The following is a 288,358-nucleotide window of genomic DNA, read 5'->3' on the forward strand; positions in this document are numbered from 1 at the left end:
CAGCTTTTTTTTTTTTTAATTCTGGGAGCACCTGGACGCCAGGGCAGCTTCCACCCACCCCTGGATGTTTGGCCAACCCTGACAACTCCCAGAGGGGGCTGCATAAGGACCCTCCCATTTCCCTACCGGTTTATTAATAAACTCCTTAACTGGGGTTGCAGTAAAGGGCCCATTCAATTTACTTATTGAATCCATGGCTAGATGTGGTGATCAGGCACAACTCTCCCCTGGGATCCTGTTCGTGTCGCCAGATGTTAGAAGAAGGAGCAGGTTGGCCCAGAGGCGGATCTGAGTACAGGCTTCTTTATTGCGATACTTGTTCCCCTCGACCCAATTGTCCAGTAAGCAGTGGATTAGTTACAGCACACTCTTTATTTGAGTTAGTATGTAAACGCCTACATTCGCTACAACATTTTAAAAACCTTTATTAAGTAATAGAAACTTTTATCATTATGATTATATTGACCCCTTTTGATTGATTACAGCATTATGCATATTATATACATATTTTTATTTTGAAAATATTTTTTTGGCAGTAATTTGTTCCTACAAATTCCCTTAATCTGCCGTTCTCAGGGGAGGGAGGGAGGGAGGGGCCATGACCCCTGCAGGGCTCGCTTATGAAGCTGGGAAAGGAAGGGAGGAGGAGATAACACTTCTTTATCCTATTCTTTAGATCCCCACATTTCTTATGCAGCTGCAACACTTATCAATTCTTAACAAGGAGAAGGGAGGGAAAAGGGGTAACACTTTATCTATCAAGCGAAGGAATAGTGCGTGCCTGTGCCTACTTCCTGATACCAATCAGATTTTTTTTATTTAAATTGGATTTTTTTGATAAAATGCTTTTTGAGGAAAAATACCTATCTAAAGATAGTTTTAATTAAGATACATTATTGCTCAAAGATATCTCATCATGGAATAGGGATTATAAATTCTAATTCTATAGTATGAGACAACATATTCATGTAATGTTTAAGAAAAGTTTTGTACATGAGTTCCAATTGTTCATGGATTAGGGACCCAATTTTATGGGTTTCCAGGGGCTTCTATATAGATTATTTAGGTTAATCTTTCTATCTACCCAATGGGACTCAGTGCTCAGTCTAGAAGATACCATCAGAGATGCTTAGTTTTGCAGATCTCAAACTCTGGATTTGTGTCTCCAGAGATAACATGCTTGCTAACAGCAAAAATGTATTAAAATAAATAAATAATAGATAGAGGTGAGAAATAACATACCTCAACCCTATTGTCCCTCTGCAAATTTGTGTACAGAGTCAATCCCTTACCTCTCTCTAAAAATGCAAAATTTCAAAAAGTTCAATGAACAGAAGATTGTTGGGAGTAGGGTAACCAGACAGCAAGTGTGAAAAATCGGGACGGGGGTGGGGGGGTAATAGGAGTTTATATAAGAAAAAGACTCCAAAATCGGGACTGTCCCTATAAAATCGGGACATCTGGTCACCCTAGTTGGGAGTGAAATAGATCTGGACAGGAGAAGAAGTCTGGAGATAAATGTGAGAAGGGAGGGACAGGCAGTAGAAACAAAAGTGAAACTGTTTGAGATGCATATTCCAGCAGTCTTGAGGTCTTTCTGAGTGTAGCCTTCATTGATTTGAGATCTATCATACCATTCTCTCACTAGAAGGAAAAACCTATAATGGCAGCAGGCCATAAAAGAGACCCAGTTTGGGAATATTTTAATGAAGTTCCTCTACCTGTGGGTAAGACAGGCATGCATGCAAAATGCAAACAGTGAAGCAAAGAAATGCAAGGCCTGGTTGCCCAAATGAAATAACATCATGTGAAGTGTTTCTTCTCAGGAGGAAGCTGCATTGAAGATGATGAAAGGAAAATGCCTGAACATGCAGGATCTTCAGGTTGGTAAACTTGTTTATTTCATACTTCTTTCTTAAGGATTGCCTGTCGTCCTTCTGGACAATTCTTGAATTCTCATGTCTGAGCAAAAAATATAGTTGTTACTCTATGGTACTATCATTTTAGATGCAGTTGTGATGAAAAATAAATAGCTGAAATAGGCAGATCTTCCTTTTACAATTTCACCTTTAAAGTAGTACTGTCAGTGAATGCAATACGTAAGTAATACTAAATGAACATTCTGGTAATAATAATTAAATAACTGCATTGACTTATTTCGTTTAGGAGAATCCATCCTCAACCTACAGGATTCTGAAGACTATCCTCCTCCAAGATCACCATAATTTTTTATAGTTTCAGAGTTATCTGCCAAAGATAGTGTTTCAGGTGCGTCACATAGCCACAGTTTATCACCTGTAGCGCAAAAAAAAAAAAAAAAATCTCCATCATCCAGAAACAACCATAGATAAGTTTATGACAAGAACCAGCAAATTACAAAAAGAGGTAATTGATGAAAAAATTGCCCGGTTTGTTTATGCAACAAACTCTCCTTTCCATATGATTGAGAACCCACACTTCATTAACATGGTTCAGTCATTAAGACCAGGATACTGTCCACCCAACAGAGCAGATGTCGCAGGCAAATTGTTGGATAAAGTGTATGAAAAAGAAATTGAGCAGTGTGCAAAAGGTCTAGTCGGCAAAATTGTTAACCTGAGTCTTGATGGGTGAAGCAATGTCCACAATGATCCTGTTGTATGTGCTCGTGTGACAACAGAAGAAGGGAATGTCTTCCTTACAGAAACAATTGATACATCAGGAAATGCACACACAGCAGAATACTTACCAGTAGTAGCAGTAAAAACTATAACAAACTGTGAAAAAAAATTCAAATGTCTAGTACTCAGCTTGGTCACAGACAATGCTGCAAATGTATCCAAGATTAGAAGAAATTTAGAAGAGAGTCCCAAGCTAATAATGTACGGTTGCAGTGGTCATTTGATGCACCTCCTAGCCAAAGACTTCAGTGTTCCAGAAATAAAGGCTAATGTTGTTGAAATTGCAAAATACTTCCGTAACAACCACTTTGCAGCAGCTGCTCTGAAGAAAGTGAGAGGAGCCAAGCTAACTCTCCCACAAGACGTGCGATGGAACTCAGTAGTGGACTGTTTTGAGCACTATGTCAAGAACTGGCCATTCTCTGATGACAGTTTGTGAACAAAATTGTGAAAAAATAGATGGCACTGTCACAGCCAAAGTTCTTAACATTGGGCTTAAGAGAACTGTTGAACACATGCTGAGTACCCTGAAGCCTATTTCTATAGCCTTGAACAAAATGCAGTGAAATAGCTGTTTTATTGCTGATGCTGTTGACATTTGGAAGGAACTGAGTGAGATCTTAAAACGAGAAATATGCGACAGAGTTAAATTACAAGCATTAAAAAAACGAATGGGACAAGCACTATCTCCAGCTCGTTTTCTTGCAAATATTCTCAATACTCGATACCAAGGTCAAACCTTAATTGCTGAAGAAGAGGAGTTGGCTATGACATGGACATCCAGCAATCATCCCTCCATAATGCCGACTATAATAAACTTCCGAGCTAAGGGTGAACCATTCAAGAAATGTATGTTTGCTGATGGTGTTTTAAAGAAAGTCACACCAGTAAACTGGTGAGAAAGTCACTTAAGTACTTGGATTCAGGGACTGCTGAGGTGATAATCTCACTTTTAACAGCAGTAGCTTCTTCTGCCGGTGTAGAAAGAATATTTTCTTCCTTTTGGACTAATTCATTCCAAATTGAGATATCATTTAGGACCTGAAAAAGCAGGAAAGCTTGTTTTTCTTTTCCAGATTATGAACGAACAGGAAAATGAAGGGGAAGACGACTGAGTTAGCTGCAGAAGTCAATATTTTAAGTTTCTCATGTTGACCTGGCTGACATAGTCGATTTAATTTTTGACTTTTCTTTTTGAAACATTTCATTTAACTATTTTGGTTAAAAACAATTTTAACAAAAACAAACCTGATTTTAAAAAACTTGAATGTTTAACTAAATTCAAAAATTCATGTACTTGTTTTGTTAAATTATATGTTTGCTGTTGAAGAAAAAATCCAGAATATATAACGTTGTTGTTTTAGTTAAATAAAACAATTTAAATGTCTGTCTGGTGATCATCTCCTCCTAATATAGCATGGCAAGAAAATCCTCCAAATGTTCATGACTAACCTGTTGAATTGGAGATAGTTCACCTCCCAAAGACTTCATAAATATCTGCTTCAGTTACCTTTGGTAAATGAAATAACCAAACAATCATTCATTTTCTGATATAGCTATAAAACTAATCTGAAAAGTTTTCAAAATAAATCACTTTAAAAATGTAACCTACATCTATCTCTGAGTTGTGAAGAATATGTATTAAGGCTATAACAACCAACAAGAATGCACTTTTATGTAGAAATCCATGATTAAATCGAGTCTTCCTAATGATTTAAATCAATTTGATTTAAATCAAATCCACCGTGGTTCTTAGGGGGTGTTCCTGAGGAAATAGAAAGTACATCCTAGATGGGAAGCCCAAAACTGTAAGAGGCGGGAGAGATTGGAGCTAAATGGGTGGAACTGGCAGAGAAGAAGAAAGCTAGTAGGAGTTGGTGGGGATACCAGAAGGGGCAACCCGAGATGACACCCCACCATCGGGGTCAGCCCAAGGCCCCACCTCGCAAGGAGGAGTCCTCCACACAGCCAGGGAGACCCCAGACACCTTCTCATCCCACCACCCTACTCTCCAACCACCCACCTCGCCCCAGACCACAGTCAGCTGGGCGATGCTTTAAATGTAATGAGCTGGGGCATGTGAAGGCCAAGTGCCCCAAGAGCACCAGCTGACTGCAACTCATCACCGCGGGGTCCCACCAAGAGCCTTCAGGCCCAGATGCCTCGCAAATACCCCGAGAGCGAAGTGAAACTGTGTGTGTGGGCAGAAGGAAGATTACTGCGTTGAGAGACATTGGAGCACAGGTGTCAGCTATCCACCAATCCCTGGTGGACCCCAAATTCATCAACCCAGAGGCCCAAGTAACAGTGCAACGAAAGGCCAACTCTTTTAACTTGCCTACAGCCAAGTTGCCTGTCCAGTACAAGGGCTGGTCAGGAATATGGACTTTTGCAGTCTATGACGATTATCCCATTCCCATGCTGCTGGGAGAAGATGTAGCCAACCATGTGAGGCTAACAAAAAGGGTGGGGATGGTCACCTGCTGCCAGGCTAAACCAGCCCCCACAGCTAACTCCTATCTTGAGCCTCCTACAAGGGCCCAGTCTGCATCCCCTGATATGACAGGTCTGGGAACCCAGCCAGAGGTGGTGGAACCAGACCCCAGATCAGAGCCTATGGCAGCGGTTGTAAATCCAGTTCCTGGGACCCAGTCGGAACCAGCCCAAGAACTGGAACTGGTGGAGCAGTCAGCACCAGAGCCCGTGCTTGCAACCCCACCAGAGTCAGGGGAGCCAGCACCAAAGGGCGCCACAGAGCCTGCACCTGCAGCTAAACTGGCGCAAGTTCAGCTGAAGCCTGAAATACAACCTACCGCACCAGCGGAGAGCGGTTCACAATCGACGGAGACACCCCCATCACCTACCTTGCTTCCGGTGGGACCAAGCCCAAGTCCACAACCCAGCGAGGAACTAATGTCTCCAGCATCAAGGGAGCAGTTCCAGGAAGAGCAGGAAGCAGATGAGAGCCTCAAGGGAGCTTAGATGGCGTCACGGAGCGACTCACTGCCTCTCAGCTCTTCCAATAGGTCCAGATTTGTTGTAAAAGGAGGTTTCAGAGGGGTAGCCGTGTTAGTCAGTATCAGCAAAGAGAACCAGGAGTACTTGTGGCACCTTAGAGACTAACAAATTTATTTGAGCAGAAGCTTTCATGGGCTAAAAATCACTTCATTGGATGCATACAGTGGAAAATACAGTAGGAAGATACATATACACAGAGAACATGAAAAAATGGGTGTTGCCGTACCAGCTATAATGAGACTAATTAATTAAGGTGAGCTATTAGGTAAGCTATTATCAGCAGGAGAAAAAAAACTTTTGTAGTGTGTGACGTTATTGACATAAACTGGGACCATGTAGATCATTGTTGCAACCAAGGCCCTGTAGTGGCACCCAAATCTTGTATAAAGGGGGTCAAATGGGATGTCTAAGACAAGGTTATGGTTTACTGGTTATGATTATGCTGTCTATATGTGAGTATCAGTTTTGTAGTTGAAGTTATGAATATTGGCTCTATACTGTCTGTATGGCAAACTTATGCTATGCTGCTGGGTGACATCCCAGACAAGCTGGGATTAGCTCTGCCTAGCCTGCTTGATGGCCCATTAAGGACCATCAGCTATACAATGGACCCATTGAGAGAAGGCAAATATGCCTTCAGACTCAGCAAAGTATGCAGGAACTGGCCTGACTCCAGGCTCCATTTTGCTGTAATTTTCCACAGTAAGAACAAAGAGGTGTTCTTACACCTGGAAAAGACTATATAAGGCTGATGCCTCATCTCCATTTGGTCTTCAATCCTGCTTCATACCTCTGGAGGAACTTTGCTACAAGCTGAAGCTCTGAACAAAGGACTGAGGACCCATCCCAGTGGGGGATGTATTCCAGAGATATGATTTGAACCTGCAGTTTATTCCATTGCTGCTGCAAGCCTGAACCAAGAACTTTGCCATTACTGTATGTAATTGATTCCATTTAACCAATTCTAACTCTCATCTCTATCTTTTTCCTTTTATGAATAAACCTTTAGATTTTAGATTCTAAAGGATTGGCAACAGCGTGATTTGTGGGTAAGATCTGATTTGTATATTGACCTGGGTCTGGGGCTTGGTCCTTTGGGATCAGGAGAACCTTTTTCTTTTACTGGGGTATTGGTTTTCATAACCATTTGTCCCCATAACGAGTGGCACTGGTGGTAATACTGGGAAACTGGAGTGTCTAAGGAGATTGCTTGTGAGACTTGGGGTTAGCCAGTGGGGTAAGGCCGAAGTCCTCTTAGTCTGGCTGGTTTCATAGTAGCAGCCGTGTTAGTCTGTATCCGCAAAAAGAACAGGAGTACTTGTGGCACCTTAGAGACTAACAAATTTATTAGAGCATAAGCTTACGTGGTCTAATAAATTTGTTAGTCTCTAAGGTGCCACAAGTACTCCTGTTCTTAGTCTGGCTGGTTTGGTTTGCCTTAGAGGTGGAAAAAAACCCAGCCTTGGGCTGTAACTGCCCTGTTTGAGCAATTTGTCCTGAGTTGGCACTCTCAGTTGGGTTCCACCAGAACCGCATTGTCACAGTACACAGAGAACATGAAAAAATGGGTGTTGCCATACCAGCTATAACAAGACTAATTAATTAAGGTGAGCTATTAGGTAAGCTATTATCAGCAGGAGAAAAAAAACTTTTGTAGTGATAATCAGGATGGCCCATTTCCAACAGTTGACAAGAAGGTATGAATAACAGTAGGGGGAAAAAATTAGCATGGAAAAACAGTTTTTACTTTGTATAATGACCCATCCACTCCCAGTCTTTATTCAAGCCTAATTTAATGTCTAGTTTGCAAATTAATTCCAATTCCGCAGTTTTGCATTAGAGTCTGTTTTTGAATTTTTGTTGTTGGAGTATTGCGACTTTTGAGATCTGTAATTGAGTGACAGGAGGTTGAAGTGGTCTCCGACTGTTTTTTGAATGTTATAATTCTTGACGTCTGATTTGTGTCCATTTATTCTTTTGCGTAGAGACTGTCCGGTTTGGCCAATGTACACGGCAGAGGGGCATTGCTGGCACATATCACATTGGTAGATGTGCAGGTGAACGAGTCCCTGATGGTGTGGCTGATGTGATTAGGTCCTATGATGGTGTCACCTGAATAGATATGTGGACAAAGTTGGCAACAGGCTTTTTGCAAGGATAGGTTCTTGGATTAGTGTTTTTGTTGTGTGGACTCTAAAGGAGGACTCTCATACAAGGAGACCTTTCTGGTGGACACAAGGAGGACTGGCATCCTCAGAGATAGTTGGTAGTTCCAACGAAGGATAGGAAAAAAGCTCTTGAGCTTAGCCCACAATCACCCTAGTGGCCATGCTGGGGTAAACAGGACCAAAGACCATTTGGGAAAGTCATTCCACTGGGAGGGAATGGGCAAGGAGATTCTACCTATGTCCGGTCTTGTGAGGTATGCCAGAGGGTGGGAAAGCCCCAAGACCAGATCAAGGCCCCTCTCCAGCCACTCGCCATAACTGAGGTACCATTTCAGTGAGTAGCTGTGGATATTCTGGGTCCTTTCCTTAAGAAGACACCCAGAGGAAAGCTGTACATACTGACCTTCATGGATTTTGCCACCCAATGCCCAGAAACAGTAGGTCTAAGCAACACCAGGGCTAAAAGCGTGAGCCAGACATTTTTGCCAGGGGAGGTTGGCCTTCCGACATCCATACGGATTCGGGAGCTAACTTCCTTGTAGTGACCATTAAAACATCTTTGGGAAGTTCATGGGCTGAACCACTTGGTTGCAACCCCTTATCACCATCGAACACACACACACACGATAATTTGTTCTCTCACACACACACAGACATACACACAGATGGATTCTCACACACACATAGAGGGATTCTCACACAGAGGGATTCTCTCTCTCTCACACACAGATGGATTCTCACACAGACGGAGACCAGGGCCGGCTCCAGGCACCAGCGTAACAAGCAGGTGCTGGGGCAGCCAATGAAGAGGGGGTGGCACGTCTGGCCATTCGGCAGCAATTCGGCGGCAGGGCCGTCACCCTCTCGGAGCGAAGGACCTGCCGCCAAATTGCCGCCGTAGAATGAAGCGGCGGTAGAGCTGCCGCCGATCGTGGACTTGTTTTTTTTCCTGCTTGGGGCGGCAAAAATGGTAGAGCCAGCCCTGACGGAGACACACACATATGGATTCACACACACAACACAGAGGGAGACACACAGATGGATTCTCTCTCTCTCTCTCTCACACACACACACACACACACACACACACACACAGGGATGGATTCTCTCTGACAGACGGAGACACACACAGATGGATTGATACACACACGGATTCTCTCTCTCTCTCTCCCTCTCTCTCACACACACACACACACACACACACAGATGAATTCTTTTTGTCACAACCACACAGACGGATTCTCACACACAGAGGGAGACACACACACAGAGGGATTCTCTCTCTCTCTCTCTCACACACACACAGATGGATTCTCTCCTCCCCCCTTCCCCCACAGAGGGAGACACATACAGAGATGGATTCTTTCTCTCTCACACACATGGATGGATTCTCACACACATAGGGAGACACACACCCCCCCCCAGAGAGAGGGAGAGAGAGACACACACAGAAAGGGAGACACACATGCACCCCACAAAGAGACACACGAGAGAGATGCATGCAATGATTCTCACACGAGAAAGAGAGACACACAAGTCATCCACAACAGATACACATGGTTTCACGGACACTGGTCTCACACACATGAAAGAGAGGGAGACAGTGACATACCAGCTATATACAACATACAGACAACAGAGAGAGGGAGAGAGATGCACGCAGGGATTCACATATCTTGGAGAGAGAGAGAGAGACAGACAGACACACACAACATACAGGGAGTCACACACACTAGCCACATACAGAGACACACACATGGATTCACACAGTGGCCATACAAGACAGAGAGAGGGAGACACACACGGATTCACACACACACACACACACACAACAGAAGAGAGAGACGCATGCAGGGATTCTCACACACACACACACACTGGCCACACATGACAGAGAGAGAGAGAGAGAGAGACACACTCACATGCAGTGATTCACACAGAGACACACACTGGCCACATACAAAAGCCATACACACCAGATACATACATACACATGGTTTCACACATACGAGCCACACACACACACAGAGAGGGAGAGATACACATAGATTCATACACACTAGCCACACACAACAGAGAGAGGGAGACACAGACATGCTGCCTATATACAACATACAGACCCCAGCGAGAGAGAGAGAGAAAGATGCACACAGGGAGCCACACACGACACACACACTGACTGTTCAGAACAGACACACACATGGATTCACACACACACACACACACAGGCTGTACAGAACAGACACACAAACACGCTGACTATTCAGAACAGACACACACATGGATTCATTCTCACATACACACAGAGTCACACACACGCTGGCCAGACACATCAGAGCGAGACCCCCCCCCCCCCCCATTACCGCCCCGCGCTGTGCGCGAACCCGGGGCTGCTGGGGTGGAGCCTCATGACGCGCCGCGGGACTGAGCGCTTCGCAGCATGTGAGCTCGCCTCGGTCCCGCCCCCCGAGTGAATTTAAAGGGCCAGCAGCAGCAGCCCGCCTGGGGCAGGCCAGAGAAATGCGGGAGTATCACGTGAGGCTGGGTATTGGCCGCACTCTGTTTATTAGTAGCAGCCGATTCGCGCTGTCCCCGCTCTCCAGCGGAGACCAGCGCCCGCCGCCTGGGTTACTGTTGCAGGGGGCGCTGAGCCCACTCCCCGGCGCCTGAACGCGGCTCCATCCCGGGGTCTCTGCGTTGAAAGTGCTGCGCCGAAGCTGCAGACATCTTCACCAGGCCACGGCGGCCGCCGCCGTGTGTGTGTGTGTGTGTGTGTGTGTGTGTGTGTAAGGAATCCCAACCGCTGATTCGCCACCAGGCGGAGCAGTCCCCGGAGCGCCCCGCGGTGGCGGCCTGGCTCCGTGAGCAAGCCAGGGCCGCAGCAGCCCCTCCGAGGTGCCGGGCGGGGTGGAAGCAGCGCCGCGCAGGCGGCTCGCGCCCAAGTCCTTGGAGAAAGTGCTGCCGCGGATGGGCAGGTCGCTGGCGCACTCTTCTGGCGGCGGCTTCTCCCGGGTCCGCACCAGTCCGGGGCTGCGCTCGGCGGCGGCTTTCCGGGGCGCGGCCTGCTCTGCACCCGCTGCCGGCCGAGCCCAGCCGGGGCCCCTCAGCCCGGCCGGGGAGACCTCGCCGGGTGTCGGTGCGCAGGGCGGGGAGCGGCCCGGGCCCGGAGCGCGCCTGCGGCGGTGCGGGGGAGGCGGCGCCCCCGGGGTAATGCCTCCGGGGCCCGCATGAGGAGGGGAGAGGGAGCGGGAGCCCCTGTGCCTCCGGCCCGCCGTGCCTGCCCTGCGAGTGCAGCCATGGAGTGTGTGCAGGTCCCCCCCAGGCAGCCGGGGAGTGCTGCTGAGGGGGACCGGCGGCGGCTGCTGCCCCCCCCTGGACCGCAGAAGGAAGAGGAGACACGAGTCGGCTTTGAGCCCTGGGCTGCCTCGCAGGAGGGAGAGGATGCTGCTGGCGACCAAATGGGGGTGAAACTCCAGGGAAGTTTGGGCCTGGCTCTCCTCTCCCATCTGGATGCGGGGATCCTGCCCTCAAAACCTAGCGCCCCGGCTTCAGGAAACGCTCCCAGCGGGGAAATGGTGGACCATGCAACGGTGTCTTCGGCAGAGAGGGACTTGAAGGAGTCGGAGGGCTTGGATCTGGGAGAGGAGCGGTTACAGGGGAAAGAGACTTCTTTGGTCGTGAACCATCCACTTCAGGAAGCATTTTCAGAGAATGAGGATGCCTCTCGTAACCCTCATTTGGCTGCAGAGAGGAGAAACTTGCCAGAGGTGGCTGCTGCCGCCAGAGGATGTCCCGGGGGAAATGAAAAATCTCTGCTGCAGGCCCCTCTTTCCCCCTCACAGGAAAAGTTGGCATCTCCGCCTTCCTATAACTGTTCTTTGAACTCAGAAGCCCCAAGTCCAGAGAGTCCAGGGGGTGACCAACCAGTGGAGGCTTCTCCACCTTCTGAAGATGGAAAACTCAAGCATGGGGCAAAGCGGGTAACATTTCCTTCTGATGAGGACCTAGTGTCTGGGTCTCTGGAGCCTAAAGATCCTTGGAGACATGGTAAACTTTAAAATGCTTTAAAATTAACTTGCTCTTCTCCTGGGGCTGGAGATTGTGTATCATGTGAATAATCCTGTTAACTTCACTGCAGGTCTATTCACATGTGTTTGCAGAATTGTTCCCAAACAAAACAGGACACTAATTTGTTGACATTTGTGGTATAACAGGATACTCAAAGATTACTTTTCTATTAAGCATATTTAAACAAAACTATGCAGTTTGTTTCAGTTCATAAAAATATATTCATCTGGTGCTTTGAGTGCACACATGAACTTTATAAAAAATACAAACAATAATTTGGATCCAATGGCAAGAACTGAGTGCTAACCTGATATTTATTAGTTATATGCAAACCTTTTAATGACCGGTTTCAGAGTAGCAGCCGTGTTAGTCTGTATCTGCAAAAAGAACAGGAGTACTTGTGTCACCTTAGAGACTAACAAATTTATTAGAGCATAAGCTTTTGTGGGCTACAGCCCACTTCTTCGGATGCATAGAATGGAACATATATTGAGGAGATATATGTTCCATTCTGTGCATCCGAAGAAGTGGGCTGTAGCCCACGAAAGTTTATGCTCTAATAAATTTGTTAGTCTCTAAGGTGCCACGAGTATTCCAAACCTTTTAATGTAACTGAACATTCTGCACTGTTTTAAGCACTTTCCTGATCCAGGTAGGATTGAAACTTTGAAATAATATAACCCAGTGTCAGTGTCTGCAGCACACCTTTTTCACATTGTGGCGCTGTAGAAATGATACCCCTTGCTTAGCAAGACCCCATGTTGTTTTTCCCTGTTTTTTGCATAACTGACTTATGAAACTAGCAAATATGTCCTCCCAGAAATGAGAAGAAACTAGTGATCTCTCCACTTTGTAATGATTTATCATAGCATTGCAAAGAGAGATTGCAACTGTTATTTAATGCAAATATGCTTATTTGACAGTAACTACTACTATCTTTAAACTATTTACAGAAGTAATAACTATTAGTAAATCAAAACCAAAGTTCACCTCATAATGTATATTAAGATTGTATTTTCAGTGCATTTGTCATATTTATCAACCAGATTTTACTTAATGTTTGCTTTCCGCCTTTACCCAGGTTAATGGAATTTCAAAGTGGCTAAAATAGAATTGCTTCACACATTATTTTCTGGAATGGATTTTGGGTGTAGCTTTTTGAAGTAGGGATTCAGTTTTTGACAGGATTCTGGCATCTAGTTGCTGAAGCTAAAAAATGGTGTGTTCAGCGTCTTAGAAATGACATTTCAAATCAATGCAAAGGATATTGCATTCTCTTACATTAATTAGACCTGGCCACAGGCTGGTACTCCTGAAGCTCAAGACATAGAGTAACTTTTTCCCAATGGAAATAAAATAATAATAGGAGATATACCTATCTCATAGAACTGGAAGGGACCCTGAAAGATCATCCAGTCCAGCTCCCTGCCTTCACTAGCAGGACCAAGTACTGATTTTTTGCCCCAGATCCCTAGGTGGCCCCCTCAAGGATTGAGCTCACAACCCTGGGTTTAGAAGGCCAATGCTCAAACCACTGAGCTATCCCTCCCCACCCTAAGGCTCATTTGTTTTTAATGTGGTATGTGAGAGGTGTCTCATTGTCTAGTGACTGTCTACCCATTGTGCTCAAAGTGATAAGTGCACCAAGGACTAATTCTGTCAGCATTTCTAACTAATGAAACAGTTGGAGTCTTATACTAATCTCTGGACTACTTAGAAGTTAAACTACTGTACATCTTAATGAACATGTTGGATATTTTAGAGAAGTTAAAGATGTGGCTTTGTGTGGGTGGTGAGGGCATGACAGAGAGAGGTATGGGTCATCCAGTATAGTGATGGCACTGAAAGTATCAGGTCAAATTAATCTCCGAATTTGGTCATTGTTCTTAATGGTTTGGATCCTTGGAATTACTTTTCTAGTAAATTTACTGAATGCACAAAAAGTTGTACACCTCTACCCCGATATAACGCAACCCGATATAACACGAATTCGGATATAATGCGGTAAAGCAGCGCTCCAGGAGGGCAGGGTTGCGCGCTCCGGTGGATCAAGCAAATTCGATATAACGCAGTTTCACCTATAACGCGGTAAGATTTTTTTGGGTCCCAAGGACAGCGTTATATCGAGGTAGAGGTGTATATGCATGGGAGGAAGAAATATTTAAGACTTCAGTCTTCGCTCTTCCTTATATACCTAAAGGTTTTAGTATAACTCATCTTTTGAAAATTGAGTCTAACCTTTGGCAAGAATGGTGATACAGACCTCACTTCAGGCATAAGAAAATCTGAAGCTCTTGTATAAATTTGATAGGAGTTTTTGGAATGTAAACGGATCAGTTTGCTTTGTAGTAACAGGCTTACATTTACATTTAAAAGATTTTAATGTATACTGCAGTTATTGTAGCAATGTGTGTAATGAGTGGTGTAAAGTAATGCACTTGTTTAACAGAATGTTACCAGTGAGCTAAATACGTTTTTAAAATGTTTTACTTGTAATGGCTTTATCACGTGGAATTGTGTTAGGATAAGGTACATTCTAGTCTCCTAAGGCTTTGGTCCTACTAACTTCTGTAGCTGACTTGTTGTGCTTGGCAAAATTAAACATAGAAAATTGATTGTGTTTAATTGAGCCTCCTTGAAGACAGGGCACACAATGAATATGTGTGGACAGGACCCTTGTACAACTGAGTTGCTTCACTCCAGAGAAATGACTTACAAGTGTGAATGAGCCTCAGTACTTCTAATTTTATATTCTACAATAGGGGGGGCATGGTTTATAGGGAGGAGGGATAGCTCAGTGGTTTGAGCATTGGCCTGCTAAACCCAGGGTTGTGAGTTCCCTCCCTGAGGGATCTGGGTCAAAATCAGTATTTGGTCCTGCTAGTGAAGGCAGGGGGCTGGACTCAATGACCTTCCAGTTCTAGGAGATAAGTGTATCTCTCTCTCTCTCTCTAGAGAGAGAGAGAGAGAGAGATCATGTGGGCTACTCCATTATGTGGGTGGCTTTTACTGGGCAGCTTGATTTAACAATCAGTGCTTCAAATGGTTCTAAATCCACATGCATATTCAAATTACCTTGAAAACTGCTGTGCCTCCTCATGGCCTGAAGGTAGGGTTAGTGGGCTCATTTGGTTCAGGGGTTCCATACACAGACACTCCTCTTCTCCCCCCCCCCCCCAAACTGGAGCTTGAACCATGGGACTAGTGTGCACCAAACTGATTTATTAGAGGTTCTGTCTGACTCTATAAATTCGCACACATCAGGGTCTTTGGCAGGGGTGGGCAAACTTTTTGGGCCGAGGGCCACATCGCCGGGTAGGGAAGGCTGTGCCTCCCCAAACAGCCTGGCCCTCGCCCCCTATCTGCCCCCTCCCACTTTCCGCCCCCTGACTGGCCCCCTCAGAGAACCTCTGACCCATCCAATCCCCCCTGCTCCTTGTCCCCTGATCATCCCTAACCGTTCCCCGGGACCTCACCCCCTATCCAACCCCCGTCCCCTGACTGCCCCAGATGGTCCCATGGGCCGTACTTTGCCCACCTCTAGTCTATGGGCTACATGTACCTAGGTAGGGAAGAGATTTTTGGTACAGTCCTTCCCTTGTCAGGTTTCCAAGAATGATTGCTGTGCACATGAATACTCTCTTGTGTGCATTCTGTTTGGGCTAAAAGGCTTTAAAGGAAGTTCTTTTAGAAGTTTTGCCCCAAGAGCTGAGCTTTTCTTTTGAAAAGCAGATTTTTTTTTTTTTTTTGTGCTCTAAAATTGACATGCCTGCTCATATTGTTTTGAAAATGGCTATGCCTCATCAGGGTGAGTCAATCTTAACTCCGCATTAATGAAGTTTTTTGGCAGTAAGTTGTATAAACATTACTCCTGGTAGTGTCAGCAGCATAGGCCCTAAAGCTAGATCTCTAATAAAAATGACACACATGAAGAGTTTGGGGAAGACAAAGGTAAACAAAAGGGATGGGATGAAGAACTGGGACTGTTGCTTGTGGAAAGCTTTTTTTGTACGTTGTTTGTCGGCTTCCCTTTCAGTTACATTTTGACTTTTTAAATCTGTGGAAACTATAGGAAAACTGATGAGACAATGTGGGGTGTTTTTTGAGAGAATTTGCTCTAACAGTATATGGAAACACTAACATAATTGTGTTGGTTTTTTGTTTGAGTAATTTCTAAGTAGACTTGCTCATCTAATTTCTCATTTTTCCTTAATATTTAAGTCTTCCTTTCCCGTTTCTTTATCTCCCAATTTCCATTACTCAAGAAATGGGTGCTTTAAGCATTGACAATTTATAATCCTCCAAGAATGACTTCTTTGAGGACCAACTGTTCCCTCCTCCACAAAAATTTGATAGCAAATGTAATTACTATAAAATGTTTAATTTAGGCTTGTGGAATCAGATGACTCCATCCACCATGTATAAAGCATGTGAGCTAGGTGTTTCTGCTAAAACAGGGATTGGCAACCTTTGGCACACGGCCCACCAGGGTAATCACCCTGGCGGGCCGGGCCGGTTTGTTTACTTGCCGCATCCGAAGGTTCGGCTGATCGCAGCTCCCACTGGCCGCGGTTCACCACTCCAGGCCAATGGGGGCTGCGGGAAGCGACATGGACCAAGGGAAGGTTGCCGATCCCTATGCTAAAATGAATAATAGTGAAAAAGGGTGGATTTGATTTAAATCATGATTTAAATCAATTTGATGTAAAATCACTAGTCAGAAAGACTTGATTTAATCATGGATTTCTACATAAAAGTGCATTCTTGTTGGTTGTTATAACCTTAATACATAGTCTTCACAACTCAGATAGATGTAGGTTTCATTTTTAGAAGGTACACACTATACATTTTTAAAGTGATTTATTTTGAAAACTTTTCAGATTAATTTTATAGCTATATTGGAAAATAAATGATTGTTTGGTTATTTCATTTACCAAAGGTAATTGAAACAGATAGTTCACCTCCCAGTGACTTCATAAATATTTCCAATTCAACAGGTTAATCATTAATATTTGGAGGATTTTCTTGCCATGCTGTATTAGGAGGAGGAGATCACCAGACAGACATTTAAATTGTCTTACATAACATTGTTGTGTAGGGTAAAATATTCTGGATTTTTTTTCTTCAACAGCAAACACATAATAGTTTAACAAAACCAGCATATGAATTTTTGAATTTAGTTAAACATTCAAATTTTTTAAAATCAGTTTGTTTTTAAAATCAGTGAGCGGAGTACCTGGACATGGGGCTGGCAGCTGGCATCCAGGGCATGGGGCAGCAGTGGAGCCTAATGGTTAAATGTTTAACTGGTAGAATCTTAGTACTTTAAACATTTACTTTTTAAAAATGCTATTTACATCCCTAACACCAGTTTAAATTTTTTTTTGGTAATTTATTTCAAAATATCTGTCAACAAGTATGTCTGTAACAATACAGACAACAAAAAAGATTCAGGAAATGTTTTTTGACAAATAGATTCCTTTCTAGGCATATTAATACATATTAATACAGAACTCTGAATAATTTAAACTACAATACAGAACAGTATTTCCCACATCCCCCAGAAGCAATGCAAAGGCTTGGGAGAGTTGGGGTAATGGAGTAACTGCAGGAGAAGGAAGTAATTACTGGAAAGGAACCTGGGTGTGAACTTGGAGGGTTGTTGAATATAGGTCGGAAAAGTATGGAACAGGTTTTTTGGGGGGATAGGAAAGGATTGTTAGGGAGCTTCCCCATGCAGACCCTGGCTGACCTCTAGCCTCTCCCATTTAGTCAGGCCCATGCGTCCTTGCAGTCACTTCCCCCTATATCCATGTGTCTCTGTGCCCCCACTCAGCCACCCCATTCCCCCATGTGTCCTTGCAGCCCCTTCCCCGTCCCCATGTATCTGTGCTCCCACTCAGCCACCCCTGTCCCCCTGTGGCCCTGCGCCTCCACTCCCATTCAGCCTCTGTCCCAGTCTGTCTTCCCCCACTATCCCTTATGAGTCCCTGTCTGTGACACCCCCCCCCCCCCCCCAGCAGTCCCACATTGTCTGTATCCCGTGTCTCCTGACCTGGCCTGACAGGTGCTGTGAAGAAGGCACTGCAGGCTCTTTCTCTTCTGTAGCTGGCTGGGAGCAGTGTTCTGCTCAAGTGGCACAGCGCCTTATGGTGGTCAAAAGGCGGAACTATAGCAACTTTCCAGCAGAAGCTATTTTCTGTGGAAAAAATTAAATATGAACGGCATATTAATTATGCACGTGTGCAGTGGCGCAAAATTCTCACAGGAGCAAAGTCTGCAGAGAAACAATATAGCACCAAGGTCACGTTCAGATGGTTCTTTGTAACCATAGGGATAACGATTTAATTCTTTAGATGAATTTCTAAATTCTGTGGGAATTTCTGAATTCTGTGGCAAAACCTTAATCTGAAGCATGGTGTGCATTTCTCATGACATTTAATGAGACTTTCCTTTTTAAACAGTTGACTAGGCTAGAGTTCCTTTTCTTTTAACATCTTTCATTCTGATGTATCAGAAGGTCAGTTTCTTTGAGTGACTTCTTATGTACTGATAATGTAGTGGCTCTAGAGTCCATAACTAGAGACCTTCTTTTCTGATTCCCAAAGGAATGTAGCATATCTTGTTTTGCAGAAATGAACCAACTCAACAGAACTTCTAATTTGTTTTTATACATGGAAATTATGTAACTAAAACGTGTCCATGCAGTGCTCTGAGCTTGTATATAAAATGTATTTTAAAAATTGCATACAAATTCCAAAATTGCATACAGATTCCAAAATCAACTTGGCTGTAGTAAAATTCGACTTTTGGGGAGCAAAGGTAATCTGATTCAAACAAAATAAATGTTATGCACAACATATGTTGAAGAGCTTTGGCAGACTAGGTACCATTCATGTCATTGTAGGGAAATAAAAAATGTAGGAGACTCCTTGAGAAGACCAGATCGTCTGATTCAGCATATCTCATTCTTCTCTGATCTTCTTGGCAGACAGCATGTCAAGAACCGAGCCTCTAGTCTCAAGTGTCTCATGTCACCCTTTCTCACTTAGCAGCCTTTGTGTACTTTTCATGTTTCTCTGTTTATTTTACTGTCTAACTCCCCTCCCCACAAAGTGCTGTGCCTTGGTGTTTTTGTAGACAGAGATGCACTGCTTGTCTCATGCCATATCTATGTTATGCTTTTAAAAGTCCTTCATCATAATCATTAACTTGGCTAAATGGTTCAGGTTCCTGTTTTTCTGTACACATTGCATGTTTTTTCCAGATGAGCACTCCCCCATTCCATCTGCTTACTGTTCTAACCTAAGAATCATGCTTTTGCATGTTAATTGTCCTGCCTGGAAGTGTTAAGCTAAAATCCAGCTCGCAGCCTACCTTATATTTGAGTTTAAAAGAGAGAGGTCTCCTAACACTTTCTTAACACTAATTCTGGTCTATATGAACTGTCAGATTGATTCTCATCTTTGAGCTCCTCCCTTACAAAAATGATTTTGAGTGGCTTAATTCAGTGGCTTTCAACCTTTCGAGACTACTGTACCCCTTTAAGGAGTCTGATTTGTCTTGTGTACCCCAGGTTTCACCTCACGTAAAAACTACTTGTGTAAAATCAGACATAAAAATACAAGTGTCACAGCACACTATTACTGAAACATTGCTTATTCTCATTTTTACCAATATAATTATCAAATCAGTTAGAATATAAATATTGTACGTACATTTCAGTGTATAGTATATAGAGTATTATACACAAGTCATTGTAAGAAATTTTAGTTTTTAATGACTTTGCTAGTGCTTTTTATGTAGGCTGTTGTAAAATTAGGCAAATATCTATATGAGTTGATGTACCCCCGAAAGACCTCTGTGTACCCCCAGGGATATGCGTACCCCTGGTTGTGAACCACTGGCTTAACTGATCACAGCTGCATTGCATGTGGTAGTGGTGGTTTTTCATGTAGTTAAGAGGCAGCCCATTTGCTAGTTTGTATTAAAATGATGCTAAATTCTGCAGCAAGGTTCCCTGGATGGTATAGCACTACGGTGCAGTAGAATGGAAGTCTGAGGTAGCGTCATTAAATTAAAAAAACCCAGAAACTAACAAGCCTTTATTTTCATACACAGATTATATTTTTAACTCAGTAATAAACCTCTCTATTTAAAATCATTTTTATGCTATCACAGCAATCTTCTTCTTTCAAAGTTTGTGGACACTTTCATGTAAACTTGGAACTTTTTGGTAAGGTGGGGGAGGGGCTTGACACCCAGAAAGGGGTGGAAGTTTTGGAATTGTGGAATAAACATATTAGCTTGTCTCTTTTATTAATTATCTCACTGTTTCTTTAACTCTGGCATCTAAAGTCCTGTCATTATGTTTCAGAGTAAACACAGAATTTTCTATATTCTGTGACTTTGAATTGGATGGGGGTTGCCTGTAGCCACCCTTAATTGTTTTTCACTACATTTTTCATATGTTTGAATTTTACCAGAGCATGGTTTAACAATACTTAATAGAAAATTTAGAAAGTATTTAGAAGTAGGAAAGTAGGAAAAAAGGAAAATAAGTGAAAATACAGAGACCTAGAAAGTGGAGGAATTAAAATGGGATGGGGGAGGAAATCAAAGGAAGTCAAATTAGCTTGCATAATATGGATTTACAGAAAGATGTGATTAGAGGGCTTTTATGGTGAAAATGTCTTGCTGCATCTTCCAGGAGTGGGAGAGCAAGCCCAAATTGTGTCTCAGAGAGAGGGTGGTGTTTTTCCCCATTATGAGGGTAGATGTTAAATCTTGTTCTCTTTTAGCAAGGAGGATGTGGCTCTTTTGTAATGCCTCAGTCAGATTATTTTGGGTAAATCAGGAGTGGTGAAGATAGTTTTTAGAGAGGAGGATATGAGAAGGGGTTATCCTCGTCCAGGAAGAAACTTAGAGAATTTTTTCACTTGACCAGAGCTCGGAGAGCCGGGAAGCGAACTTCAGCAGAGGGCAAAGGAGTACTTAAATGCTTCTGAGGTGAAAGGAGCTATCATGAGGCAGGATCAAAGGATATGTGATAAGTTGGTGATCCTGTCTACTAGCTGGTGTTATCTGTAATCTGTTGAGTTTTTTGTTTTGGGTTTGATAGAAATGGAGCACACTATCAGCTGCACCAGTTAGTTTCCAAGCTTCATCCCCAGGACAGGTTCCAAGCTATTAATTACATGCTGTCCTGTATAGGAGGGAGGAGGAATAGAAGACTCCTAACAGTGGTCAGCTGTGGCTGAATGGCTTGTGTGGACATCTACCTACTTGGGAGGTACATTGCCTGAGTGAGGAGGTAATGGGTTCAAGGGATGCTCTTATTTTGGTTAAATGAAAGTAAAGATTTCTACAACCCTAACTTTTTCATGAAAAAACCCAAACAAACTAGTATACAGTACCCAGGCCATAGAAAAATAAAAGTAATAGATCCTCTGTTCCAGTAAACAGACTTTGGTTATCCTTCCTTGTATGTAGGAAATGATGGTCTCTTCATATGTAATAAGAAGCCAAGGAGAAAAATTGAATTCCTCACACCAATTACCCCTCTCTGACTTCCTCCCTTGCTGCAGTAACCCAGGGCTCAGGTTGAAAAGGATCTGCCACTTAAATACTTCGCTTTGAATACTGCCCTTGAATTACTCTGTCATCAATTTTATGGGTGGATACTCCTGCTGATCAGGGTTGGATTCAGAGTGTCTATGCACACAGTTGCGTTGCATTGCGAAGTGCTAACTGCTCAACTTTGGATGCAGCGATGCAGTGTGCTGTACAATACAAGAATAGTTTTGGGTGCCTTGACAGATCACTATTATGAGTTATTAACATAAATCTTTTTCCTCTGACTGATGAATGCATAAGGCTGCAGCAACTGCAGTTACACAAAATGTAAAAAGAACAGGAGTACTTGTGGCACCTTAGAGACTAACAAATTTATTTGAGCATAAGCTTTCATGGGCTACAGCCCACTTCATGTAAAGTGATTCCCAAGGTTGGTGAGCTGCACCCTGCCCAACTCCACTGTGTGAACGCATTATGATACGGTCTGTAATTATATTATCACATACTTTTTATTCCACTGGATCCATGCCTCACTTAAAACATGGGGTGCGGGATGGACAGTGCTTAGAATGAAGGAATCTGTTTGTCAGACCCTGTTTCTTTTGTTACAGAAGTTGGGAAGTGTGGAGAATGAGGCAGTGGAATGTAGGAAGGAGAATTATTTCCTTGTTGTCCCCCCCCCCCACTTGTAGTATTCTTCTGTCTTTTCCTTTGTAAACTTCTTGAGGCAGAGACTGTCTTATGTTCGATCAGCGGCTGGCACAATGGGGTGCTGGTCTGTTACTGGGGTACCTATGCATTATTGCAAAACAAATAATAAAGAATGGTTTAGTCAGTTGAATGCTATCCTAGAGAACTGAAGTCTATCCCTGCCTCTGCCACAGTGTTCCTGTGTGGTGTTGGGCAAATCACTTAGATCAATTTTTTCTCAGGTGGTTAATTAAATGTGTACTTAGGGTGACCAGACAGCAAATGTGAAAAATCAGAACAGGGGTGGGGGGTAATAAGAGCACATATAAGAAAAAGAGCCCAAAATCCGTACTGTCCCTATAAAATCGGGACATCTGGTCACCCTATGTGTACTCATTTTCTGGGTGCTCATCTTGAGAGCTTGGGGCCTGATAGTTAGAGTGTGTGTGTGTGTGTGTGTGTAGAACTGCGACTGAATTTGATGGGAACGGTTAATGCTCAGCACCTTTGGCAGTAAGGCAGTGTGGTCTGGAGGACTAAGCATATGGGGTGGGAATCAGACATTAGACTATAGACGTTAGTTAATCCTCACAACACCCCTGTATATGTGTTACCACCCCATTTTACAGATGTGGAAACAGACAGACAGCCTGGTTTTCTGGAGGCCACTAGGTGAGTTAACAGCAAAACTAGATTTCAAACTCGGGGTCTCCTGATTCCCATCCTGTATGTTTATCCTCAAAAAAAGGATAATTTTGTTTACAGCTGTTTCATTCCCAGAACAACATCAGTCCTGCGAATTGAATGAGGAAGGGGGTACTGTGGGGAAAAAATGTGATAACTTTAATTCTGGCATTTCCTAACTCTCGAGTGTTGGACTTTAACAAGCTGATAAGTTTTTAGCTTTCTTGATTGGATACACTTCTAGTTGTATGCAACTTTTCTACTTTGGTAGGATTATTTTCCTGTTTTCTGTAACTAAATATTCTCTTTAAAGTCATATATTTGACACTCAGGTGTATGGGTGATTGAAGTCTGAGTGCACTATCCGGTGTATGATAGTGAGTCCACAAAAAGATGATCTGTTAGTTGACTTGGGAACACCGTTTCAGTTGCTAAACTTCAGTTATAATTCCTAAATCTCATCTTGTCAATTAATGTCACTTTTCATGCATTTTGATTATTTCTCCATCACACTTGTGCATAGACTAGTTTGGATAAAAAATTACTCTTTAAATGAATTTTTGATTTAAATTGGCTTGGTTTCTTATTTACATGTTATTTACTGTCTTTGTAGTCTTACATTGCTAATGTGGATGCCTTGCAATTGTTTAATTTCTTAATTGTTTGTAGAATTTCAACTTTTTGTAGATTATAAGGATCAGAGGGACCATTTATGATCCTCTAGTTTGAACTCCTGAATAATACAGGCCAGAGAACTTCAAGTAATTTCCTGCATCAAGCCCATCATTTTCTGTTTGAGCTATATTTCTTCTAGAAAGATATCAGAGGGGTAGCCGTGTTCGTCTGAATCTGTAAAAAGCAACAGAGGATCCTGTGGCACCTTTAAGGCTAACAGAAGTATTGGGAGCATAAACTTTCGTGGGTAAGAACCTCACTTCGTCAGACGCAAGTAAAGGAAATTTCCAGAGGCAGGTATAAATCAGTATGGAGATAACGAGGTTAGTTCAATCAGGGAAGGTGAGGTGCTCTGCTAGTAGTTGAGGTGTGAACACCAAGGGAGGAGAAACTGCTTCTGTAGTTGGCTAGCCATTCACAGTCTTTGTTTAATCCTGATCTGATGGGGTCAAATTTGCAAATGAACTGGAGCTCCGCAGTTTCTCTTTGGAGTCTGGTCCTGAAGCTGAGCTCCAGTTCATTTGCAAATTTGACCCCATCAGATCAGGATTAAACGAAGACTGTGAATGGCTAGCCAACTACAGAAGCAGTTTCTCCTCCCTTGGTGTTCACACCTCAACTGCTAGCAGAGCACCTCACCTTCCCTGATTGAACTAACCTCGTTATCTCCATACTGATTTATACCTGCCTCTGGAAATTTCCATTACTTGCATCTGACGAAGTGAGGTTCTTACCCACGAAAGCTTATGCTCCCAATACTTCCGTTAGTCTTAAAGGTGCCACAGGACCCTCTGTCTCTTTCTTCTAGAAAGAGAGATCCAGTCTTGATTTAGGTCTGTATGACGGCTCACTTTTTGTACACAAAATGCCGTGATTTTTGAAAAGGAGTAGATCAAATTTTACGGAGAGATTTTTGTCTAGTAGTGCGTTTCACACTTAAAATGCTTGTTTATGCTGAAAGACAAGTCTTGGGGTCTCATTATCACCATTGCTGTGAGAGCAATACATAATTAACCAAATAGTCCCTGTTATAAGTTCAACCAACTCCACCTTGGCCCTGTATTAGATATTTTCACCCTGTAAAGGTACTCCGACCATGAGCTGAACGCCTTAAGTTTCTCACTAAGACACTTTTCCAGACCTCAAATGCTGTATGCAGAGATAATGTTGCCTCCCTTCCTCTGGTCAATATTCTGTTTATACATCCATGTTTGGTGTTTAGGCTTTTTACCTCTGCATTGCATTGAGAATTCATGTTCTGTTGGTTATCTATAGTGACCCTTAAGTCCTTTACAGAATCATTGCTTTCCAAGGCACAATCTTCCATTCTTTAAGGATGGCTTGTGTTCCTAGACATCTGTATGTCCTTGCATTTGACTGTATTATCATGCATGTTGTCTGATTGTGCCCAGCTTATGAAGTGATGTAGATCACTCTATCAATAACCTAACTCCATCAGTTTCTGTAATCTACGAAGTCTATCAGCAATAAGTTTTTCTTCCAGATCATTGATTTAAAAAAAAAAAAATCCCACTAGAAATGCTGCCACTTGATAGTTCCCCATTAACCATTACATACTGAGATACAACATCCATCTTTTTTAATTGTGTTAAAATGTGGCATTGATTTTTTTTTTTTTGTATGCTGCTAATTTATTTTATTTTTACTGATATTATCACGTGGTACTGTCAGCACAGCTACCTTTATCGACCAGACTTGTAATCTTGTCAATTTAATATCAAATTCATTTGACAAGGCCTATTTTCCATGAAACCTTGTCGATTGGCATTAATTTTTTTGTCCTTTAATTCTTTATTGACTGAGTTTGGTATTGGCTATTCTGTTGTTTGGCTGGGATAGATGTCAAACTAAATTACAAAAAAAGTTTCTTCTCTATTTTTCTCCTTAACAGACCTTGCCAACATCTTTGGTTTAAACCTGGAAATCCCCCTGTTTAAGTGGAGGTCTTCTAACCTAAACAACCTTTGATACTCTGCTGGGTATACCATTAGCTGTTTGGTCTCCAATATCAGTCTTCCTTCTTTGCACTTTGGCATTTTAATTAAAGTTCAGTCCCTGCTGACTTGGACTAGAGGATACACTTTTATAGGGTACACATTTTAAAGCATTCCGATACGATGGAGATAATTCCCAGTAGAAGGATCTCCAAGAAGTTAGCTTGTGTCTCGTTTCCACCCCATTATAGTTTTACTTTGTGTCCACTCTCATTCCATTTGTTATGCCTTCCTACATGATTGGTACCACAGATGCAGTTAAGGTTACATGATATTTTCCATTATAAGGCTGTGTCTTCAGTGGCGTATAACTTTGCCAGTCTTAAACTGTTGCAGCTGATTGTTTTGGAAAGCTTCAGCTAAAATGGTGGTTATTTCTCAGAATAGGGATGAGGAAAAATACGTGTATTTTGTCTTTGTTTAAAAAAAAAAAATCTTAAACTGTTTGAGATGCTTTAGTGTCTCCATAGGGGCATGAAACAGTGTTCACGTCTCACTCCTTGATAGGGCCAGGGACGCTAATAATCCAACCAGCGGACCAAATTTGCTGATGAATACTGGTCACATGCCACCTTAGGGACGTTGTGAATACGCGAAGAAGAGTGTCTCCATGCTTTGGAGCAGGGACTTGACACTTGGCAGGGGTTGTCCTTGTGTCAGGGATGTGTCTTTCACATTCCCTGTGAAAACGTGGACAATTTATGCAGGTTAGTTCACACTAGTATCGCTACAGTGGCGCAGCTGTATCGATGTAGTTGTGTTGCTGTAGCGCTGCTAATGCAGTTGCTCTGTGCCGATTGGAGAGTTCTCCCATCGGCATAATTACTCCACCTCCCCGAGTGGCGGAAGCTATGTCAGTGGGAGAGCTTCTCCTGCCGACATAGCACTGTCCACACTGGCACTTAAGTCGGTGTAAATTACATCGCTCAGGGGGGTGGCTTTTCCATAACACTGAGCGACTTAAGTTATACCGAAGTAAGTGCTAGTGTGTACAAGTTATTCCTGGGGGAATTCTGCACCACTGCGCAATGCAGAATTTTGCAGAAATTAACATGCGTGCAGAATTTCCTTTCCCCCACAGATATGGGCTGCAGTGCTGCTAGCCGCCACTAGGGGATGATGGACCTGCCAGAGCCCAGCTTGCACACAGAAGACACTGCCGGGGGGAGGGGGAGGAAGCTAAAGGGTTCCTGGCAGCTGCAGTTCCCAGCATGCCGTGAGGGAAGGGAAAGGTGGAGTGCAGGAAACTCTGTGCAAACCTGGGCGCGAGCATCAGCCTGTTTCCCTCTGGATCCCTGGGCTTGTGGGGGAGGGGCTGGGCTCTGGGGGAAGGGAGGGGGTGTGGGTGTCTTGGCGGGGGTGGCCCTGCAGCTGGGCTATGGGGAGGGAAAGGGGTGCGGGTATCTGGGCAAGGGGGGTCCCCATGGCTGGGCTCTGGGAGGAAGGAAGGGGTGCAGGTATCTGGGCAAAGAGTGGCCCCGTGGCTGGGCTCTGGGGGTGGTAGGGGGCAGAGAAACAGGATTGGGCTGTCATAGGGGTTTCTTTAACTCTCTACTCCTGGGGGAACTTTTCTGTTTGTCTGTATTGTTACAGACATACTTGCTGACAGGTATTTTGAAATAAATTACCAAAATAATGGAAACTGACATGATTTTGTAGTGTTATTTTGGCAAAATTTGAAGAGTTTTGCAGAATTTTAAAATCGTGTGTGCAGAATTTTTAATTTTTTGGTGCAGAATACCCCCAGGAGTAACACGTCCTAAGATTTGTTCATTAGGCAACCCTGACTCATTCCCAAAGCAGTTAGTCCTGTTCAATTAATTAGGCAGGGGTCCTGTGGAAAAAAATAGTTTTGTGGTCTTGTTATTGAAGACTGTCTCATAATGCATATTCTGAATTAAAATTTTATGGAAATCTTAATTCTGGTATTTCCTAATTTTTTTGAGCTCTTGATTCTGCATCCTTAATGTTCTTTTAACAAGTGTTTATTTTAGGTTGATTATAAGTAAGGCTACGTTTTAGTCACGGGTATTTTTAGTAAAAGTCATGGACAGGTCACGGGCAGTAAACAAAAATTCATGGCCCGTGACCTATCCATGACTTTTACTACATACCCCAACTAAAACTTGGGCGTGGGGGACGTGGGTGTTCTGGGGGGCAGCCTGGGACCCTGCTGGTGCTGTGGGGGGAGAGTGGGCAGGGCTGGCAGGGCTGGCAGGGGCTCCCTACCCTGCTCCGCCTGTCCCTGCAGCTCCTAGACGGTTGAGGGGCCAGGGGGCGCGGTGTGCTGCTCCCGGTCCTGCCATAAGCACTGGCTGCGCAGCTCCCATTGGCTGGGAACCACAGCCAATGGGAGCTGCAGGGGCAGGGCCTGCAGGCAGTGCGTGGAGCCCCCAGCTCCTCCTCTTACCTAGGTGCTGCAGGACCATGCCAGTGGGAGCCAGGGAGCCCCCACCCCGAGGTAAGTGCCCCACCCACACCCAAACTGCTGCTGCTGCTGACCCAAAGGCTGCCTGGCTCGGGCAGCCCCTGAGCCAGCAGCATCCGCTGTGGAGGTCACAGAAAGTCACGGAATCTGTGACCTCTGTAACAAACTCGCCGTCTTAATTATAAGTGGGGAAATTCCCTAACATTCTATCTATGGTGCCTGTCACCATCTTGAGTACCTCAATCATTAATGTAAGTATTCTCAAATAGCTCTGCAAGTTATGAAGTACTGTTATCTCAATTTTATATTTGGGGAAATTGAGGCACAGAGAATAAACAACTTGCCCAAGGTCACCCAGGAAGTCTGTCGGAGAGGGGAGAACCAAAGCCAGGTCTCCCAAGTCTGAGATGCATCTTCAATCTCGAAGCCATTCTTTTCACTGGCACCAAGGAGGCAGCTTCCTATCCTGTTCTTACTTATGGTCACAGATGGGCCAGGTCATATTCCTCACTTACTGTGCCCCTTATATTTTTTCAGCCCCTTGCTTTTTTGATTGCTATTTGGCAGTTTTGGGCTATTTCTTAGCTTGACTACCTTTTCATTGAGTGTGGAATATTTATGAGTAATCTCTAGAGTCATTAGACTCTATTTGGTTTCCATTCTTTGGTAGACTGCATCTGCCAATTCAGAGACAGGCCCTCTGGAAACACCTCATTTCTGAGAAGGAGGCAGCTGTGAGGAATCTTTGCTGGGTGTGTCATGTTCTGGGGCACAGTCCAGACCAGTGAAGAGCTGTGTCACCGCTTGCCCTGTAGCTCTGGGTGCCTTAAATGCTCCGCCGACATGCATGGGCTGAAATTATGGAAAAGCAGCATCACTTGCCCCATAACCTCAGCCGTGCAGAACACAACGCCATCCACAACCTCAAGAACAACTCTGACATCATAATCAAAAAGGCTGACAAAGGAGGTGCTGTTGTCGTCATGAATAGGTTGGAAATATGAACAAGAGGCTGCTAGGCAGCTCTCTAACTCCACATTCTACAGGCCATTACCATCTGATCCCACTGAGGGTTACCAAAAGAAACTACACCATCTGCTCAAGAAACTCCCTGAAAAAGCACAGGCACAAATGTGCACAGACACACCCCTAGAACCCCGACCAGGGGTATTCTGTCTGCTACCCAAGATCCATAAACCTGGAAATCCTGGATGCCCCATCATCTCAGGCATTGGCACCCTGACAGCAGGATTGTCTGGCTATGTAGACTCTCTCCTCAGGCCCTATGCTACCAGCACTCCCAGCTATCTTCCAGACACCACTGACTTCCTGGGGAAACTACAATCCATTGGTGATCTTCCAGAAAACACCATCCTGGCCACTATGGATGTAGAAGCCCCCTACACCAACATTCCACACAAAGATGGACTACAAGCCGTCAGGAACAGTATCCCTGATAATGTCACGGCAAACCTGGTGACTTTGTCTTCACCCACAACTATTTCACGTTTGGTGATGATGTATATCTTCAAGTCAGCGGCACTGCTGTGGGTACCTGCTTGGCCACACAGTATGCCACTTTTTTTATGGCTGACTTAGAACAACGCTTCCTTAGCTCTTGTCCCCTAGCGCCCCTCCTCTGCTTGCGCTACATTGATGACATCTTCATCATCTGGACCCATGGGAAGGAGGCCCTTGAGGAATTCCACCAGGATTTCAACAATTTCCATCCTACGATCAACCTCAGCCTGGACCAGTCCACACAAGAGGTCCACTTCCTGGACACTACAGTGCAAATAAGTGATGGTCACATAAATACCATCCTATACCAGAAACCTACTGACTGCTGTACTTACCTACATGCCTCCAGCTTTCATCCAGACCACATCACGCGATCCATTGTCTACAGCCAAGCTTTAAGATACAACCGCATTTGCTCCAATCCCTCAGACAGAGACAAACACCTACAAGATCTCTATCAAGCATTCTTAAAACTACAATACCCACCTGCTGAAGTGAAGAAACAGATTGACAGAGCCAGAAGGGTACCCAGAAGTCACCTGCTACAGGTCAGACCCAACAAAGAAAATAACAGAATGCCACTAGCCGTCACCTTCAGCTCTCAACTAAAACCTCTCAGGCGCATCATCAAGGATCTATAACCTATTCTGAAGGATGATCCCTCACTCAAACCTTGGGAGACAGGCCAGTCCTCGCTTACAGACAGCCCCCCAACCTGAAGCAAATACTCACCAGCCATCACACAACAAAAACACTAATCCAGGAACCTATCCTTGCAACAAAGCCCGTTGCCAACTCTGCCCACATATCTATTCAAGGGAACAATCATAGGACCTAATCACATCAGCCACACCATCAGGGGCTCGTTCACCTGCACATCTGCCAGTGTGATATGTCATCGTGTGCCAGCAATGCCCCTCTGCCATGTACGTTGGCCAAACCGGACAGTCTCTACGCAAAAGAATAAATGGACACAAATCAGACGTCAAGAATTATAACATTCAAAAACCAGTCAGAGAATACTTCAACCTCCCTGGACACTCAATTACAGACCTAAAAGTTGCAATTCTTCAACAAAAAAACTTCAAAAACAGACTCCAACGAGAAACTGCAGAACTGGAATTAATTTGCAAACTGGACACCATTAAATTAGGCTTGAATAAAGACTGGGAGTGGCTGGGTCATTACACAAACTAAAAACTATTTCCCCCTTCCAATTTTCCCCCTTACTGTTACTCACACCTTCTTGTCAACTGTCAAAAGTGGGCCATCCTGATTATCACTACAAAAGTTTTTTTTCCTCCTGCTGATAATAGCCCACCTTAATTGATTTGTCTCATTAGAGTTGGTATGGCAACCTCCATTTTGTGTGTGTGTGTGTGTGTGTGTGTGTGTGTGTGTGTGTGATCCTACTGTATTTTCCACTCCATGCATCTGATGAAGTGGGTTCTAGCCCACGAAAGCTTATGCCCAAATAAATTTGTTGGCCTCTAAGGTGCCACAAGTGCTCCTTGTTCTTTTAGCCTGAACATCGACAGCCAACAGAGAAGCATGCACTGAGTGTCTTTGTGTTAATCAGCTATGACTCAGAGCTCTGATTCCGGCAGCCTGCTTGTTACACCCCAGTCATGCTGTAATAACTATCGTTCTTGATGGCAACTAGCCAAGTGACGTCAGCATATCCCAGTCCTGAATTTTCCCGAAACCATGTGTTCTGCAATGCCTAGCCCTTTCCTGGACTGTTTGGAGGAATAATAAGGTTTGTTTTCTCCTTTAAAGAGTCTATACCGAGCAGCTTGCCACATTCACTGGTGCTAACAATCACTTCAGGTACAGCACTGAGTTCTTGTAGATTTAAATAAAACGAGTTTTTATTAAGAACAGGACATAGGTAAAGCGATGCCAAGTAAAAGAAATAAAGGTCAAGATGGTTACAAGCAAAATACTCAAAGTGAAAAATACACATCTAAAAGGAAGGTAATCTAGGAAGGTACAGACTCTATTTAAGATGGCTTCTCTCTTTGCCCAGCATGACTGACTGTCTCTGTCAGGACTTTCCACAGAAGAACGTGGTGCTACTTGCCTGTGTCCTCTTAGATGAAAGTTAACTTGGGATTCTTTCCCCCTCGTTTCTAGTCCAGTGAACCTGTGAAATGGATTTTCTGAAGATTGCCCCTCCTCCCCTCCCAAAATTAAAGTTCATTCAAGCTGTGAGGAAAGAGACATGGAATCTGGTGGAGAAGGAAGTTTCATGTTGATTTCATCCCCCACTGTTTGCTAAAATGCAAATTGATCTGTTCCTACCCTCTCTAATGCAAATGAACCGTCACTTGATATGTGATTGCTGGTTGACTCGGATGACACCTGACTGGAGGCATCGGCTTGTCCTTTGGGAGAAACCTGTTTACTCGCTCCCCAGACTTGTCTGATAAACACACTTTTTAGTTTCACATTTCTTGTTTGGTCCTTGGGCATTTACTATACATATACTATGTAAGAATATTAATGATCAGTGTGTTAAGTTTTCCAGGGATACCCTTACATGATGCATATCTTAGATAGTGTTCAATTAATGAACACTGAACTGGTCAGGCCAGCTAAAACTCACTAGATACCGGTGAGCCTCTTGCATTGGGATGCTGTTAGAGCAGAGGTCCCCAAACTGTGGGGTGTGCTACCCTAGGGGGGAATGGAGGAATGTTTGGGGGGCACATCCCTCCCCCTTAGGCAGTGGAGAGGGAGCACCACCCAGCTCTGCTGCTGGCCCTAGCTTCAACCCCTTTACCCCATCTGTGGCTCTGGCTCTGGTGGGGGGACGGGGACAAGGGTAAGGGGGGGGGAAGATAAGTTTGGGGACCACTGTGTTAGTCATGGTGTGAGGTGGGGGGGGAGGGGAAGGCCTAGACTTGGCCTAGAAATAGTAGACCTAGCTCATCTAATACTACTGTTGAGGGCCTTAAGCTGCTGTCTTTGGGGATTACTTTCCTCTAGGTCACTTTTTCCTTTTACTAAGTATGAAGGACATGGGAGCTTCTGGTAATGTTTATGCTGTTAGCCTTTTGAACTTATATAGCAAACTTCTGCTGTACCTTACCTCTATCTGCAGGAAGGTTTAGGTAACAGTTATGACAGATGTGAGATGTTGGAAGAATGGAAACTTCAGACTATTGTGTGGAGATGGTCCTGATGCTATGGTCCCAAGGGATGTTCATGGATATTGGATCTATAAATGTTTTATGTGTATCTTTGTGAGCTAGGGTATTCTGGCTCTATGGGGGATGATTACAGAGCTTTCTGCAGGAACTAAAATCACTTGGAAATAACTAATGCAAATCCCTGGACAAGTAAATAAGTTTGTAGAAGTGCCACCCATGGAGGAAACTGCATATGCTCATTTTGACTGGATTCAAGAGTCCCAGCATACAAAAAACTTAAGGTGTACAAAGGATCAGACTGAACTGACTTGTGAAGCTCTTTCATACAAGAACTGACATGAGACTTAACCAAGAGGGCAAAACCTTGCTGGAAAGTTTTGAAGGACTTTGAAACCTACCAGGGTCTCCATGTGGAAGATGGGTGACACCTGTTAAGCTTTGCATATATGTAGAGCAGGGGTGGGCAAACATTTTGGCCCGAGGGCCACATCTGGATATAGAAATTGTATGGTGGGCTATGAATGCTGATGAAATTGGGGTGGGGTGCGTAGGGGGTGAGGGATCCGGCTGGGGGTGCAGGCTCCGGGCTGGGGATGAGGGGTTTGGGGTGCAGGAGGGTGCTCCGGGCTGGGACTGAGGGGTTTGGAGGGCGGGAGGGGGATCAGGGGTGGGACAGGAGGTTGGGGTGCCAGTGGGTGGCTCAAAGATGCAGGCTCTGGACAGCACTTACCTCAAGCAGCTCCTAGAAGCAGTGGCATGCCTCTCCCTCCCCCCTCCATCCCCCAGCTCCTATGCAGAGGCGCGGCCAGGCCGCTACTTCTGGGAGCTGCGTGGATCGGCCCCGGAGCTTGAGAGTTGGGTTAAAATGGCTGGCAGGCTGGATCCAGCCCACAGGCTGTAGTTTGCCCACCCCAGATGTGGAGTGTTTTGTTTTGTAATGATTTCTCTAATGCTTTGTCCTAAATAAATGCATTTTGCTTTGTGAAAGCTGGCTGGTACACCCTGCCACTTCCCCTGGGAAACAGCAGAACTGCAGGCACTGGGTTAAAGTCAGACCTGTTGGGATAATCTCAGTAAATTGCAAAAGCAGCAAAGAGTCCTGTGACACCTTATAGACTAACAGACGTATTGGAGCATGACATGCATCCGACGAAGTGGGTGTTCACCCACGAAAGCTCATGCTCCAATACGTCTGTTAGTCTATAAGGTGTCACAGGACTCTTAGTCTGGATCTGTAAAAGCAGCAAACACGGCTACCCCTCTGATACTAGTAAATTGCAAGGGAATTTCAGCCTAAATCCCTAGTCTGGAGGGAGAGATGTGGGCTCCCACCTAAAGAAAGGTGATGGCTAAAGGCTTGAGTTAGTGGTGTCCTCAAGGAGACCACGAAGGGAACAGAAATAGTTACTGTGGACCTGTGACACCTGGTACTTAACTGATGATACAGATGTCAACATCTTTTAAATGTAGTCCTATGAATCGAGCTGGGCCCAACACCCCTGGCTTGGGGCAGGGGTCTTCAGGCAAGAAACCCAAAACAAGAATTTCTAGAATAGATAAAAATCTGAGGCAGTGACTGTAGGGAAGCAGACTTAATGCACTGGTACCTGGAATAAGTGGGGGCCAGCCAAAGCTTTGCCGGAAATGCTAATCTTTAGGTAAGACGAGATACATGTAGACTTCTTTGTGTTAATCCTTTTCTCCAATTGCTATGTTCCTGTGGATGGATAAACAGTACTTTGTTTTGAAGTAGCTGTACTGTGTTGCTATATAATCACTCGCTGGTCACAACTCATGAGGGAAGGCTCTTCTGCAGGTGCCAAACCCACCTGGGCCTGCTAAGGAAGCACAGTTGGTAAACAGGGATGTTATAGCTCAGAGACCTGGTCTGTGAATGAGAGAATTGTGGGATTCCACCTCAGGATAGAGACCAATGAGGTTTCAAAGCTGCAGCTTCCCTGTAGCTTAGTTTTCTTTTCCTTCAAAACTGAATTTCTGATTCTGGCCAATGCTTCTGGAATGGTTTGCTAGAAAATAATTTGATCTTTTGGACTAGCAAAGAGAAAAGCAAGGAGAACTGGAAGAGTTCTCTTAATCTTCACCTACACTATGTTGTCACTGACTCAGTATTGATTGCAAAGGAATAGTGCCACAACCAACAAGCTTCTTTATCAGTTTTGCCTCTCTTTCCATAGAGAGCAAGGTTATTTTCTTCTCTCCAGGGCAGTTCCTGTTCCTCTGGCTTGGGAAATCAATGACGTAGATCTTGTCTGCACAGGGAAATTGACTGGAACAAGCTATTGCAGAATAACTCCCCGAATAACTCCCCATGTGAACACTTGATTTCAGTAACTTGAGTTTGGCACCCAGCACTTGAGAGATTTTAACAGATTGTTTACTCCATATAAAGCTGCATTTGAGAAACTTTTTTCATTTATACATTTAATTTACATAGTACCTGAGGAACCTTTTTTTTGCTTTATTTGAATGGCAACACAGGTGAGGTGTTTGTTTACTGCCCCTATAAATCAAAATGGCCAACCTTCCGAAATGTAGCTTCCCCGTTTCATGTTTAAATGTCTGCTTCCTTGACAGATTTTGTTTGTCTGTAGAATTATACCCAGAAACGTGATTTTTAAAATAAAAACAAAGCAGAAGAAACTATCTGGCACAATTGAATTAATTTGCAAATACTAAGCCCAAAATAGCTTGCTTCTTGTGGCAGACTGGTGTTGTGTATTGAGTACCTGCTATGACCTCACAGCTTAATCTAGGTGTTTGACTGTACAGTATGTGGACAGTTTGCATGCTTCTGCTAGTTTGACTGGTGATTTGTGGTTCCTGACTTTATAGCTTGGTTTTTATGAAACTATAATTACATATTGGGAGGCATGTTTATTTACTGTACTCAAGCGATAAAGATGCATTTAAACTTGTGAATGAAAGCGATGACTTTCCTTAACAAAATGAAGTGAAACTTCCTTACTAACATGTGGCTTTTTTTGGTGTGTGTTTAGATAGCTATTGGCTTAATTTCCCCCCACTTTTGATTCCTAGTTATTAATGCATAATTTTATAGAGGCAGCAGTTTGACATATTGTTAATTCATGTTAGCATCTTTGTTTTAAACCTGTAGTTTCTAGCTTGAACAAAAAGGAATCTAGTTTAAAAGTAAAATTACTGGATTCTTCTATTGTAGACCATCTGTCTCCAGTGCAGTTGTCTGTCTTTTTGAAGACTGGGAGGAGCTTGCTGAAAAAGAGAGGAGCATGCTAATTTTAGAGATTCTTACGATCTTACTATGTGAGATCCAGGATATTGTTGTTAAGATTACATTAAACTATTTTAAAAAAGAACAGGAGTACTTGTGGCACCTTAGAGACCAACAAATTTATTAGAGCATAAGTTTTCGTGGACTACAGCCCACTTCTTCGGATGCATCTGAAGAAGTGGGCTATAGTCCACGAAAGCTTATGCTCTAATAAATTTTAGTCTGTAAGGTGCCACAAGTACTCCTGTTCTTTTTGCGGATACAGACTAACACGGCTGCTACTCTGATAAACTATTTTAATTGTTCACAAAAGTACTCCTAGGTAGCAACGCTGCTTTTCCTTGCATGTCGTAGTAACAGAGGTTTTAAGTCTTTTAGTTTGGTTTTGTTCAATGTTTAAGTCATCCTGATGTGAGTAGTGATTGCAGTGCTCACTCTAAGGTTATTGTATATTACTGTACAGCACATTTTCCTTAGGTTCTGTTTCCTTGGAATTGTATTCAAAAATAGGTGTACAGAACAAACATTAGAAAGGCTGGTAGAAGTTAAAGCATCAGCATTACATGAATTTATACTAGAACCATGTCTTTTTGTCTTTTGTGGTGCAGTGGTGGGAAACTAATCTGGGACTTGGTGGATATGCTCTTATAGAAAACATTAGCTAATGCAGCATGTTAATAAATAACTCTTCTGGTTATTTTGGCAGCTGCTATATTCTGTTGCTTTTCTGTAATCTGCTGTTGTATACTGGTTGGGTACAGTGATGCAAACAGTTGGCAATGATACGTATGCAAATGCCCTGTTAAATATTGTACAGTAGACACTTGGGATAGTGGGGTAAAATGAGACATTAGCTTGTTGCAATTAATTCTATGTAGTATTGGTATTCTTGATGTATTATCTGTTGGTAGCTACATGAACAGTCTTCAGTAGTAACTAATTCTAACAAGGAGAGGAGAGACAACCAAACCAAAGCTTATCACACTTATTTTACATTTGTTGTCAGTCTCAAGCTCAAGTCAGCTACTGCCCTCTGCTCTGCTCTCCTCCTTATATGAGCCTGCAGGGCCATGATTGGCTGCTCCTTTCAGCACCTTTCTAATTGACTGCCACTGGTGCAGCCTCCCTAGGGCTACTTTTAACCCCTTTTCTGCCAGTGAGGGGCAGCTGCCCCATCACACACCTTTCCCCTTAAGACTGCAACCCTTGGGGGTAGGGATGTCTCCTGCCCTGCATCTGTCTAAGCTGCATCCGCAGGTTATCCCTCTTGTTTTGCACCTTCCAGCAGAAAACACACATTTTCCTTCTCCTTATCCATATCGGGCCTGGAGTCTCTGGAACTCTAAGTTCCCCTTGGCTACTTGCAGGGCCTCCTCAGCAGCTGCCAACTTATCCTCACGGGGGGACTCTCTTGGGCTTTTCTTCTTCTTCCCGTTCTCAAGGTAATGCTTCTGTTCCCTGTCCTGGTAGGGGCATTCTCCCTTCCAATGTTCCTGTTGCCCTCAGGTGTAACATTCGCCTAGTCCAGCCACTGGCCTCCTGGCCCTGTTGCCTGGCTTCTCCTCCCGCTCTCTGCAGGACCTTTACCAAGGCCTGCTGTTGCTTGGCCAGCTGCCGCAAGTAAGTCTGGAGGTATCACTGTGCCTGCATTGCTTCTGCTTGTTCTCCAGGATTTCCTGCAACAGGGTCTCGAGCCTTTCCTGCTGTCTGTCAGTCCCTTTCTGCCTGGGATGTCACAAGAACCCTCAGCAAAGAAGACTTCTGCATACTCTGGATCCATTGTCCCCACCTTCAATATCTCTCCTTCAATCTGTCAACCCCCCCCTTGTATCTTGGCAATCATCCCCACAGTCCTCTGTCCTACCCTTATATTGGGGTGACTGTGCTGCCCGCATTCTCCACCATGTGCTCTTCTCAGCTCCTTTCTAATTGTCTGCTGCCGGCGCAGCCTCCCTAGGGCTGCTTTTAACCCTTTTTTCTGCCAGTGAGGGGCAGCCGCCCCATCACAGGTGGCATGTAAGGATTCCAGACCGAGCTCAGGGTCTGATTGTGTTAGGTGCTGTACAGATGCAGAACAAAAATTTAGTTCCCGCTCTAAAGGTATCTAAGATATGACAAAATGTAACTGGTAGATGCAATAAAGAGACGGGTGGAGGGGTGAAACACATGGTAACAATGAGACTGTTATGAACAAGCAGTAGTCAAAACACACCTACTGTCTTATTGTTGAGGTTTTTGTAGCCATCATGTCAGAGGAGAGTTTTATGAAGGGCAGTTAGGTTGATCTGGTGGATATTTGAGTAATTACTTCCATGTGGAAGGGGAGAAAACGTTTGAAAATTTAACAGCTAAACTGACAATCAAATGAACAGTCAAAACTGTCATAATTGGCAGAGTGGAGGCTTGACTTGACCTCTCAGTAGCGCATAAGGTGACAGGGTGGGGTTAGGCCAGGAAGAGTTGTGTAAATGAAGAAAAGCCTCTGTTTGGGGTGTGTGTGTGTGAGAGAGAGGAGCCAATGGAGGGATGCAAGAAAGGGGGTGATATGGCTGAAGTAGAAAAATGATCATTGTAGCAACATTTTTTATGGATGTAAGTGAGGTAATATGGCATTTGTCAAGGCCAGCTAGGAAGAGGATGTTGCAGCAGTTAATGTGGGATGGTGATGATCTGGATAAGACTTTTGGATGTGTGGATAGAGAGGACAGGCTGAATCTTAGATTTTGTTCAGGAAGAAAGGCAAGATCTCGATACAGCTTTCAAGTATGTCTCTAGGAAGGGAACAGTCAAAGAGCATACCCAGGTTATGGGCCTGAGTAACAGGGAGGATGGTGTCCATGGTGGCTGAGAAAGGAAAGTGAGCTTTAGGAGAGGGAAGGTCAAGAGCTCTGTTTAAGTTGACAGCAGGGCATCTGTGAGGAATTGTCAGAAACATCGACTGGCTAGACATGCATGAGATGTTAGAAGATTTTAGTTTGGCCAGAAAGTGATGGCTCTAGAATTGAGGGCTAGATCTGTGACACATTAGCATAGAGATGATAGTCGAAGTTGTCTCTGAATGAATTTGCCCATGGACAAGGTTGTAGAGGGAGAAGAAGAGGGGGCTAAGGACAGAAAGTTGGAGAGGAGGCTCCTCGAAGAAAACACTGAAGGATCATGTGAAGACTGAGTGGGAATGTGGGAGAATTGGAGAAGCCAAGAGATTGCAGGGTTTGCGCTTGAGTGACGTGCTTGCTTTGTGGGCTCTTACTGTTCGTCTTATTTATTATTTGGTTTGTTTTCAAACCCTGCACAGCTGGGAAGTATTTCCTGACTCAAACATGTTTGAATTATCAGTTCTGTACTATTACAAAATAAAGGGAAATATCTGCTATTGTAGCTGTTGATGGACGCACACACACACACACACACACACACGGCTTCTGGTTTTAAGTTAAATTTTTACTGAATAATGCTTTTTTAAAAAGTATCTGATTACCATTTTTTATTCACCCTGGTCTCCATTAAGAGATTTGAGGGGGGCTATCTTTTTGGCTGAAGAACCTATTGCTTTCTTGATTCTGTCATACATATCTTTTAGATCTCCATTCTCAAAGGATGTTCGTATTTTGTCGCACAGATCAATCCAGTATGATTTGAAGTCATTGTCTTGCTGTACATTGTAATGTGCTCTTGGCCATTCTGAGGCTAGCACATCTCTCAGAAGAGGTGTTCCTATTGTGATGGAGAGATGTTGTTGTGTGCTTTGCTTCAATAACTGGAAGCATTTCTTCAGTGTATGCTACAAATCAGTCTTAATCTCATACAATCTTTTTACCAAAACCTGATATTGCAGCTCTAAGGATATTCGGTCTGTATGTTCCATGCAGCATTCAGAGATGCAGTTGATGATCGCTTCCCTGAGATTCATAGTGAATTGTTTTGTTGATGTTAATGTGTGGGCACCAGCTTTGTTTGGTACGATGGAATTTCTGTAGTGAAATCTTATTTTGCAGCATGGTCTGTGTCACAGTGTGCACTGTGAAAACTGCGAGTATGGAGAATGTCCTGTAAATGTTTTCTGTGGCTGACAATTAAATCCAGTTGGGGCCAGAGTCTGGCTCTGGGTGTCTACACAAGACCTGGCAGTGATCTCTGGAGATACATGTTGGTAATTCAGTCCTCAGTGGGTGCAGAGCTCCAGTATGCTTTGGCCATTGTCGTTCATTTTTCCCACTCATGGTGGCCGGTGCATAGTAGGCACGTCTCATGATCTGAGGTGGTTATTCTTTGTGGTACATGTTCTGATGTTGGAGCAGGACAACAACCTCTGGTGGTGCTGGTGGGGGGCGGTGCGTGGCCTGGGACGCAAATTGGTGCTGGGGGGATGGGGGTTGGTGGGGCTGGTAGGCTCCCTACCTGGCTCTGCACCTCCCACTCCCCTCAGCAGCAGAGTTTAGGTGTGGGAGGGGGCAGGAGGTTGGGGCATGGGACAGGGTGAGGAGGGCTCTGGGTGGTGCTTACCTGGGGGGCTCCCCGGAAGCAGCGACATCCACCTCACTCAGCTCCTAGGTGGAGGAGTGGCCACGCAGCTTTGCACACTGCCTCCACCCAGAGCGCTGGCTTCGCAGCTCCCATTGGCCGGGAATACGTCACCTCCGTGACAAACTCACAGCCCTAGAAATGGGGCACTTAGTGGAGAAGTGTAGGGGGCAGTCTGATAATACAGAGCCTTGCATAGGAGAAAGAGCCAATGTGAGTGATAAAGTATGAGAGTAGGAGGAAATCAGCAGAGATTTAGGTAGGTCTACCAAAATTCCTACCTAAAGCAGGAGTATGCCGTGCTTGGGGTAAAGATAGCAAGTGATCTCTTCAATTAAGAGGAGGAGGAAAAGGAGGACAAGTGGGGGGAGGACAAGGAGACACTGAAGGAGTCATCAGTAAGATAAGAGAATCCAAAAAGCAGAGTTATGAAAGCCAAGAGAGGTGGAGAATGAGCCAGCATGTCAAAAGAAGCAGAGTTCACTAATGATGTTGAAGGGCCCTTTAGCGCAGGGGTGCTCAGACTTTACCTGGTGATCCCTTTCACACAGCAAACCTCTGAGTGCGACCCCCTCCCCCGCCCCATACATTAAAAACACTTTTTTATATATTTAACACCATTATAAATGCTGGCGGTGAAGCAGGGTTTGGGGTGGAGGCTGACAGCTCAGGACCCCCCGTGTAATAACCTCGTGACCCCCTGAGGGGTCCCGACCCCAAGTTTGAGAACCCCTGCCTTCATGACTGTGGCCCTGGTGATTTTGGAGACACGGGAATGGTGAAATAACTCCACACTCCCTCTCACATTTTTGAGAGTTAGAAATGCATGCCTGGTTCATTGAGCAGAAGGAAAGCTCTTTCTCTCCCTCCCCTGCATATTTTTAAAGCTTGCCAAACAAGCTCTTCGGATTTTTTATATACATATTTCCTAATAAAGCCTGCCAAAGAGCCATTTGAAACTTAAAAGGAAATACTGCATAGGTTTAAGCCCTCAAACCATTTTTGCATTGATCCTCAGAGTAAGCTTTATGTGGCCGAGTGGCTCTGGGCAGATGGCCAAGTGCAGTTACTGTAAGTTGATCTCTACTAGACCACCAGCCACTGAAAATGCCTGCGACACAAATTAAAATATGCCCAGATTTTCATTCTTGATCAAATAGTAAAAGTGTAATAGTGAGAGTCTTCTGAATGTCACTGCTACAAGCAGATAGGGGAAGCTGATAGGAAACTTAAATATAAAGGATGCTAATGCTTTCCATAATTTTTAAAATAATCTTTTAAGACCCTCTAATACCTCCATTGTTTGCAGCAGGCCTCTGAGATTTGGAGGGCAAAAAGTGTCTTTTTTGGTCCCATGAAATTTATTTCAGGTTTTGCTGAGGTATAAATTGTCAAATTCCATTCCTCAGGAAAACTTTGGTAGCCTACCAGAATGACTGACCATGAACATTTTGAAAAGGTAGGTCCACATCACCGCCAGGGAAGACCATGTACCTGCAGCTGCCAGTGTTTGTACAGAGGGTGGGCTACGGAGCTGGGTTAGGCCCTCTCCCCTGATTACCCTCTGGGCTTGGCATATGGCAGGAGTGGCCAAACTCTGGCTCATGACCCCCATGTGACTCTCTTTTACCATTAAAGTGCAGCTTGCGGAGCCTTCCCCCTTTTCTCCCCCTCCCCCCCACCCCGTTCTCCACCTACAAGACTTGGGGGGAAGTTTGGGACCTCTGCCTTGCAGTAGGGTAGTGGGGTAGGGGCTCCTGCCCAGTTTGGGGGTGTGTCTGTGTGTCTGTCTCAGGGCTTCAGCCCTGCAGGGGGCACCTGCCAGGACTTGGGGCTTCAGCAGGAGCGGGTCTTAAGCCCCAAGCCCTGTCAGGTGCCTCCCACAGGCCTTGGGTGACCCATTTGATTTTTTGCAATTCTAGCCAACCCTGGAGATTGGACTCCTTAATCTGTTTAAAAGCAAATAAATTTTACTGTTGGGCTTGGTAATATTTACAGATACTAGGAGTGGCAGGTCAACCCAACTGAGCTGGTTTATTAAGAGTTAGTGTCCTGGTTTTCTTCCTATATAAACTTAGAAATGTTTGTGCAGACCTTTTAAAGATTGTTCTTTTGCTACTTCGAGTTTGAAAAAGAGACGCAATTCTAGGGCTTTGAGGACATACAAGTCGCATAGCTCCATAAAGATAGGTACTTGGTGATCTGAAGGGGAGAAGAGACCCATTCAGGGGCACGGGACTGAATTGCAGCCCATGTTGTCTTTCTTTTTAAGTTAAACCATTGTTTTCCTGTACACACTTCCCCCTGGCCATCAAGAATAAAATCTTGACGAGAGCTTGCTGACTGGCTTTTATATTTGCTGCTGGAGCAGCCGATTCACTTCACCCATTGGTAAGGCTAAGATTTTGTCAGTTATTTTTAGTAAAAGTCATGGACAGGTCACCGGCAACAAACAGAAATTCACCGGAGCCTGTGACCTGTCTGTGACTTTACTAAAAATAAGTGGGGCAGGGGGAGGGCTAGGTCAGGGGGGACGAATGACAGCTGGAGTCCCATGCAGGGGGGGACTGACCGGCCGAGCCTCATCGCCATGGCGGGGGCACAGCCCCAGCTCCAACAGCTGGCTGCAGCTGTGGGGCAGGGGCACACAGTCCCGACTCCAATCACAGCCCCGGTGGGTGGGTGGAGGAGGGGGGCGGGGGAGGTTGCAGCATCGCAGGCCTCTGTTGCGAGGTGGGGGTGCAGAAGCTGACACCAGAAGTCACAGAGGTCCAATAAACATGATTGCTGTAACCTCTGTGACTAAATCATAGCCTTACCTATTGGCAGTCCACAGTTCAGAGGTTGAATCTGGGAGAACTTGAGTGTGCAGGATCCACACTTGGAAAAACGAAATTGACAGGCAAGAGATTACTTACTTATGAAAACATCCTTCTCTAGGATATGTTATTTCAGCAAGAAGGAACCAGAGGCTGTTATTTAAAGGTAACTTAAAAGGTGTCCTTTTAAGGGATGTTTTTATTTCACTTAGGTCCAAAATTTAGGCTTTATTAAAATAAATTCAAAAGCTTTTTACAAAAACTAATGTGAACAGAAGTATTTTTGATTTTTTTTTCCATTTGCATTTAATTCCCTGTACAACAATGAAAACCTGAACCTTGTAGCCTTGTTATGGTGCGTAAAAACTAGTCAGTCTAGTTTCACTACATCTAGGAACAAAGAACGTAGGTCCACGCTTACAGGATTTGTCCTGTACACAAAGCTATATCCTTGAAAGCAGAGACTCTGTAAAGAACTTGCAGGTCATGGTGACTAATCAACTAGATATGAGTTCACAGTGCTGTGCTGTGGCTGCGAGAAGTCTCATGTAAACCGGGGGCGTATAAACAGCGGAATATCAAACAGAAGGGAGGTAATACTGCTCTTTATACAGCATTAGTTAGACCGTTAGTGGATACTGTATCCGGTTCTGGTATCAGCGCTTGAAAAAAAATGTTGAAAACTTGGAGGAAGTTCAGAAAAGAGTGACGAGAATGATTCAAGGTCTGAAAAATCTGCATTACAGACTGGGATTCTTTAGTCGATTTAATCTGTTTATCAAAGAGAAGGACCTACATAGGGATAGGATGGGATGGGCAAACTTTTTGGCCTGAGGGCCACATCGGGTTTCGTAAATTGTATGGAGGGCCTGTTAGGGGAGGAGGTCGTGGCCCAGCCCCCATCTCCTAGTTGGTCGTCGTCCCCCCCCCCCCCCCCGGACTCCTGCTCCATTCAACCCCCCCTGTTCCCTGACAGCCCCTCTGGGACCCCCGCCCCATCCACATACCCCTGCTCCCTGTCCTCTAACTGCCCCCGGACCCCCGCCATCCCATCCAACCCCTCCCCTCCTTCCTGACTGCCCCCTGGGATCCTTGCCTCCATTCAACCCCCTGTTCCCCCCGACCACCATCCACACCCCCGCCCCCTGACCACCACTCCGAACTCCCCTGCCCTCTATCCAACGCCCCTGCCCTCTTACCGCACTGCCTGGAGCACCGGTGGCTGGCAGCGTTACAGCCGCACCGCCCGGCTGGAGCCGGGCCACACTTCCGGCGCCACCACACAGCACAGAGATCGGGTCAGGCCCGGCTCTGCAGTTGCCCTGCCCCAGGAGCTCACAGCCATTGGGATAAGATGTTAGACAGTAGAAGGCTCTTTAGTCTAGCACAGCAGTTCTCAAACTGTGGGTCGTGAAGCTGTTTTTATGGGGTCGCCAGGATTGATGTTAGACTTGCTGGGGCCTGGTGCCAGAGCCCAAGCCCCATCGAAGCTCAGGCTTCAACTCCCTTTCCCTGCCCTGTGCCGTGGGGCTCGGGCTTTGGGCCCCCCACCCGAGGGGCAGGACTCAGGCTTTACCCCTCCCCCCCGCCCCAGACCGAGCTCCAGCCCCCCTGGGGTCGTGTAGTAATTTTTGTTGTCAGAAGCAGGTTGTGGTGCAATGAAGTTTGAGGACCTCTGGTCTAGCAGGCTGAGATGTGACAAGATCCAACAGCTGGAAGCCAAAGCTAGATACATTTAGACTAGAAATAAGGTGCACATTTTTAAGTTATTGGAATTTCCCAACTTAACAAAAGCTGTGGTGGAGTCTCTATCACTAGAATGTTGTAAAGATTGGATGTCTTTCTGAAAGACGATGTTATGGGTTTGATGCAGGAACTGTTGGGTGAAATGGCCTGTGTCATGCAGGAGGTCAGACCAGATCATAGTGGTCCATTATTTTGATTTTTAAAATCTACATAAATTAAAGATCCAGCTCTCATTGAAATGTATTGGTTATTGGGTGCTTAAAACTCCCATGGATGACTTAAAATATATTAGTAAGGACTTCAAGGCTGGAAATTTAAAAAATTTGAACAGGGAAGAAAAATGTTTTTAAAAAAAAGCCCCAACACCCTGAGGGCCTTCTATTACTTCAAAACATTAAGATCTGGCTTCAGGTAAACCTGCTACAGATTGTACGTTGGGTGGAAGACTGAACTCTTGGATCTGTCTCCTGTACACAGTGGTCTACAGACAGTGCTCTAAAGACACACATCCTTTTTTGTGTCCTGCTCATTCTGAAAGTGTTCAGGAGTTTACTAAATCATAATTACTCTTATTAGAATATAGCTTGAGCAGAAGGCATGGCTATTGTCCTAGTTCAAAGGGAGTGGCTTCTGTTGAAATGTTCTTGCTTTGATTTTCAAGGCAAACTTGCTGGAAACTGTCAAGTCAGTACTAGAGACAAGTAGAGGCAATTATGATGATGATCTGGACACATTTAGATAAAAATTGTTTCACTAATTTGTGGTTTTAAATAACGTGAATGTAGTGAGTATGTATAACTGTTCTTTGGAGCTAATTTATAGTATTCTTTGTCACGTCAAATGCCATTGACTTGCTGAAGAAACCTTGGTAGCTAAATTTTGAAACTATTTTCTACATGACAATAGACCCAACTTTTTCAAGGGTATTGCAGGATTTAAAAAGTAACTTCTCCTTTTCCCTTATCTGAATAGCTGCAAAATTGAGGCTTTAATTGGTTTTGTTAACCAAAATGGTCTCTGTTCATTTAAGAAAGGAATGTAATTTTTCTGAATGTACAATGTCTTTAAAACAAAAGTGACTTAGTTAAAATGTTCCTGCATCTGGGATTTAAACAACTAGACAAAGAAGTCTTCAGAAACTGTAAAAATTTCACTTCTGGTTTTAATGTTGATAGCATATCATGGACAATAATGAAAATGAAACTGAATTTTTGTAACATTTGTAAAGTGTATGAAACTAAATTGTGCATTTCCCTGTATAATTTACATTGTAAATTAGCATACTTTTATAAAATTTCTTTGTAAATTGATTTACTTTTGTCACATAACAGTTGAGCATTAAAGTCAGGCGCAAATGCACATGGTGACTATATATTCATCTTCGGTCTGCAAGATGTTCCTGTTAAACCACAAAGTTAGCTATTGCCACAAAATGAAACCTGTCACGGCGCACTCTTTCCTTCAGAAGAAAGGGAATCTGTTTCTGCAAGAAGCTTGGAATGCGCAGGAGCCCTACTTGAACGAGACATGGGTCAGCTGAAAACTTTGTTTTCCTAAGCAAACCCAAGGTAACAGGAGCATGGCAGGAAGGGCACATCAAAGCAACTGGTACTGGCTGCTACGTATATTGGGTGACCGGGTGATGGCAGCTAGAAGCATGTTGCGTGTACTAGGGAAAACTGAAGTAATGTCAATGGATCCCGCAGTCTCATTGCACCCAGGCCAGTCATACAGGGGCTTTCCTACCACATCCACGTGACTTTTTCAGAGATGCACTATCCTGAATTAATAAGACTTCTGCATTTCTCCTGTGCAAATGGTGCTAACCATAAGCACATTCATGCTCACAGAGAGGTAGCTATCTCAGGGGTTCCATCCCAGGGTATTTGGATTCCTGAAAATACCAAACTTTACTTTGGGTTCTGGACATTGGATGAGGAGCACTTGCTCCTGTACCCTAGGCTGTCATCATTCCTTTTCTGCTCCTAAAATGTCTTTAATCCAAACAATCAGGTTTCTGTTGTGGAGGGTGGTTTGGAAAGCACTCTAGATGTGGGAGTGGGGGGAAAAATCAGCAAACCCCAAGATGGACTATGCTGAGGATTTGAAAGAGGCACTTAGATATCGTAGTGATGGGCCTGGTATAAGAACTTGAATACAGGATAGCACTGTAGCATCTGAGCACCTTGGAGTAAAAAAGTTGCATTTTGTGTTTTCAACTGAAAGGCTTATTCTTTACCTCAACACTTTTTTTCATATAAAATCCTAGATACTTACACATCTCCCTGCCTTGTATGTATATAATTTAAGAATGTAATATATAGGGAATTGATGCAGTCTTGAATTGCAGTTGCAAGCCACTACCCTAAGTAAACACACACAATTGGTAGGATCAGGTCAAATCTAAGAACAGTGAAGGGACAAAATAACCTTAAATCTCTAACAACTGAAGTCTCAGGATCTCTTAAAGTTGAAAGATAGCCACAGGGTGGCAGGTGGGGGTTACATCCCTCTGACCCCAGAGATGTTGCTGATAAGCTTCTCTCCACCCTACAATGCCCTTAACACCTCTGACTCAAGTATTGTCCGGGCTAGTTGAACAGGTCCCAGCAACAGCACTCCATGTAGCTTTTCAAGACGTTATTCCTTGGACTCAACATATTGTGAATTTAGGTTTGACCTCTGTTGGAGCACTTCTTTCCAAGTTGAATGGCCCAGCCCTCTCATCTTCCCTTGGAAGCTAGTTTTGGTCTCTGTGGGTTTATTACTCTATCTTCATTTTCTAATAAAAAAAACCCAACTAGCCGTTGTATCTTCACTGAGAGATAGTGAGGACGCTTAGCAACTTCATATTTTCTACTCTTTAGTGAATGTGATTCTGCAATATTTAAGTTCCTATCCTCCTGTATCAGAATATTCCATGGTAACTTCTGGGAGCTTGAGTCGGTGAATGTCTGGTATGCCTTCCTGCCTCACAAGTATTTTTTGATGTTAGTTTCTCTCCCCCTCCCGCCCCCCCCACCCCCCCTGTCCCTTGAAGATATCACTGGAGCACTTTCATTTCCAGGAGTTAAGATGTGTAACTTCTAAAGCTGGTAGAATTTTTCTGACCAGAATGTTTTCTCATTGCCAAATGTGGTTTTGTCAAAATCAACATCTTCCATAGAGACAGCTGTCAATTTTGGACCCCCCCCCAAATTTTATTTTTGGAGAATTAAAATATTTAAATATTCCATTTTGATGCCTCCAATTCTAAAGTCTTGGAATTTTTGTTTGGCAAAATTTGTTGGTGGAAAGTAATTTCAAAATTTCCCATGAAAGGAATTCTTTTAATCGCTTTAACTTATTTCTTATAGAGAGAGAGAAATTTACCTGTAATTCTTGTCCTCCAAATTGTGTTGTAAGCGCTTCCCTGGAGAGTTGGAGATTTTAGGTTTGTCTTAAGGCAGATTCATTTCTTCCAGCCCACTCCATCTTCTCATTGTGGCTGGGATAAGCTTTAGGGAAGGAGGAAGAGCCTGAGAACTTAAAAGCCTTTTTTTCTCCCATGTGCTGCAGCTACTTTGCCACTGAGAGATCCCTGCCATGTGAGTAAAAGAGAAGGAGCTGGTACTAAACACCTCCAGCTTGTGTTGGGAAGGACAGGGCAATGCATATGTGGCTAGTTGTAAAGTGAGGGAAAATGGGGTGAGTAATTGTTAATGCTCAGAAGGCTGAAAAGGTGTGTTATCCTTACCAGCTATTCATGACTAAATTCGTGTTCTAGTGAATCAGCACTGTCCATTTATTAAAAGGGAAGAATCAACCACCCAGACTTCAAACATCCAGCTTGATCCATGGGCCTGGTCATACATCTCTCAGGTAGACAACAAGCAAACCAAACACGTGGCCTGATCAGAGGTGTGAAACCAGTGATGCAACACCTTCGCAGATACAGCAAACAAACCAAACACTCACCGTCTGAGAAACATCGCTTCAGTTAATATCCTCACTTCCATTTACGTAGGGGTATTCTGTATACTGCTTTTGGTGCTAGTGATGTCATTTTACTTTAGTCCAATTCTGAACATTGGGGTCTCTAATAAAAATATCTTTCAATTTAACTTTGTATACAACTATATATTTGCAATTTAATTCTGTTCAGAAGTTTATTTGTATTACATTCTGCTAATGATTTCAGACTTCCCTAGATTAAAACCAGAAGGGATCATTATGACCATGTAGTCTGGCAATTCTTGCATCAATGATTAATTCCTATTATTGCTGAACATCTGCACCTTATTTCTAGAGTGAATTTGTCTAAATTCAGTTTATAGCCATTTTATTTTAGGTCTTTGTCTGCTAGATTAAAGAACCTGCTGAGATCAAAAATCTTCTCACGTAGGTATTTATCGATCTTGTTCAAGTTACCTCTTAACCAGTTGTTAATGTATTTTTTAAAAAAAATCAGGTTGCCTTTAAAACAGGAAATATAATACAATCACTCCATGAAAGTTTTACAGCAAGCAAAAAGATGGTAGTTCTGTTAGCCCAATGTAATAAGGGGGCCTGGAAAGGACATTGCCAACTCTACAAGGACATGTGTTGATAATTGTTCTTTGAACTTTAAAGTTCTTGACTACTGATAATATCAACGGGGCAAATATTTGCCATTAAGCCACAAGACAAAATTCAACCAGGAAATATTATTGGCACCAAAGGCTGAATTGTTTATTAATTCGTAGTTAGCTTTATATGTAAAGAGCAGGTCTTAAAGTGGGAGGGAACAAAAAACAGTGGAGAAGGGACCCCTGCAAGCTTTTTGTCCAAGTAACTCAGCCTTAAACAAAAGAAAAATGCCCCATGTACTTCGTATAAACTCTTGAAGTGAGTTTCACAGTTCAACCCTAATATACTTCTTCTTCAAGCAAATGTGTTTTATTTTCTTCAGTAGCGTTGTGGCCTGCATAGGGCCTCATGAGACGAATGACTTGGCCTTGGAGTGAACTCTAACTTTGCAGGAAAAAGATACGCTGTCCAAATGTTGTTTTCTTGTCTCACTTTCATCCCAATTAAACAAGCCTTTTTAAGAATTAGTTAAAATCGCAGCTGTCTTGCGGCAGGTGATTGATCCTCTGCAGGATTGCCTTGTATGGGATTGCTGGCTTTGTTTTTGTGGGAGAAGGGTTTATTTCTCAGCTGCTGAGATGTCACTGGCAGATCCATGGAAAATTTACCAAACACTCGCCATAGCCTGAATGTTCTGCAAGGTCTGGGTAAAAGGACAAAATATAAAAACATTGTGCCAAATGTCCATCTGTAAACATGTTGCAGCAATTATTAGGAGCTGAAAAGAATGGGAAAAGTGTGACTTGCAGTGTACTAAAACCCAGGCTTGTGGATTTGCAGAAGTGTTCCTAAGTCTGGACTACAAATCAAAAGCCACCAGCAGGTCACAGTCCTGCTCTGAAAAGTGACTCTATAAATGGCTCTGTTGTGTATGGCAAAGTTACAGGACTAGTTGTACCCTCTGTCTTTCCCCCCGTAATCATTTGGGTTTTAGGCCCTGTGGGTCCTCCCCTTAGGCTGAGGGGGGGGATTCTTTACCTGCCCACTTCCCGGAACCCAATAGGTGTACCCTCTGTCTCCCTTCTGGCCTCTCCGACTGCACCCCTCATGTGTCAGGCCATGTCCCTTTTCCTATTCAGGGGTAGAATTATGCAGTTCTTCTACTATTAGACCAAGCTCTAGGCTACAGTGCCCTGCCTATAAACTATTCTTATCCAGCAGGTCCAGCTGGGTTCGGCTGCGGTGTTTTTTTCCTTTGGGAGTCTGTAACCATTGGTGTGTATAGTGACAAGGCAGCCTTCTTAAAGCAAAAACACGGTTTGTTATTTACAATAGGAACAAAACACTTAGAGATGAATAAAGATTTTTAAAGCAGCCTACACCCAGAAAACAAATCCTGCTAAAAGGAATGGGTCTTTAAAACAAACTCCTGCTCTCTGTCAGATGAACTTGTTTACTAAAACAAAATAAAATCAAAACCAGTTCTTGGTCATTTTAGCAATGTTTCCTCAAACAGCAGGGTGAAAGTCTAGGTTCTCTCTTTCACAGAATCTTCCCATCCGGTGTTGGTGTGTCTGTCTGTTGCATGTTTGCGCTAGTGCTTTTGGAACAAGGAAGCTCAGACTCGTTCATGTGCATGAAACGTACGTAGGTAACATTAGAACCACAAGTAGCTTGTTGTGTTCCATCCTCCGAGGAGAAATTCAAACCAATGCTAACTGTAGTTTGGGGTGAAGGCATTTTACAGTACGTAGGCTTACCCAGTGAACAGACTCAATATTCTTAAACTCCGCTTGTACTTGTGGCAGTCTGCAGTTGCAGAATCATGGCAGTTGAAATATAAATAGATTATTCTGTGGTGTTATGAGGGAAATGTTATGTATTCTCCTCATATTGGACATATACATGTTGTGCAGCAAGAGGGATGACAACAATATTGTATCATGCTTGTTAGGTGGCTTTGTTATAGGCAGTGATACAAGCCTACTGTACCAGAACCCTGTTACTATCTGGATTTTCCAAAATTCCTCCGGTTTGGCTTTCAGGGAATGCATTAGAATTTGTGTGTGGCAGATGTAACGGGACATTTCTAGTGCTTCCTGACAATTATATTAGTGATATAATCATCCTCCTTTATAATTAAATGAGGATCATTCCACCCCAGCAGTCCACAGTGGATTATTATTACCTTGTAATTGGATCCATGCAAAATAAACTGCATTGTTTAATATGATGCTCTTGTTCCGCAGCTTCCAGTGCATCAGAAACTTGGCATGCATTTGCTTTATTTTTAAGAAATGGATTTCTTGTCCATTATAATACCAGTGCGTGGGTCTAAAACCAACCATAAGGCTGTCTTGGTGAACGCAGCAAACTAACAGGGTTCAAAAAAGAACTAGATAAGTTCATGGAGGATAGATCCATCAATGGTTATTAGCCAGGATGAGCAAGGATGCAAAACCATGCTCTGAAATGTCCCTAGTCTCAGTTTGTCAGAAGCTGGGAACAGGCGACAGGTGATGGATCACTTCATAGAATCCTAGACTGGAAGGGACCTCAGGAGGTCATCTAGTCCAACCCCCTGCTCAAAGCAGGACCAATCTCAGACAGATTTTTACCCCAGTTCCCTAAATGGCCCACTCAAGGATTGAACTCACCCCCCTCAATCACTTGATGATTACATGTTCTGTTCGTTCCCTCTGAAACACTTGCCATTGGTCACTTTCTGAAGACTGGGCTAGACAGACCACTGGTCTGACGCAGCATCGCCTTTATTATGTTCTAGTAAGATCCAGTGGCTGGAAGTGGAAGCTTGATAAATACAAACTGGAAATAAGGCGCAAGCATTTATCAGGGTAATTAATCAGTGCAACAATTTACCAAGGATATGGTGAGTTCATCACTTGGAGTCTTCAAGATTGGATGTCTAAGGCCTGGTCCACACTAACCCCCCATTTCGAACTAAGGTACGCAAATTCAGCTACGTTAATAAGGTAGCTGAATTCGAAGTACCTTAGTTCGAACTTACCGCGGGTCCAGACGCGGCAGGCAGGCTCCCCCGTTGATGCCGCGTACTCCTCTCGCCGAGCTGGAGTACCGGCATCGACGGCAAGCACTTCCGGGATCGATCTATCGCGTCTAGACAAGACACGATAAATCGATCCCAGAAGATCGATTGCTTACCGCCGGACCCGGAAGTAAGTGTAGACCTACCCTAAGATACATTCTAGCTCAACCACAAGTTGTTGGATTTGATAGAGGTATGATAGAGTGAAATTCTGTCGCCGTGCTGTGTGGGTTGTCAGATGAGATATAGGAAATAGTCCCTTCTGGCCTTAAAAATTCCATGAATCTGAAACATGAACTTGACTTATATGGAATCCCAGCAAAAATAAAATTTTGCTTTTTGCAGCTGGCATATGTGATGTGATGGATGTAAAGTTCTGTCTGGTATGTAGCACCAGGACTCTCCTTTTGCTGAACCACAGTAAGGCTCATCATGTACGTGTACACATACATGGGTTTACACACTCTAATTCCTATACGTTGTGCCTTTCATAAAGCTTTAGAGTAAACCTTTAAAATGTTTGTGTTTTATCAAACAGAATAACTTAAAATACAAACCTCCACATAGTGATAAATTCAACAGAATTTTTAATGCAAAATATACTGTGAAGACAGATGTTAATGGGATAGAAAATATAAAATCCTGCCGAGTATATTTACAAAGGAGCTCTTGTAGATTATTCTAGTCCCCTAGTACTAGTTAGGATTGTGTTCTATGCTGAACATGTTAAATTCTTCATTTAGTTTGCTTTTGACTTCCTTAATTGATGGTGCCCTCAACAGACATACCAAAGGTGTCAAGGGATACAAAGGTAACAGTTTGACCAATAAATGAAAGGAATTTGAAATGCTTCCGTGATGAGAGGAATTCTGACATTACTGAAACCTGGGAGGAGGATTCACATGACTAAAATGTTCAGTAGATTGCACTGCTGATTTTAGGAAGGGTAGAGTGAGTGAAAAAGGGTGTGTGTGTGTGTGTGTGTGTGTGTTTTTTTTGTGTGTAGTATCACTTTTAAACAAGTAATGGTATATGTGATGTTGAGTTATTGACAGTTCGGAAACGGACTCCTGAATGCTTATGGATCAATGAATAAAGACCAAACCCTTTAATATATAATCTATCAACTTCACAAAGGTGTAAAAATTAGATAAATCAGTTGGGGGGGGGGGGATTAAACAGAAAAATTTGAATGATAATTAGGAGCTATTTAAGAACATTTTACTAGATGCCCCAAAGACCACAATTAAAAAAGGTTATACACTGTTTAAAACAACCTGCCTTATAGGAGAAGAGAATGTAACTATAAAATATAGGTAATAGCGTTAATTTAATATACTTAGACTTCCTTATGGCATTTGGTTTGATATTGTACAATAGTTTAATAATGAGAACAACCAAAATTAATATGGGACACATTAAATGAATTACATTGAGACCTGTCAGACAGTTTTTAATTGTAGACTGGGAATCATTAAGTAGGTGTATTTCTACTGGGGTGGGGCAGGGATCAGTTCTTGGCCTTGTGCTATTTAACACTTTTGTAAATGACCTGGGAGAAAACATAAATCATTATTGAAAGTCTGCAGATACACCAATTTGCCTGACAGTCGGCGTGGGCAAAACAATGGAATGGGTGACAAGTGTATGTCTGGATGTATCTGTATCAATCTGCAAATGCCATTTTGTTCTGAAAAGCTATTTGTTTGTAAAACTGTTGTGCCGTCACCTTGACTCTGTAGCCTCCATTTTGAGCTAAAACACAGGAAATGTCAGAATAAATTTTTGCAGCTAACAGAGGATTAACAGTGATGGGGCATTAACCTTGATGACCTATTCAAATGGAAACACCATTGGATGAAGAGCTGGTACCAAGGGAACCCCCTACTGCTCTAGATGTTTTGGGATTCAAAGAATAGATCATCTGATGGGGGTTGAGGCTGACTAGGTAAGTCACCTGCGAGAGAGAGTACTGGAAGCTATATAAAGACAAGGTCGCTGACCATTCCCGAACACTTGTCCAGCACAGGCTTCTCTTTTTGAAGTCAAGGAGAGGGGACCTGGACCCCTGAAACGACATTGTCCGGATCCCAAAGAATGCTCAAGAGTGCTGGGACAACCGAGGCAGGGAATGGCATATAAGTGTTTCTTCTTTTGCATGGAGCCATATATCACTTGTGTTGTCTAAAAGTAAAGAGTGAGTGGTTTAGAAATCCCTCTGCAAAGACTGACTTATTACCTTCCACTATCATGTCTCCGAAGAGCTAAACAGTAAACAAGAGTCCTCACTAAGGTAGAGGTCTGGAGAGGGCATGCTTAACTATTGGGGAGTCTTGGAGGGGTTTGGCACTGATTTTAGGGCCTAGGGCAGCTAGGCTGCAGGGCCTTTCCTAGAATGGGTGCCAAACGAATCTATGCCCAGGGACCAAGCCAGAGACCAAAGAAAGAGTGAGCACCTAGAACCTACCCAGACCCAAAGGAGCTTAAAAGCACATGGACTTGGCATGTTGGTCCAAACACAGCAGCCTGGTGAGCGTCCAGCAAGGGGAGCTTGACCCAGAGCAGTGACAGGTGATATAGGACTTGAAAGGCTAGAAATTTAAAGAAGAACAATGAACAAGACAAAAGAGGTCTTGTCAAATGAATTTCAGGTTGTTCCTTGCCAAGATTGCAAGTGTGCTTGATGGGGTAATTGTTACAGTATACTTGGACTTCTGTAAGGTATTTGATATCCTACCACATGACATTCTAATTTTAAAAATAAAACAAACTAGCACTGTGCAAAATCAATAGAGTAGAAGCTGTCTGATAGTCTGTGTAGTTAATTGTGAATTAGCCGCCAACAGGGTGTTTCTAGTGGGGTTCCACAGGGAATGGTTCTCGCTTCAGTGCTGTTCAATATTTTATCAACAATCTGAAAGAAGATATAAAATCATGGCTTTGCAAATTATACAAAGGTTGTTAATGTGGCAAATAATGAAATAGTTATGTACCAATGATCTATCAAATCACTTGGTAATCTAGGTACAATCAAACTTGTATTTTAATATGGTCAAATGCAAGGTCATTACATCGAAGGACAAAAAGTGTAGGCTATATTTAAAGGACTGCGGACTAGAAAGCAGAGTCTCTGAAAAGGACTTTTGGCCTATAGATAAACAACTGAACCTGAGTTTCAAATGTGACGCTTTAGCTAAAAGGGCTGACATATTACTTGGCTATATTAACACAGGAATATTGAGCAAGAGTAAAGTGGTGATATTACTTCTGCACATGACATTAGTGAAACCACTACCAGAAGAGTATCAGAGGGGTAGCCGTGTTAGTCTGAATCTGTAAAAAGCAACAGAGGGTCCTGTGGCACCTTTGAGACTAACAGAAGTACTGGGAGCATAAGCTTTCGTGGGTAAGAACCTCACTTGTTGCATCTGAAGAAGTGAGGTTCTTACCCACGAAAGCTTATGCTCCCAGTACTTCTGTTAGTCTCAAAGGTGCCACAGGACCCTCTGTTGCTTTTTTACCAGAATAGTGTGTGTGGTGTCCACACTGTAAAAAAGGTGTTGAACATTGGAGAGGGTTCAGAGAAGAACTACAGATTTTTTTTTTTTGGGTGTGGTCTAGAAAACGTTCTTCACAGTGAGATTTAAGGAGCTAGATCTATTTACCTTATCAGAGAAAAGATTGAGGTGACTTGATTGTGATCCAAAAGTACCTTCACAAGGACAAGATTTCTGATAGCAGAGGGTTCTTTAACCTAGCCAACAAAAGTGTAACTACATCTGATCAATAGGAGTTGAAGTCAGCGAAATTCAAAATGAAAACAAGATGCACATTTTTATAGTAAGGATAACTAATCATTGGAAATGTCACCTAAGGATGCTTTTGATTCTCCATCACTTGAAATCCTTAAAGATTACATCTGTTTCTAAAATAAGATCTAATTTAACAGCAAGGTTTCATGCCTTCCTCTGCAGTGTGGGGCACGGGTCACTTGCAGGTTTAAACTAGTGCAAATGGTGGGTTTTCTGTAATTTGAAGTCTTTAAATTATGATTTGAGGATTTCTAACCTCTGGCAGAGTTACTGGTGTCCATTACAGGAGTGGGTGGGTGAGGTTTTCTGTCCTGCATTGTGCAGGAAGTCAAACTAGATGATCATGATGGTACCTTCTAAACTTAACTTCTGACATTAAAGTCTATTCATAAAAAGAAATCACTGGATGCAATTCTCTGGCCTGCGTTATGCAGGAGATCATACTATATGATTGTAAGAAGTGAAATCTATGAAGTCCTTGCAAATCTGTTTTTAGATCTATGCAAATCTAGTCATTTGTTTGCTGTTGGAAGGGGCTTCTAAAATCTTTCCTGTATTTTGATTCAATACATTATTAGTTAGACTTCTTAGCCTAGCAGCCTTAAAGAATTTCCTTTTTATTTTTTTGTTATCTCAAGATTTTTGCTAAATATATATCAGTTGGTGGTAGTGTGAACTAGAACTGTATATATCATGCTCTTGATTTTATGTTCAGATATTTTTAAAGCAATAAAATCAGGGATCTCAAACTCAATTTACCTTAGGGCCAGGCCTCAAATCCTCCCAGCGGGCCAATAATGTCACTGAAGATGTGTTCAGAAAAGAAAATGTTTATATTGTATTTTTTATTTCGAATTTCTTAGAAATAATAAAACTGTCATACAACTTTATACAATCCTTTGCCTGCCAGAGTTTTTAGGGTTTGCCAAACACCTGGCAACGCTTCAGTTCTGTCAGTTTGTTGATGTTTGGCCTCCGTGACTGAGCAGCTGAAACCTTCAGGATTGCAGCAAGATGTGCATCAGATAATTGTGTTCGGTATTTTGACTTGTTTATATTAATTATGGAAAAAAGTGATGCTGCCTCCATGGCTGACTCTGCCCGGTGACTAGTGATGGTATCTCTGTCCATCTCCCCCAGCCAATGGGAGCTGCGGGGGGCGGTGCCTGCAGCTGACATTGCCGGCAATGTCTCTGCATGCGTCTCTCCTCCGCAGGCCGCAGTGGGGAGGTTCTCGGGCCACAGATGGCCCGCGGGCTGGGACTTTGAGACCCCTGAATAAAATGGTTAAAAAGCCACACAGAAAACAAAGTTAATGAACACGATATAGTGCACAGACAAAATCTGTAGGATCAATGTCTATGTTATGGTAATGTAGCTGTTCAACTCTTATAGTAAAATTAGATTCTCATTTTGCTTTGAACATAAATTGCCTATTTCATATCCTGGCCATTTGAAATTATTCTAGGTGGGAACAGCATTAGTTAATTATACACAACTCTCACACTTTTGTCAATGTAAGTGCCTGACACACAGTTTATTGTGTAGCTGAGTTTGAATAAATATGAATGTAAATGTAATCTTAATCTCTACCCCTTACGTTTTCAGCCCAGAATGTGACTGTTGAGGAAATTATCATTGCCTACAAACAAGCCTGTCAGAAATTAAACTGCAAACAGATACCCAAACTACTGAAGCAGATACAGGTATTGTGGATATTCTTACATATGCAGCACAAAATGTTAATCCTGTTTAGCTCCTGGAGTATGACTGACATGGAAACGCTAGAGAAGTCAGCTGCAGCCATATCAGAACTGAACACATAAATCTGCTGAAAACAGACCCTATGTTGATACTTGGGATAATTTTCATGCCGGTCACATATGGAAAAACAATAGCATTGCTTTCTAACAACTTGAGCAGGTTTTTTAGCAGATGAAAAAGTGTTGCAGGATGCTAGTATCTAAAATATTTGTTACCAAAATACTATGCATATGTTATTTAATAAAATATTACAGAAGTCTGGGTTCTTTCCTTTAGTTCTCAAATGGTTTTCTTTCTGTACAGTGCTTACAGATAGGCTCCTTTTTGTACTCCGTTTAAATAAGATGGATACGAGTTTTCCAACACAGTTTATGTATTGTTTCTATTTTGTGCTGTGTTCATTATTTTTTGTTTTCTCAAGTGTGGGAATAATTTATAAACCTAAACTGTATTGTTTTATCATGGACAAAACAGTTGAAAGGTTAAGGGAAAAGGGATATAATGTGTGAGCAGAGTGATGGATGCAAATGTCACGTTAGCTCCCTGATGGAGATGGTATTTTTTGCTTCTCTAATTCTTTGTGTGGAGTTTGAGCCGCTAAACAAAAAAGCAAAGGCAAGGAGAAGGGAGAGGGCAGGGGAGAACAAGGAAGGATGGGAACACCAAAAGCAGGTGAAGTGAGTGAGGCTAGTGGGAAGGGACTGTGACCTGGAGGGCGGGAAAGGGCTGGTGCAAACAGCCAGTTGGTTCAGGGGAGACAATGACCAGAGCTAAAATTGTAAGAAGGGAGTGTGATGACATCACCAATGTCTGATGGTCCCTGTGGCAGAACATGTTGAGGTTGCTTCTGTGTCTGATCTGCCGGCTTGAGAATTTCTCTGCCTTCCACGGAGAGGAGTCTGGCTCCTCCCTGGAATTCTTCTTTAAGACCACATGGCTTGGAGGTGGGAGCAGGTCCCCAGAGCAGGAAGTGTGGGGAGTCACCTCTGCATAGTTCTGGGTCTGGAAGGTGCAGGTGGGGGAAAGGGTGGCCCCAGTTGGGTCCCTCCCCCCACCAGTGCCACAATTCCTGCTGAGACTGCTTCTGTGTCTGCTCCTCCTAACTTCAGTTTCTGTGAAATGTTAACAATTGTATAATCCCAGTAGCATCTTTCAAAAATCATGAGTCAGGTCCCCGAAGTCGTGCAGTGGTCTTAAAAATCCTGAGATGATTTAAAAAAAAAAAGGTGTTGGGTCTCTTTATTTGGTTTCTGTGCTGTTAGGGTGCACTTGGATCTTGTTTTCAAGGTTTTCTCCACAGAGAGCTAGGAACTGTTTTTAAAAAATATCTTGACTCAAGCAGTTGGGGCATTAAGAAAAACACCCAATATGGCAAGAATTGGCAACACTGCTGAATTCCAAAGTCAGTCCTCCTAGGTAGTCATGTTCTTCTTATTCTTCTAAGCCATATTAGGGCCATGTCTTGACTAAGAACATAGGTTGTGTTCTAAAAACAATGTTAGCCAACACTTTTTCAGTATCATGACCATAAGCAGATCTTCGCATTTAGTGTAGATGGGGCAAGTCATGTTAGGGTTGACCAAAACCAGCTAACGTTGACTTAACCCGTTCACACTAGATACAAAGGCTTTTTTGAAATTATGATAGTTAAACATGTGTTTTTAAACTGCTAGCTCTTTTCCTAATCTATGTATGGCCTGTGGAAGTAAGTGAAGGGGCATGGCTGTTGTAGCTGAGTACACCGATAAGGACTCTGGAGCAAAAACCATTTGTACAAAAATATTTAGACTGCCAATGAAGAAGCCCACTCCACTCCTCAATACCTCCAGCAGCAAAGAGTCTAAAATTGCCAACATAACTCAATATCTCTCCCTCACACCTTAACCACCAGCTTAATGATTCACACCTATTAGGGCTCCCATCCAATCCTAGTGTGCTAGTCCCTTCCTATGGGGCCTGCAAACACTAAACCATATCAGTCAAACATCTTCCTCACCCCAACACCGTATTAAGAGATGCTAAATTCTAACACCTTCCTCTGCGTCTTCTAGTGCGATTGCTAGGCTGTAAGATTCTCAAGGCGGTCACTGCTTTGCTATCTGTGGTTTGTGTGTGGCCAAGCTTGTTGTCTGATCTTTACACACTACAAAATATTATTTGATAACAATATTGCTTTAAGGGCTTGTCTACACAAGGGAAGGGGTGAGATGTGGTGGTGGGTTAATCAGCAGCTCTTCAGGTTAATCTGCTTTGAAAACACTTGCATGCACATGACAGTTCATTGTTGTTGTTCACTGACTTCGCATTTGTTGAAAACTCTGGAGTCCCCTTTCAAAATGAGCTAACTTCGCCGCAAAGCGAATGAGGCTATGTCTACGCTACGCAGCTTTTAGCGACATGGCTGTGTCGCTACAGCTGTGCCGCTAAAAAGCATGCAGTGTATCCACTGTCCGTCAGCAGGAGAGCGCTCTCCTGCTGACAAAAAACTTCCAACCCCAACGAGCGGCAGCTGTGTTAGTGGTGTCGGCAGGAGAGTGCTCCCGCCGACAAAGCGCTGTTCACACCAGCGCTTGTCAAAACTTTTGTCTTTCGTGTGTGTGTGTGTGTGTGTGTGTGTGTGTGTGTGTTTTAACACCTCTGAATTACAGAAGTTTTGTCTTTCATTTGCCAGTTAGTCTGATCTATTGTTTGAGTGCACCCAGTGCTACTGCAAACATCTTTCAGTGGCTATTCCACACTGCTTTGTAGTCGACTATTGACCTATCTGTTTACCTGTGTGACCTCTCCTGCCCTGGGATCAAGTTGACTGGATGTCCCCTTCCTCATTTATAAGCTGGCTGTTCGTTCACTCCTGGATTCCAGTTTACCATGATAGGTGAGCTTAATACTCCAGCATGCCTCAAGCAGCCCTTGTATCCATGCTGAGACTGTGGATCTCAATGCCATCTGGGGAGAAGCGTTGGTGCAGGTAGCTCTTGTTGCCAGAAAAAGATCTGTTTGTGGCATTGCGAGGCATGTGCTGGTGAGGGGCTACGACCACAATGCCAAACACTGAATAAAGAGCAAACCACTGAGGAACACCTATGAGAAAATGAGGAACAGGAAGAAATGCGGCAGAGAACATTTCCCACCCCCCCACCCGGGTGACCAGGAAGATTCATCGGAGCATGAGCAAGAGGAGGCCAGTGAGGAGATCTGAGACAGCCAGGATCTGTTCAGAACTCAGGCACCTGATGCCAGCCATGTAGCAGGTGAGCCAGCCAACCCTGATTCCCAGGCAGCAATTGAAGAGGCTGATCCTATGGAGGGAACCTTCACATATGCAAGTATTTTTAGTTAATTAATTATTTTTTTAAATTAACTTACTATTTAACTTTTAATTTACTATTCTGCTGTATGGCTGTACTAGCTTCTGTTCCAAGTGCCCCATGGCCACAAGTGCAAGGTCCATCCCTCCCTCCATTGGCCCACACTGTCCTTTTGTGCCCCTCCCATATACTTTTCCAAAATTGCCCAACTGAAGTAGTCGCCATCAGCCACTGTCATGTGCTAAATCCCTGGTTACCAACTGTTTTCAGGCCCGTGCTGTGGAAGGCACATGCCTGTGTACCTATTGACTTTTATTTTCCTTTCCTTAGCATCCTGCCTGGTGAATGTGCCCTTCCCCCTGCCCACAAACCCCATTCACGGTCTCCAAATCAGTTGCTGGCAGCATTGTGCGGCCTCAGCCTCTCTGCCATCCCCTCCCATGCCAGAGTCAAATAAGGAAAACCTTCTTTCTTTTGTGCAAAATGCAGAAGTTGATTGCGACAGTGGTTCCAGGAAGCGAAGTTTGGTTCGTGTTCTCACTGTACAGGAGGTAGACATGGACATTGCTTGCCCGTAAAGCTACAAAGAGCACAGCTCCCTGTAATATGCATTTACAGGGCCAGTCTGACAGACTGATAACAGTGAATGTTTCAGGCAGTCATTCCAGAACCCTGTCCATTTTTCTTTGCACTTTTAACGTGTCTGCAGGGGAGACAGAGCAAATTCTAAGGCTGAGAAATTGCTCCATTTTTGCTCATAGATGAAGGAATAGCTACATGGCCATCCCCACCAGTATTGCTCGTGACTCCTGCAACACACTGGGGGGACTATCTTGTCGAATAACTTCACAGCATATCGTGCTGCTCTGCCCTTTGCCTTTTTCAATAAGGCCGTTCTCTGCCTCCTAGCCTCATTGCACTGTAATCCCGAATCAGGACAGCCTCAAGGGCATTACTGTCCAGCCGATCCCAAGATTCACCCTGCCAACCCCTCTGACGCCATGTAAAACCGCTCCAAGGCACAGCCTGAACTGCATAATTCCCATCACCCCCATGCTCCAAGGCACAACGGCAAAGCCACACTGCATATAGGGCATAGACAAAAGTCCAAAACCACGCACCACTTACCGTCTCCAAGGTTCCTCAAGACTGGAAAGACTCTAAAGGAGATAAAGCCAGGAATGAATGTTAAAAACACCACAGCCTCTCTAGAATATGAATAACCATTTGTCATTTTTTTTTAATACGCCCACAGCTATGGCACCTGTACTGGCCAGACCCTCAAGGAGAGGGCCCTTATCAGCAAGGAAACCTGAGCGGGAGAAAACAGAAAATCTGTGATGAAAAATTCATGGACATCGTACAGAGTCCTCCCCCGGCCCCAAAAACGAAGAACATGGAGAGGTGGAGGCAGTATCTGAGGCCTGAGGGAATACGACAAGGCGCTTTCCAGGGAGATCACTGCAGTGGCCAAGGACAGCGTAGTAGTTGCCAGGAAAAGCTTTGCTATGGCCAAAGATAATATGGAAGAAGATGCAGAGGCAACCCCTGGGGGCAACACAAAGCCAAAATGCCCTGTTGCAGCACGTTACTGTTCGGGCCGCAGGCAATACGGTACCGCAAACTAGCACCCAGCCATGTTTGGCAGCCGTTGGACAATACAGGCTACTGGGAACAACTCCTTCTTTTGGCTGTACCCTCGCAACAGTGCACCCAGAGGCCATTCCCCTCCCAGACCCCAGCTCAGGACACCGAGAGCAGGGGCACTTAAGATCCAGCTCTTTTGAGCCTTCTGTTGCCCCTGGTAACTTTGAGCCTGCGCACTCCACACCAGAAATCCCATGAACCAGAAGAAGCAGAACCAAGACCTACCTTCACCTGTAATTTTAAGCTTCCTGGCTTTATGCTTTGCGCTGAACTGTTGTACTTTACTGTTTTGGTTTCCGCTGCTGGTTTAATGAAACAGTTCTTCGTAGTTAGCTAGTGTGTTTCATAATTAAAAGCATTTTTAAAATTTTTGTCTCAGTTGAAGGTTCGTTTCTGTTTGTTACATAATAGATTATTTAATGAAAATCTTTATAATTTCATTCACAAGCAGTCAACAGTTCATTTTACACAGAAAATAATTGTTTGCATTCATTCTTAAGCTTTTACAAACACATGTAGGCAAAGACACAAGGTACAACAGGGATTGCCACAATGTTGCACTTCCACTGCTCGTAATCAACACTGAACTTCACAAAAATCTCTCCCCCCTGCCTCAATCCATGCATAGGTTAATAGCAGGATTCACAGCTGCACAATTTCAGGCCTGATACTCCAAATAAGAGCGATAGGCATCCTGGACGCTGTTGCCCTGGGTGTTTGCGTTCTGTATTGAATGCCTAGATGGCTACACAAACCGGTGAGCCAGTCTCTGCACGTCAGCCCTCCACCTATCGCCAGGTCTTTCTCCCTAATTCTCACTAATCCTGTGCCAAATACAACTGGCAGCTATAATCTTGGGGATGTTTTTTTCTCTTGCTTCCAAAGTATTTCACAAACAGTGCAATCTTCCTTTCAGAAATAATAGACACGAGTCCCATCAATGGCCCCAGTATGGCTTGGGAATTCCATATGTGCAAAACCATCAATAACTTCCTGAGCATTATCGAACTTTATAACTTGGTATTACAGTACCTCTCCCCGGCATCGCACACCTGCATGACAGTGGTCCCTATGGTCATTCTCTCCGCTCTGAATTGGTTTGAGAATGCTATGCCCTCAGTTTGCAGCAAACTGCTGCTGCGTGTGCACATGATGTGCCTTGACTGAGGGCACACTGTCCTGCGTGCATGCTATTACTACAGCTTGTATAATGTGTGTTACCTGACGCGCAGAAAAAAAGCTGCGAGTTAAATCCCCTCATGTAGGCAAGCCCTAAGAAACACAGTGGGTATGTACTGGTTTCTAGTGAACTCACGGAAGGGTGCAGGGAGTAATGCCCTCCCCTCGTATGTGAGGGGAAGTGTTGCCGTACCTTCCACTTCTGTATTATTCTAGAAGAGGGATTTGTCTTCTCCTGAGTATATTAATTTGCTACTATTTCTCTTACAGGAATTTAAAGATCTATCTCCCAGGATAGATTGCTTGGATCTAAAAGGTAAGCCTCTCTCTCATAACCCTAATGACGTAGTGTTTTAAAGGAAATTCTTCGAGCAGAAACTGTTGTACTCTGTTTGTACAGCTCCTACCTCAATGGTGCCCTGATCCTGAATGGGGCATTTGCTGTGCTAATGCAGTACAAATAATGCTAATACTGAGGAAACAGCAATAGTTAATTTTGTAGGTAATTCTGCACGAGACATGTACCCATGTTCCAGCGATGCTGGAAAAATTGCTGCTGCAGTAGTTGTCAGGCCACGGATATAGATAGGGCTTAGCTGATTTTACCACCCTCTCATGAAAACCTGATTCATTATTTTTTCTCATATGGCCAGTAGGAACCCTTGCAGTTCTATAGTCTGGCCATCTGCATAATGCAGGACATGGCACTTCTCCCTCGGATTCCTCTATTGAGGTTAATGTGTTGCAGTTGAACTAGAGCATAGCTTTCAGGCCATGTCCTATGCTACAACATTACAGCTACGGTGCTGCAGTGCCATAGTGTAGATGCTTCCTACACTGATGGAAGGGTTTTTTCCATCGATGAATCCACCTGTCTGAAAGGTGGTAGCTAGATCGACAGAAGAATTCTTCCCTCAACCTTGCTGCATCTACATTGGGGTTAGGTTGAACTAACTGTGGGACTCAGGGCACGATACTTTTCACAACCGTGAGTGAAGTAGCTTGTTTGATCTAATTTTTAAGTATAAACCAAGCCTTGGAATGTTCTCTGATCTTAATACAAAGACTCCAAAGTTATGGAGAAGAGGGAGATGCATGAAAAATAGGGAAGGCTGAGGCATCACTTAAGAAAAAACCTGGCCAAATAAGTATGTTTAACAGCTCTTTCTGTATGAGCCCGGGCTCCTGCTTAAGGGGCTTTCTGGAACATGTGGTATTACTCAAGGGTTGCACTCTTTGTCATTTTGGTAGGCCGAACTAATTGCACCCCCCCCCGCCCCCCCGGGGCTTCTTGCATTCCTTTATTCCCCTCACAAGCTCCCTGTGTTCCACCCTCCCATCCCCGTCTATTTCAGGGCCTCCCTGCAACCCCCTTCCCCAGTTAACATTTTTATTAATGCTGTCACGTATCAGGGAGTAGCCATGTTAGTCTCTATCCACAAAAACAAAGAGGAGGCTGGTGGCACCTTAAAGACTAACAGATTTATTTGGGCATAAGCTTTCATGGGCTACAGCCCACTTCATCGGATGCATGGAGTGAAAATTACAGAGACAGGCATAAATATACTGACACATGAAGAGAAGGGAGTTACCTTACAAGTGGAGAACCAGTAGTGACTGGGACAATTCAGTCAGGGTGAACGTGGTCCACTCCCAATAATTGATGAGGAGGTGTCAATAACAAAAGAGAGGGAAAATTGCTTTTGTAGTGAGCCAGCCACTGTTAAAAAAACTTATGTCTTATCTCTAGGCTGAATTTGTCTAGCTTTAACTTCCAGCCATTGCATCTTATTCTACCTTTGTCTGCTAGACTGAAGAGTCCATTATCAAATATTTTTCCCCTTTCAGGTACTTACAGATTGTGATCAAGTCACGCCCTAGCCTTTTCTTCATTAAACTAAATAGATTCAGCTCCTTGAGTCTATCACTATAAGGCAGGTTGTCCAATCCTTTAATCGTTCTCGTGTCTATTCTCTGAACCCTCTCCAATTTATCAGCCTTTACTGGAATTGTGGACACAGTATTCTAGCAGTGATCATACCAGTGCCAAATGGAGATATTATATTACGTCTCAACCCCTACTCGATATTCTCCTGCTCCAGGATCCCATTAGCCCTTTTGGCCACAGCGTTGCACTGGGAGCTGATTATCCTGGGAAGCAGTGACCCTGAAAAAGCTTAGGGAGTCGTGGCGGATAGTGTCGCTCTCCTGGAAGAATGGGCTGCATTCTTTGTTCCTGGATGTATAACTTTACTTTTGCCGTATTAAAACACACATTGTTTGTTTGCTTAGTAAAATGGGCACAAAGAATCAAGATTGCTCTGTGTCAGTGACCTGCAATGTTCCCTTAATTTTCCCATCCATGTGCAGAATGAATTTTGTTTTGTTCACCAATATGGAGGTGATGTGGGGCTGAGGGGTTTGGAGTGTGGGAGGGGGCTCAGGGCTAGGGCAGAGAGTGATGCTGGGGGTGAGGGCTACGGCTGGGGATGCAGCCTCTGGGGTGGGGCCTGGATTGAGGGATTTGGGGTGTGTCTGCCCCAGGGCTGCAGCGGGGGGAGAGAGGACCCCAGCCCTCTGTCCCTGCAGCAGCACCTGGGCCGGGGGAGAGGCCTCTCACCCTCCACACCCCCAAGTTCCCCCATCGCCATCCCTCACCTCCCTCCTGTTCCCCACCTCACCCCACTGCCATCTTCCAGGCCCACCTCTGGCCACACCCCTGAGTGCAGCGCGCATGCCTGTGCGGCTCTGCTAATTAAGTGCGTGGCCCTTGGCGGCTTCCTGCATAGTGCAGGTGCACACCTTAAAGGAAACGTAGGTGACCAGTCCTCTTCATTATTTACCACTCCATCAGTCTTTGTATCATCTGCAAACTTTCAGAAATTATTTTTGTTTTCTTCCAGGTCATTGATGATCATGTTAAATATCATAGAGCCAAGACCCCTGGTGGAACCCCACTAGAAACACTACAACCAAAAATTAATTAGAGCAGGCAGCGGGGTGCTCAGCACTTTTGAAAATCAGGCTATTTATTGCTGAGCTTAAATATAGATTTTGGAGCCTGGCTTTAGGCTCCTAGTTTTGAAAATCTTGGCCATATTTTTTAAATGTAATAGATTTTTCTGATGCTTTTTATGCTTATTCAGATTACGTAAATTACAATGTCGACAGTTTTAGTTTTTTCAGAACTGTGTGCTGGAGTTATTAGATACAAAATTAAAAATACGACTAGCAGAAAGTTGCATACAACTCTGAGAGGTACTGCAGGATGTATTTGTGTAGTTGACTCAGTTAAAAAGCAAACTGAAATAAAATGCCAAGCTGTAGTTCTGTACTTACTGATTAAAATTACCTGTGACGCTAAGAATTCTAGATGTTAGAGGTGGCAAAGAGCTTTTTGATTCCATCTCCCGCTCAGTGAAAGACTTGCCTTATGAGATTGATTTAACATTAGGATGTTTTAAGAAGATTATTTTCTAATGTGGCTTCTGCCACTTGATATACTATTCTATGGCTGAATACACAGGGCCCTGCAAATCTGCTGCTATCTACTTTATATTGCAGACCATGTTTGCGGATCGGATGCAGATCCAAATTTTGTATCTGTGCAGGGCTCTCTGAATATATCTCTGTGGGAGTCATTAATATACAAGGCTATGATTTTGTCATGGATATTTTTAGTAAAAGTCAGGGACAGGTCACTGGTAATAAACAGAAATTCACTGAAGCCTGTGACCTGTCCCTGACTTTAACTAAAAACATCCCTGACAAAATGGGAAGGGAGGAGGGTCTAGCATCCTGCCTCCCACCTGCAGTGGCTGGGAGCTGTGGGGACCCTGTTGTCCACTGGCTGGTCAGCTGTGCGGGGGGGTCCCCGCGGCAGCTGGTCAGCTGCGGGGGGCGGGAGGGTTCCCCGGCAGTGGCTGGGCAGCTGTGGGAGGGTCCCCTCACAGCCCGTGGAGGCTGGTCAGCTACAGGGGCCCCCATTGTCACGGAGGTCTCCGGAAGTTACGGATTCCATGACTTCCATGATCTCTGTGATATAATTGCAGCCTTACTAATATACAATCTACATTTTCCATTCTTAATTTTATTACATTATAGTGATATGCCTCCAGAAGCACCGCCCTTTCTTGCTGTTGACACTTTCCCAATATTTATACAGTTAGGAGCTCGAAATTGCCAATTGTCCTATCTAGCATACACAGCCTTCTTTGCTGCCACTTCCTCTTACCAGTCAGTATTAGAGTTAAGAATCAAGCTCTTGCGTCAGAAAATTATTCCTGCTTTTTTAATAACGTTTGTTTAAGATAACTGAAGGCATTTGAGATGACCTAAGCTGTTGGCTTTCAGCCATTCAGGTTGTAGCAGGAATCTCTAATGCTTGGTACAAATATTTCTAAATAATTCTGACTACAAGTGAAACCTCTGAAAGTAGAAAATGTGTTAGGAACATTTGGACAATATGATTACAAAATAGTGAAAAGACAAGGCCAAGCACTGGAGGCATGTTAATCATGTATGTATTTTAGGGGCTGGTTCATTATCTGTCTCAATTTATCTCCGCATATTGTTCAGGTGAGGAATTCAAAGGTGGAAAATATTTATTAAAGTCCTGGGCATTGGAGGTCTAGGTTGAGTCCCCTAGCTTCTTGGGCGGTCTTAGGCTAGGTCTACACTAGGGGGGGGGGGGGGGGGGGGGTCAGCTTAAGATACGCAACTTCAGCTACGTGAATAGCGTAGCTGAAGTTGCGTATTTTAGGTCGACTTACCTGGTTGTGAGGACGGCGGCGAGTTGACCACTGCCGCTCCCCGTCGACTCCGCTTCCGCCTCTCACCGCGGTGGAGTTCAGAGCGATCGGGGATCAATTTTATCGCGTCTACACTAGACGCGATAAATCGATCCCCAATAGATCGATCGCTACCCACCGATCCGGCGGGTAGTGAAGACGTGCCCTTAGTTTTACATGCCCTGCTGGGTTAGGTCTGGATTTTGTGGAAGAAGCAGATGCTGATTCTGAATTCATAGTATCCTAAAGATTAGCAATAGAAAAGCTCCTAATGGCTTATCTAGTCCATCTGCTTGGAAACCAGGCCAAGATGATTTTTGTGTGTCTGGGTTTTAAATGTTTAACTTTGCAAATAATAAATGTTGTCTGCAAGAGCAGGAAGTAGCTTACCCCAACTGAAGGAAAAACAAGATCCATCTCTCCTTGCTTCATTTTCTGTCCCAATGCCTAGGGTTCTGGAACGCTCAGAAATGTGTTTCTCTTAATATTGTGCATATTTATGTACCAACAAAACACTTAACACTGAGTTTTCTGAATTCACTCTGTTTGTTTTTTTCCCCCCAGGAGAAAAACTAGACTATAAGGCCTGTGAGGCATTGGAAGAGATTTTCAAAAGGGTCCAGTTCAAAATAGTTGATTTGGAGCAAACGAACCTGGATGAAGATGTAAGTTTCATTTAATGATCTGTAATTTACCATGGCTTTTTTTTATTTCAAGATTAACAAAAATCCTCTAATTTTCTCTGCCTGGTACAGTGTTGTGTTCTGTTCTGAGCTTTCTCTTCATGCACTCAGGTTAGTGAGCAGTTAAAGGGATGTGCTCCAAATCTGACCTATACTTGCCATTGCTATTACCCTCTCCATTCATAAGTACACTTCATTTTAGGTCGTTGCTTGCATTTTTGCTATTTCAGAAAGTAATAAATAGAATGAACCTTCGATATCCAGATTCCAAATTGCCATAATTTAAATGGACCTGGAAGTCTCTTAAATAAACATGTTTAAAAATCCATCGGAGGATTAACCTTTCGAATGTTTTATGTAATGTGAACTGGAATGCTTTTTCCCTGCCGGACCTGAGTGCAGGCTTTATATTCTGAACTTCCTGCGCTACACTAACCTATGTTGTATAGGTGTGTTGTAGCAATGCCATTGGCTCTAAAGTAACCCCAAAGCTCCCAACGAGTAAGTGAAGAAGGAACTAATATTTTAAACAGTTTTGGTGCAGTGAGCCCAGTGTGCTACAGTTAACAGCTTGGTATCTAAAACTATGTTTATTTTAAGTAACTATTTCACCACTAGCCCATTTCCTTAATTCTGTTACAATTTTCGTTCTTTATTATTTAAGCCCCAGGTGCCTGTTCGTTATTCATCTGCTTCTGGGTCCCCTCCTGTCCCCAAGGGCTCTCTCCCTAGTGACCTTTTCTTCCTCCTCTGTGTAGCTGGTTCCCAAATGTCCTGCCTCACATCAGGTGAAAGGCAGATGAAATCTCCACCATCTCTAGCTCATTACCTCCAGAGGTGGAACTGTTTATCTTTTCTCTACCTCAATCCTTCTTTTTTCTGTTGCCATTCATGTACAATCTCCCAAATTCTCCCCTCCCCCCATTGCTAAAACTATTGTCAATGCCTTGGTCATTTCTTCCTGATCGCTGCAATCTCCCCTCTGACCTTATCTCCCTGCTGCCCTCTAGTGGTGGTGTTTTGGATAGACTGAAGTCCTGTTCTGCTGCTGTTCTAGACATATCACTGGCTTCATCTTACCCCCATCAAATTCAAGCTCCTTCTTATTCCCTTTACCTCTGTCTGTATCTCTGGTTTTATTTCCTCCTATTCCCACGCTGATAGGTAATCCCTGCATGCCCATCTGATCCTGATTTCTGATCCCATGACTTGTTTTTAGGGCTGTCAAGCGATTAAAAAAAAGTAATTGTGATTTAAAAAAAAAATACAATACCATTTATGTAAATATTTTTGGATGTCTTCTACATTTTTGAATATATTGATTTCAATTACAACACAGAATACAAAGTGTACAGTGCTCATTTTATATTCATTTTGATTACAAATATTTGCACTGTAAAAAACAAAAGAAATAGTATATTTCAATTCCCCTAATACAAGAACTGTAGTGCAATCTCTTTTTCATGAAAGTTGAACTTACAAATGTAGAATTATGTACAAAAAAACCCTGCATTTAAAAATAAAACAATGTAAAACTTTAGCGTCTACTAGTCCACTCGGTCCTACTTCAGCCAATCGCTCAGACAAACAAGTTTGATTACATTTGCAGGAGATAATGTGCCTGCTTCTTGTTTACAATGTCACCTGAAAGTGAGAACAGGCATTCGCATGGCACTGTTGTAACCAGCGTCGCAAGATAGTTATATGCCAGATGCACTAAAGATTCATATGTCCCTTCATGCTTCAACCACCATTCCAGAGGACATGCGTCCATGCTGATGACGGATTCTGCTCGATAACTATCCAAAGCAGAGTGGACTGATGCATGTTCATTTTCATCATGTGAGTCAGATGCCACCAGCAGAAGGTTGATTGTCTTTTTTGGTGGTTTGGGTTCTGTAGTTTCTGCCTCACAGTGTTGCTCTTAAGACTTCTGAAAGCATGCTCCACAACTAGTCCCTCTCAGATTTTGGAAGGCACTTCAGATTCTTAAACCTTGGGTCAGGTGCTGTAGCTATTTTTTGAAATCTCACATTGGTACCTTCTTTGCGTTTTGTCAAATTTGCAGTGCCAATGTTCGTAAATCAAACATGTGCAGGGTCATCATCCGAGACTGCTATAACATGAAATATATGGTAGAATATGGGTAAAACAGAACAGGAGACATACAATTCTCCCCCAGGAGTTCAGTCACAAATTTAATTAATGCACTAGTTTTTTTAACGAGCATCATCAGCATGGAAGCATGTCCTCCGGAATGATGGCTGAAGCATGAAGGGGCATACGGAAGTTTAGCATGTCTGGCATGTAAATACCTTGCAATGCCTGCTACAAAAGTGCCATGCGAATGTCTGTTCTCACTTTCAGGCGACATTGAAAATAAGAAGCAGGCAGCAGTATCTCCCGTAAATGCAAACAAACTTGTTTTCTTAGCGATTGGCTGAACAAGAAGTAGGGACTGAGTGGACTTTCAGGCTCTAAAGTTTTACATTGTTTTCTTTGAGTGCAGTTATGTAACAAAAAAATAAATACATTTGTAAGTTACACTTTCACAATAGAGATTGCACTACAGTACTTGTATGAGTGAATTGAAAAATACTATTTCTTTCATTTATCAATTTAACAGTGCAAATATTTGTAATAAAAACGAATATAAAGTGAGTACTGTACACTTTGTATTCTGTGTTGTAATAGAAATAAATATATTTGAAAATATAGAAAAACATCCCAAAATATTTAATACATTTCAATTGATATTATTAACAGTGCGATTATTCACGATTAATTATTTTAGTTGCAGTTAAATTTTTTGAGTTGATCACATGAGTTAACTGCAACTAATCGACAGCCCTACTTGTTTTGGTTTGTTTTCTTTTTGCTGGATTGGAAGGGCTTGAGGGCAGAGTCTGGCACTATATGTTGTACAGTTCCTTGAACATTAGGAGCTAATCAGAAATGGTTAGCAGTAATAATAATAATACTCAGGACTTCCTAATCACGTCTGACAAGAGATGAGGTAAAAAGTAGGATGTTAAACAGTAAAGAACTGTGAAGGTGTAGCCTACAATTCATTATCCAGAAGAACTCTGTCGTCCTTTTAAGGGAATAATTAAAAAACGTTGCATGGCTTCAAAGCTATTTTGGGTACCTTTGGCCAAAAGGTAATTCTGGATATCCTTGCTGCACATATGGCTTTTCTTGTAAATCAGGTTCTTCTTCGAGTGCTTGCTCATATCCATTCCATTAGGTGTGCGCGCGCCGCGTGCACGATCGTCTGAGAATTTTCTACCCTAGCAACACCGGCGGGTCGGCTGTGGAGCCCCCTAGAGTGGCGCCTTCATGGCGCTGAATATATACCCCAGCCGACCCGGCGCCCCCTCAGTTCCTTCTTACCGCCCCTGACGGTCGTTGGAACTGTGGAGCGCGGCATAGCTGTTCTCCACTCTCCCTAGCTTAGTTAGTTATTCACAGTTATAGTTATAGTTCTAGTTGTTTATAGTTAAATAGTTAAATAGTTTTAAAAAAATTGTTAGTTTGTTCTAGTTGTTATAGTAGTTCAGGGGATTAAGGGGGTCGTCTCCCCCTTTCTCCCCCGGCCGCGGGGCCGCGCTCATGCCCAACGCTCCCGGCTTCAAGCAGTGCGCCTCCTGCGCTAAGCCTATGCCCACGAGCGACCCGCACGACTCCTGTCTGAAGTGCCTGGGAGAGTCCCATCAAACAGATAAGTGCAAGATCTGTAAGGCCTTCAGACCAAGGACCAAGAAGGAGCGGGACTTTCGGCTCCGGCAACTCCTTATGGAGGCGGCACTTAGTCCGGACGCTCCATCAACGAGTCAGGCCCCGGCACCTAGCACCTCGGTGCGCAGTGCCCCGGCGGCACCGGCCTTGCCCACCACGCGAGTGGCGTCGGACAAGCCTCCCCGGCACCGGACCTCGTCGGCACCGCAAGCACAACAAGTGCCTCGGCGCCGGTCATTATCCCCGGGGCATAAAAAAGCCCATAAGACGGGGACCTCCGTGCCGAAGACGCCGGCTCCCCCAGTGCCGGGGGTAGAGCCGCGTCCGCCTGTGGAGCACCGAAAACAGGTGACTCCAGCACCGTCGACTCCGGCTCCGAGGCCGTTGAGTCCGGTGCAGATAGCGTCTCCACCGAGACCGGCGGTGATACAGTGCCTCCCGTCGACTCCAGAGACCTTCGCGGCGGCGAGAGACTTAATAGCTCTCACGGAGCTGGCACCGCCTCAACCACCGGCACCGACGGCATCGTTGACTCGTCCGGTCCATTCTAGAGGGAAACCTGCCTTGATGCGCCCTCCATCGGTCGGGGTTGGAACCACGGCACCGGTCCAGGTCCCGAAGCAGGTCCCCACGCCGCTCGCAGTCCCGGCGCCGAATATCACCTCGGCACCGGTCGTACTCGCGGCCAAGATCTTCGTCGCGGCACCGCTCTACGTCTCGGCACCGCCATGATCGTCGGCACCGATCAACGTCGAGACGTAGTTCACGGCACCGCCACGATCGACGCTCAACGTCGAGAGGCCGCTCCCGGCACCGGGCCTACTCCAGGTCATCGTCGAGGTCCAGATCCGACTCCCGGCACCGGCGAGGTCATCGGCACCGGTCGCGGTCCCGGCACCGATCGCCGGCACCGCGTGGAGATAGAACATCTCCGGACCGGCACCGTGCGGCACCGCATCCCACGGGATTCGTCTCGACGCACTCGGCACCGCCATGGCCATCGAGATCGGTGTCCCGCTCCTCTGAGGAAGTATCGAGATCGGCATACCCCCCTCAGGGACAAGCCGAGGAGCAGGACATAGGCCATTGGCAGGAGGTAGCAGAGGACCCTGCTCATGGCCCATCTCACTGGTCGTTCTGGACCCCGTGGGCGTACCATCAGGCCCAAGGGGCTCCAATAGCTTCGACCTCTCGCTCGGGCCACTCCGTTAGAAGGGCCCCGGAGTCCACCATCTCTCGGCCTCCGCCAGGGGGCATGGAGGCTTCCGTGTCCGCACCACCTGACGTCCTGGACCCAAGCGCAGGTGATGCTCCGGCCCAGGAGCAGGGAGACCAGGACCCTCCCTTGGATCCTGTACCACCGGAGGCATCTTCCTCTTCCTCTCCGGATGAGGCAGTGGCGGGCACATCGTGCACAGGTCCACCTCCAATAGATCTTCGGGCTCACCAGGATCTCCTGCGTAGGGTGGCCCGTAATATGGACCTGCAGGCGGAGGAGATAGTGGAGGTGCAGGACCCCATCGTGAATATCCTTGCAGCGGATGCCCCATCGAGGGTGGCGTTACCCCTGATCCGCACGATACAAGTGAATGCAACTACGATATGGCAAACGCCTGCCTCTATCCCACCCACAGCGAGAGGGGTGGAAAGGAAATACTTTGTTCCGTCCAAAGACTACGGGTACTTGTATACCCACCCCCAGCCGTGTTCACTGGTGGTGGCATCAGTGAACGCAAGGGAGCGCCACGGTCAGCAGGCCGCAGCGCCCAAATCGAAGGAGGCTAAGCGCCTCGATTTGTTTGGCCGTAAAGTTTATTCAGCCGGAGGGCTGCAACTTAGAGCGGCTAACCAGCAGGCGCTCTTGAGCCGCTACAACTTTAACTCCTGGAACTCTATGGGGAAGTTCAGGGAATTGGTTCCCCAAGAGTCCAGGGAGGAGTTTGGAGCCCTGGTAGAGGAGGGTAAGAAGGTGGCTCGGACCTCCTTACAGGCCTCCTTAGACATAGCGGACTCTGCTGCGAGAACCCTGGCCTCAGGTATCGCTATGCGGAGGATCTCCTGGCTCCAGGTTTCGGGTTTGCCTCAGGAACTGCAGCAAACCCTGCAGGATCTGCCCTTCGAAGGACAGGGGTTGTTTTCAGAGAAGACGGACTCTCGCCTGCAGAGCCTCAAGGACTCCAGGACAATCATGCGTTCCCTGGGGATGCATGTTGCGGGCCCTCAGCGCAGGCCATTTAGGCCGCAGCCTCAGCGCTTCTACCCCCCCCCCCCCGCCTCGTCAGAGACAGGACTCGGCCCGGAGGCGAGGGCGAGGTGGTAGAAGAAGGTGGACCGGCCCTCAACCCGGTCAGAACCAGGGGCCACCTAGACCACCTTCAGGCCCCAGGCAGAACTTTTGAAGGTGCGGTCGAGGACGGCGCCCCAGTCATCCCCCAGGATCCAGCCCCCTCCTTTCGGGATCGCCTTTCCCATTTCCACCGTGCTTGGTCCCTTATAACTTCGGACCGTTGGGTCCTTTGCACGGTGGACAGGGGATACGCTATCCAGTTTTCTTCAATCCCCCCCTCATCCCCCCCTTCCCCGTCCCTCTTCAGGGACCCTTCTCACGAGCAACTTCTTATACAGGAAGTTTCTACGCTCCTTGCTATGGGGGCCATAGAGGAGGTTCCAGTAGAGTTAAGGGGCAGGGGATTTTATTCCCGGTACTTCCTCATTCCCAAGTCCAAAGGAGGTCTGCAACCCATCTTGGACTTGCGCGGACTCAACAAATTCGTAGTAAAGTTGAAGTTCCGCATGGTCTCTTTGGGGGTCATTATCCCTTCCCTCGATCCTGGAGACTGGTTCGCCGCCCTCGACATGAAAGACGCATACTTTCACATCGCAATTTACCCACTTCACAGACGCTTCCTGCGATTCGTGGTAAGCACGGTGCACTACCAATTTGCAGTCCTTCCCTTCGGCCTATCCTCGGCCCCAAGAGTGTTCACGAAATGTATGGCTGTCGTGGCAGCATACCTTCGTCGGCAAGGGATACAGGTGTTCCCGTACCTAGACGACTGGCTGGTACGCGGTCGCACCAAAGAGCAAGTTCGAGCTCACGTCCACATAATAGTGCACACATTCAACGAGTTGGGCATCCTACTCAACAAGGACAAATCCACTCTAGAACCTACCCAGAGAATAGAATTCATCGGCGCAGTTCTAGACTCCAGACGTGCACAAGCCATCCTGCCAGACAACCGCTTTGGCGCCATCACGAGCCTCATTCAAGGGCTCAAGGCCTTCCCAACTACCACGGTGAGGTCGTGCCTTACCCTGCTGGGTCACATGGCTTCCTGCACGTACGTAACCAGGCATGCCAGACTTCGGCTTCGCCCACTCCAGACCTGGGTGTCGTCAATATACCGCCCACATCGGGACAGCCTGAACATGGTGGTCACGGTCCCGAACTCGGTCCTGACCTCCCTCACCTGGTGGCTAGATCACAATGTGGTCTGCGAGGGGATGCCATTTCACGCACCACAACCCTCTCTGCAACTGGTTACAGACGCTTCATCTCTGGGTTGGGGCGCCCACCTCAATGAACACCATACTCAGGGCCTGTGGACTGCATCTCAGTTAGCCCTGCACATCAATGTTCGGGAACTGATGGCGGTGCGCCTGGCGTGCCAGGCATTTCTCAATCTCCTACGTGGCCGTTGTGTGTTAGTTCTCATCGACAACACCACGGCCATGTTTTACATCAACAAGCAAGGAGGAGCACGTTCGTCAATTCTATGCCAAGAGGCCATTCACCTGTGGGACTTCTGCATCGCCCACTCAATCCATCTTACGGCATCGTTCCTCCCTGGAGTCCAGAATACTTTAGCGGACCGACTCAGCAGGTCTTTTCAGACGCACGAGTGGTCCATCCATCCGGACATCATACATTCCATCTTCCAGAAGTGGGGGTTTCCCCAGATAGACCTGTTTGCATCTCGAGACAACAGGAAGTGCCACGTGTTCTGCTCCCTACAAGGTCGAGCTCCGGGCTCCCTCTCGGATGCGTTTCTCCTTCCCTGGAAAGACCACCTGTTTTATGCCTTCCCTCCGTTTCCCCTGGTCCACAAGGTACTGCTCAAATTGCGCAGAGACCAGGCACAGGTAATTCTGATCGCTCCAGCGTGGCCGAGACAACATTGGTACACCACACTGTTGGAACTCTCGATTCGGACACCGATCCCGCTTCCATTATGTCCGGATCTCATCTCTCAGGACCACGACCGACTGCGTCACCCCGACCTGCATTCTCTTCACCTCACGGCGTGGCTGCTCCATGGTTCTCCCAGACAGAACAACAATGCTCACTATCGGTCCAACAGATTCTGTTGAGCAGTAGGAAGCCCTCAACACGAGCCATGTATTTGGCCAAGTGGAAGCGGTTCTCCTGTTGGTGCGAACAACGAGCCACGTCACCGTTACAGGCACCTATTCCTCTCATATTGGAATATCTCCTCTCCCTAAAACAGCAGGGGTTGGCGATATCTTCAATTAGAGTTCACCTGGCCGCTATATCAGCCTTTCACCCAGGGGAACTCGCGTCCTCGGTATTCTCTAACCCGATGGTCGTTAGATTCCTCAAGGGCTTAGACCGGATGTACCCACAACAACGTCAGCCCGTCCCGACGTGGGACCTTAACCTGGTTCTCTCCAAGCTCACAGGTCCTCCATTCGAGCCACTGGCCACCTGTTCACTTTTGTACCTATCCTGGAAGACAGCCTTCCTCGTAGCCATCACCTCAGCAAGGCGCGTTTCTGAACTCAGGGCGCTTACATCCGAGCCCCCTTACACAGTTTTCCATAAGGATAAAGTGCAGCTTCGTCCACATCCTGCCTTTCTCCCTAAGGTGGTTTCTCCATTTCATATCAACCAGGATATATTCCTCCCGGTCTTTCATCCTAAACCACATGCTACTCGCCAGGATCAACGTTTGCATTCTCTGGACGTACGCAGGGCCCTGGCCTTCTATATTGACCGCACAAGGCACTTTAGAAAGACGACGCAACTCTTCGTTGCAGTGGCCGACCGAATGAAAGGCTCACCGGTCTCCTCACAACGCTTATCCTCCTGGATTACGTCTTGCATCCGGACTTGCTATGACCTGGCAGGTGTCTCAGCACCGCACCTCACCGCTCACTCCACGAGGGCCCAGGCTTCCTCGACTGCTTTCCTGGCGCAAGTTCCGATCCAGGACATTTGTAGAGCGGCAGTTTGGTCATCAGTCCACACATTTACAGCTCACTATGCACTAGTGCAGCAGTCCAGGGACGATGCTGCTTTCGGATCAGCGGTTTTGCACACAGCAATGTCTCACTCCGACCCCACCACCTAAGTTGGGCTTGGGAGTCACCTAATGGAATGGATATGAGCAAGCACTCGAAGAAGAAAAGACGGTTACTCACCGTTGTAACTGTTGTTCTTCGAGATGTGTTGCTCATATCCATTCCAAACTCGCCCCCCTTCCCCACTGTCGGAGTAGCCGGCAAGAAGGAACTGAGGGGGCGCCGGGTCGGCTGGGGTATATATTCAGCGCCATGAAGGCGCCACTCTAGGGGGCTCCACAGCCGACCCGCCGGTGTTGCTAGGGTAGAAAATTCTCCGACGATCGTGCACGCGGCACGCGCACACCTAATGGAATGGATATGAGCAACACATCTCGAAGAACAACAGTTACAACGGTGAGTAACCGTCTTTTTTTCGCTCCTGCCAGTTACGTTGCAGCCAGAACAGCTGTAGAAAAGTGAGCACTGTTTCCCATCCTCAGCAACATTTACATAGTTAAGGGGAGGGCTGGTATTTTGAGATTTTCAGATTTAAGACGATTCTAGTACTTTTCACACTTGGGGCACTTAATTTTTTTTTTTAAAGGTAATCGCCAAGAGAAGGAGTCAGACTTTTCTTAAAATTATGTGGCATTTTCATAGATTGTAAGGCCAGAGGGGACCACTGATGACTTGTATAATACAGGTCACGGAACTTCCCTGAATGAATTCTTGTTTGAACTGAAGCAGATCTCTTAGAAAATATATCCAATTTTTACTTAAAAATTTCCAGGGATGGAGAATACACCACAATTCTTGGTAAACTGGTCAGTGGTTTGTTCTTGCAGTTAAAAACTTGTGCCCTGATTTCCAGCCTGAATTTGTCTAGCTTTAACTTCCAGGCATTGGCTCTTGTTAGACGTTTTGTCTTCTATATTTAACATCCCATTATAAAATTTTTGTGACCTTTGTAGGTACTTGTAAACTTTGATCAAGACACATTTCTGCAGGAGTTCTCTATTCTATTTGATTGGCCGTTTCAAGCAGATGTCATAAGAAGCCAAAAGGAGGGTCATGAATAATGTTGATTAGCTTATTAAGTAGCCATTGCTGCATCTGCTACTGAATTGAGTTTTCTAGAAATCCCACTGGACTCCAGTCCTTTCCAGCTGTGATTATTTATTGGATTTTTTTTTTTTGTAATATATAACTTTGGCTAAATCTCAGGAAACTATTTCCTGACAGTCACAACTGGTAGCAGCCTTGTTGCGTGTGACATTTAAAACTAGACTGGATAAAGAGAAGAAATCCCGTAGGGAACATCCTGCCCCAATTCTGGGCATGGATTAGATGGAACCAATAGTTGGCTGACCCTCAGTTTGGGCAATCTTACTGTTCCTGGTGGGAGTTCTTTTCAGAGTCCAGTTTACAATCCCCTTGCCTCTAGCTTCTGGCAGTACTTCCCAGGACCCACTGCAGGTCTCTGTGTAGAAACATCCCTCCAGAGCCTTTGCTCATATTGAGCTTGTTGTGTCAATCTCCCCCCAAACAGGGGAGGTTGAAGGAAAAGTTTAATGTGACCAGTTGACTCTGGGTCAATTAGCCTGCAGGATACTTAACGCTTTCTGGCCATGTGATACACTTTGTATAAGATTTGTTGCAACTATGTAACAGTGGTAGCCCTAATGATTTGCATGGTTATATTTTAATTAGACAACGTCGCAATTAGAAACTGCCCCAAGCTGAGCTGCCCTGGTTACCAGAGCTCACAAGCTGGCCCTGGCAACCTCCCCGGTTCTGTGAGAACTTCATTTTTCTGTGGCCAATCTCTTTTAAACTCCAATTCTCCTGGTGGTGCATATTCTGTAGGTGTGCCTGATTGGCACTATCTGAGTGCAGGAATACTTCTTAGCCTTGCCACCAGTGGGATGGAGGTGTGTTCAATCACATACCTCCCTTCCAAAACCAGAAGGATTTCTTGCTTGAGTATGTCCCTGAGGAAGAGAAAAAAATCCACATTGTATGCTCTTTATTTGCTTGGTACTACATCCAGAAGCTATAGAGCTGGAGGGCTAGATACCAGCGTGTAATCCGGTGATTTGAGTCCTTCATGGAGTGTACCCTGTACAAGGGCGCATGGTTTATGACTAGGGAAAGGGGACTACCTTGCACATTATACCTCAGGGAGCCAACTTGATAGCGAAAGCTTCCTTGTCAGGGCATGTTTACACTAGAAATTTATGTCGACCAATGTTAAGTTGACTTACAACCACGACAGTAATTATTGCAATGGTTCATGTACACACTGCCCTCCTTCTGTAGGTGGTGTGCATTCTCACCAGGGAGTGCTTCCACCAACTTAAGCGGGGCTGCTCCCCCCCCCCGTTCCCTGCTGCCAGGAGCCCAGCTCCCCCTTCACCCCCCCCCCTTCTTGGCTCCCCACTCCTCATCACCGGGAACCCATCTGTCCCCACACACACACGCACACTCTCCCGTTGGCGAGCTCTGTGCCCAGAGTCATAGAATACTAGAATATCAGGAGGTCATCTAGTCCAACCCCCAGCTCAAAGCAGGACCAATCCCCAGACAGATTTTTGCCCCAGATCCCTAAATGGCCCCCTCACGGATTGAACTCACAACCCTGGGTTTAGCAGGCCAATGCTCAAACCACTGAGCTCTCCCTCCCTCCCGTGCGGCTCCCGTGCTCCTACTGTGGTGTATGCCAGATTAGAATTGCTGAACGGGACATTAGCTATGATAGGTTGTGCAGCCGCCAGGCCCGCTGGAATAATCTAGATCTTCGGAAGGGTTGCTGGCTTGGCAGGTTCCCAGTATTTTGAGGAATTCTGGGGTGCTGCTCATTGCTTTTCTGAAAAGAACTGCTGGTGACTTAACTGCTGGATGAACTTGTTAAAGGTATTGTGGGTGTGACATTCTGTACTTTGGGGGAGCACCCTGTAGCCCCATATTCCTCATTTTACATATAACTGTGATATTGCATATAAAGCATCCTATATAAGGTTTCGTAAGAAAGGTTATGATCCGCTGAAACCCACTGTTCATATGCATTAATAATATACATATTTAAATGGAAGTTATGAGAATTGTGTTGTATGATTGTCACTAAAATATGCTATGGGTTTGGGAAGTGCCCAGATACTAGCCCTTCAGAGACCATGACAAGGGAGGTAACCAGCGCCCAAATGGGTGCTGAACATACATCACCAGCCATTGTCCAGCAAGGGAGCTACAATGCAATGACTCACCTGCACGAGGCCACATTAGGGAATTGCTCAACCATGACTGGGGCTCAATGCCCACCAGCCATGCTTGGACTTGTGTTCTGCAAGCACATGGGACTAAGGGTATAAAACAGAACACAGTGGCACCATGCTTAGCCTTTTCTCCTCCCCACACCTGTACTGCAAGCAACAAGGACGCTCAGAAGACTCCAACAGAGGAGACTGGCCCAGGTTTCAAGGGCGAAATCTGTGTACTATGAACTGCAGTATCCAGTGGGGTGAGAAAAACTGCTTAATTTAGATGTTGCCCAGGCTAATAGGGTTGAGAGTGTAGACTGCGTGCTTACATTTTGTTTTATTTTGGTAACTAACTATGACTTTTTGCCTGTCACTTAAAATCTATCTTTTGTAGTCAAACTTTTTTTACCGTTTATCTTTACCAGTGAGGTTGCCTGAAGTGTTCGGTAAATCTGCTCAGGTTTACAAAGGCTGGTGTATATCCATTTTCCATTGATGAAATGGGGAACCAATTAATAAACTTGCACTGCTTGTCTTGAGCAGTGCAAGACGGTATATTCTTGAGGTACAAGGCTGGGAGCTGGGGGGATTTGGCTGATGCCTTTCTCTGTGTGATTCATGAGTGGCTCTGGGAACATTCATGCAATCCAGCTGGGTGTGGGGCTCCACATGCGGTTGTGCTGAGTTATAACAGTGCCTGGAAGGATTTGCTGCTTGTCACTAGCAAAGCGTTGTGTCCGATAGCCCAGGCTGGAGAGTTAAGGGGGCACATCGATGCCACAGTCCCAGACTGCACCTTGGGGATCCCGTCATGGTGGGGCTCTTCTTTGAGTCCTTGCTCATGTCCATTCCAATGTAGGCATGCGCGTGTTGCGTGCACCGCCGCTGGAAAGCTTTTCCCTCAGTGGTATCCATCAGGTCGGCTCTGGTGCCCCTGGAGTTGTGCCCTTATAATACATAGTCCTGCCGACCTGCCACCCTCTTAGTTCCTTCTTGCCAGCTAACTCCGACAGGAGTAGGAGGGTGGATATCGGAATGGACATGAGCAAGCACTTGAAGAAAAACAGTTATTAACCTTCCGTAACTGTTGTCCTTCGAGATGTGTTGCTCATGTCCATTCCAACAGTTACGGAAGGTTAGTAACTATTTTTCTTCTTTGAGTGCTGGCTCATGTCCATTCCAATGTAGGTGACTCCCAAGCAGATGTAGGAGGAGGGTTTGGAGTTCAATGGCAAGCAGACCTGTAGCATGATTCTGCCAAATCCAGCATGGTCTCTGGCCTGCTGAGTGATGGCATATGAGTCGCAAAGGTGTGGACCGAAGACCAGGTTGCTGTCCTACAGATATTCTGGATGGGAATCTGTGCCAAAAAGCAGCTGAGGACGCTTGCTCCCCCTTGGTGTGCGCCATCAGGGCCAGAGCAAGGACTTTTGCCAGGTTGTAACACATGCAAATACAAGAGATGATCCACAATTAAATCCTCTTGGCTACGACTGGGAGACCTTTCATCCTGTCTGCCACCACCACAAAAAGCTTAGTGGTCTTCCTAAACAGCTTAGTCCTTTCTACATAGAAGGCAAGCGTACATCTGACATCTAGTGAGTGAAGCCTTTGCTCCTGGCTATTGGCATGTGGTGTCAGATAGAAAACCGGAAGGAACATGTCCTGGTTACTATGGAATTGCAAAACCACCTTCGGGAGGAAGGTTGGGTGAGAGCGCAGAATACAGTGTAAGGAGGTTCTGAAGTCAGAGCCCTCATCTCTGAGACCCTTCTGTCTGAAGTAATGGCCACCAGAAGTGCCACCTTTCAGGACAAGTAGAGGAGAGAACACATTGCCAAGGGCTCGAATGGGGAACCCATGAGCCTCAACAATATCAGGTTGAGATCCCAGAGTGGGATTGGTTGTCGTATTTGGGGATATAGTCTATCCAGGCATTTGAAGAAAACGAGTACAGATCAAGTTTGCAAAGATGGACCGGCCATGTACCCATGGGTTGAAACGCCAAAATTGCAGCCAGGTGGACTCTAATCGATGACACCGATAGCATTTGCTGCTTCAGGTGTAGTAAGTAGTCCAGAATTAATGGCACTGATGACCGCGTGGGTGAAACACCTTTCTGCGCTGACCAGATTGAGAACCTTTTACACTCTGCCAGGTACGTAGCTGTAGTGGATGGTTTCCTGCTCCCTACAAGGGCTTCTTGAACTGCCCTGGAGCATGCTAGCTCCAAGAGGTTCAGCCGTGGAGCTTCCAGGCTGTGAGATGAAGGGACTTGAGGTTCAGAGGTCATAGACAGACGTGATCCTGGGAGATCAGATTAGTGATTCCACCAAGAGGTCCAGAAGGGTGGTGAACCAGTGTGGACGTGGCCAGGCCACGGCTGTTAGGATCAGGCTCGTGCCTTTCTTCTTGACCTTCAGCAGGACCTTGTGTAGGAGTGGAATGGGAGGAAATGCATAAAAGAGATGGTCCTTCCAAGGGAGAAGAAGCGTATCTGTGAGCGAACCTGGGCTGATATTCAGGAAGGAGCAGAACTGCAGACGCTTCCTGTTGTGTCTCATATCAAACAAGTCTATCTGGGGAGCTCCCCACCTCTGGAAAATGTCCTTCATGATTTCTGATTGAATGGAGCACTTGTGATTGGAGAAAGATCTGCTTAGGCAATCCGCTAACTCATTCTGTGCCCCCAGAAAATAGGAGGCTTTGAGGTGGCTTGAGTGGGTTATGCAGAATTCCCACAGGCAAAGGGCTTCCTGGCATAGGTGAGTGAAACGCTCTCCATCCTGTGTGTTCATATAGAACATCGCTATCATGTTGTCTAAGTATCGATACGTATTTGCCTTCCAGGTGGGGCTGGACCGTTTGGCAGGCAAGGTACACCTCTGAGTTCCCTAATGATGTGTAGCAAGAGCTCTCTTGGGACCAGCGGCCCTGGGTCCTGAGTACCCCCAGATGAGCCCCCCCAACTCAGCCCAAATGAATGAATGACTAGAAATATTGCCAGATGATGTCTCGAGAAGGGGACATCTGCACATACTGCCCTGGGGTCCAACCATCAAAGGAGGGTGGTGATTACTGAATGGGGAAGCGTGACAACCATGTCCAAACGATCCTGGCCCAACCGGTACACTGACGCCAGCTAAGCCTGGAGAGGTCTGAGTCATAATCTCGCATGCTGCATCACATAAGTGCATGAGGCCATGTGCCCCAGGAGTTTTAGGCAGGTTCTTGCCGTGGTGGTTGGGTGGTGTCTGAGGCTTTCTATGATCATGCCTAGGGCCCAGAACTGGATCTCTGGAAGAAATGCTCTGGCCTGGACCAAGTTGAGGCCCGCCCCTATAAATTCTATTCTTTTAACTGACGAGTGTTGATTTTTCTGCATGTTTATCAACTGGCCTAACTCTTTGAAGGTTGACAGTATCAACCTTACATTTTCCTTCACCTGGGCCTTGGACCAACCTTTGACCAGCCAGTCAACAAGGTAAGGGTAAACCTGAACCCTTTGCTTCCTCAAGAAGACTGCGACAACTGCCACACACTTTATGAAAACCTGCTGAAAGGCCAAATGGAAGTACAATGAACTGGTAGTGCACTTGGTTCACCACGAAATGGAGGCATTTTCTGTGCCTTGGAAGATTGAAATATGGAAGTAGGCGTCCTTCAAATCGAAAGCGGCATACCAGTCCCCTGAATCCAGAGATGCGAAAATGGTGACCAAGGAGACCATGTAGAACTTCAGCTTCTTCATGAATATGTTGAGCTTTCACAGGTCCAGGATGAGTCTGAGACTTCCATTGGCCTTTGGGATTAGGAAATACCAGGAGTAAACCCCCCTGCCCCGTCGCACCAGAGGAACCTCCTCTACTGCTCCCACTTGCAGGAGCATTCGTACTTCCTGGAGTAAACGTTGCTTGCGAGAAGAGTCCCTGAAGAGGGATGGAGAGAGCGGGTAGGAAGGAGGGGAAGAACTGACCTGCAGGGTGTATACCAGTTCTATTGTGTGTAGCAGTCTGAGGTGATGTGGGACTATGCCCAATAGTAGTGGGATAGCCAGTTGATAAAAATTGGTGGGAGTGGATCCAGACACTGTCCTGGTATGCCATCCACGGGTGTACCATCAAAAGGCCTGCTTAGGCCCTGCCTCCTACTGTAATCCTGCCTCGACGGAGGCTGGTAGAAACTGAGCAATGGCTGGGGCTTAAAGTGCTTTCTCAGTGGCGCCGGCATGTGTAATTTGAGGAACTTTAGAGTGACTCTCGAATCCTTCACTCTGTGTAGTTGTTTAGAGTCCATCTGCTCTGAAAAGAGAGACATGCCCTCAAAAGGAAGGTCCTGAATAGTCCACTGCACTTCATATGGGAGGCCTGAGACCTGCAGCCATGAGCTCCTCCTCATGACCACGGCCGAGGTTATGGTTCATGTAGCAGAGTCCACCACATCTAATGCTGCTTGCAGGGACACTTTTGCCACTGCTCTGCCCTCCTCGACTGGAGCTGAGAACTTAGTCCTAGATTCCTATGGCAGGAACTCCTTGAACTTAGTCATTACACCCTAGAAGTGCAAGTGGAATGGACATGAGCAATGCGTTTCAAAGAACAACAGTTATGGAAGGTTAATAACCATTTTTTTTTTCTCTCCAGGTCTCCCTCTAGGTATTAGCAAGCCTCTAGCTTCGTGGATTGTTTCTGTGCAGGTTACTTACTGGAAATGAGAAGCTGATGTCTGTGACGGCTTCCCAGAGCCACTGCTGAATGCCTCCACAATCTTGTGTCAACTTTACAGTTTCTTTTCCTCTTTGTTTTCCAGGGTGCCTCAGCATTATTTGACATGATTGAGTATTATGAGTCAGCAACGCACCTCAACATCTCATTTAACAAACACATCGGCACCCGAGGCTGGCAGGCAGCTGCACATATGATGAGAAAGGTTTGTATTAGTTCTTGAACATTTTTATCGTCTGTTTAATTTACTGCTTGTAAACATCCAGTAATGCTAACATGATTTCAAGTTAGTGTAGGGTTCGATTTTAATGCGGTTGGAACTCTGTTAATCTAACCATTTTCTGTGTGGTGGGAGGGATGTGCATAAAAGAAATTACAGGTAACTTTTTAAACTACAACAGGAAATTTCAACTAGTAGCTTGCTGGGGTGCTGGGATGGAGGAAGGACTGTCTTGTGCTTATGGCTGTGGACTGTGATTGGGAGATCTGGGTTCTATGTCCAGCTTTACCAGAATCCTGTGTTACTGTAGCCAAGTCGGTGAATCTCCAGCGTTAAGGCAATTCAGCACGTAGCCAGTGCAGCGATTGGGACGCCAGAATGAAGTGCTTCCTTAAACCCGTGTTGCACAGCAGCCTCCCTGTTACCCAGCTGGAGTTTCTTTAGTGCCTGTGTGCTCTTGGCCAGCCAAGCACAACACACTGAAGTGTTTCAGTGGGTCTGAGGTTTGGGATCATTGCTTGTTGCTTGTGCCAGGTGGGCCTATTAAGAGTAATTTCATAGTGGGACAAAATGTGGAAATGTTTCAGATAATTATCATTCCGTCATTTATAAGGAAATAGCCTGAGGCTGATGGTTTTTAAACTAAAGGTATATCCTAGTAAAAAGTGAACGTCTGCTTTGTGCAAACATTACCTAGAAAAGAAAATAGTTCATAGTAAGATGTTTCAGCACAGTGTTCTACTTAATGAGAGGGTAATTGGGGATGTGGGAATGACATGGGATATGCTTATCATGTCTGTTCATTCTGAAATATGAAAGTCCCATGAAATGTACTTTGAAAGAGATCTTTTTTCATTTGTATTACAGTAGCACCTAGAGGCCCTGTCCAGAAGAGCTTACAAACTAGAAAGAACAGACTAACAAAGGGTAGGAGATAGGAAGTATTATCCTTTTTTTATAAATGAGATTATATGATTTATCCAAGGTCACACAGGAAGTCAGTGTCAGAGCTCCTGAAACATAGGCGCCAACTCCATGGATGCTCCGGGTCTGGAGCACCCACGGGGAAAAAATGGTGGATGCTGAGTGTGACAAAGTAGGGATTTTCCCTTGTTATGTTGTGTGTGAGCCTATGTGAGTCTTACTGTTTTGCATGAATGCTGTGTGTGTGTTGCATCCAATGAAGTGGGCTGTAGCCCACGAAAGTTTGTGCTCAAATAAATTTGTTAGTCTCTAAGGTGCCACAAGTAATCCTGTTCTTTTTGTGCGTGCCTCAGTTTCCCTGTGTATTGCACCAATGTCTAGGTGGGGGGAATAAGGGTGTGTGACTTCTGTGGGGGTTGCTCCAGCTGCCTACACCAATGCTATGGCTGCTCCTTCATAACCTGAGACCCAGGAGGGGGATGCGACCAGGAGACTCTTGGCCCGGGAAGCAAGACAAAGGTTGGAGGAGAAGCAATGGGCAGGGCAGGGGCTAGACAGCTGGAAGCAAGTCAGTCTCGGCTGGCTTGGGGCTCAGGGGAAGGACCAGAGCCCTGGCTCTGGTCTCTCTTTCCCCCCCCCCCCCCAAGATGGACTTGGCTGAAAGTCACTGTTTTCTGTGCTAACAAGTTCTGTCCTACATTGTGTTCCTGTTGACTAATAAACCTTCTGTTTTACCGTCTGGCTGAGAGTCACGTCTGACTCCAGAGTTGGGGTGCAGGGCTCTCTGGCTTCCCCAGGAATCCCACCCGGGCAGACTCACCACAGGAAGTGCATGGTGTGAAAGGGAATGCTGAATGCTCTGAGGTCAGACCCAGGAAGGTAGAAACTATGTAAGCCTCTTGCCTTGGAGATGGTATGCTGAAAGAGAGGAGGCTCCCCCAGAGTCCTGACTGGCTTTGTATGGAGTTGTTCCAGAGCATCGCCCCAGTGACTCTGTGACAACTGGTGGCAGTGGTGGGATAAAGTGTGTCCTGCAGTAAGTGACTAGGGAGCAGTAAAATGAAGGGGGATTAGACGGGCATGCTGGAGGCTCCGAGGGGTGCGGTTCCAGGAGGAGCCTACGGCTTAACCCTGAGAGAGGTGGACCCCCAAGAAGGGCTGTCCCTTGAAGGGTTCCTCCCAGGGATCGTGGGAACCTGAAAGAACACAGGCCTGTGAGTCCGTGACCTCTTGGGAACAGGGTGGAGATGGCCTATAACCATCTCCTTAAGAAGGACATTGTGGAGCTGTGCAGAGAGAGATGGCTGCGCATTGGAAAGCTCACTAAGGCACAGCTAATTGCTCTGTTGGAAGAGGAGGATTGTTCTAAGGAGCCGGTTCCTGACCCAGCTGGAGCCATGAGAGCGGCTGGGAGCAGCCAGGTGTCCCGGAGACCCGTGTCCCCGATCAGACGGGGGGTCTCCACCGAGTTACCCGTTGGTGGATCGGAGATGGATGAATTGGAGCTGAGTTTGAAGGAGTCAGAGGACCATGAGAGACAGGGAAGGCATGAAGCACAACAGCAGGAGAGAAAGGCAGCATGAACTGGCGCTGGCGGAGCTGAGAGGCAGAGGGACCCATCCAGGGGTGAGTGGGGATGGACCCCAGGATGCCAATTCCGCAGGAACCCTAAATTGCTGCCCCAGGTTAAGGAGGGGGGAGATATAGATATCTGTCTTGCGGCCTTTGGGAAGGCTGGCCCTGCAGAAAGGCTCTGGTGTTTAGCCCCCTTCCTGGATCCCAAGGCCAGAGAGTTGTTTAGCCAGATGGGTGGGGTGGAAGACTGGCTCTCACTCCTGGCCCCAGCATATATGTCTGCATGTACTATCCTGGGCTCAGACCCCTCAGATCCCCAGTTGGAATGGAAAGTGGTGGGTCATGGGGAGATATTCCTGGAGTGGCACGATCCTGGGACAGAGATAACTGTTGTCAGGCCCCGGATGGTGTAGCCTCACCAGATGCTAAGGGGCAGTGTGACCTGGTTGAAGGTCCCAGGGATGAAGCCCCTCGCCCTGCTTATGGCCCAGATCCCTGTGCAGAGACAGGAGGGGTTGGGCTGGCTGGTAGTTGTGCCCTGCCATCCCAATAAAGGCCCTACCGGAGGTTTGTGCCCCACGTTAGCTCTGTGTCAGCTCTCATCACTGAGCTATGCAATAAGGGTAAGCCAGACAAGCTGGTCTGGACCGAGCAGTGCCAGAGGGCCCTCTGCACGCTGAAGGAGGATTTGGTTAAGGGCCTGGTGCTGGGAAACCTGGACTTTGACCAGACCAGGGGTCAGCAACCTTTGAGTTTCACATGCCAGTAATATATTTTATTGTTTTTAGAAGGTCTCTTTCTATAAGTCTCTATAATATATAACTAACCTATTGTTGTATGTAAAATAAGGTTTTTAAAATGTTTAAGAAGCTTCATTTAAAATTAAATTAAAAAGCAGAGCCCCCCGGACTGATGGCCAGGACCCCGGCAGTGTGAGTGCCACTGAAAATCAGCTCACGTGCCGCGTTCGGCACGCATGCCATAGCTTGTCTACCCCTGGACAAGACCTTTATGGGATTCACCGATGCCCCACACACAGAGAAAGGCACCAGCCAAATCCCCCCAGCTCCCAGCCTTGTACCTCAGGATTATACGTTCTTACAGTGTTCAAGACGAGCAGTGCAAATTTATTAATTGGTTCACCACTTCATCAATGGAAAGTGGATATACACCAGCCTTTGTAAACCTCAGCAAGCACCCTTACTTCAGGCAAACTCACTGGTAAAGATAAACAGTTAAACAAATTTATTGACTACAAAAGACAGATTCTAAGTGATTATAAGTGATCGGAAAAAAAGTCAGAGTGGTTACCAAAATAAAATAAAATATAGAAGCACTCAGTCTAAACTCTCAGCCATATTAGACTGGGTAACATCTAGAGTAAGCAGTTTTTCTCACCCCACTGGATATTGCAGTTCATAGTACACAGGTTTCACCCTTGAAACCTGGGTCAGTCTCCTCTGTTGGAGTCTTCAGTCTTCTGAGTGTCCTTATTGCTTGCAGCGTAGGTGGGGGAAGGAGAAAGGCCTAGCATGTGGCCCCTGTTTTATACCCTTAGTCCATGTGCTTGCAGAACACAAGTCCAGCCATGTCTGGTGGGTGTTGCTGAGTCACAAGGTGAAGCAATACCCCAATGTGTCTCCTGTGAGTGAGTCATTGAATTGTAACTCTTCTGCTGGACAATGACTGGTGATATCTTTTCAGCACCCACCCGGGCGTTGGTTACCTCTTCCCTTGTCATTATCTCTGGAGAGGTAGTATCTGAGCGCTTCCCAACCCCACAGCATATTTTAGTGACAGCCATACAACACAGTTATCATAACTTCATATGCATTAATGATATACATATTTAGATAGAAAAATGACTTTCAGCAGATCATAACCTTTCCCTGATACCTCACATGGCATGCTTTATAAGCAAGATCACAATTACACTGCTACCCCTATATAATGCGACCTGATATAACACAAATTCGGATATAACGCAGTAAAGCAGTGCTCTGGGGGGGCGGGGCTGCGCACTCCGATGGATCAAAGCAAGTTCGATATAACGCGGTTTCACCTATAACGCAGTAAGATTTTTTTGGCTCCCGAGGACCGCGTTATATCGAGGTAGAGGTGTATATATAAATGAGGACTATGGGGGTTATAGGATGCTCCCCCAAGGTGTAAAATGTTACAGTAATGTCTCATTGTTCTGTCCTTTTTTCACACCTTCTAAAGCTTATATTTCTGACTTTAAAAAGGAAATTAATTAGGTTGTAAAGTCAAGCTTTCAAGTTATGAAATACTAGACTTATAGTTGCCTGTGCACCTTTACTTCTGCCCCCCATGCATCCAGCCTGTTCACTGAATGAGGCAAGGATTCTGTGGAAAAAATATGATGATGTAATTAGACTACCATAATGTGCACAGATCAGGGAGCAGAATTAGTTGTGTGGCCAATAATAAATCTGACATTGCATAACTTCAGGTGCTTTACTTTTCAACATAAACTTCCTTTTAATGTAGCTTTTTGTGTATAATTTCCTCGTTTTGAAAGTCAAAAGGTAAACCAAATTCTTTATGTAACAGCTATAACAACTGTTCCGTTATGAATTGGGTTTTCAAATACTGAATCTTCAGCACGGACTTCAGCCACTTGAGTTACAGGATTAGGATTAATTTTTGGGGAAGGTCTGTGTTTTAGAGGAGGTCAGACTATGTGATCAGAATGGTCCCGTCTGGCATTGGAATCTATGGGGGGGCGGAAGGGGGGTGCAGGAAACCAACAAAAAAACAGAACTACATTAGCTACTCCTGGGGGGATTCTGCGCCCCCCCCCTAAAAATTATGCGCCAAAAAATTCAAAATTCTGCATATTTTATTTGTCAAAATAATGCAATATCATCACACCAGTTTCATTGTTGTGGTAATTTATTTAAAGTACAATACAGAAAAAAGTCACAATAACTATTCAGCATTTCCTAAACACGTGAAAGTTAAATTACAAACACTTGGTAACTAATACCCTGCATTCCAGTTAGAATCCTGGATTTTCATTTAAATTACATTACAGAACACCAAAAAAAAAAAAGAGTAACTACCATTTTAAATTGCTCAGACTTTCACACATGAAAGTCATACAGTTCTGCTAATCATTGTCCTGGACCTGGCTGGGTACTTTGGGAAGTGCTTGGTTCTGAGTCTCCTGACATTTTATTGACTGCTTGGCAAATGTTTTATTTGCCCTCAGTCTTTTTTAAATGGGTAAGTAAAATAAATCCTGAGCTGTAATCTAACCTCATTGTGCCACTTTGGCACGGGAAAAAGGTGAGAAAGCACATAGATCTTCCTAGGTGAGGATTCCCTTACTGTCATTTATAATAAAACTCCTTTACATCACTCTGGCAATGTAGGGGTCTTAAAACTTTCACTGTTTTTAATGCTCCTGAGGGAATTGACTGAGAATGGGAACAGTTAACTAACAATAGGAACAATAGGCAGGCTGCTACATTTCTGCCTCAGAGAATGAGATCAATTAACTCAGGCAGGCTGCTGCATTTGTGCCTCTAGCCTGCCTCATGCATAATAAAAAGCCCTACCCTTACACGCCAGGGAGCTGCAATCGCAAGAGAGAGGGACAATGTGTCTCTCTTTCTCTCTGTCTCTCTCTCGCTTGTTGGCACGCACATACGCCCAGCCCCGCCTCCGACGGTGATCATGCAGGCACACACGCCCAGCCCCCGTCTCTGAGGCTGCACCGGGCACACTGGAACAGATGGGGTGCTGGGGAAGAGGTGCGTGTCCCCTGGCAGATTTATTTTTGCCTTTCTCTGTGTGTGTGTGTGGGGGGGGGGGGCACAGAAAATGCATATGAATTCCGCACCCCCGTATGGGTGCAGAATCCCCCAGGAGTACTAAATTAGCTAACAGCAGAAGGCTGCTATCTCAAAGGGGAATGGGCTGCTGGCACCAGGTGTTGGATCAGGGGAGTTAATGAGGGGAATGTAATTTGGGGCATGCTCTCCTCTCCATTCTCCAGAGGTGAAAGGCTCCTGTACACGTTCCCTGTCACTACAGCCGCTCTGGGAGCTCCTAGTGTCTGCAGCTGTTTTAGTGGCTTGTCTCTTTAGAATGTTCCTGTTCCTTCCTTTCCTCGTGGAAATTAAGTATGTGAACAGAAGAGAAATGGTAATTTAACAGTTAATAACTCTGCCAAGCTTGAAAGGCATCTTTCAAGCCTGAGAACTTTCTCCCTGTCAAATTTCAAAGGCCTCCTGCAAACAATGGAGGTGTTAAGGCATCTCAAAAAATCACAAGAATCTTTTATAGTAAGAATTAGAAAACCTAAATCTAGGGGTTGCTACCAGCTCCTCCTGCAACTCTCAATAGTAGAACATTCTGTGCATTATAACCCAGCATAAATGAATTGTCACATGTACGCTCTGCGTTCTGTCCCTATCCGGTAATCCTACCCTGGATTTTCTTACATCCTCTTAGTTTTGGATTTAGCTGGGGCTAAATATTATTTCTGTGAAACTCTCCCAGGGCTTGCTTATATTGAGTCAGAACTATCCAGTCATAGCAGGAAACTTTGTATGTATTTGGAAAAATGCCTACTTTTCCAGGGGGTTTTGGTCATTTTTTAGTTTGGCTAGAGAGTTTCTATTACTGTTCTCTCCCGTCCTCCTACAGCTTGGTGGACAATAATGCAGCAAAAGAAGAAAGATGAAACCTAATAGCTAGAAGTGCCTTTTTATCTTCTAGCCTGAGGAATGTAAGTTAGTCAGACATTGATTCTGAGCAAAATCATGGAAAGGCTATGAGAGAAAAAATAAGTATAGAATTAAAAGTTAGTGGCATAATTAGTGCTAATTAGCATGGTTTTATGGAAAACAGGTCACGTCAAAGTTCATATAATTTTTTTTGATGGAGAGTACAAAGTAGACTGGTAAAATTAACTTAAATATTTGACCACATAACATACTGATTGATTTTGTATAATGCTGATATATTAATGTAGCCCTGTTAAATGGATTAAAAACTGGCTAATTGATAAATCTCTAAATGTACATTAGGAATTATCCAATAGGGATATTTCTAGAGAGATTTCACAGGGATCTGTTCTTTGCCAGTGCTATTCAATATCCGTGTCATGGGAGGAAAAAGTAAAATCTTTGTTTGGTAAAGTTTGCAGATGACACAAAATTTAGAGGAGTGGTAAATAATGATGGCGATATGTTAGTTATATGGCAGACTGGGATTGCTTTATTAAAGTGGACTCATTTGCATATGTTTTCAACTGTACCGCTCCTTTCCTCCCTCTCTGGACAACGTGTCCAGTTGCAGTATCTTTCCCCTTTGCTCCTTGTCCCAGTCTTTTCCTAGCCACTCCCGGTTCCCTCCCTGTACCCTAGCTCCTTATTCCTTCCTCCGCTGCCCAAGTGGCTACCAGTCTCCTTGCCTAGGCAGTCCCAGTGTATCTCTTCTTCTCTCCCAGAGTACTCCTCCCCCATCCCCAAGCTGCAATTTCTGGGAAAGTCCTGTTCAGCCCCAGGTTGGCTGTGAAGTTCTAGCAAGTTTCTTCTATACATTTGTGCACTGAAATTTTTTAATAAAGCTTATAACTTGGCTAAATTTGGGCAGTTTTTTTATGGGGACAGTGAAAGGTGTATCCTGATCCAAAGGATGCCATCTGCTTAATTTCAAGTCCCTGCTCCAAAGCGTAGAGCAGGGGTTCTCAAACTGGGGGTTGTGATCCCTCAGGGTCTTGCAAGGTAGTTACATGAGGGTTGTGAGCTGTCAGCTCCGTGGGACTGACCGCCCCAAGCCCATTACATTAAATTAAACCCCTGTTCTTCTTCAAGTGCTTGCTCATATCGATTCCAATTAGGTGTGTGCGCGCCGCATGCACGATCGTCGGAGAATTTTTACTCTAGCAGCACCCAGTGGGTCGGCTGTGGAGCCCCCTGAAGTGGCGCCTTCATGGGGCTGGATATATACCCCAGCGCCCCCATAGTTCCTTCTTATCGCCCGTGAACATCACTGCTTTAGAGTATCTTAAAGAAAAGGAAGGTCACCAGAATTTAAGATTGTAAAACATTTTTTCCCTGGTCTTGTTCTTGGAAAAAGCTACTAAATAATTTTGGTTGAAATTTCCCAAAAATATTCATCCTGAGGCAGATACCCAGCATGGAAAATTTCAGCTCAAATGGTTAAAGTTTGTCAACGCTATAAATCACCAGAACAAAGGTTTTATAATGGGACGGGTTGGGCAATCTTAATAAGCAGTGCTAGCAGCCCTGACTATAATAAAACAAAATTACTCCTGTGGGAATTTGGTGCCAAAAAATTAAAAATTCTGCACACATTATTTTTAAATTCTGCAAAATTTTGCATGTTTGTTTTCTCAAAATAACACACACTAATCATGCTAGTTTCAATTATTTTGGTAATTTATTTCAAAATATCTGTCAGCAAGTATGTCCGTAACAATATAGACAACAAAAAAGATCCAGGAAATGTTTTTTGACAAATAGATTCCTTACTAGGCATATTAATACAGAACTTTGAGTAATTAATTATACAGGTCAGATTAGATAAACATAAGGGTCTGTCTGGCCATAAAATGTATGAATCAGAAAATCTGTTGAGTTCTCCACCTATAAACAGTCATCTTGAATTAGTGTTGTGGGGTGACTCCTGTGTGAGAGGCTAGATAAGTCCCCCTTCACTAGACAGGAGAAGGAACTCAGCACTCCAGTCAAACACTCATGGGTCCACACTGTTGGAGCAGAAGACTAGAGGACCAGTGATGAGCACTCTCCAGCCACTTCTTGTAACCAACAAACAAAAGACAAAAAAGAAACCCACATCATAAGACCTAAGAAATCCTGTGGATGATGAAATGTTGCCCCCTCCCACCCCCCCTTCCGCCTTCCAGCAGTGTCATGCATGGAGGAGGGTTAGTTATCAGAAATGGAACGGGAGATCCAGCTGAGACTATTCCATCCCTAGATGATGATGTTGCTGCTATTACTTGCTTATTATTAGTATTACCATAGTGCCTAGGACCACAATGAGATGGGCACTGTATAAACAGTACAGAAGGCAGTCCCTGCCCCATGGACTTTACAGTCCAAATGTAAGACAAGAGACCGATTGATACAGACAGATGGGGAGTACAAGTAACCAATGAGGCAACATTGGTCAGCATGATAGGCTGTGGTCTGACTGTCAAGTTTTTTTTAAATAGGCAGAGTTTTGAGAAGTGATTTGAAGGTGGCTAGTGAGGGAGCTTTAGCAGAGGTTTATGAGGAGCACCTCCCATAGTGAGGGGGCAGCATGGGAGAAAGAAGAAAGGTGTTTGTTTCAAAATTTTACAAATCAGCAATGGAGGTTAGCATCACAGGTTGATCGGATTGAACATGAAGTGAATGCAAGCAGCTTCTGTTTGATGTAACGGAGACGTGGGCGCTAGTGGAAGGATGCAAAGAGGGGTGATGTGGTCAAAGTGGCAGGCTAGGAAAATGATCCTTACAGTAGCATTTTGAATGGCTAAGAGTGGGGTAAGTTTGCATTTTTCAAGGCCATAGACAAAGATGTTGCAGTCATCGAGAAGGAAAATAATGAGAGCTTGGATGAGAATTTTAGCTGTGTGGCTGCATAGGAAAGGCCAGGTCTTTAAAATATTGTGCAGAAAGATTTGCCAAGATTTAGTCATAGCCTAGTTTTGAGGACCTGGGGAGATGTGAGAGTCGAAGCTGATGACTAGATTATGAGCCTGGATGACAGGCAGGATGATGGTGATGTCCAAGATGATTCTGCTTTCTGGTCAGAAAACGGTGTCCCTATGTGGAGATCCTTTCTCCACCATAGGGGTGGGCGGGCAGGGGGAGGTAGGCCAGACATGATCAAAAATACATGTGAAGAAACAAGTTCAGTAGTAATTCCCAAAAAGGCACAAGGACGCCATCTTTGTGTCCTGATTTCAGAGACCGCCTCAAACAAAACAGAAATAATCTAACAAACCCCAGTGTCTAAACAGCCCAACACAAGAGTTCTGTACCTTGTTGAAGGACAAAACTGACTTTTTTGCTGTGATGCATGACTAGAAAGGGTTAAACATCCTGCAAAATAAATAACCCACAAAAGACATGTGGGGAGATAATGTTTGTGTTTTTGCATATTTACATATGTATGAATAGGGTGGACAATGTAATCAACAGTCCCTGACTATGCTGTATTCTGATAATTCAGAAGTCAAAAGAACATCCTATCATGTAAATGAATTGTAAACATGGGATAGCTCAGTATTCATCTCTCTTTGAAATGTGCTGTGAATGGTGGAGGAACAAGCAAATGGCCTTATGTTAATTCGTATAGCTAAGTCCTGGTGATGGACCTCCTTCAAAGTCATCCTAATTACCTTTTGTTCCCTGAGAAATTTCAACTTGTTAAAAGACATGAAATTGTATAAAAGATCATTGGGTCCTGATTCTGTCATCTCAGATTTGCTTAAGCTTCTTCAGGGGAAGTTTGAGTAGCAAGGTTGAGGTCCCAGTTATGCTGGTACCGCCCTGAATGTGATATTTGGATATTGGACTATAAACTGTGAACTATTTCTGAAAGAACTCTTTGCAACTACGAAGCTCACCATCTCTGCTATGAATCTGCACCTCAATGAATTGAACTCATGTCTGTATGTATACTGATCTTTTAACCATACTCTCTCTCTTGTTTTTTAATAAATGTTAGTTTAGTGAATAAGAATTGTCTGTAGCGTGTATTTGGGCAAGATCTGAAACATGCATTAACCTGGGAGGTAATGTGTCCAGTCCTTTGGGATTGGTAGAACCTTTTTTTTTTTATATATGATGAAATAGGATTTACAGACATTTTCATCATATCTGATGTGGGTATCAGGATGGAGGCCTGAGGTTGGATCACTTTAAGGGAACTGTGTTGCTTGGACTTCTGAATAACCAGTGAGGTAATAAAGAAGCTGTTTTATGCTGGTTTGGTGAATCAAAGTATTGGAATATCCACCAGCTTAATGGGGATTGTCTACCCCATTCTTTGCAGTTCACCCTAATTGACTGACCACAGCTGGCTCCCCACTAGGACCCCGATCACAATTGCCCTTTCCAAAATAGATGCTGTAAGATCCTCAATTCTAAAAGACCGTGTTTCCAGCAGGGTCTTCCCAAAGAGCCAACAAGAAAAACTGAATTGAGCTTCTAACAATTAAAAGTTGCAGCCTTGGCTTTAAGCCTCATGGGCAATGACTTGCTTCTCCGGAGCCATTCTAGCCCAGATGAGTGAGCTATCAGGATGTCCGCACCAAAAGGCAAGAAAATGATGTTATTTCTGCCTGATTGTGCTAGCTTCTTCCTTCAGAGTAGATGCCTCTGTTCTGTGTCAGCCAACTTTAGTGTTTAGTAGGCATCTTCATTCAGTTACTGGAAAAGTTGATGTCCAGGAGAAACAGCTGATCATGGCCTCCAGATTTTTCAGATGCAAACCATATGGAGACGGATTGGGCAAAGCTGAGGCAGATAAAGATTAAAAAGTCCCTGCTATTATAGAACGTATCTGTACATATGTTTAATAAAATGCCAGTAGATAAGTCAAGAATAGCATAGTTCTTGGGGTTTGTAGGACCAGTGAAACTTATGCACAGCAAATGGCTTCCTTTGTGCAGCCATTTACATCAACTCTTAACACCTCTCAGATCCAGAGTCCAGCTGGAGCCCTACAAAACAAGGAACTCTGGTTAATTCCACTGGGAATTCACTAGTTTCAGAGGAGAAAGGAACTGGTATTCCAGATGTGGAAGGGGCAGGAATACTTGTCTCTCAAACCCCAGTCCAATGAGCCATTCCATGTGACTGGAGACCTGACAGATTCTATAAAAAGCAACAGAGGGTCCTGTGCCACAGGACCCTCTGTTGCTTTTTACAGATTCAGACTAACACGGCTACCCCTCTGATACCTGACAGATTCTAGGGAAACATCCTTGCTGGGAGAGACACCAGGCATTTGTCACCCAATGGAGGACAACTATCACAGATAAATAAACTCTGGAAACTCTCTAGGATATTCTGTAGACTTTGAGTCCTTACTAGAAACCTGTTGTCATGGAGTCACCAGGCCGATGCTCTGGAACTGCTCCAAATGCAGCCAGTCAGGACTCTGGTATAGCATGCCTCCTCTAACTGAGTGTTGCCAGGGCAAGAAGCCTATGTGGCTTTGGCCTTCCTGTGTCTGACCTCAGAATTCAGCATCCCCATTCACCATGCGCTTCCCGCAGCGAGTCCGCCTGAGCAGGGCTCCTGGGGAAGCCAGAGGGCTCTGCACCCCAATTCCGCAGTCAATGTGACTCTCAGCCAGCCAGTAAAACAGAAGGTTTATTAGTCGACAGGTACACAGCGTAGAACAGAACTTGTTAGCATGGAAATTAGTGACTTTCAGCCACGCCCATCTTGGGGGAACCCTGGGCCAGATGCCCTGGACTCCTCCCTCCAAGTCCCAAACAGGAGACTGCCTTGAACCCTGCTGCCTGGCCTCCCACACTCCCATGGCTCCTCCCCCGGGCTTTGTCCTACTACCCAGGCAAAATGTCACCTGGTCACATCTCCCTCCTGGTTCTCAGGTTACGAAGGGCATCAGCCATAGCTTACATGCTGGCAGCTGGGCAGCCTCACCTGGCCCCGAGGGCCTCAGCAAAAGTCACACACCCAATTCCTACCACCTAGGCATTGGTGCAGTACGCAGGGAAACTGAGGTACACACAATATTAGTACATGACAGACTCATATGCAACATAACAAGGGGAAAAATCCCACTTTGTCACACTTGTCCTTCAGGATTTCAGAAATTCAGCCCAGGACCGAGTGTGTAAATTGTCTGATCAAAATTGGCCCCACTGAGAGAGTTCCTTTGAGGCACAAGTATTGTTCATTGTGCCTTAGAGAGTGGGGGCAACAGAGCAGTCTTAGACCATAAAAACCAAAACAAATATATTCTCTGCTCATCACTCTGGTATCCAGGCCTGGATCAAGGCATAAGCGTGATAGGAACATACTTTGGGTCCCCGGAGTGCCTTGATGATGACTCATAGGCTTTGGGGTCAGAAGGGACCATTATGATCATCTAATCTGACCTCTTGCAGATTGCAGGCCACAAAAAATCTCACCCACCTGCTCCTGTAATAGACCCAAAACCTCTGTCTGAGTCACTGAAGTACTCAAATCTTTATTTAATGACTTTGTCACAGAGAATGGATCATTTACTGTAGTTCATGGGTTCCCCTTGGAGCATGTGAGTCATCTCTGGGAATACGCGGGAGCAGTTGTGTAATGGTGGATTTTATTTATTGTATTTTCATAATAGGCTACTCAGATGAAGCTTTAAAACTCAGTGGGAATTTGTTATATAAAATACAATAGTTAATTTACCTCAGAATGTACCAGTAAGAACATAGATACACAGAGAGGTTGACATATTGTGATTGGAGGTGAAGGCCCTGTACAGCATGGTTCAGTTGCCCAGCAACTGGCCAGTCTCTCACTCTCTAACTGAGTTCTGAATTTAGGATTGCTTTTTCCCCAGTTGTGTACATTTCCCTATATATCTGTATGTAACAGTGAAGTATGGACAGATGGCTAAAGACAAGACAGGTAGTGCTAAGAAGGAACACACAAAGTATCAGTGATGAGAAGAGTAGGGGAGCTACCAATCTGACTTATGGACATTTTTTTTTGCAGGTACAGTGTTTAGCCCACTGGGCCATCTTCCGTCCATGCATTATGCTTTTCTGGGACGATGGGTAAACATCCTCCCCATAAAAAGACAAAAAGTGGAGGAGCGTAGTAGGAAGAGAGCCTGAGACATAAGCACTTGCATCAGAGGCCTGGTATGAGGCATGAGGCCTGGCCTAAAGTAGTAGTCAAAACTTTACTGATATAAAGCAAAGACAAGCTGTGAGCAAGAGGCACACATGACTAAGAAGTGCTAAGCACAGAGTACTCATGCAAACACATCGCAATATCAAGTGGTACCAGAACATCCCCAGATCAAGGATGGTACTTAAACATTTCCCAAGGATAACAGGATTCCTCAAAGATAAGGTCAGGATGACAGTTCGTAATAGAGATGTTTTGATCAAACCAAGACGTACAAGGTGATGGGTGATAACTAGCCACATCGGGGCAGTAACTAACTGTGTCAGAGGGGCAGTACGTAACTTGTTTTTATCGGGGTATAAAGATGTATCTCAGAGGGAGTGTCTTTGTCTAGCCTAGGGAGGAACAGAAAGTCCCACCATTCACTGAGCTGGTCCGTTGTTACAGACATACATATATTAGTGATCCGGTAGAGTCTGCGGGATACTAGTACCGTGCTTAGTCAGCATAAACCTGGCCTGGCGCCTTCGTACCTTGGCAGATCTTGTGGTCATAGGATGGTTTGCTCAAGGTCTGCTCTGCTGGCTGTCTGCGCAGAGCTGGGGCAGCACACAGGGAGAATGCAGAGAGAACACACAGGCAGCCAAACATCTAACCACACCTGTTTCAGCACTTTACTCCACTGATGATTAGAAACTTTCATCTAGTTTTAAGCCTAAACTTGTGGCTGGCCAGTTTGTATTCATTTGTTCTTGTGCCAGCACTGGCTCTTAACTTAAATAATTCCTCCTTTCCTGGTGTTTACCCCTGTGATGTATTTATAGAGAGCAATAATATTTCTCCTCAACCTTCGTTCTGTTAGGCTAAACAAGCCAAGCTCCTTAAGTCTCCTCTCATAAGGTAGGTTCGTCATTCCTCTGATCATCCTAGTAGCCCTTCTCTGCACCTGTTCCAGTTTGAATTCATCTTTCTTAAACATGGAAGACCAGAATTGCATGCGGTATTCTAGATGAGGACTCACCAGTGCATTGTATAATGATAATGCTACTTCTCAATCTCTTTTGGAAATACCTTGTCTGATGCATACTAGGTTTGCATTAGCCTTTTTCACAGCCACATCACACTGACAGCTCATTGTCTCCTTTGTCACTTTCAACTGATAGGTTCCCAGCTTAAAGCACATTTTTTTCTTGTTAGTCCCTAAGTCAGGGGTAGGCAACATATGGCACATGTGCTGAAGGTGACACGCGAGCTGATTTTCAGTGGCATTCACACTACTCGGGTCCTGGCCACCGGTCCAGGGGGCTCTGCATTTTAATTTAATTTTAAATGAAGCTTCTTAAACATGTTGAAACCTTATTTACTTTGCATTCAACAATGGTTTAGTTCTATATTATAGACTTATAGAAAGAGGCCTTCTAAAAAGATTAAAATGTATTACTAGCACGCAAAACCTTAAATTAGAGTGAATGAATGAATGAAGACTCGGCACCCCACTTCTGAAAGGTTGCCGACCCCTGCCCTAAGTGCATGACCTTTTGTTTTGCACTATTAAATTTCATCCCATTTCTATTACACCTGTTTTCAAGGTTGTCCACATCTTCTTGTATCATATTCTAGACTTTTATTGGCAATACCTCCCAGCTTTGTCATCTGTAAGTTTTTATTAGCACACTTCCACTTTTTGTGCTAAGCTCCTAATGAAAATGTTAAATAAGATTAGTCTCAAGACTGATCCTTGAGGGAACTCCATTAGTAATCTCCCTCCAGTTTAACAGTTCACTCTTCTGCATGTTCTGTTGTTGTCTTCCCTTTAACCAGTTCCTTACCCGCCTTTTGATTCTCATATTAATCACTATCTTCTCCCAATATAACTAATAATTTTCTAAGTGGAACTGTATCAAATGCTTTATTGGAATTCAGGTAGATTAGATCTACTGCATTTCCTTTGTCTAGAAAATCAGTTATCTTCTCAAAAGAAAGAGATCAGGTTAGTGCCAGACCATCTGCCTTTTGTAAAACCATGCTGTATTTTATCCCAGTTACTGTTTACCTCTGTCCTTAACGACTCTTTCTTTCAGAATTTGTTCTAAGACCTTGCATACAATTGAGGTCAAACTAATGGCCCTGTAGTTTCTCAGATCAGTTTCTTTTCTTACATATAAGTATGATATGCAATTCTCCTGTCATAGGATATGGACCCCCAAGTTTGCGGTTTCATTAAAAACCCTTGCTACTGGGCTGGCAATTTCATGTGCCAGTACCTTTAATATTCTTAGATGGAGGTCATCTGGGCCCTCCAATTTGATCCCATTAAACTGTTTGAATTTGGTTTCTACCTCCAATGTGGGAATTTCTCCTTCCAGAGCCTTGTTCTCATGAGCCATTGGCCATTAGCCACCCAGCCACTGCCCCCAACCTCCTCATTACCCTGATTAAAAACGGAGGCAAAGTAATCGTTCAGGTGTTGGGCCATACCTGCATTATCTTTAATCTTTACCCCATCCTCCTGAATAGTGGTCCCGGTTCTTCTTTCCTTCTTTTCTTTTTATTTATATGGCTAAAGAATCTTTTGTTGCTAGTTTCTAATTTCCTTTGCAAGATCCAACTCTGCTTGGTTTTTGGCAGTTCTCACTTTTTCTCAGCATTTTCTGGTCTAAACATGAGTTTATTGAAAAGAGATTTTTGTCAAATTCTCTTATGAGATTACAAGTTTGATCGATAATGGTAACAGTATTGATGTAATAGATGTCTGTAAGGCGTTTGTGTTGGTAGCACATAACATTTTGATGAAAAAACAGAACGATTCAAAATCAACACGGCATACGTTACATGGATTAAAATCTGGCTAACTGAGAATTTTCAAAATATAATTATAAACAGGTAATCATCATCTTGGCCCTATTTTGGGGGGGCCTGAGACTTCCCCAGCAGCAGCCAGTGCAACTGGCCCAGGGACTGCCTATGCTGCTCACGTGGCCCCTGGGCTAGGCGCACCGGCCACTGCAGAGGTCACGGAAAGTCACGGAATCCGTGACTTCTGTGACTTCCGTGACAAACTGGCAGCCTTACTGATAAAGTTTACAATGACACAAGTGTGTGGGAGTGGTAAATACTGAGAAGGACAGGTTGCTGAAACAGAGTGATTTGGATCACTTGATAAGCTGGGCGCAAGCAAATACGCGGTAAATCTAGGAACCAAGAATGTAGGGCACACTTACAGCATGAGGGACTGTACTTTGGAAAGCAGTGACTCTGAAAAAGACTCGAGGGTCATGGTGGATAATCAGAAAAAGAAATTCTGTGTTCATTTTCCTCAGCCACTGTATAACTACTGTAGGCCCAGTGAAAGGGGCGTCTCCATATTATTCAAGAATATTACAAGAAACTTTCTCCAATTTTCATACTATAGCCTCTGTTTTTCAGACCAAGCACTACCTTTGAGCCTACTTGCCTTGTAGAGTATCTATAAAGGATTTATTAGTTCTAGTGGCTGTTTGGAGACAGCAAAGGTGTCGCATTTACCGTAATTTTGGAATTCCTCATACAGGCTTATTTGGATGAGTTGACTAACTGCTGTACAGCAGTTAACATCTCATTCCTGTAGTCTTCAGCCAGGAACAAGTCCCCCTTCCCCAGTGAAGATCGCTCACTGTAGTTGCAGACGTGAGCTGTTGCATAGTATTTCTTTCAGATGAATGTATGCAAAGATTGTTTCCACTGTTCTTCAGATGGCCATATCCATATAGTCATCAACCGATCTTGATGAAGTTCCTCTGGATGCTGGGCTCATGCACAGAGTTCCTTATCTCAGAGCCATTGACTGAAAATGTCCTGCTACCAGCAATGGGCACAGCACCTCATCAGGATGCTCTGAAGATTCCTGCTTGAGGTGTTCTAGACAAATCTGCTCAATCCAAATAGAGTCCTTAGCCCCATCCCAATCTGAAAAGGTTTGTTCTTTTTCTCCAGACTGGCAGGATGTGGTAGGATGGCTGGAGATGGATATTCAAAGATTGGTATCATTTTGTTTCTTGCCTGAGAATTTCCTTGTTACTTATTTGTAAAGATCTTTCTATGTAATCTGTTCCCATGATAATCAGGTTTCTCAGTATTTAAAAACAGACCATTACAATCAGTACTGCAGATGGATCATTATTCCTATGGTAGCCCAATGTCAACATTTATTTTTTGGTGTGTCTCTTCTCACCACAAACCTTGCCTAACTAGCAGCTTACAAAGCGCCCCGAAGGCCACCAGAGGAAGTGAATTCCATGAGCAAGAGCCATTGACTGAAAATGTCCTGCTACCAGCACTAGATTTTTATCCTAGGAGCCCATGCTAAAGTGCCCATCTTATCTTAGCTGCTCTAAGGGAACATGGGTGGATGGAACCATGTTTCTTGAGTAACTGAGTCCCAAACCACTGAGGTCTCACAGATGCTTTCCCCTGCCAGCTAGAAGAAGAGCAGGTAACAGCTAAAATACAAACTAGCGTAAAAGGAAAAATGGGTAATTCCTAGAAGATGCATCTTAGTTGTTCTCTGGGAAATTAACAAAAGAAGCAGGGATGTCTGAAATCACTTATCTTATTTACTTTGAAAATCTGGAGACCCATTCTGGCCTCTTCACTTCAGCAAACTCCATCACTTCCCTTTATATTTCCAAGGCATTTCCTCTGAAGCAGCGAAAAGGCACTGTCCACAATCGGCTGAATTGCATACTGCGGCCCTTGCTGGCAATCTGCTATTGTTTGAAGCATTAAGTGTTACTGACTAGAGGGAAAACTGTCATTCCTATATTTTGTATTTGTTACTGGCAGGCTGAATTCTGCAATGCTATATGGTGTTTTTTTGTGTGTGTATGTTCTTTACAGCTGGTTGGACTGTCGCTAGTAGTTGGATTAACATGTTTGTTGCCGAGATATACATAAATACCCAAATTCTGTTTCATGGGTGAAAAAAGAAAAGATGGTCTTATGGTTAAGGCACAGGTCTTAAGGCAGGGAGATTGGTGTCCTATTCCCTTCTCTGTCACAGATTCATATGATATGATCTTGAGCAAGATATTACTCCTCTGTGCCTTAGTTTTTTTCTCCTCTTTAAAACCATGGTATGTTACCTAACTATTTTTCCTAGGGAGTTCAATAATGTTTGTAAAGTGCTTCGAGAGAGACCTAGATGGAAGGGCAGATCAGGCAAAGTATATTCAGAGGCTGTGCCCAGCTGACCTGAGTAGAACTTAAATGTGCTTTGAAAGTGTGCAATGGCTACATGTTTTTGTTCTGTTTTGTTTGTCATCTCACCCCTCTGCCTTCCTTTTCCAGACTAACTGTCTGCAGTACCTGGATGCTCGGAACACGCCTCTGCTGGATCACTCGGCGCCATTTGTTGCTCGGGCTCTGCGCATCAGCAGCACCCTGGTAGTGTTGCACTTGGAGAACGCCGGCCTTTCCGGGCGCCCGCTCATGCTACTAGGTGAATAACCTGGAGAATCTTGTTCACAGGGCATGGTCTGTTTCCTGGAGTAATCACATGTGGTTGTCTCTTCTTTGCATCTAAACACCTTTTATTTACTTGGATAACTTCTTTGTTTTTAATGCCTTGAAAAGAGAGGACAAACTAATCTACTTCAAGTGATTGTCCAGACTTGTTCCACTGTTGGTGCACTTGTGCCCCATGCATGTGAGAACCAAGTATTTTGGTCAACAGTGTCAACTGGCTGTGCAGTCACACATCCCACCCAAGACTATAAAGGGCAGAGTGGCCCCAACTTTCCCTCAGTTACTTCTTACCACCCATGGCAGTGAGATGAAACCCCTGCTGGGTCTGCTTATTTGGCACATACTGTGATTTTAGCTAGCCTTGTACAGAATATTTAGATAGTGTAGTTAGTACAGGACCTCCATGTCAGCCTTCTCTGAAATGCATTCAGCTCCACGCACAGGGCCACTTAGACAGGCAGAACTGTGAGGTCTCAATGCATGGATGAGACAATGGTGTAGGGAGGAGGGTTTTAGATTTATTGGGAACCTTTTGGGGGAAGGAGACGCCCACACAGGGTCCACCTAAACTAAAATAGAACCAGATTGCTGGCATGTAAAATTAAAATACAGCTGTACTTCAGGTAGCCTGCTTTATTGACTCTCGGGCTAGATCACCCTCTCCAAAGAGACTCATTAAGCCTTCTCAGATAAGCCAGTTGGTACAGTCACGGGTACTTGAAGGGCTGGAGGAAAGATAAGAACATCAGCTCCAGGGGAAGAGCAACCATTCCCTGCTGTAATAGTCTCACTATTTCCTGACAAGTCTGTGACTCCATCTGTGTCAGCCTTCACTGATGGCTTTAAGGTATTCCAGGACCTGATGAAATGTGTGTTGGAAGCCTTAGACATAGCCCTGGAAAAGAAGCATCACAAACTCTTGGACATTCTACATCCTTCTACACCAGGGAGGCTTGCCATCCCCATTAATAAAGGCCTACTAAAGGCTGAAAAAGCGGTCTGGCATCCACCTACATCCATCCAGGTCGCGTGATAAAGAGCAGATGGGAGGTACCAAGTCCCGGCTAAGGAATTCAAATATATTTTTTTTTTATTCACATTGAACACCAGTTTCTTCTATGGTGACAGCAATTCAGGACTTCTTCGGCCACAAGATGTATTTGTAGGCTAACCTCCAGTTAAGGCCGGCCTTCCTATCAGTCCCTCCTCTCAAAATATGACTGTCTAAACTGGGACAGAGTCTTAGTGTATAGACAAGTGGCCAAAGGAGCAGCAGGAGAAGAAGTCCTCTTTCATGGCAGAGAGACCTCTGATTGCCCACACTTGCTATAAGTGGTGCTGATGCATCTGATACAGTGCTCATAATGGCCATAGTTCGTCGATGGAAATCAGCATCATGCAGGTGAAGAGCTCTCAATCCATCCAGCCCACAGGAAATACCTCTGATTCCTGGCATCCTACTGCCAGTACGGAGTCCTGCCCTTTTGTCTTTCTTACAGCATCAAGGATTTTCACCAATAGGTAATAGCTGTCCGCAACCAACTTCTTCATTATCAAACACAGGCAGCCTACTGAGGACTGTTGTGCCGGCCAGTGACCATGGTGATGCACAAGGCAATGTGTAGTGAAGTTCCCAGATCTGGCTCAATCCTACAAATCTATGAATCTTTGGGGTTGCCCTGTAGGTGGTACCAGGTCAAGTCATAACATGCCCCTCTTTTGAGTGTTGATGGAGAATTTGAGAGCACAGTGTGCTGAAGATTTTTTGTCCATCTTGGCAAAATGGTCAAAGAGCATGCAATGCTGCTTTTGAATATAGTCACTGATTGAAGGGAGGCTAGATCTCTGTGAGATTAAGATATTTTGCACTAAGTCGAACCACATTATGTTCAGGGTTTGGCATTGACAGCATGTATGGAATGCCTCCAGCTGCTCCAAGTCTGCCTATAGTAGGGTCTAAGTTTCTAACATCTGTGGCAATACAAGTAATACACAAGTTTGATAGATCCTGAGCTTTTTGTGTCAACACAAACAAGTTCTTGCATCCACAATTGAGACATAGACGTTATGCGGGAGGCAGCAGGACCTAGTAATTGAAGAATATCCAGTTTGCTGTGACTGAACTCTGCCTGCACCCTAGGTAGATAAACTCAGCACTCTGAACAGCACTCACTGAACTGGGGGGTTCTGGTGGCCCAGTTCTGAATTTCTGGGCCATGGTCTTCTGCCATGAGACATTCAATCCCATATTGTGGATGGTGTCTTGGAGATGTTGGTGGGTGGGGCTGAAATTCTCTGACTTCTCAACAAACAAGGGAATGTTGTTAGTGTAGTCTTGGTCAGCAAACCCTTCATGATCATCCTTGATTCTGACATGTGGCGTGGCAAGTACTACTATTCAGTCATCAGCTCAACAGAATAATGCTGGGGTGAGAATGCATCATTGCCGCACACCTGGCAGTGTAGAAATGCGACCAAAGCCATGAACCAATGTGCACTCTTGCTCCACTACTGTTCTGAAGATCAGACACCAGGTTTAGCAGAACATCTAGAACTGAAACTTCTTTCAGTGCAAGCCAAAGTGCTGACCTGTTGACCAAATCAAAGCTAATGTGATGATGATGATATATGCCACGTGAAATGAGTGGTTACATTTTCAGTACAGCTCATCTAGAAGCCAAAGGGTAAGGACAGTGTCCATTGTCGACTAGTTAAACATGATTGCTATAGATGGCGATCTCTACTAAGGAGTGGCTGCCTTCTACCGAGAAGAACATAAAGACCTTTCCAGGAACTGATGATAATGAGATCGGACTGTAGTTGCCTCGCTCGAGGAGAGATCTTGTGCCCTGGTACGCTCCGATGCCGTCTTTCAGTTCTGTAGATACTTTGCCTGATGCCCACACTTAAGAAGAATTGATGTAGGCCGATGCTTACTGGTTCCAAGGCACCTTTCAGCAACTGGTCGGAATACCTTCTGGTCCAGCAACATGTCCATTCTGTAACTGTTTTGTTTGGTCTTTCACACGTCCGTGAGTGATGGAGGATCAGTTTTGTTGCTGGGTCTGCAGCTGTACAGTTTGTCAGGTCACGTAGTTTTGGACAGTCATCAGCAGGTGCGCGGTTCAGCACACTTTCATGTTTTCCATCTGTCCAGGACCTCTCCATTGTTGAGCAGGGAGAGCCATCTAGTTTTATAATGGGGGATGTTAAAAGGCACAAATGTCTGAAGCCAGTTATTCAATGGTGGTGTAGAATATAGCATTATGTATACACTCCAGGCGATCCCCACATCATCTGAGAGGATACTGAGGTTACATATGTTATCTTCAATGGGCCATGTATATTTCACGGCGTCAAGAGGCTCCTCAGATAGACAATGGACATTGTACTGTTTGGTGGATATCTGGCTTGCGAGGAGGTGGAAGCTGCGGAGAGAGACTGAGTGACAACTAATCTGTGGTCTAAGTTTGCTAGTGTTTCTGTGTTGCCAAAGACCTCATGAGATTTCACTATTGAGCGATATCTGACAGTGATGCGATCAGTTTCTTTCATGACATCCATTATTTGAAATCCAGGTCCAGCGATGGTTGTTAAGGTGCCTAAACCAGGAGCCCATAACAGACAATCCCTCAGTGGCACACAGTGTCAGAAGCCAAGTGATGTATTCGTTTGGTGAACCCAAGCCAAAGGGACCTATCATAGTTTCATACACACTTCAGTCACCGCCTGTCATGGCATTAAAATCTCCAAGCACAAGCACTGGATTTTTGCTACTGATTGGTGACAGAATGCATCCTGTTGCCCGGGTGATGCATCAGCTGTCGTCGTGGCCTATGCACCAACAGAAAAGTGTTCATAATGATGCTGGAGCCGAGCATAGAGTAAGCATGGAAAGATGGGGTTCTTTTTTATTAAATTGTGTGCTAGACGTTTGTGCAGTAAACAAGTGCTACACCTTGAGTTTGGTGTGGACCACCAAAGTTGCGGGGGGAGCGGCAGCGTTGCTTTTCTGTGGTGCCAGCAATTACAGTCTTGTAGCGGCTGAGTTCTTTGTACCCTGTGCCATTCAGTGTTAACACATTCTATGTGGCGACACAGAACGTGCCTCTGAAGTCTGGTTTGGCCTTGGTCTGGTTTGGTCATGGTGGCTGTGCATTCACAAGTGGGGTTTGGGTCGCTTCTGTCCTATGCATGCAGAATATGCCCCTCCTCCTGGCGTCAGTAATAGCAGGGGTTTTAACCCTGGTGCTATTGTCAGGGTCTGTCATGGCTGGCTGCTTTTTTTCCCGTCCTCATCCCACTCTGCCTCCTTGGGATTGGGGAGATATAGAGGAGTTTTTTATTTTTGGGAACACCAGCCCCCCTTCCCAGGAACTTCTCTGTCAGATGCCATTGGTTTCTGTGGGTGTGGAGGACCATTATGAAGATCTGGCTCCCCTTCTGCCCTATAGGGCCCATGCATCCACAACTGTAGCTCATCCACCTTCATCGCCATTGGAACTTGGCCCTTGTCAGCTGAGTTGCCATTGGCCTTCGCTCATTACCCTTAACAGAGGCCCTTATCGCATACTATTGACTGGGGCCAGTCAGACTTGAAGCTTGTGTGGGCAGGGTCTACCACACACTGAAGTAGAGCAGCTTACACCACTGTTACCTGGGTACCAACTTCAGGCTCACCCAGAATCACCAGGGCATGTCTGAGATTTCTAGGACCCAGGACCTCATGCACTCATGTCACACCCATGCCAGAGGTCATCTGCAAGGGTGATTTGAAATCAGTGTATGTATACCTAGCAGACACCACATGGACATGCTGATCAAGGTCCCAGAAGAAGTCCTCTCCTTTTTAAACTGGTGGAAAGACCCATTCAGGTATACAAGGGTGTGCCTGTCTCTGCACTTCTACCTACCAAGACTCTGACAGACACCCACCCTCAGGAATGGGGGGGGGCTCATCTAGATCCCACAAGGCTCTTCTCGATTGGAGCTGCCCAGCTCTGATAAAGTGGCCCTTTGACAGTCCCTTGTTTGTATAAGAGATCCTCAAAAATCTTCATTTTCCGAAAGCCCAGTTCTTTCTTAAAGATGGAAAAACTTGTTTTTTGAAAATGATGATTTTCAACGATCCCTTAGATAAATAAGGGATCGTCATCAAAGGGCCACTTCTTTGCTGGAGCTGGACAGTTTGACATGAAGAGCCTTTAGGGGGGCCCTGCAGGGCTAGTCTTGGAGAGTGTGTTGGGGGTAGATTGGAGCTAGGAACCCTAGGTGGGGGTGCAGCATCAGCTGTGAGGGAGCCTGGAGCCCCTCCCTGAAAGCCCCCTCACTTTCCCTTTCACTTTACCATCTGAAATTTCACAGTGTTGTAACTGAAGGATCCCAACCCCAAAGGAGGTTTGTAGGGGGGTTGCAAAGCTGTTGTAGAGGGGTCACAAACTGGGGGAGGGACGCAGAACTGGGTCTGTTTCCCTCTCCGCCTGCCCGCCCAAGAGTGGCTGTGCCGGGGCAAGAGGAAGTCTGGTCCCTCCCCAGCCCTGTCAGGACTAGTAGCTGCAATCCCAGGCATGGTAGCAGCCCCCAGCTGGGGTGCCCCCAGTTCTACCCCTCCCCTACAATAGCTAGATATCAGAGGGGAGATCTGATTTCATGATTCACAATGTGTTTTTACAGCCGTGAATTTGGTAGGGCCCTACTCATGAGAGGCTCCTGCAACCCATGGCAGCAGAGCCAGCTTGTGAGGCCGTGGCAGCCCTCCCATCCTAACACTCAAGTCCCACTGCTTTTCCAGCTCTATCCTCCTTGTGTCCCCCTCCAAATATCCCATGTTCTCTGACTGCTGTGCCCTGTTCTTCCAGGCCACCCCTGCAGGACCCACCCTTGGAATTCTGGGTCGGGTCGGCCTTTGAAGCTCATTCTCACCCCCTCGGCTCATGGGAGTGCCCCTCTGGGTCATCCCCATCTTGCTTTTTCACAGGGGGAGGCTACCAAAGAGGGCCACTGCTCCTTCTATTCAAGGGGGATGTCTTCAGGGGCAGAGCTGCTGTCCTCCCACCTCATGGGAGGCCTGGGCTTGCTCACAGCCTGGCCCTCTAGAGGCTGGGGCTAAAGAAGCCCCACCCTTAGTAGGAGAGGTTCTTGATAAGGGAAAGTCCTGCCACATGTAGCATGGTACATCCTCCACAGGAGCCCCTGTTTCTAGGGGACACTGTGAGAGCAGCACTCACTGGGGAATGAAGAGCTGGGTTTTCTTGGTGAATAAGGGATCATCATCAAAGGGATCATTGCTCGCTTGGGAGCTTAGAGCTCTGACCCCCCAGGATCTGAAGAGGGGAAAGACTGGTGCCTCCTCTGGCATGGAACATAATTGAGGGTGGGGCAAGGAGTGGCGCCATCTGTGTGCTCCCTCCCAAATATCCCTCCTCTACCAACAATTCTTCCTCAGGGGAGGGGTCCTGAGGAGGGAAGAGACTCCAAAATTCCCTTTACCCTTTGCCCCCCTCCAGGCTTACCTTTCCCTGTGATGCTGCTCTCCGGGGCAAGAGGAGGTCAAAGCCATGCAGTGGAGTGGGTCATAGCTGTGCAGTGGGTGACCGGGGGGGTGCTGCAGCTTCTCACAGCCATGACCCCATTTGTCTGCTTCACAAATGCTCCCACTGACTCCATGTCAGTCCCTCTTCTCAGCTCCTCAACCTGTGGGACTCCCCACTGCTGCTGACCCCTTCATGGGCAGGAGGGCTGGGGTGGGAGGATGAGGCAGGAAGAGGGCAATTCTCTGAGCTGGGGCAGTGATGCAGGGAAGGGATTAATCTGCTGCCAGTGCCTTTGGTAGATGGAGTAACTGTAGCAAATGTGGAGGGAGTGCTGGGTGCTGGAACTTGCGGGTTCTGTGATGGTTTGTAAACCAGGGAAACTCAGCCAAAAACTGCAGAGTTCAGGCAGCACGTCCCTGCCTCATACCCTTCCAGAAAGTGCATGTATGTGGGGGCTAAACTAAAGCCTCTGACCCCCAGGAAATGTGGAGTTAAAGGAATGCCTCCCACCCCAGACGACTACCACACCAGCCCCCCATGGAGATTGCCATAGGCACTGGGCATATAGTAGAACCTTGTCTCTCCCTAAAAGTAGGGTTACCATACGTCCGGATTTTCCCGGACATGTCCGGCTTTTTGGTCCTCAAATTCCCGTCCGGGAGGAAATCCCCAAAAGCCGGACATGTCCGGGAAAATAGGGAGGGAGGGGTCGTGGGGCTTGGGTCTGGGCTGGGGCTGGCGGTGCTCAGCCGGTGGCGGTGCTCAGCCGGTGCCGGTGCCGGGCCAGAGCCGCTCAGCTGGAGCCGGGGCCCGAGCCGAGCTGGGCTGGAGCCGCTGTGACCGGGGCTGGGGGTGCCCGAGCCGCTGCTGCTGGTGGTGCTCGGCTGGAACTGGAACCGGGGCCGGCGGTGCTCAGCCAGCAGTGCTCAGCTGGTGCCGCTCGGCCAGTGCCGGGCCAGAGCCGCTGGCCGGCGCCGGGCTGGAGCCGCTCGGCTGGAACTGGAACCGGGGCCGGCGGTGCTCAGCCAGCAGTGCTCAGCTGGTGCCGCTCGGCCAGTGCCGGGCCAGAGCCGCTGGCCGGCGCCGGGCTGGAGCCGCTCGGCTGGAACTGGAACCGGGGCCGGCGGTGCTCAGCCAGCAGTGCTCAGCTGGTGCCGCTCGGCCAGTGCCGGGCCAGAGCCGCTGGCCGGCGCCGGGCTGGAGCCGCTCGGCTGGAACTGGAACCGGGGCCGGCGGTGCCCGGGCCGCTGGGGCCGGCGGTGCTTGGGCCGGGCCGGTGCCGGGCTGGGGCCGCCGGCCGGCAGTGCTTGGCTGGTGCCGCTCGGCCAGTGTCAGGCCAGAGCCGCTGGCCGGCGGTGCTCGGCCAGGGCCGGTGCCGGGCTGGAGCCGAGCTGGGCCAGAGCCGCTCGGCCGGAACCAGGGCTGGCGCCCCAGGGCCCAAGCCGAGCCAGGCAGGAGACGCCGGGGCCAGAGCCTCTTGGCCGGGGCCAGCTGGCCGCCGGAGGGAGCCACTCGGCCGGGGGGGCCGGACTGAGCCGCGCCTCCTCGCGCCCCCCCCCCCCACCACACCAGCCCCAGCTTACCTGTTGCCTCCCTGTTTCAGGCTTCCCGTGAACATTTGATTTACAGGAAGCCGGGAAGGGGGAGGATCGGGGGCAGAGTGTTCAGGGGAGGGGGCGGAGTTGGGGCGGGGACTTTGGGGGAAGGGGCGGAGTTGGGGTGGGGCTGGGGCCCCATGGAGTGTCCTCCTTTTTTTTTAAATTAAAATATGGTAACCCTACTAAAAGAATCTGCCCTTTTCTGTGTGTTCAACACAATTCCAAATCCTTGCTCTTATTCCCATGCCCCTCCGCCCCTCCCTGTGCTAAGTGTAGCCATGTCGATCAGGGAGCAGTGCAGCAGGTTGCCAGAGCTTGCCCTGCCACCTAAGGGGGCTTGGAGCTACAGCTGCAGAGCTCAAAGATTCCTGTTCGCTGGCCTGTGCTATGCAGGATGTCAGATTGCAGGCTCACAATGTCCCTTCTGGCCTTGAAATCCATTAACATTTTTAAAACTTAGCCGCTTTCTCCAATCTCCCTCACCCCTTCTGCTGGCCCCAAGGATTAGGGAGGGATACAGCACTGAGGACTCCCTTAGGAGAACAAAGAAAGGAGGGCAGAGTTAAGGTTAGGTGGGGGTGTTATGGGAGCCATTTCCTGGGTTTCAGAGGTTTTAAGTTCAGGCCCTTTCAGTGTTCTGGGAGGGGATAAGGCACCACTGGCAGCTGTTTGGCAGTGAATCACTGCTAGGCATCTTTGTGGTCACATCAGACCCAGGTACAGGCATATTACAGACAGGTAAGCAAAAGATGGCTTTGCAGTTAATAGGCTATTAGTGTAACTTCCCTGCTATATGCTGCCCTTTGAACCATGTTCTTACGTCTGTCAGGGACACTTGAGAGAGATTCTCACCTGGGCTGCAGGTTCCAATGCTAAAGTTATTACTCGAGGTCCAGCATTCTGGGTTGTGATCTTGGCGGGAAATGCAGAATTTAATGGAAAATTGAAGTTTTATCTCTTCGGAGCTGCTTTGATACTGCTGCTGACTACCAAGTCCCCCTAGCGTTGTTCTGGGGGCACAAAGGGGGGAAGGGCTCAAGGAGCCGCCACACTATTCCTCATGTTGTGCAAGGCTGCGTGCAATAGCAGCCCTGGTAGTTGAGGAGAGCAAGGACAGCTCAGGACTTGTTGCACTGCTAGTGTTGCCCTCTACAAAGGCCCTGGTAGTGGATGTATCACCCTCTCTCAGGATTATGCAGGATCCCACCAACACACACCCCTGGAGACATTGGGCTTGTGTCTCCTGCAGCTCCACAGTCCCGCCTCCCAGACACAGGTTAGCCCCATGACTTTCTTGTCAATATAAAGCATTTAGACAGCCATACTTGTGTCCTGCTGATGATTTTTCTGCCTAGTTAATTTATGCTGATATTGAGACTTTGTCTACAGCTGTCTGACACATTATATGAGTAAGAAATTTGCATAAGATAAGATGTTGATGGCACTACGAATGGCCTGTGTGGACATGTGTTCTTCTGCAGCATCCAGCCGGAATAAGCCTACGATACATGGCTTGTGTGCCGTACAGACGGCATTAATGAGCAGTTAGTAGCAGGATCAACATGCAGGCCTAAAGCAATAATGAATGAAACCGAAAGTTACGTCTCCTTTGGTTACATGCTGTTCCAAGGTGTCTTGTGGGTCTACAGACAGGTGCCCTGCTCTCTGTGATCTTTTGTTCTGTAGCTGTGTTACTTTAGCTGAAGTGTAATTCTCTGTTCTTTGCTTTTTAGCAACGGCTCTGAAAATGAACATGAACCTACGGGAACTGTATCTAGCCGATAATAAACTGAATGGATTGCAGGACTCTGCTCAGCTTGGCAACCTGCTGAAATTTAACTGTTACATTCACATATTGGACCTGAGGAACAACCACATCCTAGATTCAGGTGGGAGATCCTCCTTAGTCTTCGTACTTCGTTCCTCTGAGAAATTTTGTCAGAGCGAGAACTACATTTGAAATGTTCTCAGCTGAAAACATAAAATCTTACTGGATCCCATGTTGCACTCCAACCCAGGTTGGACAATTTGCCCTTTAAAAGCAAGCTAAGGCGTCATTCCTTTCTCATTCTGAATATTTTTACTTGTCTTTCTTTTAAAGAGTGATTGTTTCCTCTCCCTCCCCCCCCACAACGTAATGTCTTAATAAAGACCGTGAATGTCTAGTAAATCCTCAGACTTTAAACAATGAATAAATTAATTTGTACTCTTTAACGTGAGGTGGAATATGGCGAGTTAGAGTCCCCAGCCTCCACTTTCTTTGGGAACACAGGGACAGCTGATGCTGCTCTTATCTCTGAGACACTTCTTGGTAAAACCACAAAAGCCCCATTCAGGAACTGAGCAGCACCAGCAGGTTGAAAGGAAGAGTCCTACCTGTTGGACTGAAATTCGGTCTCTGGAAGTACCATCTCCTCTTTCCACCAGGCAAGGAGGTAGCTTGAGGCGATTTTGAGCAAGAGGACAAAGGCCTAGGGCTGCTGGAACTTGACGGAGAGGTAGTAAGAGGCTGGCTTGCTGGAACTCTTCCTGCACTTTTCCGAGGAGCCCGGCCCGATACAGCAGCAGGCAGCTTCTGCTGTCAAAGGGAAAGTCGTGGTGGGGGCTGAACAATTTCCAAATCTGATCTCAAATTGAGAGTTGAAATGAGAGGTTTTTTTAAAAAAAGCAGTTTAAGCATTTTTAAAGAATTATAGCAGTGTAAGACCATGTCAACACTACCACTTATGTTGGCAAAACTTACGTCGCTCAGGGGTGTGAAAAAACATCTCCCTGAGTGACGAGTTTTGCTGGCATAAGCACTGTGCACATGAGTGCTTCTATCGGTGAGAGTTGCTCTCCCGCCAACATAGCTACCGCCACTCATTTAGGTGGCTTTATTATGTTGATGGGAGCTCTCTCCTATATGCATAGAGCGGCCACATGAGTGATCTTACAGCAGCACGGCTGTGCCACTTTAAGCTTGCTAGTGTAGACGTGGCCTATGTCTCTCTAAGTGCTTAGAGCAACTTAAGCTGCTCAGACCCAATTAAGGCACCTTAAATCACTTGAAGGGTTTGATCATGAGATGTCGCATGCCCACAATTCCTATTGAAGTTAGTAAGAGCTATGGCTGCTTGACACTTTTTCAGGATAGGGTCCTTAAGGTGCCTCACTTCTAGAGATTTCTCAGTGTCTTTTACTCTTTTTTTCTCCTTTTCAAAAGAAAAAAATATTGGTGAAATTAAAAGCAGAAACAAATGTCAATACAAAATGTAGTGTTTTCAATTCAGTGTTAGCTCAGCCTTTGTGCAGGCCTGTAGGGTGTTTGGTTACTATCTTCTTGGTCAGCTGAGGTACCTATCATAAGTTTGGCCACTCAGTCTATTTTATTATTTCTGAGTTAATGTTGTTGAAGTAACCTTAAGTGTCTGAATTTCCTGCCCTGATTCTTGGCATCCTTAACGACATCTGCTGTGAACTCTTCCCCTAATCGGCCTTATTAATATGCTTCACTTAGCGAACAATATTTGGTAAAGATGTGTGCCATCAGCAGGTAGGATCCATATTACACATGCCTTAAGCCTCTTGCCAAAGGTCCTATTGGATACCTGTGTCAGCACTGGGATTAGAATCCAGAGCTCCTGTCATGGATGTACATTTTATCCACTGGACACAGGACCCTCCAGGAAAGTCCCTTTACCTACCTGTTTGTAAAGCCATCTGTGGAATGGGGCTAATAATGCCTATAGGCAAGGGAAGCGAGGCTCTGGTGGCCTCAGTCAAGAGCTGTTGTATTCAAAGGGTTTCAAAGCGAAATATTTCCTATTATGGGATTTACAAGTTCCACCTACAGTTCTTTGTGAATCACTGGAGTTTGGAATCCCTGAAGTCTGGAGCTCCTTCTTTGTAGCTTCGATTTAATTAGTTTGGGTTGCATGTCATTACGGAGTTGCTGGGTGTGACTCTATGTAAGGCTGCAACTAATGTTCCATTACCAGGCCTGTTGTGACCACGCACCACGGGACTGCACTCCAACTGTTAAGGTGAAGGAATTGTAGGCCTACATCTTTCTGTAGCTAATGTAAGCATGCACTATATTTTTGTTAAACAGATTTTCCAAAGTGTGGGAGTGGAATAAGACCAACAGCTTGAGGTTTCACAATAGAAAAATAATGTCCTTGTGATTTTATTTATTTTCCAGACCCCTGTATCTGAACACTGCCTTAATGTAGGAGCTTTCCAACTTCTACACATGTACATTTGAACACACACTTGTGAATCTTATCAGTATTTCTGGAGAAAAAACAACCGTTTCAGAGTTAGGCAGGGAAGCCAGGATACCAGTTTATCAGCAGCAAATCCATGTATCCTCTAAAATTCTTCTGCCAGTGTTTGTCCACATGGATTCTGCTCTTGGTGCACATGTGTCTCGTGTGAGATCGGACTATTTTGGCCAGCAACATTTACTGGGGCTGTACCTGGCCCTAGATGTCCTCATGCGCCCTGCCCCTGCCATTTGAGAATACAAAGAACAGAGTGGGCCCAACCATCCCTCAGTTCCTTCTTACCACCTGTGACAGACACACAACCCCTGCAGGGTCCGCCCGCTTCTCTGTGCACTGCGCTAGTTTAGACTGGAATGATCGTTAGTCGTCTTGGCTGTTGACAGCGCACACACCTCTTTGTTTTAGTCAGGTTCTAGTTTTTGACTCAACGCACATCCTAGTCTCTGCGTACAGGCGCTCCAGCAAAGTGGCAGACACAAAACTTGAGATTTAAAACCTGTCCCTTGTGTGACGCTTCGGTGCCACATAACAATGGGCACTCTGCCGATTGTGTTTCAGAGAAGGACATATTCCTGAGCAGTGTGTACCATATGTCAATTCTTCTCTAAGCAAACTCGGAAAGGTAGAGAAGCCTGCTTAAAATTGTTCCTCCCGAAGCACTGTATGTAAACCATCTTGGACGCTGAAAGGAAGGACGCCGAGAGATCTCTGTCTTCCGGTCACACTCTCTGTGAGCGCCCTGGTAAGCTGAGATTCCACCCTGAGTTCCTGGGCTACATCGATGAAGAGGCCCCCAGTTGTCTGCCTCCATTCCAGCTCCTACGACCTCTGACAGGGCTAGGGAAGAGCACCACCAGTGTAGAGTAGGGGCGTAGGTCACCCTACACAAGACTCATAAGTGACTCATCTTGAGCTCAACCGCTGAGAGGCAGCCAGTGGCCTGAGAAGGGTTCTTCTGGTGCCCCACTACTGACTGTTAGAGAACGATGGCAGTACCCACTAAACCTCTGGGCCATGTGTCTCTTGGCCTAGATCCTTCAGTACCTAGTGTTTCTACACCAGCAACCTCGAAACAGTGTTCTTGGTACCTAATGTGTCGTTACCGAGGGCATATATGGTACAGAGTGGTTTGCCTGTGGCACAGTTTCCTTAAGAGGCTGAGGGTGTTGATAACTAAGCTGTCCACCACCAAGTCATTGGTTCGACAGGTCAAGGTGGTATCTCCAGTGCAGACTTTGCCCCCTACCCAGTCAGAACGACGCCTCCATTGGAAAAGGTGTACTCCTTTTGTTCATCCCCATGGGGCATAGTAGGCACTCCTCCTCTTCACACTTCCTTCCCCTCCTTGGGTAACGCAGAGGGGGTCAGGAAGAGACGCTGGGGAAGGATTTGTAAGGGACATCAAGAAATGACATAGGGCTCATAGGGGACATCCTTCCTGGGACCCGCTTCCCCATATCTCCTACCCAAATGCCATACTTATATTAGCCTTGGTCCTGCTGGATACTCTGGGGTGCGCAGCTGTATTCAAGCAAGCTGTATTCAAGCAATGTATTCATCATTGGCCCCCCCCCCTAGGATTAGGTCTAAACCCATGTGCCAGGTCAGCTAGTGCGGCTTTAGATCCTGGAAAGGTAGAAGAAAAGTGACTATGAACACCATCTACAAGGGGAAAAGCGACTTGTTCCCACTGCAATCTGTTTATCCTCTCCCAACAAGACTAAATCCTTCTATGCCACTTTCAGTCGATGCCTTCAAGGCGTTCCAGGACCTCGTCAAGTGCATGGCAGAGACTCTAGATACACCTCTGAAAGTAGTGCAGAAGTCTCTCCGGCTGCAAGATGTCTGAGTTTTTCATGAATGGGAGGCTCACCATGCCTATAAATGAAAGGCTGTTGGAGCTTGCAGAAGACCTGTGGCACATGTCAGCATCCATCCCAATTGCATCCAAGTGAGCTGACAGACTTCGTTCCAAGGGATTTGAGTATCAGGGTTGCTTCTGGTATCGGCAGTCCAAGAGCGGTCGAAACATCAGATTCAAAGAGAGTAGACCTGTCAATGCAAAGTATATTCATCTGCCAGCCTCCAGTTGCACATGGCTTATTACCAAGCACTTCTGTCAAATACTATTATTTCAGTTGAAACAAACTGTCTCATATGTGGATGGGGTACCCCACAAATAGTAAGAGGAGATAGACTATTGTATCTGATAGCCCACACATCCCCTATAGGCTATACTGGATGCATACCTTGGCTGCCTTGGTGGCCGTGAGAAGATCTTCCTGGTTTCAATCGTCACAAATTCCCAATAAGGTCCAAACAGCAATTGAGGACCTTCTTTTTTAGGTCAACGAGATTGAATTGAAAGATAGGTGGGGCCTTTGATTCCTTAAATGATTCTAGGACTACTCGGTGCTCCCTAGGCCCCCATATTCCTGGCCTAAGGACCAAGTAAGTGAGACCACAGGCTTCCTTCAGGCAGCATTCCTCTGCCCAATACTGTTACCAACCTCGAAGTTTCTGAGAAAGGGGTAGATGTTCTCGTGATGACAACCCTCTTCCTCTGTTAATGTACAATATGCGTCTTCCACCAGGCAGCAGGCTTGGCATGTTGCTGGTGTCGAGAGCCTGGTAGAACCTCCAGAGGGAGCTCTTCTCTTCCTAGCCCTCCACCCTTCAGCCCCATAAGGGTCCAGCTAGAATCAATATCTGCACATCACCATCCTATCCAGGGCCTTGCTCTATTTTCCCATCATACAATGGTAAGGTTTCTTTAAAGGCCTTTTTCATGGTTTTACCCTGCAGTTGAGGAGCATCTTGCAACCTCCAGTTTAGGATTAGCAGGGTTGAGCCTTGGCAGCCTGTTCCTATACAGTTTATTTCTGGAGACTGCCTTTCTGGTAGCCATTCCATCAGCTCAAAGAGTAGGGGAGAGCCAGTCCTTTTTGGTGGGTCCCCTTTATGCAGTGTTTCATAAGGACAGGGTCATTCTCAGGCCTCATCTCAAGTTCTTGCAGTTGTTTGAGTTCCACGTGTACCATTTGATTCATCTCCTAGTTTTCTTCCCCAAGCTTGACTCGACTTCTGGGGAGGCTAAACTTCACACCCGTGACAGGACAGAACATTCAGATACCCCCCCCCCAATTGTTGTGGTCTTTGCAGTAACTCATTTCCTCTTCAAAATTATCTGAGTGGGTCTCCGGCTGTATATAAGGACACGTTATGAGTAGGGCTGTAAGAAAATCGTGGGCCACAATTTTTGTTGTGGAAACGGCAACAATCACAACTTTTTGGCAACACCAGTCACTGTAATTTGGCCCGGGTGTCTCTCCATCATGACAGACAGATGGCCAGGTCACACTTCAGTGAGAGGCATTGTGAGCTGGGGTGGTGGCGGCAAAGGAGGATGAGGCTGGGGACCCAGGCAGCTCAAGGGGAGGCTCTCTAGAGGGCTCACCATAGGCGGCGATTGTTTAGGGCTAGAGAGGGCTCAGCCCTCTGAAATTTGAGCCACCCCACTGCCAGTGTGCAAAGCCTGGCTTGGCAGGCAAAGCCGTACCTCCAGCAGCACTGGGGCCAGGTTGGTGCTGAGATGCCTGGCTACAGGAGAGTCCCTGGCGCCCAGTTGTGAGGTGAGTCCAGGTGAGGTGACTTTGGCGCAGTGGTGGCGAGCCTGTCCCTCCCCAGTGTTTTCAAGCAGAGCTGGGGCTGGTGGCAGGAGAGGGGGAGTGAGGGGAGCGAGACAGCGGGAGGAGAAGAAAGGGGAAACGGGGCTGTGGAGGAAGGAGCCAGATATAGGCACAGCTAGCCGCACCCACTGACATTACCATACAGCTCCCTGTGCTCCCAGTCCCCCACTCAACCTCCTGCCATAGCTAAACCCTAATCCACCCCTGCTTCAACCCATCCAGCCCCTTGGTACCGCATCCCCAAGCAAACGTCCCACCCACCCCCCATATAAACCCAAACCCCACAAAACATCACCCTGCCAAACCACTTCTCCAACCCCCCTCCCCTTCATGGCCCAATCCCCACCTCCAAACACTCTCCCACCATGGCTCACCATTTCCCCAGTCACGGGCAGGCCCCAGTGAATGGGCCCAGGCAGGGGCTGGAGCTTGTGCCTCCTGCAGGGTGTGGGGCTGGGGCAGGGAGCCCTGGAGGTGCACCCCCACACACACACAGCCTCTAGGACTCTCTGAGTTGGGGCTGGCTTTAGGGTGCCTATTCTTTCCACCCCCCCCCCCCCATGAATTGGAGGAATTGTGACAGGGAGGTGGGGGGGTATCCAGCCCTTGCTGGATGGTAAAAGACTTACTGCCAATTCAGTTACTGTTAATGAAGAAATTGGTGATTTTGTATCTTTTTATAAAGCTATACCAGAAATGTTCTCTACTGTACTTGCATTCTGCTCTGTCCTAATATCAATCACAACCTACTTTAAAAACCTACTATTTAAATTAATACGCAATAATCAGAATTTGGCTTTTGGATGTCTCCGTTTAAGTAATTTCTCTCTCTCATGAGAGGATAAAGATTTTATTTTTTTAATAATTCTGTATTGAGAGAAATTTTCAGTGTATCCACCTTGCTGCTTAAAATGAATGAGACGTGTCTGCAGGCTGTTGCCTGTAACGTTCTTCTGCTCCAGCACAGTGTGTGAAATTCTATTTTGTGGTTTACTGACTGCAACATTCAAAGCCTGTGCAAAAGAAGGGATTAGATAAGACAAGAAAAGTGCTGTTAAAGCCTACAGTATCTGTGTGTTCACATCAGACTGTGCTGGCATCATGACCGTTGAAGTGCTGGCCTGTAAAATGCTGAAAGCAACCGAATAAATCCACTCTAACTCATACTGTTTTATAGGCTTGGCATACATCTGTGAGGGCCTAAAGGAGCAACGGAAAGGGCTGATCACTCTGGTTTTGTGGAATAACCAGCTGACTCACACTGGCATGGCTTATATGGGGATGACACTGGTGAGTAGATTTCAGGGGGAGAAGATTAATGGCTTTTGAGTGAACCTCCTTTAGAGAGTAGTTTGAGGTCTAAACTGGGAGCCTATGGAGAGGAGAAGAAGATATAAACAGTCCAGTTTGCTTTTCTTATAGATGTGTGTTCTAGAGCTAGGCATAATTGTTCTGCAATAGCTCAATCAAGCCATTGACAATGTAATGCTTGCAGAGTGGGTGGATGCAATGTTCTTGTGCAACGGCATGAAGTGCATTTCTATTGCATAGAAATGAAGAGAATTAATGGAGCATATTGGAGGGGTCAGGGCAAGCAGCCTTTCAGAGGAAAAGGACATCTGTCAGACCGGAGAGGCAGCATTTGCAAGGGATCAGGAATACAAGGAGGATGAAAAACAGGACCAGTTACAGTAAAAGGCAGGATGAGAGAGCACTATTTAGCTGCTATATGTCCTCTGCTATTCACCCCAACCCTCTTGGTACGTTCTCCTTAGTAGCAGCAGGCCTAATAATAATATATGGAGATATTCCTATCTCATAGAACTGGAAGGGACCCTGAAAAGTCATCCAGTCCAGCCCCCTGCCTTCACTAGCAGGACCAAGTACTGATTTTGCCCCAGATTCCTAAGTGGCCCCCTCAAGGATTGAACTCACAATCCTGGGTTTAGCAGGCCAATGCTCAAACCACTGAGCTATCCCTCCCCCCTAGTGCCTCCTGCTCTGAGCCCCACCTTTTCGCATTCTCTTTTCCTGCCCGCCTGGGTTATCTTTTCTTATGTTTTCTCTCTGCTAGTAATTTCTCTCATTTTCCCTTCTCCTCTGCTTGTCCTTCCTGTCTTTCTGCCTCCTTCTCTCCTACCATCTCCCCTCACTCCTCTGCCACCCTTATAGACTCTCCTTCCTACCCACTCCTCACAGTGGAGGTCCAGTGCCCACCTCTGACGCAGGGAAGGCGAGAACTATGGCTGCCAGGCCTAGGCTGGGTCAGTAGCCATCGGCAGGTAGTTGTGGTGTGACTTGTAGACTTCCCGTGGCAGCACAAGCCTAGACAATACATGCTGGAAGGGCAGGCTCCAGCACTAATGCAGAGGATGTAGGTAGGGGAGGGAGTCAGCCTGTGACAGGCTGAAGGAATGGATTGGTTGCTGAGGCACATGTGCGTTCTGCCAGGCCAATGTCAGTTTCACCAGTTCAGTAACCAAAGAGCTCCTTTGCTCTGTGGGGATTGAAAAATAAAAAACCTGGACAAAACAGTAATGGCTGTAAATCTAGCAGCTCTGGAAATCAGTGGTATTCCCTAGGGCCTTCCTAAGAAATTCCCATTTTGAACTTGGAAGGGCCTAAGAGAGTCAGTTATTTTGCTGTGGTTGGTAGGTGTTGATGTGGCTGAGGGTCATGACTTTTTTGCGCTGACATTCTATTGTAACATACCTCTTTCACCTTCTTTTTCTGCTTGTGTCCACAGCCTCATACGCAGAGTTTGGAGACCCTGAACCTTGGTCACAATCCCATTGGGAATGAAGGTGTTCGTAATCTGAAGAATGGACTCATTGGAAACCGCTCTGTGCTCCGATTAGGCTTGGCTTCTACTAAACTAACATGCGAGGGTAAAACAGACTTTCCGTATCTTGAGGGATCGTTACTTTCAGGATTATCAATCATTGAAGCCCCCAACCCTTTTGTCATTATTGAGAAAGCAATTAACAATGACAATACAGGAATAATGTCACTCTTGGCTCTTGTGATATCCTAGGATCATAGAATCATAGAAGATTCAGGAGGTCATCTAGTCCAACCCTCTGCTCAAAGCAGGACCAACCCCAACTAAATCATCCCAGCCAGGGCTTTGTCAAGCCAGACCGTAAAAATCTCTAAGGATGGAGAATCCACCACCTCCCTGGTGTTTCCTAATATCTGATGTAGACTTCCCCCATTGCAACTTGAGACCATTGCTCCTTGTTCTGTCATCTGCCACCACTGAGAACAGCCGAGCTCCATCCTCTTTCAAACCCCCTTCAGGTAATTGAAGACTGCTGTCAAATCCCCCCCTCGCTCTTCTCTTCTGCAGACTAAATAAGCCCAGTTCCCTCAGCCTCTCCTCCTAAGTTATGTGCCCCAGTCCCCTAATAATTTTTGTTGCCCTCCGCTGGACTCTTTCCAATTTGTTCACATCCTTTCTGTAGTGGGGGCCCCAAAACTGGATGCAGTACTCCAGCTGTGGCCTCATCAGTGCTGAATAGAGGGGAATAATCACTTCCCTCGATCCGTTGGCAATGCTCCTACTAATGTAGCCCTAGCCTTCTTGGCAACAAGGGCACACTGTTGACTCGTATCCAGCTTCTCATCTACTGTAATCTCCAGGTCCTTTTCTACAGAACTGCCACTTAGCCAGTTGGTCCCCAGCCTGTAGCAGTGCATGGGATTTTTCCATCCTAAGTGCAGAACTCTGCATTTGTCCTTGTTGAACCTTCTCTGATTACTTTTGTCCCAATCCTCCAATTTGTCTAGGTCACTCTGGACCCTATCCCTACCCTCCAGCATATCTATCTCTCCCCATAGCTTAGTGTCAGCCGTGAACTTGCTGAGGGTGCAATCCATCCCATCATCCAGAACATTAATGTCTTTGTTTCCTTCCTCTCATCAGACACAGATCCATCAAAGTTAGGACAGACAATGTGGCCTGCATGAATCAATTGGCAAAGAGGGGCAAGATTGTGCCAAAACAATAAAGTTGTGGAATTGGTGCATAAAGCATCACATAAGGATCTCAGCAATGTATCTGCCCAGCATACAGAATACCACGGCCAACACACTCTGCAGGTGTTGCCCCAAGAATACACGTGGGAGTTTGATTCTCGGGTCCTACTTGGAATCTTTCAGACTTGAGGGGTTTCCAGAAGTAGACCTTTTTGCCACACCACAAACAAAAAATGCTACCTATTTTGTCCAACGTGTGTGTGTGGGGGGGAAGGCTGTTTAGGTTGCAATTCACTGGGGGACACGTTCCTCTTGCCTTGGATGGACACACTGTTGTAGCAGGAAGAGAGTCTGAGACATAAGCCCTTGTATCAAAGGCCTGGTATGAGGCAGGATCTGCTCACAGAATCTGGCAAGAACAGGGCTGATACTGCAGAATACACATTCCTAGGAAGTGCTAAGCACAGAGTACTTACACAAACACATCTCAATATCAAGTGGTACCAGAACGCCCCAATATCAGGTATGGTACAAAAACATTCCCTAAGGATAACAGGAACACACTGACCCATCCTAAAAGATAAGGTTAGGATAACTGTACGTAATAAAAATGTTTTGATCAAACCAATATGTTCAAGATAATAACTAGCAACATCAGGGAGCAGTGACTGTCAGAGCCAGTATTAACTTTTTTGTATCAGGGTTTAAAAATGTATCTCAGAGGGAGTATCTTTGTCCAGCCAAGGGGGGAATGGAAAGTCCTGCCGTTCACTAAGCTGTGTCCATTGTCACAGGCATACATGTCTTAGTATCTTCATAAAGTCTGCCAAGTGCTATTACCGTGCTTTGTCGATAATAAACCTGACCTGGCACCTTCGTACTTTAACAAATCTTGTGGTCATTGGGCAGTTCATTCAAGTCTGTGCAGAGCTGGGGCAGCACACAGGAAGAACACACGCGCAGCCAAACATTTAGCCACAACTGTTTTATGTCTTCCCTCTGATGCCTCTCATTCTCAAGGTGATAAGATCAAGCAGAACAAGGCCAGAGTCATTCTGATAGCCCTGACGTGGTTGAGATAAGCGCTTTCCCTTACTGTTTCACTGTCTCTTAATTCCTCTCTCAGGATGTCGGACCCCTGACACATCCCAGCTTGGGCATTCTTTGCCTCAAGTCATGGTCCCTGAATGGTTCTTGGGGCTAGAGTCCTCTTGATCTGTGGAGGTACAACATGTGCTATTAAATAGTAGAAACGTTTCCACCAGATCTTACCTCCAGAACTTGTCAAGATTTGGCCACTGGTATGAACTCCATAGTACTCCTTCTGAATCTGCCCCAGTTCCTCTCATTCTGGAGTACCTGTTGCAGCTTAAGAAATTGTCCCACAATTCCATCAAAGTTCACCTGGCTGCCCTAACAGCCTTTTATACTACTATTGAAGGTTACTCTGTTTGCTCACCCCACAGCCACGAGATTTATGAAAGGCTTAGGGAATCTACTCCCATAGGTAAAGGTTCCTACTTCTGTTTTGGACCTGAATTTGGTTCTCAAAAGCCTCACGAAGCCCCCGTTTGAACTAATGGCCATTGAATTCATCAAGAAAACAGCCTTCCTAGTGGCAATTCCTCAGCCCGCAAAGTCGGAGAGGTTGGGGTTTTAATGGCAGATCCCCCTTTCTCAACGATAAGGTGTCCTTATGGCCGCATCCCAGGTTTCTCCCTAAAGTGATTTTTGAATTTCACCTGAATCAGACCATATACCTGCCGGTTTTCTTCCCAAAACTGCATGCTTCCAACCAGAAGACTATTCTCGACACTGTAGATGTCAAGAGGGCGTTATCCCTCTGTCTGGATTGAACTAAACCATTCTGTAAATCCAATAGACTATTTGTTTTGATTGCAGACAAATCTAAGGGTTCCACCATTTCTACCTAGAGACTCTCGGAACGTATTTCCAAGTGTTTCATAGCTTACTGCCAGGCTGTCGACATTCCACCCCCTACCAGCATTTTGGCCTACTCGACCAGATCACAATCTATATCTATAGCTCTCCTTAAAAATGTTCCCATTCCAGAAATCTGCAGAGCCGCTACATGGTCTTCGGTACATACTTTCTTTAGACACTGTGCCTTGGTGGATGCCTCCAGGTCTGATGCTGCAGTTGGCCATGCAGATCTCTCGTCTGTGATGGACTCCATTCTGAAGCCCCCTCCTCCTACTGGGGATACTGCTTGGAAGTCACCAAGACTGGAGCACCCATAAGGACACTACTCGAAGAAGAAATGATTACTCACCCCGTACAGTAACACTGGTTCTTTGAGATGTGTGTCCCTATGAGTGCCCCACTACCGGCCCTCTTTTTCTCTGCTTTGGAGTTTCTTCTGAGACATGGTGGTACAGAAGGAACTGAGAGGGCAGTTCACCCATACAGCATAACATAGCCTTGGTGCAGGGCACGAGGATACCAGTGGGGCATGTGCGGGCCAAACGGACACCGCTAAGGAAAATCTCTGATCAAGGGCACATGCACACCAAGAGTGGAGCACCCATAGGGGGACACATCTCAAAGAACCATAGTTACTGCATAGGTGAGTAACCTCTTCTTAAAGTCTTAGAAGACACAGTCCCTTCCACAAAGAGCCTACAATCTATTTGCTTATGAAGCATCTAGATGTTTTGGAATCTATGTAATAACTTACTGGTATGTATGAATGAGTTTTCCAAACTGTACTTCAACGGGAATCTGAAAATTGTCGGTTGCTATGTTAGATTTATACAGTTTCTTTCATCTTAAAGGATCCCACTCTATATAAACCCTATATACAGGAAACACTTGAGTCCCCTCTGAAATGCAGGTACTTTTGGTTTAGAAAACATCTGCTTAACAATGCATAAAAGAACACCTGGGTTTATGACAGGAAGTGAAGAATACCATCTCCAAACTGTAGCAATTGGTGGAATGTAGGAAGGCAAAACGGCATTATAAAATTGAAATACAGCCAGAGCATCAGTGGCAGAAAGTGCCTTGGGGTCTTTTATTTATGGGTGACCAGGATGTTGTATTTTCAATTCATTGAAAACAAATAGAGTTAATACGTAGATTTTTGTAGAGCAGATTGTTACAATAGCAAGAATCTGGACAAAATTCTGTAATGAGAAATGGGTCCCATCTCACTAGGTCTTGTCTGAAGTACACCAGTAAGAATCTTTCCTGGTTGTTTATGGGGAGCATGTTGTGAGCTGTTTTCTTTTTCTTTTCCATTGTCATGGTTCATCATCTGTGCTCTTTCTTCCCCTGCAGGTGCTGTGGCGGTAGCAGAATTCATTGCAGAGAGTCCAAGGCTCCTTCGACTAGACCTGCGGGAGAATGAGATTAAAACGGGGGGTCTGATGGCATTGTCCTTGGCGCTGAAGGTCAATCATTCTCTGCTCAGGTTGGACTTAGACAGGGAGCCGAAAAAGGAGTCTGTAAGTTGCACTACATTTTTTGTGCATACGAACTTTGTCGTTCTAGACTGAATTACGTATCCGAGAATATTCATTCCCTCTCTCAAGCTACCCACCACAACCAAGCCCATTCCTATAAACAACCAAAGCAGGAACCTCCCAAACTCAGTGCTGGGTCTAGCAGAGATATAAACATCTGGGTGTCTTTTTTGATAGGCAGAGGTGCTCCCCAGGGTCATCGTGCCTGGCTATCTCATCTGCCATAGCAACATGTTGAAGGTAGACCAGTCTTTTGTCACATTCATCAGGGGCTTGTTACTTTGAAACCTCCCATTAGAAAGCTCCCAATGTCATGTCAGATAATATGTCATGGCATATTAATGGGGTCCTAACTAAGTTGTTGACAGCTCCTTTTGAGTCATTTGATGCCTTTCAGCTTAGGCTTCTAATATGCAGAGTCATTTTCCTAGTGGCATTGACTCTGCTCACACAGCAAATGAGCTTGCTGTAGACTCTGATGACTGCACATCTTCCAGTGGGTCATATCATGGAAATGGAGTTAATCAGTCAATGATTCTGCCAGTGTTTTCCCATATCAGTGTACCTGTCCAGGTGATTCTCCTCTTCACAAGCTGTAAAAAGGTCCTTTGGATTCTTATCTACTCAGACAATCCACCAAACTTTTTCTCACTTAATGCTAACTCTGTAGTTTCTGCCCTCTGAGGAAGCCATGTATCTACATGGCTGCGAGACTCTCTCTCACTGTAAGGTCATATTGAGGCTCATTGTGTATGGCAAAAGTCTGCTTCAGCGGACTTGATCTGTTCCCATCCAGGAGATTTTCAAGGCAGCCACAGGGTAATTTGTTGAATGCATTCAACAAACACCATTGTTTTGGTTCATAGACTCTAAGGGACCATTGTGATCTCCTGTATAGTGCAGGCCATAGAACATGATTAGGCCTCTAGATAGGAATCAGAATGTGATCTGTTAGAATTTTTCTGAGCTAGGGGCATCCAGTCTCTGATCTCTTACTATTTTTTACTCTGTTTTTGGAATACCTTTATGATCTTCTTTCCAATTTCTTAGTGAAGTCTCAGTATAACTATATCCTTCAAAACCTCGATGTATACCTTTTAAAAATGTTAATTTTGGCTATTTTAAGATGCGTTAACCTTGCCTATGCTTCCTACAGTGTGGTGTTTGTCAATGTATCTTAGAAAAATGATAGTTACTGGTAATAATTGTTCTCTAAAGATGCCCACCCATCATTCCATAGAGTTGAGTCAGTCCTTTCTATACCTATGTGAGTGATTTGACCTGTTATTTTTTAGTATTTGCATTGCGATGGCACTCAAATCAGACCCCAAACCGGGATGAGTGGGGGTCCTCCCATTGCACTGGGTCTTGAACAAAGTGAGAGACAATCCCTGCCTCAGTGTTACAATTGAAAAAGGAGTCGTCCTCGGAGAACAGCAATTACAAATACGTCATTTTCTCATTCCATCCTGTATCAAGGCAGGAAAACAAAACAGGCTATTTATTGTAGTCACTTAATGAGAAAGCTTTACTACCTTTTAAAGCCAGAACCTATTGCCTTTGCTAACAAAGTCTCCTCGCTTTTAATCAATTACATTCAAGTACAGTAGATGGACAGGTTATTCTTATAACTGCAATAGATGTTTGCTGAAGTGTACTAGTTGGTTACCCACCCAAGTGGAGTTAAAGGTTTATCGCTGTTCCCATATTCTCTGCGTAAGCAATTGGATAGCCCGTAACATTGGTGCAGAAACCAATTTCTGCACCAAGATTGAGTCGTGCCGAGAGAGCTGTAAATATGCTATATGCTGTATCTCAGACTATCTGCAGTTTCAGCAGTGTTTCTCTCCCTCTTGCAGGTGAAGAGTTTTATTGAAACACAGAAAGCTCTTTTAGCTGAAATCCAAAATGGTTGCAAGCGCAACTTTATTCTGGCCAAAGAGAAAGAGGAGAAAGAACAGAAACTTCAGCAATCTGCCTCTATGCCAGAGATCACCATCACCGAGCCGATTGAGGAGGGACCTGTGGAAAACAGCCAAGGCGATGGCACAGGAGCAACACCTGAAGGAGATGAAGTGGGGGAGATGTTGGTGTCCAAAGAGAACAGGCATACAGACAAGGCAATAAACAGTGACAAAGATGGGGTGACATATTCAGACTCTGACACAGATGATGAGGTAGACACTGGGTTAGAGATTAAAGATCTCAGTAAATCACAGAAACAAAATGATTCTGTTCATGTAGATAATGTGCCCCAGACATTTCTTTCTCCTGAAAAGACAAGGGATGCACTTAGCTCAGAGGACAGAACTGCCCCTTCAAACATGGCTGAAGAAACAAAGTGTGAGCCCAAAGGAGGGGGAAGCATAGGGACTATACCAGGGGCTCAGGCACATGCTAACTCTCAAGGAAATGAGAGGAGAATTTCTGTTACCAGTCCTGGGCGAGGCCATAAAATCTTTGTAGTGACACGAGTGGAAAATCTACCAGAGAAAACAGCAGAAAACTCTACCCGGCTGAAGGAGAATATCAGTGACCTGCAAGGCAATGCAGTGAAACAGTCTAAACTGATAGCTCAAACCCTACCTACGAAGACTGACTTTTTGGACTTGCAGGCAAATGGGACTGTTTCCACATTGGCAGCCAACTTGGAAAATGCACCATCGGCAGGAACCCCTGGATCAGTTTCAGAAAAGATTAACTCTGGGCCGTGCGAGAATACAGTCCATGAAACTCCACTTCCTAATGGGCTAAAGACAGAATTTGTTCATGCGCTACCAGATACGTCCTCAGGTTGTGATGGGAAAATGGGGAGCTGTGCTGTCGAGCATGGTAAGACTGCTTTACGTTATTCTCGAATTTATTCTCTGTTGTGCTGAACTTGGATCTTCAAAACAAAGTGATTTCTGATCCCTGTTTCCTCAGCTCATATTCTTGATAGCCGATAAAAAACATTCCAAAAGTCTGTCTCTTGGAACTAGTGCAGGATTGTTCCCTATTCTATTTTCTGCCCTGTTTTAGCGAGTCTAATTCTGAATATTCCAAGCTTCTTCCACCACTATTCTGTGAACTTATTCCAGTCGGATAGGTCTCATGGTCAAAAGGTTTTTCCCAATTCAGCCTGAATTGACTCCTGTTACTCCTAGCTATACTTGCTTAATTTATTTTTAAGGCAACTATGATCATCTAGTCTGACCTCCTGCATAACACAGATCAGAGATTCCCGCAGGAAATTATTTTTCCCTTCTATATGAGTGAATGCTATCAGTCCTAATAACTTGAGGCTCTAGTTCTAGAGCATTTCTTTTACATGGACGTTGTATTTTGTGAACTAGGTCAGTGGCTTTCAACCATTAACACAGCATGATTCCATGTCTACAAGAAAAAAAGTGTTGGGATCCCCTCACATCTACCCCAAAGAGAAAAGTGAGTGTTCTCATCCCCCCTTGACTGGTTCACAATCACCCCGAGAGTTGAGACCTCATTTATTTTTAGGAAGATATTCAGTTTTAATTGAATTTAAAGACTCCAAATGACCACTTGCCTCAGTAAGCTCTTCCAATGGTTACTGATTGTGTCCTCTTAAACAGTTTTCATTTTGTTTTGGTTTTATGCCGTTCAAATAAAGGTACTGTAGATTTACTGATCTAGACATGAAGATACGGTTTGTTACATTGACCTATTAAGGGCTCCCTAGATCAAGGTTTGCAACACGTAGTAGAAAAGCCTGTGTGGACCTTATGGTTTGGGGAGACCACAGAGGAGAACAGTTCTTCGGACTTCTCTGTCAGACAGGGGGAAGTTAGAAGTACTACTTCCTTTCTTCAAGCTCTCTAGAAGGGGATGCTAAGTAGTTTGGGTCCTTTCACCTTCCTCCAGACAGGGCCAGTTATCCTAACAGAAAGTCCCCTAATGATTGTCTAGCTACCCTGCAGGATCACAGAATAGCAAGGGCAGCTTCAGTATTTCCATGAGGGGATGACCCAACTGCTATGATTAGTGACTCTTAGTCGTTTGGTGGTGCAATAGTTTCTCTTCCTTCTGTGTCCCAGATACTACTGTCACATTGGGCTGGTCTACACTGGGGGGGAGGGGAGGATCGATCTAAGATACGCAACTTCAGCTATGTGAATAGCGTAGCTGAAGTCGAAGTATCTTAGATCGATTTACCTGGGGTCCACACGGCGTGGGATCGACGGCCGCAGCTCCCCCGTCGACTCCGCTACCGCCGCTCGCTCCGGTGGAGTTCCAGAGTCGACGGGGAGCGCGTTCGGGGATCGATATATTGCGTCTTAACGAGACGCGATATATCGATCCCTGATAAATCGATCACTATCGGTGGGTAGTTTGGACGTACCCATTGTCCAGAAACACACTAGCAGGGAAAAAGTTTCAAACCACCACAGAAGACCTGCTATGTTTTGAGGCTGTCATTCCATTTTCCTCCCTGAGAAGTATGTCCTGGGATCAACCTGGCTATGTTCCCCACTAGCGTGCTGTCAAAGGCTCTAGTCTGCACGGAGATGATAATGCTAATTCTTCGCTGACTGTTGCAGGTGACTATGGCAGGAAAATGGCAGGGATTAGTTAGAATACCATAGATAGCTGTGACCAGCATTGTGCTTTCCTCAAGCTTCCTTGCAGAATGTTTAACAAGGGGCTGTGCAATTCCTTCTTCTCTGACCATATGTCAAAGCCTATGACCCACTTCTTGACCCAATCTGCCCTGGGATCAGAAGTCAGGCTCTTTTTCTTTCTAAGGGTTGGATGATGCTTGCACAATATTAAAATAAATATAAATACACTGGTTAATACAGTTATCCACATGCTTTGGAGCACATGCCATCACCCCTTGTGCATGACTTTTTAGTATTTTTATATATTATTTGTATTATGTTAACACCTAGAAGCCTTAGCCAAGGACTAGGACTCCCCATTGTGCTAGGCATGATTCAAATACAGACCAGAAGGATGCAGCAAGAGCTTACGTTCTGATAGGGGAGAAGGAGGAGGTGCTTGTGGGATGGGAAGGTGAGCTGTGGGGTGAGGGAAGGTGCAGGGAGATTACTGATGAAGCTGGGAAGCCAAGTAACCCATACTGCCTCCTCAGCCACCCTGGAACCTACATGACACATGTCAAAAGCTCAGGTTTTTCTTCCAGAAGAGAAGAGACAAGAGCTTTTCCTGTGGGGTGACTTAGGGTCTGGGGAGGTGCAGCATTGCTGGGGGGTGGGGTGTTCTGGTTGGCCCAGTGCTCCTCTGACTGCAGTGGTAGGGGGTGGCTCAGGGCTCCAGCTGGCCTGGGGCTTCTCCAGCTGCAGAGTGGGGGGTGGGGGGGAGGCTCCGGGGCTGCAGAGTAGCAGGGGGTCTCGGGGCTCTGGCCGTGGGGGGGGTGTAGGCAGAAGGGATGGAGCCGGGGGCTAGCCTCCACAAATGGGGGGCTCCACCCACCACCTATGCCAACTCCCATTGACTCCAGCGAGAGCTAGATTGAGGATTCCAGAGGATGCACAAGTCATCATAAAGAATGTAGTTCACTTGTTTCATGGGTGTGTTGGCTTTGTAGGGCTGGCACTAGAAGCCCTTAGTTTTATTCTTATTATTGTAACATTTAGAGGCCCAGTCAGGATGAGGGCCTCTTTGTGCTTCTTTTGTCACTACAGTCAGCATATCGAAGGCTTATGGAGATAGGGAGTAGATGAAACGGGTAAGAGGTTGCCTTCTGGACATTTAAAGCTGTCATCCCTAACTAAAGCTAACCTTGAGAGCTCACATCCTTTCTGCGCTCTGCTTTCATTGTTCCTGCTTCATGGAAATGGAAAATGACTTGCCCAGACCTTCTCACAACCCAAACACTTCCCCAAGGAGGCCACCTGGCCATACAAGAAACCTGGCTTTGATTTCCAATCCTAACTTCTCATTTCTTGGGCCAGCCATCAGGCCGGCTCTGGCTTTTTTGCCTCCCTAGGGAGGACGTGTCCAGTGTCACTCCGTAGTGACCTTTCGGACCCGTTTAAGGGACATTCAGCTTTGTAAACTAATTTCTAAAATTACCATTTCGGATAGCTCACTCTTTAAACCGTTCATAGCATTTTTTAAAAAAAGATTGTTTTAGAACTAGTTTTTATGATGGCTTTTTTCCGTCTCGATGATGATTTTCTAAAAGAGATGCTCTAATTCAGACAGGAATTATTTGGGGAATTCCATAGCCCGTGTTATGCAGGAGGTCAGACTAGGGGATAGTGGGGTTTTCTGCCCTTGGAGTCTGACTCTATAAGGGTTGCTCAGCAAGGGAGAAGCTGCCCACAGGAGGGAAATAGTAACCACTCCTCTCTGCATGGTGCTGTCAAATGCCCAAAGTAAACAAATGAAAAACTTTCCCCCAATACCTGGATTTTAGGCATCATAGGCCCCGGTCCTGAAAACATACACAATCAACTCTTAGCATGTGAGCAGGCACATTAAACTCAAGGGATTGCTCACTTGCTTGAAGCTGAGCATGTATACGAGTGTTTGCAGGCGATGTGCTTGAGTGTGCAGTTTGCTGTAATCTGCAAAATGGCATGCTGTTGGGGGGGGGGGGGGGCAAGCTCTATTTTTTCTTTTCTAGAGCTGCTCAGACTAGTCAGAAATAGTGTTTATTCAGCTAATGAAGCCTGCTTTTCTACGTGCAAATTATCTCTGAACTGACTGATTTTTAGGAGTACATTTATTTCTGATGGCTTGACCTTTCTTCATTCTTCTTCTGCATGAAACTATGCCCACAGCAGGGCCGGCTCTAGGCACCAGCAAAACAAGCTGGTGCTTGGGGCGGCACATTTTTAGGGGCGGCATGGCCGGCGCCAGAATGCCGCTCCTGCCGCCCCTAAAAATGTGCCCCGGCCGCCCTAGCTCACCTCTGCTGCTGCCGCTGCTCGCTCGCCCTCCCTCCCAGGCTCTCAAACCTGGGAGGGAGGGGGAGATCCTGAGCGGCCGTGGCATGCGAAACAGCTGATTCGCGCGCCGCTTCTCCCCCTCCCTCCTAGCCTTGAGAGCCTTGGGGGAGGAGGCAGGGCTGGGGATTTCGGGAAGGAGCGGAGTTGAGGCGGGGCCGGGGGGTAGGGTAAGAAAAAAACAGGGGGGGTCAGGGGGGCGGCCAAAATTGATTTTGCTTGGGGCGGCAAAAATCCTAGAGCCGGCCCTGGCCCACAGGTGGTGGTTGGTCAGAAATGTAGGTTCAAATGCTTGTCATCTGTACTGGGGCTTGAAGGCAAGTGTGTGTAATTGTTCATTATGTAACCCAGGTGTGACCAGGTGCCTGGGATGGGACCACATTAAGAATGCCACACTCAGGGCAGACTGCAAGAAATAGGGCAAACAATCCCCAAAACTGGTGGTTTATTTATACTTCGAGTCACCAAGCCAGTAACAAGAGCTTCTGCAGTACCATGCTGGTTAACCAGAAGCCAAATACTGTCCCCCTTTAGGCATTCCAGCCCTTGGCTCCCATCCAGATGAACAAATCTAATATAGTGAGAGGTTACTGAAAACCTAATTCACCATATGTGAGGTTCTTACTAATCCCAAAGGATCAGACACTTATCTCCAGGTCAATATATAGCTCAGACCTTACCCAAATACCTTGCTGTCAGCCAATCCTTAATAAACTAAAGTAAAGATTTATTAAAAAAAGAGTTATAAATGGTTAATGGATCATATGCATACAAATGATTGCAAAGTCCTTATATCAGATTTGTAGCAGTGATGGAATAGACTGCTGGCTTGCAAAAGTCTCTCTGGTATCTGTCAAAAGATTGGAAGGTCTTTGGTCCATAGTTCAAGATGCTCCTTTTTGTTTTAAATCCACAGTCCAGAGAATTAAAGCAGGAAAGAGACAAAATGGAGCTGTCTTAGGTGCCTTTTATACCCTCTGCCATGTCCATGGAAATATACTGTCCCAAACAAAGCCAATAGCCTCTATGTATGGAAAGTTACTGGCCCAAGATGGAGTCAGCAGTCCTCCTTCTTGGGTAGGCAATGGAGGAGAGTCTAGATTAACCCCCTCCCCAGCCTTAAAAAGGATTTACCTAAGGCAGGAAATCTTTTTGATACCCATCCTCCTACCGAGGAAAAGTACCAGCAGTGTCCAAGGTGGTATTTTTTTGTATCAGGTAATATTATCACCTGACCTGGTAGTGTCACAGCTACTCCCAGGATGCCTCTCAGGAAGGAGAGAGATTAGTATCTTCACAGTCTTATTGTTTCTTTCGAATGGGCCATCAAGGCTGTGATGGTCAGTTGTCTGATGGGTGTCTCCCAAATACACACACAGTTGTAATTGTTTAGCTTTAGATACAGAAATGATACATGCATACAAAGTGAGTAATCACATTGAGTAAATCATAACCTTTCCAATGATATCTTACATGTGCCATCTTGCATAAAGTATATCTTAGTTATGCAATATTCATATCATAAACCTATTTCTATGAAGAATATGGTTTGTAACGTCAGTTTGTTTATGGTCTCTTACTTCTTTTGAGTGTGATGTTTCACTTCCTATTTGACAAAACCAACTGACCGCATCTAGTTTAAGATAGAAGAAACACTTAGACTCTGGATACTGTAGGTGCCAAAAAGATCTAATTCTCACCATCCATATGTCCCCTTAGATATGGTCCACCTTGGCACGCCAGCACACATTCCATCTCATCTCCTGTAGCAGGCCCAGTCTTGGATATTTCCATGCTAAAAATCGGGGAGGAAGACAATAATGTGGGAAACCTGAATGGAATACACCATGCCATATATATCCCAATTAATAACTGGGAACCAGATCACACTGTTTACTTCTCTCCAACTACAATAATGCTCACTTCAGAATTTGGCCTGGAAGCATTTGTGCTGCTGAAGCACCAGAAAGTCTCAAATTTTATAGAGAACTATCCTGACTGGAAGCTACACTGTACGAGACTCGCCAAAGCGTTAATACAGATGTTTATACAGAGGCAAAAATGTAGCTAAGAATTGACAATAAATATCTCTTCCTCCTCCACGCCATCACCAATGGAATAGAGCAACCCAAGAGGTTAAGGAAGCAACCGTGGACCTCTGATTCTGTCTCCACAAAAATCACCTTTAGCGTACATGGGTCTCTCCAAGGACTTGAGAAAATTAAAGCTGCCCCCAGTGATTTGACGTTGGAGGTGTGGAGGCAAAGGAGATGTATTGGTCATGCCCTATTGTTTTAACTTCTGGGGTGACATTAAAACCAGAATAAACCATGATTGTAGAGGCTTCACTTGACTTTAAAGTAGGTACCTGTGTCGTGGGTCATATACCTAGTAAATGGAGGCTATCAACATACCAAAGGGGATAACTACACAGAGCTTTACTGTCCAGGTTTGCTATCTTGGAAAAGTACACCCCCGTTCCCCCGCTAGGCACAAAGTCTGGTGTAATGGACTGGCAGAACTGGCTGCGAAGAAAGGGATCACATACAATAGATGGGAAAATGTGAGTCTATTTGGGTCAGTTTCCTAGAGCTGGTCAAGTAAAGATCCCTGCAGGAGGCCTGGATGAAAGCAGGTGTATAGATCCACACACTTCCTCTTGATTTCTTCTTTCCATTTCTCCCTTTTCCCCTCTTGATTTTGATTTATTCAATTTTTGTTTGGTCTTTTGTTCTTGATTTTTTTTTTTTATGTGTCATAAAAAAAAGTGCTTGGAGTACTGCAGTTAATATGTAGGAATCCAAGCACTGTGTAAATACCTTGGTGTTTTCTTTTTTCTGCTGCATAGTACTCTTTACTTGTGTAATAGGTTGGCATGTTGCCTAAAACTAGTTTGGTTTATTATGAGAAACAAGATTGAAAATGTTTAATAAATTTTAAAAAAGACAAGACCCTTCAGGTCAGCATTCCTAGTGGTTTTAAATGGGAGGGATCTGTATTTTTATTGAATGGAGTGAGAATGGCATTACTTTGCAGTAAGTGGGCTCCACATAGGGTATTTGGGTGAAGTTGTAGGGCTTGTGTTATATAGGAGGTCTGATGAGATGATGTAATGGTTGCTTCTGTCATTAAATGCTAGGCAACTCTTAACCTTTGATTGCTTTTGTCTCTTTGCACCAGTCTCTTTTTATAAATTAATACAACAGGAGGGAAACAGCATTATGTTTGAGCACTTACTCTAGTACACCCCAGGCTTCCTAATTTACATGCCCCACTGATCCCAAATTTGGAGAGGGACATGGTGCTTGTTTCTTAATGAAAATTAATTGGTGTTAAGGTTGCTGATTGAGGTTCATCCTTGTTTGATTTCAGAATTAAACTGTTCCAAGAATGAGAAGGAGCTGGAGGAATTGCTCCTAGAAGCAAGTCAAGAGACCGGGCAGGAGCCACTGTGACACTTTAGGTAAGGAAGCTTTGCTAGGTTTGAACGGTATTCTGGTAACAGAATCAAGACAGAAGGAGAGTAGAGTTTCTGAAAGCTGCTGCTGTTGCTGTGATGAAGAGAACAAAGATTTTTTTTTTTTCTCCACCATTTTGTCTACAACGTTCTAGTTGCCAGAATAGCTCTGGGTGTGAGACAGGCTGGTGAATCTCAGACACAGTCAAGCACGTCTGTAATAAAAACAAATTCTAGACCTAGGTCAACCTGACTTCGCACACCCAAAATATTTTCCCTGTGCAAAAAATAGTATGTGATCATGTAACTGTATCAGAATGCATACGCATAAGGAGGTGGCAGTGTTCGTGTTGCACAGGCGTTCCTTGTGGTATTTCCTAACTTCTGAGGACCTGACTTTACAACCTGCATATCATCGTTTCAGTGCAGTTTTTTGTATATAATTTATTTATATCAGTGATTTTCAACCTTCTTTCATTTGTGAACCCCTGAAAAAATTTCAAATGGAGGTGTGGACCCCTTTGGACATCTTAGATGTAGTCTGCAGACCCCAGGTTGAAAACCACTGTCCTATGGCATTGACAACCTTTTGCGGACCCCTTAGACATAGTCTGAGGACCCCCAGGGGTCCATGGACCACAGGTTGAAAACCACTGATTTATATATATTATACATAGGTTTCAAAAAGTGTCACCATTGTCATCCACTCATAACACTTTTGTAGGCGGAGAAGCTATACAGGTCTGTGTGATGGAGAGAGGATACGTTACCGGATAGGTGCAGGCCCAAAGAGCTCTCCAATCTGAGTCAACAGTGGTACAGCCTGAGTGGAACATCTGTTCCATCTTCACGAGGCTGTGGCCTATCCTGGTCTCGTTCACTGGCATTGTCCAGATGATACGATTTACCCTGGCTGAGCATTAGATCATCTAATCTGACCCCTGTATAATCACAGCCTCAGGAGACTAAACTGACGTGTGCCACAGGAAGAGAGCAGAAAAGATCAAGGTGCCACTGTGACGAACTGGAACTGTTCTTGCTGGGGTGTGGGAATGCTGACAGGGGAGTGTGACTAGGATGGTCTGCATCGGAGGATGGGAGTCGGCCCGAGGGAACATACCTGAGCTTGTAACATGAGAACCCAGGAGGGGGTTGGAGGTCAGGTGACTCCGGGGCCCGGGAAACTGAACAAAGGCTGTGGGAGGGGTCGCTGAAGGCAGAGTCTTGGAAGCTGGGTGGTGAGATGGTGGGGAGGCAGAGATTGCTCTGACCTCCCAAGGGGGCGGGGATGCCCTGGGACCCCAAGATGGACCTAACTGAGGGGGTCCCTGTTGTCTGTGCCTGCAAAACCTGTCTTGAACTGTATTCCTGTCATCCAAATAAACCTTCTGCTTTACTGGCTGGCTGAGAGTCATGGTAAATCGCAGAAAACCGGGGGTGCAGGGCCCTGAGTTCCCCAATACTCCGTAACAGCCACCAATGCCCGAGGCCCCTGCAATTGCAGGGAATGGATTAGGTGAGATGTGGTCAGATGATCTCAGCAGGCAATCCACTGCAAAAAGAGTTGAAAAAAACCCAAGATCCCTGCCAATCTGACCTGGGCCACAGTCTGTTGATCAGTATGACCCTGAGCGTGTGAGTAAGGGATCCTGACCAGGAATCTAAAAGAGAATTCTCTGCACTGCCTCAGAGCACTGGTTCACCCCAGCTGTTGTCCCATCTCCAGCCATGGCCAATCTCTGATGTTTCAGAGGAAGGTGGGGAAAAACCCAGCAACCCCCACTGAGAATACATCTAGCCAATTGTGCATTAGGAGAAAAAAATGGTGGAGGAATCATAGAAGTGTAGGCCTGGAAGGAACTTCCAGATGTCATCTAGTCCACCCACCTGTGCTGAGGCAAGACCAAGTAAACCTAAGCCATCCCTGAAAGATGTTTTGTCTAACCTGTTAAAAGCCTTCAATAACAAGGATTCCACAACCTCCCTTGGTAACCTATTCCAGAACTTAACTATTGTAACATATCTTAACGTATATGAAGACATAATATATATGAAGAAGTGGGTATTCACCCACGAAAGCTTATGCTCCAACATATCTGTTAGTCTATAAGGTGCCACAGGATTCTTTGTTGCTTTTTATATATGAAGACTGTTATCAGGTCTTACCTCAGCCTTCTTTTCTCTCAACTAAGCATGCCCAGTTCTTCTTGGAGTGATGGTTCATGTCCATTCAACTTAGGTGTGTGCGTTCACCACATGCATCAGTGCCGGAAGTTTTTCCCTCAGCAGTATCCGTAGGGGACCGGCTCCGGCGCCCCCTGGAGTGGCACACGCATGCCGCGGTATATAGGGCGCCGCCGGTTCCCCCCACCCTCAGTTCCTTCTTGCCGCCAGTGACAGTGCTGGAACTGTTGCTGCTTCAGTTAGTGCTCTAGCTGCTCGTTCATACGAACTAGTTATCTTCTGTTTTATACAGTATATAGTTTTATATTGGTGTTGATAAATCCCTTCGCTATAGTTAGAGACTTTGTAGGTCCTGAACGGGACTTTGTCTCGGGACGGGGCATGCCCCAATCCCCAGGCTTTAAGCCCTGTGATGGCTGCAAGAGGCCCATGCCCTTTAGTGATCCATACAGCAGTTGTCTGCGTTGCTTGGGCGAAGGACATATTAGTGAGAAGTCCAAAATTTGCAAGTCCTTCAAGCCAAGGACTAAGAAGGAGTGCAATATTCATTTAAGAGCGCTCCTTCTGGAGTCGGTCCTCACTCCGGCATCGGAGCAACACTCCAACTTGGCGCTGATTACCGTGACCTCGGTGCACAGCGCCCCCCTGGGACCGTCCACTAGCCAGCACCGATTCCCATCTGTGGCTCCAGCCAAGAAGCCCAAGCAGGCGGGACGAGGCTGGTCTCCAATCTCCCACAAGCGAAAGGATAAGACTGGGTGTGAGCAAGATCTCAGGCCAGGCAACTCTTCACACACGTCAGGATCCGGGCCCAAGCTCCGGGTGAGTGATGTAGCCCAACCCACTCCCTGTCGGCTACCCCCGATAGTGGAAGAGGCCTCTGTCAGCTTTGGGTGCCATCCATGCCGGAGGCCCTGCAGGTGGTGCAGGAGATCATGTCCCTCCTGGTGCCGCGCACACCAGCTCCTGCAGTTCCCTGGTCACGAGGTAAACCCGTGTTTGGACTCCTTCGGTCCCCACCTCAGCAGCACTGTTCCCCGTCACAGGGGATGTCCCGCCAGTGCTCGCCGTCCCCTAGCCACCGCACATCTGGCAGATGCAGCACAGCCCTATTCGGTCCCCAGACCTTGGGCACGGGCAGAGAGGCTCAAGGCGCAGCTCTCTGGCCACCAGGTGCAGACCTTTGGAGGCACATGGCCCCCCGGCAGGAGTACCGGTCCCGGCACCCAGTATTGCTGAGACTGCGGTACCACTCCAGGGATTCGTTGAGGGATCAACAGTACCATTCTTCAGACCGTCGCCGATCCCCTAGGATGGGATCACCACGTGCGGGTGTTTCCCGACACCGAGCCAGCTCCTCATCCCAGTCCCACTCGTCAAGCGTGAGACGTAGATCGCCGGCTCCAAGCCTGGTCACCTGGGAGCGACCACTCAGGATCCAACCCTGGTTTGGAGCGAGGTTCCCTGGGACAATCTCCGGTATCGGTGGGACCGGCTACATTGTCGGCACCGAATCCAGCCCCGTGGCCTCAGGCACAGTGGCCAATGCTGTGGTACCCATTGAACCCATGGGGGTTCACACAGCCCTCCCAAGCTGCCCACTCGGTGTCCAGAGCCTCGGAGAGACCAGCTGCCGCTCTCTCCCGCCCTCCTCCGGCGCACAAAGCCTCTGGCACGAGGATCCCGCAAGTCCAAGAGGGAGCAGGGGAACAAGCCACTGGGCCACCAATGGTTGGGGAGGACCCTACGGCACTTGTCGTCGCCAGACGAGGCTATAATGGGGCCTCCTCCTCCGGTTCCTCTGAATGACGCTAATGCGCACCAGGAACTACTGAAGAGGGTCACTGCCAACCTGGGTCTTCAGGTGGAAGAGCTAGAGGAGCCCTTGGACTCTCTTTTCGATGCTCTCTGCTCCACGGCACCGGCCAGAGTGGCTCTGCCCCTTCATGATGGAGTCTCTCAGATCACTAATGCCCTGTGGCAAACTCCCTCCTCCCTGCCACCCATCTCAAAGAGGGCTGTGTAAGTACTTTGTGCCATCCAAAGGCCACGAGTACCTGTACACCCATCCTGCTCCCAAATCCCTAGTGGTAGAAGCTGTTAACCACAGGGAGCGACAGGGTCAACCCACGGCTTACCCCTAAGAGCAAAGACTCCAAGAGGCTAAATTTGTTTGGGCATAAGGTTTATTCATCCTCTAGCCTCCAGTTGAGGGTGGCCAATCATCAGGCCCTCCTGGGATGCTATGATTTTAACAGGTGGCAAGCCATGGCCAAGTTCGCGGGCTCTCTTCCTGAGGCATCTAGGAAGGAGTTCCGGGCTACTATGGAGGAGGGCACGACGGCGGCCAGGGCGACGCTCCAGGTGGCATTGGATGCGGTGGACATCGCCGCCTGAACCATGGCCTCAGCCATCACCATGCACCGGGTATCCTGGCTGCTCTTCTCTGGCTTGTCCACGGAGCAGTCGACGCAAGACCTTCCCTTCGATGGGCAGGTTTGCGGAACAGATGGACAATCCGCTCCATGGCCTAAAGGACTCCCGCACGACCCTTAAAACGCTGGGCCCGTTTGTTCCCAGCCCTGCCCGCAAGCGGTTTAAGCTGCAGCAGCCTCAGAGCCAGGGGAACCACCCTCGCCAGGCGCCTCCCCATAAGAAATCCAGAGGCTACAAGCAGTGTCCTAGCCAAGCGCCTCCGCGGGCCTCTCAGGCAAGCTCGACCCGCAATAAGCAGGTGGGCAGGCCCTTGTTTTGAGGGTATGCCCGAGGGCAACGTACCGGACTGTTCCCAGGAGCCTCCCTCCCTTATTTTTGCCAGCCGCCTTTCTCCTTTCCTCCCTGTGTGGGCATCTATAACATCGGACCGATGGGTCCTGAGAACGGTGGCTCGGGGTTACACCCTTCAGTTGTTTTCTACCCCTTCTTCCCACCCCCCACCCCCCGTCCCTCTTCAGTGACCCATCTCACGAGAATCTCCTCAAGCAGGAGGTATAGGGGTTACCTCAGCTAGGTACGGTGGAGATCGTTCCTCCAGAGTTCAGGAACAAAGGGTTCTATTCCTGCTACTTTTTAATCCCAAAGGCCAAGGGTGGTCTATCACCTTCCTATACCTGCAAGACCTGAACCACTTCCTAGCAAAGCTAAAGTTCTGCATGGTCTCTCTGGCCTCCATCATCCCCTCCCTGGATCCAGGAGACTGGTATGCTGCCCTCGATCTGAAAGATGCATACTTTCACATTGCCATCTTTGAGGGACACAGACACTGCCTACAGTTTATGGTAGGTTCCAACCACTATCAATTTGCAGTCCTCCCGTTTGGCCAAGCAACAGCACCATGGGTATTTACCAAGTGCATGTGGGTGGTGGCTGCCTACCTCAGACGTCGGGGTGTTCAGATCTACCCATACCTCAACGACTGGCTAGTCAATGGCAGAGCCAGGTCCAAAGGGATGTTGCGATGCTGCTAGTCACCTGCCGTCACCTCGGTCTGTTGGTGAACGACAAAAAATCCACGTTAGTTTCGATACAGAGGATAGAGTTCATTGGAGTAGTGCTCAACTTGACCTGCGCCAGAGTGTTCCTGCCACTGGAGAGATTCAGGGCATTGACAGACCTCATCGCAGAATTGACCGTGTTTCCCCTGACCACGGTCAGGGTTTGCCTGTGCCTACTAGGTCGCATGGCAGCATATGCATATGTGGTGCGCCATGCCAGGCTCCGGTTGTGACCCCTGCAGCAATGGTTGGTGAGGGTCTACTCCCAGTCCAGGGACCACCTGGAGAAGGTCGTCACCATCCCCATGATGGTACTTACCTCACTGCGATGGTGGACCGACCCCTGGAAAATCCTGGAAGGAGTTCCCTTCGTCACACTCCTCACTTAGACGAGTTGGTTTGGACGCCTCGGACCTTGGCTGGAGGTGACACCTCAGCACCCTCCAGACCCAAGGTATGTGGTTCCCCTAGGAATTGACGCCACACACAAACATCAAAGAGCTTAGGGTGGTGCACAGAGCATGCACAGTCTTCCTACCTCACTTGTCAGGCAGAGTGGTCAGAGTCCTCACGGACAACACAGCCTTGATGTTCTACATCAACAGGCAAGGTGGAGCACAATCCTCTGCCATCTAAAGTGTGTTACCTTCCGAGTGCCAGGAACATGCTAGCAGATGACCTAAGCAGGGACTTTTCTCTCACCGCGAGTGGGTGCTCCACCCGGATGTAGGTGGCATGATCTTCCAGAGGTGGGGAACTCCACAAGTGGATTTGTTTGCCACCAGGCAGAACAGGAAGTGCCACAGGTTTTGCTCCGGACGGGGTCTGGGCAAGGGCTCCCTCTCTGACGCCTTCTTCCTGCCATGGGCAGGAAGCCTGATGTATGCGTTCCCTTCGATTCTGCTCATCAGCACGGTCCTAGCGAAAATCAAGAGGGACAAGGCACAGGTTATCATGATCGCCCCGGCGTGGCCTCGCCAGCACTGGTTCGGGACGCTATCAAGCTTGTCAGCAGTCCTTCTCTGGCCCCTGCCGAACTGACGGGACCTGCTGTCACAGATCACGGCTGACTCTTGTACCCCAACCTGGCGTCCATCCACCTCACGGTGTGGCTGCTGTGTGGCTGAACCCAGATGAAGGGATTCAGCAGCCGAACGGGGCATCTCCCCTTCACATTCTTCGGTGCAGTTGATCTTGGACCACCTGTTTCATTTAAGGAACCAGGGCCTGGTGCACTCCTCTATCTTGATGCAGCTGGCAGCCCTTTCGGCCTTCAGGTTCCTTAGAGACCTCGAGAGACTCTTTCCTAAAGTCTGGTCCCCAGCCCCTCAGAGGGATCTCAACTTGGTTCTCTCCAGGCTCACAGGCCCACCCTTTGAGCCTTTGGCCTCGTGCTCCCTGTCCCACCTATCATGGAAGGTAGCTTTCCTGTTGGCGGTGACCTCAGAACTGCCATACGTGATCTTCTATAAGGACAAGGTCCAGCTCCAGCCCCACCTGGCCTTCCTTCCCAAGGTGGTGTCCACTTTCCACATGAGCCAGGACATCTTCCTTCTGGTCTTCTGCCCCAAGCCCCATGAGACTAGTGAAGAGAGGCACCTTCATGCTTTGGACGTAAGAAGGGCTCTGGCTTTCTACCTAGATCAAAGCCTTTCCGTAAGTCAACTCAGCTTTTCATCTCTACAGCTGATAGGATGAAGGGCCTACTAGTGTCCATGCAGAGGATTTCCAACTGGATCACTTCTTGCATTCGGATCTGCTTCAAGTTGGCAGGAGTCCCTCCGCCCCCAATCATCAGACTCGACCAGAGCACAGACATCTTCAGCGGCCTTCCTGGCACACATCCCGATCCAGGACAACTGTCGAGCCACGACGTGGTCCTCAGTGCACACGTTCACGGCCCATTACGCCATCACTGAGCCGGCCAGGGACGACGCTGGGTTCAGCAGAGCTGTGTTGCAATCTACACATCCATGAACTCCTACCCATCTCCGAGGGGTACTGGTTGGGAGTCCCCTAAGTTAAATGGACATGAGCAATCACTCGAAGAAAAGACAGTTACCTTTTCCGTAACTGGTGTTCTTCGAGATGTGTTGCTCATTTCCATGCCACAACCCGTCGTCCTTCCCCACTGTCGGAGTTTCCGGCAAGAAGGAACTGAGGGTGGGGGGAACTGGTGGCACCCTATTTACCGTGGCATGTGCGCACCAGTCCAGGGGCCGCAGGAGCCAGTCCCCTATGGATACTGCTCAGGGAAAAACTTCCAGCACCAGTGCATGTGGCGAGCACACACACCAAAGTTGAATGGACATGAGCAACACATCTCGAAGAACACCAATTATAGAAAAGGTAACTGTCTTTTTAAAAAAAAAAAAAAAAAAAAAACTTTCCTCAATAGTCAGAGTTTCTAAACCTTTTATCATTTTTGTTGCTCTCTTCTGGACTTTCTCCAATTTGTCCACATCTTTCTTAAAGTGTGTTGCCCAAAGAGGTTGTTACTAAATAACATTACTAGGGTAACTGCCATACTCTGTAGGTATTTCATGTATTAAGTGGAAGAAATACTGCAAATGCTGAGATTTGGTTTATCTAGGTAACTAATGATGATTACTACAGTAGCTCTTCTCTTAACGTTGTAGTTATGTTCCTGAAAAATGCTACTTTAGGCGAAACAATGTTAAGCGAATCCAATTTCCCCATAAGAATGATGTAAATAGGGGGGCTTAGGTTCCAGGGACATTTTTTTCGCGAGACAAAAACGAATATTCATAGATTCATAGATTATAGGACTGGAAGGGACCTCGAGAGGTCATTGAGTCCAGTCCCCTGCCCGCATGGCAGGACCAAATACTGCCTAGACCATCCCTAATAGACATTTATCTAACCTACTCTTAAATATCTCCAGAGACGGAGATTCCACAACCTCCCTAGGCAATTTGTTCCAGTGTTTAACCACCCTGACAGTTAGGAACTTTTTCCTAATGTCCAACCTAGACCTCCCTTGCTGCAGTTTAAACCCATTGTTTCTGGTTCTATCCTTAGAGGCTAAGGTGAACAAGTTCTCTCCCTCCTCCTTATGACACCCTTTTAGATACCTGAAAACTGCTATCATGTCCCCTCTCAGTCTTCTCTTTTCCAAACTAAACAAACCCAGTTCTTTCAGCCTTCCTTCATAGGTCATGTTCTCAAGACCTTTAATCATTCTTGTCGCTCTTCTTTGGACCCTTTCCAATTTCTCAACATCTTTTTTAAAATGCGGCGCCCAGAACTGGACACAATACTCCAGCTGAGGCCTAACCAGAGCAGAGTAGAGCGGAAGAATGACTTCTCGTGTCTTGCTCACAACACACCTGTTAATGCATCCCAGAATCATGTTTGCTTTTTTTGCAACAGCATCACAGTGTTGACTCATATTTAGCTTGTGGTCCACTATAACCCCTAGATCCCTTTCTGCCGTACATAATATATATGCGCACACACACATATACACAGTATAAGTTTTAAACAGTTTAATACTGTACACAGCAATGATGATTGTGAAGCTTTGGTTGAGGTGGTGAAGTCAGAGGGTGGGATATTTCCCAGGGAATGCCTTACTGCTAAATGATGAACTAGCACTCGGCTGAGCCCTCAAGGGATAACACATTGTTGTTAATGTAGCCTCACACGCTACAAGGCAGCAGGAATGGAGGGAAGGGAGACAGCATGGCCGAGAGAGACCGAGTCATACACCCTGTGTGGGAGAGAGATGCTCATTGCCCCGTTAAGTACGCTGACCCCACTTTAAGTACGCTGCCCTTTTAAGTAGATCAGCAAGTTGAGACAGCAGCTGCTGCCAGCATGCTCCCTCTGTCCTGAGCCGCCGTGTGTCTCCCCCCCACCCCCACTCTATAGAGATGGTGTAAAGAAGCAGGGGGCAGGAGCAGAGGGGAGGGGGACACCCTGACATTAGCACCCTTCCCCGCCCCGCCCGCCCCCGCACTGCAAGCAGGAGGCTCCCAGGAGCAGCTCCAAGGCAGAGGGCAGGAGCAACACAGGGCAGTGGGGGGAGGGACAGCTGAACTGCCCGGCAATTGCACACCGGGTATTTAGGGGAGCGGGGAGCTGATGGGGGGGCTGCCGGTCCACTCTGATTCCACGTCCCCACCAGCTAGCTGCAACGGGCTGCTCTTTCTGCAAGCAGTGGACAAAGCAGGCGGCTGCCAAACAACGTTATAAGGGAGCATTGCACAACTTTAAACGGAGCATGTTATCTAATTGATCAGCAATGAAACGACGTTAACCAGGACGACGTTAAGTGAGGAGTTACTGTATTGTATTTTTAAGTCTGTGTTTTATGACGTTTTCTTAAGAGGAGCTGAGCTCCAAGTTAGTGTGTGTATTTGATTTTAAATACAATTGTAAAGGGAAATGTAGGGTACCGAGTTGGATGTCAGTTATTATTGAAATAGATCTTGAGAGCAGGTATTATTAAACTCCTGCGGTAGATGTAGTAGCCTTAGGCAAAGAGGTTGGGAACTGTTCCAACTCCATTCGGTGGTTTGATATAAGTTAGGATAAAATAACATTAGGAATATATGTATAAGGAAAATAGATCCTCCTGTCTCAGCCACTGACTTCTGGGGTTAGCAGCACGCTGCCTCTATAGGGCTGGCTAGTCTATAGCTGTGGGTGATGGAGATTTTTGCAGCTTCCTCGGGAGCATCTAGTGCTGAGGCCACCAGCCTGCTGACTCTGCCTGGCAATTCCTGTGATGTCTGACTTGGTGTTTGTTCTCTCTCACAGCTCCTCTGGGTGGATCTACGTTGAGCTGAGACTGTCTTGGGACATGCCTGTGTAGCTTTATTCCCTTCCCACTCCACATGATTCAGAAGAACCTTGGTCTGCAGTACAGAGGTTATTTTTTTTTTCAAAACAATGTGATATTTCCTGCCCTAGACACTTTTCCCCACATTCTTGACTCTGCCCTATAAGGACGGACTCGGATATTTTCAAGATGATTCAGGAAGGGAAGGAGAACAGAGAAAATCTTACCAAAAGAGTGATTTCCCTACCTGGCACCTGATGGAAACGGCACTACTTTCTGACCTTCTCTAGACACTAGCTGATGCATTTGCATTTTTCTTTCTATATTTCTCTGGAATTACCACTGTTACTGAGTAATTTGTAAGGAGAAGATATCCTCAATCCTGGAGAACGGGCATTGGACAGGAATTTTCTCCAATTCAAATGGGAGATTTAAAAACCCAGAGTCTCATGGTTCAGGCCTGGGTTTGCTTTCCACACACTACAAGTGTCCCAGGTCTCTGAAGGCTAGTTTAAGAAAACTGTTTTCTAACATGGAAACCTGCTAGCAGCATGGTTGCACATGATTGTGTCCCTGGGAAGCGTGGCACTGACAAGCTGTAGTCACCTGTTGAGAAACTTGTATCGCCAGACAAGCTGTCCAGGACAGGCTGCACCCACAGCCACAATGGTTATTTATTTTAAATTCCTTTTTTAGGTATATATTTATCATGAGCTTCAAAGTACTGAACAGGATTTAACTTAGAAAACAATGTAGAATTACTTTTAGTCTAACCTGCAACCTTTTTGGAACTTTACTCCTGGTTTGCAGAACTCTGCCAAAAAGCACCATAAGAAATACCTTCCCGTGCAAACCCTTATACAGAACACCACACTGACATAACTAGCCGGCGTGCTTGTGTGCGCACACACACACACGTTTGTGAGATCCACATTTCAGGGGGCTCCCTGCCTGTGATGTGTTCAAGAGACGGAGCTAATACCCTTGAGGATCAGGTGAAATTCTATCGTTGAGTGTCTCTTGGGGGAGAAGGAATCATCATGGCTGAGTCTATTCTAGTTTCCTAACTTTATAAGCTTCAAAGAGAAGGACAAATTACCCCCTTTTGCAAGGTTTTCTCAAAGCCATATAGTACGGAACTGACAGTGTGAGAGAGAGAGAGAGAGAGAGGGAGGGTGGGATGGGGCTGACTCAGTCATCACCATTTGGGGACTCATCCAGCAATCTAATACTGAGCCAGAGGCAAATATGCAGTAGAAGTAGTTGGATCCTCTACATTTTATTACATTAAAGGAAGTCTAGGATCACCTTGTTTATTTAAGTTACTGCCCTCCTTCTGTTTTGGATTTTCCAACTCCTTTTGTATTTGGCTGAGGAAAGATTCAGGGGACATGTTACACCATTAAAAGATGAACAGGAATTTGATTTTTCATGATTGTGTAAGTAGCTTTCATTTAGCTGGTCAGTGGGCCTTTTGATTCAGTGTAAAATCTTGCTTTAGAGAATATTTGCCCCTTTTACCAAAGGCTTTTCGGGATGAATTTTCAATTCTGCATTGGAACATGCTCCATTCTATAAATTGTGCTTAATACAGAGAATCCCAGAGGCTGTCACACCTTTGATAGGACGAATATACCATTAGTGGTGCCTTTCCTTTACTCTTCTTGCCAAGGGAAGGAATCCAGTTGCTCTGGAAAAGGTGTTCAATTTTCTCAGGGAGGGTTCTCTCTCAGTGTCCCAGGGCTTGTGAGATTCTGCTGGCCGAGCACTCTGGTATCGAGAGTGTGTAATGGGTCATTGTTTTAGTCTGCAAAGTCCCACTGCAACATACCACACCCTGCACAAAGCATGACACCCAAAGAGGCCATTATTCCGAAGTCACTATTACAATGAAAGCCAGAATTGCCAGAGTGCAAATCGCCTCACTGGTAATCCAAATGAATGGAATGCCTGCCCCTGTACCCACAGCCAGAGAGAGGAGCAGGCCTGTTGGGGCAGAAGCAGCAGTTCGAGGGCAGCATTGAAGTGTTGGGCAGAAGGCTTCAATATAGCACATGCAAGAGGAACAATCAAGGAAGGGAAACAAAGTTATGCAGCAAACCTTTTTTATCGTGAAGCAAGGCCTGTTAGCGTAAAGTCTGAATGATGTGGGTCATAAGAGATTGAACCACCTTTATCCTTGAGTTGGAGAGGAAGGAAGACTCAGTAGGTTAAATTAGGTGTTGAACTACCATTTTGGTTCAAATCCACGAGGAATGGCAGACACACACCCCCTCCCACCCACCCCCCAAAATTGCTATCGGAAGAGAAATATTTCTGTATATGTGGATTACTGCTTTGCTATGAAGAGAAATCTCGGCAGGAAACTATGGTACTAATCTGTAATTTAACAAATTTATTGTATAAACTGACCAGAGAAACAGCCTAGAGAGGGGGCTGTTGGGTAGAACTTAAGCTTTTTTTATTTTTATTTTTTCTTAAGTGCAATAAATCTATCAGGGAGCTGTGAGGGCACTTCGCTGCATGGGAATCAAGGCTGGAGATGCAGAAATTTTAGCTCTTCATGCACTGAAACTGAATCACATTAGGAATTTGCTGCATTAACACTACATACAAAGGATGGTGATTTATTTGCTAATGTTTGTCATTTCTTTCTGTTGTGTATTTTTGTTAACACTGTTTTCTATTAAATGAAAACTGCATTTGTCACTGACTCCTCCTGTCTGTTTGGTACCTACAAATGACACTTGGTTTGTCCATGGCAAAGAAGAGAAGGTGAGATTTCAATAGAACTGAAGCAATACCCTTTCCAAAGGAACTCTGCAGAGCTAGCGCTACCATCCACTACCCTGGCGAAAAGAGCCGTGAGGAAAACCAGACAGTGGTTTGAAGTTCTGCATGGTACCTATGGGTGTGAGCTTGATATGACAATCTCAGTCCAGTGGTCCAGCCTCTAAAATGCTTTTCTCTCCCAGATATTCCTGTTCAGAATCTATTTGCCCTTTTGCTTTTCACTTCAATGGGTAAAATACCTGTAAAGCTACACAAGAATCATCAGTGGGGTTTTCAGAAGCACCGAAATGAGCTCAGAGCACAAGTCTCATTGGCTGTCACTGGGGTTGGTGCCCCTAAGGCCCTTAGATGCTTCCCACCCAGGGAGCTGGCTTCTTGGAAGACACTGTCTGTGGGCTCAGGGTGTTTGCCCATATTTGGGAGTCCCATTGCAGTCTGGGGGGAAGCTGGCAATGATCTTCTTCTTGAGATCTCTTGCTACTCCATGTTAATGAATTATTTGTGCAAGAGAAATGCTAAAATATTGCAGGTCACAAAAATGAGATTTTACTAAATATGAATGGCTTATGAGAAGAACCAGCTGTCAGTGGAGGTCTAGGCTCATGGTGATGGTGACTGTGCAATTCTAGGCAATTCCCTGCTGTACATGTGACAGGAAATTGAGCTCCATCTAAAACATTTTTTGTGGTGCCCATTTCTTCTCCTCTGTATGCTGCTCTGACATGGTTTTGTCCCTGTATCTAAGCTTAATGCTGACAGCAGCTACATACCCTCCAGTCTGCTTCGGAAAGATCTGCCTTACAAGCAATGACAGAAACAGGTTTATTGCATATTCTCTACATTCTGCTGTGAATGCAGAGCTGGACTTTCCCGCATCGGGTACTGATTTGAGGAGTTCGGTGTGAGGTACCCGGTATGCAGAAAGCCGAACCGGGCAGCCCCGTGGCTGTTTGTAGCAGTCACTTCTCCACAAGAAGCAGCAGACAAGTCAGTATGCAAACCAGGTGTGCTTAATTGGGAGAATCCTATGGCAAAGCTGCAGCCTTCATATCTCATTTGTAGTTTAGATTTAGTATCCACAGGAACATCTGAAGCCATTCCTGGGCTCATGGACCCAGCAGTTATGGTGCATCTTTCCCTGTGCCTGGAAAACCAACACGAATTAGGCTGTTTTGCCAAAGAAACTGTCCTCTGGCATTTGACCCAGTTAGGTATGCCCAGCAGTCTGCATACAGGGAAGACAGCCCATAAAAAATTCAGCACCAGTCAAGACAGAAGCATTTGCCCTAGTGCCTCTCAGTACTACCCCTGAATGAAGTTGTTTTCAGTCATTTCCTTTTGAAAGGAATAAAATCCATCATTCATGTTACATAAAACTAGGACCCCAAGATTCCCAGTAGACCTATCCTGAGACTTATTGTCATGTCTCTTTCCGCTTTCTCATTTATGCTCTTCTCCAAGAAACTTCTTAGAGAGATTCCTCTTTGCTTTCTGTCGTCTGTGAGCCTTGCCTATCTGGCCTACCCTCATTTGTAAATCTGTGGTGAATAAACAGGAATAACTGCTAAGAATATCAGCAGCACATATTACAGCACGGAAATCTAGATTCAGTAGTTAAGAATAAAGATCTGAGTTGAAACCTCTGCTCAGCCTTCTGGCAGGTGTTTTCACTGCCGTATTTCTTGAAGCAGAGCAGAACCCACTCTGGCACATCAGAAGGTCTAACTGCCCTTGGACGCAGCGTATGCATCTCCTGTTAATGTTACTTGATATGCACTGAAATGAGGCCATGACATGTCAGTCATACTGTAGACACCATATTAGAAACCTTTTGCAGGTGTCTTACAGGGCATGTGCAACAGCTGTTTTTCAAAACTTCAGTGTCCCTCTGGGACTCTTTAAAATGGCAAAAGCATCTTGTCTGGTGTCCTATTTCTGAAACGGCTACGATGCGTATTGCAAAGCAGTCTGTGGCAGTGGGAAAACTGCCTTATGTGTTCTTGAATCTTAGACGCGACCTCGTGTGACGTGATGTTTTAAACCCCCAGATGTGGGAACACTGACCAGATCGTCGATGCTGAAACGGTTGCACTCCCTCTTCTGAACATCCATGGAACTTTGGGTAGAACCGGGATCTCACTAGCTTAGCGATGCGTCCTTCAGAAGCTGAATTTTCAAATGTGGGGGCCTGAAGTTAAGCACCTGAATCCATGCTGGGAACCTAACGTAAACCTGGTCAGATTAGCTTCCATTGACTTGAGTGGAAGTTGAGGGTGCGTAGGCCCTCTGATAAGCAGGGCACTCTTACTTAACTGCTTCACTTCAGACACCTAGGTCTGAAAATACTGGACATTGAGCCCAGTCCTGAAAGGCACTGAATGCCTCCTGCAAGTTTCACAGAACCCCTGACCTCCTCTTGAAGTCTGGAGTTAAGCGGGCCCAGCACCATCCAGGGTCATTCCCTAACTAGATCCTTCCCCCGCCTCATCACACTCTTCTACTCATGCTGTTTGTCAGTGTGGAAAGTAGAGATCCTTCTGGAAGATGCCATGATTTTAAATGGAAAGCACTTTATCCAAAGAACAAATCCAACGGGGCACCAAGAGCTACCATGTTGGAACGGGGCCTGTGTCTCAGACTTCCATCAGATTGACACATTTCTGCCCTTTCGATCAGAGTCTGAAAATGAGAACAGGAAAATAAATGGACTTATCTGAGCCTGCCGGGATGCACTGTGCCATGGACAAATAGACTGTTACCTAGAACCTCTTCTCCAGGGTAAAATATAACTCTGCCCTAAAAGGGAAAGGGGCCACAGCTGTATCAGCAGCCCTGATAATGCAGCAGCTTGGGATTCAGCAAAGAAATCGCACCCGCTGAAGCCTTCCATCTTTTATAACAAGCAAATCGAGAGGATCCATGCCCCAGAACTTTCAGCTAACCCGCTACTCTTCTTCTGTGCTTAGAACTCCGACTGAATGGTAGTGTTACCTCTGCCCAAAGCCGGGTAGCAAAGAGATTTGTTCCTGATCACCTCCTTTCTCACTGACCAATTGCCTCACGTGGATGGTTTTTAGGTACCAAAAGACTTGGAAAAACCATGTAACCTGCCTTTAACTGAATGTTGACATCTCCTGTAAACCAGCACTTGGGTATTAAAGAGTTTAATATATTTCATTTCTGTTTTATTAGAAAGGCTGGTATCGGGCCAGTACTTGCTTTGTTATCAAACCCTAGAGAACTATGACGTGTGTTTTACCGCATTTATGGATTTCTTGTAATACTCTTGGTTGAAATAAAGGGTTTCCTAATTTAGTCTGGGATTGTCCATGGTAAATTCCCTTCTCACTTTCAGAAAGGACCACTTTGCAGGGTGACTGGCCCAGACTTCTAACGTCCTCTCTCTTTCCTTTCCTCTCTTCACACATCTCTGCATGAGAACAATGGTACCTGCAGCTGGGGAGCCCCACCGCCCATGGAAAGAAAGAAGATCAGGAAATGGATGAGAATCCCCCTGCCCACCGGTTATTTATTTAGAGGGCAAGTCCTTCAAAAGCAAGAGAGAGGGGCTTACTAGTGCCCTTTTAGGGGGTGGACCAACATGCAGCCTTGGGGGGATATTGGTACAACTGCTGTGATCCTCCCCCACCAGAGCTCCAAACACTTCCTAGGGGTGATGATACAGCCTCACCTTTATTTTACAACAGACAGGGACTGGCTTCCCCAAGGCCACACCAAGAGTTGTTGGCAGAGCCAGAGCCTGCCTCTTCTCCCCACCATGCTGGCATGTCTACCTTAGGAGCCCCATCCCTCGGCACTCCATGGACGGCAGAGTGGCTGTCAAGGTTGGTGCTACATCCTAAAACTATCCATGTGCTGCACACGTAGAGGCTGGTCCCGTGCCAGGTTCAGCAGCCTCCGCTCTCTTTTGTAGTTCATGTGGATGGAGGGCAGTTGGGTAGGTCCTTGAAGAGGAATGGCTGCCCATTGCCCATGCAGAAACGGGCTCTAGCATTGTACTGAATAGTTACACCCTCTACCACGTCTTCCTTGCGATGTAGGCACTTAGGTAAGTGGTGGTTTGATTTGCCTGAAGGCTCAGGCTTCCCTTTCACAGCTAACTTGCACGTACCGTCCCTTAGACAGGTCACTGCATACGGATCTGTGCAGGAAGAGGTTAGATCTGCCCCTGACTGTCTTGGTATCCAGCCCTGCCCTCCTGGGCACCCATCAATCAATGGGTGAACAAGGTATGCAGGATTTGAGCCTGAGGACAGTGTCTCACTGACTGTGGTCATGTGCTTGGGGTAGGGATGGTGAAAGAGCTACTGTTGGTGTTCCCTGTATTCTGGGGCCATGCAGGGGCCTGCCTGCTCTGTGGTATTCATTAAAAGCAGCCTCAGGGCTACTCACACTTGCTTCTCGTGATCCCTCCATTGTTCTCCTGTCACCCTCCACCTCCAATCTGTCCCCTACAGCAGGGGCTAGGAGCAGAGTGGGTGTAACGCACTGGGCGGCGAAACCCTTGCGCAAATGGGCTATTTCCACCCACTTTAAGGTCCCTCGATGCTGCCTTTGAAGTATAGCTAGGTATTTACGCTCTCCCATGCAACATGGCGATGCAGACGAACCCTTCTAAGAAACAGCCGCTGGAATCTATTGTATTGAGTTAAATGTTACGGACGGGGCTGGCTCCGACTTCGCTTTGGGGTTAGAAATGGGCATCAGTGGGGCAGACGCTTCGTGCTGTGTATGTGCTACAGTTGCACCTAGGCCTTTATGTGCAATTGCTTACAGCTAAATCCTTCAGCAGCTGCATTTGTACCATCCAGCAATCCCACCCTCTGCCTCGGCTTAACCATGGGGCTGGGAGCTGAGGGGAGCAACCCCAGGAACTTGGAAAAACCAGTGCTGCGCCCACAACATACCTGACTCAAATCCACCAAAGCCAGGAACCGGAAAGCATCACCCACCAGTTCATGCCTCTCTATGGCTCCACCCCAAGTACCCACCTTAAACCACACATGGTAACTTTACCTCTGCTCCCTGGAGATGCCAGCCTTCCACCCCGCACCTTTCCCAAACTGTCCCCTCCTACCTAGGGTGACCAGATGTCCCAACTTTATAAGGCCAGTCCCAATTTTGGGGGCTGTTTCTTATTACCCCTGTGACGGGTTGGATCACAGAAGCCCCCCCCCCCCCCTTGGGAGCTGCCACCTGATGTGCCAAGACTACCTCTGCCCCTCCCTTGTCAGCTTAAGACTTCAGTGCCCTGCCTGGTATGAGCCAGACCCACTAGCCTGCTGCAAACCCACACCCAGGTCTGAATCACGTCCCCTAACAGCAGTAGGCTTACCTGAAAGCAGCGGACAGACGTGTTCTTGTCTTTAACACTCAGATGCCCAACTCCCAATGGGGTCCAAACCCCAAATAAATCCGTTTTACCTTGTATAAAGCTTACACAGGGTAAACTCATAAATTGTTCGCCCTTTATAACACTGATAGAGAGAGATGCATGGCTGTTTGCCCACCCAGGTATTAACATATACTTTGAGTTAATAAGTAAAAAGTGATTTTATTAAATACAGAAAGTAGGATTGAAGTGGTTCCAAGTAGTAACAGACAGAACAAAGTAAGTCACCAAGCAAAATAAAATAAAACACGCAAATCTATGTCTGTTCAAACTGAATACAGATAATCTCACCCTTAGAGATGCTTTAGTAAGTTTTTTCCTCAGACCGGACACCTTCCTAGTCTGGGCACAATCCTTTCCCCTGGTACAGCTCTTGTTCCTGCTCAGGTGGTAGCTAGGGGATTTCTCTTGATAGCTGCCCCCTTTGTTCTGTTCCACCCATTTATATGTCTTTTGCATAAGGCAGGAATCCTTTGTCCCTCTGGGTTCTTTCCCCCCACCCCTCTGTTGCCTGCCCAGAACTGGGCCCTAAGATGGCAAACAGGGTTCGTTGCCCGGTGTGCTTGGCACCAATAAAGACACCGAGGGGAGAAAGCAAGCCAAGTTTATTTCAGAGCTCTGAAATGGCACTAGGAGACCAGCATGTCTCAAATCCAGTGCAACAAACACAAATAAAATCTTCCCTTTTATATTCCAAGCTGTTTCTGTGTAAGGCTTTGTTCTGTTACTCCCTCTTACCCCTCCCACCCCTCCCTTCCCTAGCAGTTACAATTAGAAAAGTTCCCATTCGTCTGCTTATCTCTTGGCCTTGCAAAGCCTGGTTACAGCAGCTGCCTGCTAGAAAAGCCGACCCTTCCATTTCTGCTTCAGCATGTCAGCAGTTAGCACAGAAGTAGGTGAAAGTTCTCAAGATGGAGTCACTGTGGCTCACAGACCCAGAGCAGAAGAGCTTCATCGGCACTTTTGGCCTTCCACTCCCCCGAGTTACCTGGTAGCTATGCCTAGTGACACCAACACCCCCACTGGAAAAGCACCAGGTTAAAAGTGGATTCCAGTTCAGGTGATATGATCACATGTCACTCTAAGACCCCAAACCTTCATTCCTCCCAGCCTGACTCATTGGGAGGCCTGCAAGCAAACAGAGCCATCCACAGTCAATTGTCCTGGTTAATGGGAGCCATCAAGATTCCAAACCACCATTAATGGCCCACACTTTGCATAATTACACTAGGCCCTCAGAGTTATATTTCATATTTCTGGTTTTAGCTACAAGAGTGATACATTTATAGAAATAGGATGATCACACTCAGTAGATTATAAACTTTGTAATGATACCTTACAAGAGACCTTTTGCATGAAGCATATCCCAATTACATTATATTTACTCATTAGTATATTTTTATAAAATCATACAGAGTGCAACATCACACCCTCTTCTGAACTTACTGCCAGAGGCTTGGACACTGTCCATGGTGGAGGCAGTATACCTACAATTTTTCTTTGGGCTCCCCTCTGGGGCAGACACTCCTGTGTCCCCCAAAAGGGAAAGAGACCCCCGATCCAGCTGTGGGCTCACAGCTACCAGCTATGACAGACCTTTCCCTGGCCAGCACAATCCCCCCCTTTCTCTCAGGTTGGGTTTGCTTCCAACTACAGCGTCCTTGGGGTTGTTCCCAGCACCCCAACTTCCAGCTCCAGGATACATGTTTCTGTGCACCTCTTCCACTCCATTACAGCCAGTTCATGTCTCTGGGTCTTAATTGCGTTGTCTTTTAAGTCCAGGGTTTGCTGGTGGGCAGTCTTTTCCCGGGCAAATTGCACATCAATTTCCATCTGTTTTCCCTTGAGACCGTCACTTGATGAGCTGGGATACCACAGAGAACCCCCTTCTGCCAGAACAGGCACCCCTCCACTCCTGTCTTGCTAAGTTAGACACTCCAGTCAGCGTCAGCACAGACAGAGAGGTTGGGCCACACCCATCTGCAGTTCACTGAAACTGAGATGCACTCAGCTCAGGGGCTTCTTCGTTAACAGAGATTTTCCCAGCGCCAGTGTTCAGCCTTTCTGGGCAATTTGCAACTTGTGTAGTTCTAGCTTCTTTTGATCTTCACTCTTATTTATTTTGCTTCCTTTTCTGTCCCTACTTCCCTTACCCGAAATAAACAGAAAATAACAAACCAGTAACCACTTTGTCTGTTCTTCAGCCACCTCACTTAAAATCACTACCAGTATCTCAAAGTACTTAGCTGTGCACAGATCCTGCCGACTGTGACGGGTTGGATCACAGAACCCCCGCCCCCCCCCTTGGGAGCTGCCACCTGATGTGCCAAGACTACCTCTGCCCCTGCCTTTCTGCCCCATCATCTTAGGACTTTTGAGCCAGACTCGCTAGCCTGCTGCAAACTCAGACCCAGGTCTGAATCACGTCCCCTAACAGCTGAAGGCTCACCTGAAAGCAGCTAACAGAAGTGTTCTTGTCTTTAACACTCAGATGCCCAACTCCCAATGGGGTGTAAACCCAAATAAATCCGTTTTACCCTGTATAAAGCTTATACAGGGTAAACTCATAAATTGTTCACCCTCTATAACACTGATAGAGAGATATGCACAGCTGTTTGCCCACCAGATATTTATATGGCCTTACTCAGCTCCTCACAGCCCTGGAGAGAAATCCGCCTTAGCCAAGGTGAGGCACCGTGCAGCTGAACAGGGGATGTGTATGTGTGTGGGAGTAACAGGCCTGGGCCACGGTGCTGCATCCCTGATGAAACCCACATCTTCCCTGCTCCCCCGGCCCAGCCTTGAGCAAGAGGTGCCTTCCACCTGTGGCCTGCAGCTGGTGAGGCAGCACCTGGTGGCAGCCCCACACCAGCAATAGGAGAACGCTGTTATCTGTGTCCCTGCTCCCTCCCAGCTGGGCCCTCAGCCATGTTCCCTGTAAGCTGCACACTGAGCGATTGAAGTGCTGTGCAGAGCCACTCACATCCAGTCGGCAGCCTGTATTCAGGTGTGCCCCCCCCGCTGCTTTGCAGCCCTCTGCCTTGGAGGCCCTGCTGCTCCCGGGACCCTCTTGTGGGCTGTTCAGAGCATGGGGTAGGAGGGTGCTAATGTCAGGGTGTCCCCCGCCCCCTGTACACCAGCAGGGAAGACAGGACAGCCTAGCTCAGGACTCCAAGCACTGCAGGAGAGGGTCTGAGGTCTGAACGCTGTTCTGGGCCGTGAGTGCCTTTACCTCAGAGACTTCCCCAGCACACACAAGCTCTGTCTGTCTGTCACACACACACTCTGTCTGTCTCTGTGTGTGTAGAGAACACACACACACACAGTCTGTCTCCCTACACACTTACACACACAGTCTGTGTGTCTCTACAGCCACATACACACAGTCTGTCTCCCTACACAGTCTGTGTGTCTCTACAGACACATACACACAGTCTTTCTCACACACCTCTCAACACATACTTGTGGTGTTGTTTGTTGTTACTTCTTGGTACTTCGTGCAATGCACATATAGGCTCTCTAATTTTATTCTTTCAAAGTGTGTTATTTTAGTGTTTTGACTGGTCTGTGCATTTCATAATTTTTATTTCTCTTACATTTAAATTTAGTTCTTTGAGTAGTGAGTTCTAAAATGCCTAACCTGTTCTGGCTGGAGTAATTATCCCTGTTGGTAACTTTTAAAAAATATATATTATAGCTAGGTTTTTTGTTTCTACTGGTGGTGCACATCCGCATATTACCTTGGTGCACGTAACAAAATGTATTCTGCACATCGATGGAAAAAATTAGAAGGAACATTGGTGTAGACGTAGCCTAAACATCATGGACTGAAGGGACGCTGGATTTATGGCTTATTACAACAATCTATAAACCACTTACAGCCTCCCCCCCACCCGCCTTCCCCTCCCATGACTAGAGAGGTGTTAATGGGCCACTTCACCTTGAATGGGCCCCTGAAATATGTGTTAACTCCTTCTGCTAAACAATATGTTCCACCTTGTATTTAGCTGTGACACTGTTAGTACCTTTCCCAGCCCTGAAGAAGAGCTCTGTGTGGCTCGAAAGCTCGTCTCTCTCAACAGCAGAAGTTGGTCCGATAAAAGATATTACCTCACCCACCTTGTCTGTCCTTCCTCCAGGTCCATCACTGGTTTAGGTTTTTGCCTGCAAAATCCAGGGCTCCCGGGGGGCTTCACAGTGCGTTCCATGGCACACGCTGCCAGCTGCAGAGAACTCACCCCTCATATAGTGCCACTGTGTTTCCTTGCCACTGAGCGAGGCTGAATGCACATTACGTTGACCACGTGTGGAACTTTATTAAACCCTGTGCACTGCTCTGTCCATGTGGCTGCATGGCTTCCCACCCAATTCCTCACAGTCCCTGCCTGCCTGGTGTCCTGCCAATCCCAATCCCTCCAGGGAACATGGGCCCTCTGACTCCAGTGCCCCTGCTCATGATACAGCATCCACACGTTAAAAAGAATGTTGAAAAATTGTTATGGGGCCAGAAAAAAGTTACACGAGCAACTGGCAGTCTGAAGAACTTGACTTGCAGTCTAAGTTCCCTCTAAGCTGCGCGGCCGCCCAGCAGTCAATCAAAGGCCGTTGAACTTCAGGTGCCCCTCCCCAGACTGCTGTTCTGCTCCTGCCCTCTGCCTTGGGTTGAGCCCCTGGGAGCCTCTTGCTTGCTGTGAAGAGCAGAGTGGGGGCAAGGGAGGGAAGCTGATGTCAGGGTATCCCCCTCCCCCACCCATGTATCCCATCTCTGCAGAGGGGGGTGGGGAGAGGAGGGAAGGAACATGACAGGGCTCAGGGGTGGGATGTGGGATGGAGCTTGCTGGTGGCTGCTGCTGTGTCTGAACAAGCAGGCTTCAGACTGGTGAGTACTTAAAAGGGCAGTGTACTTAAAGGGGGAATGTGTGCGTGTGTGTCTCTCTCACACACACACACCACACACTGTCTCTCTCTTGCTCACACACAGCATGCTGTGTGTGTCTCTCTCTCTCACCCACTCCCTACTGTGATTCTCTCACACACACATACCAGTGTCATACACACACCGTGTCTCTCATTCACCCACCACTGTCTCTTTCACACACTGTCTCTCACACACAACACAGTGTTTCTCTCACCCTCACACACGCCACACTGTGTGCCTCTCTCTCTCTCTCTCTCACACACACACACACACACACACACCCCACAGTTAATACAAAACCAAGATGTTGAGAACATATCAAGGAATCAAAGGATAAGAAATTCTTGAAATGCCTATACACGAATGCAAATGGAAACAAATGAGGAATTGGAATTGTACATTTATGAGCATAAATGGGATCTGGTTGATATTAAAATCAGGTGGGATAAGTCCCATAACTGGATTGTTTAAAACAGTGGTTATAACCTATTTAGGAAGGATAAAGTGGGCAAAAGGGGAGGGGAAGTGGCACTATCAAAAATGGCATTACTTGTTTCCGAGTCACTGACAACCCACAGGAAAATGATCTTGAATGCTTATAGATCAATGTCCTAACAGAGAAAGCACAAGATGGGGTATTAGTTGGTGCCTGCAACAACTCACTATATCTCACTAGGGAACAAGATGGCCAACTCCTTATACACCTATCTATCATAGAATGTCAGGGTTGGAAGGGACCTCAAGGAGGTCATCTAGTCCAACCCGCTGCGCAAAGCAGGACCAATCCCCAGAAAGCTTTTTGCCACAGATCTCTAAATAGTCCCTTCAAGGATTGAACTCACAACCCTGGGTTTAGCAGGCCAGTGCTCAAACCACTGAGCTATCCCTCCCCCCAAGAGGGAGGGATGTTTAAGAAAAATAGCTGCACGCTCATGAGACACTTCAATTGGAGTGACACATGCAGGGTGTCTCATACTGCCAGTACTAAACGTCCTTGCAATATCTCAACATGATAGATTATCATTTCCTAACTCAAAAGGCGTTGCGTCCAACATGGAGGAATTCTTTATTAGACCTTGTCTTAACAAATCAAGAGGAACTGATCATAGAACTAAAAATTATTGGTAGCTTAGGTACAAGTGATCATGACTTGATCACATTTATAATATGTATGCGGAATAAAGTACAGACCAGTAATATCTATCTATCTATATATATATATAGAGAGAGAGAGAGAGAGTTGGTACTTTAAAGTGACCAGTTTCCCAAAGCTGGAAACAATTATGAGCCAAATCATCTGGAGGACGAATTTAATCAGAAAAATGTGAATGATAAATGGGAATCAAGAAGCCACAATCAAAGAAGAAGGCTGTACTGATTAAAAACCAATCTGGTTTAGAGGGGAAATGAAGGCAACTACAAAAAAATAAGTATATAACAAAAAGAAGAAAGGGGAAGTTGATAGCAATGAATATAAATCAGAACTTAGGAACTGTACAAAATTGATAAGGGAAGCAAAGGGACACAAGGAGACATCTATGGCCAGGAGCATGAAAGATAAGAAGGAGCTTTTGAAATATATTAGGAACAAAAAAAAAATCCTGACAGTGGTATTTGTTCATTAGATGGAAATGGTAAAATTATCAGTAATAATTCAGAAAAGGCAGCGGTGTTCAATAAATATTTCTGTTCTGTATTTAGGGGGAAACAGATGATATAGTCTCACTATCCCGGGAGGCAGTTATTCTGAAAAAGATGTGTGTCTCAAGGCAGATAATCAGCTGAATAGAAGTTCCTAGTGCAACACTGTGGCTAAAACAACTAATGCAATCCGTGGAGCCATGACCAGGGGAGTTTGACACTACTATGATCGCTGTGTCCAATTCTGGTGCCCACAATTCAAAGAGGATGTTGACAAACTGGAGAGGGTTCAGAGAAGAGCCATGAGAATAAGAATTAGGAAACATGAGAGACTCAAGGGGCTCAATCTATTTAGCTTAAAGTGAAGGTTAAGGGGTGATTTAATTAGTCTAGAAGTAGGTACACAGGGAACAAATATTGAATAATGGGTTCCTCAATTTAGGAGAGAAAGGTGTAACACAATCCAAAGCCCAGAAGTTGAGGCTAGAAAAATTTATGCTGGAAATAAGGCATAACTTTTAAATGGTGAAAGTACTTAACCATTCAGACAATTTATCAAGGGTCATGGCAGAGTCTACATCACCGACAATTTTTCAATCAAGATTGGAGGTTTTCCTAAAAGATATGGTAAAGGAATTATTTTGGGGGAAGTCCTGTGCTATACAGGAGGTCACACTACATGGTCACAATGGTCCCCTCTGGCCTTGGAATCTATTAAAATACCAGTAGCCGACTAGGTGTGCGTAGCAAGGCCTGGCGTGGTGGTTTCTTAATAGTTATTCCTGTGTAACAAGCCAGAGGTACAACATCAAAGAGACGTTTCCAGATGAGATTTTAAGAGAGATGTTGCAGAGAGACAAGATGGCTGTTATACCTGGCAGGTTCGGAGGTGAAGGCTGATGCAGGGATAGATTGTGAGGAAGGGCCGAGAGGAGACACACAGTGGAGGAGTTATACCAGGCTGACTGGCACAAGACTATGTAAACAGGGGTCTTTTCTGGACTGGCTCTGGGATGAATGGGGATCCTGTGGAGGTGTTTGTGGATGGGTGTGACACGTTCTTTGCATTCTCTAAATACTGACACACGAGTGAGAAGAATAACTAGTTTATTGTTCAGCTAGAATTCATAGCTGCACCATCAAGTTTATCATTTTCTTCAAAACAACATGGCACGTCCTGCCCTAACAACCCCCATTGCCTTCAGGGGGATTGGATGGTGTAGAATTCAGGGCAGAATTTTGCCCTCCATCAATAATTCTTAGGGGCCATCTCCAAATTCTCATATGCCTGTTAACATTCTAAGAGTCATCTATTAACTCTAGTATTTATATCACTACCTCTTCCCTCTTTTAAACAATGCCTTAATGTCTCTCAATGTATACAATATACATTTCAACATCACATACACAGAAAACAGCTATTTTTTACGTTCTGCTTCTCCAAGCAGAAGAGGCAACTTGCACGTCACTCTCCAGCAAGCGTTTACCTCCTTATACACTTATTTCTATAAAGACGTATGACATTTTTAATTAGTTTCTGTAGTGGTGTAAGAACTTCTTAATGTATTATCTTCTTCAGATTAATTAACTTCTCTGTTTTTCTCTGTCCTATCCCACAATGACAAGTTCTAATGGTTCATTTGCACAAGACGTTGTATTTGGGAGCTCAGGATATGTTTATTAAATCAAAGGGCAGCAAACACATGATATACTTGCTAGGGTTTTGGAGCTCTCTGTGCGTTTCCTATGCCTCTCTAATCACTTGTTTGTGGTGTAGGCACAAGGATGAACGGTGTTGCCAAAGCTGAAGTGATGGACGAGTGTGTTCTTCTAAAAATCAAAGTAACTTTGTTTAATTTTCTGGTTCTCATTAATCTTATTCTTTCTTAATTTTGAGGCTTGTTTAGCTTTTTCCTTGCTGGGCAGGTTAATTTTCATTCATCTTCTCAACAGCTGAGTGGGTGACTCTCCATCGTCTACTAGTGGATGGAGCCAAGCCAAAGGATTGGTAGCATCTTCATCCACTTCTTCACCATCTGTACTAAGCTCTTGTTTGGATTTGATCTAAACTGGTTAGAAGTTGAAATCACATGCTTAAAATCTACATCAACTGAAAACTGCTTAATTGCTGCGAGGGGAACACTCTGTTCGAACAGCACTGAACACTTTGGCCCACATTCGTAAAGGTATTTTGCTATTGCTCCGCCCGCTGTTGCAAAGGGTAGCACTATATTCACAAAGGGATATAGGATCATAAATCCAACATTTTAGGCCTCTCAGACATTCAAAAAAAATCACCACTCAGTTGCTACCTAAGCCTAAGTCCCCCTCAGCACCTAGTTTCTACCAGTTTTAAATGCGTGCTCTGCCTGATTTGGAGCAAGGGCTTAAACCCAGGTTTCCCAGCTGACTGGAGAATGCCCTAACCACTAAGCTATTCTGGGGGGATCCCTCTCCTGTTGGAGTGATGCCAGTTTGTATATTTACCAGAGCAGGGATTTGAACCTGCTGCTTCTACAGCCTACTCAAGTGCCCTTACCATCAGGCTATTCAGTCTCTCTCGCGCGTCCTCTCGTCTCACCAATATTTATTTAATACCAAATGGAACAGGTACAACACAGAGACCGAAAGAGCCACTGCAGAATACCCAATAGCCTGGTGGTGTGGGTGCTCACTTGGGAGATGGGAGACCTTGATTCAAATCCCCAATCCAAATCAGACAGGGGTTTGAAAACAGGTCTCCCACCTCCCAGGCAAGGGCCATAACTAGAGCCCTGCAAATCTGCGGGTATTCGCTTTACATCTGTGAACCATTTCTGCGGATAGCAGTGCGGATGCGGATACAAATTTTGCATCTGTGCAAGGCTCTGATGGTAAGATCCGGGCGGGCAGCTGTGAGAAACTGCCCACCCCCCGCACAGGGCAGGTGGAGCGTCCACCGCAGCTCCCCACAGCTGAGAATCTCTCCTGCCGGTTGGTCAGATACTTAAGGCCCAGTTCAATGGGAGTGCCTTTGTGGATCTGGGTCCTAACCCCTGCCCTTTCCTCTGCATTTCACTCCTGGCTGGCTTCGGTGGCTCCCTGTTCAGCTTGCTGGCTTCTGAGAATCAGGCATCTAACTCTCCCCATACAATGCTTGGGGGGCCTGGATGCATAACTCAGGGCTGTGAATTCCACTGGGTGGCAGGGCACTGGAGAATTAGGTGTTGAAACACCTAAGTCCGCTTTGTGAATCTACCCCAAGTGACTTAGATGGCTAATTCACACTCTCAAAAGTGACAAACACTTAAGACCCAGATCCTAACTCCTATTGAAATCAATGACTTGCAATGATTTAGGCTCCTAAGTCACTTTTGAAAATGGGACTTAGCCATCTGAGGGTACGTCTTCACTACCTGCCAGATCTGCGGGCAGTGATCAATCCAGCGGGGATCGATTTATTGCGTCTAGTCTAGACGCGATAAATCGACCCCCGAGTGCTCTCTCTGAGCTGCGAGAAGCGCAGGCGGGGTCAACGGGGGAGCAGCAGCAGTCGACTCACCGCGGTGAAGACACCACGGTAAGTCGATCTAAGTATGTCGACTTCAGCTACGTTATTCATGTAGCTGAAGTTGCGTAACTTAGATCGATCCCACCCCTAGTGTAGACCAGGGCTAAGTCACTTAAGCCCAGATTTTTTAAGGTAGTTAGGTGCTTAACTTCCACTGGCAGTTAGACACCCTAACTACCCTTAAAATCTGGGCCTTAGGCCTTGCAATGCTGAATGGAACACTGCCTAAATACCTTTAAAAATCTGGGTCTTTATCTGGAATTCCATGTCTTACAAAGATACTTTCAAATGTTCACATTTCAGGGTGCAAAGAGCAATGATCAGTAACAAACTTCACTTGTTTTTTGCCACATGAGAATCTGTAATGTCCGTTGGTATAGCCGGGCCCGAGTCAAGCAGTTCAGATCCAGATTCAAACCTCCGCAAAACTTCCAAACCCTGCACTGGAATACCCTGGTTTGGCCCATCTCTGACCATTTGATAGTCTCTGTAGTATCAGACAGGGAATCATGGGTCTGTAGATTGTATCTCAAGTAGAACAAATAGCTTGTTCACATGTGAGAAGCCTCTGGGTTTATTTCTTTGACATACAATTCCCAAATAGCCTCCCTGTAGCATTCACGGGAGTATAAAAAAAAAAAAAAAAAAAAAAAATAATGGAGATATCCCATCTCCTAGAACTGGAAGGGACCTTGAAAGGTCATCGAGTCCAGCCCCCTGCCTTCACTAGCAGGACCAAGTACTGATTTTGCCCCAAATTCCCAAGTGGCCCCCTCAAGGATTGAACTCACAACCCTGGGTTTAGCAGGCCAATGCTCAAACCACTGAGCTATCCCTCCCCCCGTAATAGTTTTATGTCTATGAACAATCATGCCATTCACTGCTGTACATTTATATCTGTAACCTCCATAGTCCCTTGCTGACTGCTGTGCGTTACCTTTGGCCGTCCTTTCATAATTGTTTCATTCAGCGTTTTCCCTCTTTGTGGCCTTTCACTTGCTGTGAGAAGGGATCACCAAGGTTTTATCTCCAACTCTCGCTTCCTCGGCTCCTTTCTCTAACACAGCAAGTATGGATAGGGCAGCAGCCGGCAACACTTCATTACTACGACACAGCTTTCTCTCACATCTGTAGCTTTATCGTCATACTTTGCATCCTTATAGAACAGGTAATATGGTATCAGAGATCTGGATGTGTTTCAGCCTTTGCTCGCCGGTCAAAATTTCTCTTAGCACTTAAGCAATATCCCTAACAGGTCTGTTTGTATTTGTGCATCTAGTTTCTGCACCTCTGTGACCTGAATGCATAAACTGTAAGCTGTCAACTTGCTTCCCACGACTGCAAAATGACTTCCCCGAAATCAAATTGTGAGGCACCTATTAAGATTTTCATAGGCCTTCCACTTATGTAGAACTTCAACACTGGCTCCTGTTCAAGCATCTCTTTCAGTTCCATCCCGGCTCTTCTGATAACTGCAGGACCACCTAATTTTCATTTTCTAGCCGCTCGCTCAACGCTGATTTTTTTGTAGAAGATAAAGTATCATCATTTTAAGCCAGTCCTAAGCTGGTAGCTAAACATCATACAGGGAGTTCAGCAAACTGCGGGAGTTCTTGCCAGGAAGAGGGAGACAGTTTGCAGCCCATTTATGGTTCCCTGGTGGCAGTCAAGTGTTGAGTCAAGACTGAAGCTTTTCTTGCATTCAGAACCGTCTCCCAGCTGGTGACTCGGCATTTTCAAATGTAGATGGTTTAACACAGTGGTTCTTAACCAGACGTATATCCCTGGGGTACGCAGAGGTCTTTCAGGGGGTACGTCAACTGATCTAGATCCGTGTTTCTCAACTTGTGGGCTGAAACCCCCACGGGGGTCGTGGGACGGGTTTAAGGGGGTTGCAAGTGCAGAGCTGGCATTAGGGGATGGCAAGCAGGGCAGTTGCCTGGGGCCACCTGAACCTAAGTTACATGCTTCAGCCCTGGGCAGCAGGGTTCGGGCTTTAGCCCTGTGCGGCGGGTCTCATTCAGGGGTACAGTAGTCTGGAAAGGTTGAGAACCACTGGTTTAAGACACAGCTCAAAAAAAAGCCTTAGAGTATTCTTCACTGCACAGTTAGCTTGGGTCATGAGCAGCCAGGCGTGAGTGACCACCCTATAAATCCACACCCACATTACAGTGTCCTTATTGGTGCTTCGCATGTATTGCTAGGACTTCTAGAAGTCCATCCCATGGTTTTTTGGTGCTGCAGTAAGATCAGCCACTCTGATTTTCTCCTAGCGAACTGGTCAGTCCTTCAGGGCACACAGTGGAATTATGGGAAGGCATTGGAAGACTATCAGTGCTCGAGTGATTTAGCTTGCATCTTCATTGCAAATGGGCGGGTTACCAGTCCAAGTGAAAGTAGTACCCAGGCTCCAACCTGCAGCTGTAGCCACGCCAGTTAGCTGGGACAGAAAGCACAATTAACTTGTGTGAGAGGGTTGTATGGGAGATGAGATTAGGGGCAACACCCGGTAAGAGCTAACTCTGCAGCAAAGACAATCCTGAAGAAGTTGCAGATCAGCTGACTTCAGAGGAAAGAGTTGGATTTACTTGCTCCACAAGGACTTTGGTCAGAAGTGAAGCAGGTACTTTTCCAGGCCTTTTCTATGCTATTGTGGGTCCATACAATTCAATTGGGCTTTAAAGAAACAATGAACAATTCCTATCAGAAATATGTTAGGTCAAACAAGACAGAGAGATTATCATACAACTGCATCTCTCCTGAGCTTAATTATCAGGTTTCTTTATCAACAATATAAAGAGGTACAACGTACAAAAAGGAAAAGGTTTCCTCCCCACTACCAACAAAACAGGGAACAAACTCCAGGTGTGTTAACTCTGGAAGGCTGTTCTGCTATGATCTGGTCTGCTTTTCTTAGAGCCCTCCACACCACAGTCACTGGCATTGCCCACTACGGCAGAGTAGCAGTGCTCTTTCACCAAGGAAGAGAAACTCTCGCCCTGTGTGAAGGTCATACGGACTGACTTTCATCACACCCAGAGAACTTCAAGGCTGGGAGGTTCATGAGCAAAAGAGCCCCAGGAATGTATTTTGGCAGAGCTTGCAGACCTCACGAAAAGGGACTTTGCCCTCGCTTTTCTCCTTTCTCACACAGGGAACACGACAGCAATACGGGACAAGTGAGGAATTCTGGCTGGGGAGCGTGACAGCTCTGCTGGTGACTCACTGATGTCACATCACCTCCCTTTTTTATTTTTAAAATGTCCCTCTCTCTCAAACCTGTGGGAGGCCTACTTCATTCGTGTGTGTGAAGCACCGAGATCCTTAAATGCATTGAAGTGCACAGTATTATGAAATCAGGAGGGAGATGTAAGGGAAGTATTACATTCCTCCAGCATGCACATGCACACGAGGGAAAGTCGCTGAACTAAAACGAAAGTGTGAGCTTTTCCCTGTTGAGGAGCTGTGCTCGCGTGGTTCCTACAGGAAAAGCATCTCCAAGTGCCTAGGCAGTCCCTGCTCTTTAGGATCTAACCACAAACAGGAAAAGAGGAATCCTATGGCAGGCTGAAGTGGTCCCGTGCCCGGGCTCAGAAGGACACGCTGGAGCAGGTCCCGCAGCCCGACTCAGAAGAACAGGCTAGAGCAGGCCACCTTGTTGCAGCAGGGGCACGTATAGATCTTGTCCCCTATGTGCGTTCTCTGGTGCTGGACGAGCGTGGAGCTCCGTGTGAAGCTCTTACCGCACTTAGAGCATTTGTAGGGCTTCTCGCCCGTGTGTGTTCTCTGGTGGCTGAGGAGGGTGGAGTTGAGGCTGAAGCATTTGCCACAGTCAGGGCACTGATAGGGCCGCTCCCCCGTATGGCTCCGCTGATGTCGGGTCAGGGTGTAACTGCGGCTGAAGCGCTCCCAGCACTGGGTACACTGGTAGGGCTTCTCACCCGTGTGGGTTCTCTGGTGGGTCAGGAGATGCGAGTTCTGGTGGAAGCGCTTCCCGCATATAGTGCACTGGTAGGGCTTTTCGCCGGTGTGGATCCTCTGGTGCGTGATGAGGTGGGAGCTCTGGCTGAAGCTCTTCCCACACTCAGTGCATTTGTAGGGCTTCTCGCCTGTGTGGGTTCTCTGGTGCTCAATGAGGGTTGAGCTGCGACTGAAGCTCTTCCCGCACTCATTACAAATGGTCGGCTTCTCTCGCCGGTGAGTTCTCTGGTGTCGAATGAGATGCGATTTCCGGCCAAAGACTTTCCCACACTCCAGACACGCATTGGGCACCTCCCCTTTGTGGATTCTCTGCTGCTTCCCCAAAGCTCTCTCCTGGGGAGCAGACTTACCCCGTCTCTTCCCTGCAGGCTTTTGCGGCTGCTTTTCTGAGCTCTGCTGATTCTGGGAAACATTTGATTTGGATCTTCTTGAGAACGTCCCATGAGGCTCCACTTTCTCAGGCCCTTCTGGCTGAGGACTGTCATCCTCTTCGCTCTCACTTGCAATCTCATCATCTGCTAGGATAAAGAGAGAGAGTCACTGCCTGAGCTCAGGAAAAATGAACTCAGGGAAAGGGGAAATGCAAATAAATAAAACAATGCTGATAAATGTAGAAACTGGGAGCCAGGACTCTGGGCCCTTCCCAAGGGAGATAAGCGGGGAAGAGCTGTTCTTCAGCTTCCTGTCTGAAAACCCAGAGAAGAGAGATGAAGGAAGAGGAGGGGCTCCTAACAGAAACCAGCCAGGTTGGTGGAATGCAGTGGTCTACCCTGAGGTCACGACAGCTGCTGGTTACAGTAATGAACTAGTTGAACTATCATACTGATCATACTGGGTCCTTAGATTCATAGCTATTAAGGTCACGTGAGACCATTAGATCATCTAGTCTGAACCTCCTGCATAACACAGGTCACAGAACCTCACCCAGCAATTTCTGCATCAAGCCCATACAATGAGCTATATAATCTCTTTTGAAAAGATATCCAATCTTGATTTAAAGACTTCAAGTGATACAGAACCCAGCAATTCCCTGGGTAAACTCTCCCACTGGTTAATTACCCTTTACTGTTAAAATAACAGCACCATATTTCTAGCTGGAATTTGTTTCATTTCAGCTTCCAGCCATGGGATCTTGCTATTCCTTTTGATGCTAGATTAAAGAACTGTTAACTATCAGAAACTTTCTGCTCATGTACATTCTTATAGACTGGGATTAATTAACTCCCTTCTTGACAGTCTCTTTGATAAACTAAACAGAATGAGCTTCTTTAGCCTGTCACCATAAGGCAGATTTTCCAGACCTCGGCTCATTCGTGCAGCCCTATAATGAACGTTTTCTAATTTTTCAACGTTCATTTTGAAGTGTGGACCGCACAGCTGGACACGGTATCCAGAAATGGTCTCACTGATGCCATAGACACAGGCAACAGAACCTTCCTACTCCTAATTGATCCTCCCCTACTTACGAATACAAGGATTGTGTTCACCCTCTTAGCTACAACATTGTACTAGGAGCTCTTGTTCAATTGTTTATCTATCGTTATTTCTAAGTCACTGCTTTCCAGGATACAGTCCCCTATTCGAATAGTGTGACCGCAATTCTTTGATCCTCAGTGTGTGACCTTGCAGTTGGCTGTGTTATTTACCACTCCAACAATTTGTGTCACCAGCAAGGATTTTGTATTTTCTTCTGTTAGTATATAGGTCCGTTTGTTAGCCTGGGATAGAATTTTGGGTTTGACTTTTTGATACCCTTATACTAAAATGTGTAAACAAGGGACAAGGCACTGTGAGGTTGCTTCTGCCTAGTCAGGTGGATTTGTTAGTAAAATGGGAACAGATAAGAGCAGTTAAAGTGTTATTCAAGCGCACACTTTAAGATGGCCTCAACCCCTATCTCAAGGCAAAGTCAAGCAACCAGTCGTGAGGGGCAAAGGGGCAGGAGTCACAGATGGGCCACATGGCATTGTAGGCAGTCTCCTCATACCATCCCCACCATAAACTTATCAAGCTCAGGCTTGAAGCCAGTTAAGTTTTTTAGTCCCACCGCTCCCCTTGGAAGCTGTTCCAGAACTTCTCTCCTCTGATGGTAAGAAGCCTTCATCTAATTTCAAGCCTAACCTTGCTGATGGCCCGTTTAGCCATTTGTTCTTGTGTCAACACTGGCACCTAATGTAAATAACTCCTCTCCCTCCTTGGTATTTATCCCTCGGATGGATTTAGAACAAGTGATTTCTCTCCTGCCATCCATGTCCACCCTCTGACAAACAGAGGCTAGGGACACCATTCCTTACCCATCCTGGCTAATAGCCATTAATGGACTTAAACTCCATGAATTTATCTAGTTCTCTTTTAAACCCTGTTATAGTCCTAGCCTTCATATTTATAGAGAGCAATCATATCTCCTCCTAGCCTTTGTTTGGTTAGGCTAAACAAGCCAAGTTCTTTGAGTCTCCTCTCATAAGGTAGGTTTTCCAGTTCTCTGATCATCTTAGTAGCCTCTCTCTGTACCTGTTCCAGTATGAATTCATCTTTCTTAAATATGGGAGACCAGAATTGCACACAGCCTTCCAGATGAGGTCTCACCAATGCCTTGTATAATGGTGCTAACACTTCCCTATCTCTACTGGAAATACTTTGCCTGATGCCTCCTAGGAGTGCATTAGCTTTTTTCACGGGCACATCCCATTGGCGGCTCATAGTTATCCTCTGATCAACCAAAACACCCACATCTTTCTCCTCTGTTGCTTCCAACTGATAAGTCTCCAGTTTATAGCAAAAATTCTTCTTGTTAGTCCCTAAGTTCATGACCTTGTCATATTAAATTTAATTCCATTTCTATTACTCAAGTTTTCAAGGTCATCCAGATCTTCCTGTATGACATTCCAGTCCTCCTCTGCATTGGCAGTGCCTCCCAACTTCGTGTCATTTGCAAATATTATTAGCACACACCCACTTTTTGTGACAAGCTCATTAATGAAAATGTTAGGTAAGATTGGTCCCAAGACTGATCCCTGAGGAACTCCACTAGTAACCTCCCTCCAGTCTGACAGTTCACCTTTCAGTACGAACCATTGTACTCTTTTCTTTAACCAGTTCCTTATCCATCTTTCAATTGTCATATTAATCCCCATCTTCTCCAATTTAATTAATAACGTCCCCTATGGAACTGTATCAAATGTCTTACTGAAATCCAGGTAGATTAGATCTACTGTATTTCCTTTGTCTACAAATTCAGTTATCTTCTCAAAGAAAGAGGTTGGTCTGGAATTATTTACCTTTTATAAAACCATGTTGTATTTTAGCCCAATTACTGTTTACCTTTGTCCTTAACTAATTTCTCTTTCAAAATGTATTCCAAGACATACATTATGGAAGTTTAAGTAGATTATGACAATACAATGGTCTTTATAAACCAAATCTGTAATGGCATCAAAAAACGATAAAACTTATTTGACAAGACCTATTGTTAAGGCTGTGATGGGTTCGGTCACAGAGACCCCCTTGGGACTGTCACCTGATGTGCTGAACTGTGCCTGTTTTCTTTGCTAGCCTGGGACTCCAGAACCCTGTCTTCTTGAGCCAGACACACTAGCCTGCTGCAACACAGACCCAGGAGCCGGTCCACACCCCCAAAGTTGCAGAATTAATTGAAAACAGCTCAGCAAGTACTCCTGTCTCCAGCACCCAGACACCCAGCTCCCAATGGGATTCAAATCCCAAATAAATCTGTTCGACTCTGTATAAAGCTTAAACAGGGTAAACTCATAAATTGTCCGTCCTCTATATCACTGATCGAGAGATATGCCCAGTTGTTTGCTCCCCCAGGTATTAATCACTTACTCTGGGTTAATTAATAAACAAAAGTGATTTTATTAAGTAGGATTTAAGTGGTTTCAAGTAATAACAGACAGAACAAAGTGAGTTACCAAGCAAAATAAAACAAAACATGCAAGTCTAAGCCTAATGCATTAAGAAACTGATTACAGGTAAATCTCACCCTCAGAGATGTTCCAATAAGCTTCTTTCACAGACTAGACTCCTTCCTAATCTAGGCCTAATCCTTCCCCCTGGTACAGTCCTTGTTAGTTCCAGCTCGGGTGGTAACTAGGGGATTTCTCATGACTGGCAGCCCCCTCTGGTCTGTTCTATCCCCTTTTATAGCTTTGGCACAAGGCGGGAATCTTTTGTCTATCTGGGTCCCCACTCCTCCTTCTAAATGGAAAAGCACCAGGTTTAAGATGGCTTCCAGTACCAGGTGACAGGGTCACATGTCCTGTGAGACCCCAAGCCTTCACTCTTCCCGGCCTGACTCACAGGAACGCTTGCAAGTAAACAGAGCCATTTACAACTATTGTCCTAGTCAATGGGAGTCATCAAGATTCTAAACCACCATTAATGGCCCACACTTTGCATAATTATAATAGAACTTCAGATTTATATTTCATATTTCTAGTTTTAGATACAAGAATGATACATACAAATAGGATGATCACACTCAGTAGATTATAAGCTTTGTAATGATATCTTACAAGAGACCTTTTGCATAAAGCATATTCCAGTTACATCATATTCACACTTATAAACATATTTTTATAAAGCATATGGAATGCAACGTCACACCCTCCTCCTGAACTCACTGCTGGAGTCTTGGACACTGTCCATGGCGGAGGCAGTACATGTAAAATCCCTGTTTGTCTCTGGTTACACACCCTTCCAGTACCTTTAAACCCTAAGATGTCATTCATAGGTGTTCTCGCAAAGTTCTGGGTTCCTGGTCCCTGGGTGCCTAAAAACACATTGGGGTGCAGTATTGCTAACAGACTGCAGATAGCATTCTGGAGTGCAACATCACAAAGGCTACATTTTAGTCACGGGTATTTTTAGTAAAACTCATGGATAGGTCACGGGCAGTAAACAAAAATTCACGGCCCGTGACCTGTCTATGACTTTTGCTATATACCCCTAAATAAAATTAGGCCAGGGGACTGCATGTGCCCAGGGGGACAGGACGGGAGCGCTGCGGGTGCCGGTGGCCCGGACCCCTGCTGGTGCTATGGAGTCTGGGGGTTGGCAAGCTCCCTATCCAGCATGTCCCTGTAGCTTGGAGCTCTGTGCGCTGCTCCCACCACAAGCGTCGGCTCCACAGCTCCCAGTGGCCAGAAACCGCAGCCAACGGGAGCTGCGGGGGCAGTGCCTGCGGGCACGAGCAGCGCGTGGAGCCCCCCTGGCTGCTCCGCCTAGGAGCTGCAGGAACATGGTGGTGGGAGCCAGGGAGTGCCGCCCCCTCCCCGTAAGCGCTGCCATGCACCCCAACCCCGAGTCCCCTCCCACACACCCAAACTGCTGCTGCTAGCCCAGCCCCTGAGCCAGCACCGGCCATTGCAGAAGTCATGGAGGTCACAGAAAGTCATGGAATCTGTGACCTCCATGACAAGCACACAGCCTTACCTATTATCCATAAAACCATGTTATGCTACAATCCTTTAATTATTTACTGAGTCCCAAATCAGCCTGTCCATGATTTTGTTTGGAACGATGTCACACCAACTAGTCGATATAGTTCATAGACTCCAAGACCAGAAGAGACCATTGTGATCATCCAGTCTGGCCTCCTGCATAACACAGGCCATAGAACCAGGCCAAACGATCATATCATTTAGAAAAATATCCAATCTTGGTTTAAAAATGGTTATTGATGGAGAATCCATCACAACCCTCAGTAAATTGTTCCAATGGTTAATTACCCTCATTGTTAAAAATGTATGCCAATTTCCAGTCTGAACTTGTCTAACTTCAACTTCCAACCATTGGGATGTGTTATTCCTTTCTCTGTTAGACTGAAGAGCTCATTATTAAATATTTGTTCTCCATGTAGGCACTTATAGACAGTAATCTAGTCACCCCTTAACCTACTCTTTGTTAAGCTAAATAGATTGAGCTCCTCGAGTCTGTCACTATAAGGCAGGTTTTCTAATCCTTTGATCATTCTCATGGCTCTTCTCTGAACCTTCTTCAATTTAACACCATCCTTCCTGAATTGTGGACACCAGAACTAAACGCAGGATTCTAGCAGTGGTCACACCTGTGCCAAATACAGAAGTAAAACAGCTTCCCTACAGCTGCTCTAGATTTCCTAGCTTATGCATTCTAGGACCACATCAGCCCTTCTGCAGTGGGAGCTCGTGTTCACCTGATTATCTACCATCATCACCAAATCTTTTTCAGTCATTGCTTCCTGGAATCGAGTCCCCTATCCTGTAAATATGGCCGACATTCTTCCTTCCTAGGTGTATACGTTTGCATTTAGCTATATTGAAGTCCATATTATTTTACCAAGTGATCCTATCTATTCTTTTAAAATATTGTTACATTAGCTTTTTTCCAGTCCTCTGGAACTTTCCTGGTGTCCTAAGATTTGTTAAAAGTCAACATTAATGGTTCAGAGAGCTCATCACTTAAAATTGTTGGTCCTGCTGGTATAAACATGGCTAATAGTTGCTGTTTAACATCCTCCCTAGTTACTGATAGAATATAAAGTATTTCATTATCACTCTACGGCCTTGGCTTTAAGGGATTCAAGCGCGAGTGTAGTCGCGCCGCCAGAGCTCTCTTGCAGCGCTGCAAGTACTCCACCTCTCTGAGGGGAATAGCGTGCAGCGCTGTACTCGCTGCGCTCGGGGGGGGGGGGGGGGGGGGGGGGGGGGGGGGGAGGGCGTTTTCACACCCCTGAGCGCAGCGAGTTGCAGTGTTGTACAAGTGCCAGTGTAGCCAAGGCCTAAGATGTGAATACATCATTCTGCTCCTTTCTAAATACAGAACAGAAACATTTATTGATACTTCTGCCTTTTCTGTATCATGACTGACAGTACTGCTTTATCTATTACTTGAGCTATATCATTTGTAGATGTTTGTTCCTGACAGACAGATCAATATAAATAAATCTCGTTGTCCTGTTCTCCTGGCTATAGGATTTTTCATTGATCGCTTTAGTTTCCTTTATCATCTGCATTTCCTAACTGCAGACTTGGACTCACTGCCAACAATTTACTCATTTTTTTTCTTTTCTTATATCTGTTTTTTAATGCTGCTTTTATTTCCCTTCTTTATCTGGATTTATTTATTTCATTTTTTAACCCCTTCTAGCCTTAAAATCTATGAACAAGATTAAGTGAGAGAACTATGGAGTTTGCAATAGCTTTGCTGGAATTCCAGCTTTATACTTGGCAGGGAAATGTTTTCTCAGTTGGTTTAACTTCTTCCTCACCTGTGTGGGTGTCTTTTGAGAGTTTCCTTTCCTTGAAGTCCTGGAAACTTGGGACCCATAGATCTTCCCATTTTGCCATTTGGATGAGCACAGCAGAGTCAGCAATTCCACTCACTGCAAAGCAAAGAGGCCCGTTCAGTATTCCCCAAACAGATTTTACCTACAGTGGTCCATGATGTAGGCTCATCCCTTTCATGGGTGGAGGTCGATATGTATTTGCAAAAACGGGAAAATGGATACAGAAACTAGGTCCATCTATTCCAGTTCCCTGTCTACAACAGAAGCCAGTAAAAGATGTTTCAGAGGATGATGTAAGAACCCCACAGTAGCAGATATGGGACATTCTGCCCCCACCCTTCCAATAAGTCTCACAGAATCATATAAATGTAGGGCTGGAAGTGATCTCAAGGGCTCATTTAGTTCAGCTGAGCCCCTCCTCAGCCCCCCTGCAGGACCATCCCTAGACCATCCCTGACAAGTGTTTGTCCAGCTTGTTCTTAAAAACCAACTTTGGAAGCCTGTTCCGATACTTAACCACCCTTATAATTAGAAAGTTTTTTCCTAATATACGACGTAAAACTTCCTTGCTGCAGATTAAGCCAATTACTTCTTGTCCTACCTTCAGTGGACATGGAGAACAATTGATCACCACTCTCTTTATAACAGCACTTAATATATTTGAGGACTTCTCATATTTCCATTGTCTTCTTTTCCCAAGACTAAACATGCCCAGATTTCTCCCTCCCCACCAACATTTCCTCATAGGTCAAGCTGTCTAAACCTTTTATCATTTTTGTTGCTTTCCTCTGGACTCTCTCCAATTCAAGTGTGGTGCCCAAAACTGGACATGATATTTCAGCTGAGTAGAGTAGAACAACTACCTCCAGTGTCTTACATCCTAGCCAGTTATTCCCCTTTTTGTATCTGTGCATTTGATTTTTCCTTTCTAGGTGTAGTATTTTGCACTTGTCTTTATTGAATTTCATCTTACTGATTTCAGACTCCAATTTGTCCAGATCATTTTGAATTCTAATCCTGTCCTCCAAAGTGCCTGCAACCCCTACCAGATTAGTGCTGCTTGGAAACTTTATAAGCATACTATCCACTCCATTATTCAAATCATGAATGAAAATGTTGAATAGTACCAGACCCAGGACAATGTCATCCCAGTCTGCCAATGAACCGCTGATAACTAGTCTTTGAGTTTTGTCTTTCAACAAGTTATGCACACACCTTACAGTAAATTAATCTAGACCACATTTCCCTAGTTAGCTTGACTTTTGGCACAGTCCCACATGACATTCCCATAAAGCAATCAGGTCTATTGCTTCCCCCATCTACTCTTTGCTCTTAAGCAAAGTAAGCAGTCATGGGAGAAGAGGGAAGGTCCTTTCATGGATCAGTAAACGGTTAAAAGATAGGAAACAAAAGGCAGGAATAAATGGACAGTTTACACAGTGGAGAGAGGTAAATAGCGGGGTCCTCCAAGGCCTGGGACAAGTGCTGTTCAACATATTTATAAATGATCTGGAAACGGAGGTGAACACTGCACTGCGGACAATACAAAATAACTCAAGATAGTTAAGTCCAAAACTAATTGCAGAGTTACAAAGGGATCTCACAAAACTGGGTGACTGGGCAACAAAATGGCAGATGAAATTCAATATTGATATGTGCAAAGTGCTCTGTGGAAAACATAACCCAACTCCATATACAAAATGTGGGCGTCTAAACTATTTGTTAGCACTCAAGAAAAAGATCTTGGAGTCATCATGGAGTTTTTGAAAACATACACTCCATGTGTTGCCGCAGTCAAAAAAGCTAGCAGAATGTTAGGAACCATTAGGAAAGGGATAGATAATAAGACAGAAAATAGCCTAATGCCACTACATAAATCCATGATACGCCCACACCTTGAATACTGCATGCAGTTCTGGTGGTCTCATCTCAAAAAAGATATATTAGAATTGGAAAAAGTACAGAGAAAGGCAACAAAAATGATTAGGGGTATAGAACAGCTTCTATCTGAGGAGATATTTTTAAAAGACTGTTCATCTTAGAAAAGAGATGACTAAGGGGGAATATGATAAAGGAGAAAGTGAATAAGGAAGTGTTATTTATCCCTTCACACAAAAACAGAACCAGAGGTCACCAAATGAAATTAACAGGCAGCAGATTTAAAAAGAAAACGTAAAGGAACTACTTCTTCACACAATGTTCAGTCAACTGTGGAACTCATTGAAAGTGGATATTGTAAAGGCCAAAAGTATAACTGGGTTCAAAAAAGAATGAGGTAAGTTCATGGAGGATTGGTACATCAATGGCTATTAGCCAAGATGTAAAGGACACAACCCCGTGCTCTGGGTGTCCCTAAACCAGTGATTGCCATAAACTGGGACTGGACAACGGGATGGATTACTTGATAACTGCCCTGTTCTGTTCATTCTCTCTGAAGCATCTGGCACCAGCCCCTCTCAGAAGACAGGATACTGGGGTAGATGGACCATTGATCTGACACAGTATGGCCAGTCTTATGTCCATAGGCCATAACCCCATTAAAGAAGGACAGTTTGTTTTGGCATGATTTGTTATTGACAAATCCATGTTGGCTATTACTGGTTACCCTATTTTCCTCTAGGTGTTTACAAATTGTTTAATAATTTATTTCTGTATCTTCCCATGTATCAAAGTTAGACTGACTGGTCTATAAATCCTCAGGTCCTATTTGTTCCCCCTTTTAAAGATAGGCATTATGTTTGGGTCCTTCTCCAGTCCTCTGGGACCTCACCCCCTTCTCCCTGAGCTCTTGAAGATAATCACTAATGGTTCTCTAAGATTGCTTCATCTAGTTCAGGGGTGGCCAACCTGAGCCTGAGAAGGAGCCAGAATTTACCACTATACATTGCCAAAGAGCCCCAGTAATCATCCATAGGCTTGATCCTAAGGGTACACGATCCATCCCATCAGCCATAGGCTTATGGTCCATTTCATCAGTCCCTGCCAACTTGAATACATCTAACTTATCTAAATATTCTTTAACATGTTCTTTCCCTATTCTGACGTGTGTACCTTCCCCCTTGTTGTTAAAATTGTGTTAAGCATCAGAGGGCAACTTTCTACAATATCTTCGGGAGACCCCATATTGTATTAAGTGTTGTGGCAAGCTGCCACAGTCAATGAGGCCTACAAAATAATGGGTTTAAAACAATTCTATAAACTCTGCTATCCTGACCTAAAACCAGGGTTAGTAGACAAAGATCACAGAGATAAAACTGTAGTTGGGAAATTGGCAGGCCATTATGTGGAGAGTCAACCTGGGTTTGATAGAAAACCTAGCAACGAAGGTATGGGACCAGATCACAGGGATTGAACGCAAGCAGAGGCCCACACCTGGCAGCAGGGAAGCCGTGGGTTGGGTGGGACAAAGTAGTGTCTCATCTGTGATCAGCCAGGTCAATTTGCCTGGGATTGCCTGCTCCGCCCAGTGCAATGCTCGAAAAGCCAGCTGCAACCCCAACCTCACAGAGTTAACTGGGTGAGGATCTCCAGAGGGAGGGAGTCACATAGAACACTGATGGCATACAATGTTCATGCTGAGTCAGTCACACCCCAAACTACTGCCCATGTGTCATGCTGCACTCTCTTAGGTGCAGACCCATTGGACCCTCAGTGGGAATAGAAGGTGGCAGTCAATGGGGAGACATTCACTGAATGGAGAGATACCAGGAGAGATAGTTAAGCTCGGTATGAAATGTGGGTAAAAACTCCTGGTATAAGAGCCTTCACTCAACCTAAACCACAGGTTTCTATACAGACTCAAGAGTCAGGGCACAAGGGGTAGGTGCATTGTCATATATCCATATTCTTTGCTTTGGGGAATAATATGGCTCTAAAAACAGAAGGGGTGAATCAGACCCCCTCTGCTAACTCCAGGCCTTCAAGGGACTGTGTTAGCCAGAATGCTAACGGAGTAGTTGAAAAGGTGGTGTTAGGGGTGGGAGTAGGGAAGGGTCATATCCTCCCTGCCAGTATCCAAGAGGAATCAGGTTATTTTCTCAGTATATGCAAACAAATACCTGAGGAGTGGGTGGGTGAGATAGCCACCTACTCCAGGGGAGCGAGGAGACCTATTGAATTAAAGGGAAACCCTCTGGGTCCTGAAGCCCAGGCCAAGGAAATAACTTCTCTGACTACTCTTATCAGGGAACCAGAGGAAGTACAGAGCATGGGGATGGCAGTGACTCCAGCCAAAAGGTAGGGAAAATGAAGCAAATCCAGTGCACTGCTCAATCTATGACACGCCCAAGTGTAAGACAGCTGCTTGGGAGATGACAACAGTAACTACAGCCAGGAAAGACGGGGAAATTCTCCCCAGAGTCTGTGACTGCCTGACGGTCTGTGAAAATGTAAAGGATCCTGAGCCTGGTGGAGGAAAATCTGTTGCTCTCCTTGACTCGATATGAGCATTGACCTGCTTAACCCAGGGTTGTGAGTTCAATCCTTGAGGAGGCCATTTAGGGATCTGGGGCAAAAATCTGTCTGGGGATTAGTCCTGCTTTGAGCAGGTTGGACTAGATGACCTCCTGAGGTCCCTTCCACCCCTGATATTCTATTATTCTAATATACAGAGATGAACAGGCCACCCCATCAGGATGGGGGATCAATACTCCTCCCATTCCCCCACAGAAGCTGAAGTAAAGCCACAGGAGTCCCCGGCGCCCCAACCTCTGAGGAGGTGGCCTAGAGAAAGGAATTTGGCCATGGGGGATGTTTCAAGAATCTCTCTTGTCCAATCCCTCTGCTGTTAAAGCAATGCCTGGTTGAGAGCCGCTTCACAGGGAGGTAGCCTTGCTTGATTTCTCTCTTTTGTCCGAAGAATACGCGGGGACTCAGCCCACTGCCAGAGGAGCTGATACCTTGAGGGACAAAGGGACACCACACACGCTCCCTAAAAACCAGATGGAAGGTGGGAGTGGGAGGACCAGGTCTCAAGTTCACACCCAAAGGTTTTGGGGGAACAAGGGCAAGAGGGGCAAAGCAGGAGCTTCACCCTGTAGTCCTAACAGGAGAAATTATACAGGATGATTGTTAAACAACTGTACAGATTTCTGAGGGATGTATGCTGACTTGCTAGCAGAATGTTTATTACATGCATAGGTGAAATATTACCTTATGAAAGGTAATGGCTTAAACTCCATTCAGGGAATAAACCCGTGGATTCCTCTAGGATGCCGGTCAAGCACAACCCACTTATTTAGGGAGGAGATGAGACAGACAAGGTAACTTCCTACAATATCTATGGAAGACCATATCATATTAAGTATATAAATGGTTTATGTATCATTGTGGGCCAGGGATTGTATACACTCCATCATGGGGAGATGGATACCACAGCTCCTCCAGGAAGTGAAAACAGTAATAAATGATTAAGACAAATCACTCATGTTATAACATCTCCAGAGAGGTACTATTTCCTAGGGAAGCTCATATATTCTGATTCAAACCCGATTCTCCACAGACCACCAGACAAAAAATGGACTTCTGGATAAGTAGCCCAATAAATAGGAACTTTTTTTCCCTTTTATCTAAAGAATAAATGTTCTTGCTTAGAAAGAGCTGTGTGATTGCTCTCCAAGGATTATGGAAGTTAAGACAGGCAGACAGTTTGCTGGGGACATCACAGTGTAATCTAGGGAGCTGTGCAGCCTTGGTCAAGAGAGAATAAGACATGCATGTCAGTCCAAGAGAGGTGATGTCTCAGAGCCAGAAACTTTTAAGTAGGTGCCTTGAGGGACCACAGAGCGGGAATACAGGTGCAGTTACCCTGAAACTGACAATCTTAGTGAAAAATGAAGCAAAACAGAAATTAAGCATCTCAGCTTTCTTGATGTCACCTGTTATTAGCTCTCATTCCCTGCTAGGTAGCAGACCTACACTTTCCTTCACCTTTCCTCTTGCTCTTAATGTATTTTAGAAACTCCTCTCATTACCTTATGTCCGGTGCTAGGCATAACTCATTTCGTGCCTTCGCCTTTCTGATTTTGTCCCTGTAGGCTTGTGCTATTCATTGGCACATCCCCTTAGCAAACGGTCTCTATTTCCACTGTTTGTAGGATTCCTTTTTGATTTTCAGGTTAGGAACCTGCCCCTCATGGAGCCATATTGGCCTCCCCCTCCTGCTCCTTCCTTCAGATCCAGTCCCCTTCTCCTCCTCCTCTGCCAGCCCATTGCTCAGTCGCCTGACCGAAGTGGGCGAGGCGGGGGCCAGCTGGCGCCCCGGCCGAGCGGGGGGGGGGGGGGAGCAAGGAAGGGGGGGGCCGGCCGTGGCCCCGACAGACCGAATGGGAGGGGGGACGCCCCGGCTGAGCGGGGGGGGATAAGGGGGGACCCGGCCGAGCGGGGGGGGATAAGGGGGGACCCGGCCGAGCGGGGGGGGGGGATAAGGGGGGACCCGGCCGAGCGGGGGGGGGGGATAAGGGGGGACCCGGCCGAGCGGGGGGGGGATAAGGGGGGGCCCGGCCGAGCGGGGGGGGGAATAAGGGGGGGCCCGGCCGAGCGGGGGGGGGGATAAGGGGGGGCCCGGCCGAGCGGGGGGGGGGGATAAGGGGGGGCCCGGCCGAGCGGGGGGGGGGGATAAGGGGGGGCCCGGCCGAGCGGGGGGGGAGGAAGGGGGGGCCCGGCCGAGCGGGGGGGGGGGATAGGGGGGGCCCGGCCGAGCGGGGGGGAGGAAGGGGGGGCGGCCGAGCGGGGGGGGAGGAAGGGGGGGCCCGGCCGAGCGGGGGGGGATAAGGGGGGGCCCGGCCGAGCGGGGGGGATAAGGGGGGGCGGCCGAGCGGGGGGGGGCCCCTTTCCCCAGCCGGGGGGGCTGCAGGCGCCCTTGGAAGAGGGAGGCTCCCCCGCCCCCACTCACCGCTCCGGCCGCGGGGGCTGCGCGCAGGGTGAGGGCCGGGGGCCTCCGAGGTCCCGGAAGCGGCCTTGGACCGCGACTTCCGGTGGAGGCCGGAAGTTCCCACCGCGCTGCCCCCTCCCCCCGCCCAGGCGGCTGGACCGGTTTTAACCCATCAGGCGCCGGAGGCCCGCGAGGCGGCTTCAGCGTCACCCGGAGCCGGGGCTGGGATGGCCCGAAACGTCCGCGGGGGGGGGGGGGGTCGCTGTGTGTCCCCGAGCCGGGGCTGGGATGGCCCTAGATGTGCCCAGGGGGTCCCTGTGTCAGAGACGATCCGGGTGACCTCAGGAGGTATCTAGCTCACAGCAGGACCAGCCCCAGTTAAGTCACCCCGGCCAGGGCTTTGTCTAGGGTTCCCATACGTCCGGTTTTTCCCGGACATGTCCGGCTTTTCGGCGCTGAAACCCCCATCCGGGGGGAACTGCCAAAAAGCCGAACATGTCCGGGAAAATGCCGGCCGGGCACTTCCCCTCCCGGGCTCCGGCTGCGCTGGGGAAGTGCCGGCCGGGGGCGCAGGGTCTGGGGGCTGCCCGGGAAACCCTGAAGCCGGTAGCGCTGGGGCAGCCCTTTCCCCCTGGCTGGGAGTGGGAGGGAGGAGGGGGCAGAGTTAGGGCGGGGCTAGGGGTGGGGAAGTGGGCGGGGCCAGGGCCCATGGAGGGTCCTCTTTTTTTATTTATGAGATATGGTAACCCTAGCTTTGTCAAGCCGGGCCTTAAAAACCTCTAAGGATGGAGATTCCACCACCTCCCTAGGGAACCCATTCCAGTGTTTCACCACCCTCCTAGTGAAATAGTGTTTCCTAATATCCAACCTAGACCTCCCCCACTGCAACTTGAGACCATTGCTCCTGGTTCTGTCATCTGCCACCACTGAGAACAGCCGAGCTCCATCCTCTTTGGAACCCCCTTTCAGGTAGTTGAAGGCTGCTATCAAATCCCCCCTCCTTCTTCTCTTCTGCAGACTAAACAAGCCCAGTTCCCACAGCCTCTCCTCGTAAGTCATGTGTCCCAGCCCCCTAATCATTGTTGCTGCTCTCCGCTGGACTCTCTCCAATTTGTCCACATCCTTTCTGTAGTGTGTGTGTGTGTGTGTGGGGGGGAACTGGACGCAATACTCCAGATATGGTCTCACCAGTGCTGAATAGAGGGGAATAATCACTTCCCTCGATCTGCTGGCAATGCTCCTACGAATGCAGCCCAATATGCTGTTAGCCTTCTTGGCAACAAGAGCACACTGTTGTCTCATATCCAGCTTCTCGTCCACTGTAATCCCCAGGTCTTTTTCTTCAGAACTGCTGCTTAGCCAGTCGGTCCCCATCCTGTAGCGGTGCATGGGATTCTTCCTTCCTAAGTGCAGGACTCTGCACTTGTCCTTGTTGAACCTCATCAGATGGCCCCAGGGGTCACTGTGTGTTCTCAGAGCTCAGGTGTCCGTAGATGTCCCTGGTGGGTTATTGTGTCTTCCCAGAGCTCAAAGCCGGGGCAGAAAAATCTCATTTGCTGATAGTGTTTGGTGTTGCTAGATCTAGTAGCGCTCTGCAGCACCTTACAGTAAACAAACCACAGCAAATGGCTCACGCTATCTGATCTGCACATAGCATAGGAGCTCTGGGACTTTCAATCAATGGGCATCCAACCTGAGCACTGGTCACACTATGGTATTATGACCCCGGGGAGAGATTGTGCACGGAGACTCCTATGCAGGGAGGTGTTATGAACCTGCATAGCTCAGGGATCTCCAGATACTATTACATTGGAGCTGGCAACTGCACTGTGCTTCTGGCTCCCACTCCCCTTCAGGAGTCACTGCCTCTATCCCCAGTGGCCTGCAGTAGCAACTAGAGGTGGCCGGAAGATGGAAATCCAAAATTGGCATTTTTGAGAATTTTTCTGCCCCAAACCAGGATGAAAAGTCAAAAATTGAAATTTTCTTGCAGGAAGTAATTTCCAGACAAACACTGTTTCAGCAGAACCAAAAATGGAACTTTTCAGACGGCCCGTGGCTTGCTGGGCAGGCTCTTCTTGAATTCCTTTTCCCCTGGATGCAGAAATCGATACAACCCTTCCAGTTAGGCAGCCTGGAAGCTGTCATTTTGATTTTTCTGATAGAAAATTGAAATTTCTCAGGAAAACTGAAATTTCCCCAGAAAAATGTTAATTCTGTGAAAAAGGTACTTTCTGTTGGAACAGTAATCCAGTTGGGAATTCTTGACCAATTCTAGTAATAGCTACAGAGGGGAACCAGTGGAGATCAGGGCTTCTTGATATAGCACCAGGAATCTGATTTAGATCTCCAGGGCAAGGTCTGCCTCCAGACCCATTGTGTGACTTTAATGCTTTCAAAAGTGTAAATAAATCAAACCTCCCCATCTCAACTCTGAGAACTGGGAACAGACTAGCGCCAGAGAAATCATCTTGCTAAAACTAACAGAAAGTGCATGGCACAGCAGGGCTGGATCGATGATGTGGTGAAGAGGAAAACCAATAGGAGGAAATTCTAGCTCTATTAAAGTTAAAGGGAAAACTGCCATAGACTTTCAATAGGGCCACAACTTCACCCCTAAAGATTTTCTACAGGGCCTGGCTGACTGTAGAGAGCTTGGAGTTGGCCTGTGGAGATGATCTGTGGTATGCTCCAGCTGTAAGGCCTGTTAACGAAGAGACAGTTTAAACAGGCCTGGTTTGCAGATCCCATTCCCTGCTCACTGAATATGGCTGGTAAGGGACTTGACGCATCCCACACATACAGGAGTAAAGCATGAAGCATTGTGAACAATTATTCTCACCATTCTTTATTCAGACTGACAAATGACTAGCAAACAAAGGAGACTCCGGTATCTTTTCCTGAGTTAGATGTACACCCTGTTTTACCATACACTACCAGTGCACATACATCAAAATAAATATTTTCCTGTATAAATTATGTAGTTTAAAAGTGTGTTTCACTATGGATTGGATACTTTACATGTATTTACAGAAATCACAAGGCTTTGCTTTATTTGCTTACTTAGTTTTGTTCTCTAAAAACAAAATTGGTATATTTCAACTGAGACATAATCATATTACAGCAATGCACCCTCGTACATAGATCTTAAGGCCAGACGGGACCACTATGATCACCTAGTCTGACCTGAATAATACATGCCAGAGAATTCCATTCAGTAATTCCTGCAGACAGCCCAACAACTTGTAGATGAGCTAGGACGGATCCGTTTAGAAAGACTTGATTGCAGTCTATATGTACCCACAAATGGAGCAGATATTTGATAGGAGAGGGCCTTTTAATCTAGCCGACAAAATCATAAGAAGATCCAATGGCTGGAAGATGAAGTCAGCAATGCTCGGACAGGATGTAAGACACATTTTGCACCGTGAGCATAATTAACCATTGCGACAGTTTACAAAGGGACGTGAGAATTCTCCATGACTTGTGTCCTTTAAATTCACATATGGGGGTAACATTTTCAAAAGTGCCTAAGTGACTTAGTAACCTAAATCCCATTTTCAATGAGTAAAACGGGTAAAAATGTCAAAAGTACCCAAGTAATTTAGGATCCCACTCCCCACATATTGAAAATTGGATTTAGGCTCCTAAGTCACATAGGCACTTAGCAAAGTTTTACCAATTGTCTGCTAGATTAAATATCTTCTCATGTAGAGGCCATGGTCAAGTCATGATATGTCTTTCTTTTCAATAGGCTAAGTAGATTGAGTTCCTTTAGTCTCACTGAGATTCTTATAGTTCTTTTCTGAACCCTCTTTAATTTTTCACCATCCTTTTTAAAGTGTGGGCATGAGAACTAGACAAAGTATTCTAGGACTGCTCTCCTCATTGCTTTCTACCACCTCCCTCTTCCTACTTCAAATTCCCCTACTAAAACATCCACGTGTTGTGTGATCTCTTTTCGCCACAGGATTGCACTAGGAGCTCATGTACACAAATTGGTACATCTGTAAGCTAAATTTTCCATTTCCATGTTGTGATATTATATTCGAATACCTGACAAGTTCTATGCAGTGAAATAAAGAGAGCCTTCTTTGAATGCATACACTCAATGAGGCAGAGTTGAGACTGATCATTTAACCGTAACATCGTATTTCCTGATTGTAGTGTGCTTCATAGTTTACATTTAATATTACATTTACTATTGTGGTTAGTTTTCTTCATGGGATTCACAGCTGGTGCATTCTTTGAGCAGGGGATTGGACTAGATGATCTCCTGAGATCTCTTCCAACCCTAATATTCTATGATTCTATGGTTCTTGGCTTAGCATTGGTCTTCAGCCACTACTTACAGAATCCAGGTGAACTACAGAGAGCAGGTGTAAGCTGAGAAGCTGCCTTTTGGTGACATGGTATTTCACCCTGAGAGGTTTCCACAGATTGATAGATTTTAAGGCCAGAAGGAACCATTAGATCATCTAGTCTGACGTCCTGTATAACACAGACCAGAACATTTCATCCAGTGATTCCTGTACTGAGCTCTGCTCAGAGGTGCGGGCATGTGCTGCTCCATTGATTTCTATGGGAGCTGCGGGTGCTTATCTTGTCTCTGAGTCCTGCCAAGGGGACCATGCTGCACATTACCATTGAGTGTGTCACTATTAAAGACTTTTGGCTCTGAGTGGAGCCATTTGATGCTCTGCGATGTCGCCAGCCCTTCCCCCTCATGCTCTCATCTAGACTAGTAATTCCCTGCAGGTTACATGTTCAGTCATGAGACAAAAAACTGGTCAGCAATTTAGTTGCAGCCAGGCACAAGGAGATTATATAACTGGCGGATCACAACTCACATGTCACACGGCTCTCAGCCCGGGGAAACATGAAGAGAACACGGCCGCCGAGGACCAGGTGCTGTGGGTGAATGTGGGCAAGTACCATTCAGCCCTCAGATGGTACAGTGCTGGCATATAAAGACATACATTGACTAGGCTATAGAAATGCTTGAAAGTAAAACTCCAATAGCGTGAGCATCTGTGGACGTGCACAAATATATGTACGGCAGAACCAAGTGCAGAGCTGGTATAAATGGGTTTGACTCCACTGGCTGCAATGGAGTCGCACCATTTACACTGGAAGGAGGCTTTCGTCTCCTTGTATTTGCTCCATTAGGAGGGCAGCTTGATAGGCAACGCTCATCTTCTTATCGCGTACATTGGGACTGATCGGCTCAACAAAAACCCAACAACGGACACCACCAGAAAACGGAGGTTTTCCCTATCTTTAGAGAGTAATGCTCTCCCGACTTCCTGCATGGATGTAATGGGATGCACGGCGTGCCCCGGCGTATTCAGCCCGTTGGCCCCGCTCCACATGGACTCAGGGATACTCCAAGCAGGTGCAACTCCCAGGCTCTTTATTTGTGTCCATTTCCCACCACCAGTTTCCTACTATATACAGGCTTGGCCTAACACAGGCCTGGTCAGCAACAGCGTAGCAGGCTTGGCTTGGCTCGGCTCGGCTTGGCTCGGCTCCTCTCCCTGCCCCGCCCCGCCCCTTTTCACTCACTTCCTCCAAGCCTTATAGCTCCTGCCTAATGAGGCTGGCAGGTGCAGTCAGTGATTTGGCAACCCTAAGCTATTTACCCAGCCCCAATCTATTTCCTCTGATTGGGGCTGGAGTGGCAGGGGCTGATTGAGGATTCCCCAGCAGCGCCCTGACACAATGGGAAACCTGCAAAAAAGGTTCTTTAACAGAGCTGCCGTCAGGCCTTTCCCTGGGCCCAGGGACCTTTACCGTGTGGGCAAAGAGTATCAACAGCAGTAATATGACTCAGACGGGTTGTTGGGCAGGAAGCAAATGTAGGACCAGATCATTCCCGCCTTTTCTCATGCGGGTGACGACTGGAGCAGGAAACCTGCTCCTTGGGCCCAAAGCTTGTCCGGAGGGGGGTGGGTTGAGGCAATGTGGCATCCTGTCCTCTCCAAATGGGCAGGAACCTCTGCACATTTGGGACGCTGCTCTTTTAGGGAGCTGTGGTTTGGTGGGCGAGGTCAGGGCAGCACCCCTCCCTCCAGCCTGGATGATCTTTACTTTGGGAAAGAACTTGCTGTGGGTCACTTGACCACAAGACGACTATGGGGCACAGGATAAATGTGTGCAAGCATTAGAACAGCTAACCAGCAAGGGAACCGCATCCCTTGGTTAAGAAGAGGCAAGAGATGAACTTCAGGCTAAATAGCAAGAAAAAAAATCCACCTTGTTCAGCCATTGACATCCATGCAAACAGGATGTACACCCACATCGTGCTGCTTAAAGGACAAGGTACAGGGCCACGGACAGTCAGGTTTTTCCTGCCTCCAATTCCTCTCGCTGACTATATGTGACCACAGGAGCAGCCCCAGGCAGGGGTCTAGTGCTGTCATCACCTAGTTGACCTTGCGGTAAAAAGAAAGTGCCTTGTCTTCAGTATGTTTTTACATTGGGATCGTTCACCCACACTAGTTACCCCAAGGTAAAAAACAACACACTCTTCTAGTCGGGAAGCCGAGGCCTGAGAGACCCATAGACGCAAGGGAATCTGGGTGGGCTAGGAGAATAATAATTGCGTCAGTTCTCTTCCTGTAAATCAAGAGGAAAGCCTGTTTAGCTTAGCTCAGTGGTCTCCAAACTTTTTTGATTGTGCACCCCTATCAGTAAAAAATTTTGAGCACGCACCCCCTGCCGCGCCGGCTCTACCATTTTTGCCGAAGGGGGAAAAAAAAAAAAAGCCGCTCAGACTCCCGAACTGCCGAAGCAAAGAAAGAAAGAAAGAAAGCGCTCCTCCTGCCGCGCAGCCCCAAGGATCCTCTTGCGCACCCCCTGGAGTGCGCGCAGCTCACCTTGGAGACCACTGGCTTAGCTTATAGCGAGGTGTGAGACTAGATGCGACTAAATATGCATGAAGGCTATTGCTTTAAAATCAATTTTTCTCTAATGCTTCGTTCCAACTGCTAGCTAGATAAATACACTTTGTTTTAAGGAGCCCGTTGGTCACTATCACCCGTCTCGGGTTCCCCAAGGGAAAAACCCAGTCAAGTCTGCAGGGCTAAGAGTGGGAGAGTTGCAAAGTTCCACCCCAAAGCAGAGAAGGGCAAGAGGGTCAGGACACAAGCTGGGTGCCAGAGACCAGAGAGGGGACAGAGGGTCAGCTAGCTAGGATTACAGAGCAGAGCAAAAAAACCCCAAACAAACCTGTCCTGTCTGCGGATTGCAAGTAGTTACAAAAATAAAAGTTAGATAGAAAGAATCACAGTTCTCTGCTCCTCCTGGGTAACATCCCCATAGGGGAAGCACCACTCCAGATTGGGGACAGGCTGCTGGTGCTTCTCGGATCTGTACCCGTGGAAGGTAAACAGTCAAACATCCAAAGGCTGGGAAACTGATTGTTAGAACAACAGAGAAAAGGAGAGTATAATAAAGTAGTAAAAGCGTCATAAACCGTGAGGCCGGAGCTTTGTGTAGCTTTAAATCGGCAAAATAACTGGCCACATGATGGCATTGTAAGGCAAGAAATGAGACACCCTGGTAGGTATTCTATACAGAAGCCTGACTGAGACTTGTTTCACTCTATTCATCTAAATTCAAAGAGAGAGAGATGCAGAGATGGAGCTAATAGGTGATTATAATGTTAAAACCAGCAGCGTGCTAGAACTCCATGCACCTAATGTCATACTACAACACCTCATGCCTACGGGCTGCACAAATCACTGAGGCCTGCTTACGTAACTCATTGTGGCGTGCGCACACACACACACACACAGCTCATACCTTCACAGCTGACCATCATTCGACCAGCACACTCGCACCATAATTACAACACTTCGCACCTTCACACTGTACCTGCATACCAGCATCCCTTCAAATGTACCAACCTTCCTAGTCACAGACTTACTCACTGATCACACATGGATCGCTGCCGTCCTGCTCCACTGCAGGGACACATCTCCATATGCTGTACCCAGTAAATTGATTCCCATTGACATAGTGCTCTGGGGGTCCTTATCAGTTTCTCCCACTTTGGACCCCTTGACATTGCCAGAGCCCTGTAAAGTGACCTGAGAATTAGGATCAGTTACCGCTCACTTACACACCTCACATCTGGTCCAGGGCAAGTTCTGCTCATTACTAGATCCAAGACAGCCAAGCTGTATGGGAGTGGCTAAGGGAAGGCTTTAGCTCAGTATTTACAATACTAGATCAGTGGTTCCCAAACTTGTTCCGCCGCTTGCGCAGGGAAAACCCCCGGCGGGCCGGGCCAGTTTGTTTACCTGCCGCGTTCGCAGGTTCGGCCGATCGTGGCTCCCAGTGGCTGCGGTTTGCTGCTCCAGGCCAATGGGAGCTGCTGGAAGCGGTGCGGGCCGAGGGACGTACTGGCCGCTGCTTCCAGCAACTCCCATTGGCCTGGAGCAGCGAATCGCGGCCACTGGGAGCCGCGATTGGCCGAACCTGGGGACGCAGCAGGTAAACAAACTGGCCCGGCCCGCCAGGGGCTTTCCCTGCACAAGCGGCGGAACAAGTTTGGGAACCACTGTCCTAGAGGAAACAATTGGTGTTTGTCTAGAGCCTGATTTTGAAAACTTGCTTCCAAATTTACATCTGCAATTTTGTGGGTGACAAGAATTGTGAGTGACATTTTATTGCACTTAAATATTTAGGGAAAAGTTTTCAAAAATGGGCCCTGACTTTTGTTGCCTCAAGTTTTGGGTGCCCAGCTTAAAACACCTACAGTTGAGCACCCAAAAAAATGTTGGCTTTAGCTACGTGACTGCAGCCAGCAAGCAGGTAGTTAGAATCGCTGTGCAGAGATGAGGCCACAATTATGTGGGCCTGCAATGTCAGAGGCCAGGCTAAGACTCTCTTAAAAATGAGGACTTAGTCTGTTACTTTGGCTCAGATAAGCACTGTGTACCCTCAAACATGAGAGCTGGCAGCATTTTGACTTAACTACCTAGGTGAGGGTAGATGCAAATTTAGTCAGTAGAAGCACCAGAGTGATTTTCACTGAATCATTCAACAGTTTATAGATGGTACCTTCTTCCTTTTTTCCTCTCTAAGGCAAATAACTGAAGTATTTTCAATTGTTTAACTGCATTCCTCTATACCAGAACACTGCACACCCGTAGACACCTGGACAGGTGAAAACTTAGTTACGCTTGTTGTATCATTTGCCTTATTCAGTGAATTAACTCCTCGTATTAGTCCCAATTTATGCCTTATTGAATGGTCCAGATTGATTGTGGACTTTAGAAAGGTGTTGGCCTCCTGTACTGTGAAAGGAAAATCATTAGACAAAAAATTCCCAAAGAGTTCTGGGTCCCCATCCAAGGCCAAGATGTTCTGGAGGTCTTTGTGCATGGAGTACAGTTCTTTACAGTTTTCCACGAAGATTCCCCATAAGGACTGGTTCCTGTACTCCTCTGTTGGTCGAATCTGCAGCCTGTCCTCAAGGCACTGCAACACCCAACTCAAGCGGCATGGCCATTGATTAGCCATGACCACCCATGCAGCCACGGACCTTGGAGACATTGCATGTCTCATAAGGTTCTGCTGCAGCATGAGTCTGATGGTGATGGGAATTGTGTTGACTATCCTTTTCATTTGAATAATGCTATCTGGAATGTATTTATAGAGACAATCAGTGTCATCGTGCAGAGCATGAAATGCTTCATGAATATACCTCACAGCTTGAGCATCGATTTGGCTTTGGTCCAATTCACTGGACATCTCCATATCTACCAGCTTTATCATTTTCCCCTTTACGTTCCTGACTCCCCTTTCCATGTTTTTTGTGATGATTTTGTACATCAGGTCCTCCCGGCTCTGGACAGCATCTTGCAAATGCTGCAGTTTGGACTTTGTGCCCATCTCTGGTATTGAAAAAGGCAAAGTCACCGTGCGGTTCAGGAACAGGTACCCGTTGTCGGCCATTCCTTTCATGCAGCTGGTTTGTTCCAAACACGATGCAATGATGCTGGGATCTATCACCAGGATGAAAATGAATGGGGCGTTAGTGTCCGAGAGCAAAGTATTTATTGCATTCAAAACCCCAACGACCCTCTCTGGGTAGCACATATCCAAACTGGTGATCTCCAGCACTATGCGCAGCCGCCGTCTCTGATAGATCTCCATGTAATACACAAAGCTGGTCAGCATCTCGATTTCCTTCTTCACTTGGCTCATGAAGCCTAGGTGACTGCTAAACTTCTCACTGTCTGTCATCTTCTCAATTTTCTTCTTCTGGCTGATAACCATGTTCTTAACCACAGAGAAAACAGTCACTAATATTCCTGATCCAGACAGGCCGGTGGTAGCACTGCCAATGACCTTTAACGCACTGCTGTCTTTTATTCCTGGAACAAAGATCGCCACTGAGAGCAGGCTTACGCCTGACACTAGGACAAACACGAGGCCTCCTAACGTAAGACAGGTCCGCTTGTTGAGAAGCCATTCGTCTTGGCTAAAGCCAGAGGCAAATCTGGGCCTTTTCCCCATCACGTGGTAAAAGCTCAAAGGCAGGGCACCAAAGTGCTTGCGGATGCTTTGACAGAGCGTGGTGACCAGCCCTGCCCACAGCTTGTCGCTGCCGGCATATTGCCAAGCACTAAATCTGATGAAGAGGAACTGAATGTTCTCCCTCCTCAGGTGGATTTCAGTGATCACTGGCTGGTAGAAGAGCAGATACCACAGGAGAAGAAAATAGCCCCAACCTTCAGGTCTTCTTGGCTTTTGGTTTGATTTTCTCAGCTCCTCTTCTTCTCTCTGAATGGATTCTTTGAGCATGCAGGCTGGAGAAGCAGAAAAAACAACTGGTTACCCTGCTGTATGGCACCGTGTCACATTAAGGGGAGGTGGGGAGGCCCTTCCAAACAGGTCACGTGGCCCTGATTTGTTGTCTTACTGGGTCGCTGAAATAAACTGTTTAATAGGGTGCCATAGGGATCTGTGCTAGCTTTGGTCTGTCTTAATTTAACATCTTCATTAATGATCTGGAGAAAAGGGATAAATTGCATATTAGAAAAAATGGCAGACGATTTTAAACGGAGAGGTTCTGCTAACTTGGAGGCCAGAGAAATAACATGAAGGGACCTAGAGAGATTTGGAGAAGAGTCAGAAAAATTCAGCTTGAAAGATGCAGCCAGTGAATCCCAGGGAAAGTTTCCCAAACACATATACTCCAAGGGTGATAGGGAAGGTTGGTGTGTGGCAGTGGGCAGCAAATTAGACAGGAGCTTGAAATGTTATAAGGCAGCAGACGAGACCATTGCACATGTGGGCAGCATACGCAAAGAATCACACTACATAGCAGGGGGACCTGGCTTGGATGCAACTGTCCCTGGGACGTTGTGTTCAGTTCACAGATGTGCAAAGTAGCTGAATTAACTTTGCTGCTGGAATCTTAACGATGGTGTTTCCTGACTTTCTGGAGTTTTAATGGAGGCTTATTTCATATTTAACTTTCTTGTTTTGCTTTGGAGGAAATTGCATGTAATGCATGAGATCCTGGAGTCTTGGACTCCAGTGAGTATTTGCCTGAGTGAAAATTGAAAGACTTGGAAGTCTCCAGGATCTGGGTCCCGGCATAGTATGTCCATGGCCCCATATAGCTCTGAAATGTGCATTCTATTCAGGTGAGAATGGTGGGATGGGCTCCTGTCTTTGCTGCTGAAATGTGATATGTTTGGGGACAGATTGCTGGAAGGCAGCTGCCCGGTAGTTTCCATGGGGATCCTGGCAGTAAAGAAGGCAGAACACAGTTCGTTTCTATAAATGAAAACAGAGAATTTGCAGAATATAGTAGGTTGAAACAAACATCACTGAAAAACCCAGAGAGATTGGGGGCTGTGATTGTCACCTGACTCTTATAACAGGGTGTTTGGGGGACTTTTAGTTATGTATTACAATCCTCCTCATGCGAAGTGTCCGAGTAACCTCCTCCAGGGGCGGCTTTGGTTTTTTTGCTGCCCCAAGCACGGCAGTCAGGCTGCCTTTGGCGGTGCGCCTGCGGGAGGTCCGCCGGTCCCGCGCCTTCGGTGTACCCGCCGCCAAATTGCCGCTGAAGCTACGGGACCGGCGGACGTCCCGAAGGCATGCCACCAAAAGCAGCCTGACTGCCGCCCTTGGAGCGAACGGCAGGCCGCCGCCCCCGCGGTTTGCCGCCCCAGGCACGCGCTTGGTGCGCTGGTGCCTGGAGCTGCCGCTGACCTCCTTTCTCTGTTCAGCCCCCTTGTCAGAGACTGCAACATCCCTGCACCTTTCTAACTGGGCAGGGGGAACATACGCTGTGATGGCACTAACCTAACCAAGACAGCTCACTAGTTGTCTGTGTGTGGGAGCACAAAGGGGCATACAAATGTTTAGCATATCTGGCATGTAAATACCTTGCAAGCCGGCTACAATGCCGTATGAATACCTGTTCTCACTTTCAGCTGACATTGTAAATAAGAATCATAGACTCATAGGGCTTGTCTACACTTGCAAGTTGGAGCGCATTAAATCAGCCCCGGGCGCCCTAACTCCTGAAGTGTCCACACTGGCACGTAGAGCGCCCGGACTCCGCGGCTGGAGCGCCCCTGGTAATCCACCTCCATGAGAAGCATAGAGCTTTCTGCGTCCCAGTGTGGACGCCCTGGTCTATTAATGCACTCTGATCGGCCTCCAGGAAGTGTCCCACAATGCCTGTTCTAGCCACTCTGGTCATCACTTTGAAGTCTACTGCCCTGCCCTCAGGTGACCAACCATCAGACCCGCCCTTTAAATTATCTGAGAATTTTGAAAGTCCCCTTCCTGTTTGCTCAGCCAGGCGTGGAGTGCTCTCAGCGAATCTTTCCAGGTGACCATCTCTCCACGCGCCAGGCGATCCCCAGTATGGAGCAATGGCGAGGTGCTGGACCTCATCAGTGTTTGGGGGGAGGAAGCTGTCCAGTCCCAGCTGTACTCCAGCTGTAGGAATTACGATACCTATGGGCAGATATCAAGGGCCATGATAGAAAGGGGGCATGACCAGGGCGCAGTGCGGTGCAGGATTAAAGTGAAGGAGCTGCGGAACGCCTACCACAAAGGGCAAGAGGCAAACAGCCGCTCCGGTGCTGCCTCCACAACCTGCCGGTTCTACAAAGGGCTGGACGAGATACTTGGGGGCAACCCCACCTCCACTCCAAAGAGCACCATGGACACTTCAGAGGCCGTGGCAGTCCAGAGTGCAACAAGGCAGGAGGAGGAAAGCGGGAGCGATGGTACTGAGGAGGAGGGGGGCCCAGAGCCAGAGGACAGCCTGGCTTCCCTAGATGCCTGCAGCCAGGAGCTGTTTTTAAGCCAGGAGGAAGGTAGCCAGTCGCAGCGGACGGTGCTTGGGGAAGAACAAACAGCAGAGGAGGTGCCTGGTAAGCGGCTTTGATTTTGAGAAGGGAGTTGTTGGGTGTGGGCTGTTGGGGCGAGGAGGGTTAGGGCTGCGTGCATGCCTAGCTGCGGAATAGGGCGTTGGTGTAGTCTCGCACATCGCGGTAATGGGCCTCAGTGATCTCATTGAAGGTCTCATGCAGACGCTGGGCAATCCGCTTGCGCAGGTTCCTTGGCAGAGCTGCCGTGCTCCTTGTTCCAGTCAGGCTAACATGTCCACACCAGTGTGCCGTGAGGGGTGGGGCGACCATTGCTGCACACAGGCAAGCTGAATATGGGCCAGGGCAGAAGCCGCATCGTAGTAGAAGGCCCTCCCTTGCTTCCCAGGTCACCCTCAGCAGTGAGATATCTTCCAGATATCTAACCCATCCTGTGAAAAATGTGGGGACAGTGTTCAGTATAGGGGCCCCTTTGGGCTCTCCCCAAGGCACAGGATCCCAGAGAACAGTACGGTCCTGGAACAATCAGTCCCCCCTGCCCCTGTGGTTACTCACCATTTTGGGGCTCTTGTGGGTAATGTGCGCTCGCCTTGGGACAGGCAGTTTGTGTTATTGTGTGCACTGTGCTTGTCTTGAAGTTCGGCCGAATCATTGCTCTGTCTAGTGTGAACAATGCTGCCGCTGTTAAATGTTGCATTTTGGCTTTACAAATGCAACCTTGAGATCCAGCCGTCCTTGTTATCAAGGGCCGAAAGGCTGCACAGACTCAGGAAGCAGCTGCGAAGAAGCAAGGAGGACCTTCTTAGAGGTTTTTAAGGCCTGGCTTGACAAAGCCCTGGCTGGGGGGGAGGGATAGCTCAGTGGTTTGAGCACTGGCCTGCTAAACCCAAGTTTGTGAGTTCAATCCTTGAGAGGGCCATTCAGGATGATTTAGTTGGTATTGGTCCTGCTTTGAGCAGGGGGTTGGACTAGATGGCCTTCTGAGGTCTCTTCCAACCCTAATCTTCTATGGCCTTGTCTACACTTGCAGATGTAGAGTGCCAGGAGTTAAACCAGCCCTCGGAGATAGCATCAGGGAAAGGGCTTCCATGTGTTCACGCTGCAAGCTGCAAGGGACTCAGTGCTTCACCACCCTCCTAGTGAAATAGTGTTTCCTAATATCCAACCTACATCTCCTCCACTGCAACTTGAGACCATTGCTCCTTGTTATGTCATCTGCCACCACTGAGAACAGCCGAGCTCCATCCTCATTGGAACCCCCCTCCAGGTAGTTGAAGGCTGTTATCCAATCCCGACCCCCCCCCACTCTTCTTGTCTGCAGACTAAACAAGCCCAGTTCCCTCAGTCTCCCCTCGTAAGTCATGTGCCCAAGTTCCCTGATCATTTTCGTTGCCTTCTGCTGGATTCTCTCCAATTTGTCCACATCCTTTCTGTAGTCGGGGGCCCAAAACTGGACGCAATACTCCAGATGTGGCCTCACCAGTGCCGAATAGAGGAGAATAATCACTTCCCTCGATCTGCTGGCAATGCTCCTACTAATGCAGCCCAATATGCCATTAGCCTTCTCAGCAACAAGGGCACACTGTTGACACATATCCAGCTTCTCATCCACTGTAATCCCCAGGTCCTTTTCTGCAGAACTGCTGCTTAGCCAGTTGGTCCCAGCCTGTAGCGGTGTCTGGGATTCTTCCGTCCTAAGTGCAGGACTCTGCACTTGTCCTTGTTGAACTTCATCAGATTTCTTTTTGCCCAATCCTCCAATTTGTCTAGGTCATACAGGACCCTATCCCTACCCTCCAGGATATCTACCTCTCCACCCACCTTAGTGTCATCTGCGAACTTGCTGAGGGTGCAATCCATCCCATCCTCCAGATCGTTAATAAAGATGTTGAACAAAACTGGCGCCACGTCTGACCCCTGGGGTACTCGGCTTGATACCAGCTGCCAACTAGACATTGAGCCATTGATCACTACCCATTGAGCCCGATAATCTAGCCATGTTATAGTCCATTCATCCAATCCATACTTTTTAAATTTGCTGGCAAGAATACTGTAGGAGACCGTATCAAAAGTTTTGCTGAAGTCAAGATATATCACGTCCACTGCTTTCACCATATCCACAAAGCCAGTTATCTCATCATAGAAGGCAATCAGGTTGGTCAGGTATGACTTGCCCTTGGTGAATCCATGTTGACTGTTCCTGATCACCTTCCTCTCCTCCAAGTGCTTCAAAATGGTGGAAGTGGGCAGCATTATCTCTAAAGTTTCACACTGTTCTGTTTTTGAGTGCGGTTATGTAAAAAAAAGTCTACGTTTATAAGTTGCACTTTCACGATAAAGAGATTACACTAGAGTACTTGCATGAGGTGAATTGAGAACTACTTCTTTTGTTTCTCTTTTTTACAGTGCAGATATTTGTCATAACAAATATAATACAAAACGAGCACTGTGCACTTTGCATTCTGTGTTGTAATTGAAATCAATATATTTGAAAATATAGAAAAACATCGAAAATATTTATACTAAATTCAAATTGGTATTCTGTTATTAATAGTGTGATTAAAACTACAATCAATGGCAACTATTTTTTAATCTAGTTAATTTGCTTTGCATTAATTACTTGCGTTAACTGCAATGAATTGACAGTCCTACTAAATATCTTTAAACATTTGGGGCTAGATGCCTATCTGCATCTTTAGGTGCCTAAATCATAGAATATCAGGGTTGGAAGGGACCTCAGGAGGTCATCTAGTCCAACCCCCTGCTCAAAGCAGGGCCAATCCCAAGACAGATTTTTGACCCAGTTCCATAAATTGCCCCCTCAAGGATTGAACTCACAACCCTGGGTTTAGCAGGCCAATGCTCAAACCACTGAGCTATCCCTCCCTATGTCTGGCCCTAAGTGACTGAGGAGCCTAAGTCCCATTTTGAAAGGTGACTTGGTAGCTGATTAAAAGCATTTATATTGGTAGGGCATATTTTGGTAAAAATAAGCTATAACCAATAAAGAAACTGATACAGAAAAAGCAGGAATAGCTCCTTTAGAAATGGATGTAACTATATTGATACTTCCCCCCGCACGGCCTCAGTTACACTGATACAAACATATAACTTCTGTTTGCTGAAATAAGTTTTACCATTATGGACCCTTTCAAAACCAATATGCAGTAGAACTTCAGAGTTACGAACACCAGAGTTACGAACTGAGCAGTCCACCACACACCGCATTCGGAACCAGAAGTATGCAGTCAGGCAGCAGCTGGGACCAAAATAAAAAGAGGCTAATACTGCACAATAATGTGTTAAATGTCAACCTCTAAAAAGTAAAGGAAACGCAGCATTTTTATTTTGCATATTAAAGTTTCAAAGCTGTATTAAGTCAATGTTCAGCTGTGAACTTTTGAAAGACCATTTTCTTCAGAGTTACAAACCACCTCCATCCCCGAGGGGTTCATAACTCTGAGGTTCTACTGTAGTTAAATCAGTACAAAGACTTTGTATTGGCCAGCCTGAGAACAACGTGTTACACCAGACCAGAAGTTGTTCGAGCTGGGACACCTTTAGTACGGTAATAAGTCTGCCGACTCATCACTGGGCACATGGGTGGTGGCTATATAGGCTGGGGGGCGGGGGCTGAGTCTCCCCGAACAGCCCAGTGTGGCCCCGCCCATGTGCCGCCCACCCAGCACTCCGGGGCTGTGGGCACTGGGGATGCCCCCGGCGCTCTGGGGCTGTGGGCGCTCAGATGGCCCAGGGCTGGGGGGTGGGGGGAGGGCACATCCACAGTGGAGTGCTCTGGACTCCAGTGGGGGAGGGAGGGCAGGAGAGGAGGGGGAGGGGCCTCAGGCAGAAGGGGAGGGGCCTGGAGCTAGCCTGCCCCAACAGCTGGTTCACTCGCCACCCATGACTGGACACTACTGTGTTAACCCGTTGTTTACCGTTTGCCCATCAGAGGGCTCCATAATCTCCAAAGGATGGGAAGGGTCGGGAGTGTGGGGGGAGCTGGGCCGAAGAGGGGGCTGGTGACTGTGTAGAGCAGGGAGCAGCTGGTCATGAAGGAAATGGCTGGGTAACCTACAGCAGGGGAGATGGGACTGGAGGACATGGGGGCTAGGCTACAGGGGCCCGCGCCCAGCAGTAGCTGCAGCAGGATGCAGGGGCCAGCTCTGAGCAGGAGGAGGGCATCAGGGAAAAGGACTGTCGTGGAAGCCGCAAGGGACTGTGCTGGGGCCTGGCAGGGGCTGAGTTTATCGTGTTTCATTTGTATGGTAAAGCCACCGTGCCCAGGGCAATAGCCCCTTTGTGCCCAGAGTCCAGAGTCCGACTCGCAGCATGCACACAGTCTGGGGAACCCCCTGAGGCCTGTAGAGCCCCTTGCTTGGATCACTCACTGCACTTGCCTCCGAGCATGCTACCAGGCACCTAGGAGCTGGCATCCCATAGCACTCGCAGCGCCCTGCCGTGGACCAGGTACAGGTCATACCCCTTCACTGCCGGGCCAGGCGGGAGAATATTGGTGTTCCTCTCTCTCTCTCCCAGCAGCCTGTCTTGTGCCAGTCTGCCATGCTCCACCCAGCGCCTCCTAGGTATTCTAGCCTGTCTGAAAGCACCAGTTCTCCTGCCTGGGGAAACCCCAAAGCATCCCTGAGCCCACCTGTTATTTTATCAAGCAGCGAATTAAAACGGCTCCCAACGGGACAGTAGAAGCCGATGGTCACGGGCGTAGAGGTGTGCAGCAGTGTCTTGGAGAGGCAGCAGCAGTAAATATCATCTTCAGTCAGAAAATCTGGGGAAGAGGAGGCATCCGTAAACACCGAGAAATAAACATACCCGGTGCCCCCGCCCTCCCCCCGAATCGGTTTGGCTGTTTGCCAGGAGTGGCTGGGCTGGACAGGATGTGAGAGGGCCCTTGGGAATGCACAGGGCCAGTGGCTGTGACCCTGTTCTCAGTCTCTTTAGTAGCATAAGAAGCTCCACGCAGCAAATCTTTTTCCAGGGACACGTTTTACGCTTTCTTCAGAACAACAAATGTTTTTAGCTCGTCCTTCGGGAGCCTCAGCTCAGCACCTGCTAATCAGCCAAGCAGCCCATCGCTGAGAGAATACATGTTTCAGGCCAAAGTCTCTGGTCTGCGGCACTCTTTTTCAGCGCCCAAGCAGTGCAATGGGAGCAGAAACCGCCAGGAACTCCCCAGCTGGAGGAGTTGCCGGTAGGCAGAGCTGGTACAGCTGTCCTCCCTGGAGCCCCCAGTGCCGAAGTCATGTCAGTAGCGAGGAGGGGCAGGCAGGGAGAGTGGCAAGAGCTCAAATCCCCAGAGGGTGTATAGTCTCTAGGGAGCCACAACCAGTGGGCTGCACTAAAATGGGCCTGGGCCGAGGATCAGGTTGCTGGCTCCTTGACAGCTCCCACTGCTGCTGTACCCAACATAAGCTGGATGCAGAAGAGAATCTGGCCCTGTGGGAGGAATCCTCCCCACCAGGCCACGCAGAGGCAATGGCTGTGTAGCAGCTCTGCAGAGTTTGCTTAAACCCAGAAGCCCTGGGCCTCAGAGCTATGAATGTAGCAGGTGTGTTGTTCTTTGGGAGCCTTGTTTGCTCTCTGGGATAGAGTGAACTTTGGAGCTGATCCCTGTGCCCTGCGTAGGCAGATAGCCTGGGTACAGAGATCTTTGTTTGCACAGCATTTACAGAGGTTATTAAAGTCTATAAATGAACATCTGTTGTAATGAACACCTATTGTTACCTTGATCTTGATCACCACAGAGAGGGAAAGGACTTTGAACAGATCTTTGATAGTTTTATACAACCTACAGAAACGATATGAGTTATGCCTCTGTTGTGCATCTGCTGGAATTCTCCCATGAATGTGGGAGAAGAAATCTGTGTCGTTTTAATACGCCGTGCCACTCTAAAGAGTGACTCTCTGGAATGGCCCCTTCTTAGCTGATCTTCTCCTTGGGCTGCATTTTCTGTTCCTGTTTGGCACAGAAGTGAGTATACTACCCTGCACCCTGATGTTGGTTACAGCAGCCTAGGGGCTGCTCTAATCTGTGCCAGCTGGCTATAGTCCCTGTGCGACCATATAGAAACGCACATTCCTGGCCATGCACCCTCTTCACTCTGCACGTGAGGGGTGGCTCAGTGACGGGCTACGCTGGCTGCCTGCCTGCCGAGAGCTCCCTCGTGCCTGGGCAATTCTCAGGTGGGCAAATCCAAATGTTTCCTGGACCCTTTGCTGAGGGGCTGGAACGTTACTGAGAATCTGGCCCTTTGTGGTTCTCAGTCAGAGTTGCACACTTCAGTAACTCATCCTTTTTGATTGTTTTTACCAGTCGGTATCTCCAAGCTGACACAGCTAAAAAGGAGACAGTGGGATTCTTCTCCTTGCGCATCATCCAGAGACTTGGGTATAAAATCGGAACAGGCTACACCCGAGCAAACCCACTGACAAGGTGTCACTTGGGGAGGAGAAGAAAAGAGCCCTGATAGATTGTCAGATCTCAGGCTGGCCCATTTGATCTAGAGCCTGAGAACTGGGCTGTGCACAGATTCAATCAAATCATTTTAAAACCAGTTAAGGTAAATGGGTGCAAACCCCTAGTTTGGATAGACATGCTTAATCCAGTGCAATATTCGTTCTATGAGTTTAGCTTGCAAACCAATAGAAGGTGGTTTACACTGGGAGAAGGGTGTCCATGTTAGGGCTTTGCACTGGACAAATATTGTATATAGAGTATATTGTAGTTGGCCAGCCAACTACAAAAGCAGTTTCTCCTCCCTTGGTGTTCACACCTCAACTGCTAGCAGAGGGCCTCATCCTCCCTGACTGAACTAACCTCGTTATCTCTAGATTGATTCTTGCCTGCATATTTATACCTGCCTCTGGAAACTTCCACGACATGCATCTGACGAAGTGGGTATTCACCCACAAAAGCTCATGCTCCGATACGTCTGTTAGTCTATAAGGTGCCACAGGACTCTTTGTCGCTTTGTATAGAGAGAAGCCCTTAGACAATAAATGTGAAGCCCGATGCCTCTATCATTACAGTCTCTATTCAGAGCAGAGCCACGCTTTAACGGCTTGCTATTTTATAACCAAAACAATGCAAATTAATGTCAACTGAAAACATTTCATTCCAAACCCAATCCCTACTTGCTTCCTCTGCTAAGGCAGGTAACACCCTTCCAACATTTGTTTTTATTTTAAATATGTATTGTGTTCCTTCCCTCTGATTTTCTTTGCCAAATTCAATTCCTTCTCAGACAGGTCAGTTTGGGCCCCACAATTAGGGTTTATAAAACCAAGGTTTTAAACAATTTAAAGTGAGTAGGTTTCCATATTGCCTTTCTTTACTTCCCGTGCACACAGGGTTTTCCTGTGGAATTAAACTTTCCCTAGCAGGGTTGTAACCTAAAGCCAAGAGCCTTTTGCAAATGCGTGCAAATGAGAATGTGAAACTGATTAAAAACTACAATGAGATTGTTCAACATGAGTGAAAAGCAAAAAAGTAAGGCTGTCAACCGATTAAAAAATTACTATGGATTGCACTGTTATATTTATTTTTATTACAAATATTTATGCTGTAAAAGACAAAATAAATAGTATATTTCAATTCACCTCATACAAGTACTGTAATGCAATCTCTTTATCATGAAAGTTGAACTTACAAATGTAGAATGATGTACAAAAAATATCTGCATTCAAAAATAAAACAATGTAAAATGTAGAGCGTACAAGTCCACTCAGTCCTATTTCTTGTTCAGCAAGTCACTCAAACAAGTAAGTTTGTTTACATTTTCAGAAGATAATGCTGCCCACTTCTTGTTTACAATGTCACCTGAAAGTGAGAACAGGTGTTCACATGGCACTGTTGTAGCCAGCGTCGCAAGATAATTATGTGCCAGATGCACTAAAGATTCATATTGTCCCTTCATGCTTCGACCACCATTCCAGAGAACATGCGTCCATGCTGATTATGGGTTATTAGCCATTAGCCATCTTGGCAACAAGGGCACACTGTTGACACATATCCAGCTTCTCGTCCACTGTAATCCTGAGTTTCTTTTCTGCAGAACTGCCGCTTAGCCAATTGGTCCCCAGCCTGTAACGGTGCATGGGGTTTTTTCCATCCTAAGTGCAGGACTCTGAACTTGTCCTTGTTGATCTTATCAGATTTCTTTTTGCCCAATCCTCCAATTTGTCTAGATCACTCTGGACCCTATCCCTACCCTGCAGCATATCTACCTCTCCCCCCACCTTAGTGTTATCTGCGAACTTGCTGGGGGTACAATCCATCCTATCATCTAGATCATTAATGAAAACGTTGAACAAAACCGGCCCCAGTACTGACCCCTGGGCCACTTTGCTTGATACCGACTGCTAACTGGACATCGAGCCGTTGATCACTATCCGTTGAGTCCGACGATCTATTTAGTTTTCTATCCACCTTATGGTCCATTCATCCAATCCATACTTTTTTAAACTTGCTGGCAAGAATACTGTGGGAGCCCATATCAAAAGCTTTGCTAAAGTCAAGGTATATCACATCCACTGCTTTCCCCATATCCACAGAGCCATTTATCTCACCACAGATGGCAATCAGGTTGGTCAGGCATGACTTGCCCTTGGTGAGTCCATGTTGACTGTTCCTATCACCTTCCTCTCCTACAAATGCTTCAAAATGGATTCCTTGAGGACCTGCTCCATGATTTTTCTGGGGACTGAGGTGAAGCTGACCAGTCAGTAGTTTCCTGGGCTCTCTTTCTTCCCTTTTTTAAAGATGGGCACTATATTTGCCTTTTTCCAACCTCCCCCGATCGCCATGAATTTTCAAAGATAATGGCCAATGGCTCTGCAATCACATCAGCCAACTCCCTCAGCACCCTCAGATGCATTAGATCTGGACCCATGGACTTGTGCATGTCCAGCTTTTCTAAATAGTCCTTAACCTGCTCTTTCACCACTGAGGGCTGCTCACCTCCTCCCCATACTGTGCTGCCCAGTGCAGCAGTCTGGGAGCTGACATGTCTGTGAAGTCCGAGGCAAAAAAAGCATTGACTACTTCAGCTTTTTCCTCATCATCTGTCACTAGGTTGCCTCCCCCATTCATTAAGGGTCTGACACTTTCCCTGACCTTCTTCTTGTTGCTAACGTACCTGTAGAAACCCTTCTTGTTACCCTTCACACCCCTTGCTAGCTGCAACTCCAATTCTGCTTTGGCCCTTCCTGGATGCTCGAGCAATATTTTTATACTCCTCCCCAGTCATCTGTCCAATTTTCCACTTCTTGTAAGCTTCCTTTTTGTGTTTAAGCTCACCGAAGATTTCTCTGTTAAGCCAAGTTGTCACCTGCCATATTTGCTATTCTTTCTGCACATCGGGATGGTTTGTTCCTGCAACCGCAATAAGGCTTCTTTAAAATACAGCCAGCTCTCCTGGACTCCTTTCCCCCTCATGTTATTCTCCCAGAGGATCCTGCCCATCAGTTCCCTGAATGAGTCAAAATCTGCTTTTCTGAAGTCCAGGGTCCATATTCTACTGCTCTCCTTTCTTCCTTTTGTCAGGATCTTGAACTCAACCATCTCATGGTCACTGCTGCCCAGGTTGCCACCCACTTCTACTTCCCCTGCCAATTCTTCCCTGTTTGTGAGCAGTAGAATGTTTAGCATATCTGGCACGTAACTACCTTGCAATGCCGGCTACAAAAGTGCCATGCTAATGCCTGTTCTCATTTTCAGGTGACATTGTAAATAAGAAACCAGCAGCATTATCTCCTGTAAATGTAAACAGACTCGTTTATTTTAGCGACTGGCTCATAAGAAGTAGGACTGAGTGGACATGTAGGCGCTAAAGTTTTACGTTGTTTTGTTTTGGGTGCAGTTATGTAACAAAAAAAAAAAATTCATTTGTAAGTTGCACTTTCACGATAAAGAGATTCCATTATGGTACTTGTACGAGGTGAACTGAAAAATAATATTTCTTTTGTTTATCATTTGTACAGTATAAATATTTGTAATAAAAATAATAATATAAAGTGAGCACTGTATACTTTGTATTCTGTGTTGTAATTTAAATCAATATATTTGAAAATGTAGAAAAACATCCAAAAATATTTAATAAATTTCAATTGGTATTCTATTGTTTAACAGTGCGATTAAAACTGTGATTAATTTTTTTAATTCCAACTAATTTTTTTGAGTTAACTGCGATTAATTGACAGCCCTACAAAAAAGTAAACAATAAAGACAACTAGTGAGTCAAAGGGCCAGATCTTCCTCTGATGTAAACCAACATAATTCCAACGTAAATGCCAATGTAACTCCAGGAGCTCAAAGACTTTAAGGCCAGAAGGGACCACTGTGACCATCTAGTCTGACCTCCTGCACATCACAGGCCGCAGAACCTCACCCCTCCCCTCCTGTAATAGACCATAACTTCTAGTTGAGTTACTAAAGTCCTCAAATCATGATTTAAAGACTTTAAGCTACAGAGAATCCACCATTTACATTAGTTTAAACCTGCAAATGACCTGTTCCTCATGCTGCAGAAGAAGGTGAAAACCCCCCAGGGTCTCTGCCAATCTGACCTGGAAGAAAATTCCTTCCTGACCCCAAATATAGCGATCAGTTGGACCCTGAGCATGTTGGCAAGACCCATGAGCCAGACACCTTGGAAAGAATTCTCTGTAGTAATTCACGGTTCCTGGCCAATGGAAGCTGCGAAACCAGCGTTCTGGGCACAGGCGGCACGCAGAGCTGCCTGGCCATGCCTCCACCTAGGAGCCGAGCGAGGGGGATGTCCCCACTTCCGGGGAGGCGTGGAGACAGGTAGGGAGCCTGCCGGCCCCGCCAACCCCTCCCCCCAGCACTAGCGGGGGTCCCGACCGGGCTATGCGCCGCCGCCCAATCGCCTGCAACACCGTCGGGCTACCCCTCCATCCCCAAGATTTAGTCATGGGTATATAGTTGAAGTCATGGACAGGTCATGGGTGAATTTTTGTTTACTGCCTGTGACCTGTCCATGACTTTTACTAAAAATACCCATGACAAAAACGTAGCCTTACTCCTAATCATCCTGTGATGAACCAATGCACCCAGGTCTTTGTCCACCTTTATAACTTTCAACTGATAAGTCCTCAGCTTAGCCTCTAAATGCATGACCTTGCAGTTTGCACTATTAAATTTTATCCCATTTCTACTACTCTCGTTTTTTTCTATTACTCCCGCTCATTATTTACACTAGAAGAGGGACTTGTCTGAGGTTTTCTCAGTTTTAATGGAGGGTTGATTAGTGATGCAGAGAAGGAAGTTTAGTTTTGTAAAAATGTATGGACCTGTAAACTGCCCCCACACAAAAATGCATGCTTTTAATTTACACAAGCAGTGACAGCAATTGTGTGCATGGTCAGGGAACTGCATGTGCAAATGACCAGTTATTAGACAGTCGGACTAAGTGGACATATTAACACAGAGTTCCTGTGAATGGTGCATTCACATTGCCTGCAGATTATGCACAGAAGCAAAACTCTCTAGACTGTGATTTTTAGCCAGACTTTTAAACCTTCTTCTTCCACTCTTTCTTCCTATATTTATTATTTCCACATTCCCTCGGTCTCTCTTCTCCCCCAGTGCCACCAACCTCTCGCTCCCCTCCCTCTACTTTTCCCCAATAGCGTGCCAGAACCATGGTTGGCCAGAGTGTTAAATGCTTAACCCAGAAGGATTTATTTTTGCACAGAGGGGCCTTGCCTTTCGAATGCTGTCTGTGCAGGCAGGTCATGGCAGGGAGCACCTTGAGCTGTGCTTCCTACCAGTTCTGTTTGAGATCAGACTGTGTGCTCAGCAGGGCCTGTGATCTGCCAAAGCTTGAGCGTCAGTGTGACCCGAGGGGTAGGTCTGCCCTGCAATTAGACACCTACAGCCGGCCCATGCCAGTTGACTCAGTTTAGGGGACTCTGGCTAAGAGGCTGTTTAATTGTGGTGTAGAGTTTCCCGGTTGAGCAAGCTTTGGGACCCTCCCACTTCGCAGGATCCTAGATCCCGGGTCCAAACACCTACACAACAATTAGACAATCCCTGTGAGTCTGCGTCAGCTGGCATGAGCTAGCCGCAGGTTTTTAATTGCAGGATAGACAGACCCTAAGATGTTAATGACTCAGCCTACAAGTGCCTCTTCTCTGCAGCTTTTAGAAAGGAAGGAGGGGGGAGCCGTATTGCTATTAGAGCAGGGGTTCTCAAACTGGGGGTCGGGATCCCTCAGGGGGTCGCGCAGTTATTACATGGGGGATTGCGAGCTGTCAGCCTCCACCCCAAACCCTGCTTTGCATCCAGCATTTATAATGGTGTTAAATATATAAAAAAGAGTTTTTAATTTATAAGGGGCTTGCTATGTGAAAGGGGTCACCAGTACAAAAGTTTGAGCACCCCTGTATTAGAACATGGAGGGGGGGAACTCAGGAATTGGAGGGCAGAGAGCCATCAGGGGAGGTACCAATTGTGGACTCCTGGATGTTGGACGGTATATTGTAACCCAAAAAATCTGCCTGACCCAGACCTGGGCAGCTCAATGAAAACCCTTGCTTGACATGCAGCTACAGTCAGAAGAGTAGGGATCAGCTGTGTTAGGAGTTGTTCTAGGGATTATCGAGGGCCAGTTCTCTGGCCTGGGTTATACAGGAGGTCAGATTACATTATCATAATGGTCCCTTTAACCATTAGTCTCTCACTGCCTCTTTGCTATTGGGAATGGCAGAAGCAGACTCAAAAACCTCTATATGTCCCCTAGCCACTAGGGAGGGACAAAGATGCACATTGTTTTAGCATGGGTTACATAAGGAGATAATTTGGCCCATTTCATCTGAAAGGCAGGACGGTAACGATTGTGGGTTCTCATTTTAGAGACAGGAGGTTCTAGTCTCAGTTCTGCCTATCCAACCTATTATCTGTAAGATGGAGAATGAAGTTTATTCCTTATGGCCAGGAAATGAGGCCCTTTCAATAAGGATTGCACAGTGCATAGAAGTAGTAAAAGCAGTCGGTAGAAGAGCTTGTGGTAAAAGTTCAGGCTTTTAGATCTAGAGATCCCAGCTTCCGTTCCTGCAAATGGCCCAAAGAGAGCTGGCGTTATGTTGTCTCTAACCACTAGATCATATTCTGCTGCCACAAGCAGAGCCCAAGAACCAACATCTAGTTCTCCGATAGTGGTGTCACTTTCTCTGGACTGCTCCTTGCAGCAGACAGGACTGTACCTCCCACTGGGGCTCCTAGCACGGAAGCGTAAGCGGTCTGTGCTGTGCAGTTGTGGGTTTGAACCTTGATGATAACTCATGAAAGTCTCTGTAAGCTAGTGTGAAGGCCCTGGAATAATTCTTAAAATGACTTCATGTTGCAAAGTGTTATATTAAGTGGGGAATTTGGATGTTGTGTTAATGTTCATTTTATTGTTGCGTTTGTAGTATTTGTGTTTTGGTTAATTCATAGATTCATAGATTCTAGGACTGGAAGGGACCTCGAGAGGTCATCGAGTCCAGTCCCCTACCTGCATGGCAGGACCAAATACTGTCTAGACCATCCCTGATAGACATTTATCTAACCTACTCTTAATGGGAGCTGTCTCTTTAAGAAGAGGACAGGGCAGCTCTATTACAGAGTTTGTATTATTTGAAGTACTGGGGACGGGTGAGTGTAGCCCCGCCCAAAATTAAAAGCTCTCCCCTTCAATTAAGGGGGAGGAACCACTGGACCCAGGCATCAATTGAATACGGGGGGGACAATAAATGAAAAAACGGGAGCGGGGCGAGAAGAAGTGGGCTGTAGTCCACGAAAGCTTATGCTCTAATAAATTTGTTAGTCTCTAAGGTGCCACAAGTACTCCTGTTCTTCTTTTTGTCAGAGGTAAAGAATCAGGGATCCAGGGGGACACACTGAGCAGATAAAAAGTTGTTTTCCTTTAATGGATGTTTAGTGGCCTCTACATGAGATGTGTTTAGTGGGTTTCAGTGCCACCTCCAAACTCACCACTGGGCTCTGTACTAATTCGCAGACTCAGCAGAGAGGCCAAGAACTGCCGGGGCCATGGGGAGTGAGCAACCTTGTGATCCCTACAGGAAGTACCCCCAGATCAGGGATGGGGCACGCTGGCAGGGCCATTTGTGCGGGAAACTTGCCTTTCTCCTCCCCTGTAGAAAAACGGAGGGCTTCACTCACCAGGACTGCATGAGCACTAAATCCACACAGTTTTCATAAAGCCAGAGTTTAGGGTTATGTGCAGATTAGTTCGTTGACTGATTCGCATACCATGGTACACATGGAGCTGCACAGAACTTGGCAGCTCTGGGGCGGTAACTCTGCCTTCCCTGTTTTGTCAAGGCCCACAAACCTCAGGTGTTCACACCCGCATGCCCCAGGAGGCTCACATGCCCAGCGACAGCCTGCAAGGTTCCCAATAAGGGGATGAGATAGCAGAACTCCTGTTGCTTCTTACCCTGGCTTGGGAGCCTTCTACAACCTGAAAATACATTATCCCCCAGGCCTGCTGCTCTCCAACCTCCCCTCCTACCAGAGTAGAGGGTGACCGACCGTGAACATGGATTCTACAAACTTCAGAGGGCGTCTTAGCACCAAATCAGCCAAAATTGTCTCCTAAACAGTCAGCCAAAACAAACTGTAGCTGGGAAACTGAGCACAGAAAGTTTATACAGCTTGGATAAGGTCAAATGGGGAATCAGGCACAGAACTGAAGTGTGCTCCACAGTGTGGGGGTGTCTTTAAACAGACCTCAGAAAGGTAGCCACCTCAAAAGATTGTAGTTTAAGTGACTTGCCCAACATCACATAAATAATCTGCAGCAGTTACTCCGGTGTTGTGTGTCCCAATCCAGTCCCTTCCCCACAGAATCATATTTGCAGCCCTTCTCTTCTTCACTGTATGCAAGCATTACTTTGATATTCTGTCACAGGTGACTAGCTGATCTGGCCCATGCATTGCAAAAGGCAGTGTGGCTAAGTGGGCTAAGTCTAGGGACTGTCATCCCTGGATTCTGGTCCTAACTCTACCTCAACTGAACTTGCAAAATCTCTTCTCTGCAAAATTTGGGACTGGTGCTTGCCGTCCTTTGGGAGTACAAGATCTTATTGGAGAAAAAGAACCTTTCTGTTCACTTCACAGCTAACAGATGTCAGTAGAAGAACACTCAAACTCACAGTCTCCAAGGCCAGTGGACTTTCCCCAAGGCAAGAGGATATTCTGTAGGTTGCTTGCTAAGCTGCGGAGTTCAGCATGGAGCCAGATCACAGCCCAAGCCAAAAGTGGTTTGCTCAGCAGAAGTGACCCAAACAACTAGTAACCTTTCATAGATTCATAGATTCTAGGACTGGAAGGGACCTCGAGAGGTCATCGAGTCCAGTCCCCTGCCCGCATGGCAAGACCAAATACTGTCTAGACCATCCCTGATAGACATTTATCTAACCTACTCTTAAATATCTCCAGAGATGGAGATTCCACAACCTCCCTAGGCAATTTATTCCAGAGTTTAACCACCCTGACAGTTAGGAACTTTTTCCTAATGTCCAACCTAGACCTCCCTTGCTGCAGTTTAAGCCCATTGCTTCTTGTTCTATCCTTAGAGGCTAAGGTGAACAAGTTTTCTCCCTCCTCCTTATGACACCCTTTTAGATACCTGAAAACTGCTATCTTGTCCCCTCTCAGTCTTCTCTTTTCCAAACTAAACAAACCCAATTCTTTCAGCCTTCCTTCATAGGTCATGTTCTCAAGACCTTTAATCATTCTTGTTGCTCTTCTCTGGACCCTCTCCAATTTCTCCACATCTTTCTTGAAATGCGGCGCCCAGAACTGGACACAATACTCCAGCTACTTTAATAATGACTGTTTGGAGTGAGCCTGGTGCTGGCACTAGATCACCATAAGGGCAATCCCGGGATATACATTTGGATCTTCCCATCTGTTGTCTCTAAATCCCTCTGCAAAAACTGTTAGAAGATGATGAGTTTGGAGGCCCTGTATCTTGGGAACTCCCAGGTCAAATGACCCCAAATCTGTACCACAAATTCTACCAGGGGCCCTAGGGTGGCATAGCTATTGTCAAGGCAATCTACCTATGTATGTGGATTTTAGAGCAATTTGAAAAATCAGCTTTAAACAGAAACCTTGGTGGAACCTGCACTGGGAAGTTGCTATCACTCCTCCAGAACTGGAGCAGTTTACAAAAGGAAGAAAGGAAAACTCCCTAGATACACCTATTATTCTCCCAGGCAAGGACCCATTCGTATCATCTTTGCCCTCGTCCTGTCCCCAAGCCCCTGCCTGCATTGTGTTCCTCTCCTAATTGCAATCGTTGCCGTTGCTTGTTTTACGAAAGGATATTTACAGTTCTGGCACTGAGGGTAAGACATAGAAATAGTAGAAGAAACAAAGAGTCTGGGAAGTTGGTGCTAATGGATGGGCTCTTGCATGTGACTTCCAGAGCATGTAAAGTCACTCAGCTTTCTCCTGGACACAACAGAGACAGGGCATTACAGCATGTCTGTATCTGGCTGTACCTTTGTTGTTGGGTTCCTGATCCATGAAGTAGATCTGCCCCTTCGAGCCTTTAGAGCCGACTCCAGGAGGTTCCTCAACATGTTCAAAGCAGGAGATTTCTTCGTCACTAGAACTCATCGGTGTTAGATCAGGAGATCTGTCCACAAGATTTCCCAGGTAGGCAGAGGACTGGGGAAAAGAACAATCATGGCAATTAGTTTAATAGCTGCCTTGAGTCCCTAATCAGTAATGGAACGAACACAGATATAAAAGAAAAGCCGGTGAGTTGGGAGGGGCTGACGGAGCAATAAGTAGCATCACAGGGTTAACATATATATAGGGCCCCACCAAATTCACGGCCAGAGGGTTTTTTAATTGGTCAATTTCACAGGTTCAGATGTTTACATCTGAAATTTCACGGTGTTGTAACCATGGGGGTCCCGACCCAAAATGGGATGGGGGGGGTTGCAAAGTTGGTTGGGGAGTCCCAAGATTGCCACCCTCACTTCTGCACTGCCTAGGTAGCAGCCTCTGAGCTTCCTGCAGTTAGAGGAGGTTCCTGGAGGTGGAGGGGGGTAGGATCTCCCGCATACTGCTAGGAGCGCCCCAGCCGGGGGCTCCTAGCTGCTAGTCCAGGCCAGTGACAGATTAAGGCAGGGGTCCCCAGCCAATCTGGGCAGGCCCCCTGGAAAAATGGGTGCCCCAGCCCTAGAAGAAGCCCCAGGGTGGAAACCTCACCCCAGACTGCCCCAAGCCCCGGCTGGGGTGTGTGTGCGTCTGGAAGCCCCGAGCCTGGGCTGCCCCGGCCGGAGACGCTGGTGGAGGAAACCCGGAGCAGCGTCAGGAACTGTGGGGTGGGGGGAGGTCAGAAGTCCCGATCCCGGGCTGACCCAGCTAGAGCGGTGGGGGGTGTCCTAAGCCCCGGCTCCCCCAGCCGGCATGACAGGGAGCAGAAGCTCAGAGCCTGGGCTGCCTTTGTTGGGGGGTGGAAGCCCCCCAGCCTGGCCTGCCCCACGCTCTGGCTAGAGTGGGGGGAGGCCCTGAGCCCAGCCTGCTCCGGCTGCAGCTGGCAGGAGTGGAAGCCTCCAGTCCCAGGAGCCTCCGGGGAAGGAAGCCCTGAGCTCGGTGCCCGGAGCCATGGCAGGAGTCACAAGGTGTGTGGCAGGGGGGCAGAAGGCCAGAACCTGGGCTGTCCCAGCTGCAGCCGCTGGGAGCAAAACCCCCAGCCTGGCAGGAGCCCCGACCTTGGTGCTGGGAGCTGCGACAGGAGCCACGGGGCGAGGGAGGGAACGGAAGCCCAGAGCCCTGCTGCAGCGCACAAGTGAGGGTGTTCCACCCTCGTTTCTGTGCTGCCTCTGGAGGTGGGTCTGATTTCCTCACCAAGAGCAGCCATGCAGGGGAAAAACAACTCCTGTCCCTCCCCAGCATGTCCAGACTAGCAACTAGGAGCCCTGGGCTCCCAGCAGCCGGGGAGATCAGATCTCACCGTCCGTGACATGTTTTTCATGCCGTGAAATTGGTAGGGCCCTACATATAAACTAGATTGTGACTGAACTACAGTATGACGGCATGAAGGGAAGGAAGTAGCTATAATATACCTGGGTTTTAACAAAGTATTTGATACCTCTCCTCATGAAATCCTACTGGCAATGTGAATTGAGACTGGGTCAGCGAGGTGTGCGGCCACATGCTCTGCAAACTGGCTAAAGAACCAACTCCGGAGGGATTGAGAACAGTGTGTTGAGTTGGGTGGGAGGGGCCTCGTAAGTGTCAGTGTTGGGCCTGGTAACGTGTTTCGGGTACACCTTCACTTCGAGATGTGGGTGTAATTTCCGGCTTGAGGAGACATACCTGCTCTGATGAAGCTAGCCTGCTGAAACTAGAGTGTAGCTGTGGTAGAATGAGCAGAAAGGAGGCGCTCGCCGCCTGAGTACGTGGCTAGGGTCTTGGATGGGTATGTACTTGGGCGGCTACCCCCTCCTGCCGCTTGCACCGCTGTGGCTACGTGGTATTTTTAGTGCATTAATGCAATCAGAGGTACCATGGGTATGTCTCCTAGAGCCAGGAATTACACCCTCAGCTTGAAGTGTAGCCGGGCCCCTAGATTGGGGGAAGGGGTGAAGTCATAGTAATTACATTTCCAAATGATACAGACTGGGTGCAGCTGCAAACAGCAGTGTGAGCCAGGCAGGCCGCTAACAGGCAGCTGCTTCTCTTCCTGACTTGTTTCATTTTTCCTTGTGCTCCCTCATCTCTCTGTCTCTCTCCAGCTGTTGTCTCTTGTCTTATCCTTAGATGCTCATAGAGCAGGAATCATCTTTTGGTTCGGTGTTTTGTACAATGCCTTGGGCTGTGGGGTCTGGTCGATGTCTGGGACTCCTATGTGTTACTGTAAGAATTAATAATATATAGTAATAATAATAATAATACAGGGACAGTGCAATGCCATGCACTGTCTGTGGGGACCACTGTGTGACATTTATGAATCGTTTCAGTGTGATTGTGTTCTGCGTCCTGGGGGAGGGTTACTACAGCTCCTACAAGAATGACAAGCAGTAGAGTTGATTATGCCCAGAATTGTAAACAACTCTGGAGAAGCCCCTCTGGGGATGGCTTGCATGTACGGGTTCAGGTTTGGGTCAAGTCTACACTATCACACTACATTGGCGCAGCTAGAGTGCGTCTGGTGAGGACATGCTGGGCCAATGGGAGCGTGCTCTCCTGTCAGCATAATTACTCCACCTCTGTGAGAGGCAGAAGTTATGTTGGTGGGAGAGCGTCTCCTGCCAACATAGTGTGGTGTGGACACCCGGCTTTAAGTAGATGTAACTTATGTCACTAAGAGGGGTGTTGTTTTCACACCCCTGAGTGACATAAGTTACATTGACTTAAGTGGTAGTCTCCTAATTAGAGATGGGCTGGATGCAGTACACATCTAACCCTTCCAATTTGGGAAAGATTATATTCTGATTGGGATTCAGAACCAAACCTCACAACTGAGGCCCATATCTGTCATGGGTTTGACTCATAACCCTTGACCTGAACAATCTTGGAAATCGGTACAGATTCAAGATCAAATTGGTATCTAGCTGTGAAATCCACAGTTTGGACCCAAAATATGTTCTAGTTCAAACAGAACTTGATTCACGGAAGTCCTATGGAGTCCGTTATACAGGTAGTCAGACCTAAATTCCCTCTAAGCTGTGCGATTGCACAGCAGGCTATCGAGGGCAGCACAGGAGCGCAGCGGGGAGAGGCACCTCTCCCCCCGGCCCCGGAGCTGCTGTGGCCGGGGAGAGGGCCAAGGGGAGCGCTCTCTCCCCGCTGTGGCGCTGGGCAGACTGCACTCCGAACCCCTCATCCCCAGCCCCACGCCAGAGTCTGCACCCCCAGCCAGAGCCCTCACCCCCACACACACACTCCAACCCTCTGCCACAATCCTGAGCCCCCTCCCACACTCGGAACCCCTCGATCCCAGCCCCGCCATACATCACCTCCATATTGGTGCGCATAACAAAATTCATTCCGCACATGGATGTAAAAAATTAGAGGGAACATTGGTCAGACTAGATTATCACAATGGTCCCTTCTGGCCTTATAATAACTGAACGTATGAATCTATGTCTAGTCCTGCCCACTGATTCTGGAACTGTTCTTTGAAGCATAAATGTGATGAGTTCATGATTGCCAGCCCCAAAGTCCCTCCCATCCTCACATCCATGGTGCTGTAAAATCAGGTCAGCGTCACCCCATGTTGGTTCTCTCATGTTTTGGAATTAGAATTATTCTTCACTTCGTCTAAAAATATTGTTAAACAAACCTTCTGCATTGTATACATTGCCCAAGAACACCCTGGCAATTAACACAGGCCTGCACCTCCTTATAATGCTACCTTCACACTTAGGCATTCTCAATTTCTGTACCATATGTCTGCTTTTCCTATACTCCCTAGCTAGGAGGCCTGTAATGTGCTGCACTTTGGCCTTTCTGTTTCCATTTGCTCTTTGCATAAAGCCACAAAGTTTGGTCCAGAATCAGAGCTGACTCTAAATACCCGGATATTCAAATTGACTTTAACTCTAGATGATTGCTCTAACTTTAACTATAAATGATTGCCAATCCTGACCTCTGGATCTCGGCACCCTTCAGATCCTAGATCTACTGGATCCCCACCACAAACACCCACTCATCAACCCCCACACGGAATGTTCCATAGAGTCGACAGCCAGCCACACATTGGCATTTCTCCTGTGTGATTGTGTCAGGGATATAGAAACGGGAGGATAATCGGTGGCTCGGAGCAGTAGGAGGAATATCACTGAATATATTGGGCTGATTGTGGGGGTGCTGCACTCTGGGGGTGAAATATGGACAGGTCAAGAGTGTTTTGGGAGGCTGAGCTGTGCGACAGTTTCACAGGACCAGCGGTGCTGGAGGAAAGCTGACAGGGCTGGCGGGAGGGACTGTGCTGTGGGACACACTGACAGGGCCGGTGGTGCTGGGGGTGTGTGTGGAGCTGAGCTGTGGGACACACTGACAGGGCTGGTGGGGCTGGGGGGCTCTGAGCTGTGGGACACACTGACAGGGCTGTTGGTGCTGGGGGTGTGTGTGGAGCTGAGCTGTGGGACACACTGACAGGGCTGTTGGGGCTGGGGGGCTCTGAGCTGTGGGACACAGTGACAGGGCCGGTGGTGCTGGGGGGCTCTGAGCTCTGGGACACACTGACAGGGCTGGCGGTGCTTGGGGTGGTTCATGTGTTCAAGGTCATGCTGTTGGGAGCGTGTGGTGCCCTCCACAAAATGGCCTTCTCTGTGTGTAATAACCACATCTGGTTTTATAAGTACTGGTCAGGAACAAACCATTCATTCTAAAACAAGACCGTCCATCTTAAAACCAGACAAATGGCCAGTGGTGCTTTGCTAATCAGATTGCTGTGACACATTCCTTCTTGTAGCCTCCACCCATGTGTTGTGTGTGAATTGCATCAGCACCCTGAAACCTTCTCTGACCAGTTTCCTGTTGTCTAAGTCTGAACTGGGAGTAGGTTCACACACACTGTTCAACTGGGCTGAAATAGGGAAAACCAGAGATGCTAAACTAATTCTGTTGATTGACCTGTTACCAAGAAGCCCCCTTTCTCCTGCCACTCCCCTGGTTGTTAAGCACTTGTGTATTTCAATATTCCTCTAATCAGAGGTGAGTTTGCCATGGGATACATTCCAGGAAAGCATTACCTGCTCGTTATCAAGGTCAGACACAAAGCAGCATCTTCAGAAAAGAAAATGCCAGAAAAACAAAGTAAAATGACAGAAAAACACTAAACATCAAATTTCCGAGTGCAAATAAGCACATAACTTCCACAAAACTGCCAACCAGGAAGCTGAATAGAAAATGCTTCCATCGTGACTCTCCAAAGTCTGACTGGGGTTTGGATTCTGGCACCTTAAAATAACATTTGTTCTTGTCTCTCTCTGGTATTTATAGGCTACCATTCACAATAGTATCTAGGGTTGCCGATTGTCTAATGACACAAACCCAAACACCGTTGCCTCGCCCCTTCCCCAAGCCCCCGCCCCTTCTCCAAGGCCCCACCCCATTCACTCCAGCCTCCCTCCCGCCATTGCTCGCTCTCCCCCACCTTCACTCACTTTCACAGGGCTGGGGCACGGGGTTGAGGTGCGGGAGGGGGTGTGGGCTCTGGGCTGGGGCCAAGGAGTTCGGAGTGTAGGAGGTGGCTCTGGGTTGAGCCTGGGGCTGGGGGTTGGGGTGCAGGATGGGGTGCGGAAGGGTGTGGACTCTGGGAGGGAGTTTGGGTGTGGGAGGGAGCTCCAGGCTGAGTCTGGGGCAGGAGGGAGTGCGGGGTGTGGGCTCTGTGAGGGAGTTTGGATGCAGGCCAATGGGAACTGTGGAGTCAGCACTCAGGGCGGGGGCAGCGTGCCGAGACCCCCTACCCCCATCCCCCAGGGGCCACAAGGACGGTGCTGGCTGCTTCCGGGAGCGATGCGGAGAGAGGGCAGGCAGGAAGCCTGCCTTAACCCCGCTGCACTACAAGACTGTTAGCACCCCAAATCTCCCAGTGTGGCTGCTCTGGGAGATAGGGCCTGATTTTCACAACCCTAAGGTATCTAGACCTCCATATCTTTAGCTTCTTCCATCCCAGGCGCTAAAAACATTTCACAAACATGAATGAACAAAGTCTCATGATTCTCCTGTTCATCAGGGAGATATTACAACAAACAAAAGTCATTGTAGGATAATTTAGAAACTATCTACGCCTGGTTCCTCAAGTAGATCCTTATGGGTGGCCAGAAGGTCCCCAGGAAAAGCTCTGGGATGGGAAACATCAAGGAATCTTTCCTGGCCCATTGAGCAGAGTTTTGTCTCTCTCACTCAATCCTCTCCCATTCTCCAAATAATGTATTATAAAATTAGCAGGAACTCCTTGAGGGAGTAGCTGCAGTGTGCTCCTACCTTCGACTTTGGTTTCAGGTGTCCCTCTGCCTCTGAATACATCCAGTGATCTTTGCTTCTCTTCGGTCTTTCTCCTCTGCCCACACTTATGGTTCCTTTCATTTCCTGCTGCGCTTCTGAATTTATACATAGTCACAAGCTGGCTTCTTTCGTTTAATTACTATCACACCTTCTTTGTTTTCCCTCCGGGGAATTGTCTGACAAACACCTGACGACGCTAAGAAAAGAATCCTCTCAAAGGAAATAATTAGTTGGGGATTAGGTAGAAATTCCGGCTGTGCAAGTGGCAACATAGAGCCCTGAGCACAGAAAGAACTCCCCTCCCCTGAACTTGAGTCAGGAGATAGAAATGTCTCCATGAGGGGAACTGCAGTCGAAACTACACCGCTAAATTTGGGTACCTGGTTTGGCCCTCTCCTCCTTTTATGAAGAAAGCTCCTTTCCTCCTACCGTTCATCATCAGGTGCGATCTCTGTCCAGAGCGGGGATGTCTGGAATTAACTGGAGTTGTGAGACTTGGGAATAGTGGGCATTTGTCACAAACAAATTTGAGTGAGAAACAAGAAGAATTGGAATTGCTCATTTATTAGATAGATTGGATCTGGCTGGTATTACTGAAACCTGCTGAGATATGTCCCATGATTGGAATGTTAAAATCAATGGTTATAACCTATTTAGAAAGAATAAAATGGGCGGGGGGCGGGGTAGGCTGACCAGACAGCAAGTGTGAAAAATCAGGACGGGGGTGGGGGGTAATAGGAGCCTATACAAGAAAAAGACCCAAAAATCAGGATTGTCCCTATAAAATCGGGACATCTGGTCACCCTGGGGGGAAGAGGGGGAGTGGCACTGTATATAAAAAATGGTATTACTTGTTTCCAAGTCACTGATAACTCAGAAGAAAATGATCTTGAATGCTTAAGGATCCATGTCCTAACAGATAAAGCACAAGATGGAGTATTAGTTGCTGTCTTCTACAGAGCACCAAATCACACTAGGCAACAGGATGACCAGCTCCTTGCATGCTGATCAGTAATGTGTAGGGGGGGAAAGATGAGTGATCACGGGGGACTTCAATTTGAGTGACACATGCTGGATGCCTCATGCTGCCAGTACTAAAACATCTTTGGAATTTCTAAATATTATAGATGACAATTTCCTAACACAAGAAGTATTGCTTCCAGCATGGGGGAATTCGGTTAGATCTTCTCTTGACAGATAAAGGGGAACTGATTACAAAGCTAAAAAGTAATGGTAATTTAGTTATCAGTGATCATGACTTGATCACATTTATAACGTGCAAACAGAATAAAGACCAGAACAGTGATATAGATACTTGGTGCTTTAAAAGGGCCAGTTTCACAAAGCTGAAAACAGTTATGAGCCAATCAACTGGGAGGAACAATTTAACCAGAAAAATGTGAATGATAATTGGTAATTGTTTAAAAACACTTAAGTAGAGACCCTAAAAGCCACAATTGTGGGAGAAGGCCATATTGGTTAAAAATTTGACCTGGTTTAGAGGGGAAGTGAAACCAGCTATAAAAAAATAAAAATAATATATAACAAATGCAAGAATGGGGAAGTTGATAGTAATGAGTAAAAATCAGAAGCTAAGAATTGTAGAAATTTGATAAGGGAAGCAAAGGGACACAAGGCGAAATCTATTGTCAGCAGAGTCTTTAAGGACCATATGAAAGAGGGTTTTTTTAAGTATATTAGGAACAAAAAGCATCCTAACAATGGTACTGATCCATTACTAGATGGTGAACCCAAGAACCTCATAATACCGACTGACAAGGGGGTACAGAGAGATTACAGGAATCTCCTGATTCTGGTATGTACATTCTGGTTCACCAAAGAATGTAAACATCCCAATGGTTATAATTGTCTGCCGTGTCCTGCATAATATTTGTGAGGCAAAGGTGGAGAACTTGCCGCAGGGGTGGTGGTGGAGCGGCTGTCTGCTGCATTTGAACAGACAGACACAAGGGCTATTGGACGGAGCTGAACGAGGCGGTATATGGCTTGGGGAGGCTTTGAAAGAGCACTTTAACAGCGAGCCACAGTAACGTGCGGTGGCTACTGTGCTCAACCTGGTGCTGCAATGTGGGAACCTGTTAGAAACGGTGTGGTACTTCCTGCACTTCTGTGCATATACCAATAATAGTACAACTAATAATACTGCAAAAAGAAGAACAGGAGTACTTGTGGCACCTTAGAGACTAACAAATTTATTAGAGCATAAGCTTTCGTGGGCTACAGCCCACTTCTTCGGATGCATAAGTGGGCTGTAGTCCACGAAAGCTTATGCTCTAATAAATTTGTTAATCTCTAAGGTGCCACAAGTACTCCTGTTCTTCTTTTTGCGGATACAGACTAACACGGCTGCTACTCTGAAACCTAATAATACTGGGGTACTATGTGATGGGGTGTACTAGGCCCTTTGAGGCCCCCTGCTGGAGTCCTCATGGTCCTACCACACCCCACTCCAGGAAAGAAGCTGTGAAGGTGGGTTCTCCAGCCTTGCCTAGAAAGGCTTCAGGGAAGCAGCCAGAGCACAGCAGGCTCTGTTAAACGGCGCTTCTGGGCCTGAGCAGGTCAGTTGCTGGCTGGGACCAGAAGGGTGAGGAAGGGGAGGAGTTGAGATCTTCAGCCTTGAGTAAGGGTGAAGAGGAAGGGGCTACATAGGAAGTGGCCTAGGGAATAGCAGCAGTAGTTATTACAGGAAGCAGCACTTGGCCTGGGTCAGGACTTGCATTAGTGGGTGGGCCCAAGTTCCCCCACCCCCCTGGCCACTGGCAGGGTGGCCTACGCCCCAAGAAAGGGACAAGGCTTGTTTAGAAGCCCAAGTGAAGGGTGGGACTTAAAGAGTCTCCATCGAGGAAGCCCTGGGGGCACTGCTCTACACCAGGTCAGACATGAACTTAAAGCGAGCCCAGAAGGGGCTGAGGACGGAGCCCAGAGACAGGGCTAAAGATAGTAACTGTTGGACCTATTACCCTGGAAGGGATTCCTTAATGGGTTTAGACTGCGTGTGACTCAGCAGGAGGGCTGAGGCATCGCCTGACGAGGGCAACAGTCAGCAGGGGGCACCGTGAGCAGAGTGCAGGTTGCACCGACTGACAGGAGGCGCTCACGAGGGGAGAGTGTGCACCATCATATACCTGCTGTACATTTATGACAACTATGCTGTTTGGCACTGGTCCTATGGGTTGTGAGTGTACAAGACCATTGGTGCATCCGAAGAAGTGAGGTTTTTACTCACGAAAGCTTATGCCCAAATAAATCTGTTAGTCTTTAAGGTGCCACCAGACTCCTTGTTGTTTTTGTAGATACAGACTAACACGGCTACCCCCTGATACTTAAGACCATTACGTTCACTGCCAGCTGTAGTAGAGAGAGCGAGCCTGGAGCACTGGGCTTGGTGCAGGATCAGAGGCCATGAACCAACGTCAGACCATGTAGGAAAGCAAATGCTTACAAGTTCACTGTCCAGTACATGAGCTTGGCGAAGTTGGATGTTAGTGTACTAAGCACTTGCTATTTACGTGAATATATTCCAGCTAGTACAGCTACATCCCAAACTAGTACAAGATGAGATGGTTTGACAAAAAAAGGAATAGGGATGTTTTGTCCAAGATATCAGGAACAAGGGGAGGTAACAAACAGAGGTCATGAAATATGTAAGGTTGTGTGTGTGTGTTGTATATTCCAGTTGTTTGCCTCAGGCTATAAATGGCAGGGTACTTTGCCTTGACCCTTTGTCCAGCCGAGAAGGCAGCGAAAAGTCCCGCTGCTGACTGATCTGAGTCCACTGTAATGGTTGTACTTGTGTTACTGTATCTGTAACCACGGAGACAGGGCACTAGGACAATGCTCTGTTTACAATAAACTTGGTCGAGCACCCTTGCCACTGAACTGTGCCTGTGGTTTTTCTTTATGAGTAACATCAAGGTCTGCTGAATTAATATGCTGTACTATCTACTACTAATGTCGAAGCTTCAAGGACAGAAGCACAGAGCACCTTGAACAGTGTTGGGGTGGGTAGTACTATTGAGGTCTGCTGAATCAGCTCTCTGCACAGAGCTGGACATAGGGTGACCAGAGAGCAAGTGTGAAAAATTGGGACAGTGGGTTGAGGGTAATAGCAGCCTATATAAGAAAAGACCCAAAATCGGGACTGTCCCTATAAAATCGGGACATCTGGTCACCCTAGCTGGAGAGCCCACGGAAAGGACAGACACACATACAAGCTAACTGACAACACCAGCACGCACTGTACACCCTGGGTTGTAAACTAATAAAGATGAATCACATTCAAAATAAAAGGGTTTTATTCATTTCTATTTATTTTTAAATGAAGATATACCAATCTCATAGAACTTCCAGTCCTCTCCAGTGTAGGGTAACTGTATCTGAGAAAAAACAGAAGCCCAAAATGTATTATTATTATTTTTCAAATCTCATGATAAATATTAAGCTAAACGCATTATTTTAGGCCCAATTCATAATATTTGAACACCTGGGTTTGGTGATAGTGTATAAAAATACAATATCACTTAACTAAGAGACAAGAAATGTACTGTCATGTAGCTTTTGCTATATCAAGTTTCACTTTCCAGAATTACTCCCATCAGAGTAATAATGATGTTTTATTTCATTCATTTATAGTGTTTAAGGCTACACGGACCATTACATTGTCTAGTCTGATCTTTTGTATTTCTTTGTGTCTGAATCATTGCACTCAGCCAAATGAGGAAACAGGGTGACCAGACAGCAAATGTGAAAAAAATTGGGACAGGGAGTGGGGGGTAATAGGAGCCTATATAAGAAAAAGACCCAAAACCCGGGACTGTCCCTATAAAATCGGGACATCTGGTCCCCCTATGAGGAAAAGAATGGGAGGCTGTGTCAATTGTCCATAGTCATGGTTGCTTGTCATGTTTTGGCACTGTGTAATATTTGATTTCCTGGTGTGGGCGTAGCCTGTAGGCAGCATCTACCAACCAAGACACAGTTTAGGACTTGTTTATATTAAGAAATCCCCTAATTTAGACGTATTGCACCAGTGCAAGGTAGGGCTCATGGAGGCGTAATTCACCAAATTACAGTACATTGGGCATAAGCTCATTTCGCACTGGTGCAGCACCTCTAGGACTTTGTACGATGGTACCTATTTTGATGAAGTTACACCAGTGCACATTTATTTAATGTGGACGAGCCCTATTAGGCAGAAGAGAGAGGGTAAGGCAGAGAGGTATCATGACTGGTATCTCCTTTCCTGGTGTCTGCTAAACCATGATCCTTAGAGGTGCCGCCAGGGGCTTTATCATGGTTTCCTCCAAAAGCTATGGCCAAACATTACTGTAACTGTTCTCACTTGTTTAAGCTGTCATCGTTTATTTCCTTGGATGAATAAACTTCCAGCTTCCTTTCCTGCAGCCACACAGCCCCAGGTCCTTGCTTGAATGGATCCACCTACTTATTTATATCACAGTATGCAAATATGCCCGCATGAGCAGTTATCTGCTTTCCACATCCGGCAGAGAGGGAAGAGTTGAACCTGGGCCTCCCACATCCAAGGTAAGTGCCCTAACCACGTGACTAAAACTTATAGGCATGGTTGCACCACCACCACCATCTTCTCTTCCTGTCTCAGTTTGGTCAAATTTATTTGGCTAACTCAACACAAACACATGAACAGTGTCGGTTAACCCTGTCAGAGCTTCAGAGTTAACTAGACCTTTGACTCTCCTCCTGGTCTTCCTTCAGGGCACCCACTTAAAGGATTCAGGCTTCCCAGTTGTCATCTCTGTCGGATAGAGATCCTCATGTGGTCTGTCCCTCCACAATGGGTTTTAGGCTTGGAACCCCTCTTCACCTCACTGTAATTTCCCAAACAGATCTGACCGAGGTCCAGCACCTGTGGCTAACCTTTCTCCAGGGGCTACACCAACTAGCCTTTATAAAGCAAAATACATTTATTCTTAGGGCAAAAGCATCACAGAAAAAACATATAAATGTGCCTATACACCTGCTAAAACCTTATCAGAGGTCCCCCGTCAGTCTTATGGGGCTCTAGTAAGCCAAAGTCTTTCCAACACTTCTGCGAGGGTTGCGCTCCCCTTGGACAGAAGCTCCTGCCTGTTTGCTGAATCAGAATAAGGCCTTGTGTCAGTTTAAATTCAGCTTTTTCATACCAAAAGCCCTTTCTTTGTCAGTTAGTCTCTGAGAACCCAGTAGGAACCAGTATTTGTAAACCACCCCACAGCGTGGTACATCTCTGGGGTTGTTTACAGTTTCAGCAACTAGCCTTAATCAACCCCACATTGTTTTCAGTTCCTGAGGGGACTGTGGTAACTCTTCCACCCTGGAATTGCATACAATACCTGACCAACAGTGATACCCAAATCATTCATAGCTTCATAGATTCTAGGACAGGAAGGGACCTTGAGAGGTCATCGAGTCCAGTCCCTTGCCCTCATGGCAGGACCAAATACTGTCTAGACCGTCCCTGATAGACATTTGTCTAACCTATTCTTAAATATCTCCAGAAATGGAGATTCCACAACCTCCCTAGGCAATTTATTCCAGTGTTTAACCACCCTGACAGTTAGGAACTTTTTCCTAATGTCTAACCTAAACCTCCCTTGCTGCAGTTTAAGCCCATTGCTTCTTGGTCTGTCCCTCCACAATGGGGTTTAGGCTTCCGATTTCCCAAAGATACTGCAGGCAGCTGCAATATCTGTCACATCTCACCCAAAAGAAGTTGGGCATCAGCAAAGGTGGCTGTCTAACACGTCAGGGGTGATTTATTTCCTGGACAGAGCATCAGCAACCAACTTTGCATTCCTTTTGACATGAATCACTTCCATATCGTAATCTTGGAGCACCAAGCTCCATTTTAGCAACTTGGCATTAGCCCTTTTATTTGACGCAGCCAGGTAAGTGGTGAGTGGGCAGTATATACAGCGAAATGCCATCAAATAGATAGGGCTGTAATGGGCTGAGGGCCCACACCATTCTCTTTTCAATTGTTGCATCATTTTTCTCTCAGGGAAGCAATTTCTTGCTCAGATACACTCACTCCCTTTTCATCAGTTTGCATCAGCACAGCCCCAAGTCCCACGTTAAATGGCTTGTCAAAGTCGGGGCTTACCAGAACTGGGTCAATACTTACGGCTTTCTTCAGTTTGCAGAAGGCGTGTTGACACTGCTCAGACCAGATGACCATGTCTGGCTCACCCTTTTTACATAGATCAGTGATAGGGGTGGTCAGGACGGGAATAAAGGATTGAACCTGTTTTCTTGTGTAGGGAGTTGTCTGGTTCTTAAGAGCCTCCACTTTTTCAGGCCCTTGTTTTATGCAGCCCTCTCACCCTATAGCAAAACAGCCTACTTCTGCCATCTCAACCTTGCATTTCTCCATCTTGAGAGTCAGGCCTGCTGCCTGAATGCTGTGAAGCACCCTCCTTCCATGGGTCACGTACTCTTCCCAAGTCTGACTGAAGATACGAATATCTTCTTTATATGCCAGGGCATAGCAGATTTAGATTAAATCTCAGGAAAAACTGTAGGACAATGGAACAGATGCCTCTGGAGGTTGTGGAAGCTTCTTCCCTGGAGGTTTTCCAAAGGTGGCTGGCGCCATCTGTCTCGAATGGTTTAGACACAACAAATCCTGCATCTTGGCAGGGGGGTTAGACTAGATGACCCTTGCCGTCCCTTCTAACCCTATGGGTCTATGATCTTCTCCCTCCTCCTCCTCCCAGTGCCTGCACACAGCCAGGACCCAGACTCTCTCTGTCATAATATGGTTTCATCACGTTCCCATGATACACTTGGTGCCAGTGGGAGTGATTAGACAACTCAGGCACACAGTTTACCTCATTGAGCTGCTTAAATATATTAAAGAACCCTTCCCAGGCAGCCTGGAGTTTATTCTGCCATACTGGAATGAGTACCATGGCTTGGTCCCCTCTCCCATGTGTCTGAGTATGCATGGTTCGGTCATACCCAACTTTCTGTCTCTCCTGACCTTTAACTAGATTCTCCTGGGCGACACTCAAGAGCTCAGTGAGTTGTTCCAGGAAGGCCAACATGTACTCCACCACGGACTCCCCCTTGTGAGAGGCCATACCTTTCTAATCCACCCTCATTAAGTCTAGGGGGCCCCTGGACCCTCCTCCCAGAGAGCACTTCAAAATGGGAAAATCCTGTGGAGTCCAGGGGAACCTCCTGATAGGCAAACAGCAGGTAAGGGAAGCATTTAGCCCCATCACCAGGGTGTTGGTCAAAAAAAGTTTTCAACATAATTCTAAGGGTTTCATTAAATCTCTCAAACCACTTGTTAGCCTGGGGGTTGCAGGGAGATGATCGGAACCTCACATTTCTATAAATCGTCATGCAGGGCAGACTTACATTTGCCCCCTGATCAATCAAAAGTTCACAGGGGAAACCCCACCCAGCTGAATAATTCTAGCAAGGCATCAGCCACCTTATTTGTCTCTATGGAGAACAGAGCTGCTGTTTCTGGCTAATGGGTGGTGTAATCTACCAGAATATACTTTTTTCCCATACCAGTACATTTGCTAAGGAGCCCCACAAGGTCCATAGCACCCCTCTGAAAGGGTTCCTCTATGATGAGAAGGAAGACCAGGGCAGCCTGACCCTTGTCCGAGCCATTCCACAGCCTCTGGCAGGGGTCACAGGACTTGCAGTATTTTTGCACTTCCTCAAAAACCCTAGGCCAGTAGAATGCTGTTTAGTGACCTGTATTTCCATGTGCCCTGAGATGGGTATATCATAGGTCAGGCTGAGCGGCCTAGGATGGTACTTTTATAGACCCACCAATTGTCTCCATATTCTCCATGGCTCAACATTGCTGGGGGGGGGCATCCACTGTCTATAAAATAGCCCCAGACCCCAGAGAAACATTTCCAGGTGCCCTGCTGTCAGGGGGCTACCAGAGGAGAGAGCCGCAGCCCTAGTTTTTTCTATGGAGGGGGTCATTTGATTGTTCCTGCTTCAGTTGCACACAAGGAGCTGGAGGCTAGTCTCAGGCTGCTTCCTAGGACCAGGGTGCTGGAGCCTTTGTAGAAGTGGGAGGGCCACTGGCACCAGAACCGGGGGGGGCAGGGGGCCATGCTCCCCCACTTTAACATGGGTGTAGTTTTGGGGGCAGGGGGTGGCATTGTTCCCCCCAACTGCAAGCCTCGGCAGGGGAGCGGATCATTGTTATCAGCTCTGCCACCACGCAGCGCGGTCCCTGCTGGTGCCGCTCCACTCCTGCCATGCGCCCCCCCCGTTCCAGCACCGTTGTTTTGGACCCACTGCCAGGTCAGTTCATCAGCGGGACTCTGCTCAGTGCCAGGGCATGCACTCACATTGTCTGGCAGCAGCTCAGAGCTGTCTGTCTGCCTGTCAGTTTGCAGCCCAGGGTCAGCCCCAAGGGCTGCTGTTTTCGGCTCCAAGTAATCACACAAGCAGCCTGGGGCCAGGAGTAAGTCATTTTCCCACAGCACTCTACCGGTAGCTGTGCACTGCCACATCCTTAGGCCCTTGATTTTCACCCCATTTCAGACGGATCTGAGCCACCGGATTTGGAAAGGAATCTATCGGAGATCATTCTCGAGGGGTCCACCACCTCTGGGCCCACCAGATTTGCTTGGTCCCCAGTGTCCCTCCAACCCTGAACCTTACCCCATCTTCCTCCATTGGGAAACAATGTGTTGTCAATTTCCCTTTTGGGTCTGACATGGTCAGGTTACTGATTGGACCATCAGGGCTGGATCTGGTGGGGTCACTGCCATCTGGATCTCCAGATGGTTACCACTCATTCTGCTCTCCACAGCACTGGACAATGTTTCGCCTTATGACCATTCTTATTGCAACCAGAGAATTTCATATCCTCAGGTTCCTTTTTTGGGCACTGACTAGGATTTGGCTCCCCACACAGGTCTGAGTTTAGCCCATTCTCCCTTCTGGGGAGGTCCTGGTTGGAGGTTACCTTTGTGCCACTCTCCTTAAATTTTTTTATCAAACCCAGGCCAACTATCCACAGAATGGTCAGCCCATTTCCCCATAGGTGCCGACTCTATTGGTGCTTCAGGGCACCCACCGGCAGCCAGCTCCCCGTTCCCCGCCCCCAGCACCTCCCATCTGCCGGTGGCCCAGCTGATCAACTCCCCTTCCCCAAGGAATGCAGCGTGCAGGAGGCACTGGGAGGGAGGGGGTGGAGCGGGGATGGGACATGCTTGGAGGAGGGGGTGGGAAGAGGCAGGCCAGGGGTGGAGTAGGGGCTGGAAGAGATGGGGCGGGGATAGGGGCTTGGGGTGGAGTTGGGGCAGGCCTGAGGCAGGGTGAAGATTGAGCACCCCCTGGATAGAGAGGAAGTCAGAGCTTATGCATTTCCCAGCTATGGTTGTATCTCAAGGGCCCTTAGAGAGACAAGATGGGTGAGGTGTAAGCGGGGGAATGGTCCCGCTATTGTGGGGAACTTTCCTGGCTTATACACTACCCCGGTGAAGTGGGCTAGCGAAAGGATCTGAGTCCTCGCTCCCACTTCCTTTACCCAGAGGCCTCCCTGCCCTTGAGGACTCCCCTTCCACTCTCCTGTCTGGCAGAGTCCTTGTAACCCCAACAAGGCTGGGCCCAGGATTCCTGGGGGCTCGACCCCCAACCTTGTCGTGGTCACTTAGGGTAGGGGCTAGGGTGTCTCCACTCCGGGGGGCTCTCTCTGCACTGGATGCTTCCCTGCCCCACTGATCATTACATACAGTTCAAAGCAAATACAATGTATTAAACAGCAACCCATTTAAAAAAATAAGGAAAAAATGGGAAAGGTTAAAGGAAAACCCGTCACCCCGCTCTGTGGCACGGGGACGTCACAACCAGCGTCTCTGGGATGTCAGGGCAGTTCACTGTCTGTCCCTCACAAGTCCCAGGCCCCTGCCCAGGCCCTGGCCGTGCTGCAGGGATGCTGTGGGTCTGCAACACTTGCTCTGGCGGTGGCCCCACACTCTCAGGCTCTAGGTGGCAGGACCTTTCTTCCCAGTGTCGCCTCCGCCCCGTCGGGGTTACGATCCCCCTCCAAGCCTGGCCTGCAAGGCCTCTTGGCTGGGGGCGTCTCCCTATGGTGGGCCTGCTGTGAGGTGAGGTCCTCCTCACTCTTCCCAGCTGTTCACTGCACCCGGCTCCGGACTGCTCCAGCCCCAGCTCCAGCTCCACCCTGCCACAGCACGGCTGCTGCTGCTACTCGGCCTCCAGCTCCCTGGGCTACAGGTCTGCTCTGTGGGCCACTTCTGCGACTCTGCTCCCAGCTCTGACCTCCTTCCTGGGCCGCTTCTCTGGCCCCTCTGGCTCTGGCGGTTGCTGCAGGTCTGCTCCCTCTGGGCTGTGCTCTGGCTTCGGGGCTGCAGCGCTGCTCCCAGCACAGGGCTGCTTTTTTGGCCCCGCTGGATCTGGCCCAGCTCTGCTCCCCAGTCAGCTCGGGCCCCTACTCTCTCCTTAGCTCGGCCCCACTCTGGCTGACCTAGGCCATTCCAGCCCACATGGGGGATGGGACCCCCCTGGCCTCCTGACTCCCTGAGTAGCCTGCCTGCCCTGTCAATCAGGCTGACCTGGAGCATTGTCCTCTCCCCATTGTTCATGGGGACAGTCAGTCTCAGAGACCTGATTTCCCACCAACCCTTCCCCTTTCTTTTGGTACTGGGAGCTAGCAACCAAAACACCCGCACTGAGTTTTAGTAAGGGGACAGAGGTAATATCTTTTATTGCACCAATTGTCCTTGTCTATTGCCCATGATTTTAGGTTGGGGGGGGGAAGAGTTTGTAGAATTGTTCTAAAGTCATACATTTGTAAGCCTCATCAGCTAACTGCCCTCCCCCCCCCCCCCCCCCCCCCGCAATTCCCCATTTTCTTACATCATCCCTAATTTGGGTTGACATCTCAGCATAGCTCATATCAAATCGGGAGCGGGGGGGAGAGAAAAAGAAGGGGTACCCTAACGCCTAATAGGCGATGCAGTGTCCCCAGTGTCCCCTGGAATGCATCTCCCATCAGCCACCGCAGGATCCGAAGCACCATGGGAGATGTAGTATCCCTGGACTGTGTCTCCCAGTGGTCATCCCAGGGCCCATAACACCATGGGAAATGTAGTGTATCATGACAATATTAAATGCAGGGTTGGGGCAACTTCTGGTCATTGTTCTTGGCAGGATAGTATTTGAACAAGCACTACGGCACCTTGTAGCTGCTTAAAAGTGGTCATGCCATGGCCTGGGTGCTTCCCTCTAGCTCCACAGACTATCTTGCTGCCCCACTTTGTTCAATTGACATCCCATTTCAAAAGCATTTAGAAACACACCCATGTTCATCCCCTTCCCTAAAGTGAGGAATCACTTTGGAGTCTATGCCACCCACCAGGACAGGTATGTGAGGTCTGACTCTACCTACTGGAGTAGGTTTTGCTTAGGGTTACCATTCGTCCGGATTCTCCCGACATGTCCGGCTTTTTGAGCTAAAAATAGCGTCCGGGGGGAATTTGTAAATGTCCGGACTTCCCCCCCATGCAGAGCACGCGCGGCTAACAGGGCAGCCGGCCGGATGGTGCCACTTACATGGGGCTCTGACAGCCGGAGAGAGCCCCTCCTCCACCTCCCCCTCCTCTCCCCTGCAGCTGAGATCACTCCCTCCCTCCCTGCATTCGCAGAGCGCCTCCGGCAGTCTGGAGTTCCTCCACTGCTGCCCAGCGTGCCGGGACGAGCGGCGGGGTAAGGGGGACAGGGGCTCGGAGAAGGGGCAGGGAGGTTCTGGAGGGGACAGTCAAGAGATGGGGGGGGTCGGGAGTTCGGGGGGGGGCTTTCTGGGGGGGGAGTGTAGATAAGATTTTGGGCAGTCAGGGTACAGGTAGGGGGTAGGGTCCTGGGGGGCAGTTAGGGTGGGGGGGGTTAGGAGGGGGCAGTTAGGGGACAAGGAACAGGGAGGCTTAGGTAGAGTTCTGGAGGGCAGTTAGGAGCAGGGGTCCCAGGAGGGGGCAGTCAGGGGACAAGGAGTGGGGGGGGGTTGGGAGTTCTGGGGGTGGGGCTGTCAGGGGGCAGAAGTGGGGAGAGGGATCGGAGCAGTCAGGGGACAGGGAGCAGAGGGGTTTAGATGGGTCAGGAGTTCTGGGGGGGGGCTGTCAGGGGGTGGGGAGTGGTTGGATGGGGCGTGGGAGTCCCAGGGGTCTGTCTGGGGGTGGAGGGGTGGATAAGGGTTGGGGCAGTCAGGGTACAGGTAGGGGGTAGGGTCCTAGGGGGCCAGTTAGGATGGGGGGAGGGTCTCAGGAGGGGGCAGTCAGGGGACAAGAGGCAGGGAGGCTTAGATAGGGGGTGGAGTCCTGGGGGGCAGTTAGGGGCAGGGGTCCCAGGAGGGGGCAGTCAGGGGACAAGGAGAGGGGGGAGGGTTGGGGGTTTTGAGGGGGGCGGGAAGTGGGAGGGAGTGGAAGGGGCAGGGGCGGGGCTAGGGCAGGATGGGGGCAGGGCTAGGGCAGGGCTCCTCCCGTCCTCTTTTTTGCTTGCTGAAATATGGTAACCCTAGTTTTGCTGGGCATCTGCCTTGTTCTTTTCTTCCTGCTCATGCTGGTGCTGCTTCTCCCTGTCTGCACGCAGCTGGGCTTCCCGAATCAGTTTGTCCCTCTCCACATGTGGCTTCTCTTGCTCTGACTGGAGATCTCTCCAGACCGCTGCTGCAGTGGTGCATTTGATCTGAATGGAGCACAGTTGCATCTGTTCAGTCTCTCCTCTGCATCCATCTAAGGAAGTGTCTCCAAGATTCCCCCCACCTGCTGTACTCTGCCAGTGGGCTGGATGGTTCCTGGGATCCTGGACCATCATTCCTTTTCTGGTCCTCAGAGTATAGCAGGTCACTAGCTGTGCGGAGCTGTCTTTCTCTGCATTGTTTTTCAGCTGTCTAGAGTAGCTCATGAATGTGTGTGATAACCTCAGGGCAGACTGACAAGGAACAGGGCACAAACCCCAAACTGGTGGTATGGTCTAGAATTAGATTTCACCAACCAAGTAACAAGTATGAACTCCTAAAGCACGATAACAGCCTTACCAGGGAGTCGCAGACACTTCCCTCGGGCACTCCTGTCTATCTTGCCACCCAGGCAAAGCTGCCTTTGTGATAGATGCTCCTGTCCACCAAAAATGATAACAACATTCAGGTTACTCCCAGTCCCAAAGGCCCAGTCACTTACCCCAGGTCAAGGGTACTTCAGATCTCAAACCAAAGACAACGCTTTTTATAGCCAATCTGATAACACTAACTAAAGATTTATTAACTAAGTAAAAGATATGAGAGCTATTCACGAGATTAAAGCAGGTCAACAGACACACGCAAATGAGAAACAGTCTTAGGTTCCAAAAGGTGATAGTTTCTGCAATAATATGCGAGCTCTATATGTCCTTTAGGACTAACCCAAGCCGAGCAGCTTGGAGATCACTTATGCTTAGGAATATTGCCCTCTCCAAATTCAAAGCAGCATTTTCTTGACAGGGATTTTTAGTCCCTTCTCCCAGTGTTCAAGCTGTGAGGGTGTGAGGGCTTGTACACATATCCTTTTCATGGGTTTGGGGGAAGCACTCTACAAGTCTTTTGTCCACTGATCTTCCACAGTGGCTTGTCTGGTGTCTTTAGGGCTACTTTTGTTGGGCAGGAGATGACGCCTCTTGTGGTAAACAAGTATTTCACATTTGCTAATGTTTCTTCCCTGACTGGGAGGGTTTACGGTCCTAGCAAATATTTGTATAGTTACAGAGCAAACACTTAAATATTACCTTATAACATGACGTGATGAGGTGTACCAACCCCGCACTGGTCAGGTGGGGGTTAACCAATTTCTTTAGGCCCAAGAGGCCACACTCCCTCACCCTTGCTGGGCATGCTCCAGGTGGAGGGAGCATATAAAAGGAAGCAACTCCACTCAGTCTGGGCTGGCCGAGGAGGACAGCAGACATCACAGGTGCTGGAACCAGGGGTGCTCCCACACCCCCTGGCTTAAAGTGGTTTCCATCATATCCAGGGTTTACAGTTTGGTTCAATGGCTCTCAGCACCCCCACTGTACAAATTGTTCTGGCAACCCAGGAGACATACGCTGCAGGCTCCTCCCAGAAATCCTCTGGAGCTCCAAACCGCTGAGGACCAGGGCCGGCTCCAGGCACCAGCCGACTAAGCACGTGATTGGGGCGGCAACTTGGAGCGGGGCGGCGCTAAGATTTGTAGTTATTTATTTATTTATTTTGGTTCGGCAGTGGGGCGCTCGGGGGGGCAGGGGCTTGGCGCGGCGCTTGGAGAGGGGGCAGGGTCTTGGCACGGCGCGTCGCTCGGAGGGGGGGCGTGGGGCGCGGTGCTCGGAGGGTGGCAGGGGCTTCGGGTGGCGCGGCGCTTGGAGGGGGCGGGGCTTTGGGCGGCGCGGCGCTGGGGGTGCGGGGGCTTGCGCGGTGCACAGGGGGTGGGGCTTCGGGCGGCACGGCGCTCGGAGGGGCGGGGGCTTGGTGCGGCACTGGGAGAGCGGGGGCTTGGTGTGGCGCTTGGAGGGGGCGGGGGGCGCGGTGCTCAGAAGGGGGCGGGGGCTTCGGGCGGCGCGGCGCTGGGGGGGCGGGGGCTTGCGCAGCGCTTGGGGGGGTGGGGCTTCGGGCAGCACGGCGCTCGGAGGGGCGGGGGCTTGGCGTGGCGCTGGGGGGGGCGGGGGCTTGGCATGGCGCTCAGAGGGGGGCAGGGGCTTGGCACGGCGCGTCGCTGGGGGGGGTGGGGGCGCGGCGCGACACTTGGAGGGGACGGGGCTTCGGGTAGTGCGGCGCTGGGGGGGCGCAGTGCTCAGGGGGCAGGGCTTCGGGCGGCGTGGTGCTGGGGGGGGGTGGGGGATTTCGGCGGCGCTGGTGGGGGTGGGTTCGGCTGTGCATCGCTCGCGGGGGGGGGGGTATGGCAGGGCGGTGCTCTTCTTTTTCGCCTGGGGCGGCAAAAAAGTTAGAGCCGGCCCTGCTGAGGACAAGTTGACCATGGAGACTGAATGGGACAGAGAGCCGCTACCCATGGAGGGACAACCAAAGCTGGGATCTTCCTTGAGGGGACCCACTTAAAGGTTTTGGGCTTCCCAGATGTCACCTCTTAGGCAGAGATCTGCATCTCTCTCCCTCAGGAGTGTGGGTTTAGGCTTGGGGCCCCCTTTTCATCTCACTGTGATGGTCCCAAAGGTCTGACTGGGGCCCAGCACCTGTGAGTAACCTTTCTCGAAGGGCTACAACAGTGTACATCAGTTACCAACCAGCCTTCACAAAGCAAAATACAAGTATCAGGGGGTAGCCGTGTTAGTCTGTATCCACACAAACAACCAGGAGTCCAGTGGCACCTTAAAGACTAACAGATTTATTTGGGCATAAACTTTTGTGGGTAAAAAACCTCACTTCTTCAGATGCATGGAGTGAAAGTTACAGATACAGGCATTAATACAGTTATCCTTAGGGTAAAACCATTATAGAAAAAACATACAAAAAACAATAAACATTCCCATCAGTCTTATGGGGCCATAGTAAGCCAGAGTTATTCCAACCCTCCTTGAGGGACTGCCTGCGCCCCCTCCTCGGACAGAAAATTCTGGCCCTTTGCTGAATCAAAAGAAGGCTTTGTGTCAATTTAAACTCAGCCTTTTCATACCGAAAGTACTTCCTCTGTCTGTTGGTCTCTGAACACCCAACTTGAACCAATACATGCAAATCACCCGCAAAGGCGGGACCTCTCTAGGACTGTTTCCAGTTTCAGCAACTAGCCTTCATTAACCCCGGTTGTTCTGAGTTCCTGGAGGAGATGTGGGAACCCTCCCCCACTGGAATTGCATACAATCCCAGGTCTATAAACCATTTGTAAATTTTAGACACTGTGATCTCCCAAAGATACTTGTGGGCTGTTGCAACGGCTTTTTCAGTTCACTGTTAATTCCAAAAAACCCAGAAAAATAAATTGTTGCGGGTTAAACCAAAACCAACGTAGTTTGAAATATTCTGGTGAATTGAAAAGTCAAAAAAAAAAGGTCGAGTGCACATTAACGTGACTTGCCATTCTGAACAGCAACGGATAGCCACTGGAGCAGGGCAGGAGTGAGCATGACCCTACAGTGGGATAGGCAGGACCCTCCCCTGGGCTATGGGAGACTAAAGTGCAAGGCCCTGCTCCCCGATCTAATTATTTATGAAACACAGCACACCTTCTAGAGAAGAGATTGAGAAAGCACCAGTGTGAACAGGGCTGTCCCTGGCCATTTTGGTGCCCTACACAGCCCCCCCTGCGGAGGGGGCTGTGTGGGATCCCAGGCCTCCACGGAGTGGGGTGGGGGGCTGGCCCCAGGCCTCCGTGGGAGGGACTGTCTTGGGGGGCAGGGGGGAACCACCCCCCAGCACAAGCCGGTGGAGCAGGTTGGGGCCGGGTCGCTCCACGTCCTGCCGCCCGGTGATTCCAGGGCAGGCCCGACCCCGCACTCACAGGGCGGCGGGAAGTGGAGTGACCCGGCCCCAACCCGCTCCTCTCTGCTCTCCTGACTCCCAGCCTTGGGACTTGGGGGGCAGGGGAGAACCGCCCCCCAGCATTCACCAGTAGTGCGGCTGGGAGCCAGGGGAATGGAGCAGGCTGAGTGCAGGGCGCCCGCCCCCTGCTGCACTCCTCAGGGGAGTGGGGGCGGGGCTGGGGCAGAGCAGGGGCGGGGTTGGGGCGGAGGCCCTGGGGAAGAGGGAGAGCAGGGTCTGGAGCAGCGCACAGCTGCATAGGGCAGTGGGGCACCAGGAAATTTAGTCGTAGCTGTGTACTTTGCTTACGGGTAGGGACGGCCCTGGCTGTGAATATCCCAGAGCCCACTGGTTAGGGCACACTCGTGCAATGCAGGAGACCCATGCTCAGAACCACTTTCCAGATCTAGCAGAACGGGGCGGGGATTGAACATGGATCTCCTATGTCTTAGCAGCCACTGGCGTTACAAGGGTGCTGGCAGCGCTACCTCCTCCTCTTCCTTTCTCGGTTTGGTCAACTAATTCAACACAAATTCACGAGCCGCTTCAATCATCCCCAAACTACATTTTTAGCAAATAAACTATTCAGCCAAGAAATTTCGCCCACCTTTAGCAGGGAGTCCCTTTGAAACGTGGAGTGTCTGGGCAGTTTCTCAGTGTGGCCCAAACTCTGCAAGGCATAGTCTAAACCTGGCATGATAAGTAGCTGCCCCTGGTATTTTTTCCAAGATCGTTGTTATTTTCAGGTGCTCCTATCTCAGTAATTGCAGCCTCTTTAGGCTGAGCCCTTGGCTGCGTGTATGTAGCTGAAATACAAGATGCATTTGTCTGGAATTAACTTTTCTCCTTTGTCGCTAGAGCATGGGCATATAGATTGGCATCCAACGTGTGAGTACTATAAAAAGAAGTGTAGGAACACACTTCTGGTACGAGCACTCTTCCCCCCGAAAGTGCCAGAACAATGTTCTGGAGCAGACCAGTAGGATTTAAGTCCTACTGCTATCAACAGTCCTCCTTGGCAATCGATATCTGCACTCCATGCAATAGCTGCAATCCCACAAGGCCTGATGATATCATGTTTCATTCACTTTCTTTTGAAGCTCTTAAAGGGGTGAATGAAAGACTATATATAATAGCACCATCTGGCGATGCCCGGGAATGTTACATTCCCTGAGTTCAGGGTCTTATGTGAGTGCACAAGAGCTCTTTGAGGAAGTCAACAAGCATTTGAACAAGGGTAATTCAGTTGATATAGCATTCTTGGACTTTCAGAAGGTCTTTGACAAGGTCCCTCACCAAAGGCTCATAAGCACAGTAATCAATCATGGGATAAGAGGGAAGGTCCTTTCATGGATCAATAACTGGTTAAAAGATAAGAATAAATGGTCAGTTTTCACAGTGGCGAGAGGTAAATAGTGAGGTCCCCCAAGGATCTGTACTGGGACCAGTGGCTATTCAACATATTCATAAACAATCTGGAAAGGGGGATAAAGAGTTAGGTGGCAACATTTGTAAACTATGCAAAACTATTCAAGATAGTTATGTCCAAAGCAGACGGCGAAGAGTTACAAAAGGGATCTCACAAAACTGGGTGACTGGGCAACAAAATGGCAGATGAAATTCAATGTTGATAAGTGCAAAATGATGCACATTGGAAAACATAATCCCAACTATACATACAAAATGATGGGGTTTAAGTTAGCTGTTACCACTCAAGAAAGTGACCTTGGAGTCATCATGGGTAGTTCTCTGAAAACATTTGCGAACAGGGGCTGCTAACAGGGAGTTTCGCGAGGGAGTTTGGAAGGGGAGCAGGAAGGGGGCGAGGGTCCCTTGCCGGTTCCATCTGTTTTCTCTTGATTCCCCTTAATACCTATAAAGCAACTACATTCTAACTTTTTGCTTAAACAACCCTTTCAGCTGACAGGGGGCTGCAGACTGGAGTTTGACAGAGGGAGGCTTACGATGGTTAGGAAGACCCGCAACACCTGTGCCAGCACTGCTACTGTCTCCTCCACCTGTGCCTGTAGCCAGACAGAGTGCCTAAGCATGGATGCCTCTACCCAGATCCTGGTGTGGTTTTGCAAAGACTGTAACTTGCAATTGCCACTTACTGATATCCAGGCTGGGGGGACCATCCAATGTGAGAGGTGCCTGCTGGTGGAATCTCTCAGGCAGCAGGTGGGAGAGCTACAGGAGGAGGTGGCTAGGTTGAGGAGCATCCGTATCCACGAGCAATTCCTCGACAGTGTCCATGTGGAGACAGCTGAGGTAGCTGTCCCAGTACACAGGACTGCTGATACACCACTGGTGGAGGAGGAGATGGCTCAGGGTGGACACTGGCAGCTGGTTACTTCTGGCAGCAGGCAGTGCTCCACCCTTGCTCCGAACCCTCCTGCCGTGGTTATAGGTAACCATTATGCTCTTCTTGATACAGGAAAGAAGGAATCACTCCCTACAGTAAAGGAGGAGAAGCCTCGTACCCCTAAGGCTGGAAAGTCTGCTGCCACCACTGCGAATAGGAAACGTAGGGTAGTGGTGGTCGGAGACTCTCTGCTGAGGGGGACGGAGGCGCCCATCTGTCGCCCTGACATTTCATCTCGGGAGGTATGCTGCCTGCCGGGGGCCCGTATCCGAGACGTTACGGAGGCATTGTCGAGGATTATCCGGCCCTCTGACTACTACCCCATGCTACTCATCCATGTGGGCACAAATGATACTGCACGGTGTGACACTGAGCGGATCAAGAGTGACTACAGGGCTCTGGGAGTACGGGTGAAGGAGTTTGGAGCGCAGGTGGTATTCTCTTCAATTCTTCCTGTCAAAGGTAGGGGCCCGGGCAGAGACAGATGCATCATGGAGGTGAATGCCTGGCTGCGAAGATGGTGTCGCCAGGAGGGCTTTGGCTTCCTAGACCACGGGACGCTATTCGAGGAAGGACTGCTAGGCAGAGATGGCGTTCACCTTTCGAGGAGAGGAAAGACCCTGTTCGGACACAGACTGGCTAACCTAGTGAGGAGGGCTTTAAACTAGGTTCGACGGGGACAGGTGAGCAAAGCCCACAGGTAAGTGGGGAACATGGAGACCGGGGAAATGAGTCGGAAACAAGAGGGAGTGTGGGCTATATTGGCAGAGAGAAAGGAGAGTCAGGACAAAACTGGGAGGAAAGATCAAACCAGTATCTTAGATGCCTATATACAAATGCGAGAAGTATGGGGAATAAGCAGGAAGAACTGGAAGTGCTAATAAATAAATACAACTATGACATTGTTGGCATCACTGAAACTTGGTGGGATAATACACATGATTGGAATGTTGGTGTGGATGGGTACAGCTTGCTCAGGAAGGATAGACAGGGGAAAAAGGGAGGAGGTGTTGCCTTATATATTAAAAATGTACACACTTGGACTGAGGTAGAGATGGACATAGGAGACGGAAGTGTTGAGAGTCTCTGGGTTAGGCTTAAAGGGGCAAAAAACAAGGGAGATGTCATGCTAGGCGTCTACTACAGGCCACCAAACCAGGTGGAAGAGGTGGATGAGGCTTTTTTCAAGCAACTAACAAAATCATCCAAAGCCCAAGATTTGGTGGTGATGGGGGACTTCAACTATCCGGATATATGTTGGGAAAATAACACAGCGGGGAACAGACTATCCAACAAATTCTTGGACTGCATTGGAGACAACTTTTTATTTCAGAAGGTTGAAAAAGCTACTAGGGGGGAAGCTGTTCTAGACTTGATTTTAACAAATAGGGAGGAACTCGTTGAGAATGTGAAAGTAGAAGGCAGCCTGGGTGAAAGTGATCATGAAATCATAGAGTTTGCAATTCTAAGGAAGGGTAGAAGGGAGAACAGCAAAATAGAGACAATGGATTTCAGGAAGGCAGATTTTGGTAAGCTCAGAGAGCTGATAGGTAAGGTCCCATGGGAATCAAGACTGAGGGGAAAAACAACTGAGGAGAGTTGGCAGTTTTTCAAAGGGACACTATTAAGGGCCCAAAAGCAAGCTATTCCGCTGGTTAGGAAAGATAGAAAATGTGGCAAAAGACCACCTTGGCTTAACCACAAGATCTTGCACGATCTAAAAAATAAAAAGGAGTCATATAAAAAATGGAAACTAGGACAGATTACAAAGGATGAATATAGGCAAACAACACAGGAATGCAGGGGCAAGATTAGAAAGGCAAAGGCACAAAATGAGCTCAAACTAGCTACGGGAATAAAAGGAAACAAGAAGACTTTTTATCAATACATTAGAAGCAAGAGGAAGACCAAAGACAGGGTAGGCCCACTGCTTAGTGAAGAGGGAGAAACAGTAACAGGAAACTTGGAAATGGCAGAGATGCTTAATGACTTCTTTGTTTCGGTCTTCACCGAGAAGTCTGAAGGAATGCCTAACATAGTGAATGCTAATGGGAAGGGGGTAGGTTTAGCGGATAAAATAAAAAAAGAACAAGTTAAAAATCACTTAGAAAAGTTAGATGCCTGCAAGTCACCCGGGCCTGATGAAATGCATCCTAGAATACTCAAGGAGCTAATAGAGGAGGTATCTGAGCCTCTAGCTATTATCTTTGGAAAGTCATGGGAGACGGGAGAGATTCCAGAAGACTGGAAAAGGGCAAATATAGTGCCCATCTATAAAAAGGGAAATAAAAACAACCCAGGTAACTACAGACCAGTTAGTTTAACTTCTGTGCCAGGGAAGATAATGGAGCAAGTAATTAAGGAAATCATCTGCAAACACTTGGAAGGTGGTAAGGTGATAGGGAATAGCCAGCATGGATTTGTGAAGAACAAATCATGTCAAACCAATCTGATAGCTTTCTTTGATAGGATAACGAGCCTTGTGGATAAGGGTGAAGCTGTGGATGTGGTATACCTAGACTTTAGTAAGGCATTTGATACGGTCTCGCATGATATTCTTATCGATAAACTAGGCAAATACAAATTAGATGGGGCTACTATAAGGTGGGTGCATAACTGGCTGGATAACCGTACTCAGAGAGTTGTTATTAATGGTTCCCAATCCTGCTGGAAAGGCGTAACGAGTGGGGTACCGCAGGGGTCTGTTTTGGGACCGGCTCTGTTCAATATCTTCATCAACGACTTAGATATTGGCATAGAAAGTACGCTTATTAAGTTTGCGGATGATACCAAACTGGGAGGGATTGCAACTACTTTGGAGGACAGGGTCATAATTCAAAATGATCTGGACAAATTGGAGAAATGGTCTGAGTTAAACAGGATGAAGTTTAACAAAGACAAATGCAAAGTGCTCCACTTAGGAAGGAAAAATCAATTTCACACATACAGAATGGGAAAAGACTGTCTAGGAAGGAGTACGGCAGAAAGGGATCTAGGGGTTATAGTGGACCACAAGCTAAATATGAGTCAACAGTGTGATGCTGTTGCAAAAAAAGCAAACATGATTCTGGGGTGCATTAACAGGTGTGTTGTGAGCAAGACACGAGAAGTCATTCTTCCGCTCTACTCTGCTCTGGTTAGGCCTCAGCTGGAGTATTGTGTCCAGTTCTGGGCGCCGCATTTTAAAAAAGATGTGGAGAAATTGGAAAGGGTCCAAAGAAGAGCGACAAGAATGATTAAAGGTCTTGAGAACATGACCTATGAAGGAAGGCTGAAAGAACTGGGTTTGTTTAGTTTGGAAAAGAGAAGACTGAGAGGGGACATGATAGCAGTTTTCAGGTATCTAAAAGGGTGTCATAAGGAGGAGGGAGAGAACTTGTTCACCTTAGCCTCTAAGGATAGAACCAGAAACAATGGGTTTAAACTGCAGCAAGGGAGGTCTAGGTTGGACATTAGGAAAAAGTTCCTAACTGTCAGGGTGGTTAAACACTGGAACAAATTGCCTAGGGAGGTTGTGGAATCTCCGTCTCTGGAGATATTTAAGAGTAGGTTAGATAAATGTCTATTAGGGATGGTCTAGACAGTATTTGGTCCTGCCATGCGGGCAGGGGACTGGACTCGATGACCTCTCGAGGTCCCTTCCAGTCCTAGAATCTATGAATCTATGAATCTGCTCAGTGTGAAGCAGCAGTCAAAAAGCAAACTGTTTGTCTAAGGCCTGGTCTACACTGGGGGTGGGGGGAGGAGAATAGCGTAGCTGAAGTCGACGTATCTTAAGTTGACTTACCTCGCATCCTCATGGCGCGGGGTCGACTGCTGCCGTTCCCCCGTCGATTCCGCTTCTGCCTCTCGCTGCGATGGAGTACAGGAGTCGACGGCAGAGCGATTGGGGATCAATTTATTGCATCTACACTAGATGCGATAAATCGATCCCCGATAGATCGATCACTACCCGCCAATCCGGCGGGTAGTGTAGATGTACCCTTAGAAAAGAGGTGACTAAGAGGAGATATGATAGTGATCTATAAAATCATGACTGGTGTGGAGAAAGTGAATAAAGAAGTGTTATCTATTCCTTCATATAACACAAGAACCAGGGGTCACCCAATAAAATTAACAGGCAGCAGGTTTAAAACAAACAGAAGTACTTCTTCACACAACACTCAGTCAACCTGTGAAAGTTGTTGCCAGGGGAACGTTGTGAAGGCCAAAAGTATAACTGGGTTAAAAAAGAATCAGATATGTTCCTGGAGGACAGGTCCATCAATGGCTATTAGACAAGATGGTCAGGGATGCAACCTCAAGCTCCAGGTATCCCTAAACCTCTGACTGCCAGAAGTTGGAACTGGATGACAAGGGCTGGATCACTCGATAAATTGTCCTGTTCTGTGCATTCCCTCTGAAGCATCTGGCACCAGCCATTGTCGGAAGACAGGACACTGGGCTAGATGTACCATTGGTCTGACTCAGTATGGCCGTTCTTATGTTCTTAGGAGACACTGACAAGATCAAGCTATTGCCTTAGGACAAATCATGAACTTGGAAGCAAGCTACGTGTGTTGAGCAGATAAATCCTAGTTCATATAACCGGTTGGCCAAAGCAAAGGTTCAAAAATCATGAGTCAGACTCCCAGAAAATCACAAGATTGACCCCTGAATCTTGAGACTTTTTAAGGAAAGATTACATTGTGTTTTTTGGTCTGTCTTTTGATTGTTGAACTCCCCCCAGTGTGTGTGAGACACTCAGCCCTGGTCTACACTACGAGTTTAGGTCGAATTTAGCAGTGTTAGATCGATTTAACCCTGCACCCGTCCACACAACGAAGCCATTTTTGTTGACTTAAAGGGCTCTTAAAATCGATTTCTGTATTCCTCCCCGATGAGGGGATTAGTGCTGAAATAGACATCGCCGGGTTGAATTTGGGGTAGTGTGGACGCAATTCGATGGTATTGGCCTCCAGGAGCTATCCCAGAGTGCTCCATTGTGACCACTCTGGACAGCACTTTGAACTCAGATGCATTAGCCAGGTACACAGGAAAAGCCCCGGGAACTTTTGAATTTCATTTCCTGTTTGGCCAGCGTGGCGAACTCAGTAGCACAAGTGACCATGCAGTCCCCCCAGAATGTTTCTACGCTCCCCCTATCATCTCCGTCCCTGAGGTTATCGCAGATTAGAAGGCGAAAAAAACGCACTCGCAATGACATGTTTTCCGAGCTCATGCAGTCCTCCCGCACTGATAGGGTACAGTATAATGCATGGAGGCATTCAGTGACAGAGGCCAGGAAAGAATTGCTGTGTTTGCTTAACAGCAAAAGTATCATGCCTCGCTAGTGATCCTGCCTGAGCCAGGTCGCTGTGTCACATGCACTCCGCGCTGTGTCAGCCTTGGGCAGGGGCATGACCGCTTTGTGAGCAGGAAGGCCATAGATATAGACGTTGCATTAGGTAGCTTCTGTAGCTAGAGAAAACATTCCTGTGCATTCGGCAAAGCCTGTGGCAAAAAAAGAGAAGCCCCGTAGTGTAGTGGTTATCAGGTTCACCTAACATGCAAAACATCCCTGGTTTGAAACCAGGCGGAAACAGGTCACTGTTCCTTTTTCTGACTCCCCTCCTGCATTTTTAATCTTAGAACAGACCGCGCTGTGAAATTTTACTTTGAATTATATCAATTATGAGTTAAATAATATGGAAGCTCTCTCTAAGTCATAGTTCCGGGTTCCTTACCCTTTCAGCTGCTCTGATAAATTAACATTTTTGTTAGGGGCGGGGGAAAATTTTAATGAAGCCTTTTATAGGGACTAAATGCTCTCTAGGACTCTGAAATAATCTTAATGTGGCCCATAGAGTGCAATCCTTCGTTCTGGATTTGTCATTCCACAAGTTGAACTGCTCCTTACTACTGTCCAGGCTTCATGAGCCATGGGCAAAGGGCAGGCTGGGGTAGGTGCGATCGCGTGGTGCTGCCAGCTGGGAGAGCAGCCTGAGGCAGAAGCCTCCAGCTTGCATGATATTACAGGCAGGACTGAATCTCCATGAGACAAAACTTAAAGAAGAGAATGACCTGGAGTCACTCCCATTTGGTGCTCTAAGAGGAGGATAGCCATGTCTGTCCAGGCACCCCTGATTGACCTCACCGAGGTCTGCCAGCTGAGCGGGGCTGAGCGGGACCCCGGTTGGCAGGAGCCGGCGGACGGAGCCCCAGACTGGCAGCGCGCTGAGCCGCTCAGCCCACTGTCGGTCTGGGGCTCCATCCGCCAGCCCCGCTCAGCCCGCTGCCTGCCTGGGGTTCCGATCATCCAGGCAGGCAGTGGGCTGAGCGGGTCTGGCAGACGGGACCCCGGAAAAAAGGCGTGAAACGATTGTCTGCCGTTGCTTTCACGGAGGGAGGGGGGGTCTGACGACATGTACCCAAAAGCACCTGCAACAAAGTTTTTTCCCCATCAGGTATTGGGAGCTTAACCCAGAATTCCAATGGACAGCGGAGACTGTGGGAACTGTGGGATAGCTACTCACAGTGCACCACTCTGTAAGTCGATGCTAGCCACGGTAGTGAGGATACACTCTGCTGACTTAATGCGCTTAGTGTGGACATACTCAATAGACTGTATAAAATCGAATTCTAAAAAATCGACTTCTATAAAATTGACCTAATTTCATAGTGTAGACATACCCTCAGTGTTGCCCACTCTCCCAAATGTATTTGGTACATGATTTTGGCCCCCACTGCAGTAACCCCTCACCCCACATCAGCCTAGAGTTGCCAACTTTCTAAGTGCAGAAAACTGAACACCTTTGCCCTGCCCCCTTCCCTGCCTGTTCCCCGAGGCACCGCCCCCGCTCACGCCACGCCCCCGCTCACGCCACGCCCCCCCTCCGTCCCTCGCTCGCTCTCCCCAGATGGAATGTGTGATTCAAATGCCCTTCACCTCCCTCGGGGGAGATTTTAAACACTATGGTAAAATGAATTGCCCCCCAAAAGAGTCCCACTCACTCGCAATGAGCGAGACTAAAGAGACTATTGCAGGAGTGTGATTTTTCTTGCCTTCACCCAACTGTCCAGGTAGGGGATCCAGTTCGGCAGCCACTGACTGATTCCTTCCCTGCCTGACAATGAACTGTATAGCAGGGGGAAAAGTTATGGTGTTCCATCTTTAATGACGACATTGTTTAAATGTATGCTTTAATAGACAATATATGCAATGTGGACAAATTAATGTTACGGGAGTCTTAATGTGAACATTTCCTGACACTTATGTTTAAATTATAACCTTAATATTGCATTGATGTTATTGTATGAATTCATTATAGCTCTTCAATGTTAAGAAGATGAGGTTGCATAAAATGTAATTCATGCTGCAGAAACTGACCCCTCCCTATTGTACCATCCTGCTAACCAATAGATTTTCTAGTGTTCTTCGTTTCAAGTTTTTTCACCTGTCTTGTGTCCCAGATTGGTGCGCTGGTGCCTGGAGCCACCCCTGGCTGGGAGGGGGTGTGGGTGGGTGTGTCTACCCAGCAATTAAAACTGACTGCCCCTGTCAAGGCTGCTTCCCCACTTTGAACTTTAGGGTACAGATGTGGGGGCCTGCATGAAAACTTCTAAGCTTAACTACCAGCTTAGATAGGGTCTGCTGCCACCACTCCCAATGGGCTAATTCCCTTCCCTGGGTAGCCTTGAGAGACTCTTCACCAATTCCCAGGAGAATACAGATCCAAACCCCTTGGATCTTAAAACAAGGAGAAAGTAACCATCCCCCCTCCTTTCTCCCACCAACTCCTGGTGGATCAAGATCCAACCCCCTTGGATCTAAAAACAAGGAAAAAATCAATCAGGTTCTTAAAAAGAAGGCCTTTAATTAAAGAAAAAGGTAAAAATCATCTCTGTAAAATCAGGAGGGAAAATAACAGTACAGGGTAATCAAACTTAAAGAGCCCAGAGGACCCCCCTCTAGCCTTAGTTTCAAAGTTACAGCAAACAGAGGTAAACACTCTAGCAAAAAGGTACATTTACAAGTTGAGAAAACAAAGATAAAAACTAACACACCTTGCCTTGCTGTTTACTTACAAGTTGGAAATATGAGAGGCTTGTTCAGAAAGATGTGGAGAGCCTGGATTGATGTCTGGTCCCTCTCAGTCCCAAGAGCGAACAACCCCCAAAACAAAGAGCACAAACAAAAGCCTTCCCCCCGCCAAGATTTGAAAGTATCTTGTCCCCTTATTGGTCCTTTGGGTCAGGTGTCAGCCAGGTTACCTGAGCTTCTTAACCCTTTACAGGTAAAAGGATTTTGGAGTCTCTGGCCAGGAGGGATTTTATAGTATTGTACACAGGAGGGCTGTTACCCTTCCTTTTATAGTTATGACAGCCCCAATCTGTGGGGCTGTGTTTGGGCTAACTGAATCCCAAGCTCTGAGAGCCCAAATGCCTACACAGTAATTTATATTTAGCATGTGCATAGTCATTTAGCCAAGCTTGCATCTGAAGAAGTGAGGTTCTTACCCACGAAAGCTTATGCTCCCAATACTTCTGTTAGTCTCAAAGGTGCCACAGGACCCTCTGTTGCTTTTTACAGATTCAGACTAACACGGCTACCCCTCTGATACTAGCCAAGCGATGGCATCTTCAGGATGCAGTTCTGTAATGTTACAGTTTAACTGCAGTGTAGACATTACCCCAGAGAGCTTGGAGGAAGGACTACCGGGAAAGGGAGCCACAAATTCGGAGCATCTCCACCTGACCCCTCCTCCCAAAGCAGCCGCCGGCTGCTTGTAGGGAGCAGGGCCACTTAGCTGAGGTGGCTGCTAGGAAGAGCAGGAGGGTGCTTGGGGCTGTGAGTATGGTAGGGGGTTAGGGGTGCGGGCTGGGGTGCAGGGGGTTGGAGTGTGGGAGGAGATACAGGCTCTGGGCTGGGGGTGCGGGCTCCAGGATGGGGCCAGAAATGAGAGGTTCAGGGTGAGGGAAGGGTCTCCAGGCTGGGGCAGGGGGGATGGGTGTGGGAGGGAGGGAGGGCTTCAGCTGGGGGTGCGGGCTCTGGGGTGGGGCCGGGGATGAGGAGTTTGGGGTGCAGGAGGGGGCTCCAGGCTGGGGGTGGGGCCAAGGGAGTGTGGGAGGGAGCTCCAGGCTGGGGAAGGGGGTTGGGGTGCAAGATGGGGTACGGGATCCGGGCTGGGGATGCAGGCTCTAGGGAGAGCCGGGGATGAGGGGGTTTTAGTGCAGGAGGGCGCTCCAGGCTGGGACTGCAGGGTTCAGAGTGCAGGAGGGGGCTCAGGGCTAGGGCATGGGGTTGGGGCACGGGATGGAGGTCGGGATGCGGGCTCCAAGCAGCCCCGGCTGGTGCGGTTCGTGGGGGCTCCAGGGGGTGCTGACCTCAGGTGGCCCCTCACATCAGTTCTGGCCCCCTAGGACCCACCCTGCCCCCAGATTAATCCTGCCCCTATATCAGTTCTGTTGCCCCCTCATCCCCAATCTTACCTCTGCTCCTCCTGGGGTTCTTCACACCCCCCCCCAGGCTGGGTGGGCAGCTGCATTGCAGTGCCCTCTCTCCCGTCCCAGGGAGGGTGTTGCAGAGAGGGAGGGGGGAGCAGAGAAGCCCTTCCCCTGCTCACAGGAGTGGAGGGGGAGGCATCCTTTGCTGCGGGACTCTTTCTGCTCCCTAATTCCTAATTTCTCCCCCAAATCATTGCTCATGGGAGCTAGGCCTGTGGGAGCTTCCACTTCCTAGCTAAGACATCCCATGCAGGCATTGTATGGGTGCAGAAAAGCAAATATACAGCTCCTGGGTGGTAAGGGGTGGGGGCAGAGGTGTTCTGTAGGAAACAGTCCCCCTTAGAGAAGAAAGCTTTGTGGGAAGAGCGGAAAATCCGGCTGAGATATTTGTTTTGTCAGTGCTGGTAGTTCTAGTGCCCTCAGGCCTGTGGGCAGTGGGACAAGGCCTCTGCTAGGCCCCAGATGTGACTGTGTGGAAGGAGCACGTCATGCTGGAGACAGTGATAGTGGGACTGTATACATTTTGGGCTGCTGGGTGCCAGGCTGGGTCCTCTCTCAGAGGGAGATCACTGCCTTGGAGAAGTCACAGGGGCTCTCAAAGACGAGAGCAGGTCCTAGGGCCTGGGTTAGCCCTGGGTATCAGGGTGATACAAATTGATGACAGCGATACCAGCCAAACTGTTGGCACAGCCGCTGCCCGTGACTGGACTGAAAAGTAGCAAAGACTTTGAATCCCCAGCTACAAAGATGATCCCTCTCAGCGGGTAGCCAGAGAGCCTGCTCCCTGCAGTTCGGACAGCTGTGTAGTCACATCTACTGTGTGAACGGTAACAACCTTCTCAGCACTCAACAGTGTCAGTGCTAAACGTTGGACAGATGAGGCGAGGAGGAGCTGCACATGCCCTGCAGCTGCCTGGAGCAAAACACCTCATCCCAGCTGGGTGAGATTGCAAAACATACATGAGGAAAGGCAACTGGGGCATGCCAAGACACCGCCACAGCTGTACCTCAGCCACCTATCCACACCAGCTCCCAGCCAAAGGCACTGGCTGTGATGATCACGGCATACAAACCGAGAAGTAGATTTAAAAAAACCTATCCAACACTCTTTCTGGAAAGTTACAGAGTAGAACTACGTTTATTCTTAGACTCCAGAATGACTACACACAGCAACCAAAACCAGAGAGGGCAAAAGCAGGCTGCTCCCTGCGGCAGAGAGACTCAACTCACCCGCCTTGTTCGATGCTTGCTCTTCCCAGGCCGACCCTGATTGCACATTTCCCTACACAGTCCCCAGCGTGCAAGCGGGACCAAGAAACCCATTTGGATTTAAAGTAACAGGTGTGATTTTTTTCTCTACACCACACTGGCCAGCTGGTAGAGTGCCCCTGTCTGAGTGAAGAGCGTAGGTTCATGCAACTGGTTGAGATACACATAGCAGCAAAGTGCTGGGATGGGAACAATGGTAGTGTTGGTGGCGGAATTCCCAGCAGCAACCTCTGCCCAGGTCACTGGCAGCATAGGGGGGTATTAGAGACATATAGAATCTACATATATTTTGCTAATACTAATATACCGGTTGTCAAGCTGTCTGGAGTGACTCATGAACATGGGTGCCAACCTCAGGGCAGACTGGTACAAACCAGGACACAAACCCCAAACTGGTTGGGTGTTCTTATAATTAGATTTCACCGACTAAGTATCAAGTGTGAACTACTTAAGTACTATAACAGCCTTAACTTGGAGTCACAGACAGTCCCCTTGGGCACTCCGGTCTATCCTGGTATCCAGGCAAGGGTGATAGATGGTCCTTTACACCAAAAATCACAACAACATTCAGGTCACTCCCAGTCCCAAAGGACCAGTCACTTACCCCAGGTCAAGCGTACCTTAGATCTCAGGCCAACGCTTGTCACCAATCCTATATTAAACGAACTAAAGATTTATTAACTAGGAAAAAGAAATGAGAGTTATTTACAAGGTTAAAGAGGGTAAACATACACACACACATGAGTTACAGGCTTAAGTTCCAAAAGGTGATAGTAGCTGCTATCTATGCAAGCTCTATAGGTCTTTTAGAGCTAACCCAAAATAAGTAGTTTGGGGATCCCTTGCTTATGCTTAGAAATATTGCCCTCTCTGCATTATAAGCAACATAGTGATACAGTTCCTTCTGGTCAGGCATTTATATTCCCTTCAAACTGATGGAACAAGTGTTGGTGCCTGTCTCCTCTTCGTCGTGAGGTGTGTGTGGGAGGGCAGTCAACAAAGTCTTTGTCCTTTGATGTTTCGCAAAGGCTCATTTGGTTTCAATTGGCCTTCTGGTGTGCAGGATCAGCGCTTTTCACTAATTAATGCTTCTTTCCTGTTCGGTGAGTTCCACAGTTACAGAGCATCACGATGCAAACCCTCAATATAACTTTATATCATGGGCTACAGCTGCTATGAGTGAGCTCAATACATGCAGCATCCCACAAGCATTTCATAAACCCTAAGCACTAACTACATTTATATAACACTGATATCTATTTTAACAAACTTACCCACAGGGGAGCCAGACTGGTTTCCAGCTACTCAACTGCAAGAGTTCAGTGCAGCCTGGGCACCTTGGCACGAACTGGCACCTTGTCTGCCAGCTTCACATGGTATAATTATTATCCATGGGAGGTACTTGTTATCATTCCCTTCCTCTCCCATCCCTCCTCCCATTTTCTAGGCCTCTCGGCCTTCAATGAATTTTATTTGCTAAGCTTTTAGAGAGCATTCCCATATTTTTCAATGTATTTAACATGTTTTAGTTGGTAAGGAGAGCCTTGGGGCATTGGCAAGGGTACTAGGTAGCTTGTAAATTCATTTATTAATATTATTCAACTGGGAGAGCTCGGCATAACATGTTTGATAGAAAGCACCAGTAAGGGATGGGTGTGTCTGAGTCCAGAGATTAGAAGGTGCACAATGGCAAAGCCAAGAGGGGCAGGGGGAGGCAGGGTTGGGTGAGCTGAGAGGGGCAAGGGTGGGCCAAGAGGGGTAGGGCCCAGCAGGGCAAGCTGAGAGTGGTAAGGTGTAGGCTCAGAGGGGCTGGGGAAGGCTGGTTGATTGTTTTGGGCAGTTATGGAAACAGCTTGGAATCATGCGTATAAAGACTGAGGTATAATGCTACAGATCCAGAAGGGGGCAGAGATAAGGTTGTGCTTGTACCCACCTCTGCAGCATTTTGGGTGCTTAACCAGGCATCCTTGACGTTGCTGGAGCAGAATATTTCTCATTTAATTTCGTAGACATATTAAAACATTAAAAAAGGAGAGAGGGGACCATAATAAGGAGCTTCAATTTCCAGGACTCAGAGGTCTGAAGGCGTGGCAGAAGAAACGTGTGATTTCCACAGCTGGGAACACCACCCCAATACCAAATCCATTTCAAGGGTCTCGTCTTCAAAGCCCTGCCGGGGATTTGCCCACGCTAGTTGGAGTACCGCTTTGCCATGGATGACCACGGTCTCCCACGACAGCTACATGCCACTGAAACAATGGGACTGCCATCCTCATGAGTGAGGCTCAGGGGTGCAGGACGAAGAGTTGGCTCAGCCACTGATCCCAGAATGACCGCAACTCTCAGCACCTACAAAACAACCTGTAGAACCCGCTCCTACGCTAACAGCACCCGACAACGCCAAATAATTCCTGCGTCCACGGGGGCCAAGGAGAAGAACAGATCTGAGTGTGCTCACACAGCACCACAGTGCTAGCGAAACAGACAGACTGCAAGGCGTGAAACACTTAAGGCTAGATGTGCGAAGGAACTTTGCCACCTAACTGCCTCTCTAGGGGCTGGAACACCCATGGAGCTCAGCCCCCGTCGGCAGCCCCTCCCCGATTAGCTCCTCCCTCTCCCCCCCCAGCGCCTCCCGACTGCCACGGATCAGCTGTTCAGTGGTGTGCAGGAGGCGTTGGGGTGTGGGGGCGGAACAGGCAGGGTGGGGGTGGAGCGGGGACAGAGCAAGAGTCAAGCACCCCCCAGCAACTCAGAAAGATGGCACCTCTGCTACTGACAAAACCACTGCTCAGTTGCTACCTAACCCCAAAGGTGCCTGAGTTCTCACTGGTGGGCAGGCACTGAACCCCTCAAGCCCTGACATGGCTGCACTGCCAACAAGCTGCTAGCACAAGCCAAAGCCCCTGTGGGATCGTCAAAGTAGCCATTCTCCCACCTATCTTGCCTGGGGGCCCAGTCTGGTAGGTGAGCTCTGAGAATGGCTGCTGGATGAGGGCCCACACAAAAGACAACCAAGGGGAAGCAGGCCAGGAATTTTTCAGGCTTTGGCTTGTGTGTGTGCTTGTCCCTAGAATACCCAATAGCCCAGGGATTAAGGCACTCACCTGAGAGATGACAGCCTGATCACAGACGAGTCCTCTAACCCCCGGGCCCTCGCTCCATCTCGCCTGTGGGAGCTTTGTATAAATAAATATTCATTGGAGCCGGGATTTGACTCTGAGTCTCCCACATCCCAGCTGAGTGCCCCAATCACCAGGCTTTTTACGCAGACCCTCTCCTGCACCCCAAAAGTTCCCGATGTGTGAGGCCCAATCCAGTAGGTAGGTTCTGACATCTCCTGGATCAGGCCCCACTAGAGAAAGATGTGGAACAACACCTCGTACGAGAACCCTCTGGGGTACAGGCATGAACTAGGGCGCTGAGGAGTTTGGTAGCCGGGAGGAGACAACAGGACTTAGGCTGTTTTGCCTGAGGGAATCTCAAGCATCTGCAGGGTTGGGTGGCAGCTGAGTGGTGGTCTTGAGAATGTCAGTGGTAAGCCTAAATGTTGGATTTAGGTGCCTAAATACCTTAGTGGTTCAAGCCCTCGTGCCAGACTCAGAGCTGAAGATTCCACTAGGCAGGAGGGCCTGCCTACGTGAAGAATTATTCCAGAATAGCTGTTTCCTGATTAACTCCTCCTCTGTGGACATTCTTATTCCAGCATAAGAAGTGGAGGTGGATTCAACTAATTTGTTGCAAAGCACTCTTAGGTTGGAATAAGAACATCCACGTAAAGATTTAAGCAGGAATAGCTATTCCTATTTAAATTCACATCCTATCTAAATCTGAATTAATTCCCACTGTAGACAAGACCTGAATCCCTTTGTGGATCTAGCCTCTAGGGCAGGGGTCCCCAACGCGGTGCCTGAAGGTGCCATGGTGCCCGCCGGGGCGTCTAAGTGCACCTGTGTACTGGCCAATGATGCTAGTCCACCGCCACGGTCCTCCGTGGCTTGTCGTCTGGCGCCTGCCAGACGAAAACGTTTGGGGACCACTGCTTTAGGGCATAGTGCTTTCTACTGTGAATAACTCCACCAACTTCACTGGGACCACTCATGTGAGTGAGCACAACAGACAGTAGCGGGTGTTTGCAGGATCAGCTCCTTAGCCGGGACACAAACACAGCACAGCCTTTCCAGGGTGCACGTCTATTCTGCATGCTCTACATGTGATTTGTATAAGCCAATAATTCAGTCAAATCAAAGCTGATTTCCTCCAGGACAAGGCTGGGACACTGCCTCCCCCAGCGCTGTCTATGCTGGGAAAATGAGGTGTTAGAAAACGTGTTAACGAACACCTTGTCATCATGGGATTGAAGGACAGCCATACAAGGAACACATTGCTCAATTCCACTAAGCACCAGGCATAGCAAAGAGAGCTGCATTTAAAGACCTGTGAGCTGGCCTTAGGTCCCTTAACACATTTGTACATAGGACTCTTTGTTTACACTAGGTGTGCTAAGTGGTGACAGTGTGTTAATTAAAACTTTTTCTAAGGGCTTGTCTACATGCAAACTGGAATCGAAATAACTTAAATCAATTTGAATTCACATCTTTAGTCGTTTCATTGCAGGTCTGGCCTTGTCTTCACTAGGAAGAAAGAAGTGAAGGGCCAGCCCTGGAGTTGACCCCCTGCCTGCTAACACTAGTTAAAATACAAGTTGTCATGGTGTGGATTTGGATTGCCTGCATATGCTGCAGGACCCCCTGGCGTGAATTGGACTTCATTGGACACAGGGTTTACTGTCTGGTTCAATGGCTCTCAGCACCCCCACGATACAAATTGTTCCAGCACTCCTGACTGCCTGTAATGATTTATGAAAATGATGTGCCGGTCTGGCCATTGCGAGGTTACTGCCCGTATGTATTGACAGGTTTCAGAGTGGTAGCCGTGTTAGTCTGTATCAGCAAAAACAACGAGGAGTCCTTGTGGCACCTTAGAGACTAACAAATTTATTTGGGCAGAAGCTTTCGTGGGCTAAATTGGGGGCTGTAGGTGATGGCAAGTGGCGTTCCGTTACTTTCTTTGTTGGTCCTGTCTTGTGACTTCTAGGTACCCTTCTGGCTCTGTCAATCTGTTTCTTCACTTCACCAGGTGGGTATTGTAGTTTTAAGAATGCTTGATAGAGATCCTGTAGGTGTTTGTCTCTGCCTGAGGGATTGGAAGCAAATGCGGTTGTATCTTAGAGCTTGGCTGTAGACAATGAATTGTGTTATGTGATCTGGATGAAAGCTGGAGGCATGTAGGTAAGTATAGTGGTCAGTAGGCTTCTGGTATAGGATGGTGTTTATGTGACCATCGCTTATTAGCACTGTAGTGTCTAGGAAGTGGATCTCTTGTGTGGACTGGTCCAGGCTGAGGTTGATGGTGGGGTGGAAATTGTTGAAATCCTGGTGGAATTCCTCAAGGCCCTTCTTCCCATGGGTCCAGATGATGAAGATGTCATCAATGTAGTACAAGTAGAGTGGGGCTGTTAGGGGAATGAGAGCTGAGGAAGCATTGTTCTAAGTCAGCCATAAAAATATTGGCATATTGTGGGGCCATGCCGGTACCCATAGCAGTCCTGCTGACTTGAAGGTATAAATTGTCCCCAAATCTGAAATAGTTGTGGGTGAGGACAAAATCACAAAGTTCAGCCACCAGGTTTGCTGTGACATTATCGGGGATTTTATTCCTGATGGCTTGTAGTCTATCTTTTTGTGGAATGTTGGTTTAGAGGGCTTCTACATCCATAGTGGCTAGGATGGTGTTTTCTGGAAGATCACCAAAGAAAGTAACAGAACGCCACTAGCCGTCACCTATAGCCCCCCAACTAAAACCTCTCCAGCGCATCATCAATGATCTAGAACGTATCCTGAAGGACGATTCCTCACTCTCACAGACCTTGGGAGACAGGCCAGTCCTCGCTTACAGACAGCCCCCCAACCTGAAGCAACTACACCAGCAACTACACACCACACAACAAAAACACTAACCTGGGAACCAAACCCTGCAACAAACCCCAGTGCCAACTCTGTCTGCATATCTATTCAAGGGACACCATCGTAGGACCTAGCTACATCAGCCACACCATCAGGGGCTCATTCACCTGCACATCTACCAATGTGATATATGCCATTCTGTGCCAGTAATGCCCCTCTGTCATGTACATTGGCCAAACCGGACAGTCTCCACGTAAAAGAATAAATGGACACAAATCTGACATCAGGAATTATAACATTCAAAAAGCAGGAGGAGAACACTTCAGTCTCCCTGGACACTCAATAACAGACTTAAAAGTGGCAATTCTTCAACAAAACAACTTCAAAAACAGACTCCAACGAGAAACTGCAGAACCGGAATTAATTTGCAAACTGGACACCATCAAATTAGGCCTGAATAAAGACAGGGAGAGGATGGTGTGACGAACTGGGCCTGTTCTCACTGTGGTCTGTGAATGCTGACAGGGGAGTGTGGCTGGGATAGTCTGCATTGGAGGATGGGAGACTGCCCGAGGGCGCATACCTGAGTGTGTAACATGAGAACCCAGGAAGGGGTTGGAGGCCAGGTGACTCCTTAGCCCGGGAAACTGGACAAAGGCGGTGGGAGGGGTCGCTGAAGGAGAGTGGGGGGAAGCAGGCTGGAGAGATGGCTGGGAGGCAGAGATGGCTCTGACCCCCCAAAGGGGGGTGGGCTGGGATGCCCTGGGACCCCAAGCTGGACCTAACTGAGGGGGGCCCTGTGTGCCTGCAAGACCTGTCTTGGATTGTATTCCTGTCATCCAAATAAACCTTCTGCTTTACTGGCTGGCTGAGAGTCTTGGTGAATCGCAGGAAGCCGGGGGTGCAGGGCCCTGAGTCCCCCAATACTCCGTGACAGATGGGTCACTACAAAAACTAATTTCCCCCTGCTGAGACTCGCATCTTCTTGTCAACTGTTGAGAATAGCCCACTTCCACCTTAATTGAACTAGCTCGTTAGCACTGACCCCTCACTTGGTAAGGTAACTCCCATCTTTTCATATGCTGTGTATTTTTTATACCTCCCTACTGTATGTTCCACTCCATGCACCCGTATGTATTGAGTTTACAGGGATAACTCATAGGGTTATCAGGAATTGCATCCAGGAAGGGGGCGGTGGATCCAGATTGTCACTTCTCAGCAAATACTTGGGGAACAATGAAAGAGCCATTTGCTTTGAGGCTCTGGGGCACCCCCAGCTAGGCTTGCCCGGCAGGTCTCCCCAGGAATGAATCAGTTGCCGTGAAGTGGGGGTGGAAGGAGGAAACAAAAGGCTCATGAGGGTTTAAAGAGACTCCTCTCTCAAGGAGAGACGTGGGTTTTTGAGGCTGAGAACCCAGATGCTAACAAATTAGGACCCAAGGGAAATTAGACGTAGTGGGCCCCCAGTAGGGCTGTAGGTAAGACAGACGGGTGTGTAGCCCTTTTGTTGTTTTAAAACCTTTTTTCTCTTATGTTATGCTTTGTTCCTATTGTTAAGATTAAACAGTACTTTGGTTTGAGAAAGCCATCTGGTCACTGTATGCTCCACTGGTCACAAGCTCCCAAAGGGAAGAACTGCTGGCACTGAACCCACTCAGATCTGCTGGGTAAGCATGATTGATACACAGGGCACTGTAGCTTGGGGCCTGGTCTGAGAGTGGGAGAATCACATGATTCCCCCCCCCCCCCCCGAGAGGTAATCCGGGGGGTGGGATATGTGCACTGAGAGAGACCAAAGAGGGACAGAGGTTCAACCAGCCCTGACTAGTGACACCTGGGTTTTAAAATACCTGGGTTTTAAAACATGTTGAAAACACATCATTTTCCTAGTGAAGATAAGGTCCTAAAGGGGGTGTTTCAGTTGAGTTCATCTCCCTCCGCAGAGTTCACGCCATTGAAAAGACCAACATTTTTGCCCAGGTGGACAGGGCCTAGAACATCCTTGGTTGCTCAAAAGGGAGGACAAACTTGCCTCCTGAGCATTGTTATCTTTAATGCTCTGATTGTTCTTGACAGCTTTGTTTATGTTCTGGATCTGCTCTCAGAAAGTCAGCTTTTCTAGGGCTACACCTAGATATTTGATATGACTGGTCCTGCAAGTTCTGAGGAAACAAGCCTCTTAAATATAATTGTCATTCTTGGGATTGACTGGAGAGACAATTAGTTCCTGCAGGCCCGTGTGTGCCGCGCTTTCCCTAAAGCTTTGAATGAGCCCTATGACCTTGTCCTCTGTTCGAGTGCAGAGCAGACCGACGAGCCCAATGTGCTAACTGCAGAATTTAAAAATTCATAGGCACAGATGAAACAATTACAGACTTGAAAGCCTGATTCGGTGGTGGCCAAGTGCCCGGTTTTCGACCTGAAAGTCCGGTCGAAAAGGGGACCTGACAGATCTACTGACCAGGCACTCAAAATCCGATTACTGCAGGCAGGGGAAGCGCTGGGTCATCACCTGTTCCAGTCCCTACTCAGCCGGGACTGCCTCCTACCTGCGTCGGGGGCTGCAGCTCCCAGCAGGCAAGTCCCTCCTGACCCAGGAGTGGGGGTGGAAGGAGAAAAGCCATGAACGATGGAGGGGGAAGGGGGAAGAGGAGTGGACGGGGGCAAAACCTCAGGGGAAGAGGCTGGGCAGGGACAGGGCGTCGGGGGGGAGTGTCCAGCGTTTCCAGAGTGTCCCGTTTTTAAATATTACCAAGTTGGCAACCCTAATCCTGCCCCTTAAAAGTCAATGGGAATTTTGCCACTGGCTTCAGTGGGTGCAGGACCGAGCCTTTAGTGACAAGTGCATTTTAGTATTGAATTCTGCCTCAACTGTACAGGAGAGGAGGGCAACGCCGGCATTCAAAGACAGGGACATGAACTACCTCCGCTGTTCTGAAAGCATCAATTTATACTATGTGAGGATGATGCTAAAAGCCCTCCCCCTGCCTGCCAGCCTCCCTGTGCTGCCGTGCGTCATGTGCACAGGGACAGGGATGTAAAGATTGAGGAGGACCTGCCCTGTGGCCTCTATAACGGGGAGTCCCTGATGCAGGGAGTCCCTGGAATGATGAGAGATGGGAGGGGTGCTCACATGATGCTGGATAACGATTTCAAAACTGCTTATGTGACCGAGGCGCCTAAATCCCATTGACCTCCAGTGAGACTTAGGGCTTGTCTACACTGGGATATTTAGTGGCAGAACTATACCCCTATAATTATAGTGCAACGGTTATGTCACTACTAGAGGGCTGTACACATTGGTACATCTGTAGGCCAAATGCATTGCACTCACCAGGGCTTGTTGCATTCCTCCCTTTCCTCGCCACAAGCTCCATGTGTGTCGCCCGCCCATTCGCCTTTCTTCTAGGCAGGGGGGCTGGAACAATGTTTATAGTGGGGGTGCTGAGAGCCATTGAACCAGACTGTAACCCGGAATATAAGGGAAACCACTTCAAACCAGGGGGTGCTGCACCCGCTTCACTCCTAGTTCCAGCACCTCTAATTCTAGGGACTCCCTGAGCCCCCCCAGGCCCCACTTTTATGGCAGGGGCTCTGTGTGCCCCCCTCCCTCATCCCCATCCCAGGGTCTCCACTTCCCCACCACGCCAGGGGCTCTGTGTGCCCCCATCCCTCTTCCCCATCCCAGGGTCTCCACCTCCCCACTACGCCACGGGCTCTATGTGTCCCCCATATTCTTCTCCCATACCATTGTCTCCCATTCTCACCCCCTCCATTGGCCCCTCTTTCTCCCTTATTCTCCCTCCCTGGGGACAGGGGCTCCATGTGTCCCCTCATTCTCCCCTTACTCTCCATGGCCCCCATTCCTCTTTTTGGCTCCATTCCAGGGGCCCTCATGTCCAAACTCCTGCCAGGGGTTCTGTGTGCTGCCCATCCCCCCATACCAGTGTCCCCATTCTCCTCTTATTAGGTGTATTATGGTAGCACCTAGGAGTCCGAGTCATGGACCAGGACCCCACTCTGCTAGGCTTCTGCAGAGGAACTCAGTGTGAACTCCTCTTCCCCCTTTCCACCCATACTCGGGTCCCCCAGTCTCCCTCCATGCTTCTTTGGAAGTGGACTAGTGATTCCAGAATAAAAACACTTTTATTCCTGACTAGCAGAGGTGGCCAACCTGTGGCTCTGGAACCACATGGGGCTCTTCAGAAGTTAATAGGTGGCTCCTTGTACCGGCACCGACTCTGGGGCTGGAGCTACAGGTGCCAACTTTCCAATGTGCCGGGGGGTGCTCACTGCTCAACCCCTGGCTCTGCCACAGGCCCTGCCCCTCCCACTCCCACTCCACCCCTTCCCGCTCCCTCCCCTGAGCCTGCCATGCCCTCACTCCTCCTCCCTCCCACCCAGAGCCTACTGCACGCCACGAAATGGCTGATCGGGAGGTGTGGGGAGGGGCTGATTGGTGGGGCTCCTGGTGGGTGGGAGACGCTGGGAGCGGGTGGTGGGAACTGCTGGGGGGCTGCTGACGTATTACTATGGCTCATTGGTAAATTCTGACTCCTTCTCAGGCTCAGGTTGGCCACCCCTGCTGACTAGTGTCCACATGGGAGCTATTCCAGAAGAGTTTATTCTGAAATATCTGGGCCAGCCAACTTCCCTGCTCTAATCATGCTGGTATAGTTTTGTCGATAAATGTCCCCACCTAGACAAGCCCTTAGGCTCTTAAGTCACTTTTGGAAATGGGCCGTGGGCTCCTAAATCACTTAGGGGATTTTGAAGATGTTACCCACAGCCTGACAGTGCTCGCTTTGGTGGCCTGTTCAAGTAACATTGGCAAAACTGACCCCCGAATTGAATAAACATACAGGAGGGGATGTGGCCTCGCCCATGGCACCTCTGACCCCCAGCCTGGGTCTTGAGCCTCTCCTGAACTGGAAGAATGTTTGACACAAATCTGTAGCTGGTGACCATATAAGCGCTTCAAAGATCATCTAAAAAGCAGTCTCCAGTGGGCTGGCATCAATCCCAAAGAACTGGAGCAAATGGCTCAGAACAGGACTCACTGGCGGCCTCTGACAAGATCAGCACGTGACCAGTTTGAGTGGGATCGAGGAAATTATCTCCAAGCTGCATGTGAAAGGCGCCACAGAGCTGCATCATCAAACGTCAGACTTCCCATGCCCTCAGTGTGGCCGACTCTGTGGGTCAGGATTCAGACTGCGGAGTCATACGCGTAGCCATAGATGAGAACTGCAACCATATTGTCATCAGCAGCGGCGCAAGAGAGGCTGGGGATGGGGATGGGGACCTGGTAGTGTGGGCCCCTTCTGAGGGCCCTAAACACTATGTGGACCCCTCCTTTCTCCATCGTGTAATAGCAGAGCTAATTTTGATTCCATTAGGAGTCTTGTTAGGTGCTGCAGAGCTGAGATCACTGATTCCTAGGTCTAAGCATTAGACCTACTTTGGGCAAGTGGTTCTGAGTGTGCCAGCACTGGGGCCCCCCTACTAACAGCTGAAATCACTGAGAGCTGTGTTAAGTGTGTGTATGTGGGGGGGGGGCTGAGGACATATTGGGGAGCGGCCAGCAAGACGGCTAGTGGAGAAGAGCGGCTGGTGGTGAAGACTGCAACAGAACCCCACGGACAGGCTTGGCAATTGGCTGTTGACCTGAGCAGCGGAGCATGTAAGCTGCCCCCTCCCATACCTCCCCCCACTTCCACCCTGGCTGGGAGGTAAACTCTGCAGAGGAACCTCTGAACTCTGGGGGCTGCACAGACCAAGGACAGAAACGGTGGGTGGGGTGACTGTTGGGTTGCTGGACTTAAGACCCTGAGGGGAAAAGGACACTGCCAAACTTACTTGGGGGTGGGTCTTTTGCTCATGGTTTGTGTTATGAATCCTGTTTGTGGTGTTTCCCCAACATAATGCCGCAATGTTTTGTGTTATGAATCCTGTTTGTGATGTTTCCCCAACATGATGCCGCATTGTTTCCCTCCTTTATTAAAAGGCTTTTGCTCCTCTCAGACTCCGTGCTTGCGAGAGGGGAAGTATTGCCTCTTAGAGGCGCCCGGGGGGTGGTATGTAATTGTCCCAGGTCACTGGGCGGGGGCTCGAGCCGGTTTTGTGTTGTGTTATTGAAACGGAACCCCTAGATACAGAACCCGGCCCTTGTTGCTGCCAACTCTGACGGGCAGAAGGGTTACACATACCTCCCTCTTTTTCGGGGGCGGGGGTCACCTTTAAGATGGTTTCTGCAGCAAGCAGCTAATCACTGCTGCTTTAAGGGGGAAGGAAATTGAGGCTTGGTGAGGGGATGGGGGGCAGAGGAGTGCACTAGCAATTCCCACCAGTAGTGGATCCAAGCTCTCCCCACAACTTTCCGCAGCTTGGAGGGGTTGTTCTTCAGGTGGCTGAGTGAAGCTAACTCAGTGCGCATCCAGGTGCTTCCTGAGGGAGAGTGGGTGAATTTGCCGTAGAAGGGTAATGGTGCTTACCCTTCCTGCTCTCAGCCGGTGCCAGGCTGCCACAGGCCCTGCTAGTGTAGCCACAGAGCAGCCGGAGAGCTCATCACAGTCAGAAATGCCAAGCTGGATTTCCAGCTAAAAACTGCTGGGCTCACCCTGGGAGCATTCCCAACCGAGAAGATTCATAAACTACAAGGCCAGAAGGGACCATTGTGTTCATCGAGTCTGCCCTGTATACCACAGGCCAGAGAACTGCCCAAAATAATTCCGAGGGCAGATTTTTTAGAAAAACATCCAAACTTGGTTGAAAATTGCCTGTGATGGAGAATCCATCATAACCCTGGGAACTGTTGCAATGGTTAATTATTCTCACTGTTAAACGTTCACACCTTATTTCCAGTCTGAAGTTGTCTTCTTTCGACTTCCAGTCACTGGATAATTTTAGACCTTTCTCTGCTAGATTGAAGAGCCTGTTATTAAATATTTGTTCCCTTGGTAGGTACTTACAGACTGTGATCAAGTCACCCCTTACCCATCTCTTTGGTAAACTAAATACCTTGAGGTTGAGCACCTTGAGTCTATCACCATAAGGCAGATTTTCTAATCATTTAATCATTCTTGTTGCTCTTCTCTGACCCCTCTCCAGTTTATCACCATCCCTTGTGAATTGTGGGCACCAGAACTGGACATAGGATCCCAGCAACGGTCGCACCAGTGCCAAATACAGAGGTAAAATCACCTCTCTGCTCCTACTCGAGAGTCCCCTGTTTATTCAGCCAAGGATCACATTAGCCCTTTTGGCCACAGCATCGCACTGGGAGCCCACGTTCAGCTGATTCTCCACCACGACCCCCAAATCTTTTTCAGAGTCGCTGCTTCCCAGGAGAGAGTCCCCTATTCTGTACGTGTGGCCTGCATTCTTTGTTCCTAGTTGTATACATTTGCATTTAGCTGTATTAAACTGACACAGCCCAGGGATCAACACTGCTATGAATCAGATTCACGATAGGCTGCCCATTCAAACACCGCCACCCACTAGCCACCTAGCGCTCACTGGCACGTGGGCCCGAATGTGTTGTTATTCAGCAGAAATGGGCGTGGGCGGCTTAGGAGAGGTGTGTCACGCTCCCGGAGGTGCGCATCTGGTGCGTATAGCTCTTGATCTCTTGCCAACAGGTTCACAGTGCAGAAGGGACAGGTGCCTTGCCGTGTCTCCTCCAAAGGCTGGAGATGGGGCCTGAGGACAAAGGTAACCCAAGCTAGAGGAGGTCATGGGATTGTAGCACAGCTCTCCCCGTACCCCCTTCCTACCACTGATCCCTGCTTGGGTGTGCCAGCACCTGGCAATTCCTGTTACTTAACTGGAATTCCTGCAACCTCTGCTCTCATTTACTTCTAATTAAAGACGTGTCTTTGTTACCTCAAATTCTGCCCCCTTCCCATCTGTGCCCCCTCCCCATCTCTCTCTAATCCAACCCTAAAAAAAAAAGGAGTCGTCCTTGTGGCACCTTAGAGACTAACAAATTTCCCTAAAGTGCCACAAGGACTCGTTTTTTTTGCTGATAGAGACTAACACGGCTACCACTGAAACCTGTCATAATCCAACACTGGGGAGTTCCCTAGGGCACTTTCCCCTAGTGTCCGAGCCTCCTGCTGGGCCATGGTATCTGCTATAGGTACCAAGGTGACGGGGGGGGAGGGGGGAGGAGGACACAGGGACTGTCAGGGGAAGAGATATCTAAGCTACTGATGCATGGAGTAAGATTTAGATACTTTGTCCACCACAGGGCTCCCAGGGGTGACCCTTGAAACAGGCTTGCAGTGAAGAGATGGGTGGTTGTTAAGGCACCTGTACCCAGCACTGAAGAGGAGATCCAGAGTGGGCCTGAGCCAAGCCAGAAACCCCCTGGAACAGTGGTTCCCAAACTTTAACAACTCGTGAACCCCTTTCACGAAAATATCAAATCTTGCGAACTCCCTCCTAAAAATGAATATTTCCAGGGATTTTCTCCCTTACCTGAGTTGTAAATTATAGAAGCAGTGATCTTGAAATAAACAAATGATTTATGACACGCTTATTACACCCTATTTATTATTTCATTATTATTAATTTTATTACATTATGAAAACGGCAACACTCTTCCAAGATTTCACTCTTGTGGCTCATATCCCTTCAATTAAGCCTCCTACATGTTTCATCATGAAACAGCATGAAGGTATTTAAGAAGTTCCTCCCACAAGCATTCGGATCTTGAGCAGTCTAGGCAAACAATGCACGACTACAACAAAGCTTAAACTTGTTCTGCCATGTCGGCGTGGTCACGGGGTTGGAGCTGCCGGCCCCCGCGCCCCACAGGGCCTGGGGTCCCTCTGTCCGCCATTACAGAATTTTTTTCTGAGAACCCCCTGATACATTTCGCGAACCACCAAGGGTTCACGAACCCCAGTTTGGGAACCACTGCCCTCAAATAATACTCTGATATCAAGGCCAGATGGCCCCAAGCCAACGTGAGTATCATCAACGGCACAGTTCTCAGACTTACCCCCACACAACTCATCTGGGCAACTCCAGCACCAGGACGGACAATGGCTCAGTCAGCGCAGGCAAGGGAGCGGGGGTGGGGGAGCACCCTGCACATCAGTAGATCCCCAGAGTCATTTTATCCCAGGTCTCACAAGGGAGGTGGACACACTGACCTGACTTCACCATTCCCTCCACCTGAGGTCAAAGCACAGGTATACCTATACCAGGTAGCCTGCCACCCAGAGCTGAGCCCGTGCAGGGCCAGCTCATGTATCCAGCTGGGTCTCGGTAACACAGGAGAGGTTGGGGTACGGCTGGCGATGGATTTATTCACAATAACCAATCTGAACAGCCAGTTTGGGACCCTGCCCCACGCTGCCCCGGGCGCCTGGGAGACGATCTCAAGCAAAAGTATTACTTCCCCATTGCTCTGATTTTTCAGAAATATAATTGCTCTGGCTATACTTACCCAGTTTTTCCTACATAATTGTACTGTGCATCATCTTTACTGTATGAAATTGCATTGAAATTAATAGGACTCTTGCTCTGTTGGTTGCAAAGCTGCCCCTCTATCCATGGTAGTATGGTGATGCCTATGCTAGTGTGACAGACCCAGACCAGTTGGGTACAGGAGTCTGGTAGAGGGCAAATATACTGGTCACCGGATGAGTAGTTTCTGTTCCCTGAGTGACCAGACCTATTGGGCGGGCAAAGCCCGCCCACTGCTAAAGGATCCCCCCCAGCCTAAGGGGGGGTCCACAGGACCTGGAGATCAAAAAATTATGGGGGACAACTAATAAAAGAACAGGGACAGGAGTGAGGTCAAAGGGTCAAACGAAGCGAACCAGACGGGGACACTGAGCAGAGAACTCCGGACAGCGCCCACTGCTCCTCGAAGGCGTCAAGGGAGTCAGTGGACGCCACCCAGAGGAAATCTGCCCGGATACGTGAACGAACGGAGGACTGGAAATAGGCCCCACAGTCACAGGAGACTCCATCGGCCAACCTCCTCTCCCTGGTTTTATAGATGGCCAGTTTTGCTAGGGCCAGGAGGAGGTTGACCAGGAGGTCCCGTGACTGTGTGGGGCGACGGATAGGGAGTGCATAAATAAAAAGGTGAGGGGAAAAGTGCAACCAAAATCGTAACAAAATATCCCTGAGGAGACGGAATAGGAGCTGCAGCCTGGCGCACTCCAGGTAAACATGCGCCAGGGTTTCCCTCACGCCGCAGAAGGGGAAGGTGTCTGGGATAGGGGTAAACCGCGCCAAGTACACGCCCGTGCTCACGGCTCCGTGAAGGAGCCGCCAACTGATGTCCCCGGTGGGCTTCGGGATCAGAGTAGAATAAAGGCTTCCCCGGAAAGGAAGGGAGAGACAGAAGTCAGGACCAGTCGGGCGCCCAGGTCTTCTAGCGGCTCCAAGGGGACATACACGCCCCCCACCGCCAGGCCCTTCTCCACTGCCTCCTGGGCAGTGGCCTCCGATGCTAGGAAGAAGACAACCTTTCCGTACATCTTGGAGGCCGCCACAATGGCCGTGGGCCCCACCACCCTCACCAACGCCCGCACGTAGGTCTCCACGTGGGGCGAGGCGGGTACCAGGAGGCAACGGACGCCGTGCTTCCTGGTCAAGGTGGGGAAGGGGCCCCGGCCGCTATAGATGGTAGCAGAGGCGGTGGATGGGGGAGATGACGTAGCGGCAGGCGGGGGGGCTGCCGCCACCTGGGCGTATGCCCTGGGAGCTGGGGGTGGGACACCCACAGAGCTGGTGGAGGGAACAGCAGGGAGGGATGCCGTGGCCGGTTGCGGAGCCGCGGCAGTGGGGGCACCCCCTGCCATGGAGGGCCTGGCTTTTTTAGCGGGGCCTTTACCCTTCTTTGTGCCCTGGCCCTTCCTGCTGGCTGGGGGGACTCCCCCGGAGAGAACAGGAGGATTCAGTCAGCAGGGGCTGCCGATCCGTCCCATTCACCAGGGCTGCCATCCTGCGGCTTCAGCATTAGTGGCTGGGGTGACTTGGGGAAAGGCCTCAACCTCCCCACATCCCACTTCACTGCTGCCAGAATCCCTCCTGCCCCCCCGCTACAGTCCCCTCCCTACCCAACCTGGGTGGGGCTGGAGGAGAGGGGTCTGAGAACTTGAGCTGTGGATTGGAGGTGGAACAGCTGTCAGGGGCACTGAGGGGGAAGTGGCAGGAGCTCCTCGTACAAGGAGGGGGGTTGCCACTGGAGGTCACTAGGAAGGACAACAAGACTCCATCCTGGGGGTCAGGAGGGGGAATCCATCCCTCAGAGGTGGGCAGGGGCTGGGTGGAAATGCTGCTGGTTCCAGGGGCCGTTAATCCCCCCTGATTCCTCGGAGGCGTCTGAGTCTCAGACAGGTTCTCGTTCCCTTGCAGCAGGAGGACGTCACGGCCAATGTGATGCGCCAGCTCCGTATCATGCGGCACTTGCGCCAGGTGCCCGAGGCACTGCAGGGCCTGTGCCTCTGAGGCCACCAGCAACTCCTGCTCCCTGCTGCAGGTACTGCTCTGGCTCTCTGTAAATGGGGAGCTAGTGGAAGGAGAAATGGAGCCCCCTGGCACTCACAGAAAGCTGATTACAGAATGAGCCCGAACTGAGAGGCACCATATCCGCCCCCCTAAAGAGCCAGACTTCAGTGGTGTTACAGCCCAGCTGGGGTAGCAACAGGATTGAGAACGAGGTAGGAAGTTCAGAGCAGCAAGGAAAGCCTGGAGGGGAACTTGAGAAGAGAGGTTGGAAAAGTGCAGCAAAGAGAAAGGTGCAGACCTAGCTGTTGGGTCCAAGGCCCTGAGCTGCTATCAATGTCAGGGTGGGACTGGGTTCCCCTACCGGCCCCAGAGGAGGTGGCGTACACGCACCTGGAGAGGGTTCCCAAGCCCAGCAAGGGGGCTACAGGCTGAGCAAGTGCCCCAGCGATGGCAGAAGGACTTCTGTCTGTGGAAAGACCTCTTTGGACTTTTAGTGTGAGGCAAGCTGGGCCCCAGAAGGGTGGACTAAAGGTGGTGACCTGGCCAGAGTTACCAGGCAGAGAAACTGCCGTGGTGCTGGAGCGACCATGGATGGGGGACGCTAGCCCAGCGAGAGGGCTGTGATGCCATGCCTGGCCGCCGGGGGGCACCTAACGATGAGTAGATTCATTTATGATTGGCATAGTTGGCAGGATTGAGTTCCCCCTGTGATCCGTGAGGGAAGTCTTGGTTGCTGAAGGAATCATAGAATATCAGGGTTGGAAGGGACCTCCGGAGGTCATCTAGTCCAACCCCCTGCTCAAAGCAGGACCAATCCCCAGACAGTTTTTTGCCCTGATCCCTAAGTGGCCCCCTCAAGGATTGAGCTGGATTTCCCACTTCAGTTCCAGGGACTGGCTAAGCAGCAAAAGCAGATCTAGGGGTTTCTCCAGCAGCTCCTAGAAAACCAACAGAAGCAGAAGGAAGTGCAGGTGGAGCTACAGACGCAGCAGCAGCAATACCTGTCAGAGATCCTGCAAAGAGAAATCAACCCAGGGTCTGCTATGCCCATGGACAAAAATAGCAGAGAAGGAGAGCACGCCTGGGCTGTGCTGAGAAGGTTAGCCCAGGGAGAAGGGCATGAGAAAGTGTACAAGCGTGGCCTAATGCCAAGATGGGAACAAGAGTTCTTTGTTTTGGGGGCAGAGGAGCAGGCCATATCAAAAGACACGGCCTGCTTAGGAAATTGCTGAGTGGCTGAACGAGGGGCCAGGGCCCTAAGAAGTTAGAAAGAAAGGAGAAGGTGTCCTCTGACACAAACCCCCATGAGGCAGACAAGGTGGAGGTGGCTGGGGTGGCCATGGACCTTGCAGACCCTCCACCAACAAACCCTGTCGGGTGCTGCAGGGAGATGAAGGACGAAATGATTGGCCCAGAGATGAAGCAGACTGGAGGAGGGACAAACACAAGGGTGGAGCAGTCCATGGTGGGTTCTCAGACCCTGACCGAAAAGGTTTTGGCATATGCAGCGGCAGTAGCAAAAAGGCAAAAGAAGACGCTAAAGGCTTCAGAAGAGGCTCTGCAAGCAGCTGTTCATGAGACTGAGTGGCTGCAGGAAGAGCGTTGGGATACTGCAGAAGAGAAGGTTTGCCTCGAGCGAGCTGGCAGTGGAGCTGAAGACACTGCACACAGGCTGTACAAGCGCGCAGCTGGTGACAGCGATGAGATGAGGAGGGATGAAGCTTGGAGAAGAATAGAACTTGCCCCCGCGTGGGCCAGGTTCTAAGGAGGAGGGTATATAACGGGGGGCTTGGCCTGTGGGCTATAAAGCCTGGAGCTAGGCCAAATGGATTACAGAGTGAGCTCCAGCTGAGGGGAAACCAGGGGAAACCGCAACAAAGGTACAGGAGCAGGCCTAGCTGTTTGGTACAGGGCCTTGGGGCAGAACCTAGAATCCAGGGTAGGACTGGTTCTCCCACGGTCTCTAAGGAAGGGGATGTACAGGGCCATAGAAAGGGCTACCAAGGCCAGCAAGGGCAGGCCGAGCCAAAGTCAGGCTGAGGAAAAGCCCCCAAGGGACAGAGGATCTTGTTTCAGTTAAAGACATTTTTTGACTTTTAGTTTGGGATGAGCGTGACCCAGGAAGGAGTGGACTAAAAGATGGTCGCCTGGCCGAAGGGCTGAGTTCCCAGCCAAAAACCTGCTGGCGGGCGTGCTAGCCCAAGAAATCTGTGACCCCAGGCCTTGAAGGAAGGGGCACCTATCGGTGAGTGAACTCTGTTACAAGCCTGCTTCCATTGTGGAAACAGCCTGGTATTGGAGAGTGGTGGGGATGGCCTGTGGGCGAGGATGACTGGAGGGGTCATACAGGAGGGGCAGCAGCGTCCAGTGAGGAGATCAGGGAACAGGTTGTTTGCAGTCCTGCCACTGAGCGGTAACGTGATCCTGGCCAGGTCACTCTCCCACCTGGTGCCTCACTTTCTCTATCTTTGAAATGGGGATCATCCCGACCCACATTAAGAAAGGGTTTGATCCTCTGCTCTTGCTTCCCAAATCCCTGCCCTCCTTACCCCACACAGGCCTCTGCCCTGTTGCTCAAACTCCCACTCACATGTTAGTGCCTGTGTCACCCCCGCAACTGCAAGGTCTCATGTACAGTCTCCTGCCAGCAAACTGAAGCTGCCACTAGATCCAGAATAGGAATCGCAGTTCCTGTGCGCTGCCCTGAATGGAGTCTAGACCCTTGGCATGGGGAAGGCCAACGCTCACATCCAGGTAGATCATCAACCTACTCCTCTGTCCCAGGAGCAGGAAGGCCTCTGGTTCGTGCTCCCTTCGGTAGCTGGAGCTGCTGAGTTGGGAGTGTGGTGGGCAGAGATGGGAACAGGCCATAGGATGGGCAAGGGCAAGGACTACAGGGCCTGCTGTTATCCTGGCAGGTGTCACAACAGGTTCCATAATCCTGACCCCTGGTCTCCCTCCGCTGGCAGGCTCTGAGCAAGGCCTGCCCAGAGAACATGGATGACGAGCTCTGGATCCTGCTGACAGCACCCCCCAGCACAGACAAACTCCAGCACATCTTGGAGGTGAGCAGAATGGGGAGGGGCCGCAGGGGTTTTACCTTAGCCCTGGGGATTCCTAGAAAGAAGAGACTGGAAAATCCATGTTTCTATTGGATCCTTCCGAGTATGCATTCATGATATAAACTCACAGGGTGACCTTGGGGTAACTCACTTCCCCCTTACGGCATCAGTCTTCTCCACTATCAAATCTACACTGGGGAAGAAAGACAGAAGCCCCAACAATCACCTTCACCTCTGGGTGTCTGGTCCTGGGAGCCGAAACCAACTGGACTATCTGCCCCATCTCCTAAACTGCCCTGTCTTTCCCTCCTAGGGCCTTGTCCTTAGTGCTCAGCCTGGCCCCTTCCCAGCTTGTCCCTGACCTTTAAAGGACTCTCCAAGCCCCTCCCATGCCTACTTCCCTTGGGGTCTCTCTCCTGGCTGAGCACAGGCTGCCCTTCTATCTCTCAGCAGGCCTGGGTCCTAGTCACAGGCTGCGTCTTGTCACGTGACCCCCACACTTATTCCCATCCCCCTAGGGAGCTGCATCACCTGGGCCAGGTGCAGTTGAGCTCCAACCCCTTTCCTGGCCATCTCACCCTGGGACAGGTTGAAACTGGAAACCTGTGGGTAACAGTAACTGGTTGCTCGCAAAGGTGCTGAAGACACAATGGAAGAGGAAATCCTTTGGCCTGGATTGAAATTATTCCGACTGAAAGTGAATGAGAGAAAATAGGTCCAGAGTTCTCTTCCTAGCAGCAGAAAATGTAGCGATTGATAGAGGTTCAGGTCAGAAAGGACCATTATGTGCATCTAGTCACCCCTCCTGTATAAATCAGGGCTAGAATGTGACCAAGTGGTTCCTTCAGCCAACCATAGCATGGGACTGAGCCAGAGCATGTCTTTTGGAACGACATCCACATGCAGGAGAGCCAGCGGGCTACCAGAAAATCTCTCTTCTGCAGTGACGTGGGGTTAAGGGACACGGGGGAAAAGACATGGAGGCTGTGACTAAACTTAGAGCAGGGTGGGAAACCGAGACACAGTTGGGACCTGTCTACACTACAGGTCTGTCGTGCATTTGTAAGCTGCTGACCCCCACATGTTGTTCAGAGCCTATGGACAACACAGCTCCTAAAGTGTGTTTGTTCTGTGCTTATCCCGTATGTACCAGCAGGGCTGGACAGCCTTTCTCACTGTGCTGTGGGGAGCAGGTCCTGGGTACTAAGGGTCTGAAGAAGCTCTCAAGGACTAATTTTTTTAAATAATTGTTATCAATGAATTGGGAGAAAACATACAATCACTGCGGATAAGATTGGGGGGGTGACAAAATACAGGCAGAGTGGTAATTCCTGATGGGGAGAGGGCAGTGATATACAGCGATCTGGCTCATTCAGCCAGCTGGACCCTGTTGCGGAGTGTGGGGGAGTCAGGGCCCTGCACCCCTCTTCCCGAGATTCACTGCGACTCTCAACCAGCCAGTAAAGCAGAAGGTTTATTTAAGGACAGGAACACAGTCTCAAGCAGAGCGTGTAGGTACGACCAGACCCCCTCAATTAGGTCCCTCTGGGAGGTTCAGGGAGCTTAGACCCCAGCTTGGGGTTCCCTGCGTTGCACCACCCAGCCCAAACCGAAACTAAACTCCCAACTCCTCCCCCTGCTCCTCTCCTTTGTTCAGTCTCCCGGGCAGAAGGTGTTAATTCTCCCCACCCACGTTCCTGGCTCAGGTTACAGCTCAGGTAGCTTCCTTCAAGGGAAGTCCCCCCTCCTCACTGCAATCCCCCTGCAACATTCCCAGGTCAAATCTGCCCTGCTCCCTGCTCCGTCACATCCCCATTCAAAGAAAACAAGTTTGAGCAGAGCCCAATGCAAGGTCCTATTCGTAGCCACAAGGCACGCCGGCCACACCTCCAGAATGGGGATGTGTATCCAGGAAAGCAGTGACTCTGAAATGGATTTAGGGGCCATAGTGGAGAAGCCACTCAACATGAGCTCCCAGCGTGATGCTGTGGTGAACAGGGCTAAAGCCATCATTAGACGTAGGAGCAGAGCCGTGAGTAGGATAGGGAGGTGACACAGCAGCAGTGAGACTGCTATTGGAATACTGCCTCCAGTGTTGGTGTCCTCCTTTGAAAAAGATGGTCCTAGAAATTGGAGCTGGGGCAGCAAAGAGCCACCAAATGTTCTGAGGGCTGGAGAAAAATGCCTTCTAGTGAGCTATTGAAAGAGCTCAACCTGTTTAGCTTATCAAAAGAAGATTGAAAGGTGACTTCACTGAAGTGTTGAAATGCCTTAATGGAGAGAAAATATTGGGTATTAAAGGGTTCTTTAATCGAGCAGAGAAAGGCAGAACAAGACTCAATGGCTGGAAGGTGAAAAGAGACAAATTCCTATGACAAATAAGGCACAAATATTCAACAGCGAGGATGATTGACCACAGGATGAAGCTACCATGGAAAGTGGTGGATTCTCCATCTCTTGATGTCATTTAATAAAGACTAGATGCCTTTCCGGAATGTGTTTGCCCCAAAAGTAGCTATTGTGGTAGACAGGAGGCCTGTGATATGCAGGGGGTCAGATTAGATGCTCTAACGGTCTCTGCTGCCCATAAAGTCTACTCATTTCTGAGAAACCGAGTGTAGCATTGGGAGCAGCCTCTGCTTATTAAACAATCAGTTTGTCAGCACCTGCAGGACAATTTGGTTCTTAGGACTAGTGAGCATGGACTTGTCAAGAACAAATCATTCCAGACCAATCCTAGCTCCTTCTTTGGCAGGGTTAGGGGCCTAGTGGAGGTGGGTAAACAGAAGATGTGATCTATCTTGGTGTTAATAAGGCTTTTGACACAGTCCCATAGGACATTCTCACAAGCAAACAGATGCTGCTTAGCACTGTCAGAGCAGCTTTTGCTGGGGGATTCTCCCAGCACTTTCCAATAGTGGGAAAGTATGAAATCCCCATTTGACTGCTGGGGACAGAGCCTAGAGGGGGCAGCAACTTACCCCAAGTCCCACAGGTCAATAAGAAACCAGCAATGGAACCCAGGAGTCCTGACTCCCAGTTCCCTGCTCCAATCACTCCAGTGGAGCACACTCCCTCTCAAAGCAGGGGGACCGGACATGAGGGCCTGGTTGTAATTGCCAGCTGTGGGAGGGAGTGTGCAGCAGTGGTTAGTGAAGGGGCCTGGAAATAAGGACTGCTGGGTCTATTGGAGAGTGTCACTAGGAGCAGTGCATAAGATGAGGTGTCCTATCATGCTTACTCAGATCAGATTAGGACATAATAGAATGGCTGAAATAGTTTATTTTATTTGTATTGTATTATTTTGCAATTGTTAAGAGCAGCAACTACTTAGCTCAGACTGAAGCATCTTATCTAATTTTTGAGATCTAAGTGTCTCCTCTTTGAGTGCCACGAGACGATTTAAAACATTGTGATAAAGAATTTTCATTGCCACTTGTTATGATTTCAAGAAACAAACTGGTTTAGTTTGAATAGGATTTTCGGTCAGAAACGGTTTCAATGAAATTTCCCCACCATCTCGATTCCTGGGCTCTATCTCTGCCTTTCGCGGGGGGGAGGGGGGGGGGGGTTGCTGTCTGTTAGAACAGGAGTCTGATTTGGATAGGGATAGAGACCTCTTCAATGTTTTTAATGAAGTAAATACTAATGGGAATTGTGTGATCATGGGAGACTTTAACAGATATAGACTGGAGGACAAGTGCTATTAATATAATAGGGCTCAGATTTTCCTAGATGTGATAGCTGATGGATTCCTTCACCAAGTAGTTGCTGAACCAACAAGAGGGGATGCCATTTTAGATTTGGTTTTGGTGAGTAGTGAGGATCTCTTAGAAGAAATGGTTGTAGGGGACAGCCTTGGTTTGAGCGATCATGAGATAATTCAGTTTAAACTAAATGGAAGGGTAAACAAAAATAGATCTGTGACTAGGGTTTTTTTCCAAAAGGGCTAACTTTAAAAAATTAAGGAAATTAGTTAGGGAAGTGGATTGGACTGAAGGACTTGTGGAACAGATGGATCAGACTGAACAGGTTCCAGACCTCTCGGCGGCTCTTACCTTCTAAACAGGGATGTCTGTTTTCTAGTAAAATCAGGAAAAAGAAAGGAGAAAACTCAAAAGAGGTTTCTCCTGGCGCTCACGTACGTGAACCCTAATACTCTCTCAGTCCTCAAAGAGAGACCTCGAGAAGGAGACTTGCTGAAGGAAAGCTACAGGGGACTCAGAGGTTTCCCTGGCCCTGAGCCCCTGTCCTGCCTGGCTGATGTCAGCATCTCTCTGTGAGGTCACCACCTCCCCAGCACCTTTGACCAATAGGCTGAGGTCCTGAAAAAGGCCTTTGTGATGTCACTGCCACACCCACCCCTCCCCTGCAGTGCTAATGTTCTGCCGCAGGCCAGACCCTTTGGAGGTTTGAGCTACTCTCTGTGGATCACCCCGCTCAATGCGTGTTCATTCTAGGAAGCAAGCCGGCTAGACAGTAAAACAGCAGAGGCTGCTCCCAATGCTACACTCGGTTTCTCAGAAATGAGAAGACTTTATGGGCAGAAGAGACAGTTAGAGCATCTAATCTGACCCCCTGCATATCACAGGTCTTTCTGCACCATATGGGGCAGGCAGAGCTCTGCCTGGGCGCAGGGGGAATGGGATGGGGATAGATCAAGGAAAGGGGGGAGGGGAATGGGTGAGAGGGAAAGAGCTCCTGTCCCAGATGAAGGAATTTGGGGGCAGAGGAAAGGACCCTGCTCCACAGAGAGGGGAGAGGGTTTCTGTGAGTGCCAGGGGGCTCCATTTCCCCTTCCACTAGCTCCCCATTTACAGAGAGCCAGAGCAGTACTTGCAGCAGAGAGCTGGAGTTGCTGGTGGACTCAGAGGCACAGGCCCTGCAGCGCCTCGGGCACCTGGCGCAAGTGCCGCATGATACGGAGCTGGCGCATCACATTGGCTGTGACGTCGTCCTGCTGCAAGGGAACGAGAACCTGTCTGAGACTCAGACGCCTCCGAGGAATCAGGGGGGATTAACGGCCCCTGGAACCAGCAGCATTTCCACCCAGCCCCTGCCCACCTCTGAGGGATGGATTCCCCCTCCTGACCCCCAGGATGGAGTCTTGTTGTCCTTCCTAGTGACCTCCAGTGGCAACCCCCTCCTTGTACGAGGAGCTCCTGCCACTTCCCCCTCAGTGCCCCTGACAGCTGTTCCACCTCCAATCCACAGCTCAAGTTCTCAGACCCCTCTCCTCCAGCCCCACCCAGGTTGGGTAGGGAGGGGACTGTAGCGGGGGGGCAGGAGGGATTCTGGCAGCAGTGAAGTGGGATGTGGGGAGGTTGAGACCTTTCCCCAAGTCACCCCAGCCACGGATGCTGAAGCCGCAGGATGGCAGCCCTGGTGAATGGGACGGATCGGCAGCCCCTGCTGACTAGGGTTACCATACGTCCGTTTTTTCCCGGACATGTCCTGCTTTTCGGCAATCAAACCCCCGTCCAGGGGGAATTGCCGAAAAGCCAAACGTGTCCGGGAAAATGCTGGCCGGGCACTTCCCCTCCCGTGGCTGCTCTGCTCCGCTCCTCCCCTCTCAGACTTTAAGAGCCGAGCTGCCCGAGCCAGCACTACTGGCTTCAGGCAGCCCCCCCTGCCTCCGGACCCCCAACCGCCGGCCAGGCACTTCCCTTCCCGGGCTCCAGCTGCGCTGGGGAAGCGCCGGCCGGGGGTGCAGGGTCTGGGGGCTTCCCGGCAAACCGTGAAGCCGGTAGCGCTGGGGCAGCCCTTTCCCCATAGCTGGGAGTGGGGAGGAGGGGGCGGAGTTAGGGCGGGGGAAGGGGTGGACTTGGGCGGGGCTAGGGGAGGGGAAATGGGCAGGGCCAGGGCCCGTGGAGGGTCCTCTTTTTTTATTTATTAGTCATGGTAACCCTACTGCTGACTGAATCCTCCTGTTCTCTCCAGAATGGGTCCAGCCTTGCCAGCAGCAGGACAAGCGTCCCCTGCCCATGTGCCTCAGCCCTGCCTGGTCAGACGCCATCACCCGTCAGTCCTTGGCCTCCCAGGCTGCCAGTGATGGGAGCAACTCTGGGTGGTGGCTCGGGTGACACAGACACCAGACCACTAGGAATTGTGTGCAGCCCTGTGGGACAGGAGAGTCTCGCAGAGGGCACTTGGGGGACTCTCCTGCCCTTCCCAAGAGCGATAGCACCCTGTCCTAAGAACATAAGTCTGGGATGAGGCAAAGCTTGTCATTAATTAGCCTGGCTAAAGAGCTGGGTGGAGCTGCTCCGGGGACAAGCTGGCTCGCTCCTGCTCATGGAGATGAATTCATCTCCCTTCCCAGGAGCACCTGCTCTCCCTTTCATTCCCCACCAGGCTCCTTGTGCCAGGCCAGCGAATGGCCACAGGATGGGAATGAGGCCTGGGCCCCGCCCCAATCTCCTGAGTCTAATGCAGCTGCTCACCTTGTCCCCCATCAGCTGCTGGGTTTCCCCCAGGAGGGAGTAGGTGACAGGGAGAGAGACACACACACATTTGTCCTTCTGGTTGCAGGGCTTGTGTCCTTCCAATCCCATTGTTGCTGCACAGTGGGCAGAGTCCTTGCTGCGTGCCCGCCCCAACAGAATTGCAGGGCGTGGTGTGGAACACAGAAAGAGATAGAGAGACTCATCCTCCAGCCGGGGTCAGTCTGAGAGAAATTGGCTGGGGTCCCAGTCTCACTCTTCTAGCAGGTGCCATTTCCCAGCTGGGTTCCTTACCCCTCTGGTGCAGCAGAGCTAGCTGTGCCATGTGGTGACCCATCCTGGGGAATTCCGCTGAGTTCTAATGGACGGGAGAGGGAGAGGGGACTCCATCAGCATTTTCCTGTCAGCTCCCAGTCCCCCCCGGGCCAGGACTCTCCTTCCCCTCAGCCCCTCTGCAGGAGATGCTAGAGCCAGACCCTTAATTTCCTCTGCCCCCAAGGAAGCCTGGAGCACAGGGCTGTGGGCAGGGCCCTCCATGAGGACTTGCTTCCCCAGCTGCTCCAGGATGACAGGGAGGCATGAACCTGGAGCACAGTCCCCTTAAAAGCCCAGAGTCACCACTTAACTAGGACAAGAAGAACTTGACTCAAGCCAGGCTCACTCTCTGCTCTGACTCTGCCTCCCCAAGAGGAACACTCCTAACCCACAGCCCCTGCAGCAGCAGATCCTACAGCCCGTCGGAGCCAGATCACCTACGCCTGGAGTCAGGAAGCTGGGGTCAGAGGTCACTTATGTCAAACTCAGGGAGGGTGATGGTGAATCTGAGCAGGGCCGTGCTGCTCTTAACGGCCCTGGCTCTCTCTCGCGGCACCCTGGACACGATCCAGTAGTTAATGTGCTGTGGGGAAAGGAGGCAGATCAGGATCAATGGGCAGGTGCACGTATTGTGGAAATGAGACACAGACACACACCCATCCCCAGGGGGCTGAGACATTGTGCGCAGGGTGGAATATCTGATTCATTGATTGCAGAGCTTTGGAAGGGGATTGTTGCCCACAGGACGATTCTTGAATCCTGCAGGTCACAACTTGTCATTGTCTCTCTAGACTGGAACAATGTTCAGTGTCGGGGCTGGTCCCATCCTCCCTGCACTCCTGATTCCTGAACAATCCCCTCAGAAATCTCAGGGCCCGTCGGAGAGACGGGCTGATTCTCTGGGGCCCTCCTGTTTCTCTAGGAAGGAGCCTGTGACTCTTCTCTGAGGACCCTCTTCTGGATCTCCCAGGAGGGGTTCAGACTCTCACTCCCCAAGCCAGCCAGGGGCCCTGTGGTTAGTGCTCAACACAACCAGGCAGAGCTCTGGCTTGAAGTCCCAGCTCCTTCCTCTGTCCTTTAAGGAGGAAGGGCCTGACACTGCATTGCACTGACTGCCCTGACCAAGGATGCCCACTGGGGGCTCAGCTAGGAGGACAGACTGGAAAATGGATCTAAGAGTGAAGGTAAAATTGCCCCCACCCCTCTCATCGGGCTCACCTCCAAGATGTACTGGAGCCTGTTGGAGTCTGGGGACTCTGCCAGCAGGTTCCCCAGCATGGCGTCCAGGAGGTCTGGCAAGACCCTAGGCAGATCCTGAAAGCAAGGGAGAGCCATGGGTCAGAGTTAGGGAAACTGGGGCTACACCTGCCACAGGATGGGAAATGGGGTCTCTGGGAAGCACTGGTGAGACCCCCAAATACATATCCTGGCCTCTCTCATTCACATCCCACTGCAGGCAATTAGCAAGGATTCATGGCAGGATGACAGCTGGCTCTTCAATCCATGACTTTAGCTGATCTACCTGCACTTGGGTGGTGTCCTTCTCCATGCCCAGGGTGAAGACGGCGTGCGGGGCAGCTCGGAGGAGGTGGGTCTCCAGCTCTGGCTCCAGGGCAGGCGTCATGGTGCTGGCAAGAGAGAGGAGCCGGCATTAGACTGTGCAGTGTGGGGATGGGACTGGCACCAACATGCAGGTGAAACTGCAGGGAAATAGGCACAGGCTGGCGAGAATGGAAACTGAGGCAGCGAGCCAGGGAATGACAAGGCCAAGGTTTCTCAGACAGACAGTGGCAGGGCAGGAATAGCACCTGTTCCCTGGACCCTGCTGCCCCTCCTGTATCTGATCCTGGGTGTGAGCCTCTCCCCAAAGCCGTTGCAATGTTACTGGAGTGAAAAGAACAGCCCAGCCAGGAGAGAGTGAACCTTCCCCCCACCTCTGCCAGAGGAGCCACCCTTGGGCGGTGACCTGGGAGTGGGAGGGGGAGTGACTCCCAGCCCTGGGCCTGAGCAGCACTGGGGTTAGGGGAACCGGGCTGGAGGGTCTCGGTACCTGAGGTTGCCCACAGCAATCAGGGAGTTAGCGAGGACGGCGCCGGGTGGAGAGTTATCAGGCAGCTCCTCAGTGAGGAGACAAAGGAGCGTGTGAGATTTGGCCCTCACTGACACTTCCCAGTGAGGAGATTACACAGCCAGGGCCCCACACAGCCAGCAGGATCCCCCACCTGCCTCCCGCTCCTCCGATTCCTGCCCAATAGTGACCACTCTCCGAATTTCTCCCGTCTCTTCTCCCCAGTCTTCAGCCCCAGCAATCCCTGCCCTCTGCTGCCCCTCCAGCACCAACAATCCCCCATCCATTGGCCTGGGGAGACCCCTGCCCCTCCCATGTCTCTGTCTTTCCTCCAGCTGCTGGGCACCGTGTCTTGCTCACCACAATCCTCTCCGCCACAGCCGCCTTGCAGCAGTGCGGCTCCACTGTGTCCTGCCCTCTCTGCTGTGCAGCGAGACGCGGGGTGGATGGCGAGCAGGAACACGAGCTGCTGGGCCTCCTCCTGCACCCACCAGGAGTGGGGTTAGGGGAGAGAGAGCCAGTTAGCCAGGGACCTCCCTGCCCCCACACAGCAGCTGCAGGACTCAGGCCTGAATGGGGGATAGTGGGGACCCGCCCATTGTCCAAATCACCCACCACTCCACCACAAGCAGGGTCAGGAACTGGGACAGTGCCTGTGGGGGGAGGAGACCCGGCTGGTGTGTGACAGACACCCCCACCTCTGGGGTCCCAGATCAGGGAGGAGAAAGGTCCCCATTAGGGCTGGTGGATCATTAGGGACAAGACCCTCTGCAGGGGGTCAGGTGCTGGGAAGGGGCAGGACAGTCTCGGTTCCAGCACAGCTGGGGTACGTTTGTACCTTTCTCCGCCTTGGAGCTGCTCTCGGCTGTTATTGAGAGCAGCCTCCTCTGTGGCCACGTCCACCCATTCCTCCTCCTCGTCCCCTGAGTCCCTGGCAGTCCCTGCACCAGGGAGAGAAGGGGACAGGGTGACGCCTGCTGCCACTTGGGGGAAGGACAGGGGCACGGTGGGGCAATGTGTCCCCTTCCCACCTCCGGGACCCAGGGCAGATCGGGCCCCACACTCCCCCCTCTCAGTGATGCCTTCAGCCCCCAACTCCTTCAGGAGCCCATTGCAAAGAGACCCCCCCACGCTGTCCTGGACTCCCTGGGAGGTGCCTCCCCCAACTGGAGCACCAAGGACCAAAGTGGCAGCATCTAGTGTCAGTGGGGTTCATGTGGCTCAAGCCAGACCCCTGGGCTGGGGACCCGCCCCCATAGCACTGATCGAGGGCCTGGGCCCAGGGTGTTCACAGCCCCGCCCTCACCTCTCTCTGAGCCCAGCCTGACTCCTCACCTAGAACAAAGCAGCGGCGTCCATCGGCCTCGCTGCTGCCCGAGTCCCAGGCACTGCTGCTGTCCCATGGGGAGCGGGCTGAGCTGCTGGTGGTGGGACAGGGATCCTCCACCTCCTGCCCTGGGGAGGCTGGAAGGTCCTCACTGACCGGGCAGGGCAATGCCTCCTGCTGGGAATCAGGGCTGGGCTCCTGGGCCGCTGCTGCCCACACAACATGCCCCAGAGTAACCCTGCCCGGCTCCCCTCCTGCGCTGGGTCCTGCCTGCCCAGCCGCAGCCTGGCCCAGCTCCATTTCGACCTGGCCTCTCCCACCTTGGCGCCTGCGCTGGGAGCGGGTTTTCTCCGCCAGAAGGCTGGGCACTTCCACCTCCTGGCCTGGCCGGGAGCTCCTTCCTCGCCAGCGGGGACGGAGGGGCCGCTCTGCTCCTGGGGAAGATGGCAGCTGCTTCCCTCAGGCTCTGGGGCCACCTGCAGAGCCTTCTTCCTGAACCTCCTCAGGAGCCTGGCCATCCTGGAACCGAGCGGGGAGCGGGTGTGAGTCTGGGGTCAAGGCAGCCTCTCACTAACCAGCCTGTTTGGTCCCTCCCCATCCCTGCCCCAGCCAGAGCAGCTCCTCCTCCCCGCACAGGGGTGCATGTAATGCAATCTACACGCACTGGCAGGAGTTCATTGCATGATCTGCTTCCTGCTGTTTGGTTCTGGGCTGTTGGAGTACGGGCTTGCAACCATCTGTGCACACATATTATACTAATTGCATCTAGACCACATCTCCCTAGATTGTTTGTGAGAATGTCCTTATTAACACCAAGATGGATCACATCTACTGTTTACCCACCTCCACTAGGCCCGTAACCCTGCCAAAGAAGGAGCTAGGATTGGTTTGGAATGATTTGTTCTTGACAAGTCCATGCTCACTAGTCCTAAGAACCAAATTGTCCTGTAGGTGCTGACAAACTGATTGTTTAATAAGGAGTTCCAGTATCTTTCCAGGTATGTTAATGGATGGGAAGACGTTCTTTTTCAGGGATCTCTGATGAGAACTGGGGCACATCACTTAGTTTGTTGAGGCCATAAAATGGAGACAGGCACCTCTTCTCTCCTCCCAGCACCCCAGATACCTAAAAAGGTGGGACTCACATCCCTCAATGGGCTTTAAAAAAGACAATGGTTACAATGTGGCCCCGACCATTTCTGGTTTCTGCAGACTAGATGTTTTAGCAAAGTTTAGAATTCCTTGGTGCAGAGCACCCCCCATGACACACACACAGAGTCCTCCTGGTGGTGGGAGGGGAACAGGGGAACAGACAAAAGAAGTAAGAGATGAAGAGAAAGGAGGGAGGGATGGAGGAAAAGGTAAAAGAAAAAGGACAAACCTTAATGTCCCCAGAGATTCTAAGGGACAAAATCCCAGGTGGGGAATAAAATTTGGCCACCTTAAGCTAGTGTTTTCCATGCCTAAAATTCAGATGGCGCCAGATGCATCAGACTGAACAGGTTCCAAACCTCTCAGAGGCTCTTACCTTCTGAACAGGGATGTCAGTTTTCTAGTGAAATCAGGAAAAAGAAAGGAGAAAACTCAAAAGAAGTTCCTCCTGGTGCTCACGTACGTGACCCCTAATACTCTCTCAGACCTCAAAGAGAGATCTCGAGAAGGAGACTTGCTGAAGCAAAGCCACAGGGGTCTCTGAGGTTTCCCTGGCCCTGCGCCCCTGTCCTGCCTGGCTGATGTCAGCATCCCTCTGTGAGGTCACCACCTCCCCTACACCTTTGGCCAATAGGCTGAGGTCCTGAAAAAGGCCTTTGTGATGTCACTGCCACACCCACCCCTCCCCTGCAGTGCTAATGTCCTGCCACAGGCCAGACACTTTGGAGGTTTGAGCTACTCCCTGTGGATCACCCCACTCAATGAGTGTTCATTCTAGGAAGCAAGCCGGCTAGACAGTAAAACATCACCAGCTGCTCCCAATACTACACTCGGTTTCTCAGAAATGAGTAGACTTTATGGGCAGAAGAGACAGTTAGAGCATCTAATCTGACCCCCTGCATATCACAGGCCTCCTGTCTACCACAATAGCTACTGTTGGGGTAAACACATTCCAGAAAGGCATCTAGTCTTTATTAAATGACATCAAGAGACGGAGAATCCACCACTTTCCTTGGTAGCTTCTTCCTGTGGTCAATCATCCTCGCTGTTGAATATTTGTGCCTTATTTGTCATAGGAATTTGTCTCTTTTCACCTTCCAGCCATTCCCAAACCTCAGCCAGTATTTGTAGGTGACAAATCTCATGAATTGTCACAGATTGCGGTGTTACTAGAGGAGGTTTTGGAATTAACTGGTAAGTCACTGGGACCAGATGGCATTCACCCAAGAGTTCTGAAAGAACTCAGATGTGAAATTGCGGAACTATTAATTATGGTTTGTAACTTGTCCTTTAAATCAGCTTCTGTATCCATGACTGGAAGATAGCTAATGTAACGCCAATATTTAAAAAGGGCACTATTGGTGATCCCGGCAATTACGGACCAGTAAGTCTAATGTCAGTACCGGGCAAATTAGTTGAAACAATTGTAAAGAATAAAATTGTCAGACACATAGAAGAACATAAATTGTTGGGCAAAAGTCAACATAGTTTAGGTAAAGGGAAATCGTGTCTTACTAATCTATTAGAGTTCTTTGAAGGGGTCAACAAACATGTGGACAAGGGGGATCCAGTGGACATAGTGTACGTAGATTTCCAGAAAGCATTTGACAAGGTCCCTCACCAAAGGGTCTTATGTAAATTAAGTTGTCATGGGATAAGAGGGAAGATCCTTTCATGGATTGAGAACT

At 47.5% G+C, this 288,358-nt stretch overlaps 3 protein-coding genes across 7 annotated transcripts; 1 reads left to right on the forward strand and 2 right to left on the reverse strand.

The window, feature by feature from the left end:
- Positions 1-10,624: 10,624 nt before the first annotated feature.
- PPP1R37 (protein phosphatase 1 regulatory subunit 37) lies at positions 10,625-157,478 on the forward strand. Its single transcript, XM_054010077.1, has 13 exons — positions 10,625-11,893; positions 58,051-58,148; positions 64,611-64,656; positions 69,695-69,795; positions 86,922-87,041; positions 106,769-106,919; positions 116,810-116,965; positions 124,211-124,323; positions 125,780-125,921; positions 130,312-130,478; positions 132,356-133,328; positions 140,801-140,891; positions 151,349-157,478. Exons 1-12 carry the CDS (start codon positions 11,074-11,076, stop codon positions 140,881-140,883), a joined length of 2,970 nt encoding a protein of 989 aa, XP_053866052.1. The 5' UTR covers positions 10,625-11,073; the 3' UTR covers positions 140,884-140,891; positions 151,349-157,478.
- Positions 157,479-170,535: 13,057 nt separating this feature from the next.
- On the reverse strand, positions 170,536-187,920 carry LOC128826690 (zinc finger protein 436-like). Of its 5 annotated transcripts, none has more exons than XM_054010131.1 (3): positions 187,844-187,920; positions 180,934-181,047; positions 170,536-174,181 (listed from the first exon to the last, which is right to left on the reverse strand). In XM_054010131.1, exons 2-3 carry the CDS (start codon positions 181,010-181,012, stop codon positions 173,313-173,315), a joined length of 948 nt encoding a protein of 315 aa, XP_053866106.1. In that variant the 5' UTR covers positions 181,013-181,047; positions 187,844-187,920; the 3' UTR covers positions 170,536-173,312. The 5 variants fall into 5 exon arrangements, with proteins under 5 accessions (XP_053866106.1, XP_053866103.1, XP_053866105.1 ...); XM_054010128.1 differs by having other exon boundaries at positions 170,536-174,184; XM_054010130.1 differs by lacking the exon at positions 187,844-187,920 and adding an exon at positions 186,924-187,202 and having other exon boundaries at positions 170,536-174,184.
- A 9,022-nt stretch (positions 187,921-196,942) lies between these two features.
- Positions 196,943-224,266, reverse strand: NKPD1 (NTPase KAP family P-loop domain containing 1). Its single transcript, XM_054010093.1, has 4 exons — positions 224,201-224,266; positions 217,750-217,918; positions 205,850-205,981; positions 196,943-198,645 (listed from the first exon to the last, which is right to left on the reverse strand). The coding sequence occupies exons 1-4, from the start codon at positions 224,240-224,242 to the stop codon at positions 196,943-196,945; spliced, it is 2,046 nt and encodes a 681-aa protein (XP_053866068.1). The 5' UTR covers positions 224,243-224,266.
- Between the last annotated feature and the right edge of the window lie 64,092 nt (positions 224,267-288,358).

This window comes from Malaclemys terrapin, chromosome 20 (assembly GCF_027887155.1).
Source record: "Malaclemys terrapin pileata isolate rMalTer1 chromosome 20, rMalTer1.hap1, whole genome shotgun sequence".
Classification (NCBI taxonomy): Eukaryota; Metazoa; Chordata; order Testudines; family Emydidae; genus Malaclemys; species Malaclemys terrapin.

What these genes read in the sequence shown, in the direction of transcription:
- PPP1R37 (XM_054010077.1), top strand. Translation starts at nt 11,074, where the DNA reads ATGAGGAGGGGAGAGGGAGCGGGAGCCCCTGTGCCTCCGGCCCGCCGT. An exon ending in AGATTGCTTGGATCTAAAAG is followed by an intron (nt 64,657 to 69,694) that starts GTAAGCCTCTCT and finishes TTTTCCCCCCAG; the next exon opens with GAGAAAAACTAGACTATAAG. An exon ending in GCGCCCGCTCATGCTACTAG is followed by an intron (nt 106,920 to 116,809) that starts GTGAATAACCTG and finishes TTTGCTTTTTAG; the next exon opens with CAACGGCTCTGAAAATGAAC.
- LOC128826690 (XM_054010128.1), bottom strand. Translation starts at nt 181,012, where the DNA reads ATGGCAAAATGGGAAGATCTATGGGTCCCAAGTTTCCAGGACTTCAAG. An exon ending in CTCAAAAGACACCCACACAG is followed by an intron (nt 174,185 to 180,933) that starts GTGAGGAAGAAG and finishes TCTTTATCCTAG; the next exon opens with CAGATGATGAGATTGCAAGT.
- NKPD1 (XM_054010093.1), bottom strand. Translation starts at nt 224,242, where the DNA reads ATGTATTCAGAGGCAGAGGGACACCTGAAACCAAAGTCGAAG. An exon ending in TCAGGAACCCAACAACAAAG is followed by an intron (nt 205,982 to 217,749) that starts GTACAGCCAGAT and finishes CCTCTTCCCCAG; the next exon opens with ATTTTCTGACTGAAGATGAT. An exon ending in GCTGCTTGATAAAATAACAG is followed by an intron (nt 198,646 to 205,849) that starts GTGGGCTCAGGG and finishes CTGCTTCTCCAG; the next exon opens with CCTGCATGCTCAAAGAATCC.